This window comes from Chiloscyllium plagiosum, unplaced genomic scaffold (assembly GCF_037043375.1).
Source record: "Chiloscyllium plagiosum isolate Xiang-an unplaced genomic scaffold, Cpla_swu_hap1 HiC_scaffold_4, whole genome shotgun sequence".
NCBI classification, from domain to species: domain Eukaryota; kingdom Metazoa; phylum Chordata; class Chondrichthyes; order Orectolobiformes; family Hemiscylliidae; genus Chiloscyllium; species Chiloscyllium plagiosum.
This window is the reverse complement of record NW_028270142.1, coordinates 53,707,738-53,996,095: the sequence shown is the minus strand read 5'-3', so window position 1 is coordinate 53,996,095 and position 288,358 is coordinate 53,707,738. Positions and strand designations below refer to the sequence as shown.

At 39.7% G+C, this 288,358-nt stretch overlaps 1 protein-coding gene and 1 long non-coding RNA gene across 15 annotated transcripts; both read left to right on the top strand.

The window, feature by feature from the left end:
• The first annotated feature begins 62,672 nt into the window (after positions 1-62,672).
• LOC122549183 (protein MTSS 1-like) lies at positions 62,673-252,112 on the top strand. Of its 14 annotated transcripts, none has more exons than XM_087986257.1 (16): positions 62,673-63,420; positions 87,487-87,548; positions 93,447-93,520; positions 130,874-130,954; positions 202,157-202,241; positions 202,805-202,896; positions 204,592-204,666; positions 225,013-225,170; positions 234,897-235,004; positions 235,962-236,059; positions 238,650-238,857; positions 240,220-240,339; positions 241,732-241,926; positions 245,116-245,289; positions 247,045-247,207; positions 248,932-252,112. In XM_087986257.1, exons 1-16 carry the CDS (start codon positions 63,349-63,351, stop codon positions 249,672-249,674), a joined length of 2,508 nt encoding a protein of 835 aa, XP_087842383.1. In that variant the 5' UTR covers positions 62,673-63,348; the 3' UTR covers positions 249,675-252,112. The 14 variants fall into 14 exon arrangements, with proteins under 14 accessions (XP_087842383.1, XP_087842382.1, XP_087842386.1 ...); XM_087986256.1 differs by having other exon boundaries at positions 238,647-238,857; positions 247,048-247,207; XM_043688553.2 differs by having other exon boundaries at positions 62,675-63,420; positions 238,647-238,857.
• Positions 66,841-68,501, top strand: LOC148150146 (uncharacterized). The gene is made up of 2 exons (XR_015756961.1): positions 66,841-67,270; positions 68,247-68,501. It is a non-coding gene; the product is annotated as an uncharacterized LOC148150146 (long non-coding RNA).
• Positions 252,113-288,358: the final 36,246 nt, after the last annotated feature.

Below are 288,358 nucleotides of genomic sequence, written 5' to 3'. Positions count from 1 at the left end.
AATGGAAGTTGAAAGAGACAGCCAGAATGGGAAACAGGCCAGATCGCTGAGTTCAAAGAATGTAGGAAGGAAGAAAAAATATTCTTTTCATTGTTGATTGCGAAATAACATTAGTGTCAACTAGATACTGGTGTTAAGGAAAATCAATTCTTCTTACATGTAAACAACTTCTGCAATATTGGTAACGTGTTTCGATTGTGATTTCAGCAAAAGAAGTATATAATCAAGTTATTAAATTTTCAAGTATTGTTGATGTTTGTTTAATTGTATTGCATTAAGAGAACATATGCACACGTATCGTTTTATATTTTAGCGCACCAATTATTTTATTAAGTGAGGAGTAGATGTAATATATCGCAAGATCTGAGCTATTTTTATATTGCACTTTTGATGGAAAGGTATAAATAAAGTTATTCATTAACGGCTCCCTGCAGGTGGCCATGTATTACTCTCAGTGAAATACACAACAACCATTAACTTTCATGTTTGCTTAACTATACAACACTTGAATATTGCAACCAGTAAATGGATTTATGTAAACCAACAACAATTCTTAAATAAAAGGGTAAGAATATGCAATTGGAACTGGGACAAGCAGATAGATGTTATTCTAAAGTGAATGTACAAAAAACAACTCTGATCTGTCAGCTCAATCTACCAATTAAAAAAGATGGAATGAAAGGTAGTGATTAAGTCGCTCCCAATATTGGCAGAAACCTCAGTTGTTCCATTAAAATGCTGAGGATTTATGACTGGAAAGCAGAGCCAAGATTTTCCATTTGAGATGTGTCAGCTCTCCTGAGTCCCTGAGATTCGAGGAGATCTCATGAGCTCAAAAATCATGATTTCTTTTTGGCAATTACCCAAACACTATTAGCATCTCACACCACTCACTTATTAAATGCACTATCTATTGATCTCTGGTGCTTTTATAAGTTGTGCACATACTAATGAGATTAGATTTTTGAAATTCTTGCAAGCAATGATGTTCCTCACCTGCCACAAATATGCATCAGAAAATATTGACTTTCTGCTCTCAATTTTCTTTGCATTGATATCACCGGTGTTATGATAAATATTTTTCCCTCAATCATAAACATAAAAAAGACTATTTAGTCATAATCACATTTCTCTTTGTTGATTCAATTAGATTCAATCAATAAAATTGATGAATTGCAAGAAGTTTTTAGTTTCAATAAAGGATCAAGATTCTACCATCTCATTGTTTTTGAACACCAAAATCTTCAGCTTGCTGATCCAAAGACTTAGTATCTAAGTGTCATATGCAAGGTAATACAGACCTGCATAAATCAGGAAAGTATCTGGTTGACTCCTATAATTTGATGAGTTAGTTAATCTCAGCCTAGAAGGAGGAAGGGTGCAATGACAGGCATCAAGTTAATGGGATTCGAGGGGGAATCCCAACATCCAAAGTTCCTGTCTTTGTTTGCTGGCTCCCTTTTGGGATACTATATGATTAGTTGCTAGCTGTTAGCAGGTTTGCTTTGACTATAATTCCCTACACAGTGAAGAGAATACTACCACTTATGGTTTGTCCTCAAATACAAAGAAAAGCAACTGGTAAAAGCATCAGAGAGCTGCCACTGCTTAAAGAAATGTACAACATTATGGAAAGAAGTGCATATGAAATCATTAAAATACTTGAGTTTTCTCAACTACCACATATTCCACAGCAGATCAAGTTTAGATATCAGAGTTAAATATTGTGAAATAATGTGCCATTCCTGATTAAGGGCTTTTGCCCGAAACGTCGATTTTACTGCTCCTCGGATGCTGCCTGAACTGCTGTGCTTTTCCAGCACCATTAATCCAGAATCTGGTTTCCAGCATCTGCAGTCATTGTTTTTACCTAAATAATGTTCCTAGCCTAGAACTTTTGGCAATATAAGTGCATACAAAGAATTCAGGAGCATAAGACTAACGTGTCTCATATAATTTTCTACTAATATCTTTGTGAAGCTCAAGCCAGAAATATAAATTTCTAAAATTTAGCTCCAAATATACTTCATTCCATCATGCCCAATACTTACTGTCAACGACTACCTTCAAAACAGACTACCAGGTGATTTATTTTATTGATACCCTGTAAAAACAGTGAGAAAATTGGTTGCTGAGTTTCCCTACATTAAAGCACAATGGATGTGAGAAGCATCAAAACTTCATGAAGATTTGAATGTTTCTTTGTAATTTCTTTCACAGAAAAGGAGCTTAGGAAAGTTTGTGAAGGAGTGACAACAATACAATAATAGACTAGACAATTTAATTCTTTATGTCAGCTATTCACTAGCCATGACATGTTAGTCATCACTTTTAGAAATATGTGGGCTAATAATTCATATTTATATCCAAGCCAAGTTGGCTTGAAAGCATTAGGGATCAAAGACAGAGTAGAGAATAGGACCCTTATATATATATATATATATTCATTAGATTCCTCTCCGAATGACTTGAGTGAAACTGTCTGAATTTTGTTATTTGGACAATTTAAATGTATGTTCACTGATTGCTGACCCACAAATTGACAGAATATTTTACAATTTGCTACAGTAAGATATGGCCTTTCAAAACCTTTCAGTTGCTTGTCTCGTGTGAGAATCACTTGGCTGCTGTCTGCTTAAATTCAACCTTCTGTTGATGGGAATTGATTTTAATTGAAGAAAAAATAAGTGAGGGCAGGTGACCTTTAGAATATGGAAACACACAGATAATGTTTGATATAAGCAAGCTATTTAACTTAGTCCATGAGCATGAAAGTAGGGCACAAGTACAGATTTAGCAAACTAGAAATGATGTTAGACATTATAAAGAATTTATATTCCCAACAGAGTAGAGGATCTGTGAAATTTAATACAGAAGCAGGAGGTAAAACTAATTAACTCCTTGAAGATCATCAGTCTTTATTATCTAACGCATATCTAATACTCTGTGAAACGAGATGATTTTTGTGCTTCTGGGACCGAAGTGGGATACATTAGAAAGCAAATTGGGGGCAATTTTATAAATTTTCACTCAGCACAAAACTTCATTCAAGCAACAAATTTTGAAAATTTAAGTGACAACCTCCTGTAGGTTTTTTTTTAGATTACTTACAGTGTGGAAACAGGCCCTTCAGCCCAGCAAGTCCACACCAACCCACCAAAGCACACCCATTTCCCTACACCTAACACTATGGGCAATTCATCTAACCTGCACATTTTTTTGGACTGTGGGAGGAAACCAGAGCACCATAGAAACCAGGAGAAACCCACACAGACACGGGGAGAATGTGCAAACTCCACACAGTCAGTCGCCTGAGATGGGAATTTAACCCGAGGCAGCAGTGCTAACCACTGTGCCACCGTGCTGCCCAATTTTTTTTTTAGATTACTTACAGTATGGAAACAGGCCCTTTGGCCCAACAAGTCGACACCGTCGGCCCAACAAGTCTACATATTAATAAAAGATATGTAAAATCTTTGGGTAGTGCATGTCAAAATTCCCAAACTGGCCTCTAGCAGGCCAGAAGCACTACACTGGGAGAGGAAATTAATGTAACTTAAATTGTGATATCAGAATATTATGGATTAAGTGACTATCTTAAAGGCTGGAGTATTGTGTGCAGTTTTGATATCTTTATCAGGAGCAGGATGCTCTGGCTGTAAAGGGAGTGCAAACAAGGTTAACAGACTGATTCCTAGAATGGCAGGACTGACGCATGAAGAAAAACTGGATTAGTTAGGACTATATTCACTACAGTTTAAAAGAGTGAAGGGGGTTCTTATAGAAATCAATTTATTCTAACAGGACGAGGCAGGGCAAATACAGGAAGGATATTCCTGATGAGCGGAGAGTTCATAACTAGGATTGACGATCTAAGGATATGGGGTAGGCCATCTAGGACTGAGTTGAGGAGATATTTCTTTACCGAGAGGGTGGTGAGTCTGTGGAATTCTCTGCCAGAAAAAAAGTGTTGAGGCCAAATCATTTAATGCTTTCAAGAAGGAGTTAGATGTAGTTCTTCAGCTTTAAAGATCAAAGGATTTGGGGACAAAGTGAGAACAGGGTACTGAGTTGGATGATGAGCAATGATCATACTGAATGGTGGAACAGGCTCGAAGGGTTGAATGGCCTTCTGCTCCTATTTTCTATGTTTCTATCTTTTGGTCAGGTAGAAATTCTGCATTTCTCCACTTATGCTGATTAGAGAAATGATAATGTAGAATTTGTGATAAATCAAAATGAAAACATTGTCTGTAGGAGAGACAGATTTTATGGTTTTGTGAAATGTTAGCGAATCCAACTTTAAAAATGAACTAAATTATCATTTAAACCAACGAAATCAAATTGGGGGTGTTCTATAAGCAACCGATAATCTACTCTAGTCACCATCCAGTTGGTGAAAGTGAAAGTTACTTCCATGTGGATTAAAATTGGACTTGTTAGCGCTTGTTACTTGGGCACTATGGGCTCTTCAGAATTCTGAAATGGCAACCTCAGTGTATACATACACACATATCTATTGCAAAATACATGAGATGTCATATTGGTAAAGGGACTACAGAGCTTACATATTGCCTGCTGGAGATACAGTAGCGTCTCGACATACGAACGACCCTGTTCACAAACAAATCGGTTTACGAACAGGATTGTAAGTAAAATTTTGCTTCAAAGTACGCACGAAATTCAAGGTACGAACGAAGGTACGAACGCAAAAAGCCCGTGGTTTCATTGTCATTGTTTTGTTTTTCTACGTGCGCTTTGAATGTAAAAGCTCTCGGGCCCCGCATGATCTCATTCAGTTCGTCTTTGGCGCGTGTGCTGTGAACATCCAATGTCCAAGCATTCTTACATTTTTTTTTGTTTTTTGCATTAAATTAGCCCTCATTATGGCTCCCAAGAAAGTGAAAAGTGGTAGTGTTAGTGGTGTTAAGAAGCCTAAACGTATTACTGTAGAAACAAAGAAGGAAATAATAGCTAAACACGAGAATGGTGCTCGCGTATCTGATCTCGCTATGCAGTACAACATGGCGAAATTGACTACCTGTACTACCCTAAAGAACAAAGAGGCACTAAAAGCAGCTGACGTGGCTAAAGGAGTGACTATTTTAATGAAGCAAAGGCCTAAATTGTTAGACGAGGTTGAAAAATTATTATTAGTTTGGATAAATCAAAAAGAGCTTGCTGGAGATAGTGTTAACGAGACTATAATCTGCGAGAAGGCTCTACACATACACCATGATTTGTTGGCGACACCGCCGAGTACAAGTATTGCTAGCGTTGAAGAATTTAAAGCCAGCAGAGGCTGGTTTGATAAATTTTGTCAACGAACTAGAATCCATAGTGTAATAAGGCATGGAGAAGCGGCTAGTTCAGACAAAAAGGCAGCGGAGGACTTTGAGAAGGAATTCAATAAGTTTGTTGAAGATGAAGGTTATGTCTCACATCAAGTTTTTAACTGTGATGAAACTGGACTTTTCTGGAAAAAAATGCCCAAAAGGACCTACATAACCCAAGAGAAGAAGACACTACCGGACCACAAACAAATGAAGGACAGGCTAACGCTTTTATTGTGCGCGAATGCAAGTGGGGATTGCAAGATTAAGCCTCTATTAGTCTACCACTCTGAAAATCCTCGCGTTTTTAAACTCAATAATATGTTGAAGGCTAAACTCCTGGTAATGTGGAGGGCAAATAGCAAGGCTTGGGTCACGCGAATGATTTTTATGGAATGGTTGACAAAAGTTTTTGCACCAGCTGTCAGGGAATATCTTGAAACAAATAATTTGCCTCTTAAGTGTCTTCTAGTAATGGACAATGCTCCTGCCCATCCTCCAAATTTGAAAGAAGACTTGGACCTTGAATATGACTTCATAAAAGTAAAGTTCCTTCCTCCCAACACCACTCCTCTCATCCAACGCATGGACCAGAATGTCATTGCAAATTTCAAAAAATTATATACGAAGGCTCTGTTCGCCAGGTGTTTCCAGGTCACCAACGACACAGATTTGACCCTTGGTCAGTACTGGAAGGACCACTTCAATATCCTCCACTGCATAAGCCTTATTGATAAGGCATGGAACGAGGTCTCTTTCCGTACGTTGCAGTCGGCCTGGACGAAACTTTGGCCAGATTGTGAACCTGAGAGACTTCGAAGGTTTTGACGAGGAGACATCAGTAAATGTAGTGAACGAGATTGTGACCCTGGGCCAAAATATGGGCTTGGAGGTCGATGAGGATGATGTGGCGGAGCTGGTGGAGGACACAGACAAGAACTCAGCACAGAAGATCTTGTTGAATTGCAACAGGAGCAGGTGAAGGTTATGCAGCAGGAGCATTCTGGAGAGGAGGAAGAAGAGAAGGAAGGTGTATAAAGTGTTCAAATCAAAGACATTTGTAGGAAATGGAGTGAAGTGCAGGCTTTTGATGAGAGGCATCACCCTAACAAAACTGTGACCAACAGAGCAGTGAACATTTTAAATGACAATGTGATGTCTCATTTTCAGAAAATTCTGCAACAAAGAAAAAAACAAGTTTCTCTGGATCGTTTTCTTGTGGCATCACCAACCTCCAAGAGACAAAAAAGAGAAAAGACTCCGGAAATATCCGAACAATGGGAAAATTGATTCAGTTTGCGAACTTTTCAGTTCGCGAACTGGATCCCGGAATGGATTAAGTTCGTAGGTCGAGTTGCTACTGTCTGTAGGTTATGTCAATCAGCTGTCATTTTGGAGCTCCAAGCTCCATCTTGTGTTTTTGCTTAACTTCCTGGAGCAGACAAGTTATTCACTAGCATGGTAAATCCCTATCAGTGCTATTTAATGGGGTCATCAGCTATTATAAGTTGGGCCGCTGATTATTTTTCCTGGCCGTTGATACAATTCAATGTGCTTTCACTACTTTCTCATATTTATTCAATTTAACAATAATCTCCAGGGAATGGTCTGGCTGCTGTTGAGGAACTGCTTTTGGTGGCTTAAAGATTTGTTTTCAAGCCAATTCTTTCTTGCCTGGGAGGGCTGGGAGGACACGTTCACATTGACTGGGAGAATGAGGAGAGGCTCCATAGAGCAGCACAGAATGCTACAGAGGAAGTTGGGAAGAAGGGATCACCAAAAGAGACCATGTTCACAGAAGTTGTTAAGATCACAGAATCATTAGATTACAGGAGTGCTGTGGTGTACTACAAGTCCCACTGCACACTGGTATCCACAGCATGATGACATCAAACTGAGATTACATGACAGCATTACAATGCAACCTCGATCAATTGTAATCAAAACCTACCTGGTTCACTACTGTCCTTTGGAAACTGGAATCTGCCATCCTTACTTGGTCTGACCTACATGTGTTTCCAGACCGACAGCAATATATTTGTCTCTTAACTGCATTCAGGACAATTAGGGATGGACAATAAATTCTACTTAGTCAGTGACACCCACATTTCTTAGACTAGTAATTTTTTAAAAATCTATATCATTTTGGTATTTTGTCTAGTAGTTGTAGCAGCAATTATTTGTACTGTAGCAGGTTATTACGCATTACATTCAGCTTCGATCACAGAAAGCAAAGTCTTATCAAGCAACAACTCATATTCATTTATTCACATGACATTGTAAAACATCACAAACTATTTCATAGGGGTGTCATCAAACAAGGTTTGACATCAAGCCTGCTTTGGAGATATGATAGCAGATGAACAAGGAATTGGTCAAAGTTATCATGTTGAAGAAATAGAAAGGTAGGAAGGCTTCCAGATCTTAGGGCCCACATCGTTGAAAGCCTGTCTACCAGAGGAGGATCAAAGGATATTGGGACATGATGCACATGAACACTGGCAAATATTGTTGAAGAAAGGAATGAACTAAAATAATAATATGAAAGAACCTCAGTAATTTGAAGATTATGAGCTTGAATTATAGAGAATAATTTGATATAAAATTTTAATATCACCAGGAGCCACTGAATTTAATTTTTGCTTTATGTATTTTTCCATTCTGTATTATCTCTTCCCTAGATCTCAACGAAAGTTCATAAACATTATATTTGCTCCTGGTAATTCAAAATTGTTTTGTGCTACAATACTGAATCATCCTGTGATTCATATTAAACTTGAATACTGCGGTGGTTTAAAATCAAAAGCTCACCACACCTTGCTCAATGGCAATTCAGGATGGCAACTAGGGATGGGCAATAAATGATAGCCTTTCAATGCACCCGCATTCTCAGAAAGCAAATAAAGAACATAGCTAGGCTTTGTAGTTGACACTCAACTGCTCTCTGAAATGGCCTAGCAAGCTACTCGGTTGTATCTGTCACTACGAAGTCTCAACAAAGAAATTATGGCCCACCTGGCATCAATGGCATGGACGTGGGCAGAAATAGCCCTGTCGACTCTGCAAAGTCCTCCTCACTGACATCTGGGGACTAGTGCCAAAGTTGAGAGAGCTGTCTCACAGACTAGTCAAGCAACAGGTTGGGAGGAAGTTTCTCTGGGATTCCTCAACATTGACCCCAGACCCCATGAGTTTTATGCCTTCAGGTCAAACATGGGAAAGGAAACCTCCTGCTGATGAATCAGGACTCCTCCAGTTTGAACAACAGTTGGCGGAAGTCCTGAGGGTGGCATGGGCACAGTATATACTCTTGATGGGGGATTTCAGTGTCAACCACCAAGATTGGCTTGGCAGTAGCATTCCTGATTGAACTGGGTGGGTCCTAAAGGACATAGCTACTACATTAGGTCTTTAGCATGTCCTGAGGGAACCAACAAAAGGGGAAAAATATATTTGACCTCAGTTTGGGTTCCATCAGGGCCACTTAGCTCCTGACCTCCTTGCCACCTTGGACAGAAGAACTAAATTCCAGAGGTGAGGTGAGAGTGACAGCGCTTGATATCAAGGCTGCATTCAATTGTGTGTGGCAACAGGAGCCCTAGCAAAACTGGAATCAATGAATATTAGGGGGCAATTTTTTTGTAGTTGGAGCCATACCTGGCACATAGAAAAGTGGTTGTGGTTGTTGTAGGTCAGTCATTTCAGCTCCAGGACATCTCTGCAGGGTATGTCAGGGTAGTGTCCTAGGCTCAACCATCGTCAGCTCTTCATTTATGACCTTCCGTATATCAGAAGTGGAAATGTTTGCTGATGATTGCTGATGATTATAATGTTCAGCACCATGATTAACTCCTCAGATACAGAAGCAGTCCATTTTCAAATGCAACAACCTCTGGACAATAAAAGAAAATCTAACCACTGCCCCTTGTCATTTAATGGTGTTAACAACACTGAATCCCACACTATCAACACTCTTGAGTTACTATTGACCAGAATCGCAACTTGACTCACCACATCAATATAGTGGCTACAGATCAGAGGCTAGAAACACTGCAGTGAGTAACTCACTTCCTGACTCCCAGATCCTGTCCATTATGTGCAAGTCACAAGTCAGGAGTGTGATAGAATACTCCCCACTTGCCTGGATGGGTGCAGCACAAACACACAAAATGCTTAACACTAAGGACAAAGCATCCCCCTTGATTGGCACCACATCTGCTCTCTCCACCACCACAACTCAGTAGCAAGATGCACTGCAGAAATTCACCAAAACTCCTTAGACAGTACCGTCCAAACCCCCTACCACTTCCATCTAGAAGGACAAGGGCAGCAGATACACAGGAACACCATCATCTGCAAGTTCCCCTCCAAGCCTCTCACCATCCTGACTTGGAAATATATCACCATTGCTGGGCCAAAATCCTGAAATTCCTGACCCAAGGGCTTTGTGGGTCGACCTATAGCAGGTGGACTGCAGCGGTTCAAGAAGGCAGCTCACTGCCACCTTCTCAAGGCTAACTAAGGTTGGACAATAAATGCTGGCCTGCCAATGATGCTTACATCCCATGAATGAATAGAAAAAAGCTGATGGACCATGTTGGCAAAACCCATGAATTTAAGAGGTCATGACGAGCTAAAAATCCCCTTTTCATCTGGGAGACAAGGTAATGAGTGATATGTAGTCACAGGACATTAATAGGAGGAACTCCTCCAACTGAACTCATTACCCAGCTTCGGTTCTCTCTCCTGCACCCAGAGCTCAGGAGTTAAGCTCTACAATAATACCCTGATGGGTTTGCAGCATGACAAATATCCTTTGTAAATAATTTATTCCTCTAAGCTATGCTGTTCCATTAATATTTATAAAGATTTGTTTAAAAATCCCTTTTTCATAATCTTCATGTATGGCAAATATCGCAACAAAAGATATCTGCTGTTTAAATATAGTTTTATACAACTCATAGAAGGCAGCTTCCAAATTTCAGACCTCTTCTTTCTATCCTTGGCCAGCTTACAACTGATTGCTTTGAGAACAAAGTCAGCCATTTGCAAATATGCCAGCTCTGAATGCAATTACAACTCAGCATGGGTCCCTTCTGGGTAGTGGCACTAGAACACGGTTTGGAATCCTGGCACCATACCATATGACCATGTGATGAGCTTAGTCTCCACTGGTGTACAATCTGTGATTGTAGAGAGATGAGACAAATACATTAATCTCTTCAAAGATGGAGCTACTCTCCCTCAGAATGTTAGAATATAAATAGAAGTCATTTACAAGGAAACCATTTTATAATGCAATATGTTGAAAGATGTTATCAATATGTTTATAGCCTTGTTTTATCCCATCTTCAAATTCAGAAATTTCTTGTAAAATAGAAATTATTGCTAACACAATCCCTTTTTTCAACCACAATTTTGGCATCAGTTACTGGCAAGCATGTGATCTGCAATGATGCTAAAATAATGATATACTGACTGCATTATCTTCTAGTTATTAGAAGGAGGAAAACACTAATGGAATGCTGTAGGATGAAAACATATAAATTGTTGTTCAAATATTTATATATAAGATGCACATGTATTAAAAAAAGATGTTATGAGGAAGCACAGGGTGAATTAATTCTACTTAGCTGAAGAGAACCAGAATTGCAACACTTTGGTGAATTCCAATTTATTTAATTAACCTTGTCTTTCTTATAGTTTTGCTTCCATTCAAACCTTGGGCTCCTTTTAGTTTGTTGCCCTTGTCTCTGAGTCTGACAATGTCCTTCCTAATATTCAAACCTAGACAACTGCTTAAAGGCACAGGCTAGTGAATCAGGAAACAGAGATTTACCTGTGATCTGGTTTATCAGTAAACCTAGGTCACTTTACGGTTTTCAGCCAAACTAAGTTATCCTTTTCACTTTAAACTCAGATGATAAATGGCATTTCCACAGGTTAACAGGGTTTGTGTTTTACCTGTCTATTCACAATTCCTGTAAAATATTCAGTAAGGTATTCAACTTCATTGTTCTCTGAGGAAGACAATTCCACAAACTAATGACTATCTGACAGAAAAAAAATCTCTTCATTTCCATTTTAAATAGGATACTTTTCAAACCTATCCCCGAGATGTAGTTCCTCAGATTTGGGGAAACATCCTCGCAGCACGCACTCTATCAAATCCCCTCAGGATCCTATATGCATCAATAAGATCATGTATCATTCTTTTCAACTCCAGTGGATACAGGATAAATGTGTTCAGCCTTTTATCATATGATGACCTCTTCATCTTTCACAGAAACCAGATGAATATGCCTTCTTTAAGCTGCTTGTCATGCAATGACATAATTTCTTAAGTAAGGAGACCAACGTTAAATATTACAGATGTGTTCTTACCTACATCCTGTATGACTGTACCAAATTTCCCTACTTTTTATTTGAATTCCATTGCAATAAATATCAATATTTTATTTGCCATCCTACCATCTGCTATACCTACCTGCTAACTTTTGAGATTCATGTACCAAGATCCCCAGATCCCCTGTATCTCAAAATTCTACAGACTCCTTCTATTTAAATAGTTCTGTTCTTCCTGCTAATGTGGAACAGTTCACAGTTTTCCATAATATTTTTGCCAGTTGCAGAAGGCTTTCAGGACCCTAGAGCAACCTTGCAATAATGCCTCTGAGTTGCGCATCATTGAGCATCAATAGTACTCTGTGTGCGGAGCTGGAACAGATTGCAGTAGACTAACCTACACTCTGCAATGAGAGCAAGTATTGAGAGCACATTGATATGAAGACACAAAGAAGATAACTTCATCCTTATCTAATAGAACTATTATATCAGAGCCTGGTCTATGGTTACCATATGTAACAATATTTAGTATGAATGTATAAAAAAAATTACATTGAGGTCTCAGCCTGCAGAAAGCTCTTGGCTTTGCTTTCTCCTTGATCAGTCTGTCTTGATCCTAAACTCATTGAATGGCATCAAAGAACATGATAAAAGTTTGCTTGGTCAGCTAACGTACGGTGGCACAGTGGTTAGCACTGTTTCCTCACAGCGCCAGAGATCCGGGTTCAATTCCCGCCTCAGGCGACTGACTGTGTGGAGTTTGCACGTTCTCCCCGTGTCTGCGTGGGTTTCCTCCGGGTGCTCCGGTTTCCTTCCACAGTCCAAAGATGTGCAGGTCAGGTGAATTGGCCATGCTAAATTGCCCGTAGTGTTAGGTAAGGGGTAAATGTAGGGATATGGGTGGGTTGCGCTTCGGCGGGTCGGTGTGGACTTGTTGGGCCGAAGGGCCTGTTTCCACACTGTAATGTAATGTAATGTAATATAATCTAATTTAATAACTATATATTTGCATATTCCTCATGTCCTCTGCACAACCTACCTTCCCACCTATATTTGAGTTATCAGCAAATTTAGCCATCATATATTCATTTCCTTCATCCAAATTATGGATTATAAAATTTGAGGTCCCAGCATTGGTCCTCGTATTACTTCACCAGCTTGCCAACCCAAACATGATACATCTGTGCTTACTCTCTGTTTCCTGTTAGCTAATCAATGATCTATGCTATTATGTTGCCAGCTATACCATGAATTCTGATTTTATGTAGTATTATTTGATATGGCACGGGACCAAATAACTTTTGGAAATCCAAGTGCACCACTTCTATAGGATCCTCTTTATCCATGATGCTTCTTGCTTCCCTGAAAAACTCTGATGAAATAGTTAAATATGAATTCCCTTCCATGATTCTCAATAAAAATAAGAATGCTAATTAATTAATAAGCTAAAACTGCAAATGTTAGTAATCTGAAACCAAAAAAACAAAATGCTGCAAGTAATCAACATGTAAAACAGCTTCTGGAGAGAGATGATTAAAGTTAATGTTTCCAGTCATTCATCTTTCATCAGAATTTTCATTGGTCTGAATTGTGGACCTCAACTTTATCAGCAGAGTGAGGGACATGGGGGTACAAGATGTGACTACTCAAAGATTTTACCATAGGTTGCCATTAATTGGCTTCTGTGGACTCACTCATCCAATTAAGAACAACAGCAAGGCTTTCTGTGCTGCTGGCTCAGTCACAGAACTGGCAGCTCTAAGAATTGAGCAGCACCTCGAGAGGTAGTGGTCACTACTAGAGGAATGCATGAGACATCAGAATCATAAGGAAGTAAATCACAAATCTTCTCACAAACTTTGAACACAAGGAAGTAAATTCATGAGATCAAGGGCCAGAGAAGAAAACCTTCTGATGCATCTTGGGGCCTGCCTTCCCTCCCCTTAATCCATTCTCTGGCCCACAAGACATTGTGTCAAGGCTGGGAGACAGCCTTTATTTAGCAGGCAGCACCATTCCCTTGTTGACAGTATCTTAAAATGACCCTGCAAAGTACTTTCATTATGGAAATTAGTTCCCCACCTCTTTTGGACAAGCCACCAGTCTTGTTGTTGGTAAAATGCCCTGACGATGGAACGGTGTTGGGGATTGCAATTTTACAAGCCTGCATATCCTCCCATTTTCTCATAGTCAGTAAAATTCAGCCAATTCACTCTTTATTTTCTTTACTGATGTTGCCGGATCTGATGATTGTTTCTAGCACTTCCTGTTTAAATGCTGACTTCATGTTTCAAAATACAACATCAGCAAGAGTGAACATCACAGCAGCCCTTGTACAGTGTACACATCTATAATTCTGCAGTCATTTGCTGTTTGCTTCACTCTTCATCTCGTTCCTCATTATGTGACTGACATGTTGAGGTCCACATTGAAGTGTTAACAAAGGAATGAAATTATGGTAGGTTTATTGAGTGATAAACTTCAATTGTTTAGCAAAATTCACTGTAGTCAACACTTCTTATAAATTTTGGATTTGCATCTCTAACAAGAATAATCTTTGAGCATGGAATGGATTTCTTATTTGCCCTCAGTGTGTGAGACAGGTGAGGACAATTAAAAAGGGATGTTGTCAATTTGTGATATTACGGGAGTATGCTGATTCCCTCAGCATTTATAATACAATGCTTTGATATAAAGACATCAGTAATTTGTCATTGCAATACCTATCAATTTAAAAATGATAACATATTCCCAGAGCTTGTTTGAGTGTTCAGGAGGAAATGAAAATTCAAATGCTTCACAAAAGAGAATGAAATTGAAAAACAGCTCAACAAGAATGAAATGCTGATGGACTAAATTTACACATTCAATAATATTGTTTTTCTCCATTGGTACTTTCTTGTTTTCGTTTTTCATTCTTCTGTAAGAGATTCTTCCAAATCTCACCAACAAATGCACATTGAGGGTAAGCAAACAAAAAAAAATGAGGAGCCTCCAAAAATATCGCCATCCTCAATGATGTGGAAGGCTAAAATGTGAGTGCAAAAACAAGGCTAAAGCATTTGCAACTATCTTTAGCCAGTGCTGAGTGGATGTTCCATCTTGGTCTGCATCAGAGGCCCCCAAAGTCACAGAAATCAGTCTTTAGCTGATTTAAATTATATCACATAATATGATGGAACATTGGATATTGCTAAGGCATTGGATATTGCAAAGGCTATGTGCCCTGACAATATTCCAGCAATAGCATTAAAGACTTGTGCTCCAGGACTTACCTAGCTAAGCTATTTCATTACAGTTACAATATACTATTTATCCAGTGGAAAATTGCCCAGGTATGACCTGTACACAAGAAGCAGGACAAATCCATGTTCAATTATTGTCCCATCAGTCTACTTTTGATTATCAACAAAGTGATGGAAAATGTTGTTGTCAGACAATTAGACTGCAATTACTCAGAAAAAAACCTGCTCACTGACACTCAGTTTGGCCTCTTTTAAAGCCACATAGCTCCTAACCTCATTACAGTGTTGATTCAAACATGGATAAGTGTTGAACTCTAGTAGTGAGGTGAGAGTGACCCCCATTGACACTAAATCCATATTTGAGACAGTGTGGCATCAAGGAGCTCTAACAAAACTAGAGTCTGTGGTAATCAGGGGGAAACTTTCCTAGGTTTGTACTAAGCACAAAGAAGTATAGCTGTGATTGTCAGAGTTCAACCATCTTAATCATAAGATATCTTCATTGGTGTGCCTCAGAGTAGCATCCTAAGCCTAACCATTTCAGCTGCTTTATCAATGACATCTCCATCGAAAGGTCAGAAGTGGAGATGTTCATTGGTGATTGCACAATGTTTAATATGATTTGCAACTCCTCAGATACTGAAGCAGTCCATGTCCATGTGCAAAACAATTTAGAAATACCTGTTTTTGAGCTTGGATGGCTAAGTAGCAAGTAACATTCATGTCACACAAGTACCAGGCAGTGACCATCGCCAACAAGACTAAATCTAATCATTTCTCATTGACATTGACTAACATTACCACTGCTGAATGTGCCATTATCATCCATTTTAGGGTTGGGTCAGGGATGAGTAATATTGACCAGAAACTGAACTGGACCAGCCAAAAAAAAAGTATTGTGGCTCCAGAGCAGGTCAGAGACTGGGATTTCTTCAATGAGTAACTCATCTGCTGACTCCTCAAAGTCTGTCCACCATCCACAAGGCATAAGATGTGATGGAATATACCTCACTTTCCGGCTGTCTTGCTGTTGAAGGACCATCTTCAACATTCACACCCTCCATCATGGACACGTACCATCTACATAAAGTACTACTAAGTCATCAAGGATGTTATGACAGCAACCTTCAATCTCATGACCTCAAACAAGTGAAAGGATGAGGATAGTGGATAAACATTGACACCATCATCCATAAATTTCTCCTCCAAGTCATACACCAACTCTGTCTTTGCTCCTTCGTTATCAGATCCTAGAACTCATTCCCTAACAATACTGAGGATGCACCTGTACATCAGTAGGACAGCAGTAGTTCAGGAAGATAGCTCACCATCACCTTCTCAATAGCAATTAGGGATGGACAGTAAACTCTCAGCTAGGCAACAATGTCAAACTCTTAGGAAACAATACATTTTTGAAAAGCTAATGTATTGCTTTATTACTGAATAACACAAAGTGCCACTGAATTATATGTTGCCCCTCTTTGGATACACAAATCTTTGTCCTTGCATTGTTGCAACAATTTCTGGTGTCTGATAATTGTTGTCATATTCTCTGTGTGCCATTTTAAAATAACTCTGCAAGAGCTTTTTATGGCCCCTTCATCCATGAAGTTTAGTAAAACAGAAACTACTTGAGTAATGAGCTATTGTCCCCAAAATTGATGTCATGATGCAACCTACCCCTGACCCAAAGCACCATAAGAGCATAAGAATTAGGAGCAGGAGTAGGTCATACTCCTATGCACTTAGGATTGGATAGAATCATAGAGTCATAGAGATGTACAGCACAGAAATAGACCCTTTGGTCCAACTCATCCATGTCAACCAGATATCCTATACCCATCCAGATGCATTTTAAATGTTGTAATTGTACCAGCCTCCACCACTTTCTCTGGCAGCACATTCCATATACATATACCCTCTTCATGAAAAGGTTGCCCCTTAGGTCCCTTTTAAATCTTTCCACTCCCACCTTAAACCTATGCCTCTGCCCCAACTTTGGACTCCTTCACCCAGGGAAATGACCTTGTCTAATTATCCTATGCAAGCCCCTCATGATTTCATAAACCTCTATAAGGTCACCCTCAGCCTCCATCGCTCCAGGGAAAACAGCCACAGGCTATTCAGTCTCTCCAACCCTGATAACATTCTTGTAAACCTGCATGTAGGTTTGTAGGAATCACCACAGGAAATGATGTCATCAACCCAAAGAAACCTAAACGCATAAATAAAAAGAGGGTCATACCACCAGTGTTTCATCCGAAGGCTCACTGATGATGTTACCTAGTATGCTGGCGAAACATCTGAAAACGAACCTTCCAACTCAGCAAACAAACCTACATCCAGAACCTCAACCCGACCTACAAATTTTCTCGAAATTCTTGTAAACCTTTTCAGAATTCTTTCAAATTTCACAACATCCTTCCAAGAGCAGGGAGACTAGAATTGCATGCTCCTGCCATTTTAAAAGTTCAATTCTCTCTTTGGCCTCAACAGTATGTATGCTCTACAATGAGTGGCCAAAGTTTATAGAATTTATTTTCAATTATTTGTTGTCCATAATATGTCAAACAATCTCTCTATACGCGTCTGCCATTCAATACGTTTATGATTGATATTCAACCGCCTATCCTCATTCACATCATTCACATCCTTTCCTCATACCTGTTGATCTTACCTCTTACTTCCATGCAAGAATGGCACTTTACTTTCTGAGACTGCATGAAAGGAAATAAAATATTAAAAACATACCTCACTGGGTCACTTCTGTCCCTGGCTGCTTGTGTCTGGTGAAGAAACTTTCACTGCTCGCTCCAACTTCAGCTGCAGATTAAAATCGCAGAGTCTAAAATGTTTAATAGACCAGAGTCTAATGACAACATTAACGATAAATTGGCATATCTAGACAGTACCCCATCCACTTGGAGTTGGCATCCTTGTAGCTTATAATTTTAAACTGCTATCGACCACACTGAGACAGGAAGGATTGGGTGAATTTTAATTGATCACCAACAGCTCCACAAATTTGAAGGGAAGAGGTAAAATTGATGGCTTCTGCTTCTATTACTAGCTTCAGTCATGTTCCTCACAGGCTCACAATCTTTCTGTGTGAAAAAAATTTCTCCTGCTGTCTGTCCTAAATTTGCTTTACTTAATTTGGTATCAATGTCCCCTGAATCTAGATCCAGTCCCTTAGGATTTCAGGTAAAATGCTGTATTTTTTACATCCCAGCTAATTTTTACTCAGCTTTAGAGTGAGACCTAAGGGGAAAAAAATACATCAATACTTGGAAATAAATATATTTAGTTGAACAGGAGATCCACTCAGTAATACTGGACACAATCTGGGTTGGAACAGTAGATGTCATTCTCTAGTTTTACTTGATGTTCCTCCTTGGTGGGTGGCAATTAATTTAGTGTGCCTTCCCTAACAGAGGTGACACAGGTTCCCACTGGATAATCAGCAGATGGGTAAGATCCCCATTGCCTTTATTAAATACAGCCCATAAAGGCAAAGGCCTGTGTAAAAGAATTGCAGTGTCTATAGGTAGAGAAACAGAGACTAATTTTCAAAAATATTGCATCCATACCTAAATGCAAATTTCAAATTAGAACACATAAACAAAAGAAGCCAAGTACACTTTTAAATTCCAGTACATTTTTATCTTGCTTCTTCAAGAATCTAAAGCAGTGCCAAAGTCATTTTTTCTTCACATGGTAGAAGATGTGAGGAGACTATTTTAAGTAGATTTACCTGCCAACTTTTCCATCTCATTCTATGTGGAAAACTGCTTAGGTTCCGCTAAGCAGCTGTCTCAGTGGCACAAATAATATTGTGAGTTCACTATGTGGAGTACCTGTTGGCATGAACAAGTACTAGAGCAAACTCTACCTTATAAAATATTAGAGTTCAAACTGGATTCACATTTTAACAGGGTATGCCTTGGTTATGCAACCAATATATTGCTCATGTCAAATTCCTGAGTCAGTCTGTGTCATCCAGCTAGGTTACTGGATGCTCGTCATATCACACAGTGTGAGAAGAAAGAATCGGATGGCAACCTTGGGCGTTTTCTCTCAATTTTGGCTGAGGCTTAGGTGTAGCACTATTGTCCCCATTCAAGAGACTTGAGCACAATTATTCCATGAAATTCCAGTATGGTACTGAAAGTACTGCATTGGCTAATATTCCTAATAAAAAATCAAGGGATTTCTTTGTGAGGTCCTTTGTTAATAATTACCTTTAACCATCGTGAATAAAAACTAATTGCTCATTGGCACATTGCTGTTAAACTATGATTCAGTTGGTTGCCACATCTCTTCCATGATAATAATGATCAAACTTCACAAGTATACAACATGTGTTTGGGATTATCTGAGTTATGCCAGGCATTATATAAATGTAAGTGCTTATTTTATTTTTCCGCACCTAGCTAAGATACTGCATTGGCAAAAGCTTGGGAGCAATTAGCTTCTCTTAGCAGGCTTTATGAAAGATCGACTGTAGGGAAATTCTAATTTTAGCTCTGAGATCAATGTGGTCATCAATAAGACATGTATAATTTTTAAAAATCAAGGGGTTATATAAAGGACAGTTGGAATAAGCAGAATACATCTAAAATCTCAATTAAAATACAAAGGATTTTATTAATATTGTAGAGGTTTAGAAGCTGTACCTGGTAATTGACAATGAAATGTTTAATAGCAATCTACAGAATGCTGTCACTGTTTATCTAGAAAGCACAAAGAATAAAAGGGACAGATAAAGGGCTCTTGTGAGGCCAAGAGGCCCAGTTTCCAGACCACCTTCCCCAAAGGGGTCGCATAATGTCAATGAACGGGTTGATTAGAAAATAGCGAGAAGAGGAAGTCCACATTAACTTGGAAACAACAACCCATCGTTTACAAATGTAATGAAATTATTTAAAAGAACAAAATCACTTGACAAAGCTATCTAGTGAATATAATCTATGTTTGCTTTTGAGAAGATGTTCAATGATGTTTCACGTATAATACTACTGGAGATAATATTAACGGATATAATGGCAAATTAATCGAGTGGATGGAAAGCTTCACAAAAGGAAACAGATAATTAGAAAGCTGAGCACAGATACCTGTAATTGTTTCCTCCATTAATCTTTTCTGAATCACTTATTGTACATTATTAATAATGATAAGGAGGCTAATACTTGTTCTGATACTGTGAAAACTGGGAATTCCTAACTAAACACCATTTTAGGATCAATGTTCACATGTATGAAAGTTAATCCAGAATCACCTACAAGTGACATTTAGGGTGAAGTATTAAAACCAGCATTGGCCATATCCCACCAATTAGAGCTGCAGCTTCATCATTGTCCAGGCAGTGAGTGCACCAAATGAGAAAGCTTGTGAATTTAGTAATGTTTCTGAACAATCATGTAAACTAGGGAACTGCTAACACACAGTTTAATTTGTCAGTATTGCACCCATGGTTCAACACAAATCAATTTCTACCTCTTTTCAATCATAGTTCTGTCTCTCAATTTTCAGCTCCATTTCCGTGTTTCCTTCTGCTCTGCTACTCCTATATCATTCCGACTTTGCTTATGAGGTACGCTCAGCTGATTCTTTTCTTACTTTCCTGTTCTTCAGTTTTCCGATTTGGTCCCTGAATCTACTCTTTTTTTTTCCTCTTTAGAAATTAATTCTGCCAAAGCCAAACCTATGATACAATTCGTGAGGGTAATCTTTCCCTTCATCCTCATTATGAAACTGATGAGCTGTTTATAAATCATACTTCATGCTCGCAACAGCTTGAGAGAGAAAGATAATTGAATGTTTACAAGATATAAATTTGAAGAAATATTTTCAGTTTAGCTCTCATACAAACCTCACTAAGTTGGTGGTCTACTTTAGGATTCTACTAATTTCTCTATTGAATGAGATACTCATTACCAGGAGCTACTGAAGAAGAAGACAGGTGGTGTTTTTTCATTCATTCTGTTATTTCTCCCCTTCTTTCTGTGGGGAAACATAGAGTTTCTGAATTAGATTGAAAGATTTGGAGTTATAGTCTGGTGACACAGCATATAATGTACCAATACATTATGTAAAGGCATTGTAGGATGTGAATGTGGGCTACATCTAGAATTTCTCACTTGATGATTTCTCACTCCCAGTCAGCCCATGTGAGCCAAGTACTTCTCCACAAGGAAGGATAACAAATCAGATTGTGCGTAATCCCCATGTATTCTCATTATAATAACACTTCTGTTTACCTGTCCGTTCTCATATTCAACCATCTGAATGTATCCTACAAATGAATTGCTTGCAGAAACTCTGTAGTTGATATTATGAAGATAAATGCACCAGCCAGCTCAGTGTGAGCAGCATTCCACCAACAACAGGGTAATGAATGACCGGCAAAATGTGTTTTGCTGGGACTAAATATTAGGAATGAATGTTGGTCAGGTTTCTTTGCTATTCTTTGAAATCAACCATGACTTCTATAACATCTCCCTGAACTAATTGAACAGGTATATTGGTTTAACATTTTTTAATTCACTTGTGGGAATGTGGGCATAATTGGCTGGGCCAGCATTTATTGCCTGTCCCTTGCTGCCTTTGAGAAGATGGTAATAAGCTATTTTTTTAAACTGTTACAATCTATGTGCTGAAGGTAGACCCACATTGCCCTTATGGACAGAACTCCAGGATTTTGACCCACCAACATTGGAGGAATGGTGATACATTTCCAAGTCAGAATGGTGATTTGCTTGGAAGTTTGATCAGATTACTTTCATTTATCAAGTACCACACAGCTGGCTCACTTAGACTGCCCAGCCCATGCCAGTAAGCTGCTATCTGGAGCCAGGCTTAAGGGTTAACGTTACTTTAATTTGCCCATTATGTGTGTTCACATCTACCACCCCTGAAATTGAGTACCTGGCGTCCTCAGCTACAGATCTGAGAGATACATCACCCTCGTCGAGAAAGGAACTTGCAATATTGCTAACTACAAACTTATACAATGGTAACTCAGAATTATTTTTGTTGATTCTTAAATAAAGAAATGTGTGTTTAATAAATTTTGTATTGTTCTATAGTGTTAATCCATATAGTGAACTTTTAAAAAAAATTAACCAGCTCTTGCGAAGTAAGGCTGTCAAATGGCAGAAATTAGGAAGATGGTGAAAGGATTGTGGAATGGGGATTGTATGATTTAACTGAAGGCCTCTTGGCTCAATTGTCCTCGAAGCTTGGTGCTCTGGCCATCAATGTCACTCCTGCTCCTTTGCTGCTACTCAAGTTCGCTTTGGTAGACAGGTCCCTTATTATGACAAAGCTACAGAGCATACAGCAGATGATCCCAATCTGGAGAGCTCCTCAAAGATCTGTAACTCAGTCCCATGACTGTACTTTTTACTTATCTTCCTTGAGACAGCATGGATCTCATTATATGTGTGCTTAGCAGTTCTGTCCAGATTTCTGGCAGGAGTTATGAACCATTGTTTGAGGAACTATCCCTCATTGTCCAGTAGAAAGCCTATTATTTGTCATCCTGGTTGGAATGGGTGTTGTCCTAGCAATTTTCCAGATGCCTTTAGCATCCAGACAATGGCAAGTGAGGGAATCAGTCAGTACCAGATTCCTCCTATTCTATAGGAACCCTCGACACCACAGCCTCCATGTCACTCTTTTATCTCACTCCAGCCCATTTCCCCAAGATAGAGACCCATCACAATGAAGATCTTCTCAAGTGCCCTCTCTGCCCATGAACCCCAACAGAGCCCCTTTGTATGCTCTTCCTGTGGAGGCCATGGTGGTGGTCACACGAAATAATTTCCCTCCATGATCTATAATGCTCTCTGATGTTACCCGTTATACTGAGTTTTATCACGTTGTTGTCCTTATCCCCACCTCAACACATGCTTCTGCTTTCCAAACACCACACCCTATGCTTTGATTGCCCCATCCCCTTTGGTATGCTTTCCTTCCCCTTGAAACCAACACACCCCAATCTGTGCTTCAATCTCCTCAGCAATCAACACATGAACTTCCAGAATATTTGGCCTCTGACTGACTTGAGGAAGCAGCCACTAGGCCCTGACTGCTGTGTTTATAGCACCCGAGTGACCTGACTTCTTGCTATTGGCCTACAGGACTGCAGTCAGTCCATTCCCCAGACCTGAGTCAGATATATCTCCTGGCCCATAACCAGCCTGAGTGGACAGCTGACAAGGCCCCGGACTGCGCCTGTAACTGATGGTACTAGGGCATCCTATCTAATAGCAGTCACTCCTTTGACTGGATTGAGGACTAGACCCAACCCCCTGTCTGATGCAACCATTTTGTTAAATAAATGTGCAGTGCTTTTACCACGTAGATAGATGGCACAGACTGTAGATGTTAGATTGATACCTCAGTGTGTGGTACAGGAAGACGTGACCCCCATCCCTCGCTGGACAGTTCCCTACTGGCAATTATGACAAACAGCCTCTCTGTGTATCTGGGGTAAGGGGCACGTCAATACGGCAGTACTGATAGTCACTTTACCATGCCAACATTTCTATCTCAGGCCTGCTGCAGTGCTCTCGCAAGCCTGGGCATAAGCTTGAAGAACAGCATCTCATCATTTGCCTGGATACTCTAAGACTTAACATTAATTTCAATGGTTTTAGAGCCTCATCATGCACTTCCAATTTTTTTATCTAACCCAGACTCTGGTCCTGTCATGACATGGGTTGTTTCCAGCACAGCCAACTCATTCTCACCCACTCTTGGGCCTATTATCACGTCACATTATTTTTATTCATTTGTGGGATGTGGGAATCAATCGCTGGCCAGCATTTCTCACACATCCCTAGTTGTCCGTGAGAAGGTGGTGGTGAGCTGCCTGCTTGAACCACTGTAGCCCACCTGTTATGCGTTCACCCACAATGCCGTTAAGGAGGGAATTCCAGAATTTTGACACAGTGAAGGAACTGAGATATATTTCCAAGTCAGGATGGTGAGTGGCTTGGAAGGGAACTTGCGAGTGATGGTGTTCCCATGCATCTGCTGCCCTTGCCCTTCGAGATGGAAGTGGTCATGGTTTTGGAAGATGCTAACTGAGTATCTTTGGTCAATTTCTGCAATGCATGTTGTAGGTAGTACATTACCCAGCATCAGTGGTGGAGGGAGTGGATGGTTGTGGATGTGATCAAGGCAATCAAGCGGACTGCCTTGCCCTGGTTGGAGTCAAGTTTCTTGAATATTGTTGGAGTTGTTACTCATTCATGCAAGAAGGAACTATTCCATCATACTCCTGATGTGCTTTGAACATGATGGACAGACTATAGTGAGTTTGGTGGTGAGTTACTTGTTGTAGTAATCCTAGCTTCAACATGGGTTGCTTTCAGCACAGCCTACCCACTCTCTCCTATTTCTAGCCCTAATTGTTACTTAGTCCACTTCTTTTCCGACCTGGCTTACTAAGAAGTCTACCTACCTAGTCAACCTACTACTTTCATATCTTTCTCTCTCTCTCTGGGCTCTGTTCCCAACTATCCACTCACCTCTCTCCCTAGCAACTCCTTCAACCAGTCTTTACCATAAATATAACTTTTCCCCAGCTGCTATTAGTTCTGATTAAGAGACATCAGACTTAAAATTTTAACTCTGCTTTCTCATCATAGATGCTGCCAGACCTGTTGAGTTTTGACAGGAATTTCTGCTTCTGTTTCAGATCTCCAGCATCTGCAGGTCTTTGATTTACCTCCACATCATCTGTTCACACTTCTCATGAAAATAGTGATCCTGGTTAACTCTATCTATCTGTAATTGTGCACTGGGCATGAATATCCTTCAGCACCAAATCTATAGCAACTCTGTTATCCCCACTCAGCTCTGGTTTCATCAATAGGATGTTTGAAAAACACAGCTTGGGCATTTTTTTCTCACATTTTTGAAATTGTCTAAAATATCTCACACATTTGTAAAAAAATCTGAAATATGGTCCTGAAAAGATTCTTTAAAATGTTCCTGCATAGAACATGCATAAAGAAGCATTTTCCTTGTTTTGTATACAGGGCATGCACTGCATAATTAACCATGATGGTAATGCCAAAATAAGAATATTTTCTACACCTCCAAAATTATTTTGAAGTTTAACATAAAATCAAAAACTATAGCTGCAGCATAATCTTAGAACAGTGGTAAGTAGGTGTTTCAGCAGAATTTTTTTTTCCAGACTACGTTGTTTTTTCAGGAACTTAACTTGCCTGAGAATTGCCCAGGTGGTAAATCAGTCTTATAGTGGTAGTAAACCTACAATGCAGTGTACTTCATTTGCAGTGCAATTCAGTAGATGACACTTGTTGATTGACCTTATTCCCAGCTGGACACATCTTGACAAAATAGCAATCTATTACAACAATTTGATATTTATTAAACTAAGAATTTTCTTCTAGAGCCATTTAGCAGAAAATGTATATCATAGATTTATTTGGCAAATAAGATGGTATCAAATTTAATTTACACATGGGTATGTAATGCTATTGTGTAGTATTAAACGATTAATGATCTGTGCATGCTTCTGGACTTACTGATTCACTGAGATTTTGGTTTCATTTGATCAATAGACTTAATGCTGCAAATCCTGTTTTTGCTTATGAATCATGTTTTGTTTATGTATCATGTTTTTGTTTAAACCATGACCTTTGCCACACCCTAGATCAAGAACTTACAAATGCAATCAGTTTTTGTTCCTTTTTTGATTCTGATTACTTTTTAAAGTTTACCAAGTTGCTTCTAATGCGGTTTTTGCAAACTGAAGTGATTATCAAATCACAATGTTACTTAAGAGAGTTTAGTTACCTTGGAAGGCTGTGTTATTATCAAGTTACCATAGTTCTAATGTGAATAGCCTGAAGTGATTGTGCCAAAACGTTTGCAAAATGATACCTTATACTTGTTGAGGATTGTACAAAGCAGGTTGTGCATCTTGTACCAATGCACTCGTCTTATGCCAGTGCAGACAATAATTATATGAACTAAAATGTACGACTAATGTTTTTAAGGAGCTATGCAGTAGTGGTGCCTTGCACATAACTGATACATATCAGATAGTGATGAGCAAACATTCACTGATACATCTTCCTTTGCGCATAAAATGGGGATATGTAAACTAGTATTTTGCACCGCACTAATAAGAGTTATGTGTACTTAGCTGCTGATATGCATTAGTCACCTAACCTTATTTATATCTCTACAATATCAATGATACACAGACTGCAGCCATTCAGTAAAGTGACATGCCACCACCATCTTCTCAAAGGTAATTAAGAATGGGTAATAAATATTGGTCGTGCCAACAATGCCCGTATCCTGTGAAAGAATTTTTTAAAATGTGTGAGCAATATAACAAAGTGCTCAGATCTTACAATATAATGTACTCTTCCAATCTATAGCACTGTCAGTAATATACAAAATCACAATTGTCCTTTAAACATGTGGGTCGTTTTTGTACATCTGTGGGCTGCATTACGGATAGCAATACTCTTGAGTATGGGTCTGAAAGGGTTAATACTGAACATATGCAACACCCACATCACGTTTTCATATGGACTTGGGTTGGCAGAACAGTCTCAATAACCTAATCTGGTAGCAACTTACATCATGAGCAGCAACTCATGCATCATAGTGAGCTGTGTGCCTTATAACAGGTTCTACAAAAGAAAAAGCAGATTTGAAAAGCTCAGGAAGATTGCTGCATTATTTGGAGACTGATTTTGCATGTCTTTATGTTTTTCCTGGTTCTGATGAAATATTCATTTATGCCTGTAGCAATTGCTGTGAAGCTGCTATTTTTCACATATAACTAGCAATAGAACAATTGTGTAACCAATGACAACTTCTCTGTGTTTTAAATGAGTAGGAGGACCAATGGAGATCTGTCAGAAGATCAAGCACACTGATGTAACTTGTAAGCACCCACTGGTATCATTGTACCCTCAATTACAAATTGAGGTGCACATATCGCCTGTGGAGGCTACAATTAACAAGAGGAAATATGATTGAGCTGTGTCATATACTCCCAGCTGACCTGAAAACAAGACTCTTTGTTATGTATTGCACAGGATGAGCAAGACTAACACGTACTTAGCTATAGACATCCATTATTCTCCTAACTTTATTTATATCTCCACAATATCTATGATACACAGACTACAGTATAGCGACATGCTACCACCTTCTCAAAGTTAATTAAGGATGGGCAATAAGTGTTGGCCTAGCCAGCAAAGCCTGTATCCTCTAATAGGTTTTTAAATGTGAGGGTAATAAAATAAAATGCTCAGTTCTTGCACAATACTGCACTCTTCCAATGTATGTTACTGATATACAAAATTACAATTGCCCTTCAAACAAGTAGGTTGTTTTCTACATCTAAGGCCAGCTGATGCTGTTGATGTTCTCTGTGGTATCTCAGAATAAGTCTGAAACATAAACTTTTAAATTTAGTACGTCAACATAAAATTGAGAAGTCAACCATTCAATTAAAGCTACTATTTGGCTGTGTGTATGTTAGGGGTTTGGATGGGAGGAGAATGAGCTTTACTGATGCCACTTAAAGGCAGCTGGTACCTGTTAAAAGGGAAGTGCACACATTCTGCAGGCAGGAAGAAATATTTTTGATAAAAGAAATGGTTGCAGATTTTCAATCAATTCTCAGTTTGTTTGATGTTAATTGGAGACACTGGGCCAAGCGGTGACCAGGAGCCAACAGGAGAAAAGAGGTCGCAGAGCTGGAGGTTGAAAGCCAGTTTGGCAATCTATTGATTTTCAATGGGAAGAGGTTACAAGAGAGATGAATGCCAAAAGTTTTCCAACATTGAAAAAAAAAGTAAACCCTTCATCAGACTTGTCAAGGCATGGATCACTGCATGAATCTCCCTTTCAGCTCCTTCTTCTTACACTCCCATGCTGGCCCAGTGCATCCAATGTGCATCAAACAAGCTGAAATTGATTGAAACTTTTGCAGCTATTTCTTTCTTGCAGAGGAACCTCAATTATCCGAAGGACACGGCTGGGGAGTATTTCATTCGGTTAATTGAATTCTGGATAATCAAATGCCGGATGCCATAGTTTAGCCAAGCATCAGGACCTTGGGATCTTGCTGGATAATCCAATATTTGGATTATCAAATGCTGGATAATTGAGGTTCCTCTGTAGATCTTAAAAACAACAAGCTATCCAGCTTTGACAGTCAAATCCTTTAAATATTTGAACATATGTGCAATTGTGTGAATTAGGAGCAGGGTAGGTCTCTAAGATCTTCCGGCTTGATCTACCATTCAATAATTTCATATCTGAACTGGCATTCCTACCTACTAATGACAACCTTTTACCTTTTTTCCTGATCAAAAAAAACTACTTACCTCTGCCTTATAAAGATTCAAAGGATCTGCTTCCATCAACTTTAGAGGAAGAGCATTCTGAACACTCTCAACTCTCTGTGAGAGAAAGTTTCTCCTCATCTCTGACTTAAATGGGCAACCTTCAGTTTTTAAACAATGATCCCTTATTCTGGCATCTCCAACAACAGGAAACAAACTTTCCACATGCACCTTGTCAAGGCCTCTGAGGATCTTGTATATTTTAATCAAGTTACCTCTTACTCTTCTAAACATTAGTGGGGACAAGCCAAGCCTGTCCAACCTTTCCTCATAACTGACCCATTCTAGGTATTGGTCTAGTAAGCCTTCTCTGAAATGTTATTGACACATTTACACCCTTCCTTAAGTAAGGAGGCCAATAATGTACACAGTACACCAGATGTGATCTCACCAATGCCCTGCTTGATTGATGTATAAACTTCCCTATTTGTAAAACAAATTCTCATCACAATAAACAATGACATTCTATTAGCTTTTCCAATCACTTGCTGTACCTTGCTGTAACTTCCCTGTGATTCATTTATTTGGACAGTAAGAGATCTCAGAGATCTATTATTTTTCATCCTTTAATTAATATGTTTTTTTCCTTCTTCCCACCAAAATGGACAACTCCACATTTTCCCACATTTACCTCCATTTGCCAGATCATTACTCACTTATTTAACCTATCCATATTGCTCTGTAGCATCCTTATGTACTTTTTGCCACTTAATTTCCTATCCTTACATCAACAGCAAATTTAGCTACCATACCTTTGGTGCAGTCATCCAAATTATTTACACACAAGGCTATCACAAACTTACAAGAATATCACCCATTTACTCCTTTCTTTAATCCTAGATAAGATCATGCACATAATACAGCAGGGGACTGTGACTGGAGAAGGCTAAGGCTTGACAGCACATCATGTTTCCTATGTAAGAAATATCTTGTTCATCAGAGCAAGGAAATGTCTTTGCTGAGAAAAGTCACAGTCCTCAAGGCAATATCACAAACATTTATTTGAGGTCAGGTGACCCATGACCTCCAGGATTGTTACAGAAATATTGATATTTTATGATGAACATGGATAAAAACTCAAAATGTGGAAGTCAAGTTAAAATCTAATTGCATCTGCAAATTGCAAACTGCACAGCTGGAACAGGCAGTATTCATGCAGTCAGGCCTTGGACAATCAACTTCCTGTTGAAACCAGACAGCCCTGGAACTGCCTGGCCAGATGGTAATGGCCACATTGCTTCAGAACAAACCATTGATTATACCTCCAAATGAACCTATGTTGTTGGAAGAATGTTGTGCAGGCATGGCGGCATCAGTAGGATATCAGAGGCATAGCTTAACAGTTAAAAGTTCAAACTAATGTTCAGCAACTTTTGAATATGGAAAGTAGTCACCCCACTGGATCTTCCTGCCCCTGCCCAATGCTAGTCTTGGACACATACCACAGAATCTTCAAGAAAGCTGTAAAGGGGCAACCTGAAGCCTAGCTCACTCTGCGTTTTGCACCTTCTTGTTCTCTAGAGAGACCACCTTGGTGAGATGACCTAAGGAGCAGAACTAGCCAGAGGGGAAGCCCAAATCAATGATTGCAGATCCTGAAACATCGGACAACCTTCAAAGATTGAGTAACAACCTCTCTAGCTTATTGAATGGGTATTCTCAGTACTTTGAGACAAACAGCTCAAATACAGTGGTAGGTACCCATGTATAAGTTGTAGCAAATCCTTAAAAACATATGTCAGAAGTAGATAGCAAGTGCAGATTTGAGACTGTTTACTGAGGGACATATTTAGAGATTTATTGAACAGTCTTGTGAAGGAACTGGTTGAGTTTGATAGAGATTAATTAAAGTCCAACAGTAAAGTCTGATAAATATTGTTGTTCCTTGACAGTGTTCAATAAAGTTTTGTTGGACTTTCCCCAGACTCTTCTATCTGTGTAATGCACCTGAGTTAAAAAGGGTTACTGCAAACTTGTCAAAGTTGGTCAGTGTTTATTTTACTCACCCTTTCACTTTACAACACCTTAAATATTACCCACAAATAAAATTTATGTGGGATTGCTGGTGTACTGGAGTTGGAAAGGTAAGATTTATTTGAGGTGCTTTAGGACTACTAATTGCCTAAAAACAATGGCAGCTCAGAGCACTGGTGATTGCTATTGCTCTCACTCTTTGTGCTTTTTTAAATTCTATTTGTGCCTTTCTTGCTGCCCACGTGCTAATGAAGGCTGCTGCCTTCTGATGGCAAATTTATCAGACATGCAGCAGATAACTTCAAATTGCTTTTGGTATAAAGTCTGTCATATGGTCATCTCCTCTGTCTTTCAAAGCTTCGCTTACTTTTTCCCTGACTTTATAATTTCTCCCCTTTAGCCTCCAACCTTTGAAGCAGCTTTAGCAGTCTATTCTGGCTTGCATCAAAACTGTTTTGATAAAGTGGTCTAACAAAACCAGTTGTAGCAGATAAAAGTCAGGTGAGAACAAATGAATATACTTATTGATCAGCCAAAGAACAAGCCAGCAGCTAACCTGCATAAAGACAGTAAATCCTTTCTGTAGCAAGGCTGGCATGCCTTAAGCCCATTAGATGAATTACTGAATGAGTTTAACATACAGAGGGTTAGATGCTGGGGCAGTCCAATTTCAGAATAGAGTTCTAAAACAAAGTAGAGACACCTATTCAGAAATGTTAGAGTTTATTTAGTACTTTAATTTTTGATACCCATGAAGGAGTTTTCTCTAATGTAGCAGCTGGTGAACTTGCAATATGGAATGAGCATGTGCGCTTGACCTGCCAGACGAGTCCCATCAACACCCTTTCATTTTTCTGTGAAAAAGTAGGCATTTCATGATCAGGTTTCTATGTCAATGTGCTGAGATGTATTGTGAGAGCTGTCTTCACCTTGCTTCTGTGAAATGACAATACACTGAACACCTTAGTGCAATACATATAATATGCCAATCTGTAAAAAGCCAAAGATAACATTCAGTTCAATTGACGAAATTCGAACTGTGACAATGAATGTCATAATTCTCACCCTGTGTGTAGAGAATGACAATGTCAACATGTATTGCACGTGGCAGGCAGAACATTTATAAATGTCAACTGTGCTAATTCATTTTCTGTGTTTTGTTTTGCCACTTCCCATGTTTTTTGAAATAAGTTAGACAGCTGTGCCCTGATTCTTCCCTTATACAATGAGTCTTTTCCCAATTGCATGCTGGGAGAGCATTTCAGGAAAAGATGCATCAACAGCCTGTGATTTTCCATCATTAATTTTAATAAATGGAAAATTATGAGTTGAGGGTGTGCCGCATCCTGACACACATTCAGGATATCTGCCAGAGCTATGAGGAGTGGTAATAAAAAGAGCAGGAACTAATCTATTAAGGTTTGTTATTGTGGTTCCGAAAACACTTTTTGCCATCCATTTGTTTTTCTGATTACCCATGACAGCTGGGATCAAAAATAAGATTGATGTTATTTCTAGTAACCACTAAAAGCAGTATAATATTTTTTCACAACAACTTGAGGAACTTAACCTAAAAAAAGCTTGTAATTCTGAATGCCTTCAATGATATTTTCTTTTATTACTCGTTATAGATTTTATAGAATAACCTAAGCTGAGTGTTAAGTGTGTATTAGTTATTAGATTAGGTTACTTACAGTGTGGAAACAGGCCCTTTGGCCCAACAAGTCCACACCGACCTGCAACCCACCCAGACCCATTCCCCTACATTTACTCCTTCACCTAACACTACGGGCAATTTTGCACGGCCAATTCACCTAACCTGCACATTTTTGGACTGTGGGAGGAAACCGGAGCACCCGGAGGAAATCCATGCAGACACAGGGAGAATGTGCAAACTCTACACAGACAGTCGCCTGAGGCGGGAATTGAACCCAGGAGGCAGCAGTGCTAACCACTGTGCCACCGTGCCGCCCATTATATTTATATTTAATTATATACAGGTAGAGGGCATTAAGTAAATATTCTCTTGCACCCCTATAAATAAGTTAGAGAGAAAATTGTATTTGTTGGTTGGGGGGGAAAGCCATTGATATTTGTATTTTTAAAAATGCTCATGGTAACATTAGCTCCAGTTCATTCTTCATCACTTGGCTTTCTGGTGTATAACATAATGGTAGAGAATTGTTGCTTGGAGGTTAGAAACTTAAAAAAAGAATTTAGACTAAACTAATAATCCTTGTGACTATTCTGGACAATGGCAGAAGCAAGTATGAATCATTGAAGTGATTATAATTTGCCTCTGATATTTTTAGACTTTGTCTATATGACCAGCGGAAGAGGAAACTAAAAATGTGGGCACCAGTTACATCTGCACTATGGAGGAAACAAGCTATGTCTTTCGTGTTGTCAAAAATAAAATGAACTCAAGTGTTTTGTGAACTGAATGCTTATCAATTGGCCAGTGAAGGCTTGAGCCTTCTATTAGAGATCTTCGGTGAAATCTATGATAAAGGGAATTTATTAAATACCTTTGAGACCTGGTAAAAGTTAAACAGATGTTTGCTATTCCATAAAAGAAAATCATGGATTTGGATGCCTGAATTGGAATTAATAGTTGAAGTTGCGAGAGGGTATCTCAGATGGATTGGCTACTGGTTCCAACTGATTCTTAGAAGTATCAAATGTCTCCCATCTTTTAAAAATCTTGGGCACATCTCAGTTCCTTAAGCTAATATGCAACAGGTACAATGACATGAAAAGTACAAGATTTCAAAATTGCCAAATTTTGAATTGACTGAAGTGCTACAGACAGGTGTCAATGGAATAGAAAAGTCAAAGATTGGCTGAATGAGGATAAAAGCACATTTTGCAAGTCTGGCTTTCTAGCCGATATGGTATTAGAATAGCAATATCAGACAAATGAATGCTGGAGGACAGTTGATTAGAACTTCAGATACGTCTTTAAGCTTTGGGCAGCTCACTAATAGCAATGTGAAGAGGTAGAGTTCTTGAAACAGCACATGAGAAAGATAATTCTGAAGATGATAACAACGATGAACTTTAATGGATTATACTGGCCACAAAATATACTAGCTATATGAGTATGTTAGTTGTTGACTGCCTTAACGATGCATGTACTTTAACAGTATATGGACAACCTGGTTAAAACGTTATCTTAATTCAATAAGTAGTTAAAATGTTGCAAGGTTATTGTGTTCTCTGCCAGAAGATTCCCTGGTAATTATTGACTGAAGCATAGTTAAATGCTGTAGTATTTTTTTGAATAGGTTGTGGAAGGACAAGTCTTGAATTTACCTCAGCTAGAACAGGAATGGAGCCCAGATCTGATTCAGATGTTATTACACACCTCTGAAGTAAGTGGATCTTGAACCTCCACCTCCTAGTTCATAGATAGGGACACTATCACTGCATCACAAGGACAGCAATCAAATAACCATGTTAGAGACGTTAATATGATACACATGCTAGCCAACTGAGCCAACTAACCTGCAATGCAATGTTAAAGTACTGCTTGTATTCCAATCATTCATGCAAAATATCAAGTTTTGTTCAAGGATCACAATATCCTGACTAAATAAGCTGTAGTTTATGTAGCTCGGTCATTTTCTGGGTCATTAGTGCTTCTTCATAGGTTTCAACTACATCTCTCTTGGTATCTTACTGGAGACGACATAAGTAATGATAGCGATTTATTCCAGCTAATTTACAAGGATAATTGTTGGAGGTCATTTACTTCAGTTCCAGGAGTTCCTCAGGGTAGTACCCAGCCACCTTCAGCTACTTCATCAATGACCTGTCCTCCATCATCTGATCAGAAATGGGAATTCATCAATGATGGCAAGTGGGCCGACTTTAGTTTGGAAAACTTGATCAACATGGGCAAGTTTGACTACAGGGTCTGCTTCCATGCTGTGTGACTGTATAACTCTATGACTCTAAAACTAAATGTGTTAGACAATTGTAAATCAAATCAGGTGATGAGAATCAAAAATTGTCCTAAACTGCACAGACAACTGTTCACATGACTTGTTAAAGCTTAAATCCTACAGAAGAATGTTGGAATGGGATTTGAATTGTAATAATTCTAGGAGTGTGCCATAACTGTTTCTCTGTTCTTCCTTCTTCTAATGTAGGTCGTTTAATTTCTCTGACTCTCTTTCCTTTTTCCCTTTTAACTCAAATTGTCTTATTTTTAACTGAATCCCATCTAATTCTAGTTGTGACATCCTCATTTCAGATTTTCCATCTAATTCTGAATATTGAATAATCACTTTAAGCATTTTAACCTCCTGAAATGTTGCTTTTATTTCTACTGTTAATTTATCTGCTCACTCCCTCAGTTAAACTTTAGTCAAAGATTTCAAATAATCCATTGTGTTAAGTTTTCTACTCACAGAAAAATCTAAGTAACATTCAAAGCTGTTTTGCAAATCCAAACAGTGCAACAAACTTAACCACTACATTCATGTTTTACTTTCATACCCTCCACATACTTATTTCTTTAAGAGATACAGATCTCTCTTAAACTGAATAAATTCTGATTCCAGTGTGTGATCCAAACTAATGGTACTACTGGGCAAATCACATCCCAGAATGAAATCAGACACGCCAGATCAGATGATGGTTGATCAGTTTGTATAGAGATTAGTTACTGAGACATATTCACAATGTTTCAGATTTTGTTTAACAACAAAATAATGTTATTGCACAACAGATATAAATATAATCCAATCTATTTATAGAAATCTTGAAATATACAGCAAAAGACAGCTTCAACCAGTATCGTGACACTATCCAGAAAATGTATGTCCTTATCTAAACTCCTTAGGATTCTACTTAGCTGATTACTGACTTATTTGCAATGGACTGACGAGACAATTTGAGTCCTTTCCAAACCTACTGACATGAAGTTTTTAATAACCCACAAATTTCAACCACATTCACCTTGTTTGAAAGTTTCACAAATTGAACTCTTCTGCTAAGATAACCAGATCCCTGAAGTAGCCTAAACACCTTCTAGGGGATAAACTAAATTTATTTCTAAACTCAACTCAGGTGTCTTCTGAACTGAATTTAGAACTTGCTCAATCCTAGATTCTTCTGACCTGAAACTACAGCCAATGGCCTTGCATGTTTACCCTATCCGTAATAAATGAGTATGTTTCCATTAATACTACAGGAGTCTGTCGTACCCAATTTCTGAAGAAAAATGCTGGATTTAGTCACTATTCTAGAAAGACCAGGATTTTTGTTAAAAGAAACCCCTTCACAGATACAACCAACGCCCATCTTCCTCCATTTTTAAATCAAAATTCCAAAAATGTTAACAAATAATTTTACACCTTTCATCAGATATTATAACAAGATCATGGGGAAATGAATTGGGGCTGAACTTGGACATGAATACAATTTAATTCATAATGGAGGGTATTTCAAAAACATATTTACACCACAGAGAGAAGAGCTCCACTTCACAGAAAATAAAAAGCTATGAATAACTAAAGAGATAAGGGACCACATAAAACTAAAGAACATGGGGGGTTCCAAGATGGCAGTGATCGAGGAGGATCACATTGCAGAGCTCCGCACTGCAGCACAAGTGGAATGAACTTCGAACCTGCCCAACCCGGACCGTTGCAATATCTTGGGACTCTGGAAGTCCCAGGAAACTGTGAAAAATCAACTTACCTGCATTTTGGCCATCCAGAGATGCTGAAGAAGGGAGGAGGAGCATCTGAGGCCAGGCCCGCGACCCAGCCTGCAGTCTCCTCTAATCCCACCTGCCAGCACCCGGTCCATATCCGTCCAAACCCTTCCTATTTATATACCCATCCAGATGCCTTTTAAATGTTGCAATTATACTAGCCTCCACCACTTGCTCTGGCAGCTCATTCTATTCACATACTACCCTCTGCATGGAAATGTTGCCCCTTAGGTCTCTTTTATATCTTTCCCCTCTCACCCTAAACCTATGCCCTCTCGTTCTGTACTCCCCCAACCCAGGAAAAAGACTTTGTCTATTTGTCCTATCCATGCCCCTCATGATTTTATAAATCTCTATAAGGTCACCCCTCAGCCTCCGACGCTCCAGGGAAAACAGACCTAACCTATTCAACCTCTCCCTATAGCTCAAATCCTCCAACCATAGCAACATCCTTGTAAATCTTTTCTGAACCCTTTCAAGTTTCATAGGGCGGCACGGTGGCTCAGTGGTTAGCACTGCTGCCTCACAGCGCCAGAGACCCGAGTTCAGTTCCCGCCTCAGGCAACTGTCTGTGTGGAGTTTGCACATTCTCTCCATGTCTGCGTGGGTTTCCTCCAGGTGCTCCGGTTTCCTCCCACAGTCCAAAAGTGTGCAGGTTAGGTGAATTGGCCATTCTAAATTGCCCGTAGTGTTAGGTGAAGGGGTAAATGCAGGGGAATGGATCTGGGTAGGTTGGTCTTCGGAGGGTCGGTGTGGACTTGTTGGGCCAAAGGGCCTGTTTCCACACTGTAAGTAGTCTAATCTAACCTAAACATCCTTCTGATAGGAAGAAGTCCAGAATTGCACGCAATATTCCAACGGTGGCCTAACCAATTTCCTGTACAGCCACAACATGACGTCCCAACCCCTGTACTCAATACTCTGATCAATAAAAGAAAGAATACCAAATGCCTTCTTCACTATCCTATCTACCTGCAACTCCACTTTCAAGGAGCTATGCACTCCAAGGTCTCTTTGTTCAGCAACACTCTCTAGGACCTTACCATTAAGTGTCTAAGTCCTGCTAAGATTTGCTTTCCCAAAATGCAGCACCTCACATTTATCTGATTTAAACTCCATCTGCCACTTTTCGGCCCATTGGCCCATCTGGTCAAGATCCCTTGCAATCTAAGGTGACCTTCTTCACTCTCCACTACACCTCCAATTTTGATGTCATCTGCAAACTTACTAACTATACCTCTTATGCTCACATCTAAATCATTTATATATATGATGAAAAGTAGTCGACCCAGCACCGATCCTTGTGCCACTCCACTGGTCACAGGCCTCCAGTCTGAAAAGCTGCCTTCCACCACCACCCTCTCTCTTCTACCTTTGAGCCAGTTCTGTATCCAAATGACAAGTTCTCTCTGTATTCCATGAGGTCTAACCTTGCTCACCAGTGTCCCATGGGGAATCTTGTCGAACGCCTTACTGAAGTCTATATAGATCACATCTACCACTCTGCCCTCATCAATCCTCTTTGTTACTTCTTCAAAAAACTCAACTAAATTTGTGAGACATGATTTCCCATGCATAAAGCCATGTTGACGATCCCTAATTAGTCCTTGCCTTTCCAAATACATATACATCTTGTGCCTCAGGATTCCCTCCAACAACTTGCCCACCACCGACATCATGCTCACTGGTCTATAGTTCCCTGGCTTGTCCTTACCACCTTTCTTAAACGATGGCACCATGTTAGCCAACCTCCAGTCTCTGGCACCTCACCTGATACAAATGAAACAAATTGATGATACAAATATCCCAGCAATGGGCCCAGCAAACACCTCCCTAGCTTCCCACAGAGGACTAGGGTACACCTGGTCAGGTCCTGGGGATTTATCCACTTTCAAGACATTTGGTGCTTCCTCCTCTGTAGTATGGACATTTTTCAAGATGTCACCATCTATTTTCCTACATTCCTTTTCCATAATAAATACTGATGCAAAATACTCATTTAGTATCTGTCCCAACTCTTGCGGATCCACACAAAGGCCACCTTGCAGATTTTTGAGGGGCCCTATTCTCTCCCTAGTTACCATTTTGTCCTTAATGTATTTGTAAAATGCCTTTGGATTCTCCTTAACTCTATTTGACAAAGCTATCTTATGTCCCCTTTTTGTCCTCCTGATTTCTGTCTTAAGTATACTCCTACTGTTTTTATACTCTTCTAAGGATTCACTCGATCTGTCTTGTCTATACCTGACATATGCTTCCTTCTTTTTCTAAAGCAAAATTTCAATTTCTTTAATCATCCAGCATTCCCTCTACCTACCAGCCTTTCCCTTCACTCTAACAGGAATATACTTTCTCTGGACTCTCGTTATCTCATTTCTGAAGGCTTCCCATTTTCCAGCCATCCATTTACCTGCAAACATCTGCGCCCAATCAGCTTTTGAAAGTTCTTTCCTAATACATCAAAATTGGCCTTCCTCCAATTTAGAACTTCTACTTATAGATCTGATCTATCCTTTTCCATCAGTGTTTTAAAACAACTTTAAAGTTAAAATATACCAAAGGATGGGTGGGGTATTTACCACTTTTTTCTTTAAAAATATTTTCTTTATTTATATTGCTATTTTTCTTTTTTTTTCTAATTCTATTGGCATGCGGCTCTAGCTAAGAGGAGGAAAAATGGTTGGGATGGGGATATGTCTACTTACGGACAGTTAATACCCGGTTCAGGTATTTAAATGCTTGGGCTGCAGTTTTGGCAGTGGGATGGGAAATTGGGTTTTGGAATGCGTAGTTGCCCCCTTTGGGCAGGGGGCGAGTTCCCCTATTCAGCGCCGTTGGCACTTTATATGTTGGTTTGTTGTTTTTTTTTTCCTTTATAATCTTTGATTGCTTTGTAGGTTTGTTAAATATAGTGATTTTAGTTTATGTAGTCTTTATGTTCGATAGATCATGTGACACTAAGGGTCAGAAATTTGTGGTTTGAGTTCCTCCTCTCTGGAGTTTAAATGCTACTGCAGAAGGTTATGGCTCATGACTTGATTAAATGGTGTACCTGGAATATCAAGGGGAGTTACTCACCAATTAAGAGGAAAAAGGTACGTTTGAGTCTTGGAAAGGAGAAGGTGGATATTGCTCTGTTATGGGAGACACACTGGATGATAGGGAGCATTTGAAACTACAGCAGAATAGTTTTGATCAGGTTTACTTTTAATCTTTTAATACCAGAAGTAGGGGAGTGGCTATAGTGGTTAGGAGGAATCTCCCATTTAAGTTACTCAAGTGTGTTAAAGACACACATGGGAGGTTTGTAATTCTCAAAGCCTTGATAAGCGGGGATGAATATGATGTTTTAAGTATTTAATGCTCTCTGGCCCATCCCCTCAAATGTTTGGTAGATGCATTCTCTAAACTGAATAGTCTTGAGTCCCGGCATATCATTATAGGGGAGATTTTAACTGTCTCATGGATCCCACAGTAGACAGGTTGCCCAAAAGCCCCCCGATACCCTCAGTACAAACTAAACAATTTAGTGGATCTGTGTGTGAAGTTAAGGTTGGTGGATGTCTGAAGGCATCTTCACCCTACAGGCAGGGATTTTGCATTTTTTCCCAAGCTGCACAGATGTCACACCAGGATTGATTTTGCTTCTAACCCCCGTGACAATCCTGGACTTGGTGGCATCTTGTATGATTGATAATATTACCATCTCTGATCACCTTCCAGTGTATCTGTTGGTTAAGATTAAGGATGTTACAGTGGATTTGAGACACTAGCGAATGGATCCCTTTATCCTCAAGGATAATTTTGTGGAGTACTTCTCTAGGGAATTTCGGGCATTCCTAGACATTAACTCAGACTTGGATAGTAGCCTATCTGTCCTTTAGCAAACTGCCAAAGCCTATGCCGGGGGGTTAGTTATTTCATATTCCACCAGTAGGAAGTGGCAGAAGGGTAAGCAGCAAGGTCTCCTCGAAGCATGGTTGAAGGCAGCCAAGAAGGCTTACTTTGACAGGCCCTCAAGCTACGCAGGATTACGGCATTGCATTCTGCATTGAATTCCGTGCTCACACAGACAGCAAAGAAGGAACTTACCTTTGAAAAGCAAAGGTTATATGAGCATGGTGATAGGCCAGGCAAATACTTAGCATATCTTGCCAGGAAAAGGAGTACCCCTCAAGTCATTAAACCGATGAGGGAAGGGTAGGGAACCTAACATGTGACTCCAAAAAGATTAATGTAGCATTCCAGAGATTTTACTCTAATTTATACCAATCTGAGGGTTGTGAAGAGGTGTCGGCCAAAATTGAGTCTTTTTTTAAGGATCTGAGCTCCTGGGTATGACCTCCAAACAAGGGGTTCCTTGTGAAGCAGCTTCAGAGTGGAAAGGCACCCGGTTCCGACATACCTCCCAGTGAATTCTACAAGGAATTTCTAAACATATTGTCAGGCCCGATGCTCAATATGTTTAATGATTCATACAACCATGATTGTCTCCTGCCATCTCTGAGAGAGGCCAATATTTCGCTTATTCTTAAAAATAGGAAGGTCCTGAAGGACTGTGCTTCATACAGGCCCATTTCACTGTTAAATGTGAACTTTAAAATCCTCTCTAAGACTCTCGTGTTAAGGCTGGAGACTGTGTTACCTTCTATTATTACAGAAGACTAGGTGGGTTTCATAAAGGGCTACAGATGCTCCAATAATGTTAGGAGACTGCTTAACATAATTCAAGCATGTTAACAACAGTCAATACAGGGATTGGTGATTTCTCTAGATGCAGAGAAGGCACTTGACTGAGTTGAGTGGCCATACCTTTGCTATATTCCGGAGCAGTTTGGCTTGGGCAAAATCTTTATAAGATGGTAAAGGTTCTCTACAGTGACTCACTCGCTGCGGTCATCACCAATGGGATGATGAGGACAGAACGCCCCTGGTGCTCACCTTCCACCCTACCAACCTTTGCATAAACCAAATCATCTGCCGACATTTCCGCCACCTCCAAACAGACCCCACCACCAGGGATATATTTCCCTCCCCACCCCTCTCCGCCTTCCGCAAAGACTGTTCCCTCCGTGACTACCTGGTCAGGTCCATGCCCCCCTACGACCCACCCTCCCATCCTGGCACTTTCCCCTGCCACAGCAGGAACTGTAAAACCTGTGCCCACACCTCCTCCCTCACCTCCATCCAAGGTCCTAAAGGAGCCTTCCACATCCATCAAAGTTTTACCTGCACACCCACTAATATCATTTATTGTATCCGTTGCTCCCGATGCGGTCTCCTCTACATTGGGGAGACTGGGCGCCTCCTAGCAGAGCGCTTTAGGGAACATCTCCGAGACACCCGCACCAATCAACCAAATCGCCCCGTGGCTCAACATTTCAACTCCCCCTCCCACTCTGCCGAGGATATGGAGGTGCTGGGCCTCCTCCACCGCCGCTCCCTCACCACCAGACGCATGGAAGAAGAATGCCTCATCTTCCGCCTCGGAACACTTCAACCCCAGGGCATCAATGTGGATTTCAACAGTTTCCTCATTTTCCCTTCCCCCACCTCATCCTAGTTTCTAACCTCCAGCAACACGATCCCCTGACTTGTCCGGACTTGTCCGACCTGCCCTGCTCCTTTTCCACCTATCCACTCCACCCTCTCCTCCCTGACCTATCACCTTCATCTCCTTCCCCACTGACCTATGGTACTCTATGCTACTCTATCCCCACCCCCACCCTCCTCTAGCTTATCTCTCCACGCTTCAGGCTCTCTGCCTTTATTCCTGATGAAGGGCTTTTGCCTGAAACGTCGATTTTGCCTGTCCTCGGATGCTGCCTGAATTGCTGTGCTCTTCCAGCACCACTGATCCAGGACCAATGGGATGATATCCAGCCATTTTAACATTTTTAGGGGCAGCCAGCAGGGCTGTCCCCTTTCACCACTGCTTTTTACATCGGTGGTTGAACCATTGGCGGAGGCCATTCATGGAGATCCCAACATATCAGCCCCAGAAGTGGGATCAAAATTACATACAATGTGCGGACAATGTCCTAAGTTTTTTTTGTCAAATCCAGCAGTTTCAGTGCCTCGCCTGGTACAATGTATCAGTGCGTTTGGTGCCTTTTCGGAGTACAAGATTAATTTTGCAAAATCAGAAGCTATGCATATGGGCGGTCCTACAAAGGTGCTAGGTCTTGAGGGCAAATATCACTTCCCATTTAAGTGGTCACAGGTGTTTTTTGTGTATTTGGGCATATTCATTACTCCAGTTCTGGATCGGCTGTTCAAAGCCAATTTTGTTCAATTATTTGACAAAATCAAACAAACCTTCAAAGATGGGAGGCGCTTCCGGTCTCATGGTTGGGTTGGATAGCGCTTATTAAGATGAATATTCTCCCCCGTTTGTTATACCTTTTACAGATGCTCCCCCTGATTTTCAATAAACAAATATTCAGGAGACTGAATGGCTGGTTCAGCTCTTTTATTTAGCATTGTAAGCGGTCCCTCATTAAATTAGCTAAACTGCAATTGCCTCACAGATTGAGGGGAGTGGATCTCCCTGACATTAAAAGCTACCAACTAAGCTCACGTTTATCCGACATGACTGATTGGGCCTGTGGTGACCCTCTTTCAATATGGTTAGATATCAAAACCTCCCAGGCAAGGTGACCCTTACTAGCTTGCTGTTTTTGGACAAAATGAGGACAGTTTGGGAATATTGCTATAACCCAATAGTTATCAATACTGTTAAAGCATGGAGGGCAATTTGGCAGAGGGAAGGAAATATTGGCAAAATATCTTCTCTTACACCTATAGTGGATATGCCGGGTTTTCAACCGGGGATGATAGATTCAGGATTCAAACTTTGGGCAGTTAGGGGTGTGTCTTGCATGGGCAATTTTATTTGAGGGAGACACAATGATGTCTTTTGATCAGTTAGCACAGAAATACAAGCTATCTAACAGGGACCTCTTTCATTTTTTTTCAACTTAGGGATATTATTTTAAAAAAACTACACTTTTGACTGATCAGTATAAATCTGACATAGAGGGGAAGGTGCTCAGTGCTAAGAGTATACTTTCTGTTAGCACTTTATATCATCAATTGGGGGGTGCCCACTCAAATGACTCTGCAGGGTGCGGGAGAGAGAGCTAGATGTTGAGGTCTCCTCTGAGGCATGGGAAGATATTTGGGAAAATGCAAGAAAGATATCAATTTGCAATACACGCATGTTTTACAGTTGAAGATTCTCCACAGGATCTACTTGGCTCCAGGCCATTTGTCAAAATTTAAACCAGGGGTATCTTCAACATATCCCAAGTGCAAGGTTTGTATGGGCACTCTTAACCATTGTCCCTGGTCCTGTGGTAGGCTTCAAACATACTGGAGCACTGTGGCGGGTACAATGATGAGTTTTTGGGTGTAAGGGTGGAGAAGGACCCAATCTCTCTTCTTGGCCTGCCCAGTGTGTTTCTGCAGTTGCGCAGAAGGAAAGATTTTCAAAATCCTCACTTTCTGTGCAAGAAAGAATATCTTGCTAGGTTGGGTATCTGAAATCCCCCCCAGGCCTGTCAGGTTGGTGGAAGATTGTTATAGAGCATATCCCCTTGGATTTCCTCACAAGTATGGTACACCACAAAACTGAGAATTTTTATAAGACATGGCAGCTCTTTTTGGCATACCTAGCCACAGATTTAGCTGCCACACTAATAAGGGCTTTTACATAACCATAACAATTGTGTTTTATGAGTCCAATATCCAGGGAGGAGGAACTGTTAACCTATGAGTATCTTGTTTAGGCTGAGTTGAGTTATTACTATCTATTAGTTTGTTGTTGGTTATTATTTAATTCATTAAATAGCTAGTTGAGTTTTTTTTATTATATATTTTTCTATATATATTTATGCATTTGTACATGACGGTGGGTTGGGTTTTTTAACTTTTTTGTGTTCTTTCTTTGTATTGTTTTGAATTGTATTGTTTTGTATTTGTTGTAATATTTTTAAAAATCTACTTTTTCAATAAAAATATAATTTGAATTTTTTTAAAAAAAGGAACATAAGTAAAACACCCAGGAGTAGGCCATTTGGCCCTTTGAGCCCATTCAACCGTTCGATAAGATCATGGCTGATCTCTTCGTGGCCTCAGCTCCACTTAGCTACCCTCTCACCATAACCCTTAATTCCTTTACTGTGCAAAAACTTATTCATCTTAGGTTTAAAAACATTCAATGAAGAAGCCTCAACTATTTTACTGGGCATGGAATTCCACAGATTCATAACTCTCCGAGTAAAGAAGTTTCTTCTGAATTCAGTCCTAAATCTGCTCTCCCTAATTTTGAGGCTATACCGTCTTGTCCTTTCTACTTTTGTCTTATCTATTCCCTTCATAATTTTAAATGTTCCTATAAGATCCCCCTCATTCTTCTAAATTCCAATGAATGTAATCCCAGCGTACTCAGTCTCTCCACATAAGCCAACTCCCTCAACTCTGGAATTAAGCAAGGGCTCACAACAATGCAAAATATGGCACAGATCCTGCTGAATGGAAAATATACTATCAAATGGCCACACAGTTGAAAAATTATTTTGCCTCAATATTTAGGGTAGAAAGGGAGAATGACTTGCAAGAAGACCTGAGGAAATTAATGGGTGAATCAGAGACAGGGACCGAATAAAATTAATGTTGGTAAAACATTGCTAATGGAGAAATTAATGGAATTAAAGAGTGACAAATCCCCAGGACTTGACAGTTTCCATTCAAGGGTTTTAATGGAAATAGGGGAGCACATTATAGATGCCTTAGCTATAATCTTTGAGAATTCCCTAGATACAGGGGTCCTCGCTCTGGATTGGAAAATTGCACGTCACTCCAATTTTTAAGAAAGGTGAAAGAGAAAATATTGGAAATTACAGTTAGCCTAACATCTATGATGGGGAAATCATTGGAGTCTATTATCAAAGATGGGGACTGAACACCTTGAAAATTTTCAGTGAGAGTCAGCATGGATTCTTGGCAGGTAGGTTATGCCTGTCAAATCTCATTGAATTTTTCAAAAAGGTTTGATTAAGAATAGTTAGCACAGCTTTGTACGTGGGAGATCATGCCTCAAAAATTTGTTAGAGTTCTTTGAAGTGACCAGGAAGGTTGATGAAGGCAGGGTGGTAGATGTAGTCTATATGGATTTCAGTAAGGCCTTTGATAAGGTTCCACATGGTAGACTGCTCTGGAAAGTTAAATAGCATGGAATCTAGGGGGAGCTGGCAAATGGATACATGATAGGAAGCAGAGGGTAATATTGGAAGGATGCTTGTCGGACTGCAGACCTGTGACTAGTGGAGTGCCTCGGGTCGGTGCTGGGTCCATTGCTGTTTGTTAATATAGCAATAATTTGGATGAGAATATATAAGACATGATTAGTAAGTTTGCAGATGGCACTAAAATAGGAGATATTGTGGATGGTGAGGAAGGTTATTTGAAATTGCAGCAGGACCTTGAACAGCTGGGGAAATGGGCCGAGAAATGCCAAATGGAGTTTTAAACAGATAAGTGCCACATCTTGCATTTTGGAACGTGAAATCAAGGTAGGAGTTTCATGGTGAATGGTAGGGCCTCAAGGAATATAGGGGAACAGAGAGACCTTGGAGTTCAGGTGCACGGTTCTCTGAAAATGGAGTTGCAGGTAGACAGGGCAGTGAAAAAGGCTTTTGGCACATTGGCCTTCATCAGTCAGGGCACTGAGTATAGAAGTTGGGAAGTTATTTTGCAGTTATACAGGATATTGGTGAGGCTGCATTTGGAGTATTGTGTTCAGTTTTGGTCACCTTGTTATAGGAAGGATGTTACTAAACTGGAAAGAACGCAGAAGAAATTTACAAGGAGGTTGCCAGGACTCAATGGTTTGAGTTATAGGGACGGTTTGGACAAGCTAGAACTTTTTTGTTTAGAGCATAGGAGACTGAGAGGGGAACCTTGTAGAAGTATATAAGATCATGAGAGGCATGAATAGAGTGAATGCACTCAGTCTTTTTTCCAGGGTTGGGGAATCAAGGATTAGAGGGCATCGATTTAAGATTCTAGGGGAAAGAATAAAAGAGAACCTGAGGGGCAACGTTTTTACACAGAGGGTGGTACGCATATGGAATGAGCTGCCAGCAGAAATGGTTGAGGTGGGCACATTACAATATTTAAAAGGCATTTGACAAATACATGAATAGGAAAAGTTTAGAAGGATATGGGCCAAGTTCAGGGAAATGAGATTAGTGTGGACGGACACTTTGTTTGGCATGGACCAGTTTGGGCTATCTCAGTGCAGTAGCAAAAAAAGTTAGAGGGCAGGGGAATGTTTATGGATGTTGTTTAGATGGCCTTCAAGAAGGCATTTGATAAAGTCACACATAAGAGACTGTTAGCTGAGGTAAAGCCACAAAATTGAGGGCAAGTTTCTGACATGGCTGAGAAATTGGTTTAGTGGCAGATGACAGAAAGTAGGGACAACTTGTAGGTATCACATTGACAGGATGTAGCCATTGATATCCCATAAGGGTCTGCATTAGGTTTTCAATTATTGTCATTATTAATTAATTAATGACCTGGATAATGACATAGAAATATATCAAAACTTGTTGATAACACCAAGTTAAGCAGCATTGTAGACAGTGAAGATGAGAGCATAAAATTACAAAGGAGCATTAACAGACTAAGTGAATGGACAAAATTGTGGCAGATGAAATTCAATGTAAACAAGTGAGAGGTTATCCATTTTGGACTGAGAAAGGATGGATCAAGTACTTCTAGATGGTATGAAGTTAAATATAATGGATGTCCAAAATGGATTCAGGTGCACAAACATCTTTAAAATGTGATGAACTGGTGCAGAAAATAATCAAGAAAGCTAATGGAATGCTGGCCTTTTTTTGTCAAGAGGATTGTTGTACAAGAATGCAGATTTATGCTGCAGTTATACGAAACCCTGGTTAGACCCCACTTAGAGTACTGTGAGCTAATCCAGATATCACATCTTGTGGAAAGGTATATTAGCCTTAGAGGGAATAAAACATTTCTTTACATATGATACCTGAACTTAATGGAGTATGTTGTGAAGAGATATTAAACAAATTAGGCCTGTTTGCTCTAGAATTTAGAAGGGATGATCTAGTTGAAGTCTTCAAGATATTAACAGAAAAAGAGGATAAATAAAAATAAGTTACTTCCACCAGTTGGGGATACTAGAACTAAGGGACATAGTCTGAGAATTAGGGCAAGACTATTCAAAAGAGATGTTGGGAAACATCTTCTACACACAGAGTGGCAGAAGTTTGGAATTTGCTTCCACCAGCCTAGAACAGGCTTGAGGGGCTCAATAACTTACTCCTGTTCCTATGTTCCTAGAAACATGATGATCAGGAATGTTGCAACTGTAAATCTTTGAATCCATGGCAGAATCATGCAGTAATCAGTTAAACGCTACAGAAACTTTTAGTCGATGGACCAATTGAGAAGTAGCCTGGCATGGAATTCTATGCACAGAATTCTATCCAAATGATTAAAGGTTATAGTTCTTACACAGGTAGAATTTCAAATTACCTTGTTCTGTTTATCCTCCTGCTCTGGGAGATATTAAATCTTGATTCATATTTGAATGCTAGCCAGACCAGCTTTCATTAAGGTTGTGGTCTAAGGAAATTGAGTATTGAGCATTGTACAATACCATTCAAGATGATGGAATCTTAATTCAGGAGATGTGGTGTACTTATAAGAGAGTCATTGGGAATTGAAAAGTCCTGGTAGTAAAACAGCAGTTATCAAACGTGACAATCAAAGGGTTTTCATTTTCTCAATTAATACAATCTTTCACTCTGCTATAGAATTAAATGAAGCACTTTTTAACCTCAAATACTCAGAGGTTTTGTGGTGAAGTTCCTATGGAACTGAATGTAGTAGATCAGGGTTGAATAAAGGTAATGCAAATGACTGTGATGCAAATAACAGAATGATTGCATCTATTGACGAATTACCCAAATTGTGGGCTTCGGTCGCATATATTCCAGAGGGACTTAAGGGATGGGCCACATGTAAAATGTGCAGAAAAAGTGGCTAACACACTTGAAGATTGGTTGAGTCATCTGGATAATGGCCTACAAGTGAGGTCAATGTATTGGCAGAATGGAACAGGAGTGAAAAACAAAGTATAGCACAAGTATTAATGCAGAATTGGGACTTTCGTCATTCAGTGAGGGCATCACTGACTAGGCCAGCAGTTATTGCCCATCCCAGAGAGTAATTAGTTAGATAATATAGACATATTATAGTCAGTCTCTTGTTATTGAACAACACTGTCTATACTATCTAGAAGGAAAGTATTTCCTTCATTCAAACTGTATGCACAGTACTCCAGGAATGGTCTCACAAAAATGCTGTAAAATTATAATGAAACTACATTTCATTGCATGGGGATTGGAATGCAGGAATAAAGGCCAGTACGAGTAGCACTGACTTGTCATCAATCTTTCCTTGATACAGACTTAATTCACTGGGGACTGTTTGAAACTGACTTTGACTTTCATCACATTTCCTTTAAAATGTAGAAAACAATGTCTGCCAACTATGAGATGATCTGACCTGTGCATTCAGAACAGCCTCACAAGAACAGACCAACTCATATCAACTACTCACCTTGAGATCCTCAGACATTCCAGAATTGAATATTTCTTCCTGAGATTGGGAAGGTGATTGTCCTAACTCCCTCTGGATGATTGTCTTCATTCAATAAACCAAAGCGGGGCTGATCAACTAAAGCCAACCATTGTTGTGGTTCTGTTCGCCGAGCTGGGAATTTGTCTTGCAAAAGTTTCGTCCCCTGTCTAGGTGACATCCTCAGTGCTTGGGAGCCTCCTGTGAAGCGCTTCTGTGATGTTTCCTCCGGCATTTATAGTGGCCTGTCTCTGCCGCTTTCGGTTGTCAGTTCCAGCTGTCCGCTGTAGTGGCCGGTATATTGGGTCCAGGTCGATGTGTTTGTTGCTAGAGTCTGTGGATGAGTGCCATGCCTCTAGGAATTCCCTGGCTGTTCTCTGTTTGGCTTGCCCTATAATGGTAGTGTTGTCCCAGTCGAATTCATGTTGCTTGTCATCTGCGTGTGTGGCTACTAAGGATAGCTGGTCGTGTCGTTTCGTGGCTAGTTGGTGTTCATGGATACGGATCATTAGCAGTCTTCCTGTTTGTCCTATGTGGTGTTTTGTGCATTCCTTGCATGGGATTTTGTACACTACATTGGTTTTGCTCATGTTGGGTATCAGGTCCTTCGTTCTGGTGAGTTGTTGTCTGAGAGTGGCTGTTGGTTTGTGTGCTGTTATGAGTCCTAGTTGTCGCAGTAGTCTGGCTGTCAGTTCGGAAATGCTCCTGATGTATGGTAGTGTGGCTAGTCCTTTGGGTGGCGGCATGTCCTCGTTCCGTTGTCAACCATGTTTGTTCCTTTGAACATTTAAATAGCAGAAATTGAGATTGCAGCTGAAAAGGCAGTAAAACCATGCCTTAAAAGAACTGGAAGCTTTAAAATCAAGGTCACCAAGTATGGCCTTTTTGAGTTCACCAATGCAACACGCAGTATAGATTATCGGCAACTGACTTCATGATTAACTGTAATCCGTGCCTTGGAGAATCCTGAAAAATCACTGTAGGAGACTTAGGGTTTTGAACTTGCCAAAATTACATTTCAGGAGTGAAGATGCCTTTTATTGGACTTGTAATACATGTTTCCCAGAATAGGGCAAATAAACTAATGAACCATTTGTTTTTGGTAAAACGCGCACTGCTCTCGAACTGTATTTGAGTATTTTGTAAGAATGCTGTTGCACTAGATTTCAAGGTGAGCCCATAAATAAAAATCCTTTCTTTATTTAAATGCATGAAGCTTGATGCTGGTTATTCAAATTATCCAAAATTGTTTGTTAAGAACGCATAGGTTCCTCTCCAAAAACCAACACATTATAGGCAGTTGTGAAGAGAACACTATATTTAGCAGTTTCGTCACCTTGTCTATAACACTGCAAATTGCAAATGGCTTATTTCCTATCTTGTCTTGCAATAAATCCTCTCTTCTTGCTAATGCTTGCAGTAGCTCCAAGAGCTCTCATCTTGCATATTCATCTCGTAAGACACTCTTTCAAATCTCATTTGGAAGTAAAAGTGTACCACCTCAATATTAATAATTGTAATATTTACATAGTTTTACTTGTCAAATATTTACATCTTGGAATACTAAGTTGAATTTGTCAAAATATTCATGCCACAGTTTTCCTAGAGCAATAAGACCTCCTTCGTTAATTCCAGCATTTTCCTGACAGCTTCTAGGCTAGCTCGTCTGCAAGTCCCTCTTTCTCTCCCACTACTCCTAAATAATGGATTTAAATTTGCTAATTTTCAGTCAGCTAGATCCATTCTCAATTATAGCTAATTGGGAAAAATCATACTCAGTTTATCCATCATCTTTGCAGCTAACTATTTTTGAAACCTAGGGTGTTGCCTATAGACCAAGACATTTATTGCCTTTTTTTTCTCTGCTAATATTAATTACTTTAGTACCTATTCTTGGTTGTGGTCTATTTCTGGAAAATTATTTCCTCCTTATACTGGTGGAGAGGTGGAGAAAGTGCTTGGAGTGCAGAAACACCAGTGGTGGGAGGAGAGAAAACAAAGAACAAAGGATTACTGAATTCACATGAGAGCTGAAAGGTGGTGAAGAGCAAGAGACTAACAAATTAGTATGAAGCAAAGAGATGAGAATACAGAAGATTGGATAAAGCAGTGAAGAGCTGGAGAACAGACAAACAAGAATTATTCAAAGGCAGAGAGGTGCAAATCTAATGATCCAGACAATGTATAGGAGCCAATAGTTCGAAGAACCATCCATTAAATTAGGCTATAAGGACTCTCCCATTTAAAGCATTTTTCTGTCAAACGGTTGAGAATATTTAAAGTTACCTCTCATCAGTGACAAGTGGAGACAGGGTCACTGTTTAAAGTATTCGGAGCTAGGTGACCTTTGATTCCCTTCATTAATCAAGCTAATGGGGTAAGCAGGAGTGTGGTGTTGAAGCCATATTCAAATCAACCATGATCTTATTGAAAGGTGAAGCTTGCATGACCTACTTCTGTTCCTAATTCATATCTTTTTGCGGAAGAAGCAACACCAATTTACCAGGAACGAACAGAATGAAACAAGGTGGACAGAATGGTTTTGGGATGCTCAGTTCTAGCTCCATATTCAAACTTGACCACACTGCACCTCAGCAGCTAAATTCCAATTTGGGAAAAAGTGCCAGGTCAAAGGTCCAAAGAGCCTGAGTTACCAGCAGAGTTGTTTAGACATCATTGGAATACTATCTTGACAGAAATCATAGACCAGTCCAAAATTTGGATTGCAGCGGATATGCTGGTGATGAGTAAGCATCAAGTAATCAAAGAAAGGGAACCTCAGCAACTGCAATGACTCAGGGGCATAACATTCAATATCTGGCAGGTGTTCAGCACTGTACTTGTCAACAGATTGAAAGCAGAATTATGTTGTACCCTTTGAAGGAAAGGCAGGCTTCCAGGGTGGCAGATCTTGCTGTGAGCAGAATTTTATGCTTGGCACTTGTTGTAAATGTCAAGAATTGCAGTAAGGCTTTCAATAACAGCTGTTGGTAGTCACCCAGCATAACATCAACAATTTAACAGTATGCTGGATATTAATATTTTCAAAACTTCATGATGTGATTCAAGCTGTTGCATCAAGAGCAACACGGACACCAATATCACCTTCATTGTGTGCTCTACTCCTTTCCCAATGCTTTTTTCTCTTGGTGATGGAAATCGTTATAAAAGCCAAAGTAAATGCAGGTTTTTGAACTCCATGGCAACATGATCAGTTGACAGATCTGGAATTTGCAGATTACATTGTCTTTTGCTGGCAGTGAAATTGCATAATATGACCACAAGTCTTGTGATGGTGCCACAATTAGTCTGAGCATCAGCTGTTATGTGACTAAATGGCATCAGGCCCCATCATGATCAGGCAACAACATGAGGATGTTGATCACTTTCCCTATCTAAGAAACAAACGTTTCAGGGTTTGTGATGCAGAGATTATTCATAAAATCAGCATTTGTCTGAGTGACCCCACGCAGTGCAAGATCCCAGCACTATTAATGGATCCTTAAAACTGCAGTATCAAATGTAATCCATGCCAGTGAGGCATAAGAGAAGACAAAGGAACTGTAAACATTAAATGTCTTCTGGTGATGCCTACATAAAGTCCTGGAAGACCACATCATTAATTGAAATGCCACACAGGACAGTTCAGAGGTATCTTCAGGACCTTAGAGACAACTGAGACTGACAGAACACATATGCAACATTTTACCTCCCAGACAAACACTCAACCGCAGTAACAATAGAATAGACACCACCAGACGGAAAAGGCGTTAGTCAAAGAAAATCTGAAATTACATTTTGAGGAGGATCTTTAAGAGCAGGACTCTATCTGTGCTAGATATTTTCTCCGATTCAACCCAACATAGTGGCAAGAATGAAGGAATGAAATGGATGAAATCACTAATTAGGAGGAGATAGCATACCATCCAGAAAACTGGCAGGTGACAGGTTTCTGCTGATTTAGTAAGTTTGATAATATCAGCAGATCCACATGAGACAGCTTACTGTACACTAGTTTATTGGTCATTATGAGGAAGATTTATATTTTAATTATACCCACTAAAATTGAGTTCAGATGCAAATCTGTGTGTATTCTGTTCTAATGGTTTAGTAGGTGAATTGATTACATGGCAGGATTGAATTATCCAAACTAGAAAGGTCCTGGGTATTTTCTGTGGTCTCAGCTGAATTAATGGATTTTAGAAGCAATAGGGGTACAAAACTGCAATTTTATTCAATACCTCTGAGGGATGGAAAATAAGCCATGGGTTTCACTTATACAAAATGTAAACAAACAGCAGCAATATGCCATTCAGTCCCTCCAACCTGTTCTGCTATTTAATATCATGATGGCTGATTTGACTAATTTCAAATTCACATTCCTGCCTGCTCTTAATGATTTTTTTACCCTTTTGCTTACCAAAATCAATCCACCTCTGACTTAGAAATATTCAAGGTCTCTTCTTCCACCACCTTTCAGAAAAAGACTTACAAAGAAATATAATGTCGGAGCAAATTACTGCAGATGCTGGAATCTGTACTGAACAAAAAATGCTGGATATCACAGCAGGTCAGGCAACATCTATGGAGAGAGAGCAAGCCAACGTTTCGAGTCTCAATGACTCTTCTTCAGAGTCAAGTATGACACTCCTGAGAAAAAAAAAATCACCTCATCTGTTTTTAGTGGGCAACGGTTTATATTTAAACAGTGACTCATGGCCATATATTCTTCCATTAGAGAAAATATCTTCTCCACATTTACCCTGCCAAGACCTTTTTGAAGTCACCTCTTTTTGAAGTCCAGCATATACAAATCTGTCCAACCTTTTTGCAAATTTGGCAACCATAGCTTCTGTCCCTTTATCTAAATAATTTACATAAGTCATAAATGTTTGAGGTCCCAGCATTGATCCATGTGGCACATTATTTGTTAAATCCTGACAAATAAAAATACCTAATTTATGCCTCTTTTATTTCCTGAGAGTCATCCAATGTTGTATCTTTGCTACCCCCTATATCATGAGCTTTTATTTTCCATAATAATCTTTGTGGAACTTTATCCAATGAATCCAGACAGGTGAAAAATGACCCATGCTTTTAAAAAAAGACAGTTATTGTTTTTGGCACCATTTCATCAGTTTCCTAGTTCAGAAACCATATTGCTTCACACACTCATGTTCTTAATGCAATACTCACTCAGTACTGCATCAGTGAATCATCAAAATGGGGTCCACTGATTCCCTCCCCCTCCTCCCTTCCTCTTGAGAGTCTACAGAGACCTAATTGCTAGTGTGATACAGGATCGGTGCACACCGGGTCAATCTGGCTGACTGCCCAGGTCCTGCGGTCAACAGGAAGCTAGTATCGTGAAACAACAGGTGTTTCCTGTGTTCAAGTTCTCCCCTTGTTCCCAACATGTTGTGTCACTGCCTTTTGCTTTCTCTCTGTTTTCTGGTTTCCCTTGGATCCTGTTAAGGATGGACAGACAATGTGAAGCAGGCACACCTATCTCCCCGATTTTGTTCTGTTTTGTTTGCATGCAACATTTAATATTATTAGACAGGCATCAGTTCACTAAGTCCAACTGAAAATGGTTCATTTTAATCAAAAAAATATTTGCAAACCATCCCCTTAAATTATCTGGCTGAGTCTTGTTTTGACCCAGAAATGAGTGCCTATAGAGATGAGGAGCAATTTCTTCTCTCAGACAGTTGTGGCGTCTGTGAAATTCTTTATCACAGAAGGAAGAGGTTGGGACATTAAGTATATTCAAAGCTGATAAATGTTTAATCAGTAATGAAATGAAGGATTATGGGAATAAGGCAGGAAAGTGGAGTTGAGGATTATCAAATCAGCTGTGATCTTATTGAATGGCAGGGCAGATTTGATGGGCCATGAAGTCCACTCCTGTTTCTATGTCATATAGTCTTACAGTTCAGCTAAGTTAAATTTTCAAGTATGTTATCAGATGAACACACATGTTTGGGCTCAGCGTGACTGTTCTCATAACTCAGTAGGTTGTCAATGTTAATTTCTCATATGGGACTGCCATTTGCCATGTATTACAAAGTTATCTGTGTCTATCAAGCTGATGTCTTTAAGAAGAGGGAAGACTCAGGAAATTATGTAATGAGATTAGCTATGAGTGGTAAAGTAATGGAACAGCCAGACTGGTTTGACTGTAACTCACACAGTTTGAAAATTTGAATGGATTAACCATAGTGACAAGAACTGAGTTAAAAGTCACATAACACCAGGTTATAGTCCAACAGGTTTATTTGGAAGTACTTCCAAATAAATCTGTTGGACTATAACCTGCTGTTGTGTGATTTTTAACTTTGTCCGCCCCAGTCCAACACTGGCATGACAAGAACTGAAATAACATCACAAATTTGGTGGAATTTGAAGTGCTTGCTTTGCATTTTCACTGGGAATTGTGCCACTGAAGAGATCAGCCCAATTCAGCTGTGTATTGCTCAATCCTTGTTCTTTTAGCTACTTTAATTCTATACACTGTGATAATGTTATGCTTTACACTGAATATGGTTTTTTTTGAAGTCCAAGTTCCTGTTATGGAATGTCTACCAACAAAACCATTTTTTAAAAACTGTAAACTTGGAAGATTGCAGATGTATATTTTCTGTTTGTTCCTCACATCTCTGAGGTAATGTTCTATCTACAGACCTAAGAACATCTTATTAAAGTTCGAATGAACACAATTACAGTTGATAGATAGCTGGCCCTGAGACTGAAAATTGTTGTGTTAGGAAAAATATTAAAACCACTTCATCTTTTGGACTACAGCCATTTTATTTCTGTCATTTTTTTTAATATAAAAAGGTTTTTTTCATTCATGTTTTACCTACTAGGAAAATCAGACATCAAGTTATTAAAACTAATATACAATATTCTATCTGCAGCAGATGGATTGCAGCGGTTCAAGAAGGCAGCACACCAACACCTTCTCAAGGGCAATTGGGGATGAGCAATAAACTCTGGCCAGCCTAGCAATGCCCAAGTCTCATGAGTGAATTTAAAAAGAAACTCTCCTATTTAAAAACACAGTGGTATAAACATCTGAAAACATTTCAGTATTTTCTTAAATGCAGGGAGATATTGAATACGGGCCAGTGTGTATTGTTGCATGGAGAGCAAAAAATGGCTACATTAAACTTCAGTAATAAATGTCAATTAGATTCTAATTTCCACTAACAGTTGTTATATTTATTGTTATAATTTAGTACAAATTTATTTTTCTTTGTAATAATTGAGCCTAATGAGATAAATATAAACTGTGACCCAAATTTGATATAACCAAACTATTGCTGTGTAAGTGGAACAGACCTCGGTTATACAATGGCAATGAGCACTGACAATCCATGTCATGAAAATGCGTCCTGATAGATGTCATTCAGTGCTTGTGCAATCATATTCTGTGTGCTGTAAAGCATATGTGATGTTTTCATATCTAATTCATTCTTAGAGTTCATACGGTCACATACAGTGAATTGTACAGAAAGATGACGTACACATTTGCGTGCGAAGGAATATTACCTGGAGGGGAAGAAGCCCATCTGCAGCTTCATCTTTTGAAAGCTTGACTTGATACATGAAGAGCAGAAGTTAATTTAGAAAATTCATTTTAAAAGGCAATATGAATACTTAATTGAATGAAAATGTACAGCATTCTAAAGTAATGAATGTCATAGAGCAAGCATTTCAAGTGAGAAATCCATATTTTATGCAGAGTCTCTGCTTCTTTTACAAAATGTACAAAAAGTACACAATTAAGTGTAGCACATCAAATGGGTTATGATAGCACTGTGACTCTGCGATTGAGCCACTAATCTACTTTTGAAATCCAAATTGTGGTCTCTTGAAGATTTGACTTCAGTTTACAAAAGCTATAGATAAAAAAGCTGCTGTGAAACTAAGTAGGAATGAAATTGTCAGATTGTTACAAAGCCTGATTGGTTCACTCATTAGCTGCAAATAAATCTTCTATCGTTTAGCCAGTTTGGCTTAAGTGTGACTCCTGTGCAATAACAATGACTCTTCACTGTCTTCCCAAGTCAACTGGCAAACTTCTCAATTGTACCAAACCTCTATCAGCAATACTTGCCAGTGATATCCTCATGCCAAAATTAATTTTAAAACACGGGATAAAATTCCCATCAAGAGGTGAGAGCTGCATTCTGAAACAGCTTTTTATTTTTATAGTAAATTTCTCCTTCCATGTGATCAAATAACATTATTTGAACAGTGTATTAAAATTGTGGAAATGCAGAATCACTTTTTAAAATATAGTTCTGCACTACAACTAAGCTGTGAGGAGTGCAGCGCTGATCTTGCTGTTCAATGGATGTATCATTACCCATTTGGTCTTATCCTTCCAGCATATTAACAGTAATATCTTTACATTATAGCCTCTTGTTTCTTAAATTCAAGTATTAGGGATTTAACAATGTTCCTTTGTAGCAGATTTTAATCATTAACCACCCATTTTGAAAATAAAAACTTCCTGACCTCGGACCTAAATTTGCTCTTTGCAATCTTGAATCTGAATGTTCTTATTCTGCTATCTTGTCATGTTTGAAAGTACTGTGTTGAATTTACTTCAGATATATGATTATAATCTGGTGCATTGAGTTTTCTTTGATAAATGCTTGATTTTCTTTGATTTTTAATGCTTTGTTAAATTCCATTTATATTCCTAGCTGCCATTCACATTTTTCCTGCTTTTTTTTCAATAACCTTTTATCATGAAATTATTATGTTTAGTTCCTGTCACAATTCAACAAATGCATGCGCTATAGAAAGAAATAATTCCACAGAGGCTGGTGTCCTGTCACCAAGTCACCCTTTATTTACGTGTGGAAGGTCCTTGACACTGATCCAGCTCCTTCAGTGCCAGCTCTGAGTGTCAGGATGTCTGACACTCCTCCTGTTTTTATCTGCCAGCCAGGGTTCACTAATCAGATCAGATTAATAGCCTCAATCAAAGAACTCATATTCTATGAGGTCCACCTGGCTGACCTTGTTACAATCATTAGAGAGACAAAACAGCAAATCTGCTTTATCGTGTAAAAGGAATCACGCCGAAAGGTTAATGGTCATATTTTATACAATATATTTATGTAAGATCTCACCACTACTTTAAAATTAAGGCCGTAACCTGGGATCAGAAGAAATTATAATTCTCTTAATTTATCTGCCTCAGATTATTTAAAATGCAGCTGAAAGTCACAACTGGAAAACAGAATTATTCTAGAAATCTAATCAACTGAGTGGCCTTTACTGGCCCTCGACTTTGCTTTCATTATTTTATTAAAATGCCAGCCCTCAAACTGTCGAATAAGACTTCTCTATACAAAACAGTAAGGTCCAAGGGAGTGTTGCTGAATGAAGAGACCTTGGAGTGCAGGTTCATAGCTCCTTGAAAGTGGAGTCGCAGGTAGATAGGATAGTGAAGAAGGTTTTGGTATACTTTCCTTTATTGGTCAGAGTATTGAGTACAGGAGTTGGGAGGTCATGTTGTGGCTATACAGGACATTGATTAGATCATTGTTGGAATATTGCGTGCAATTCTGGTCTCCTTCCTATCGGAAAGATGTTGTGAAACTTAAAAGAGTTCAGAAAAGATTTATAAGGATATTGCAAGGGTTGAGCTATAGGGAGAAACTGAACAGGCTGGGCTGTTTTCCCTGGCGCGTCGGAGGCTGAGGGGTGACATTATAGATGTTTACAAAATTATGAGGGGCATGGACAGGATAAATAGCCAAAGTATTTTCCCTGGGGTGGGGAAGTCCAGAACTAGAGAGCATAGGTTTAAGGTGAGAGGGGAAAGATATAAAAGAGATCTAAAGGGCAACGTTTTCACGCAGAGGTTGGTACGTGTATGGAATAAGCTGCCGGAGGAAATGGTGGAGGCTAGAACAATTGCAATATTTATGGATGGGTATATGAATAGGAAAGATTTGGAGGGATATGGGTTGGGTGCTTGCAGGTGGAAATAGATTGGGTTGGGATGTCTCGTCGGTGGGGAAGGGTTGAATCGAAGGGTCTGTTTCCCTGCTTTACATCTCTATGAATCTATGACTCTATATGCATGCTTAACAACAGAAATTACTGGAGAAACTCACCAGGTCTGGCAGCATCTATGGACGGAAAGCAGAGTTAAGGTTTTGAGTCCAGTGACCCTTCTTCAGAACTGGTAGTAGCTAGAAAAAAGGGGCATATATGCTGATGACAGGAGCAGAGATGTGTTGGAGAAGGAATGCATTGATAGATGGAGACAGAGCCCAGTAGGCTGAACAGGCAGCTGGGCAGAAAAGGGGTGGCTGAAAATAAGCCAGGAAAGGAGAAAAGTTGATATTGGAAACCATAAGTAGGGGTTGGCTGTGCTGAAAGTATGCCATGTCAGGAAATGATCTGATGTTGGGTTGGGTAAAGGACATGAAAGGAGTATTGAACTCAATATTGAACTCTGAAGACTGCAGGATCTCCAAGCAGAAAATGAGATTCTGTTCTTCCAGCTTGCGCTGAGCCTCACTGGAACACTGCAGCAATCTCGAGACAGAGATTTTGGAGAAAGAACACAATGTGTGCTGAAGTGGCAGGCAATTGGAAGCTCAGGGTAACTTTTGTGGACAGAATGTAGGTGTTCCACAAAGCCGTCACAGAATCGGTGTTTTGTTTCCCCATTGCAGTGGTGTTGATGCAGTGATCAGTAAATACAGCAGACTAAATTGAATGAAGTGAAGGTAAATTGCTGCTTCACCTGAAAGGTGTGTCTGCAGCCTTGGATAGTGAGGATGGAAGAGGTAAATGAGCAATGCTGCACCTTCTCTGAATGCAAAAGAAGTGCTGTGGGGGTGGAGATGTTTTGGAGTGAGGAGGAGTGCACCAGGTTGTCCCAGAGGGAATGGTCCCTCCTGCAGCAGCCAAAGCTTTTTGTCTTGAAGAATATCAAACTCAAAGGAAACTGCATGAGACTAATTTGGCCATCACTTTCTCACAATTGTGGAATTAAATCTGGTGTTGAACACTCTGCTTAGAGTTTTGCAAGTATGGGCTGACTGCATACGGTAAGTACTCTGCCTTTGCAAACAGCTACAAGAGATGTGCTGATTGAAATGACCCATCAATCACTGGGAGATACAGTCTTCATTCATGCATCATACAGGCACTGCAATTCACATACCATTAGACTCAGTTATGTCATAGGCATAACTGAGTCTGTAGATGTTTGGCACTTGGACAGGGTCTAAACAGTGGAATAAGGATTGCAATTCCAACAAATATCTGCAAGATACACATTAGGTCTGGGCAGGAAAAAAAGTAATAGACTTGCTTGGCTGAATTGTGAAAATCAGAAAAAACAAAGACAGTGCAAATGGTGCTATGGAATTGTAAATTTGATGTTGTTATCTGTTCTCCACTTGGTATCTTCCCACGTATTGTGCCACCTACTCAACATACATGTTTGAGTTTGGAAAATTATGCCAGGGAAATGTTTGGCTGCAATCTCATATTCGACCACTGCATACTGCAACACACAATAGAATATACTAAATTGTTATCCATATATTTTCTCTTGACATATTGTTGTCTGTACACATGGCAGTGTAACAAGCTGACCGTAAGTTTCATAAAGTGGGCAATCTTAACTCTACGTCTGATGAAAGATCATGATCCTGACACTAACTGTTTCTTTCCCCAAATATACTGACTAGCTGAATTCGTTCCATTATGTTCTGATTTTAATTTGTATTTCCGGTATTCATAATATCATAATTTTCATTACTGATTTAATTCTGACGGCAATTCAGCTACTGGCATAGTCAATTATTATGTACAATGAAATACAAACACGATTTTATTTTCCTCATGAATTGATTCCCTCTCTCTCGCAAAGGTGATGACTACTTCCTGAGTACAATATCATAGACACCTGTCATGGAGTACCTCACCGAGTATCTGTTAATCCAGCGACGGCGAGATTTGCTCAGTTCTTTGGTTGAGACCAAATTGATCACAACTTTGAGTCTTATCATATTCAATGTTTATATTTTCAGTTATGGTTACTTGATTATGATTTAAGAGAAAAGAACACTGAGTGATTTTGTACTCCCTAGTCCAAGATCAATGAAGCCAACTATAAAATGTCAATTTGCTTCTGAACTTAAATAAAGTAGCTCTGTTCAGACCAGGAACTGAATGAGAGGTGTTTCTGGGCTATAACTTCATGTTGATAGGAAAAGCTTACAAATCCATGTGTTTATACTCAAAACAATTTTCTTTATGATTGATAATGTATAATGTAAGACATTAATGTAATTGTAAGATATCAGATATTTGTAAACCAGTTGTGATATTTACTCTGCAGTCTTTACTGTTGCCCATTGAATCATTACTTTCTACTTCATTTCGATACAGCTATTACAAGCTTTGGAACAGACTGTCTTAATAAAATTAAATAACACTGGATCAATTCTGACCAGAGCTTACATATTGAAAGCAGCAATTTTCTTAGCCTGTTTCTTACCATTGTGACTCACCAGACAATAAAATGAGGAAAGGTGTATACATAAGCAGGGTTGTAGGTGAAATTAAAGGAGTATCCACCAGGGAGCCTGTTTCTCCAGTTCACACTTTTATGGCTACTGATTATTCTTTGCAGTTGCGCTGGTGGAAAGTACAACACAGGTATTAAATGTATAGTCATAGATTCAAGATTTTATACAAAAAAATATAAAATTAATTGTCAAGTCTCATGATTGTATCTAAATGTACCTGTACAAATTTAAGTGAGTGGCACAGCTGAATTTAATGGGGTGTGAGACAAACAAACATGATACAGAGGACATGCCTTGGTTTCATCCAAAACAAAAAAAAACCAAAGATTTGCAGATGCTGGAATTCAGAAACACAGAAATTTCTGGAAAAGTTCAGCAGGTCTGGCAGCATCTATGGAGAGAAAGCGGAGTTAAAATTTTCAGTTCTGAAGTATGATCGCTGGACTCAAAATGTTTAGTACTGCTTTTTCTTCACAGATACTGCCAGACCTGATGAGTTTTTCCAACAATTTCTGTTTTCATCCCTTGCTATCCCCAGTTGCCTTCGGGATGATGGTGAGCTGCAGTTCATGTAAACCCACAATGCCATTAGGGAAGGAGTTCCAGGATTTTGACCCAGTGACATTGTTTGATGTGGTCCCTAATCAAAATGGTTTGTGATTAGAGAGGGGGACTTTCAGATGGTGGTGTCCCTGTATATCTCCTTACCTTTCTAGTTGATGGCGGCCATGGAGTATGAAAGGTGCTGTTTAAGGAGCCTTGGTGAATTTGCACTGTTCACCTTGAAGATGATTCTATTGAGCTAAAGGGGCTAAATGTTTGTGGATGCGGTACCAATCAGGTACGTTATTTACTTCTGGGTGGTGTCAAGCTGATGGTGTTTTGAATGTTTTGTTGGAGCTGAACTCCAACCTCAAAGTATTCCGTCACACTCCTGACTTATGCTTTGGAGAAGGTGGACAGGCTTTGGGAAGCAACGTCAGTCACTAACTGCAGTATTGCTAACCTCTGACTTGCCATTATATATTTAGTCAACAGTATCCCCCAAGATGTTGATGGCTGCTCAACTTAAATGAAATTGGGTAGGAAGGTCCTGTGCAGATCGGACAGTTCGATAGGCTGCAACACCTATCAGGCAGGGATCTCATAGTTTGACAGTACAAGTCGGTTGGAAAGACAGAGAGAAGCTAAGACAGAAAGCAGCCCTGGGCTAACACGAGCCTCACCCTCACCCACACTTTGCACGCGGACAAACGGTTAGGTCAGAGCGCGCGCTTCGGGGAAGGGGGGAGGCCGTTGACGTCGCGCGCGCTCGCGCGCCTTGCGGGAAAGGGAGCGGGCACGCGGGTGGCGTGCCGAGTACGGGAGCGCGCACAGTGGGAGTGGGAGGTTCAGCAAGCCGGCAGCGGCGGCCCTTTCATCAGTGGAGCCGTGTTGCTGGGGCTGGGAGGTTGGTTCTCCCGCTGAGTGGCTGTAGTGTGTCGTATGATTCTTTTTGGTGCGGGGCCGTTTTCCTGAGCGTGCGATCTCTCGGTTTCTCATCGGCTGCGGAAAGCCCTGTTCCCACCTTCCCTTTTTGCCTTTCGGTGTGTATTTTATAACCCTCTTTTGTTTTGCAACCTGCCGCATCATGTCGACATGATCCGTGCAGAGAACAATGGCTCTTGTCGGCATTGCGAAAAGAGCAGTGGCTCTCACTCACCTCGGCCGTAAACACTGACTCTGGGCAATAATAGTGCGTAATTATTTTTATTGTTGTTGTCCTGCCATCATCCAACAAGACACCAATAGTGGCATCGATTTCTCGTCCTGCTCATCATCATCTAGTCCACCACCAGCCGCCCACCCCCTCTCTTTTATTCCCACATCAGGAAGGCTCTCATTTTAATCAGGAGGACGAACGCCAACTGTTGGGTGGGTTGTGAGGGAATTTGTTTGTGCGCTCCCTCTCTCGAAGTAAAGGACCTGTGAAGGCATTTTATCTCAATCGTTTCTGGACACCGAGCTGTGGAATTTTCTTGCTTTCCTAACGTTATTCCGGGGAAAATGGAGGCTGTTATCGAGAAGGAATGCAGTGCTCTCGGTGGATTGTTTCAGACCATCATCGGCGACATGAAGGTTGGTGGCTTTCTGCAAAAATAAAGAACAATGATCCCGTTGAATAAACCGAATTAAATAAGGTGTAGTGTTTGCACATTTTGCCAAAGCTGTCATCCCCCCCCCCCCCATTATAATAGGGGTTCGTGAGACATTGCTCAGAAGGTGCAGAAAGTTATGATGGACCCACTTTGTCTTTTCCCTTGTAGGTTTTCAGGAAAATATATACATGATTACATTAGGAAAAAAAACTGTTTCTCTGAATTCGCTGATGTGCTGCTGCGATTTTTTTTAAACATTAAACAAACGGTCTTGAAGCCCACAATAACCAGTAAGGAAATCGCACCTGACCATTTCTGATATAAATATACGGTATTGGTTTCCCTTCTAATTTTTATTTGTACATACCATACATGATTCAACAATATGTTTTCTTAATGCTATGGGCAGATGTTTTCATCGTTACAGGGGGCTGTTCGATTTGCAACGAACGTATCAACAGTAATCTGCAAATTAATCTCACGCAGTGGTAGAATTTGAGGATGTGAAATTGCCTCTGCCAGATTTACTTAGAATTTTTAAAATTCATGTTCAGAATTTTGGCGTTTAGGTTTGAATACCAAGTATTTTAGTGAAGTGTTTGTGCATAAACAATCAACCTCATATAGCATCAAAGATAAAGAAAATCCATTTTAACTTCAAATACCTTTACAGTATACAGTATTTTGCCTAAATCATTTTGTCAGGCTGCACATTTTGTTTCAAATTGCTTTATTAAATGTATTGCTTTTTTTGTAACATCTGGTTCAACAATCTGCTTTTTTGTAACATTCCTTTCCAGTACATAGATTAAAAATAAAAACAGTTTAAACCTTTATTTAAATCTGGGCATGTGTACATTGTATTTCTCATGACATTGGATATGTTGGTGATCCTCTAAAGGAATGATGATATCAGCTCATATTGTGATATTAGTTGCTAAATTTATACAGAATTTTTTTGTAATTAGTTTATCTGATTCTTTTCCTGAAAAGAATGCATTTTTGGCATTAAGCCTGGTGAATGGGGTGCTGGTTTTTCAAGTGACTATTTAGATTCAAATCCGATGCAATGGGCAGTATAATTAGCTTCACCCAAATGTAAACTGTAAATTAGATATTTTAATTTCCTATTTCTTGCTTTGCCTATCCCCTCTGTAAAGATATTGATTCCTATTAGGTTATGAGAGAAAGTGAGGGCTGCAGATCAGAACTGAAAATGTGTTGCTGGAAAAGCGCAGCAGGTCAGGCAGCATCCAAGGAACAGGAGAATCGACGTTTCGGGCGTAAGCCCTTCTTCAGGAATTCCTGAAGAAGGGCTTACGCCCGAAACGTCGATTCTCCTGTTCCTTGGATGCTGCCTGACCTGCTGCGCTTTTCCAGCAACACATTTTCAGCTCCTGTTAGGTTATGCTCTTGTACTCCAATATATTATGCTTTTCTAGGCTGAACAAGATAGCAATTCAGTCAGTCACTAGAGGCACCTCAAGTGATTTCATTTCTGTTTGTGGGGTGTAGGGTGTGGGGTTATGTGGGCATATTGGAGGATGTGGACCTGTTGAAGGTCGTCTGATTTTGGTTCCTGTGTATGTGCGGAGTGCAGAGGCCAATATGTTATCATCCATGCTTTCAAGCTGGGCCAGGTTCAGCTAAGTGAAATCTGAGCTACATCCCTCTGGCACAGCAACACGAAAATGATAGCATTTGAACCATTGGAAGAGCAAGTATTTTTTACTGTAAAGTAAATTTCCAAGATTTTGTTTGTATTTGCAAAAAAAATTGTAAATTCCATATCCTTGCAGTGCAGCCAAATGCATAGTTGTCCCTTGGACTGAAATGGAAGAATTTTATTAATTTTCTTGACTAGTTTAATGAGTTTTGAGCCATTAATTTTGAGTGATAAAGATGGAATCCTAGAACATTTACCTCTGAGTTTGTGACCTGAGTTGGACTATACAAAATGGGAATATATAGATTCTACTGCTGTCACTGATACTACGGTGTTCCTTCTGAAATATTACTTTATATCTTAGAGTCATAGAGATGTACAGCGCGGAAACAGACCCTTCGGTCCAACCTATCCATGCCGACCAGATATCCCAAACCAATCTAGTCCCACCTGCCAGTACCTGGCCTATATCCCTCCAAACCCTTCCTATTCATATACCCATTCAGATCCCTTTTAAATGTTGCAAGTGTACTAGCCTCCACTACTTCCTCTGGCAGCTCATTCCATCCATATACCACCCTCTGCATGAAAATTTTGCCCCTTAGGCCTCTTTTACATCTTTCCCCTCTCACCCTAAACCTATGCTCTCTAGTTCTGGACTCCCCCACCTCAGGGAAAAGACTTTGTCTATTTATCCTATCCATGCCCCTCATGATTTTGTAAACCTCTATAAGGTCACCCCTCGGCCTCCGACGCTCCAGGGAAAACAGCGCCAGCTTTTTCAACCTCTCCCTATAGCTCAAATCCTCCACCCTGGCAATATCCTTGCAAATCTTTTCTGAACCCTTTCAAGTTTCACAATGTCTTTCCGATAGGGAGGAGACCAGAATTGCATACCATATTCCAACGGTGGCCTAACCAATGCACTGTACAGCCGCAACATGACCTCCCAACTCCTGTACTCAATATTCTGACCAATAAAGGAAAGCATACCAAACGCCGCCTGCACTATCCTATCTACCTGTGACTCCACTTTCAAGGAGCTATGAACCTACACTCCAAGGTGTCTTTGATCAGCAACACTCCCAAGACCTTACCATTAAGTGTATAAATCTTTTTGTTTCTCTCCTTACATTACACTTCACTGAGCTAACATTAAAAATCAAACCCTATATTCCTGGAGTCATCACAAAATTTAAAGGTTTTAAAAAGAATGCAGGATTTCCTATTTTACCTGATGTTTACCTGATGAAAACATGGACCAAGTTACTAAACTTAATATTTGTAAACAAAGATGTTGAATTACAAAAACAAAGATCATTCTGTGTCATTTCAGTTTTATTTCTACTAGTCTGTAGGTTATATACCAAGCAGGGAGGGCCATCTTATTTCCAACTACTTCTAATATCACTCTTGAATTATCAAATATGGAGATATGAGTCATCTGAGATCAATGCATTTGAGATAGTTAAGGTCTGGCCCTCCCCTCCATCCCCCGTTTCACACCTAACCAAATTCCAAGATCACCAGTTGTTTGGCAGGTAGAGTCTGAACCTGGTCCCCATGGGTGTTGCAATAATGCTGTCATTTTTGTTTTGATGCAGAGTAGTTTACATACGTGCCAGCATAGAAATGGCTCTGACTCCATATACTATAGAGCAAACTAAAGCTATGATGCAAGTTTCAGAAGGAGCATGTCTCATGAGTTTGAGCTTGCAGAGAAAGGTATATTGTTTCAGCCTTGATTTTAATCAAAAGCCAATTGAGATTCAAGTATTTCTGTGCATTGTTTGGTTATGTGGTATATTCTTACTCGAGACTTGAGTGACATTCACATGTGAGTTTCTGAAAATTATGTGAATTTGTTGAATAGTGACTGCATGGAGAAAGTCCAAGTCAGAAGGCAAGAAAGCCAACATCATTTATGTACTTTCTTGTAACTAGCTTGGAGACCTTGGAAGAAATTATGGTCTATTTATTTCAGAAATTTAGATTTACTATCAAATGGAGTCGTGAGAAGAAGGGTACAACTTGTTTTGGATTTGATTTAATTTTGAAGCTTGACACTTTTATCTGTGTTCTGATGTGAAGCTTATTTTTAATAGGTGCAAAGCCATCACAGACTGAAGGCAGAAAACTAAGACTGCAGTTATATGTATTTGTTGTAAGTTGACTAGAAGAACGGTCATTCCATGATTTGCCAATAAGGAGATCAGTGACCTCTAAAGTTGGCCCGAATCTAATTAGATTCCATCTGTTTAAAAAAAACTTCTTTGAGTTGATCGCAGTTCTTACAATGGAACTAGATGCCTCACTTCAGAACCATGTTAAAGATTGTATTAATACAATAAGATTATAATTAAAACTAAGTATTGCTTTTGATTTATGGCATCTCCAGATTTCCTTGCCTTTAATGGGTTTTTCATTTTTATGACATAATGTTTCTTAAAAACTGCAGATTTCTAATTAAGTAGCATTTTTTAAGCTGCTGTGGTCAAATCAGTATTAATTAGCTACTGTCTGATGTGAAATGCATTTTTTTTGTAATAACAATAAGTAACTTGCAAAATTGTTGCAGGAGTACGTTGTTAACTGTAGCAACTGATTGGCTGACTGGCTTTTTAGTTACTGTGACATATTATTTGAGGACAGATTTTTCTACTTGAATTTCATTTGCAATATATTCCATTCTAATCTCAGGATAATTTTAAAGGAGGTTGCAGAATTATGTAAATTTGACATGCCTTTTGCTGGTTTGACAGCTGCAACTTTGAAAAGTATTCCAAACTATTTCTCTTGAAGTTTTCGTTACTTCTTTTGAAATTCACCATCATAAGTTTAATGCAAGGCATTGCTTTGGGAAAATTCTCCCCAATAGGATGTGATAGTAAAAAATATTTCACTTAGTGAAGTTTAATGTGGCCCTTTTTTATTTTGTTTCTGCATTTTTATTCAGCTGCGGTTGATGCAAAACATTCATTTACCAATTGCATAGATACTTGGAGAGAAAACTATATTGATATGGGGAAAGAACAAGGGAGCAGGACGAATTAAACAAACAAACAAAAACAGAAATAGCTCCAAAACGTCAGGCATGATGAGTTGCTGGACTCAACTTTATCTCTGCTTTCTTTCCACAGATGCTACCAGAAGTTTGCTGAATTTTGCCAGCAATTTCTGATTTTGTTTCAGATCTCCAACATCTGCAGTTCTTTGTTTCATTTTAGTGCTTTTTAAACGATCTGCATACACTCCAGAGGCCAGATAGCCCTCTTTTATGCTCTTCAGTTCAATTATGTTGTTTTTATTCTTGTAATACTTTCTAGTTGTATGTGTTCAGATCGCTGTGTTTGACACAATATCTTATCTACTTGCTAATAAATGAAAAGACATTACTTTGAGAGACAATGTTCGTATTTTCTCTGTTTTTAGAGTGCAGTTGCTGCGGATAGTGAACAAATAATTTGAAAAGTAGAAGCAGATATAAGTTGAATATCTACTGACAGGCTGTAGGAAATTCTAGTTCTAAGACAAAACTCAGTAAGTCAGCAACAGACCAAAATGCTTTGTTACCACAATTCCTAAATTGTGTGTTTTGAATCCAACTTTGAATTTTATTTAAATACCCTGCAGTTTCTTTGGATGTTATTCTTTTTCAGAGTTACACTGAACTGAGTACAGTAATTTGGTTAAAATTACCTGAAAGAGTCTGGTTGTATTAAACTTATACAGCACAGAAATAGAGGCATCAGTCCAATCAGTCCAACCAGTCCATGCCAAACATAATCTCAAACTAAACAAGTCTCACCTGCCTGCTCCTGGCCCATCTCCCTCCAAACCTTTCCTATTCACGTGTCTATCCAAATGTTTTTTTACATGTTGCAAGTGTACCTGCATTCACAACTTACTCAGCAAGTTCATTCTACACGCAACCCACCCCCGTGTAAAAAGATTTGCCTCATGTCTTTTTAAATCTCTCTCCTCTCACCTTAGAAATGTGCTCCCCAGTCCTGAAATCCCCCATCCTAGAGAAAGGACAACTCCAGTTAACTCTATCTATACTTGTCATTATTTTATCAATTTTTATCAAGTTGCCTCTCAACCTCCTTCGCTCCAGTGAAAAAAGTCCCAGCTTTTCAAACTTTTCTTTATAACTCAGACCGTTCATATCCAGCAAATCTTTTATGTACCCTCTCCAGGTTAATAATATCCTTCTTGTAACTGGGTGACTAGAACTGGACACAGTATTCCAGAAGACACCTCACCAGTGGTTTTCTAATTGACAGACCTGAGACCCATATGTTACTTTGATCCATCCTAACATTGTGGAGATCTTGCATTTCAACATAGTATAAATTTCTGGAAAATACTTAAGTGTAAAGAACAAAATTATTTGTTTTCATTGATACAAAATATTTCTGTTAGGCACATTGGTAGTAAGAGCATTTAACTTCATTAAGCAATACACAGAGTCATTGGTAGGATTCCAGACAAATCCTTTGAGTGTATTATCCCCACTTCCCTATTGCCTTCAAGCTACGGGATCAATTAAATGTGGAGCTGGAGAAGCACAGCAGGTCAGACAGCATTGGAGGACCAGGAAAGTTGAAGTTTTGGACCTGATGAAGGGTCCTAGCCTGAAATGTTGACTTTCCTGCTCCTCCGATGCTGTTTGACCTGCTGTGCTCCTCCAGCTCCACATCTATTGTCTCTGGCTTCCAGCATTTGCAGTCCTTACTGTCTCCAAGCCAGGAGATCAACCCTGCTTCAATGGAGAGTACAGGAGCAGCAGCAGGCATATTAAAAATGAGGGGTCAACCTGGTGAATCTGCCAATTGGACTACTTGCCTGCTAAACTGCATCAGCAGCAAGTGATAGACAGAGCTAAGTGATGATGAAGGGCTTCTGCCCGAAATCGATTTTCCTGCTCTTGGGATGCTGCCTGACCTGTGTTTTTTCAGCGCCACACCTTTCATCTCTGATCTCTAGCATCTGCAGTCTCCACTTTCTCCTAGAGCTAAGTATCCCACAACCAATAGATCAGATCTAAGCTCTGCAGTTCTGCTACATCCCAGTCATGATTTGTGGTAGACAATTAAACAGCTCCGTGGAGGAGGAGGCTCCACAAGTATCCCCATCCTCTATCCTGGAAGAGCCTAATACAACAGTGTGAATGATGAGGCTGATTGCATTCACAGCAATCTTGTGGCAGACGTGCTGAGTGGATGATCCATTGTGGACCCCACTAGTTGTCCCCAGCATTATGGATACCAGGCTTTAGCCAATTTTTATTAAATCCATATTTAAGCAAGAAATAGTTGGAGGCATTGAATACTGCAAAGTCTATGGGCCTTGACAACATTCCCGCAACAGTACTGAAGTCTTGTGCTCCAGAACTTGCTTCTTGCTAGTTAAGCTGTTCCAGTATACATAGAATATTGGCATCTACCCAATAGTGTGGAAAATTGCCCAGATATGTCCTGTGCCAGGCAAATCTAATCTAGTCAATTACCATCCCATCAGTCTACTCAATTGTCAATAAAGTGATGGAAGGTGTTGTCAACAGTACTATCAAGCAACACCTGCTCAGCAGTAACTTCATAACTCTCAGTTTGAGCTCCAACATGAGCCACTCAACTTCTGACCTTATTACAGCCTTGGGGTAGACATGAACTATAGATGTAGGTTTGCTCTTTGGCTGCAAGGTTCATTTCCAGATGTTTCGTTACCTTACTAGATAACATCTTCATTGGGCCTCAGACGAAGCAATGCTGAAAATTCCTGCTTTCTATTTATATATTTCGGTTGGTGATGTTATTTCCTGTGATGAAGTCATTTCCTGTTCCTTTTCTCAAGGGGTAGTAGATGGGGTCTAACTCAATGTGTTTGTTGATCGAGTTCCGGTTGAAATGCCATGCTTCTAGGGATTCTTGTGCGTGTCTTTGTCCATCCTAGGACAAACCAAACAAAGACACGCACGAGAATTCCGAGAAGCATGACATTCCAACCGGAACGCTATCAACAAACACATCGAGTTAGACCCCATCGACCACCCCCTGAGAAAAGGAACAGGAAGTGACTTCACCACAGGAAATGGCATCACCAACCCAAAGAAACCCAAACATATAAATACAAAGCATGAATTTTCAGCATTGCCCACTGAATGAGACCCACTGAAGATGTTACCTAGTCTGGAAATGAACCTTGCAGCTCAGCGAGCAAACCTACATCCAAAACCTCAACCTGAGCTACAAATCTTCTCAAATCTCGCTATGAACCATAGAGCTGAATCCTGAGGTAACATGAGAATGACAGCCCTTGACATCGAGGTTGCATTTGACCGAATGTGATCAAGGAGCCCAAGTAAAACTGCGTAATTGGGTGTGGGTGTGTGGCAAACACTCTGCTGGTTGGACCTATACCTGGCAAATAAGAAGATGGTTGTCATTGTTGAAGGTCAGTCATCTGCACTCCAGGGCATGTCAGCAGGTGTTCTTCACAGTAATGACCGAGGCCCATCCATCTTCAGCTACTTCATCAATGACCTTCCCTCCATCATAAGGTCACGTGGGGATGTTCACTGCGCAATGTTCAGCACTATTCACAATTCTTCAGATACTGAAGCAGTCCATGTTCAAAAGCAACAAGATCTGGACAATGTCTAGGTTTGGGCTGACAAGTGCCAAGTGACATTTGTGCCGTCCAAATGTCAAGCTACGATCATCACTAGAAAGAAATAATCCAACCAGTACCCCTTCATATTCCCTTGTGTTACCATCACTGTATTTCCCACTATCAACATTGTTGGGGTTACCATTGACCAGAAATTGAACTCGACCCTCCACATAAACCCAGCGGCTACAAGAACAAGTCCGAGGCTAGGATTACTGCGGCAAGTAACTCCCCTCCTGACTCCCTAAAACCTGTCCCTTATCTACAAGACACAAGTCAGTAGTATGATGGAATACTCCTCACTTGCCTGGATGAGTGCAGCTCCAACAGCATTCAAGAATCTTAACACCATTGATGATAAAGCAGCAGCTTGATTGACCCATCACATCTGCAAACATCCACACTCTCCATCATGGACGCTTAGTAGCAGCAGTGTGTACTATACACAAGATGTACTGCAGAAATTATCTGAAGGTCCTCAGACAGCACCTTCCACTCCCATGACAACTTCCACTAGAAGGAAAAGGGCACGTCCAAGCCACTCACCATCCAGACTTGGAAAAAAATACTGTCATTCCTTGATCGGATCAGAACCTGGAATTCTCCCGTGAACAGCTTTGTGGGTCAACACATAGCAAGTGGATTGCAGCAGTTCAAGAAAGCAGCTCGCCACTACCTTCTCATGGGCAACTCGGGCTGGGCAATAAATGCTGGCCAGCCGGCGATGCTCATGTCTCCAGAATGATTATAAAAAAAGAAAAAAGGTTTATAGAGTTTCTTTGTTATGTCCATTGTGACACTGATGAATGTATAATTGTATAATATTCCCTGGTTATCATCATTGCTGAGGAAAATTTCATCTAATTGATGCATGTCTCTCACTGATTGTAGTGGTTAGAATAATGTGAGCTGATTAGAGTAAGGAGAAAGTGAGGTCTGCAGATGCTGGAGATCAAAGTTGAAACTTTATTGCTGGAACAGCACAGCAGGTCAGGCAGCATCCAGGGAACAGGAGATTCGACGTTTCGGGCACAGGCCCTTCTTCAGGAGGGCCTGAAGAAGGGCCTGTGCCCGAAACGTCAAATCTCCTGTTCCCTGGATGCTGCCTGACCTGCTGTGCTGTTCCAGCAATAAAGTTTCAACCAAGAGCTGATTAGAGTGCCAACTTGCGAGTGGTTCAGGGAATATCTCTGGCCCGCATGCATCAACCAACCCACTGCCTTGTAGCCAACCATTTCAACTCACCCTCCCACTTCCCCAAGGACATGTAAATATTGGGTCTCCATCACTGCCAAATCAAAGCTGGCTGCCGACTGGAGGAAGGACATCTCATCTTCCGCCTCAATACCCTACAATCACATGGCATCAACATTGACTTCACCAGTTTTCAAATTTCCCCACCCCCCCATCTTCTCCCAGATCCAACTCTCCAACTTGGCACTGCTCTCTTGACCTGACCTGACCCACCTGTCCTCCTTCTTTCCCACCTATCCACACCAGCCTCCCCACTGACCTATCACAACCACCTCCTTCCTGTACCCACCTAATCACCATCCCACCTACCTTTCCCCCAACCATACCCCCCCTGCTTATCTCTCAGCCCCTTCCCCCTTCACATTCCTGATGAAGGACTGATGCCGAAATGTCAGCTGTCCTGCTGCTTGGATGATCTGTGCTTTTTCTAGTGTCGAGCTTTTCAACTCTGACTCTCCAGCATCTGCAGTCCTCACGCCTATTTTAGGTCTTGTCTTGTGTAAGGCAACAAGGTGAATTAATAATGATAGTTGTGAATTCTGTGGGGAAGAGTGATCAGTAAGGATAAAATTTCACATGGAGTTTGACAAGTGATGTATAAAAGTTGCAAATAAGTGTCTAAATTTAAAGTCTGTTTAATAAATATTAGGAGTGAGTTGACCAAGGAAGATTGGGCACTTAAATTGATCGGTGTAATGGTGTAGAAGAAGAAGTGGTGAACAATTGGCAACCCATTGAGAAACAGCAAATCAATGGAAAAAGTGGTTTATTTGTGGCTAACTAAAAATTGAAGGATAGTTTTCAATTCAAGGAGAGATAACATATTCAAAAATAGTTGCCAAAAAGAAAGCCTGAGGATTAGAACACTTTCAGAAAACAGCAAAGGATTGAAAGAGGGCACAATGGCATATAAAAACAGCAAGAAGTTTAAAAACAGCTTGTAAGAACTTCAATAAATGGGACAGCAGTTGAAAGTAATCATGGATTCCCTAGAGCAGTGCTTCGCAAACGTTTTCTGGTTTGATCCCATCTGTATGCCTTAGTCTTCATATGACACTGGTTGAAAACTTGAGGGGATCTAACCTACCTTCACCAACTCCCTCAATTTCACTTTTGCTTCAGCCCTCCAGTTTTCCCCATGCTGTATTTGGTAAAAAGGCTTATAGTGCAAACACTGACATTTGCGCACAATCTCTCCTATAGTAGTTAACCAGGTTGGCTTATCCTCTTCCTAGAATCCTTGTTTCCTTAAACATTTGCCATTTTTCCTCAACCATATTTGCTGCAAAAATGTTATTCCTGTCTACACCAGCTAGCTCTGCCCTCATTCCTTTGTAATAATCTATATTTGAGGTTGACATAATTATTTCTGACCCAAGTTTAGATTAGATTCCATTCAGTATGTGAACAGGTGCTGTGCCCCAACAAGTCCACACCGACCCTCTGAAGAGTAACCCACCCAGACCCATTCCCCTACCCTATATTTACCCCTGGCTAATGCACCTAACACTATGGACAATTTAGTATGGCCAATTCACCTGACCAGCATATCTTTGGATTGTGGGAGGAAATTGGAGCATCTGAAGGAAACCCGCGCACAGTCACCCAAGGCAAGAATCGAACCTGGGTCTCTGGTGCTGTGAGGCAGCAGTGCTAACCACTGAGCCATCATGTCCTCTGTCTCAAACTTAATGCAAAATTCTATTTTGTTCTGACATCATTTGTTATCTCTGCATCATTACACATCAGCTGATTCAAAATAGCCTGATGATCTTTTTTTCGTTACACAATATATTGTTCTAGGGAACTGTCCCAAACACACTAGACTATGGCTATCTCAATCTTCATGAAGATTAAAGTGATCCATCATTAATGTTCTGTGTTACTTGCATGCCCTCATTATCTCCTGATTTATTCTGAGTTCTTCCAAATAGCTGCTCTTAGGCGGCCTAGAGGTTGTGATGTCTTCTCCTTGCTGTTTCTTCCTTCCACCTGCATGGATCCTACATCTTCTGATCCAGGATTATTTTTGCAATAATACTTATTCCATTCCATACTAAAAATGTTACCCCATCACCCTTTCCTTCCTGCCTGTCCTTCTGAAATCACGTACCCCGGATACTTAGACCTAAGCTCTGATCTTCTTGTAAACATGTATCTGTAATGGCTATAAGATCATCCCTATTAACATGTATTTGTGCTGTTATTTAGTTTATTTCATTTCAAAAACTCTGCATTCAAACAAAGAGTCACCAATGTTGCGTTTTCATTGTTTCATTCCTCCTCTTGACCAAATTTGCTACAGTTCTTCCATGTTTGGACACTCTGTCTCTTGCTGTCCCACTCTGGAGAAAGTGAGGACTGCAGATGCTGCAGATCAAAGTCGAAAAGTGTGGCACTGGTTGGGTTTTGCCAGCGTCCCACTCTGGGTATAATTATCCAGATAGCTGCTCAGTAATGATGCCATTTTTCTCGTGTGTTGCAAACTTAAATTTTCTCTCTCCTAAACCCTTCCCCCACTATTTAGTTTAAAGCCCTTGTTACTCAATTCGCCAGGACGCTGGTCCCAGCACAGTTCAAGTGAAGCTTATCGCACTGGAAAGCTCTCTTCTACTCCAGTACTGGTGCCAGTGCCCCACAAACTGAAACCCCTTCGACACTCCAGTCTTTCAGCCATAAAGATTAATACTTTGGAGGTTCTATTTCTAATTTAGCTCCTAACTATTCAGAATCTTTCAGCATAGCCTCCTTTCTCGAGTTATCAATATTGTTATCAATGGGGATAATGACAACAGGATCCCTCTCCTCTGTCCCCAAGTTCTTCTCTGCCCAACGAAACATCTTTGACACTGGCACTGGACAGGCAATGGAGCCTTTAAGATTTCTGCTTATGGCTGCAAATAACAGCACCTATCTCCTTAATTATTCTGACCACTACCGCTGCTACATTGCTATTTCCTCCCTGCATTTGAATAACTCCCTGCAATTGAAACTGACTGGGTCCTCAGACCTGCCTCAACTATAATCTTACCCTCAGAGACCAATTTTGACTTACCTTTTCTGCCCTCTAGAGCAAAGTGTCCAGGTAATGTTCCCTTTCCCTGGTGTGTTGTAATGTCTGCGGGTCAGATTCTGTCTTAGATTAGATTCTTACAGTGTGGAAACAGGCCCTTCGACCCAACAAGTCCACACCGCCCTGCCGAAGTGCAACCCACCCATACCCCTATGTTTACCCCTTACCTAACACTACGAGCAATTTAGCATGGCCAATTCACCTGACCTGCACATCTTTGGAGTGTGGGAGGAAACCGGAGCACCCGGAGGAAACCCACGCAGACACGGGGAGAACGTGCAAACTCCACACAGTCAGTCGCCTGAGGCGGGAATTGAACCCGGGTCTCTGGCGCTGTGAGGCAGCAGTGCTAACCACTGTGCCACCGTGCCGTGTTCTATTCAGATATGAAGTTCTTCAATGTGCAGTTTTACTACAGATGTGTTCTGTCTGGATTCCACTGGTGTCCATCAGGTTAAATATGTTGCAGTAGTAACACATCACCCATCCTGCTATCCACATCATATTTGATTTCATTTATAAATTACAACTCTATTATTTGTGCTTTATTGAGTACAGGAGTTGGGAGGTCATGTTGCGACTGTACTGGACATTGATTAGGCCACTGTTGGAATATTGCGTGCAGTTCTGGTCTCCTTCCTATCAGAAAGATGTTGTGAAACTTGAAAGGGTTCAGAAAAGATTTACAAGGATGTTGCCAGGGTTGGAGGATTTGAGCTATGGGGAGAGGCTGAACAGGTTGGGGCTGTTTTCTCTGGAGCGTTGAAGGCTGAGGGGTGACCTTATAGAGGTTTACAAAATTATGAGGGGCATGGATAGTGTAAATAGACAAAGTCTTTTCCCTGGGTCGGACAGTCCAGAACTAGAGGGCATAAGTTTAGGGTGAAAGGGGAAAGATATAAAAGAGATCTAAGGGGCAATTCCTTCACACAGAGGGTGGTACATGTATGGAATGAGCTGCCAAAGGATGTGGTGGAGGCTGGTACAATTGCAACATTTAAAAGGCATTTGGATGGGTACATGAATAGGAAGGGTTTGGAGGGATATGGGCCGGGTGCTGGCAGGTGGGACTAGATTGGGTTGGGATATTTGGTCGGCATGGACGGGTTGGACTGAAGGGTCTGTTTCCATGCTGTACATCACTATGACTCTATGACTCTAAGTTACTCTAATATTTTGTTTTTCTTTATTGGAGAGAAAATACTAGTATATGATTGGTATCAATCTTGTGCTTAAGCAGCTATTTTTAAGAAAAGACAGAGGGGAGAAAAATGCACTGGAGTCTTAATCAAACTGAAAAACTTACTTCTACTTCAAAGGATAGAAATGTTCATCAGTTCTACTCTCAAGTAGGCTTCTTAAGGGTATAGGAGCATAAATAGGCCATTTAGTCCATCAAGTTTGCTCCATCATTCAGTCATGGCTGATAATGTTTCTCAATCCTCATTCTCCTACCTTCTCACCGTAAACCATGATCTCCTTACCGATCAAGAACCTATCTATCTCAGTCTTAAAAATGCTTGATGGCTTGGCCTCCACAGCCTGCTGTGGCAATGAATTCCACAGATCAACCACCTGTGGTTCTCATCTCAGTACTAACGTGTCGTCCCTTCATTCTGAGGCTGTGCTGTTGAGTCCTAGTTTCTCCTAGTATTGGAAACATCTTCACCATATCCATTCTAGCTAAGCCTGTCAGTATTCTGTAAATTTCAATGAGATGCCACTCATCCTTCTAAACTCCATCAATTACAGAGCCAGAGACCTCAACAGCTCTTCATCCTGGATCCCCTCCAAGGCCAGCACATTCTCCCTTAGATATGGAACCTAAAACTGCTCACAAATCCAAATGTGGTCAGACTGGAGCCTTATACAGCCTCAGCAATACATCTCTGCTCTTGTATTCTGACCCTCTTGAACTGAATGCTAACATTGCATTCACCTTTCTCATAGTCAACTGAATCTGCATGTTAACCTTACAGTCCTGAATTAAGACTCCCGAGTCCTTTTGTGTTTCAGATTTCTGCAGTGAATCCCCATTTAGAAAATAGTCTATACTCTATTCTTCCTGCCAGAGTGCATTATCTCCCACTTTCCCACATTATATTTCGTCTGCCATTTCTTTGTCCACTCTCCCAGTCTGTACAGATCTTTCTGTAGACTTCCCACTTCCTCAATACTACCTGTCCTTCTATCTATCTTTGTGTCATCTTCAGACTTGATGCAAAGGGTGGTACATGTATGGAATGAGGTGCCAAAGGAAGTGGTGGAGGCTGGTACAGTTGCAACATTTTAAAAGGCATTTGGATGGGTATATGACTAGGAAGGGTTTGGAGGGATATGGGTCGGGTGCTGGCAGGTGGGACTAGATTGGGTTGGGATATCTGCTCGGCATGGACAAGTTGGACTGAAGGGTCTCTTTCTGTGCTGTACATTTCTATAACAATGCCCTCAGATCCTTCATCCAGATTGTGAATGTGTAACAGGAAAAATTGTTGTCCCAACAAGGACTCTTGCAGAACTTCAGTCATCCTTGGTTGCCATCCTGAAAAAGAGCCCTTTTTCCCTACTCTCTCCTTTCTGCCAGTCAGTCAATTCTCTATCCATGCCAATATCTTGACCAACATCATGGATTCTTATGTTATTTAACAGCCTTTTGTGCAGCACCTTTGTCAGAGGCCTTCTGGAAATCAAATTAGATATGTCTACTGGCTCTCCTTTGTCTAATCTGTTCATTTCCTCCTTCAAAATTCTATCAGAGGTGTCAGGCATGAAACCTCCCTTTGACGAAGTCCTGCTGACCCACTCCTATTTTACCATGCATTTTCAAGTACTCGGGGTCTCTTCCGTAATTACACCGGCACCACTCCCCACCTCTTCCTCCGCTACATTGATGACTGCATTGGCGAGGAGGTTGAGCAATTCATCAACTTCACCAACACATTCCACCCTGACCTTAAATTTATCTGAACCATCTCTGACACCTCCTTCCCCTTCCTGGACCTCTCCATCTCCATTAATGATGACCGACTTGACACCGACATTTTTTTACAAACCCACCGACTCCCACAGCTACCTGGATTACACCTCTTCCCACCCTACCTCCTGCAAAAATGCCATCCTGTATTCCCAATTCCTCCACCTCCGCCTTATCTGCTCCCAGAAGGACCAGTTCCACCACAGAACACATCAGATGACCTCCTTCTTTAGAGACCGCAATTTCCCTTCCCACGTGGTTAAAGGTGCCCTCCAATGCATCTCATCCACATCCCGCACCTCCGCCCTCAGACCCCACCCCTCCAACTGTAACAAGGACAGAACGCCCCTGGTGCTCACCTTCCACCCTACCAACCTTAGCATAAACCAAATCATCCGCCGACATTTCCGCCACCTCCAAATGGACCCCACCACCAGGGATATATTCCCTCCCCACCCCTTTCTGCCTTCTGCAAAGACCGTTCCCTCCGTGACTACCTGGTCAGGTCCACGCCCACCTACGACCCACCCTCCCTACCTTCCCCTGCCACCGCAAGAATTGCAAAACCTGCACCCACAACTCCTCCCTCACCTCCATCCAAGGCCCCAAAGGAGCCTTCCACATCCATCAAAATTTTACCTGCACATCCACCAATATCATTTATTGTATCCGTTGCTCCCGATGCGGTCTCCTCTACATTGGGGAGACTGGGCTCCTCCTAGCAGAGCGCTTTAGGGAACATCTCCTGGGCCTCCTTCACTGCCGCTCCCTCACCACCAGACACCTGGAGTAAGAACACCTCATTTTCCACCTCGGAACACTTCAAACCCGGGCATCAATGTGGACTTCAACAGTTTCCTCATTTCCTCTTCCCCCACCTCATCCCAGTTCCAAACTTTCAGCTCAGCACTGTCCCCATGACTTGTCCTACCTGCCTATCATCTTTTCCATCTATCCACTCCACCCTCCCCCCCGACCTATCACCTTCATCCCCTCCCCCACTCACCTATTGTACTCTATACTACTATCTCCCCACCCCCACTCTCCTCTCAGGCTCTCTGCCTGTATTCCTGATGAAAGGCTTTTGCCCGAAATGTCGATTTTACTGCTCCTGGGATGCTGCCTGAACTGTGCTTTTCCAGCACCACTCTAATCTTGACTCTGGTTCCCAGCATCCGCAGTCATTGTTTTTACCTATTTTCAAATACCCCACAATCTCATCCTTAATAATACAGTTGTAGTTCGCTCTAACCTGACCACACCATATCCTAGATAAATTCTAGTCCCATTTGGCCCATATCCTCCTTAAACCATTCCTATTCATATACTCATCCAGATGTCTTTTAAATGTTGTAATTATACCAGTCTCCGCCACTTCCTCTGACAGCTCATTCCACACAAGCACCACCCTCTGTGTGAAAAAGTTATTCCTTAGGTCCCTTTTAAATTCTTTCTCTCTCACCTTAAACCTATGCCCTTTAGTTCTGAACTCACCCACCCTGGGGAAAAAAAGTCCCTTGGCTATTCACCCTATCAATGCCCCTCATGATTTGATAAATCTCTACAAGGTCACCCTCAGTCTCTGACACTGCCAGGAAAATAGCTCAAGTCTATTCAGCCTCTCCTTTGAAGTCAGACCCTCCAACCATGACAACAACCTTTTAAATCTGTTTGAACCCTTTCACATTTCACAGTGTCCTTCCTATAGCAGAGAGATCAGAATTGAACAGAGTATAGCAATAGTGGCATCACCAATGTCCTGGACAGCCACAACATGACCTCCCAATTCCTATACTCAATGCACTGACCAATAAAGGCAAGCATACCAAATACCTTCACTATCCTGTCTACCTGCGACTCCACTTTCAAGCAATTATGAATCTGCACTCCAGGGTCTCTTTGTTCAGCAACACTCCTCAGAACCTCACCATTAAGTGTATAAGCCCTGCCCTGAGTTGCCTTTCCATAATGCAGCACCTCACATTTTGGACTGTAAAATATTACCTAAGGACAGGCTAACTGGCCTGTAGCCTTAATAAAGCTTAAAAAGGTGTTTTAGATTGGCCATTATCCTGTCCTCTGGGACCTTCCCTGACTCCATTGATACCTGAAAGATCACCACAAATGCCTCTACAATCTCCTCAACTACCTCATTCAGAACTCTAGGGCTGTGTGATCTAGGTGATTTATCCACCTTCAGACCTTGCAGCTTCCCCAGCAATTTCTTCTTAGTGATAGATACTATGCTCACTTTTGCCCCAACATTCTTGAAGTTTTGGTATGCTGCTCGTGTCTCCAATGCGAGATCTATTGCAAAGTACTTATTAAGTTTCTCTGTCATTATTTATTTCCTATCACTGCTTCTCCAGCCTCATTTTCTAGTGGTCCAATGTCCACTCTTGTTTCTCTTACCTTTCATATATCTAAAAAACACTCTTGCAATCTTTTATATTACTAGCTAGCTTACTTCATAGTTCACCTTCTCCTGCCTTATTGCTTTCTTTGTTACCCTCTGCTGGTTTTTAGAGGCTTCCCAATCCTCTGGCTTCTCATTAGTCTTCAATGCATTGCATGTTTTTTCTTTTTGTTTTATGCTGTCCCTGACTTGCCTTGTCAGTCATGATCACCTCATCCTCCCCTTAGTGTGCTTCTTTCTTCGTGGCATCGCCCCCAGAAACTCCAGCCATTGGTGCTTCACCATCTTCTCTTCCAGCCTCCCCTTCCAATTGATTCTGGCCAACTCCTTCCTCATGCCATTGTAGTTACCTTTCCTCAATTTTAATTCAGTTACATCTGATTCCAGCTTCTCCCTCTCAATTCACAGGGTAAATTCTATCATCTTATAGTCACTACTCACTTGCAGGTTCCTTTATTTTAAGCTCCCTAATCAAGTCTATTTTCCCTGCACTTGCATCAAGCTGAAGTTTGTGATGCCACTCCCCCACTGATCTCAGTGTGGAACAGCCTCTTGGCTTATACCTTTTTTCACCTTCCACTCTCAGCGCATTCTGGAAAATTTATTTCTTGTAGTAAACCTTATCAAAAACATTTCTCCCCTTTGCACTGAATTCCCATTTTGATGCAAATTTCAAAAAGTATACTCACTTAGCCTTTGTCTCTCTCTGCTAAAGTCTCCGGCACACTGACCATGTGGTATAAGAATCCCCTTTCTTATATGGATCTGGCCAGAGACACTTTTTAGCTGTCATGATCAAAGGAATTCAGATGGTTGAATTCTTATTGGCACTAATAAAAGCTTAATACTGCCTTAGCCTTGTAATATGGAGAAAAAAAAAGGTGTGAAGTTTTGGCCTGAGTCCTTTGTACCTGTTGCTTTTAATATAGTCTTAAATTTGCAATGTTATATTTTTAAATGTTTGCTCTTGAATTTACTATCATTTGCAGCGTAGGAGTTTGAGGTGTGACCTTTATAGAAGTTAATAAAATCATGAAGGACATAGATAAGGTGAATAGCAAAGGCCTTTACCCCAGGTGGGGAATCAAAACTAAAGGGTATATTCATTGAATCCCTACAGTGTGGAAACAGGCCATTTGGTCCAAAAGGTCCACACTGACTCCAAAAAGAGCATCCCACCCAGACTCAACTCCCTATTCTATAACTGTGCGCTTCCAATAGCAAATCCACCTCACCTACACATCCCTGATCACTACAGGCAATTTAGCAAGGCTAATCCATTTAACCTGTACATCTTTGGACTGTGGGAGGAAACCAGAGCACCTGGAGAAAACCCACATAGAGACACTGGGAGAATGTGCACACTCCACACAGACAGACAGTTGCCAAAGGCTAGAATTGAACCTGGGACCCCAGCACTGTGAACCAACAGTGCTAACCATTAAGCCACTGTCACCCCTTTTTAGGGGAAAGATTTAAAAGGGACCCAGGGCAACTTTTTCACAGATGATGTGTATATGGGATGAACTGCCAAAGGAAGTAGTAGATGCAGTTACAATTACAATATTCTAAAGAGTTATTTAGAGGGTATATGGGCCAAGCACCGGCAAATGGTGCCAATTTAGTTTGGGAAACCTGGTCAGTATGGATGAGTTGAACCGAAGGGTCTGTTTCCATGCTGTATGGCTTTATGACTGTATGAGCATTTGAGTTCCATGTAAATTGGATATTCAGAATGAGCTGTAATTGTATGCTCACATATCTCCAACCAATGTAACATTCCATAAAGACATCTTGCGTGTTCTGACTGCTGTTCAATGGTTTTGCTGATGCACAGGATTAAAGGAGGCATTGATGATGAACACGACAATAAACATTATTAAGCTTGCTGTAGCAAAAATTCTGAAAAGCATCAATGATAATTACTGCTCAGCTGCTACTTGATCTATACATAACAGGAGCAGGCATGTTCTTTGGTGATTTATGCTACTTGTAAGTGCTTATCGTTTCTGCCATCCACCAACTGGCAATTTAAATGACTGTGCCTGTTGGGTGATTTAATGGCTGACTAGTGAATAAAGCCTATCCTTTTGAATTAAAAGTTGCTTAATTCAAATGATATGATCATTGTTATTTCTGACACAATATTTTATATGGCTCAATTTTTTGAATAACAACTTTCTGATGAATGGTAAACACATTTTAATTCTCAGGAATAAGTTGAAGAAATAAGCTGAAGTCTGCTCTGATTATGTCAGTTATGTAATATAACGATGATCCTGAATTAGCACTGGGTCCTGGCAACGAATGCATCAACAGATTAATCAATTACATTAATCTGCAAGACAGCATTTTGTGTCACAGATTTTGTGTGAACTCGCTGGATATACATTTTTTGTTTAAGAAATCAATTCATTGATACGAAGCTAGGATCTGTGAAAGATCACAGATTTTTAAGGTCTATATAATCACCACATACCAGTGCTTGGTACAGAAAGATAATTTCAAAGCCGAATGGTATCTTGGCTCAAAAGTGAAATGTGTGCAAGGTAATCTCAAAAAGGATTACCAATATAGAGCATGACCAAATTTTCAATTAGTTATACGGTGGACAGTAATTTGCATGGTCACTTAGAGCTAAATGGAAATAACCTAGTCTTTAAAGACGACCGGTTTACTCCCTCAGGTTGCATGAAATGATTTAAGTTAACCAAAAGTACGTTTGGGTAGAAAATATAGAAAAAGCGTCATAAATGGATAAGCAGGAGTAAGCCATATGGCCTTGGAGCCAGCTGTAAATTCAATTTAATCATGGCTTATCCCCAATCTCAAGAAGGCATAAAATGTAAAGGCCATTTGAGGCACAAGGGAGCTTGGCAAGGTTGGTGGGTATTTATTTTAATGTGAAGATTCTGATTAACAAAGCAGATGAGTTGAGGGCACAGATTAAAATGTGAGAAGATGATGTCTATGATTCTATAATATTGAGCTGGGTAAGTGGGGTAACATTTTGCAGACAGCGACCATAGTCTGTTAGATTCAAGATCGTAATAGAAAAGGACAAGGATATACCTAAATTCAGGTTCTATAATGGGGAAAGGCCAATTTACATATTTTTTGTAAATTTATGTAAGAGCTTTGGGTCACATTCAAGAAGAGATTAGGGCAAGTCCTATGCAGTCATGTTCCATTGAAGACCAAGGTGAGACCAGTGAATTTGATGAACCCTGGATATCAAGGTATGTACATTGATTTGATAAAGACAGAAAGGTGGGCTTATAGCAGCTACTGAGGGCTGAAAACAGCAGAAGCCCTTTAGGGGAAACATAAAAAACAAAATTTGGAGAACAAAAAAAGAGGCATGAAAGAACAAAATAAAGAAAAGTCCTAAGTAAGTTTAGAAATAAATCAAGGGTAAAACAATAACTATGGAAAGAGCAGGATCCTTTAAGAACCATTATGTAATTAGTGTGTGGAGCCAGAGGACGTAAGTGAGGTTCTGTATGAATACTGTGTGACAGTGTTCACTGGTGAAAGAGATGATCTGGGGGTAGAAATCAGGGAGAAGACCATGATGTACTGGAAAGAAATTTGCATAAATAGAGAAGAGGTTTTGAATGCCAGCTCAAGAGTGTATCAATCTCCAGGGCTGGATGCATTGTATCCCAGGCTGTTGAATGACGCAAGGGCAGAAATAGCCAGAGCACTGGGAATAATTTTCAGTTCCTCTTTGGTCACAGGAGAGATGCCAAAGGACAGGAGGATAGCCAATGTGGTACGTTTATCGAAGAAAGAAGCAAAGGATAAACCAGGAAACTACAGGTTAGCCAGTCTAACCTCAATGGAGAAGGAACTATTGGAAGCAATTCTGAGGGACAGAATTAATCAGTACTTGGAGAGGCAGGGATTAATCAGGAACAAACAGTGCGATTTTGATAAAGGTTGACCAACTTGGTTGAATTTGTCAAACATATGACCAGGTGTGTAGATGAGGGCAATGCTTGGACTATTTAGACTTCAGCAAGGCTTTTGATAAGATCCTGCATTGACTAATAGTCAAGCTAAGAACCCATGGGATCCAAGAAGATTTGGTTCATTGGATCCAGTATTGGCTGAGTGACAGCAATGAGAGGGTGATGCTCGACCGTGTTCACTGGGGTTCCGCAGCATCACTGTTGGAGCATTTGCTGTTTGTGGTATATATAAATAATTTAGATCAATAAGTTTGCAGCCAATCTGGAAATTGGTTAAATAGTGAGGAGGATTGCCTTCAATTACAGGAGGATATAGACAGACTAGTCTGATGGGCTGATCAGTGGCAAATGGAATTTAGTTTGGATAAGCGTGAGGTGATACACTTAGGTAGCACAGACACGACAAGGGAATACATAATCAACAGTAGTAACCTGAGAAACAGAGGATCTTGGTGTGCATGTCCACTGGCCCCTTTATGTTGTGGTATTGGTAGATAAAGTGACTAAGCAGGTGTATGAGATAAATGGTAAAATCACCATTGTTTTATCAAACCAGATGGCTGCTCTGTCATTAGAACGTTATGACAGGTGGTAGTTTTACCAGAGTGTCACCAAGCCACCGGTGAGGGGAGAAGTTGAGAAAGAAAGTTCTTCATGGTAATCTCAGCTGGAATTGAAACCATGCTTTTGGTGGAATTATATACTACAAACCAGTAACCCAGCCAACTGAGCTAACCAACCCTTGTTGGTTAATGGGATACTAGACTAAGATGTAGTGTTTCAGAGCAAGGAGGTAAATTCTGGAACCATGTAAAAATTTGGTTAGGCCATAATGAGAATATTGTATGCAGTTCTGGAATTCACATTATAGGAAGAATATTATCAAATTAGAAACGCTGCAGAAAATATTTATCAGATTGTTGCTGGGAATGAAGTATTAGACTTTTAAAAATACACAGGGACTGTTTTCACTGGAGCAAAGGAGGTTGAGGGTGACCTTATTGAGGTTCATAAAATTGAGGGGCATAAATAACGTGAATAGCAAGGGTCTTTTCCCTCGAGTGGGGAAATTTCAAAACTAGGGGGCATATTTTTGAAGTGAGAGGAGAAAACTTTTATAAAGAGTGGTTCATGTGTGGAATGAAGCCAGAAGAATTGGTGGATGTAGTTACAGTTAAAGCATTTAAGAGACATTTGGGTCGGTACATGAATAGGCAAGGTTTGGAGGGATATGCGCCAATCACATGCAAGTGGAGCTAGTTTGATTTGGGAACATTGGTGTGGATTTCCACACTGTATGACACTGTGAAGAGTTTTAGTAATGAAGAGACATTGGATAAGCAGGTGTTGTCTTCCTTGCAGTGGAAGAGATTGAGCAGGGAAATGATTGAGATGTATAAAACTGAGGGGCATAGACAGAGTGGACAGGAAGGAACTTACTCCTTCGTAGAGAAAATGATGGATCATGACTTGGGTCATTGAATTAATGGAAGCAGCCAGGAGGTTTACAGGAGGTGAGGAATTTTTTTTAACTTGGAGATTGGTGAGAAGCTGAAACTCTCTGCCCGTCAGAATATGGAGATAGAAATCCTCATAATATTTAAGAAGTATTTAGATGTACATTTGTGATGCCAAGCCATAGAAAGTGACATGCCAAATGCTGGAAAGTGGATGAGAATAGGTAGTTGTTTTCAATTGGCACAGACCTCTGTTACTCAATGTCATATTCCTGCTTTCTCTCCATACCCCTTGATGCTTTTAAAATCTAAAAAGATATGTTTCTCTAATTCATTCAGTGAATATCTCCACAGTCTTCTATGATAGAGAATTCCACAGATGCATACCCTTTGATTGAAAAAGCAGTTCCACATCTCAGTCCAAAATGGCTGACTCCACATCCAAAGAGTTTTGAAGCAAGTGGATAGCAGAACTTTAAGTTCATTATTTTATACATGATACAAAAATTAGCAGGTGTCATAAAATACTGTGTTTTACACTATTTTCTTTCTTTCCACAGGGGAGCTACCCGATCTGGGAAGATTTTATTAACAAAGCGGGTAAACTGCAGTCCCAACTCAGGTAAGCCAACATTAAAAAAAAAACTTCTGGACTAATAGTTAGAAACTGGTAATTTGATGGTGTAAGTTCTGATTTGAATTAAAAGACACTTGAGGGGATAAAGGGAAATTTGCCCAATAAAATGTTTTTTAAAAAACTGTTTAGAATTCTGATGCTACCAGTCGATCCTTTAAGACCTTCATGTTGTCAAAATACAGCCTGTCAAGTTACTAGCCTTGAATTTGCTAGATTCTGAGTGTTGTGTGGCTCAAACCTGCAGTATGGATGATGCTCTAAAAAGCTGAAGATGCAAATCGCAGTCATGAAGACTGATTTTTTATTTTCTTGAAATTGTGGTGAGCTACATAAAATTGATTAGAATATAACAAGCACCATGGCATAAAAACCCTTCTGAATATATTGTATCAATTTAATAAAGGAAAAACTACTATAATTTTTCATTGTTTAAATTATTTTTATGTAATTGAAATATAGGGGCTTTGTAATTTACTTTAACTGCTACTTTAAATTTGAATAAAGTAGTGGTTGGCTAGCTCAGTTGGCTGGATGGCTGGTTTGTGGTGTAGAGTGATGCTAACAGCATTGGTTCACTTCCTGTACTTACTGAGGTTACCATGAAGTCCTGTCTTTCTCAACTTCTCCCATCACCTGAGGAGTGGAGACCCTCAGGTTTAATCACCACCAGTTGTCTCACTCACTAATGAGACAGCAGCCGAATGGTCTGGTAGGATTATGGCAACTTTACCTTTACCTAAATTTGAATAACACAAAATTAAGGTTTATTTCTACCAATATTTGCAAGTTCTTTTTAAAAAAATAGGCATTGTTGAATGCTGCAGAACTGAAATTAATTCAGTTCCTTTTGTTTCCTCATTATTGTTTAATATCTATTCCTTCAAAAGTGCTTGTTTGATTGAAGACAGTTATGGTTTAATATCTGTCCATTCACCTGCATTACCAATGTTTTCCATCAAATCTGAATTGCATCAATCAAAGTCTTGCTGAACAGGTTGTCTGTTCTCTAAACAAAATAAGTTTGGATACTGTTGATTAAATTTGTAGTGGACCTGAACCCGCTGAAAATCATATTAAATTGCCTGTTCCGTTATACAACTGCAATAGTAAATGTGCAATGTATAGAAGTTGGAAACGTTCAAACTGCTGAATAAAATGTTTAACTCCTTGTAGATTCTGTTAATACACAGCTTGGAACAATGCAGAATGGAGTGTTTGATGCTGACACTTGATAACAAAGACTAGGAAAAGTTAACTCTGTTTCTTCATTTATTCAACTCCATATGAATATAAAATTACTGTCACACCAATGATAAAATATTAAGTGTGTTGAGATTGCATCAGGATTTTCAGAACACTGTTGCATCCCTGAAATATAATAATTTTTGATTTTGTTTTTGTGCAGTCTTTTTTTTCCACTCCTTTACAAGCAGCATTATACAGATGTAATTGACATACACTTTCAATAAAGGACTATCTAAAGCAGTGAGCTTTGTGGCTTTAAACATATTCTGGATGCTTTCTGGATATTTTGCAGGTACCATGGCTAAAATTGCAAGATTTTCCTGTAAAAGTAGAAAGTAAAGTATTCAAGCTTACTTATTTTACCTATATTTCAGGTGCCCAGTAGATCACTTCAAATGTTTTACAGTGCATCATTTGGGATTAAAGGTCTGCCAGGCAAAATGGATAAACTGATCCTTGCAACAGTTAATGCTCCTCCCTTTCAAAAAGTTAAGGTTGGTTATTGTGTGTAGGGGATGAAGGGAATGTATTTCCAGTCAGGGAAAATGTATTCTTAGTTTGAAGAGGAGGATGGCAGAAGAGGCTGCCTTCCTCTTCTGAATCCCAATTCTTACTAAACTGCAGAATTTCATGTGGGAAATTAAGCTGGATGGATAGACCTTGTTTGGTTGGAAATATGTGGAATAAGGAGGTGAGACTGCATTCCTCCTCTTAGGGATTCTCACTGTCCACAATTTTGAAGCAACCTGCTTGAGAATATGAGAACGCTTGACCCAAACTGCTCTTTGCTCAATTCTATTAATTTTGTGATTTCTAAGTTTTTCTAGGCCAATAAAACATTGTACATATCGTGCTTAAAGACTTCCACTATCAGGAAGGGAAAGTTCAAACCTTAACGTTACACTTGGAACAAAAGGGTGAAGGACATGGGCTCAAATTCCTACCTGTATACTATATACCCATCTCTTTTTAGATGGCTCTTGGAGTATAGGAACAGGAGTAGACCATTTAGTCCTTTGAACCTGCTGCACCATTCAATATGATCATGGCTGATCATCGAGCTCAGTATCCTGTTCCTGTCTTTTCCCTTTTGTCCAAATAACTATATCTTACTCCTCTTTGAATGTTTTCAATGTTTTGGTCTGACCAGTTTCCTGTGACAGAGAATTTCACAGAATCTGTACTATCTGGTGAAGAAATTCCTCTTCATTACTGTCAGAAAATACCTACCCTTTCTCCTTAGACTGTGAACCCCCTTCCCCCACAATGAGAAATGTGTCTTGGCTCTTGCTTGAAGCAATTAAGGCAACCTATTTAACAAATTCACTATTATCTGGAAAAATATATATAATTCGTGTAATCCATAATTCCCTGGTCATCAAGATCATTCTTCCCATATCTATTCTGTCTAATCCTATTAGAATATTTCTATGAGATCTTCCCTCATTCTTCTAAACTCTAGTGAACATTGCCCTCCTCAACGACTCTAATCAATCCAGTTTCCATCTGTCCTGCCTTCCCAAGAATTAGTCTGGTAGACCTTCTTTGAACTCCTTCCATAACCGGAATATCATAAAAGTATGTCTTTTATCTTGTCTCTTTCATGAACAGATGGATTCACGAAGTGTGAATGGACCCAAAGCATGGACACTCAGGTTCAACACATGACGAGTTGTACTTAAAATGAATAAAATCATTGCCCATCGAGAAGCAAATTTTCAGTTCCTTGCTCCAGTGTCTGCTAGTGTCTTAAATTGGTTCTGAAGGAATTTTAATCACTTTTACAAATAGATTTCAATCCGAACACGAGTGTGTAAGCTGCTTCTACCAAGTATGCCAATTTGTGACACAATTGCTGCTATTTCCAGCATCCTACGCTATTTAGGGAGGAGATGTCTGCACCATTTGGTCAGCAGTAGTGTCTTGGTTTGCGAAGCAATTAACATGGTCATATGGATGTGCCTTCATCTTAAATTCACAACTGTTAAATACTTGCACAAGTTTTCGAATTGCAAAGGCTTGAAATGCTTAATTGAGAGCATGTATCAAGAGCACAAATTTTTCCCCTTATTATGCAGTACTTTAGGTATTCTAAAGAGTTTACAGATCTTATTCTTCAGTTTTGGTTAACTATTTCAGTTGAATGGAAATAACTGAATCAGGAACTCTTCATCCTCCTTTTGGCAAGGATTCAGTTAGAGAACACTGGCGAGAATTTGGAAGAACACATGGAAACTGCAAAAAGAATCACCTAATGTTTGGATTTTACTCTGTTTAAATGAATCTCAGAACAGTTTAATTCTGTTTTCGTGTATAGTTAACACGTAAAGGAATCTATTTGTTTACACTCATTTCTGTTAGTATTAGGCACATAACTGATTTTTGACATTCAGATAGGTTAGTGAAAAATCAAAGTTTGAATAGTTATTTGTATCTTAAATGCTTTTATTTCAGGAAATAACCATATTGAAATTTAATCTACCACCTTGAAAGTCTCCTGCGAAAAATAAATATTGACTTGTTGCATTGGTGGTTAGCAATGCTGCCTCACAGCGCCAGGGATCTGGGTTCGATTCCAGCTTCTAGCAACTGTTTGTTTGAAGTTTGCACATTCTCCCTGTGTCGATGTGGGTTTCCTCCGGGTGGTCTGGTTTCCTCCCACAATCCAAAGATGTGCAGGTTAGGTGAATTGGCTGAATTGCCCATTGTGTTCAGGGATATGTAGGTAATCTGGGGTAAATGTTGAGTAGTAGGGGAATGAATCTGGGTGGGTTACTCTTCGGAGGGTGTGGACTTGTTGGGCTGAAGAGCCTGTTTTCATACTGTAGGGATTCTGAAAAAAATTGACAGGTTAAGATCTATTAGCCAATTTGCCTGCCCCAAATAATGGTTACATTGCATTACTTTTGAATAAAGTGGATAATCTCCTGGGAGGATTGAGAAAATGGCTGAGAAATTCAGACCACCTAAGAAAAGAAATTTGGAAAGTTTCTATCTGATTCTTTATATGATTGAAATAAATCCTGAGGATGACTCTATTTCTGATTAATTGTTATCCACTTTCATGTTGCTATAAGAAGTGATTTCTGCCTCAATCAGAAATGTGTCTTGGCTCTTGTTTGAAGCAATTAAATGATTTTCCTTTCGTCTTATGAATAGGCAACCTATTTAACAATTCCACTATTATCTGGGAAAATATATAATTCATGTAATTGCTACAATCCTAGGTGACATTAATACCGGACAAGTCAGATCTCACAATGAAACCTGACTTGTTAGATCTTAACTGTGGAAGCCAGTATACCAATAAAGGAACAAACTGAACTATATTGCACTAGTCAAACAAATTGGAAAAACTTCATTAGAAACACTAGAAAAAGATTCAAATTTACAGTTCCTTTTTGCTCAGCAATATTTTTACAAACACCCAGGTATCCTAAGATACCTAAAACAAACTGTAAACTAAACTCAGTATTTCATTAATGTTAGAGCTAATACAAATTCCCTAACCTCCATTTCTAGCAATTGTTTTTGCCAGATTTATTCTGAAATAGTTGAACAGTCTCCACACTCTATCATACCCACGTGCACACTGACTTTCTGGAGGGCTCTGTCACTGTATGTCACTAAGCAACAACATTTTTTTCTCTAGATTTTTAATGTAGTGAAATACTCACCCCCAGTTTTTCACTTCAACGTTGTAAGATCTCAAATAAATGTAAATGCCAGTAAGTGCAAAGGCCTCCAGACTCTTTAGCACCAAGCTCTCAAGAACTCTGAAGCCACTAAAAAAATTATAAATTAAACTTGTATAATGTTCTTAACAGAATTCTTGGTAAGCATAGTCAAGAAGTAGAGCTTAGTTAGTAGTATATATATCTTTTGATCTTTTCTAGTTAGAAGTGCAGCTAGAGTAAGTTTGAGAGCATTTCACTCTCGTTGGAGCAATCTGATGAGTCTCCTGTAAGCAAAATCTTACATAGGTTAAAGTCCCACCAATTTCAGAGGTGTGTGATAGATAATTTATTCACCTCAGTTCTTAATCTTATTTTTGAACAAACGCATCACTTTTTTTCCCCTGTAGGATTTATACTTGGAACAATACACATCATTATTATTTACAATTTATGAGGCAGCTGTTTGAACCAATTTTTATGTTTTGGTGACAAGTTTTAATTTGAACTTTCAGTTTAGGATGATCAATTATGTATGACTGAGTGGTATGGATTATATGGGAAATAGTGCAGAAATTCTTAAAAGATAGATCTTCCAGGTTGCTTTCCGATTGAAGACATTACTAACATGAACAGAAATACTTAGACATTGAACTGCAAACCAAGGAGTGGATATTACATGTAACAGCAATGAGCTTCCAGCATTTCTCATACTGGCAACTCTCTTTTAAAGCAAGATTAGATGGATTACTCTTCAGAACTGATTTGAAGAATTTGATGAGGTAGATGCTATGTCATTATGGTGCTTCCACCATTTCTTTTGATGGATTTTATCATTCTCTGTATCCCAGCAGTAAAGAGGAAAATCCAACCTGTAGTGCCTAATATGATATAGAACTTTCATTTAAAAGTAAACAGAATAGAATTAATAAATTAGTGTTCATAGTTTTTATTTCTGTTTCAGGACAACAGTGATGGCTGCTGCTGCCTTTTTGGATGCATTTCAGAAAGTGGCAGACATGGCTACGAACACACGTGGTAAGCAATTCTCTGTTTAGTAGCTCGTCACAGATTTTAACTGGATGTCTTGCTTTCCAGCTAGGTTCCTTTTGTGTAATACTTTCATTGTTTAATGCATTAATTTAGTTGTTGGGTATTGCCAAATATCAACCTTTAAATTATAAAGTTAAAGGGGCATCTAATATAACAATTTAATATTCTGCTTTTCATGTGTAATTACTTTCTGCTTTACTTGACTACTCAATTATAGTGTGAATTATTTTCTCATTTATAGAATAACTGTGGTGTGCTTCAGAATATCATTAAAAAAAGATAAATTATACTATTAAAATAAAATTACACATGCTTGAAATATTTTGTGGGTCTGGCAGCATCTGAGGAAGAAAGTGAATGTTTCTAGAAGAATAAGGCTCTTTTAGAACTGAAGGAAGGCAAAATATCATAGGTTTTCTGTTGTTGGATGTGTGTACAGGCAAGGAAGAATGAAGGAAATGTGTGGAGATAAAATTGAGAACAGGAGAGGTTAAATATCAAACATAACCTAAAGCAAAGGGAATGGTAATGATTGTATAAAGGAGCAAAGATTTGACTGGAGTGAGAATGAAGGGCACAATAATGGAGAAGTCTTGACTGGCAGCAAAAATGTGAACAGTAAGGTTCAGACCAGCACATAGCAGTAAAACAGAATCAAAATGGGGGTCAAACAGATCTGAAATTATTGACCTCAATTTGATTCAGAAAACTGTGATGTAAAATGTCCTTCAAAATCAGTTTATTCTCAGACATAAAACTTTTAATTTTGTACATAATAATAGATATTTAGCCAAATTTATTTTATATTCTTTCCTGTTTTCTTCTGAATTGAAAAGCTCATTAGATAAGCACCTGCAGTCAATGATATTAGCGTTGGAATAGTCTTGGCATAATCCTTTTGTGTTGGTGTAGAAAATGATTGCGATTAATGCTGTTATTAGAAGGGAAATTATGGTATTTGTTTATACTAACAATTATGTGGGCTGACTCTTAGACCAGTGTGCCGTTTTCATTTTTTCTAGGAGCACAGGATATTTAAATTTCTATCTGGACTTCAACTACAGAACCAAACAAAAATTCAACATGGTAGTTGCTACTTTCTTTAAAAATGTAAAAATATTAATTTTGTAGCAAAAATAACGTTGAAATTATGTGGATCTACATGGAAAAAGGTGTTTATGTTGAAATACATTTGTTTGCTCATGACACAAATCAATGAATGATCTTGTTTGAGCTTTTCTCAAAGTGCCATCTGTCATAGCAGTAAATGTCCAATAAATTGCATTAATTTAATTCAATGTTTAAGAAGTGACTGTACTGACCACAGCCACTGTTCACCCTGTTAGTGTCCCAATTATAGTACTAAAGACCATGTATTAGCTTGTCGCTCTCCAGACAAACTTGCAGTTATCAGAGTTATCATATTGGTATTTATTAAGTGTGGAGAATAGTTATGTCCCATCCTCAAAAGACAGGATTAATGTAAACCAGCTAAATTATCATGCCACCAGCTCTAATTTAATCAGTAGAGTGTTGGAGTTGTTATAATGACGTCAAACACCATCTACACTCCAATACCTGCTTATTGGTACTCAGTTTTAGTTATGCCAGTATCAGTTGACTCCTGGTCTTAGCATAGACTTGATCTATTCAAGGATGCAAGCCCTCAATGCCTGATGAGGGGAGTTGGACTTAATATCAAGGTAACTTTCGACTCATTAAAATACCATGGGGTCCTAATGAAACTTGGATCATTGGGTGTCAGGGAAAATACTTTTCATTGCCAGCATCTTATGTGACACAAATAAAAGTGATTATAATTGTGACACTATTTGTTGGAGGCCCAGAATAACATGGCAGAGGTTTCCCAGAGGTTTATTCTCTTTCAGCTGCTTTATTAGTACTCTGGAGTGGAGCAATTTGCTGATACTTTGACAGTGTTCAGCTTCATTCAGAACCCCTCAATAATAAAGCAGCCTGTGTTAACTTACAAGACAACATAATATCATTATTTGAACCATTTTACAGTTCCATCGCAAGAGTCTGGCAGTCACAGTAAGGTACAAACTTCAATAACCAAGTCCTCCCCATCAGCATTTTGGGAATCACTAATGTTCGGAAGCTTAACTCAACCAGCTCTGTCAACAGTGTGACTACAAAGCAGAAAATAGACTGGATACTTTTAAAAAGAATGGCTCACCAGGTATTTGAAGATTAGATTGGAACAGGAGTAGACTATACCGTCAAGTTTACTCAGTCATTCAATATTAGTGTTCTTATCTTGGACTTTGACTTTACTGCCTGCTCTTTATATCCCTTAAATGCCTAAAAGGCATAAAATCTGCTCATATCCCAACTTTAAATATAATCAACAATGGAGCATCTGCAAACCTCTAAGATATGACTCTATAAAGGGCTATGAACCTTCAGAGAGGAAATAATATTGTTCCTCGGGCAAGAGCCCCCAGTTGTTTTATACTGCTTGATGAGGAGGGACGAACTGGTTCTACTTCTTTACTCACCATTCTTTTCATTGATCACAGCAAGATTAATTTAAAAATAAGCCCTTCCTAGTGGATATGACTTCCCAACCTAAATATATTTATATTTTAAAAAGACTCAATGTAAACCAGGCTTTCTTCAGTGAAAGAAAGAATATAAATTTTGCTACTACAATGTGAGAAAAGATAATAAAACATGAGACACACACACAGGTTACATATGAAAGGTGAGCCCAGAAAGTAAAGGTTTAAAAAAAAATCAATCTTTGACTTCTCTGTTATGAATAGATTGTGAAACATTGTGGTCATTCAGGTGGATGATTCCAGTAGCACTGACTTTGGCAGTTATTTGAAATGTCTTGGTTTTGCAATTATCTGAAAGGAGATTGTCCATTTTCCTTTAACAGAGTGGCTTTGCTGATGACTTGTGTTTAGCAATCAGAGAGAATTTTTCTTTCAACTGCATCTGTAGAGATATTTAGTGTAAGTTCTCAGCTGTGTGTGTTCACAGCACATATCTGCACTGTGCATCTCAAGTGACAAGTTAGCACACGAGCATACCAACACTTCAGCATGACAGGTTAGGGTTTCAGTTAGTTTTTAAACAGTATCTCTTGTGTATTTTTGGAAGGGTAAAATACAAATATGTTTTTCACTTGGAACTGTCTCTTTTTCAACCTGTAGTCTGGTATACAACCCGCAGGAGATCACAGTTCAGTTTTTTGGCATCTCTCTTTTTGAAGTGTTGCTGTCTGAAGTTCCAAAGACATTCTTCAGGTGGAACCCTTCAGACTTTCTCTCTGTGCTCTATAATGCACACTGATTTTAGACAGTCATTATAATTTCATTCTCAACCATCTTTCTGAAAAAGAATTGTACTTAAATGAGAAATATATCCGTTACCATGATACTATATGGCTTTTGTCCCGGAGAAATAATTGTTTTATGACTGATCATAATTAAACATAATACAATTTTTTTTCTCTGACTGAAGTCAGTAATTAATTATTGAAAAAAAAATTCAGTCCTATCGCAAGCTACCTTTGGGTTTCTTGTGCAAGCACACTTGTCTCCTTGAACATTAGCACTTACAAGTGTCGTGCTTTTGTAAAATAAAATCTGCTTTTATTTTGACAGCCAAAGAACCTCCGATTTCCTCATGTGATATACTTGTTACCCACTTGTTACCCACTCACCTAAAACTGTTCACATCTCTTTGTTGCCTCTGTCCTCCTCTCAACTAACACTTCCACGAACACTTTTGTCTCCAACTTAGGTACATTGCATTTTCTCTGTCTAAATCATTAATAAGGTTTGAAATAGCTGAAGCCCCAGCACTGCTCTTGCAACACTTTTCAATAACCATAGTCTATCAACTTGCCAATGTCCCTTTCATACATACTCTTTATTTGCCATTCATTAACCAATCCTCCTTCATGTTAGTATATTACCTTCGATTCTATGAGCCCTTGCCAATTGACCATTTCTAATGCCTTTTGAAAATCCCAGGTATATGATATGTACTATGCACCTTATCAATTACTATTTCTCTTGCATAATCCCCTGTTGATTTTGATCATGCTGTGATTTTCTAAATGCATTATTAAGACTTCCTTAGTAATATATTTCAGCATTTTCCAGTGACTGACGTCAGGCTAACTGGCCTATTTTCTATCAGCTTATTTTCATGATTAATGATGTAGTCTTTGCTACTTTTCAATTCATTTGGGACCATGCCAGAATCTAAGGAAGTCTAGAAAATCCTGGCCAGAGGATTCTCTCCCACTTTCTTTATTCAAGTGTAAGCTGATGGTCCTGACAGTTTATCAGATTTTACTCACCTAAATTTTTATAGTAATATTTTCTGTGTAGGATAATTTTCTTGATTTCCTCATATTTTAGCAACTATGTTAACCTCCATTTCTGAAATCTGAGTTTTATTTGTTCAGTGTCTGCCATTTCCTAATACCTCGTAATAACTTCTCCTGCTTTTGTTTCAAAGGGACCAACATTTGCTTTAGTTACCCCTTTCCTTTTCATATGCTTGTAAAAAGCTCTTGCAGACTGAATTTGTATTCCTTATTAGTTTGCTGTTGCATTTTATTAGACTTTTGATGGCCCTTCAAGTTTCATTCTTAATACTCAGGCTTGCTGCTATTCTTAGAAACCTTTATAAGCCTCTTCTTTAAAGCTAATACTGTGCTTAATTTCCACAGTAAGCCACAGATGGATCTTTGAGCTGAGATTTTGTGTCCCAATGGAATATATTTTTGGTGAATATTTTGAATAATTTCTTTAATTGTTTTCCCTACTGTTAATTCATAGTCATATCTATTAATCTGTTTAATCAGTCAAACATAACTAGTTCTCTCCTCAAACCCATGTAACTGGATTTGTTTAAGATGCTTGTTTATGATCGAAATATGTTGCTTTCAATCTCAACATTAATTCAATTGCATCATGATGACCAATTCCCGATGGAATGTTTACAGTGAGATTACTCATTAACTTTGCCTCATTACACAAGACTAGATATTAAAAAGCTTTATCTCTATTTGAGTCCACACGGTATTGCTTCATGCAACTGTCACAGAAGTATTTTACATTTTGCTTCAAGACCATCTTTCCCAGTTTTACTGTTTATCTGAAAATGAAAGTACCCCAATCATTTTTAGATTATCACCGTTTTTGCACATTCTATAAGGCTGTGTTCGACAGTATGATCATTTGGGGGGGGAGGAAGGTGTCCATAACTGAATCCCATCAGGTGTTCTCTAAACTTTGCTGCTTCTAATGTCTACCTACACTGATTCTATTTAATGATCTTTTCGGTCAGTATCTTTCCTCACTGATTTACCTTTTGTCATTGTTTACCATCGTGGTTACACCAGCTCAAGATGCTTGTCTCTGTTTGACTTGTCTTTGGCTGGTTGTGTAGTCCCACTCTAGATGAGTGCAGCTGCAACACCTTTTACATCACACATGATAAAACAGTTTGCTTCTTTGGCTTTCAATGTAGTATTCCCAGAATACACTGCTATAATTCACCAAGCTATATTTAGCACATTCCTTGTGACCTTTACCACTGAGGTCTAGAAATAATGTCATAAGAACACTGCCAGCTGCAATGTCCTAATCAAATGTGCACCATCCTAGTGTGGACATTTATTGCTGTTCCATGACTGGTACTGGGTCATGTTTCTGGAATTTTTTTATCAAGCTCCATCATTATAATGACTACAACCAGATTAGAAGGGCGTCCGTTAGCACCTTAAGCAAATTTGAGAGGAATAGTGAATTGGCTTTACCTGCTTCACTTAACTTGGAGAGCAAATTATTTTTGTTGAATGGGCACTTGCGTTTAGATCTTGATTATAGCTTGTCTATTGATAATGAGGGCAGGTACAGAGGGATCTGGGTGTTTAAAGAATATAAACCATTGAAGGATAGATTGAGAAGATGGTCAGTAATGCATATGTCATTCTGGGCTTTATCAGTAGAGTCCAGCATAGATATAGAAGCAAGGACTTTTTTAGTGAGTTTTGAGAAGATTTGTAACTCATTTCTCAGCAGATTTCTCAGCAACAAACCAAAACAAGTAGACTAAACACATCCAGAAACCCTAGCCACTCTCCCCTACATCAAAGACATCTCACAAATGACTGCCAAACTACTCAGACCCCTTGGCATCATGGTAGCCCACAAACCCACCAATACACTAAAACAGCAGCTAATGAACTTGAAAGACCCTACACAGACAACAAGCAAAACTAATGTCATTTACAAAATACCGTGCAAGACTGTAACAAACACTATATTGGACAAGCAGGCAGAAAACTAGCCACCAGAAAACATGAACATCAACGAGCTACAAAACAACATGACCCTCTCTCACTAATATCCTTACACACAGATGAGGAAGGACCCCATTTCGACTGGGACTACAAATCCAGCCTAAGACAAGTCAAACAGACAAGCACGAGAATTCCTAGAAGCATGGCATTCCAACTGGAACTCTTATCAACAAACACATTGACTTGTAGCCGATTTACCACCCCCAGAGAAAAAGAACAGGAAATGACATCACCACAGGAAATGACATCACCAACCCAAAGCAACCCAAACATATAAATAGAAGGCAGGAATCATCAGCAATGCTTTTTCCAGAGGCTCAGTAAAGATGTTACCTAGTATGGTGACAAAATTTATGAACATGAACCTTTCAGCTCAGCGAGCAAACCTACATCCAGCAAGGACCTTGTGTTAAATGTGCATAAAACACTTGGTTTGGCCCCATCTGGAATATTACAACCTATTCTGGGTACTAAACTTAAGGAAGGATATAAAGAAATTGGAGAGAGTGCAGAAAGGAATCATGGGACTGGTTCCAGGGATGTGGAGTTACGTAGAAAGATAGGAGAATTTAGGACTGTTCTCCTTGGAGAAATGGGGTGATTTTCAAGAGGTACTCAAAATAATGAGGACTATTGGCAAATTAGACACTGTTTCCATTGATGATAAGATTGAGAACAAGAAAGCATAGATTTAAGGTAATTGACAAGTAAACCAATGGAAATACGAGGGGAAAACTTCCACCAGAAAGTGTTTTCTCAGAGGATCAACATAGATATATAGACTGAATTGCCTCTTTTCTGTGCTGTGGCCATTCTATGATAATTATGTGATACATATGTTAGCCATGATAGAAATGATTTTGGTACCTCCACCTTCAGTTTACTGGGGTCCAATTTCATGGTTGTGAGTAGTACCCCTTTACTTCGCCTCAGTAGAGGTTGTTCAAATATGAACAGTACCATAGGCTGACATTGGTGCTCCGATACAGTGTAATGTCATAGTAGGTAATTGCATGAGAAGAATTTGAGTAAAATTGAGATAGGCTTCTCAGCAGGTACTTTTGTTGATTAAGATCTGAATTTCTTTTTTAACACGTAAAAGGGAAGTATGAGCATGACTACGTGTTATTGGTGGTGAAAGTATTATTTTGATGATGGAAATGTATTTATGTTCTTAATAGGATAGCTCCAATATTGACTCTGATAGTTTAATACATGAAATCAAAGCAAGTCAAAGGATTTGAATTATTGACTATTCAGGTTATTGTGTAATATAGATTGTGCAGTTTATACTTCTAAAGCAAAACAAACATTGACTTGGATTGGCCTAAACAAAATTGACCGCACATTAACCATAGTTCCTCATTTTCATATGGCTGTCAGAATTAGAAGTTTTGAAACCAGAGATTTGTATCTGGTAAAGGTACTTAATTATCACTCTTAAATTTACTTTGTGCCAGAAATGTTGTTGTTAAAGGTATTAAAGTAAATATGACCTCATACAAACACCACCCGCTCTCCCCACACACAAACCAGGTTGTGGTATATTTTACTATAATTGTTTTTGTGGAAGTTATTTTCAGCAGCTGCTACCCGCAATGTTTATTGCCAATACAAGATTTCAGGAAATAGATGCATCTGTGTTACAAAGGCTTTTTTTTATTAAAGCCCACATATTTCCTTTTTTTTTAGTTTTGATTTTCTTTCTGATTTTGACACTGCATATTCATTATTTAACGCAATTGCTGGACATTTGTAAAACTATGTTCAGAGAGTAACTCAATGTACAAGTTCAGCAACCGTTTTCTTGTACATTGGACATAAGTCTTTTCAACAAGCCCGATTGTAGTGTTTGTTTGCTGAGAAAATTGCTTCTTCCAGCTTTTTTGAAGTAAAATATCAATGACTGGTTTTGGACCTGTATATATGCTTTTAGGAATATTGCTATAATCTGAAGAGATACGAAGCTACTATTCACATACTTACCATTTTAGTTTGGACTTGTTAACTTACTTTAGCCAGATTAGACATCCAGACATTAATATAAAATATGTTCAAGTGGCTGACTATCTGAAGAAAATGCTTTTCTTTTGGTACAACTCCTCTCTTGATTATGATGAGTGTCATTTCTTTGAGCAATCACCTTTTCACTGTTTTGTTAAACAGTAAATACATTGATTATGTGGAATACATTACCTTTAAATGAAAACATTTAATAAATTCTCTGGCCAGGAGAGTAGATTGTTAAAAATTTGCTTTGCATAAAGCCTTGGCACAATTTTGGACTATTACTTAATTGTTCAAGGCCACTAATTCAGTTCAAAACTTGTAAACCTGCATTTTAATTTTCCTTATGAGTTTGCTGGGTTTTTTTGTGAGCAAGAATAAATGTTACTTACAAATATACTGAAAAATAGCACACTCTACTTATTAATCTGGGATATCCGCATAATATGACAGGAATTGGCATACTATTGTTTACACTCAAAAAAGCAGTCCCATTACCATTGCCAACTCCATGGGAAGTGATGGAAGTAACACAAACAGTAGCATTAAGTCACATCTACTCAGCAATAATTTGTTTCCTGATGCTCAATATGTATTTCACCAGAAATTATCTTCAACCGATCTTGTTATGGTCTTGATTAAGATGAAGATGTTAGACCAGAATGCAGAGCAAAAGTGTGAGTTGTTTCTATCAGCCTTGTTGCATTTAGATATAGAGGCCTAGCAAAATTAAACTGAAGTACTGATAGATTTTGAGGGTGTCAGGGAATAAAGCTTCAGTGGCTTCCATGACACAAGGGAGGATGACTATCATTACCATTAATGCCAATCATTACAACCCTAAGGGATTACTGCCAGAGTTCCTCAGCGAAGTGCATTCAGGCCAATTATTTTAAGCTGCTTAATCAATCTGTCTATCTGCTGATAATTCCAGAGTGTTAAACTCCAGGCAAAAATCTCCAAATGATGAAATCACACAGGTGAAGCCACAGCATTGACTGGATTGCATTTGACTTTGTGCTGATGAGTGGTAGTGGGTACATGCCAACAAGTGCTTTTTCCAATAATTAAGTTCTGACAAGGCTATTCTGCTATTTAGTAAGATCTGAACATTATGTTGTTCTCATTGACCAGACGTTTAATGAGATCAGCCTGTTGAACAATGTAGCTGTAGAGGGGAAGTGCTCTGTGATGAGTTGCTTATCTTTTAAACATTTAAAGCTTTCCTACCAACTATAAGCTTAAGTCAGGAGTTTGATGGAGTATTTGTGATCCACCTTGATAGGTACAACTATCTGATGGTCACTATTTTCTGGGATGGAGCATTCTGTGTGATGAGTGACCCTACTAGTGGAGTTTATTAAGCCCCTCTGATACTGTTATACTCTGGCTAGAGGAGCTGTCTAAATTACTTGATGTACTGCAGTAACTCATTATGCTTACCTCACAGTATCACCCAGCAAAGGTCCTTGACTACCAAGGCAGATAACCGCAACAATATGGTGAGAGCCTAATTCCCTCCAAGTTGCACACTGTCCTGAATTGTATAGTTTTATAGAGTAGCCATGCATTCAGATAATGTCATACAGCTCAGAAACAGACCTTTTGATCCAACTCATCCATGCCGATCACGGTTCTCAAGCTAAACTAGTCCCATTTGCCTGCATTTGGCCCACATCCCTCTAAACCTTTCCTATTCATGTACTTATCCAAATGTCTTTTAAATGTTATAACTATATCGACATCTACCACTCCCTCTGGCCGTTCATTCCATATGCGAACCACCCTCTCTTTGAAAAAGTTGCCCCTTAAGTCCCTTTTAAATCTTTCTCCTCTCATCTTAAAAATATGCCGTCTAGTATTGAACTCTCTTACAGTAAGGAAAAGCCCTTTACTATTCACCTTATCTATGAGCCTCATGATTTTATAAATTTCAATCAGATCACTCCTCAACCTCCTGCGCTCCAATGAAGAAAGGTTGCATCCTATCCAGCCTCTTTATAACTCAAGCCCTCCAGTCCTGGTAACTTATCTATAAAGCTTTTCTGTCCTCTCTCCAATTTAATAATATCCTTCCTATAGCAGGGCAACCAGAACTGTACACAGTACTCCAAAAGTGGCCTTACCAACATCCTGTACAACTGCAACATGATGTCCCAACTCCTATTTTCAGTGGTCTGAGCAATGAAGGCAAGCATGCCAAACACCTTTTTTACCATCTTGTCTACCTGTGACACAACTATCAAAAAACTATGCACCTTACCCCTAGGTCTCTGTTTGACAACACTCTCCAGGGCCCTACTACTATTAACTGTATAAGTTCTGCCCTTGTTAGCCTTACAAAAATGCAACACCATGCCTTCATTCCAAATTAAACTCCGTTTGCCACTCCTCAACCCATTGGCCCAATTGATCAAGATCCGATTGTAATCTTAGATAACCTTCTTCACTGTCCATTATGCCACCAATTTTGGTGTCATGCACAAACTCACTCACCATGTCTCCGTTTGCTTCAGTTAAGTCCTTTAAGGACATGTTATCCTAAGTACTGTATTGGTTCATAGAGAATGTCATGGACTGTCTGAAATTAAACTTGGCAGCATTATTTACATCCTAAGAATTAGAATAAAAAATAGTGTTTAATGGCTTTTTTGCTTAGGAAATTAATTGACTTTTGAGTAGTGTCTGTTATCAAAGTCTGTTCTGTTGTAATTTGGCTGTGTCTGGGACTGGACCTGTTAACGTTGCAGGAATCCTGTTTGTTGACAAACATTACCCTTTATTCCATAGGGTAATACTAACTATGTACAGGACTAGAATTCATATGAAGCTTCATGGGGCAACTATTTCCCTGTAGTCATGTGTATTTGCATAACTTCTCCTTATGATGATGCCTATTTTATTTACATTTATTTTGTTCACGTTCCTCCTTGCACTACAGGTAGAAGCCAAATGGCTTTGTATGATATTCTCCTTGGTTGCCTGTACTTTTGTGATATAAAAAACAGTTCTTTTGGCTGCTTATATACTATAACATAAAATAGAAATTAGCACAACATCCACTCCCTTCAAAATAAAAGCAAAACAATTTAATGATTAGGTTCTGCATTTGATCCTGTTGAAGTTCTCTTGAGGTGTTGTTAAATAAAGTGCTGACTTCATTTTGCCAGCTGAGTATAGTTTTCAATGGACTTTTCTGCAATTCCTTTTTTTCTTTTTGATGTTTCTATATTTATTTTTAAGTGACATTTCCAGTCAAAAATTGTTGTATTTCATAAATTCCTCTCAAATGCTGCTTATGTTGTGATTGAAACAGGTGTGGAGTTGGTCAGGGTGGGGTTTTTACCACCAGATTTTATTTTCTATTTCCCTTGCAGATTGCAGTGCTGCAAATGGTGAGTGAGCAAAATGTGGAATCTACAACTCAAAAAGTTGGTTTTCAGACATTAACTTGTAGTGTAAGATCGATTAGTATAGGATAGTATAGTTGGTAAAATGAGAAATATTAAGGAATTTCAAAGATGAACTTTGAACTTTGATTTTACTCAGTTATTAGTAGGTACTAGTAACTAATTGTAATATTTGTAGGACTTGATGAATCATGGATATCCTGACTTAGGGAGGAAAAGCTTACATTGAATAGATTTTGAGTTTACCCTATCTTGTTGTGCAAAATACTTATTACTAAAGTCTAATGTGTTGAAAGCCACCTGGAAAGTAAAGAAGGTGGCAAATCATGTTTTGGTAGATGTACATAAAGCTATCTGCATTCGTCAGTGTCTCGATTGTCAAATCAAGCAAACAGCATCAATAGGTACAAAACCAGGCATGCATTTCAGTGGGAGATGGTAAACCTGCCAAATGTAAGGAAATCAATTGGAAGGCACACAGTCAAACTGAGTTGTGATTTTAAGCCAAGTTGAATGGGACAAGAATCTATCAGCCGAATGCATTGTGTGAATGCAGTAAGTGCGAAGTGAATGGCATCTGAAATCACTCTACTCAAGCTGCAACATCTTCCATAATGTATTGTAGTTTCTTTGAGCTAATGGCCTGCCAGATACTGTGCTGCAAATGTTCCGTACATTTGAAGTGGGAATTCAAGGACCTTGGTTGCTGTGGGAACATGGTCATGTGCCAGGTTCTGATGATTTCTGTCTTGCTTTTTTGGTTTTGACCTTTTTTCAGAGTGAATCTTTTAATTTGTTATGCTTTCAATTGCTGTAAATTTCTTAGTATTTATTGGACATCTGCATTCAGCCATCTTTGGTACTTTTGTGCCTGTAAATCAGTAATCTGTGCTTCAAATTCATAATTACAAGTTGAAAGCAGATATTAATTTTGAATAAGTTAGATGATTTGTGTTCTTGTATTTGGGCTGGAGGAGAAACTAGAGGGAACATTACTGGAATGAAAGGTACATGATCTCAAAGTAGTTTTGTTACGAGCAATTGTGTCATTTGCTCATAGTCTGTAGTTTGTACATAGTATCTCGACAGGTGTGTGCTCTGGAGTGTTCATGCCGTTAAAAAATATCTTGTTTTGAATTTTGGCCCACAGCTGAAAACCTGCTTGTTCCGAGCTAGCCAAAACACAAATGTTGAATAAAGCCTTTCTTTGTTGCATTGTAAGTCATGATTAAAGATAGCATGTCATGTTAAGCACATGCATTCCAGCAGCTGATCTCTCATCTTGTCCAAGAATGTTAATACATATCTACGAATTCATTGTGTTTTTATAAATTAGTTTTTGAAGGTCAGAAGACTGAGTTGTACTGCCACTGCTTTAATCAGATTCTGGGTCACCATTGGCCAGCTCTTGGCGGTTACATTTCTAAATCTGACCCTGGACTAAGTAGCGGATTCTTAAGCTCTCAGAGACTTTTTTCTTAGTGAGATTAATGGGACAGTAAAAATAGTGGAAGTTGATTTATGGTGCTTATTTCATGCCAGATTAAACAGGACCAGTGCAGAAGTGGCGTAAATTATTTTAAACTTTCTGTCAATGGCTGAGCATCATTATAATTTACTATTGATGTTTAACTTCTGCAGCACCAAAACTTAATAGTGCTATTAGAAAAGTAAAATGACAAATGCTGAATATCTGAAAGGAGACCATAAAATGTTGGGCACCCTTAATAGATCGCACAGTATCTGTAAAAAGAGGGAATGAGTGACTTTAAATCAAAATATAAAGAAATTTTCATTGGAGGCATTAATTCTGGTGTTGATGGATGTTGTTCAGACATCAGTGAAGTGTATCAATTTTGTAGCTACTTGAATGAAACAAGAAAATAAATCTCTAAAAATGAAATAAACTGAAGTTTTATTTGCCAGAAATAAAGGCTGCCATATAACTGAAGTCAGAGCATATTTATGTAAATTGGAAACACAAACAGTTGGGCACATTTCTTTTGCATTTATGCTTTAACAGGTAACAATTATTCTGAATTTTTTTATTCTCTTCTGTGACATGGGCATTATTGGTTGCCCTTGAGAAGGTGATAGTGGTGAGCTATCTTCTTGAACCGTTGCAGTCCATGTGTTCTAGGTAGACCCACAGTACATTAGGGAGATAATTCCAGGACTTTTGACTCAGCACCCATTAAGGAATAGTGAGATATTTCCAAATCAGGATGGTGAGTGGCTTGGAGGGGAACATGCAGGTGAGGGTGCTCTCATGTATTTGCTACTCTTGTCATTCTAGATGCAAGTGGGTTTGGAAAGTGCTGTCGAAAGATCTTTCATAAATTTCTGAGTCCACCTTGTAGATAGTACACAGTGCTACTACTGATGATCAATGGTGAAGGGAGTAGATGTTTCTGAATGTGGAGCCAATCATGTGGGCTGCTTTGTCCTGAATTCATCCCTGAAATTGTTTCCTGGATTCTTAGGAATACACCATATGGAAGAAGAACAGGTATTGAGCTGATGTTGTAGAAAAACATACTTTGTATTTTTGGTGTAACAATATGTACTAAATTTATCTTTCTGTAAGTGACATCAAAAGCTATGGTGACAATTTGTTCCTGAATTCTGCCAAAGAAATTATGATTTTTGTACTTGTTTGTTATCTTCATAGTCCGTGCTAATTTGAATCAGTTCAAAAATTTACCTGGCTCTGATTAGTTTTTTTTTGGTGTATGCTTGCCAGACAAGGATTACTTTAGGAAATTGTTATTGAAGCATCAGTTCATCAGCCTGGATGCCAATTGCCACTTTTCCTAAAGCCACCATAGTGGCAAAGGGAGAGATTGCAAAGGAAAATCCTTCATGGTAACCGAGTGTGGGAATTGAACCCACGCTGTTGGCATCACTCGATATTGCAATCCAGCCATGCAGCCAACCAAACTAAACTGACCTCCACTATCTCCCCCACTCCCCACCCCACCATAGATGACATTGATTACTGTAACAAAAAACTCACTGTGTGGGTAGTTGAGCTGCTTCAGCAGTTACCATAGCTGCCTTTTGAGAAGCGAGTTTGAAAATCAAGGCAGCCTCCTTTTTGTAAGTGCACATGGTTTCCAGCAGCAACATATTGTTTCATTTATGGGTTATATAGTAAAATGTACAAGAATATATTCAGGAATGACTATAAATATCTAATATTAAGAATTTGTCATAATTCCCAATTAATAATGGTGATTGTTGTAAAAGCCCAACTCGTTCACAAATGTACTCTAGGGAATGAAGTCTTTCATTGATCTGGCTTTTGTGTGATTACAGAGCTACAGCAATGTAGTTGACTTTTAACAGCCCTGAGGGGGTCTGAGCCAGCAGCACTCATCCCATGAATGAATTAAATAAAAAAAAATTGTCTTCAGGCAGATGTAAAGGATTTCATGACTCTATTTTGAAGAAAAGCAGGAGAATTCTAATTGGTCTCCTGACCAATATTTATACTTCATTAACATGGTGATCGTATCCCATTTGTTAATTTAGAGCCTGGTTTTGTGCTACTGGCTGTTGTGTTGCATTAAACATGTACTTAAAAGCATGTAATTGGCTGAAAGTGCTTTAGGATAGCCTGAGGTTGTGAAAGATGCTATAAAAATATAACATCTGTGAAAACATCTATTTTTCACTTTGAGTTAATATCTTACTTGGAAAAAAAATTGATTTTTGACTGAAATGCACCTTCAGTATTTTCCTGAAGCCCCAATCTAAATTAAGGGATTTAGTTACTTGATTGAGGCTTGTTCCTAATTTCCCAACTGATACCTGACCAGTTGCACTTCTCTTATGTTTATCCAATTCATTTTCATGTCTTCAAATCTGCTTCATTGTCGTTTTTGATTGTTTTACAGTTTTCCCTCACTGTTCTATCTCTGCTGAATATCATTGATATTTTATTTTTCTGTTAGATAATGAATGAGACAACATTATATTTGAATTTTGAAATAAGATTGTCATGTTCTGAAATATAATGCAGATTTTTAGGGAAGAATAAATATGTGGAGTTCATTTTTCTTTATCAAAGTCTTATTATAGAAATGTAGAAAGTGTTATCCATCTTCTGCTCCAGTTTGCAGTACAGTTAAGATGCTGTAAACAGGGAAGTATCTGGCACGAAATACTGCCACATTCTGTGTTTTGATATTTAATAAAATAAGTAGCAATTAATTTCTTGATATTGTGCTGAGCTAAGTTCACTGGTTTCAAACTTACCTTAATGGGGAGAATGAGTGCAAGACAAACCAAAAAAGAAATCATTTCCATGTTACGTGTTCAGCTATCATTTGCAATTTGAAATAAGGAAAGCCAGCTGGCTGAATACTACAAAAAACCAAACTTCCCCCTTCAATAGAGAATAGTGTAAATGATGAGAGGATAGCTTTCCTTCCAAGTTGATGAGTACCATCTGCTGTGGGTTTGAAGAAATGTCTTTGGAATCTTGGCATTGAATTTGAGATAGCAAAATGCAAGCTAACACCTGCAGCTGTAAAGTGTTTTGTAATAATGTGATAGGAATCATTGTGTTGAAGTGTAAATGTTTATTGTGGATTTTTACGTTTTTTTTCCCTAGTATGACTTTGCAAATTTGACCAGCCAACCATATGAATCTAAACTTGATCTCTAGTTGCTGCTCTTACCCAATTTTTGCTGATTTAGTAATCATTCTTTCAAAAGAACAATGTGTGGATATCAAGTGAGAGCTCTTTATTTGTGACAGTAAGTAGTTCAGGTTGATGCAAAATGATAGGTACTTGAGCAAGGTATTGGACAATGGCTAATGTTCATGAAACCGTGAATCCAAATACAGTCAAGAGAAGCAAACCTAAACCAAAGCAAGATAAACATTTAAAACATGCATCTGAGAGTTCCAGCGGACAATGGACATGTAAAAAGAAATTGCATGTTTCTTTCCTTCTCATTTTGAAATGTAACTTGTACATAAAATGTTGGCTTTTAGTTGGTTTAAAATAAACTTTTCTAAGCTGGGAATGGTTTTGGAATGTGTTTCACAATTTGAAGTTTATCTTACCTCTCAGAACAAAACAATCTGCTTGTGCAATAGAACATAGAACAGTACAGCACTGGAACAGGTCCTTCAGCCCACTATGTCAGTGCCAAGCATGATGCCATTCTAAACTAATCCCATCAGCCTGCTTGTGGTTATATCCCTTTATTCACTGCCTGTTCATGTGTTTGTCGAAATACTTCTTAAATTTTGCTAATATATCTTCTACTATCTCCCCTGGCAGCATGAACCAGAAACCGACCGCCCTCTGTTTTAAAAACAAAATTCCCCTCACATCTTTGTAGACTTTTCCCTTCTCTCCATAAACCAATCCATCCTAGTATTTGGCATTTCCACCTTGGGAAAAAAAGACTCTGGCCTATCTATGCCTTTAGTAATTTTATGTATTTCTATGAGGCCACTCTCAGCCTCTGATGCTCAGTGTAAACAGTCCAAGTTGGTCCAACCTCTGCTCACAGCTATTCAACTTCAATCCAGGCAACATTCTTATAAACCTCTTTTGCACCCTCTCTAAATGCTTCCACATCCTTACAATAGTGTAGGGGCAGAACAACACACTCCAAACATGTTCAAACTTATGTCTTACATAGCTGTAACATGACTTGCCAACTTTTATACCCAGTGCTGTGACCAAAGAAGGCATGCATGCTGTATACCGCCTTTACCACCTTATTCACTTGTATTGCCACTTTCAAGAAGCTATGGACTTGGACCCCCAGAAATCTCCGTAAATCAATGCTCCTAAGGGTCCTACCATTAGTTGTATAATTTCCTGTTGCATTTGACATTCCAGAATGCATCATCTCACTCTTGTCTGGATAAAACTCCTTCTGATATTTCTCAACCCAGCTTTCCAAATGATTGATTCCGATTCAGGATGGCCCCATCCTTCTGTCTTTTTAAAAAATTTCTTCATTTGTGTTTGATATCAAACTTTATATCCAACTCTCTCCTTTTGAGATCCTTCCTCACTATCCACAACTCCCCCAATTTTCATGTCATCTGCAAACTTACTAATCAGATCACCAGCACAGTTTCCAGCACTGGTCCTTATGGAACGTTATTGATCACAGACCTCCAGTCAGAAAAGTTTACCTCTGTTTCCAATGACCAAGTCAATTGTGTATCCAATTTGCCAACTTACCATGGATCCTATGCAACCTCTGGACCTGTCTACCTTGTCAAGAGCTTTAATAAAGCCCATGTATACAATATTCACTACCCTACCCATATCAATCAGCTTTGTCACTTCCTCAAAATACTTAATCATGTTTGTGAGACAAGATCTCTACTGCACAAAGCCATGCGAAATATTCCTAATAAATCCATTCTTTTCCAAATGCAAGTAAGTCCAGTTACTGAAGTATCTTCTCCAATAATTTCCCCACCACTGACATAAGGCTCACAGGCCTATAATTTCGTGGATTATCCCTGTTGCCCTTCGGGGACCTCATCTGTGGCTAAAAAGGATTAAAAGGTCTGTGTCAAGACCTCAGAATTCTCCTCCCTTGCCTCCTTCAGTATTCTGGGATAGAGCCCATGAAGTCCTGGGGACTTACCTACCTTAATTTTTTTAAGACAACCAACACCACCACCTCCTTAATATCAACAACCCTTTCCTAATCTTAGCATCATCCATGTCCTTTTAGAGTCATAGAGTCATGCAGCATGGAAACAGATCCTTTGGTCCAACCAGTCCATGCTGAACATAATCCCAAACTGAACTAGTCTCACCTGCTTGCTCCTGGCCAATATCCCTCCAAATCTGCCCTATTCGTATACTTATCCAAGTGTCTTTTAAACATTGTAATTACATTCACATCCATCACTTCTTCAGGATGTTCATTCCACATGCAAACAAGCCTCTGTAGTAAAAAAAATTCCCTTCATGTGCTGAGTCCGAGGGTTGGGACTGAGATAAAGTGGGGGGAGGGGAAATGAGGAAGCTGGAGAAGTCTGCATTTACTTCCGTCCCCACCAACGATGCAGCCTCCGTGATCGCCACCCAAAATGAATGCAGATTTCTCCAGCTTCCTCTTTTCCCCTCCACCCACCTTATCTCAGTCCCAACCCTCTGACTCAGCACCGCCTTCTTGACCTGCAATCTTCTTCCTGACTTCTCCGCCCCCACCCCCTCTCCAGCCTATCATTCTTACCTTAACCTCCTTCCACCTATTGCATTCCCAACGCCCCTCCCCCAAGTCCCTCCTCCCTACCTTTTATCTTAGCCTGCTTGGCACACCCTCCTCATTCCTGAAGAAGGGCTTTTGCCCAAAACATCAATTCTCCTGCTCCTTGGATGTTGCCTGAACTGCTGTGCTTTTCCAGCAACACATTTTTCAGCTCTGATCTCCAGCATCTGCAGTTCTCACTTTCTCCTAGTTTATTAGAATGCTGCTTGGATTGAAGCTTGTTGGACATAGTATTCCAGAAGAGGCCTCGCCTGTTATGTCCTGTACAACCTCAACATGATTTCCCAACTCTTACATTCAAAGGATTGAGCAATGAAGGCAGGCATGCCAGATGCTTGTTTAACCACCCTGTCTATATGTGAAGCAAACTTCAAAGAATTATGTACATGCACACCACCCCCCCCCCCCCCCACATGTTCCTCTGTTCTAAAACACTACCCAAAGCCCTAGCATTAATTGTATAAGCTTACTCTTCTTTGTTGTACCAAAATGCAATACCATGCATTTACCCAGATAGAGTTCAATCTGCCATTTTTTAGCCCATTGATCCATTTGATCAAGATGCCTTTGTAATCTTAGAAAACCCTCTTCACTGTCTACTGTGCCACTGATTTTGGTGTTAGTCTGCAAATTTACTAGCCATGTCTTCTACATTCTCTTCCAAATCATATATATCAATGACAAACAAAAGGGGACCCAGAACCGATCCCTGTGAAACACCGCTGGTGACTGGTGGATCCAGTCCAAAAAGCAACCTTACTTGTGAATACTGATGCAAAGTACTCATTAAGGACCTCACCCACTTCCTCTGATTCCACGCATAAATTCCTTCCTTTGTTCTTGAATGGAGTTGCTCTTTCCCTAATCTCCCTTTTGTTGCTAATATATGTATAAAATACCTTGGGATTCTCCTTAATCTTACTTGCCAAGGACATTTGTTGCCCTTTTTAGATCTCCTGATTACTTGTTTAAACTACTTTCTGCGTCCTTTGTATTCCTCAATGATTTCAGTTTCCTCAGCCATGCATATGCTGCTTTTTTCTAGATGACTAAACCTTTAATATCTTTCATCATCCAACATTCCCAAATCTTGCCTTCCTGATCTTTCATCCTCACAGGAATATGCTGATCCTGATCTCTATAATCAACTTTCCTGATCTCTTAAATAAATTTCCAAATGTCAGATGTCTCAAACAGTTGCCCCAATGCAATTTCTCTAACTCCTGCCTAATACTGTTGTAATTAGCCTTCCCCCCCCCCCCCCCAACTTTCATCTGAAGACCAGTGTTATATTTATCTGCAACTATCTCAAAACATTTTGAACTATGATCACTGTTCCTATTATGTTCCCTCATTGAAACATTGATGAGGCTCATTCCCTCAGACAGTATCTAGTACAGTTCCTTTCCTGACTGGACTATTGTTATAACACAGGTGAACCTTTTCTGTTAATTTAATCAAACAGCCAGAAAAGTTCGCTTCATCTTGTAATCTGTTAAAATGAGTGACAGAGAACTCCTAAATTCCACTATTTAAAGAAAATAACATCAATTTACTTTCTAACTGTAAAAGTGAACATTAAACTATTCACAAATCTTAGCCCCCCCCCCCTTTCTCTTAACTGCTTATTATCTGACTCCAACTCTATCACAACATGCTGCTCCAAAAAGACACTTATTAAAATTACATTAACTTAATCTCAAAAGCATACAGTCTCTATCTTCTTCTGTGTCTTCACTCTTCTGGATGATGATCTCCCTGGCTTGTTGTCTTTCTTTTTATTGTGAGTATGTTTCATATGAACAGGTATCTTTGACAGACAGTGTTTTTTAATTTCTTTGAGAGCACGATGTTAGATTGGCAGTTAGCTCTCCAGGAGTTTCTCTGTCCCTATGACAGTTGCTCTCTGACCAATTTTCAAAATGTCTGCATTCTTGTACTTCTCCCCTCCCCCAAAAATCGGATCATCTCATTGGTTCGATGTTGGCAGAACAATAAATTCAAATTCTATTTACTCTGGTTTGAGTATCCTGGGGCATAATTTAAACTGGTTAAATTTGAGTTGTTGTCAAAACCAAACGTTGGGTATCCATTTCACAGACAAATGCTACATATTTTCAATTTTACAGTACACTCTGGGACTGCCACCTTGTCATATACACAGGTGCTTGTAATCTCTCAGTTTAGAATTGCATCCTCTATCTCTTCAAGGTACGGTACACTCCTTCAGCTTCATAACACTATTGACATATTGTTTCAAGAAACCCGTCTTGGATGTCATACAGTTATGGAGGTGTACAGCACGAAAACACCCAACTGATCCATGTCGACCAGATATCCTAAACTAATGTGGTCATATTTGCCAGTATTTGGCCCATATCCCTCTTATACACTTCCTATTCATATACCCATCCAGATGGCTTTTAACTATTATAACTGTACCAGCCTCCACAATTTCCTCTGGAAGCTCATGCCATGCACTTACCACCCTCTGTGTGAAAAAGTTGCCCCTTAGGTCTCTTTTACATCTTTCCCCCCTCACCTTAAACCTATGTCCTCTAGTTCTGGACTCCCCCACCCTGGGGAAAAGACCTTGTCTATTAACCTAACCATGCCACTCATGATTTTATAAACCTCTATAAGGTCAACACTTAGCCTCTGATGCTCCAGGGAAAATAGCTCCAGTCTGTTCAGCCTCTCCATAATGCTTAAACCCTTCAAAACTGGAAATGTACCTGGAAATCTTTTCTGAACCTTTCCAGGTTTCATAACATCCTTCCTATAGCAGGGAGACCACAATTGCACGTAGTATTCCAAAAGTGGCCTAACCAATGTCCTATACAGCCGCAACTCCTATGCTCAATACACTGACCAATAAAGGCAAGCACAGGTAGATAGGATAGCCTCCACTTCTTTGACTCCACTTTCAAAAAACTATGAACCTGCACTCCATGGGCTCTTTTGTTCAGCCACACTCCCCAGGAACTTACCGTTTAAGTGTATAAGTCCTGCCCTGATTTACCTTTACAAAATGTAGCACCTGACATTTAGCTAAATTAAACTCCATCTGCCACTCCTCAGCCCATTGGCCCATCCGAACGAAGTCCATTTGTGCTCTGAGGCAATCTTCTTCGCTGTCCACTACATCTCCAATTTTGGTGTCATCTGCAAACTTACTAATCATACCTCCTATGATCACATCCAAATCTTTTGTATAAATGATGAAAAGCAGTGGACTCAGCACCAATCCTTGTGGTCACAGACATCGATTTTGAAAAGCAACCCTCCAACACCACCCTCTGTCTTCTACCTTTGAGCCACTTCTGTATCCAAATAGCTAGTTCTCCATCCATTCCATGTGATCTAACCTTGCGAACCAGTCCACCATGAGGAACCTTGTCAAAGCCTTACTGAAGTTCATATAGGTCTTGTCCATTGCACTACCCTCATCAATCCTCTTTGTTACTTCTTCAAAAAACTCAATCAAGTTAGTGAGACACAATTTCCCATGCACAAATTCATGTTGTCGATCGCTAATCAGTCCTTTCTTTTCCAAAAACATGTAAATCGTGTCCCTCAGGAGGTTCTCCAACAACTTGTCCACCACTGATGTCAGGCTCACTGGTCTATAGTTCCCTGGCCTTTCCTTGCCACATTTCTTAAATGTTAGTCAACCTCCAGTCTTCCAGCACCTCATCTGTGGCTATCGATGATACATATATCTCAGCAAGGGAACCAGAAAATACATCCCTGGCTTCCCACAGAATTCTAGGGTCTACGTTATCCAGACCTGGGGATTTATCCACCTTTACGCATTTTAAAATATCCAGCACCACCTCCTCTGTGATATGGACATTTTTCAAGATGTCACTATTTATTTCACCACATTCTCTGTCTTCCATATCCTTCTCCACAGTAAACACTGATGTAAAATACTTACTAACCATACCGCCTATCACACTTACTAACTATACCTATGGTTCCACACATAAGTGGCATTGCTGATCTTTAAGGGACCCTGTTGCCTCCCTAGTTGCCCTTTTGTCCTTAATGTATTTGTAAAAACACTTTGAATTCTCCTTAATCCTATTTGCCAAAGCAGTCTCAGGTCCCCTTTTTGCCTCTCTGATTTCCCTTTTAAGTATATTCCTACTGCCCTTATTCTGTTCTGGGGATTCACGAGATTTCTGCTGTCTATACCTGACATATGCTTCCTTCCTTTTCTTGACCAAAACTTCAATTTCTCTAGTCATCCAGCATTCTCTACATCTGCCAGCTCTGCCTTTCATGGTAACAGGAACATAACATCTCTGGACTCTTATCTCATTTCTGAAGTCTTCCCATTTTCCAGCCATCTATTTATCTGTGAATATCGGCCATCAATCAACTTTAGAAAGTTCTTGCATAATACTGTCAAAATTAGCCTTCGTCCAGTTTAGAACTTCAACTTTTAGATCCAGTCTATCATTTTCCATCGTTATTTTAAAACTAATAGAATGATAGTCACTGGCCCAAAGTGCTCTCCATTGACACCTCAGTGACTTGCCCTACTTATTTCCCAAGAATAGGTCAAGTTTTGCACCTTATCCAGTAGTTACATCCACATACTGAATCAGAAAATTTTCTTGTACACACTTAACAAATTCCTCTCCATCTAAGCCACTATGGTAGTCCCAGTCTATCTTTAGAAATTTAAAATCCTCTACTATAATCACCCTACTATTAGAACATAGAACATAGAAGAATACAGCGCAGTATAGGCCCTTTGGCCCTCGATGTTGCGCCGATCCAAGCCCACCTAACCTATACTAACCCACTATCCTCCATATACCTATCCAATGCCCGCTTAAATGCCCATAAAGAGGGAGAGTCCACCACTGCTACTGGCAGGGCATTCCATGCAGGGTATTCTTGCAGATAATTTCAGATCTCCTTATAAATTTGTATCTCAATTTTCCACAGACTGTTTGCGGGGGGGGCGGGAAGGTTTGATAGTACAATCCCAGTAAGATGATCGTCCCTTTCTTATTTCTCAGTTCCACCCAAATAATAATGTACTCCCAGGAATAACCTCCCGAAGTACAACTGTAATGTTATTCCTAATCAAAAACGCCACTCCCTCTCCTGTTTTGCCCCCCTTTCTATCCTTCCTGTAGCATCTATACCCTGGTACATTTAGCTGCCAGTCCTGTCCATCCTTGAGATAAGTTTCTGTAATCGCAATGATATCCAGGTCCTATGTTCCCAACCATGCCTTGAGTTCATTTGCCTTACCTGTTAGGCCTCTTGCATTGAAATAAATGCAGCTTAATTATTAGTTCTACCTCATTCTCTGCTTTGTTTCTGCTTACCCTGACTGCTTGACTTGCTCCTCTTCCCAATTATACCAGTCTCAGACTGATCTCTTTCCTCACTATCTCTCTGGGTCCCACCCTCCTCCTTACTCTAGCAAATCTCCCTGTCGGCATATTCATCTCCAACCAATTCAGGTGTAATCCATCTTACTTATACAGGTTACTTCTACCCCAAAAGACATTAGACATATCAAAAATGACTTCCAGACTACTCGGATCCCCTTGCATCATGGTAGCCCACAAAACCTACCAACACACTTAAACAGTGACTAATGAACCTAAAGGATCCAACAGATACCACCCGCAAAACTGATGTCATTTACAAGATACCATGCAAGGACTGTAAAAAAAAAAACACTGCATTGGACAAACTAGCAGGAAACTTGCCACCCAGCATAATGAACACCAACTGGCCACCAAACGATATGACCCACTATCAGTAGTTTCTGTACATACAGTCAAAGAAGGATATCACTTTGACTGGGACAACACACACATCCCAAGATAAGCGAAACAAAAACATGCACGAGAATTCTTAGACGCATGGCATTCTAACCAGATTTCCATCAATAAATACATTGATTTAGACCCTATCTACTTTCTTTTGAAAAAAAGAACTGGAAATGACATCATCCATCTTAAGAAACCGAGATGTGAATTCTTCTCCCCTGCACCAACTCCTCAGCCACGCATTCATCTGTTCTATCCTCTTATTCCTGCCCTCAGTAGTTTGTAGCACCGGGAGTAATCCAGATGTTACTGCACTTGACGACCTACTTTTTAAATTCCTGCCTAACTTCCTATATTCTCTCCTCAGAATCTTGTCCTTTTCTCTTCCTGCGTTAGTAGTTCCAGTGCATACAACAACCTCCTGCTGGACCCTCTCCCCTTTGAGAACATTCTTCACAGTCTCAGAGATATCCTTGATTCTGGCTCCAGGGAGGCATTACACCATCCTGATGGCTCGTCGTGTCTGCAGAAATGTCTGTTTCTGCCTCTGGCTAGAGAGTCCCCTATTACAATTGATTACTTGGAACCTGTAACAGTCTTAGTACCAGAAATCTGATGTCACTGCTATTTTCCCCTGAGAGTCCATCAAAACAGCATACTTGTTTGAGATAGGGATAGCCACAGGTGACTCTTGCACTACTTGCCTCCCTCTCCTTTTCCTGGAGGTCACACATCTACCTGACTGTATCTTCAGTTTATCTCCCACCCTGCAATTGCCATCCATCAGACCCCCTATTTCCTGTACATTCCTCATTGCCTGTAACTACCGCTTCAACCGATTCTTGAGATCCAGTAGGGCTCACAACCAAACACACTTCTTGCAGGTATATTCATCAGTAAGTGGAAATTCTCCCTAATCTCCCACATCCAACATGCAGAGCACATCACTCTACTAAAGGCAATCTTTGCACTTAACAATCTACAGTCCCAGTAAATAGTACAGTCTTACTGTTGTAAAAACAGTGCTCTAGGCTAATTTAGTACCTATGTATTTATATTTTTAAAATTTAATCAAGAGACAGATCTCAATAAAAACATATAATCAAAAAATAACCCACTTATTCACTGTTGTCAGTTTACAAAAAAAGTAAGGTTACATTTTAAAATTAGTCACTTAACTGCTCCCCTGCTGCCAGCTCCCCCACATCCGTTTCTCCAAGGTCAGCTGTGAATTTCCTGTTTGTTTATTTTTTTCCTTAAAAGAAATTCAGATGTCCAGAGATACTTGAAACCAAACACCAAGGACTGCATTGTGCAGATTCACTGCCGAATCAGAGAGCAGTCTCAGTTTGTTTCCATGTGGTCACTGCCTTTGTTTCCCTTCCTCCTTTTTAAAGTGCCATAATTTTGATTATTTTCCCCAAAGTTCCAAAGCAATGCAACAGCTCATCAAACAGAAATGACTGCACCTCGAAGGACATCAGCTCCAACACTGAAAATACCTCAAAAAACCCCCAGCTTTTACAACCACAATTTTTTCCCCATCCTCCATCTTGGATTACCCAGAATCCTTAAATTCTGCCCCATCTAAGCCCCGGGTACTGAGAGAATCAATGTTGGGGAAGTTAAAATCACCCACTTCCTCAACCTTGTTGTTTCTACATTTTCCCCCAATCTGCTTACATACCTGTTCCTCTATCTCCCACTGGGTATTGGGAAGCCTGTAATATAACCCCTTCATAGTGATTGCACCATGTTATTCCTAAATTCTACCCATATGATCTCATTGGGTCACCACTCCAAGATTTTCTTTCTCAGTACATTTTCCTAATCAATAATGCAATTCTTCCATCCTTTTCATGTCCTTCTCTGTCTTGCCTGAAACATCTAAATGCTGAAGTATTGAGTTGCCAGTCCTACCTTTCTCTACACATTGTAGTCTCATGTATTAATCCAGACTCTAAACGCATCTTCTTTATCTATTATACTCCTTGCATTAAAGTCAAAACACTTCAGACCACGAGTCCCACCATGTTTGTTAATGTGGCCCTGCCTGTTCTTCTTATTAAACTTACTTGACTTAGTGTCAACCTTCTCCTCAATTGCTGCATGTGCTTACCTACTGCTCCATGTCCCACCCACAACCCCAATTTTTTTCCTGTCCTTCATCTTAGATTACCCTGAATCCTTAAATTCTGCCCCATCTAAGCCTGTGGCACCCTAGTTTAAACTCTTCAAAGTGGGAAGAGCAAACCTCTCTGTAAGGATTTTGGTTTCCCTCCAGTTTTGCTGCAATCACTTTGTGTTAGGTAAGGGGTAAATGTAGGGGTCTGAGTGGGTTGTGCTTCGGCGGGTCGGTGTGGACTTGTTGGGCCGAAGGGCCTGTTTCCACACTGTAAAGTAATCTAATCTAATCTAATCTAAAGTAATCTAATCTAATCTATACTTCCCACCTGCTCTGGAAGACCTCCCAGTGATCCAAATATTTGTAGCCCTTTCTCTTATACCAGCTCTTTAGCCATGCATTATCAGTATTATCTTGACATTTCTGGCCTCACTAACTCATGACAAAGGGAGTAATCCCAAGATTAGAAACCTCTAGAGATCTTTTTCAGATTTCTACCTAAGTTCCTCAATTCCCTTTGCAGTACCTCATCTTTCATCCTGCCTATGTCATTAGTACCACTATGGACCACGACCACTGGCTGCTCACCCTCCCCTTTCAGAAAATCCTGTGTTCGCTCAGAGACGTCCTTTACTCTGGCACCAGGGAGGCAACAAAGACGGTCTAAATTCTTCAATCATGTTAAAATCAATTTGCGTTAAAGAAACACATGTTATAGCAGAACCAACTGTATATACATCTGTCTATTAGGTGTTTCATTATTTGCTTCTATCCATGGGCAATTGCTAGAGGCTAGCAAAGAACCACAATACACATACAATTAAATAAGTATAATTAACCAATTCCATCATCTCATACACTCAGCCTGTTTCAAAAAGGTTACCTCTCATCAATCTAAGTTCCAATGAGTACTGACTGAACCTGCTCAACCTCTCCTCATAAGACAGGTCCTCTATACTTAGGAGCAGCCAAATGAACATTCTCTGGCCTGCCTCCAGTGACAGTATATCTTTTCTTAGATAAGGGGCCCAAAACTGTATTCCAGCTGTGGTCTGACTTATACCTTGTCTAGCTTCAGCAAGACCTCTGAGTTTTTAAACTCATTCCTTTGAAATAATTGCTGACATTTCATTTGCCTTCCCTATTATCTGCTGAACTAATGTGCAAGCTTTTTGTGATTTATGCATGAGGACTCCCAAATCTTTCTGTGCTGTAGGTTTCTGCAGTCTTTCTCCATTCAAATAATGTTCAGGTCCTCTATTTGTCTTGTCACATTTTCTCACATATTCCATTTGCCTTTTTAATCTGTATCCTTTATCCCTTTGTAGACTGTCATCCTCATCATTTTCTACATATTTTTACATCATCTGTAAACTTGGCTATAATTCATTCACATTCCTCATCCATATCATCAATATATATTGCAAATAATTGTGGCCATAGCACTGATCCTTGTGTCACTCTTCTAGTCGCAAGCTGCTATTCTGAAAACACCTTTCTGATCATAAGTCTGTCTGCTGTTAGTTAGCTAACCCTTTGTCGATGCTAATATACAAGTAGTCCCGGGGTTGTGAATGGGTTCTGTTCCTGAGTCTAATCATATGTCGATTTGCTCACAATTTAGAACACTATGTAAGACAGTGTAAAATGTTTTTTTCTAAGTACAAGAAAGGTTTAAATATCAAATATTAACTCTTATATGTACACTCCTATAAGTACACATTTCATATAAATGAGTGCTCGTAAGTTGGACGTTCATTAATCCAGGGACCCCCTGTATTAACTCCAGCACCATGGGCTCATCTTATTAAGGGTCTGGGTGGGATGCTCTTCAGAGGGTCAGCAGACTCAATGAGCCGAATGGCTTCTTTCTGCACTGTAGTGGTTCTATGATTCCATCCTCGAAGCTTGTCTTCTTCTTTATTACTTTTTTGGTTATATTTTGTTGCTTTTTAAAACTTTCCAAACACTCTGGCTTGCCACTAACCTTTGCCAAATTGTATATTTTTCTTTCAATTTGATGCTAAATTGAACTTTTTTTTAATCTCCTTCCTAGAATCCTTCCTCTCTGCTGGGATATATTTTTGCTATGAGCCATGTACAATTTTCTTAGACATCTGCCATTTTCCTCAACTTTTGCTGCTAAACTCCTTTTCCAGTCCACTTCTGCTTGTTTTTCCTTCATTCCTTTGTAATTATCCTTATATGTTGAAGATGGCAGCAGTGGTGTCATGGGATGAGTGATCCAGAACCTTTGTTAATATTCTGGGGACATAGGATCAAATCCTACCATGGCAGTGGTGAATGCAATAAAAAATCGGGAATACAAAGCTGGTCTATGGTATTGAGGTAAACTCAATTGATTTGTTGTAGAAACCATCTGGTTTACTAATTTTCTTGAGAGAAGGAAATCTGTCTTTACCTAGTCTGGTCGACATGTGACTCCAGACCCACAGCAACGTGGTTGACCCTTAACTTCCCTCTGGGCTGGGAGTGATGCCCACAATCCATACCTGAATATTAAAAAAGATTTAAGGTTAGCACAGTTTTTTCTGACCCAAGTTCCTCCCTGTCAAACTGAATGCTAAATTCTACTATATTATAGTCACTGTTTCCAAGGCTTTTTTTTAAACTTAGATTATTTATCAAACATGCCTCATTATGTATCACTGGATTCAAAGTAGCCTGGTTGGATCCACAACATATTGTTCTGGGAAAATCACTTGAACATTTTTGGTACGTTCTTCCTTGTGACTACCTCTGCCAGTCTGGCTATTCTGGCTGTATCCCTACCTATTGATCACTTCATTACCTTCCCCTATCCTATCTTCTACATATAAATCGACATTTTTCTAGTTACCATCAATTCTGAGGAAGGGTTCCCAGACCCAAAATGCAAACTTTGATTTCTCTTCACAGTTGCTGCAGAACTGCAGAGCTTTTCCAGCAACTTCTGTTTTTGTCCATGGGCTCTGTGTCATTTTCTCCTTTTTATTTCTTACCTCCATCCATAGGGATTCTATGTTTTCTGATCTAAGATCATTTCTTGCTATTGTACTTATTCCATTCTGTGTTAGAAAAGGTGCTCCACCAGCTTTTCCTTTCTGCCTTTCTTTTGAAAAGTCTTATACCCCTAAATATTTAATTCCCAGCTTTGATCTCCTTGTCACTATATCACTGTAATGGCCAGAAGATCATGTCCAGTAACTTGTATTTGTGCTACTAATACATTTATATTCCAAATACTGTATATGTTCCAGTAAATAGCCATTAATTTTGCGTTTTTACCATTTTTAAGATGGTTTTAAGAACACCTCCCCATTCTGCTCTTAAAATAAGCTCCTAACTGTTCAAAATCTTTCAGTAGAACCTTTCTTCTAGTCCTGTCAATGTCTTTTATACAAATTTGGATTGTGAGCAACAACCGGATCCCTCCACCTCCCACTCTAAGTTCTTCTTCAGCCCTAAGTAGATATCCTTTAACCCTAATACTGGATAAGCAACGTAGCCTTTGGGATTCCCACTTATTGCTGCAGAGAACAGCATCTATCCCTCTCAATATACATTTTCCTATTACTACTACTACAGCAACTACAATAGCAACAACATTTCTGTCTCTTCTTCACCCCTGACCACCTCCACTCCTGTCACTTAAATGGCACCCTGTATTAAGGTGTCGTGATCAGTCCATTGATTCGTCATAGAATCATAGAATCTTTGTAGTGTGGAAATGGGTCATTTGGCCCAACAAGTCCACACTGACCCTCTGAAGAGTATCTCACCCAGACCCATTTCCCTGGCTAATGCACCTGACCCACACATCCCTGAACACTATGGGCAATTTAGCTTGGCCAATTCGCCTAACTTGCACATCTTTGGACTGTGGGAGGAAACCGGAGCACCCAGAGGAAAGCCACACAGACACTGAGAGAATGTGCATACTCCACATAGACAGTCGCCCAAGGTTGAAATCGAACCTGGTCTCTGGCGTTGTAAGGCAGCAATGCTAACCACTGTGCCACCCAAAGCCTTTCTGCAGTCTCCACTTTTGTCTGCACAGCCTGCAAGAACCTCATAATTGTTGGGTGGTTGGAGGGGCTAAGGCTCCTCCTTTGCTTAGCTCCTCATATCTGCCTCACCTGTGGTCACACCCTCCTGTCCCTAATCACAGATCAATTTTTAATTAACTAGTCTGAGGAGTGTGACCGTAGTCTGGAATAATTGTCCAGGTAACTTTCCCCTTCTCTTGATTGGAATGTAGAACAATGCAGTGCAGAACAGGCCCTTCTGCCCTTGATATTGTGTCAATCTGTGAAATCTGCACATTAGTTCTGTACATGGCTAGAAATTAATATTAGGTACAGAATATGAAGAATCTTGGTTGTAAACTTAAGAAATTCTAAGCACAATGTATAATTTTTGATGTTTTCTAAGTTAAGGCATTAGATTTCACTTTCAAAAACTGCGTGCTGCATGCTACAAATTAGCTATTTAGCTGTCTTAAGGTGTTATTTGGATCATATTTTCAGCAATAATTCTATGAATTTTAAGTTTTATGATGTTCCTAATGAGTTGAACCATTTCTGAAATAGATGTCACAAGATGATTTGCTGTGCTATGTCCGTAACTAGTATGGATATTTTTATCACTGGAAAATAACTGAAAAGTTAGTTTTGTTCCTATGGTGTTGAAATATGATTTTATTGAGGTGTATGAGAATCAGCTGATGGATATAATTTGATTCAGGCATGCAAATGTAAAAAGAAATGCAGTACAGTAACTACAAGAAAGCTTGTGTTGCAACTATTGGATAAAATGGTTTCTAAAAGTATAAAATCACCTCAACTGAAGTTTTAATGCTATTTTTCAAAAGGATTGCCATCTTCTTCTTGGCCATACATTTATCATTTCTTGTAATGCCTTCCCCCACCCCAGGGAAAAGACTTTGTCTATTTATCCAATCCATGCCCCTCATGATTTTATAAACCTCTATAAGGTCACCCCACAGCCTCTGACGCTCCACGGAAAACAGCCCCAGCCGATTCAGCTTCTCCCTACAGCTCAAATCCTCCAATCCTGGCAACATCTTTGTAAATCTTTCCTGACCCCTTCAAGTTTCACATCTTTCCTATAGGAAGGAGACCAGAATTGCACGCAATATTCCAACAGTGGCCTAACCAATGCAACATGACCTCCCAACTCCTCTATTCAATACTCTGACCAATAAAGGAAAACATACCATACGTCGTCTTTACTATCCTATCTACCTGCGACTCCACTTTCAAGGAGCTATGAACCTGCACTCCAAGGTCTCTTTGTTTAGCAACACTTCTGAGGGAGGACCTTACCGTTAAGTGTATAAGTCCTGCTAAGATTTGCTTTCCCAAAATGCAGCACCTCGCATTTATCTGAATTACTACTCATCTGCCACTACTCAGCCCATTGGCTCATCTGATCAAGATCCCGTTGTAATCTGAGGGAACTTTCTTCACTGTCCAATACACCTCCAATTTTGGTGTCATCTGCAAAATTACTAACTATACCTCTTATGCTTACATCCAAATCCTTTTTATAAATGACGAAAAGTAGTGGACCCAGCATTCATCCTTGTGGCACTCCATTGGTCACAGGCCTCCACTCTGAAAAACAATCCTCCACCACCACTTTCTGTCTTCTACTTTTGAGCCAGTTCTGTATCCGAATGGCTAGTTCTCCCGGTATTCCCGTATTGCTAACCAGTCTCCCATGGGGAACCTTGTTGAATGCCTCACTGAAGTCCATATAGATCATGTCATGTTTCAGGTGGTCATGTTATAAGATTGCTTCCTTGATGCTGAGAAGTACATTTGTCCCTCTACATTGTTCATGTTCAAACATGAATGCGTAAATATAATTCTGTATTGGATTAAAACTTTACACTTTTCATGTCCCAGCTTTGAGATAATACGTTGCTCTTTGCATATCTTTTTATTTGTATAAACATAATACTACTTTCACATTTTGTCAAAAAATGATCCTTGGGGAAGCAGTGGTGCCGAGATTACTGGACTACTAATCCAGAAGTTCAGACTAATGTGTTTGAATCCCTTCATGGCACATGGTGACAATTTTAAGTTGAGAGGAGAAAATTTTAAAAAGAACATGAGGGGCAACTTTTTTTAATATACAGAGAATGTTCATGTGTGGAAGTCAATTGCTGGAAGCAGGTACAGTTACAACATTTAAGAGACACGAGTAATTAGATACATAGGAATGGTTTGGAGGGATATGGGCCAAATGCAGGCAAATGAAATGAGTTTAGTTTGGGGACATGGTTGGCGTGGGCCAGTTGGAAACAGGATCTGTTTCCATGTTTTTTGACTTTATAATAAAAAGCAAGTCCTACGGCAGAAATGCAACCACATGATTTTCTTAAAAATATGCCTCACTCATTAATACCTTTCATTGAAGGAAATCTGTCACCCTGACATGTCTGGCCTAAATATGACTCCAAGATCCTCAGCAATCTTATTGACTCTTCACCCTAGGTAGGAAGGAATCTGGAACAAATGCTGGCCCATCCAGTGAGACCCACATCCCATGAAGAATTTATTTTCAATAAATGACTCTAGGAATGGGGAAAATAATGTTTAAATTCTTCAGTCAAATCCCAACCCCTCTTTGATGGGTTCTTCAGATTTTCTTCTTGCTGTTCTCCAAAAGTCAAGAAATTGACAATGTCTCACCTGAATTACTCAACATCTAATTTATATATTACTACCTTTAACCTTTTGTCCCATTCCTAATCAGCTGTGTATCTAGGAACACACACGACTGATAACACAGTGCACAACAGCAGAAATATCCAAGGCTATTCACATTGGCTTTGAACTAGGTTCAAGGGAGTGCGTCATATGTGACATGCCATAGTTATATTTATTAATATAAAACATCAGCATTGAGATAGGAGTTAAAATTGCTTCCATACCACATTGTAATCCTTGGATATGTTACTAATAAGTACATAAATTTGGAGCATGTTAAACAATCCAATTTGCTGCAGTTTGGAAGATCCAAAAAAACAACAGCTTGAGCTTCTCAACTTAATTTTTCAAACTTGTGTAAGATGCCTAAGGGAAAGACTATATCCCTCTCCATTTCTGAAAGATTTGACTTGGTTTGGTATGTTTAGACAACCTAAAAGAGATGCCTGAAGACATGTGTTGTTAACTAATATGGACTTTCCTTCAGCAAATACTTTTAAAATATTTGTCCTTGGTTTCACATTTCATGTTGATTTTTCTCAGTAAGGTATAAACTTGTGTTTGATTCTGTAAATCTTCAACTTGGTCAACTTTATTTACGTAAAACTTGGATTTACAAAAATTGCTGTTTCATGTAGATGGCACCTTTTGTCCACATTTCACTCCATTGCTTTCCAAATGTCTTAACATATGATCCTAACTTTAAATGTGGAAGAATTTATTTTCATTATAAGAATTACTACATTAGATTGTGAAACTGTTGCATATAGAATTTAGTAAATTTGCAAAAACGAGAAAGAAATTGACCAGTTTTGCTCTTGGTTTCCTTGTGCTGAGGTATTATTCATGGCTGTCAGCAGCCTTCGGTATTTCACCCAAATGGTTGGTCTTTGTGTATCGGAACCTAAGCAGAGTATGTTTTGCAGGCTGCTCAGCCTGGTTATTATCCTGAGCTACAGTTAACATGTGCATTTACAAGAATGTAATCTTAAGCGGAAGCCCTAATTTATTTTCCCCTCCTCTATAGCACCAGTGCCATCAGCCTGTAACTGAAAGCACAAAGCATAGCACAGACTGGGGTGAGACCTTAAACTTTCTTTCTGGTTTGAGGGACTCTATTACAAATAGAAGTGGCTTTTGCAGTTTCAATTGTATTTTTTGGGAAAGGGCGGAAAGAAGTAAATGAGTAGGATTGTTGTGCATGTTCAGTAGCAGCAATAAATTATGCATTTATGATAAGTCAGGGTTTGTGCTAAAATGGTTTATATAGCACTTATAAGCTTTTCTGAGCACTTTACATTAATAAGTGAATTTAAACACCCCTGTTCAATGATGCAAGAGAGATGAATTGTTAAGTTAATCTGTGACCGTTGGAATATTACAGACTTGATATGTTGAACTAATGCAAAGCTGTAATCAACAAACTGATGTGTTGACCTGTACAGTTAGAAGAGTAGAGTATATAAGATGGTATGGAGGTTATTCAGCAAAATTATTTTGCATTGGTATTGAGATGGCACACATACATAAACTCATAAAAGGAAAACTTACAATTGCTGTCACAATCCCTTTTAATATACAGAATTAACTTGTGGTTCATGGAGTAAAATCAAAAATCTTGGAACCACTTCAGTGCTTATTAGCTGCTACAGCAGAAGATCGGAATAATTTAGGTTTTTTAGATGGATAATTTTAAGATGGGCTGAATGACTCACCCTACCTATTTTGACTATTTATACAGTAAGTAATAACTGATTTGAAAATTAATGGATTTGGAGGGATCAGCACACAAATGTTTTCGGTTTCTGCTATGGATTGTACACTTCCCCTTTCACTTGGGAGGCACCAAGATCAATTTGAACAGCTTCATGCTGACCAGCTAATTCAGTGCACACAAAGGTTCAGCTTGGGGACTTGTTGGTTAATCTGTTGCAAATGCATATGCAGTTCACTTTCATTTGAAGCAATGCAAATAGTGAAAAAGTGACAATTTTATTTATATCAATGCCTGCAACTCCATGGAACCCTGTTTCTATATTAATATTCGTTAAAAGGGAAGTATTGTTAATTATGTTGTTCTCAAAATAAGATTCTGTCAATGTGACAATCTGTGGAGATGAATTGGGAGGCCGTTGGTGTTCAGGGCTTAGTGGAGCTACAAGAACTTTTTTTTTTCAATGATTTCTTTTGTTTGGGTAGTCTGTAAGCTGTTGAAATCAAATTGCTGTGCTATTGCTGTTTCACTTTGAGTTGTTGAAGGCTACCAAATTATAAAATTAAACTTACTCTTTTGAATTTTAATAAAATAAACTTTTCAACTTCCCATCAAACAAATGTGAACAGTTTTTTGTTCTCTCGTCTGCACCTCACTCCTCTGTTGGATGTGGAATAGTTCCTAGTTGCATAATGGACTGGCAAACTTATCCCAAACTTTTCTGTCTTTTTGTACCAAACCAGTTAAAATATTTTCACTGTACAGCTTAGGTTAGAAACTCTATGTAAGCAGTATTCATCCAAAGTGCCTGGAAGAGTGGGAGTTTCCTTGTTAGCTTTCCTGCAGAATGCAATGGCAAACCACCACATTACCTTGCCCATAGCGTGGACCAGTCGGATTCAGGTCCAAATCTGGGAAGTGAACTTGAGAAATGACAAATAGTAAAGTGCAGTCTAGTATAATTAATATCAAGTCTGTGGAATTTCTTTCCTCAGAAAACTGTGGAGGCTGGGGTCATTTGAATTTTTGAAAGGCTGAATTATATTTTTGATAGAGCAAGAAAGACAATGGTTTCAGAGGCAGACAGAAAATTAGAGATTAGACCATAACCATATCTTAATGAATGGTGGAGCAGGCTCGAAAGGCTGATTTGCGTACTCATATTCCTAAACTACCCTTGATGGTGTTCTGTGCTAATCATCAGTAAATTGTTATAGGAATTAAAAATATGTTTTTTTATAGTGCCACGCATAATGCTATAAACATTGATTATGAATAATTGAATGCTTATCTTTTGTGAATCTTTTGAATTCTTTTTCAATGTTTGCTACCTACTATATCAACAAAACCTTTCCTTCTACTTGTATTTTTGAGATAAGGGAGAACTTGCATTTTTATGATGCGATATCATATCCCCAGTACTGGTATCTTCATTCATTTTTGGGATGTAGGTATTTCCAGCAAAGTCAGCATTTGTTCCTCATCACTACTTAGTATGAACTGAGTGACTCACTTGCCCATCTTAGAGGGCATTGAACAGTGAACTGTGTTGATATGGATTTGGAGTCACATGTAGGCCAGACCAGATAAAGATGACCGATTTCCTTCCCTAAAGGATATTGATGAAGCACACGGGCTTTTGCAATTACCAGTGATAGTTTTGTGATTTCCATTTCTGGGACAAGCTGTCTCTCCCGGACCATGAGTTCACTATGAAACACCAAGCTACTGTGTTCGTTAACCTCGTTTCATCTGGTGATCTCCCCCATCACAACCTCCAAGCTCTGAGTCTTCCAATTTTGCACAGCTCGCTTCTACCTCCTTCCCTAGGCATAACAAAGACAACTTTTTCCTAGCTACCATCATTTTGGATGAACAGTCACTGGATCTGAAATGTTTGGTTTCTCTCCACAGATGCTGCCAAATATGCTGAGATTTTCCAGCAATTTCTGTTGTCAACACAGATGACGTGCTGGGGGAGAAAACTTGAGTTGGGTCAGTTTATTTCCCTTGCTTACCCTTGCTTCTACCTTGTTTACCCTACCTTAATTCTAGTTGAAAATGAAGCAGGATGCCATGCCAATTGCTGCCTTCTGCGCTGTAATTTCTGTATACTTTGTTTCTTTCCTCACCCTGTGGCATTGAGGCCACTTTGTAGCAGATCAATAGCTGTTGATTGGTTAATTTAACGCATATCCTGGAAAAGCATAGCAGGTCAGGCAGCATCCAAGGAGCAGGAAAATCAATGTTTCAAGCAAAAGCCCTTCATCAGCAATTCCTGATGAAAGGCTTTTGCCCGAAATATTGACTCTCTTGTTCCTCGGATGCTGCCTGACCTGCTCAGCTTTTCCAACATCATATTCTCAACTCTGATCTCCAGCATCTGCAGTCCTCATTCTCTCCTAATTTAATGCATGCAACAGTTTGAACCTGGGAGCTCCTTGATCTGTATAGTTCACATGTTGCATAAAATAACATTTATGAAAGAAATAGGGGAGATTGTTCTTGTATGTTGTGATAGTTTGATGGGAAGGCATAATGTAATTACTACTTCTGTAAATTTTATCCAGTTACTTTTGATGAGTTATCATGCTTTGTAATTTACTTTGAAGTAGGATTTGAATGAGGTCAGAAAGTGCCGTCAGCAATCATTCCTGTCTACTATGCTGTTACTGCATGAGTTAATAGTTAAGGCATTTGTGCTTGCTTCTAGTAAAATGTGACCATGCTTTACAGATAAGATTTGACTTGAATTGGCCATGCCATGTTTTCAGATTCTTCTGATCTTTGTGATAATGTTAAAAATGGTGCTGAAGTCAATGGGCAATGGAAATTGAAGATACACTTTTTTAAAATAAGTGAAAACTGCTTTAAGTGAAGAAGCAGCATTAAGTAACCGAAGAAAAGTTGTGACATCATCTTTAACAAGAATTCAGTTCATAAATTACATTTGAGCTATAATTTTTCTCGTATTTGCATTTAATTTGTGATTTATATTACATGAGGTTGGATTTATTATTCTGAAAGACTTGCTGAAATACCTTGTCACTATGGATTAGCAGAAAGTTAGCTGTATATAACTATTAATCAGCTCCTTATTAATTTTAGCATATACACTAAAACTATTGGGTTGCATGGAGAATAATGTCCATTTCATTTTTGGGGCCAAAGTTTAACTAGTTTCTTCAGGTTATTATGAATTTAATGTCTTTGGAAAATAATTTTAGACAATCTAAAATCTTGCTCCAGTTGCATTATCTGGGTATCGGTCCAAAAAAATGAAATAATTCATCATGACTTTTATAAAACACCGTAACTGCCATAAAATCGAAGTACAACAGTGGAAGAAATGGCTGAAAACATGAAGAATGAAGAGTCTAGACAGAGTTTCTTAAAAGTTTTTTCTTTAAATTGAGTGTTGTGGCACAGGCCAGTATTTGTTGCTTATCCCCAATTAGCACTGCTGCCTCACAGCGCCAGAGACCTGGGTTCAATTCCCACCTCAGCCAACTGTCTGTATGGAGTTTGCACATTCTCCCCGTGTCTGCGTGGGTTTCCTCCGGGTGCTCCGGTTTCCTCCCACAGTCCAAACATATGCAGGTTAGGTGAATTGGCCAAGCTAAATTGCCCGTAGTGTTAGGTGAAGGGGTAAATGTCGGGGAATGGGTCTGGGTGAATTGCTCTTTGGATGTTCGGTGTGGACATGTTGGGCCGAAGGGCCTGTTTCCACACTGTAAGTAATCTAATCTAATCTAATCATGAAGCTCGGAAGAATATGCAGTACCCTTCACCTCCCAAAAAATACAAGATTTAACCCACTGGCCATTTCAGTTGAATGCATAAATTTTTGAACAAATATTGGAAAAGCACAACCTGAAAAGAGAGACTTGTATTTTTCTGCTCCTTGGGTATCAATGAGGTGCTTTTGAAATATCGTCACTGCTGTAATATAGAAAACATAGAAGCTGATGTATGCATACCCACAAATAGTGATGAAATGAAAGATCATTATTTCTGTTTTACTTGTTGGTTGAGACCCCAAGAAACACTCATGTGCACCTCATAAAAGTGCAATGGCAGTGTTTATAACCACCCGTAAGAACAAACAAAGCCTTGGTTTAATATCTGAAAATTGGTGTCTCCGATAATGCAGCACTCGTCAACCATGTTCTCAGGCCTCTGAGGTGCGTTTGAAACCCACACATTCCTTGCTGAGTTGAGAGTGGTATCACTGCGTCGAGATTTGACACTTAACTCATGTCAATTGTATTTGAATGGTGTGACCCTAAAGATTAATTACACTACCTCCTTGTGGTTTGGAGTTCATTGATGTCTGGAGACTCTTGGTGGCCAGGGATCGTATTAGATTTTCCCCTCGGACGAGTTGGGCAATCTTATCAGTAGTCTGAGATGTGTGTAAACCCTTTCCCCTGATGTTAAAAAGCTGGTGTATTATGCAATTTAATCACTTAGATTTTTAGATTAGATTAGATTACTTACAGTGTGGAAACAGGCCCTTCTGCCCAACAAGTCCACACCGACCCTCCAAACAGTACCCCACTCAGACCCATTCCCCTACATTTACCCCTTCACCTAACACTACGGGCAATTTAGCATGGCCAATTGATTTGCAAAATAGGAGCGCAGTGGATTGGTTTTTCATGTAATTTGTGAAATTTGTTTAAAATGTAAAGTCACCATCAATACAAGAAAGAGTGTGCTATTGTACATAAATCTTGAGACTTATTCTGTGTTGAAGTACAATTGTGATTGCCTTTTCAATGAGGATAGGAACACAAGGTTTGTGAAGGTTTGTAGCTCAGGTTGAGGTTGAGGGTGTAGGTTTGCTCGCTGAGCTGTAGGTTTGATATCCAGACGTTTCATTACCTGGCTAGGTAACATCATCAGTGGCGACCTCCAAGTCGCCATGGGATCCTCCATGGGATCTCCGCTATCAGGATTCATAGCAGAAGCGGTAATGCAAAGGCTAGAACAAACAGCCCTACCAATCATCAAACCAAAAATCTGGGTTCACTACGTAGATGACACCTTTGTCATCACAAAACGAAACAAGATAGAAGAGACATTTAACACCATCAACAACACCCTCACAGGCATAAAGTTCACCAAGGAGGAAGAAACTGACAACAAACTTGCATTTCTGGACGTCACAGTAGAAAGAAAGGACAAGGGAGAATTACAAACCTGCGTATACAGAAAACCGACAAACACTGACCAAATACTCAACTACACCAGCAACCATCCCAACACACACAAACGAAGCTGTATCAGAACACTATTCCAACAAGACACCACACACTGCAGCACAGATGAACTTCAAAAAACAGGGGGGAACCACCTATACGACGTATTCAAGAAGAACGGATACTCAAAAAACACAGTGCGCAGATTCCTCAAGAACAAACCACGACAAGCAGACCAAACACAGCCAGGAACCGTAACCACCTTACCATATATCAAAGAAGTTTCAGAAATGACAGCCAGACTACTGAGACCCCTCGGAATCCTAGTAGCACACAAACCCACCAACACTCTCAAACAAAAACTAACAAACTTTAAAGACCCAGTACAACCCATGGACAAAATCAACGTCTTCTATAAAATTCCATGCAAGGACTGCCACAAACACTACATAGGACAAACAGGAAGAAAGTTAGCCACCAGAATACGTGAACACCAGCTAGCCACAAAAAGACACGACCCCCTCTCCCTCATAGCCCTACACACGGATGAAAAAACCCCACCATTTCGATTGGGACAACACATCTATCCTGGGACAGGCTAAGCAAAGACATGCCAGAGAATTCGTAGAGGCCTGGCACTCCAACCACAACACCATAAACAAGCACATAGATCTAGATGCCATCTATCAACCCCTCAGAAAACGAACAGAAAATGACATCACCACAAACCCCAGGAACCCCATCCAGGAGAAAGATATAAATAGAAAGCAGGAGACAACAGCTTTACTTCACTTGGAGGTCGCCACTGATGATGTTACCTAGCCAGGTAATGAAACGTCTGGATATCAAACCTACAGCTCAGTGAGCAAACCTACACTCTAGGATAGGAACAATTTTAGATTTATTGTACGATGGACACTCATTTTAAAGTAACTTTTCATAAACATCTTGATCAACTGGGGCAGTATCAGAAAGTGAACTGACTGCCTCACATTTTCATAGCTTGCATGACTGCTTCTTAAAAACAATTCAAAATATATTTAAGAGTTTGGAAGAAAACGTTATAATATTTGCGTCTGTGTTCTCGCATCAGTTTTGATAACATTTACCAAAATTTCTAAAATTACATAACTGTTTCTTCTGTTGGAAATAATATCGATGAATAATCATTGCTCTATTGTAGACCATTTCTGATCAGTTAATGGACAGGATTTGCCTCAAGTGTTTAGAAAAGCTGAGTTTAACAATATAACTTTAACTTCAAATCTGTGACATAGGCTACTATTATGGCAGGTATTAGGTGACCTTTGGTTTCAAAATGCTTCTCATCTTCAGCTAGTTCTGAGACTTTTAAGCCTGTTGCTCAATATCATTTTAACTTGTGCCGCACCACATTTGTTATAACTGTGACCATGTAAACTTTATACTGTATAGTCTTCCATAGAATTTAGATGTCGAAGTCTTCATGTCAATTGCATTAAGAGTCCAATTTTAAATATTATCTGGTTAAAATGCAATCAAAAAGTGGCATTCCTGCATAAATGTGCTGTATATCAGTATTCAGTTCTAATAGATAAAGTTGTTTCTGCTTAGATAAGCAAATATTTATTGTCTGTCTTTTAATGATTGGTGAATGCTAATGTCAGGTCTCATTTGGTGTGTAGCAATGATGACTCAAGCCAGCAAACATCAGTATATATGCACCTAGTATTATGGACCAGATCAAACCCCTTCAAAACATATCAAGGAAATAACTTGGACCCTAACTTTTATCTTACTTAAAGTTGTGTAACATGCTGCATTCCAGATGTGATTCAATCTGTCAAACTGCTAGACTTTGAGCAAAACACACTTTATTCTTAGATAACAGTTGAAATGCAAGCAAATCAAGAAGAATTGGCATAACTTTAACAAAGTACGTAACAAAATAATATATTATTTAACTACTATTCACTAACCATTCCAGTATAGTAGTTTACTCTAAATACGCCCTTGACAAAGGCAAATTCAGCAAAACAGGTTCGCTCACGTGCTATCTCCAATCCAGGAAGAAGGAAAAACTAAAAGAACTAACAGAACAGACAGAACTCAAGCTTTTTGCAGCAATAGAGAGAGAGCTGCATCCAGCAACTGAACTTCAAAAACCCCTTCAACAACTGAAAGCAAAAACTAAAGCCCTCGCTTTGTTTGAGCCTGACTCCACCATTCATGCTTCTATTGCCTAATTTAAGAAAAAACTCAAAGCTATTTACTCTGCTTTCCACAAGCAGACCCCTCGGCACTTGGTTTACAACACCTCTTTTCAAGACAACCAGAACAACCAAATCTCTCTCAAAGGCACATATTGTCACTTTAGGTAAAATAAAGTTGTTTTTCTTGTATTGAAATCACTGAAATAGTTGAAGAAAATCAGAAAGTAAATCTCTTCAGAACAATAGCGAAGTTCAGGATATTTGAAAATGGGATATCCTAAATCTGCACTTGTATTGAAATTGTCAGTCATTCCTGCTGGTAGAATAGGAAATCCAATCTAAGGAAAGCTGTGTATAAATTGAAGTTATGGGCTACGTGATTCTGGATTAGCTGAATTCATGCAAATTTATCATGTGACCACACAAACCAATTAGAGTGGATATTGGAGCATGTCAGTGCTAAATTTCTGGCAAATCATCAGTCAGCGTCAAGATCTGTCTGAAATCCTGTGAGAAAGTTAAAAGTGCTGTCACTTAGAGAAAAAGTGAAACTGATACAGAAATGGAAAACCCTGGTGTGAAGTTCTGAAGCACAAAGTGAAAATATTGCAGCAAGAAAGAGGATGAAAATGGCTGTCCATCTGAATATTGAAGAAGCTTAGCTGATATGGTTCAAAGCTTGAGCAGAGAAATTCAATCTCCAATGTAATTCCTACTGGTCTTTTATTTTGTAGCCTGATAATATTTCCCCGATTAACCTCCAATCTGAAGGTAATCAATAATAGATAGTTAGATCAGTAGCTATTACCAATCAATGAACTTGCGGTTTTCCTGTGATATCAGTCTTTCTTTTGTGCTGGGCCCTCAATCTAGGGCTTCAATTTATCCTGTAAAAAAAGCCTTACAAACTATGAACCTAAAGAGCAAGTGAAATGCACCTCTTCCCCTCTGCACTGAATTCCCACTATGCCTCCAAATTCCCCAGATTAAATATCACTCGGGCTGTGACTCACTGCCATTGTGATCTCTTCTTCCTGATCGTGTGTTGCTGACTTTAGTCTCACCAGTAGTCTCCCTTGCCATTCACCTGATTGTCAACCTTTGATTCTGTACCTTTCTACCAGTGGAAGCAATTTTTCCCAGTGCACTGCTTTTGAGACCTCATATGATTTGGCTTAAATTTCTTCTTAACTTTCTCATTGTGCAAAGCACACAATGTACCCTGCTTATTGACTGCATTTCCATCCAACTTCTACACTGGCGTAAAGAAAAATTGTACGTAATTCCAGATGAAACTGATGAGAACAATGTTCTGGATTTAGTTGCCTCTACAAGCCTTGTTTATTTAATGACCTTGTCTTCAATCAGTTAAAAAATAAGTTTCTTTGTGTGCTATGAAATTGGTAGATAGTTGAACAGTGGTAGTTGCATTGCAGTGAGAGACAGGTGTTGCACCACAGGAATCAGCATTTCTGAAGAGCAAATCATTGACCATCTGCTTGTAACTCGAGGCATAAAACAAGCAATAAAAATGCTACACATTATAATAGAGTGCAGTATCTTCCTTTTAGGCTATATTGTGTATGCAGCATGTTTCTTTTGTGTCCAGGATACAGGCTGTCAACTGAGAAAGCATAAAACACTTTTATTTTGTTCCACTCTCTAGAGAGGTGCATTCAGCCATTTCCAACCTCCAGTCTCCTATATTTTATATCTTAATACTGCTGTCATGCTTTTTAGGGATGTCTTCTCCGTATGACTGGCATCTGAGAACTGAAAAATGTCATGATAATTTCAGTTCTCTTCAAATGCATGATCATACTGAATTACTTCTGTCAGATGTTTAAGTAGATATTGTGTATAATGGAAAAAAACTAAAGCAAATATCAAAAAAATCCAAAAACTGCAGGTGCAGGAAATCAGAAACAAAAATAGAAATTGGTGGAGAGAATCAGCAGATCTGGAAGCATCTGTGTAGAGAGAGCAGAGTTAATATTTAGTGTTCTGAAGAAGGATCACTGGACCTGAAAAGTTAACTCTGCTCTCTATACACAGATGCTGCCAGACCTGCTCCGTTTCTCCAGCAATTTCTGTTCTTATGTAAAGTAAATATGTATTCTCTTTCCACTGGCCAAATCATTTTTATTCTGGCTCAACAAAGGCCCTGTTTCTATGTTGTATGACACTGACTCAATAATATGTACCTCTGATTAAACGCTGAAAATAGTAGGAAATAGTCACCAAGTAGGTCATTAATACCTGCTTTTAAACATTTAGGCATTGACCATGTTAGTCATTTATTAAATTAGAACATGACTCAACTTTAAGCAAACCAACCCATCAGACACTATTAGTACTACCTAAAACTAGATGTTGAGAAGCAAAATCAATTATTATTATTCACATTGGCACATGGGCAAAGTTGCATGTGTCATGACAATTTACAGAAACTGTCAAATTGTCAGTGTTAGCACCTGCATTTTTGGGATTGATTTTCTTTTATAGTATTATCAAATATATGAATACTGTGGACCTGCCATTAGTAATTACATAAACTTAGCAGTTTTGTTTCTCATAACTCACTCAAGATTCCAGAAATAAAGTGATCCTAATAATTTTGTAACTTTCAAATATATGGACGTGATTTCAATAATCTATTAAAAATTAACTGGAAAATACATGGATATGTGAATTATAGAAGTCATGGAAGCTTGGTTTGGGTTCTCCTCCCTCCACTTGTTACAGTCTTAATCCAAGCATGCAGATTAGAGCTGAATTTGAGGGGTGAGATTAAAATAACTGCCCTTGATATTAAGGTAGCATTATCCGAATAAAATTAAAATAATTGGAATCGTAGAAAAACTCTCCATTGATAGAAGTCATAGGGACTGCATGTTGGAAAATTATCAAGTCAGTCCCCAGGAGTCAATACAGGAATTTCTCCAGACAATACTCAGCCCAACCATGAATCAACTGCATCAGCAATGACCTTTTTTTCCATCAGAAGGTCAGATATGGGTCTGCTTGTTGATGCTTAATGAGCTAACAAGTATAATAGATTAAGGGAAGTAGCAAAAGTAATATATTTGGATTTTCAGATGGCATTTGATAAGATATCATATGTTAGACTATCGAAGAGCCCATAGTGTTGGAGGCAGCATATTAGCATAGATAGAGGATTGGCTAATTAAAAGAGAGAGTTGGAATAAGGGGGTCATTTTCAGGATGGCAACCTCTAACTGGTGGAGTGTTACAGGGACCAGTGCTGAGGCCATAATTATTTACAGCATCTATAAATAATTTGGATGAGAAAAGTGTATACTGTAGTCAAGTTTGTAGATGGTATGAAAATAGATGGAATGACAAGAAATGACAAAGAATCTGCTGTGGGACATACATAGCTTAAGCATTTGGACAAAAACATAATTAGGAAAAATGTGAAATTTGGCAGGAAGGAAAGAAGAGTTGAATATTACTTCATGGAGAAGCCTCCAGAAGCCCTACAGCACAGAAGGATTAGGGAGACCCCATGCATAAAAGTCAGAAAAAAAATTAACGTGCAAGTTCAGTTGGTTACAGGGAAGACTATTGGAATGTTGGCTTTTAATTCGTAGTTTTAGCCTTGCTAAAACTATACAATGCGCAAATCAAATTACAGCTGAAATACTGACAACAATTTTGGATGCTTTATCTAAGGATAAATATGTTGGAATTGGGGGCAATCCAGATAAGTACTTCTCAGTCCACTCCTCAGCCCATTAGCCCATCTGATCAAGATCCTGTTGTAATCTGAGGTAACCTTCTTCGCTGTCCACTACACCTCCAATTTTGGTGTCATCAGCAAACTTATTAACTGTACCTGTTATGCTCACATCCAAATCATTTATATAACTGATGATAAGTAGTGGAACCAGCACCAATCCTTGTGGCACTCCACTGGTCACAGGCCTACACTCTTAAAAATAAAATAACCCTCCACCACCACCCTCTGTCTTCTACCTTTGAGCCAGTTCTGTATCCAAATGGCAAGTTCTCCCTGTATTCCATGAGATCTAACCTTGCTAACCAGTCTCTCATGGGGAACCTTGTTGAACGCCTTACTGAAGTCCATATAGATCACATTCACCGCTCTGCCCTTATCAATCCTCTTTGTTATTTCTTCAAAAAACTCAATCACGTTTGTGAGTCATGATTTCCCATGCATAAAGCCATGTTGACTGTCCTGGGGTCATTTTCCCTAGAGGGTTGGAGGCTGAGGGGTGACCTTACATAAGTTTATAAAATCAGGAGGGGCATAGATAGATAAATAGACAAGGTCTTTCCCCGGGTTGGGGGAGTTCGCAGGTTTAAGGTGAAAGGGGAAAGACTTAACAGGAATCAGAAGGGCAATGTTTTTCATGCAGTCGGTGATGCGTGTATGGAATGAGCTGCCAGAGGAGGTAGTTGGAGGCTGGTACAATTACAACATTTAAAAGGCATCAGGATGGGTATATGAATAGGATGTGTTTAGAGGGATATGGGCCAAATGCTGGAAAGTGGTACTAGATTAATTAAGGATATCTGATTCGTATGGATGAGTTGAACCGAAGGGTCTGTTTCCATGCTGTACAGCTCTGTGACACTAACTCTAATTGGTTATTGCCTGGAACTTGTGCGGTGTGAATAGTACTTGCTACTTGTCAGTCCAAGCCTTGATGTTGCCCGGATCTTTAGACACAGACTACTTCAGTGTCTGAGAAATCACGAATGGTGCTGAACTTTGTGTCACCAGCAAACATTCCCATTTCTGACCTTATGGCAGAGGGAAAGTCATTGAAGCAGCTGAAGTTGGTTTGGCACTACCCTGAGGAACTCCTGCAGAGATGTCCTATGGATTAAAATGATTCGCCTCCAAAACCACAATCATTTTCCTTTGTGCTCAGCATGACTCAACTATTGTAGCATTTTCCCCTGTATCCAATTGACTTCAATTTTGCTGGTGATTCTTGATGCATTTGCCTGGAAGACTATCCCAATGCATTTCCTGCTAGTCTTTCATTTTAGATCTTGTGGTAACCCAGAACTCTGATCCCTGTATCTTGAGTTGTAAGAAGTCCTATTGCCTTATCACGTCTGTGATCACTTGGGCTGTGTTGGCTCAGATCATGTAATGTTCAGAATTTAACGCTCATCCTCATTTTCAAATCCTTCTGTTGTCTTGTGAATTTCAAGCTGTGTAATGTGGCTGTGTCTTCATGCTTTAAGGCAATAATTAAAAATCCATTTTTGACCAAACGTTTTGGTCATCTGAAATACTGTCTCCTTTTATGATACTGACATATCTTGCTTTACAGAGCTCTCACGAAGTGCCTTGGAATGCTTTACTATAGTAAAGCTAGTTTATAAATGTGCGTTATTTTTGAGTGCATTTCCAACAATGCTCAAGCTTGACAAAATGCTGGGTGAAGAAGCCCACTAGATAAGTTTTCACACTGCAGACTTGTACACTATTATCTACAGATTGTACTCCATTAATTTGTCGAGGGTTCTTTCACAGCACCTTCCAAGCCCATGCATAGTTCCTGTTGACTAGGTGCCCCAATTTTTAGAAAGGTTAAATGTAGACAGAGTGAAATAAGATGGAATTAAGAAATATATGGGCCAAATTGATGTCTTACTAGCTGTGCTGAAACATTCAACAGATAGTTTAGCAAATACATACTGCATCATGTCGGTAACCTTTTATGACATCATATCAGTACCAGATGAGGCATGAAGTATATGACATTACAACTGACCAAGAGCTCAGTGTGCTGTTACCAGAAGGAAAGAAATTGGTTATTAAACTGCTGATTCACACAGGCAATTGCTTGTTATCTAACTATTGCTTGATAGTTGTAAATTTGCGTTTCCCTTGATCAAATATTCACAGTTGTTACTTTTATCAATTGTGAAAATTAGCATTCCTTCTCAAACTAATGTAAACAAAGGAAATTTATTTTCTGTTCATCCTGTAATGGGATGTAATGATTTGCAATATGCTGATCATGACTTTGAAATCGTAAGCCCTTAAAGTAGTAGGAATAATGAATGAGCTACTCTCTTTTTACCTGTTGTTAGTACAGTTTGGAAGTACTCTGTATGTATGTGATAGCATTATCATTCCATTTTAACAAGTACATTTTCGCAAATGATGCAAGACCAATATAGACTAATTTATTTTGGTGAAACGGATACCTTGTGTGGATACTTCATAAAAATTTGATATATTAGATTGCATATATTAATTGGTAAGTCAGTTACACAGTGCTGTAGTAGTATGTCAGCTATTTATTTAATGGTTCATAACAATTGAAAAGGTTGTAGCTGTACAACCTACATTAAACAAAACACCAAACCAGTAAGTCGTTTGGCATCTTTGGAGATAATAGAAATTTGCAGAGCATGTTCAGGCTTGTCTGTTCTCTGCACAAATGCTGAATGTGCTGAAAGGTATTTCCAAAATTTCATATTTATACTTCAGACTTCGGGCACCTGCAGTATATTGCTGTGTACAGTTGCATTTAGTTATGCTCAGTTTAGAATTTTAGAATGAAATTTTCATCTGGATTTGGGGAGTTATCGGGGTCATGCACAAATGACCATGCTTTGGAGGAAATCTAATTTTCTTCCTCATTCTCAATGCTACTGCATTTTCCTAGGGCTGTTTTGTGGATCAGATTAGCTAGTGTGCAGAACGCATATCTGTCACTGCTAAAGTCAGATTCTCCATTTTAATGGGAGAAAAAAATGTAGATTTCCTTCCACACATTATCTTCATCTGGAGATGCAGGGTTTTAGAGTCATGGACTTGTACTGGACTGAAACAAACCTTTCAGTCCAACTCATCCATGCCAACCATATTTCCTAAATTAAACTAGTCCCTTTTAGCAGCATTTAGCCCATATCCCTGACTATTCATTTCCCTTTTAAATGTTGTAATTGTACCGGCCTCCACCTCTGGCAGCTAATTCCATACAGGCACCACGCTTTGCATGAAAAGGTTGCCCCTTAGGTACCTTTGAAATTTTCCCTCTCTCCCTAAACCTATGCCCTTTAGTTTTGAACTCCCCTTGGGTGTTCACCCTATCCATGCCCCTCATAATTTAAAAAACCTGTATAAGGTCCCTCCTCAGCCTCTGACGCTCTAGGGAAAATAGCCGCAGCCTGTTCAGCCTGTCCATATTTCTCAAACCCTCCAATCCGACCAACATCCTTGTAAATATTTTCTGAACCCTTTCAATTATCACAACATCTTTCCTACAGCAGGGAAACCAAAACTGAATACAGTATTCCAAAAGTGGCCTCACTAATGTCCTATACAGCGACAATGTAACGTCCCAACTCCAGCACTCGATGCACTGACCAAAGAAGGCAAGTGTACCAAACACCACCTTCACTATCCTGTCTATCTATGATTCCACTTTCAAGGAACTATGAACTTGCACCCCCAAGGTCACATTGTTCAGCAACACTCCCCAGGACCTTACCGTTAAGTGTATAAGTCCTGTCATGGTTTGCCATATCAAAACATGGCACCCTCACATTTATCTAAATTAAATTCTACCTCCCAGTCTTCGGCCCATTTGCCCATCTGATCAAGATCTTGGTGGACTCTGAGGTAACCTTCTTCGCTGTCCACTGCACCACCAATTTCAAACTTAGTAACCATATCTTAGTAACTATATCCACATCTAAACTTACTAAACATACTTCCTATATCCACATCCAAATTATTTATATGAACGACAAAAAGCAGCAGACCTAGCACTTATCCTTGTGGCACACCACTGGTCAAAGCCTCTGGTCTGAACAGCAACTGCCATTGCCCTCTGTCTCCTACCTTCGAGCCAATTTTGTATCCAAATACCTAGCTGTCCCTGTATTCATGTGATCTAATCTTGGTAACCAGTCTGTTATGTGGAACCTTGTTGAGCGCTTTACTGAAGTCTGTATAGGCAATGTCCGCCACCCTGCCTTCATTAATCTTCATCGCATCTCCAAAAAACTCTATCAAGTTAGTGAGACAAGATCTCCCACACAAAAAGTTGCAAATCTATTTAAAACAAACCACAATTGACAGTCTATGAAGTAATTGAAAACCTGTGGAGGAGTTGAGCTAAGTGCACATGTTTTGACACAGTCAAATGTCTCTATTAGCTACAGTATTGCAATGTGTTTTGTGTTTTAAATTTAATGATACATCATTGGGATCAAAGCGAACTTGACACTTGTGTTAAGCAGCATTGTGTAATTGTTTCGATGCATGACCGTAGTTGGAGGAATTGAGGACTGCAGATGCTGGAGATCAGATTCAAAAAGTGTGGTGCTGGAAAAGCACAGCAGGTCAGGCAGCATCCGAGCAGCATGAGAGTTGACCTTTCGAGCATAAGCTCTTCATCATTCCTATTGAAGAGCTTATGCTCGGATGTCAACTCTCCGACATTACAGTACTTTTCCAGTGAAGAAAGCAGAATGATTTTGACACTTAAAATCTAAAAGCCTTCCTCGCCCATTGATTAACAGGAGCACTGTTTTGGAATTGTAAGCTCCTTCTTACTTTTCGCAATGTCCTATAATTTGGACAACTATAGTCACTGTGAATGCAGGGCTGAGTTTCAAGTACTGCTGTGTTTCAGCACAGTAGGTGTTTCATTCACCGGAGAATGAGACTTTTAAGATTATATTAGCAGATTGCGCCTTTAAAATGGATTTGGGTTTGTTTACTAGAGAGGATTACAAAGTCTCTTCACTTGATAGAAAGAAAAATGCAACCTATCAGTGGTGGTATGTGAGTGATTGTAACGAGTGTAGCAAGCTGGACTTCATAAAACCTGAATTCCCTGATAAACAGGGACACCTGCATGACATGAAAGGGTGAAAAGTTTCAGTGAGAGGCAATGCTGTTGTCAAAGACTATGCATTTGTAAATAAAGGGTGATTGGTGATGGGATGCTGGTCTCTGAAGGTCAATTCATGTGTTTGAGGGAGATTTTCACTAGACTCACTTCAAGAAATGTGAAAAATTTCCCATGTTATTGTATGGAATCAGAGGACTGAATGTTGTGGATACTGGGAGAATTGCTTGGATACATATGGATGGTTGCAGAGGATGTGGTGTAGGCGAAATCTAGGGTAATTTAAACAATGTTAGGAGCCGTGCTCTTGAGAACTTTCTCACGAGCTCACTTTACATTCCTCTGACACTCCTTCACAGTTTGTAAACTGCTTTACAAATCAAGCCCTGTGGAAGATGAAGGTAAGTCCCAGGCAAAGTGCCACTTCTTGAAAGCATTTTTAAAGCAGCGGTGGATATATTCTGTGACAGGGCTGTTTGCAAAATATAAAATAGCCATCCTTGCAAAATATGCTGTCAAGAATAAAATCAACCTTTGGTAGGTACTGTATATAGTTTGTATCTTGTTAGAAGTGTCTTGTTAGGAGTCTTATTTTGGAGGAGTATTGTCTGGGGTATTCCATTTAGTACAGTAGAGAAGCTTTTTGCTCAATAAGATTTACATCTAATGTACAAAGTTAAAAATCACACAATACCAAGTTATAGTCCAACCGGTTTAATTGGAAGCACACTAGCTTTCGGAGCGTCGCTCCTTCATCAGGTGACAGTGGAGGACTCAATCCTAAAACACAGAATTTATAGCAAAAATTTACAATGTGATGTAACTGAAATTATACATTGAAAAATTTCTTGATTGTCTGTTGAGTCTTTCATCTGTTTGAATACCATGATAGTTTCACTTCCTTCATGCGTAAATCACAAAACCTTTTTTTTTTAAAAGTTGCATTCTCAGGTTAGCTGTAACAATGGGTGATAGCTAGACAATATGTTACACCACTTACATCTAATGTATGTGTAGTATTTATATACTGTAATGAAATAGGAAGTTCAGTTTTGTTAATTTGCTCTTAGGTATTCTCAGACAGCTGCTTTGTTTAAAGTGTGACCTACATACTGGAGAATAGTTGGTACTTGATGCTCACTGTCTTTTCTAAGACTGATTTTGGAAAACAAGTTTTAAGAAGCATCCTTATCTATTTTAAGCTATATTTGATCGCTTCTATCTATGATATACTAAATGACTGTAGCATTGATTTGCATGAGCATGGTCTGACATTTCTGAAGTCATAAGCTTGCACTTTGGCCCTGACCTGTAAAATATTATCACTATATAATTGTCCTGCTGTTTTCTGCTATCTGTTGCCGGCATCCCTTTCTCTTTCTTGTATCCATCTCCTGTTTTATCAAAAATACACTTCATTGAGGGTGTATCTCTCACGTCTACATAGTGCAATGTTCTTTATCAAACATTTTGCCAGTTGCAGTGTTAAATGCAGGCCAGTTTTACTATGCTCAGACAAAACAAATTTGAAAACTGACCAATCCATTCTCAAATTTAATTTTTTTCTGGTTCACAAATCATTAAATAACACCAGCTATTACTGTAGCAATTTCTTTTTGATACCCCAGAGAATGACATACAGTACTGTGTACAGTGTTGATCTCCTTTATTTAAAGAAGAATGTAAATGCATTGGAAGTAGTGGTTCACAAGGCTAATTTCTGGATGGATAAGTTGTCTTATGAGGAAAGGTAAGATGGTCTATGCTTGTATCCATTGTATTCAAGAATAATAAGAAGCACCATTAAATCACATAAGATCGTAAAGGTCTTGATAGGGTGAATGAGGAAAGGCTGTTCTTGTGGCATAATCTGTACCTAATCTAAGGATCATTGTCAGAACTATCAGGTTACTAATTTATAACATATTTAGATTTTTTTTCTCATTTTGTCATGTTCTTTATCTTGTTCAAAAGGCAGTGGAAGCAGATATTTTCAATATTTTTAAAGTGCAGAAGTAGCTATATTTTTCACAAGTAGGGGATGAAGAGTTATCGGAGCTAGGCAAAATATGGAATAATTAGATCAGCCATGATCTTACTAATTGGTTTGAGGGGCAGTGTGACCCACTCCTGCTCCTTACTCATATGTTCTTATGTAAAATTTGGTACAGTTAAATCAGATCAAGAAAATAAAATTACGGTGCGTCCTTGCTATTTAGACTCATAGAGATGTACAGCATGGAAACAGACCCTTCGGTCCAACCTGTCCATGCCGACCAGATATCCCAATCCAATCTAGTCCCACCTGCCAGCACCCGGCCCATATCCCTCCAAACCCTTCCTATTCATATACCCATCCAAATGCCTCTTAAGATTTGCAATTGTACCAGCCTCCACCACATCCTCTGGCAGCTCATTCCATACATGTACCACCCTCTGCTAGTCACTTCACCTGTAAATGCTAACTCTTTGCTTCCTTCCTCCCCACATGGCACAGTAAAGTTAGTATACTCAAGAATGTATATGAACCATGTACTTACAACTTGCATTTATATAGTGTCCTTAAAATGGAAAACATCACAAAAAAATGTAAACGATAAATTGTGACTCCATAAGCCATACAACAAAAGTAACAATCTCCCTGCACCTCTTTGTTTCTGCTCCCACTCCACAGTAGCTGAAAGTCACATGACTTGATAAAATTCTCCAGTATCAGTTCCAACTGTGCTGCCTCTTGCTCCCAAGCATGTTCCTCTTTGGTACACAAAAGCAAAAATGATCCATCAGTTTCCTGCCTTTGATTGAGGTCTGATGATATCCTTAACAGAATTGCTTACCTGTAGCAACCTAATTTTTGAATTGCATGTTACAGAAATTACTCCCCTTTTCTTCCAAAAAAATGTTTTAACAACTGACACTGCACTAAATAGCTCTTAAAACTAATTGCAAAAGAAGATTTTAGGGAAACCTGTCCATAAGTATGACAACAACCATATAGTGAAATCTTTCCTCCATGAAGAGTGCAACAAACTAAGTGACCATCTTAAAATAAGTTCTTAAATTCTGGACAAACCTCTTCTTCAAAGTCCTCATTTAACTACTCTGTTAGCTGGTTAGCCATGTTTGGAGTCTTCCAAACCAATGGCAAAGAAACAAAACAAGTCTGTGCAGTATTGCATTTCTTTTGCCAAAGGTTGCAGTTCTTAGAAACTAGCTAGAGTAGAAGTCTGTTAGTCATGCATTCTTGTTGATATCACTGACCTCGCTATATAAATATTTGTGTATATTTGTGCTGTAGGAATCTTTTCTCATGGGCTATTTCAACCATGCTTTGTTTGTACATCCCCACTCTGCTCCACTTTGGTACAATACTTTTGCAGTCAACTCAGTCATTCTAGTTGTTGGTTCTAGAAATGTGGCCAAAAGTATCTGGCTGGGAGTGAGTTGGTGAGCGTTGACAATGTTGGTATTCATTTCATGGGTGTTTTTTTTTTCCACTAGTACCAAAGTCTGTTTGAACAGAGACTGGATTTTGATGCTAGTAGCTGCTAAGATCAATGCTATGAACTTTGTCAGTTTAGGGTGTAGGTTTGGTCGCTGAGCTGGAGGTTTGATATCCAGACATTTCATTACCTGGCTAGGTAACATCATCAGTGGCGACCTCCAAGTGAAGCAAAGCTGTTGTCTCCTGCTTTCTATTTATATGTTTGTCCTGGATGGGGTTCCTGGGGTTTGTGGTGATATAATTTCCTGTTTGTTTTCTAAGGGGTTGATAGATGGTATCTAGATCTATGTGTTTGTTTATGGTGTTGTGGTTGGAGTGCCAGGCCTCTAGGAATTCTCTGGCATGTCTTTGCTTAGCCTGTCCCAGGATAGATGTGTTGTTCCAGTCGAAATGGTGGTTTTTTTCATCCGTGTGTAGGGCTACGAGGGAGAGAGGGTGGTGTCTTTTTGTGTCTTTTGTCTTTGTCAGTGTGATTACTTTGAAGTGAATGTATGTTCTTTTGTAGCTAGGTGCTTTGTTGAAGGTGAGCATATTTAGCCAGACTCATAGATGCCTTAAAATTGACAAATCAATGTGTAAGCAAGTTTTTTTTTAGTTCCACCTGATGTATTCTTTCGGAATTAACTTCTAATACAATGTTTTTGCAAACAAAACTTATACCAAGTCATATAGCTTTCCACTGATTACTAAGGAGAAATATTAATAATTGTAATGTGGATAGTGGATCTGCCACTGCTTGTTTGTGAATAAGACAGTTTGCAAAAGAACTAGCATGGTGTTGAGAAATGTTTACACTGCTGAGTTCTTATGATTTGGAATACGCTGCTTGCAAAGATGATAGAGGAAGTAATTTTCAATACAGAAATAGAGAAAAGCTTTGTAAACCAAGATTTGCAGGGTTAGGAAAAGAGTTGGAGAGGGTAATTTGGTAGAGAGGTCTTGCAAAGAGCTAGCACACGTGTTGGACAGGAATGACTTCCTTTGTGCAGCCGTTGACTACTATAGATTTAACAAAACCAAGTATATCTATAAAATCTGTTCACTCTTCCTTGAAATTTCATTTAGGACCTTCAGATGTTTTCATTATGTTGGTCACTGTTTGGAAGATTTGATTTGAACAATGGTCAATGGAAATGCATTGAGATTGATAGGATAGCTAAATTATATAATGAATTATAAGGACAATAAATATATCTGGAATGTGTCATACTTAACTTTCTATTAAGTAAATCACTTTTAAGCATTCAGTAATTTTAGCGATTTCCAGTGGACAGGCACATCTGTTGAACCCTCATGGAGTAACCGTAAATCACCTGGTCACAAGATTTTGTTCTATATTCATTTCACATCCAAAGTTCACATCAGAATTGTAGTGTGCTTGATTGTATTTTGGAGATTGTGAGATGCAAGGCAGTGTGCACTTAAAATTTGTTTTTGATTGGCCTGACAAGTCCACTCAAACCAAAAACAAATTAGAGTTGATTTGTGCAAGATGTAATTGTGCTGCACAGATGACTGTAAGCATTCTTCTGCTGGGCTGCAAACAAATCTGCTAATAATTTCAATTAAATAAACATGGCTGCCTTTGGGGCAAATATAATTTGTCATGGCTGTCAGAATGATCAAATCATTCAAGATTTTTTTTTCCCCGTGCTCAGAAATGTTTTAGCTTTAAACACAGTCTGTCTCACACAGGGAAATTTGTTATAAACATGCACTACAAGCATCCGATACAGTTGAATTTTGTTTGTCTATAGGAGTTACATTTACAAGAACTTTCCAATTTTGGTGGGAAGATGTTTGGAATGTTTAGCAGTTATTGCATATATTTATGTCAATCCATTTTGAAATTTTTTGATGACCTGGGGTCTTAATTATAGAAATGTCAAATGCACACAGCTGATGAGATAGACAAGTGCTGTGCTTATGTTCTCTGCCATGTACCTGCCTTTAAAATGTATTCCCTTTTGGAATAAGGGGTGAAGGGATAACTGATGAGAAATTGCTACTTAAAAAATGCTTTTGGCATTCAATTTATCCATCAGTGGTCCCGTTTATTTTCAGTTATCCAATTTGAACCTTTCTTACTCCTGCAAAAGGGTGGAACAGATGTGAATGTTCTTTGTGGTTTTCTGACCTTATCTCCTTCCCCAACACAACAGCCTACTCATTACTGTATTCCAAGAGAACTCATTTTTGAATGACTGTCTAATCAATTTTGCTAAGTGTGATCAATGTGGCCTAAAGTCCAGATATGATGCTCCAATGTGAATTGTCCTTCTACAACAGCTAGTTAAACCTATGCCTGTCATGTTGCATTCTTAAGATGCAATGTAGGAGCTGATTAGGCAAAACCTTCAATATCACGCTGGTAGTTTGACATATTTAACTTGGAGTAGCAAGCTAAGAACTGTGTAAAATTCCTTTTGATAACACTGAAGAATTAATTTCAGTTACCATGTCTGGCCCATTCTAATAATGCAAAAGGGCGTTTGAGTAATATTCCTGTATGAAAATTGTCAGTTCTGTTTAGGAGTCCTTGTTGCAAGAAACTTATTAGTTTATGCTTTATGCCTATCTATAGAGCTTTGTGCTGTGGCTTTGCTCCATGAACTAAACCTAAATGGTTTAGTAGAACATACTCTCCATGTGCAAGGCAGTTCATTTATGTTTAATGTGGCTGATAGAATGGAAATTAATGAAATTCCTGTCATGTTGGTAAAATGTAGAAGCTAGTACAGGTCACTGCAACATGATGTAACATATCAGAGTGAAAATTTGAAAGATCCAGTTGGTTACGTTTGTTTTATATGATATGGTGGCACCAATGGCTTGGCTTTGAATCCTGCAGATTTTAAGAGGGAGATGAAGAATTCTCTTGTCTCAAAAGCTTTGAGCAAGAATAATGCCTGGTGAAGCCCAAGAGAAAAATTGGTTATTACCAGAAATTTTATGACATGTTGATTTCAGTATAGGGAAAAGAAAAAGTATGTGATTACTTATATGCAGCTTCTCAAAAACACAATTTGCAAAGGAGCAGGAACTTACAAATCAGAAAACTTCTAATCTGGTTAGGGACAATTAAGTTTATTTTTAAAGTAGACTAAGTATGAGATCCAGGGAACTTACTAAGCGAATCAAGCCATGGGATTTCACAATTTTGAACAAACAGCAATTAATTTTACTGAACAAAATTAGAATGGTAATAGAATCTATTGCACGTCTACAGTTAATTTCTAATGCCAGAATTAACCCAATCAGTAACGCTAACCTGTCATTGAATAGTCACATCTCAAATAGCAACTGTGATCAAAATTCTCAGCAATTCCTCAATATATGGGTCATTAAAACTCATTAAGCTTCGAAAGAGATTTGCAATTATTCACAGTTGCATCAACAAATACCCTTTTGGCTCCGATTGTCTCAGCTAACTTGAGTATTAATGCTAGCAGGTATTGTAAGAGTTCTTCATAGTTTTCCCAACACAGAACCAGCAAACTTCTCACTTTCCCAGCTCCCCAGGACTTGTTTTGAATCCTGGCTCCAATACAAAGCTGCCTACTTATTCATAGAACCTCTAATAACACAAAACCATCCAAATGCTGAGTCTGCTACACAGAATCTATGCAGTTCACGTGCCTTCCCAGCAGTACAGCTAACTGTCACATCCCTGAAATGAGGTTTACCCTTGTTTCTCTCTATCTCTTTCTCCAGCTGTTTGTAACCTTTGAGCTCCTCTTCTAATAAGCCCCGATGGCAGAATTGAATGTTGTCACCTAGGATCTATTGGAACTGTCTGTTCCATATGTGTTACTAGTCCTAGATGGGTGATTTGCTCTGTACATATAAATATAGTGTTATGAATAGAGGTTTTCATCACACAGTTATGAAATAATAATTATGTAGTGAATGAATTTTGCCCCTCATATTATCAGCATTTGTTAAGGAAAAAAGTTAATTTTTGCGATGCAAGGGAAATAAGGTTCATTATCAGGAGGATAGATCAGAGTTCTATTAAGAATCAGTAAAAATGGCCAAGAACATTCACAAGTAAGGTTAGATTAGATTAGATTGCTTACAGTGTGGAAACAGGCCCTTCGGCCCAACAAGTCCACACCGCCCCGCCGAAGCGCAACCCACGCATACATTTACCCCTTACCTAACACTACGGGCAATTTAGCATGGCCAATTCACCTGACCTGCACATCTTTGGACTGTGGGAGGAAACCGGAGCACCCGGAGGAAACCCACGCAGACACGGGGAGAATGTGCAAACTCCACACAGTCAGTCGCCTGAGGCGGGAATTGAACCCGGGTCTCTGGCGCTGTGAGGCAGCAGTGCTAACCACTGTGCCACCGTGCCGCCTACCAGTTAGAGACTACTTTAATCTTGCTGTTGTGGATTAAATCATAGAAGTGGCCATGTTGATATGTTGGCTGCTAGAATTTGTGTTGTTAAAAAGAGTTCCTTGTCATCAAGGAGGAATTTAAGACAAAACATGGTTTAGCATAGGGTTTTCACTTTTATCAGAACTGCAGAGGCACTAAACATAAAACTATTATTAGGATAAATGCATCAAAGCGAAAAGATGTTGGCTGCTTGCTTGACTTGAAATACTATGAATGAACTGAAGACTGTTGCTGTGCACAGAGTTCAAGTTTATGTATAGTCCGTGTATTGAGAAAGAACTTGATGGATGAGGGAAGTGTGGATTATCCAAAATGAGAAAAAAAAAACATGTTGATTGGTGAACAAATCAAGTTGAAAATCTTTAACAATTAAGAATGGGGGACTTATTCCACTTTTGCAATCCAGTTACCTGAACAACATGAGCAGGTGCTAAACTGGAGCTGCCTCTGCTCTGATGTTAAAGTTTCCTTACTGACCTCAAGAAGCCTTAATTACACTGGTGTGGCATTTTTACTTAGCATATCATTCATCCTTTGCCGCTGAGATTCCTCTGTACTAAATTTAAGTTGGTGTTTTAGAACCCAGTGCAAGGCTGCCAAAAGTATTTTCACATGGGGATCCTTCTGGCCAACTAGTCAGAATTAGCAGTAGTCACAAAATTTATTGATGGAATTAAAACATGGTTTGAAATTTTATTCATACATATAATTCAAATATTATACGATCTTCATGCATTTCACATTTTGATAATGTATGTGCAGTATGTTCATAAACTGTTTGATCAACTTTAAGTTTTTTGGATAGCTATGAGTTGAAAGATTCAATTCCGCGTGATGCCTTCTCGTGGACAACATGAGAGAAAGTAGTGCTGCTACAATATGTAGCTTTTCTGCAGGGATAGAAGCTTACTCCTCCAGCAGCACTTGATCAGTAGCAAACAGGTGGCTGTTAGGGAGAATTCTTTACCTTGGTTTCCAATCTTTTGCTTGTCCATTTGGAATGTTACATTTTCAAACAGCATCATTCACAAGACAAGAAGCATTCTGTATGTGCCCAGCTGGCTAGTTGAAAGCCCACATAAGTTGGTTTTCTTTTCTTTAGAGAATTCATGTGCCATTTGCAGACAGTAATTTTGATATGTTAAGAACATTGTGTATAACTAGATTGCAAGCTGGACACCTTGCACGTTTAACTGCACCTTACTGGAAAATATATTATGGAGGCCCAGACAATGACCGTTCATCGATGACCATACTGTTTGCAATCATGATATTATATTTAACTCTGCAATGTATTTCCCACCAATGTGTACCTGAACATAAGTCTCTCTGTTTGACAACACTACTCAGAGCCTGACCATTAACTGTGCAAATCTTGCCCTTGTTCATTTTGTCAAATGCAACACCTCGCATTCATCCAAATTTAAACTCCATTTGCCGTTCCTCAGCCCATTGATCCATTTTTAATCTTAGATAATCTTCTTCACTATCCACTATACCACCAATTTGGGGTCATCTGTAAACTTATTGACCATGCTTTCTAAATTCTCATCCAAATTGTTTATCTAAATGACAAACAACAGTGGAACATCGCTGGCCAGAGTCTTTCAGACAAAAATACAATCCTCCACCACCCTCCAAATTTGTATCCAAGCTCCTCCTGAATCCTGTAGTTTTGGATCCCTTACTTCATAAAAGATGTTTCTTCATTGGAGACAGTTCAGAGAAGGGTAACTAAGATGATCCCCAGTTTGGATGGATTGTCATAAGAGCAAAGATTCAACAGGTTAGGACTCTACTTATTGGAATTTAGAAAAAAATGAGAAGAGATCTCATTGAAACATATAGGACTCCTCAGGAACTTGACAAGGAAAATGCTGAGATTAGTGTTCCCCCTCATAGCAGAGTCTAGGACCAGGGGCATTGTCTCAGAATTAAGGGATGCTAAATTAAGACTGAGGCAATGTGGATTTTCTTCGCTTACAGGGTTGAGTCTTTGGAACTCCTTGTCACATTGAGTTGTGGGGATAAAGCCTTATGTATTTTTAAGGTTGAGATGGATCTTTGCTTGATAGGGGAATCAAGGATTATGGAGAAGGGTTAGGAAAGTGGACGTGAGGAATGTTGGACCATGTATATTGAATGGTGGAACGAGCTTGAGGGGCCGGATGGCCTACTCCTGTTCCTGTTTCTTATGGTGTTATGGTCTTAACTAATCTGCCACCTCTTGTAAAATTAAACTAGCAGGCACACTACTAGAATGTATATCATCAGAATCCAGAAATGGCCCCAGAATTAGTTACTTGAAGCATGTGAGAGAATTCAGCTCTGCATTTCCTTCTGTCCCTTGTCTACAACTAATGGAAAAACATTTTCTTTTATTTTGAAGGCAAAGTTTAGAATGCAGTAACTGAAATTCCACTATGTCAGAGTATAGGGTTGTATTGCTTTTGAGAGTAGTGTTTTTTGGGTAGTAACCAAGTTTTTTTTGCAACACTTAATTTCTGGCTCAAATGCAACTTTGTTGGGAATGGGAGAAGAGAATGTGGTTGATGGGAGTTTCAGTGAAGTGATTATTTTCAAGCGTTGCCGTTAAATCATTTCTCCACAAGTGAGTTTCTTTAATTCTTTCTAAATGAAGTATGGAATGCTTACAACTTGGTCAATTGCAGCAACTTATTCTATGATTGTCTTATTGGTGCATAGGATTTCTTTTCAAATAAAAATATTTTTAATCAATCTGTTCATTCATGATGTGAATGCAGAGCTTCAACCTGGATCTCTTGCCTTAGAGACAGGAATACTACCACGCAAAATGGGTCTCAAAAAGGTAAGTGCTTGCCTGGAAGCGCTATATCAGATTCCTTTCAAAAGTTTTCAGAAATCCTCTTGAGATTATTAAGTCACCCGTATAAAAGCAAGGATGTAAGGAGTATTATTTAGATGTTTTCCTGTCTTGATGTTCCAGAGTAACTGATTAATATCAATTGAAGATATTAGAACAGATTATATTTCAATACTTTTCAATTAATCTAATTAATCTAATAAGTAAAAATAAAAGGATCCAAGACACCATGCTTCTATGGATTGGCAAAAATACACAAACCAGGGCCCCCCACACCTCAGACCCATAGTGTCCCTACCTGGTACAGCAACGTATAGACTAGCTAAAGAACTCCACAAAAAACTAAAACATTTCCTTCCACAACCCAAAGCTGTGCCAGTTAGGTAGGTTGACCATACTAAATTTCCCATAGTGTTCGTGGTTGTGTAGGTTTGGTGTATTAGTCGGAGAAATGTCACTCAATAGGGTAAGGGAATTGGTCAGTGTGGACTTGTTGGGCTTAGTGGCCTGTTTTCACACTGTAGGAGTTCTATGGTTCGATGTTTGTAATTGAAGATTCATGCCACTCCATTCACTCCACCCAAGAATTCCTGAATACCATCAAAGACACCAGAATAGAAGAGAATGAAGTAATGGTCTCCTTTGACGTTACAGCCCCTTTCACATCAATTAACATCGACCTTGCCAAAGAAACACTAGCATCACTACTAGGAAAACCAGGACCATAAACACCAGACAGCACCAACTTCATCAGCAAAGATAATATCTCAAGCTAGTGGACCTGTTCCTCACCACCCACTTCACATTCAATAACAACCACAAACAAATCAACGGAACCCCCAAGGGATCACCAATATCAGGGCTCATAGTGGAAGCAGTAATGCAGAGACTTGAACAAGCTACCCTCCCATCTATCCAACCCAAGCTTTGGTTCAGCCACGTAGATGACACCTTTGTCATCACAAAGCAAAACAAATTAGAGGAAACATATAACACCATCAACAATATCCTGACAGGCATAAAATTCACAAAAGAGGAGAACAACAACAGACTGTCATTCCGAGATATGACAGTTGAACGTACAGTTAACAGAGTGCTTCAAACCAATGTCTACAGAAAAAACAACATATACGGACCAAATACTTAACTTCAGAAGCAATCGTCCCAACACCCACAAATGGAGCTGCATCAAAACATTATTTCAACGAGCTACATCACACTGCAGCACCCAACAACTACAAAAAGCAGAAGAAAAATATCTATACAATGTTTTCAAGAAAAAATGGGTACCCATTAAACAAAATCCACCGATTCCTCAGAAATAAACCCAAAAATGCAGACACAACATAACCAAAAGCTTATAGCCACATTACCTTACATCAAAGACATATCAGAAATGACTTCCAGACTACTCAGACCCCTTGGCATCATTGTAGCCCACAAACCTACCAACATACTTAAACAGCGACTAATGAACCTAAAGGATCCAATAGATACCATCAGCAAAACTATCATCATTTACAAGATACCATGCAAGAACTGTAAAAAAAATACTACATCCGACAAACTAGCAGGAACCTTGCCACAAGGATACATGAATAGGATACACCAACTGGCCACCAAAAGACACGACCCACTATTACTAGTTTCTATACACACAGATGAAGAAGGACACCACTTTGACTGGGGCAACACACATATCCTAGGAGAGGATATGTGTGTTGCCCCATACTTATTAATCTAATCTCTCAACTGTTCAGAATGTGTTCAAAACATATGAGTCAATTTTAATTTTTCTTCCATTGTGGAGAAAAAAGTGTTTTAACTTCCTTTGCATTATAAAAATAATGTTAAGATTAATACCTCAACATAGTTTTACATAAATTATGTAGATTAGGTATAAATTTAATCCTGATAAATGGATTTTGAACCTAAAATGTGTAAATATGTGTCTACTGTAAGTTCATCAGGGTTATAAATAATTTATTACCTTGAATAGAAGATTGGCTGACCAACAAGACAGAGAGTCGGGATAAATGGGTCTTTTTCCAGTTGGCAAGCTGTAACTAATGAGTTGCCACAGATTTCAGTCCTTGGGGCCTCAACCATTTGCAATCTACATTAATGACTTGCATGCAGGGATAGAATGTACTGAAACCACATTTGCAGATGATTCTAAAATAAGTGGAAAATTAAATTGCGTAAAGAAATAAGAAACTAACATTGGAGATGGGTAGTTTAGCGAAATGGGCCAAAATGTGGCAAATGAAGTTATCCATTTTGCTTGGAAGAATCAAAAGGCAACTCATTATCTAATTGGAGGGAAACTTCAAAATGCTTTGGTCTGAGTGTCCTCATGCATAAATTGCAGAAAGCTAATCTGCGGGTATCAGATAATAAGGTGAACAATGTTTGACATTTATTGCTAAAGGAATGGAGCATAAAAGTAGGTAAGTGTTGTTGCAACTGTAGAAGGCATTGGTGAGATTGTATCTCGAGTACTGAGTACTGAGTGTTGAGTATAGGAATTAGGACATCTTGTTGCAGATGTACAAGATGTTGAGGGGGTCATATTTGGAATACTGTGTGCAGTTCTGGTCGCCCTACTGTAGAAAGGATATTATTAAACTAGAAAGAGTGCAGAAAATATTAACTAGATGCTAACTGGGCTGGAAAGTTTGAGTTGATAATGAGAGGTTGGATTGATTGGTACTTTTTTCCCTGGACCATAGGAATATTGAGGCATAGATTAGTTAGCTAGCTGACAGCTTTTTCCCATGGTAGGGGAGCCTAAAACTAGAGGGCATAGGTTTAATGATAGAAAGGAGAGATACAAAATGGTCCATAAAGGCAATTGATTTTTCACAGCGTGGTGAGTGTCTGGAACGGGCTGCCAGATGTAGTGGTACCAGGGAGTACAGTTTAGTCATTTAAGAAACATTTAGGCAGGTCCATGGATGGGATAGGAATGGAGGGATATGGATCAAATACAAGCAAATGGGACTAGTTTAAAATGTGAAAACTGAGCGAGATGGGCAAGTTAGGCTGAAGGGCCTGTTTCCATGCTATAGACCTCGATGACTCTATGACTATACTGCATATAGATTGGATCTCCTTATTTGAGAAAGGAACTAGTTGCTTTGAAGGACATTCAGAAAAAGTTCATGAGATTTTAATTCCAGAGATGAAAGGCTTGTCTTCTGAGGAGAGATTGAACAGTTTTGGCCTTCATCTTTAGAGTTTAGAAGGCAGGAGGGAGACCTAATTGAGGCATACAAAATACTAAATGATAACGTCTGCTCTTTCTTTACTTTATCATTTAGTATTTTGTATGCCTCAATTAGGTCTCCCTCCTGCCTTCTAAACTCTAAAGATGAAGGCCTAAACTGCTCAATGTCTCCTCAGAAGACAAGCCTTTCATTAATTAAACATTAATTAACGACTTTGACTGGAAAGTAAAAGTAGTACACAAGGGCATGACAAAACGAAAATGCAAAACAAGATTTGCCTCAAACTAAGTCAAAATAAAAAGCGATGAATTTTACTGAAATGGTTTGCCAAACTCAGTTGAGGTTGAACTGAGAAACCAACATGTTGATGGAAGACAACTACTGGTGCATTAACTCTTATGTTGCTTCAGTACACCTTAAATCTAGGATGAACGAAGTTTAAGAAACAATATAATTTTAAAGATTTCCTTCACTGCAAATTTTGTACACCGCATTGAGCATTGAAAATGCTTTACCACAGATTTCATGAATGCCCTGGGGACTTGCTAGTGTTCAACAGCTGCAGTTTGTGTATAAGCATTCAGAGAAGATTCTAATTTCATTCAACTAAAAATAGTACTTGTAGCTGCTATTGCCAACTAAAGGACACTTCCAAAATGAAGATTTGTTTGAACAACTGTAAATTAAGCAAAAAGAGTTCAATCACAGCATCTAATAAGGAAGTATTTATATCGTTCAAGCTCGAAGAGATTCTAATTTAGAAAGTACGTTTCACAATCTCAGGATATTCCAAAAGCGACATTCATTTTCTACGCCTCTAATATTTACATATAATCTTTGCACACATTGAGATAGCAGCTCAGCTGAGGCAGTGAACATTTCCATTCGCTAATGTCATTTGACAACTTGCCAGAGTTTCTCACATGATCTGGACAAGCCCCTACTAAAGAATTGAGTATCTCAATACATAGTTTGTATTTAGCAGGAATAAAGTCGCCATATATAAAAGTGTTATATCTGTTCCACAGTGATTGCATTTACAAATAATGAAAATGCACAGTACGTGTGTTAAAAACAATATTTCTGTATGAAATTGTTTAAGACATTCCCATTAAATAAGAGCTATTTGGTAGTGAACTAAATGCAGCAGAGTTACTCATTTGGCATAAAGTATCAACAATAAGAAATCATTGCAATATTTCTCTTTTCATTCTCTATGTCCCTAGTTGAGGGACATTACTTTTTAATTAGTAATGGATTCATGCAACTTCCAGTATATGAATTATTTCGATCTTCTACAGCATACACCATTCACTCTATCTCTCTGAAGGAACTGACTAAAAATAACCACCCAAGGAAAGTAATAAATTAAGCCATAACAAGAGCTTACAGAATGACTCAAAATCATGGATGATCAGAACAAGTAAATGGTAACAGAGCATTGGCCAGATGGTGTTTAGCCAATTTGACTAAATAAGTTGGAGATCTCGATCTCATGGTTTTGAGTTTTGTAAGTTCATGTTTGTACAGCATCATGTAATGTCCAGACATTAGGTTCCATGCTTAATAAAGAATGCAAATGCCAGTTTGGGGGTAGGAGGACTTTTAACAGCAACATGTGAAGTCATCTTCTTATTATACAGCTCGATAATGTACCTGGAAGCCTCTGGTGATTACAAGGCCTTTGGTAATGGCCTCTTCATGACCCAGGTAGTCTATTGTTCTTCCAAGTAATTTTAGATTCCGAGCCAATAGGTAATTTGGGTTGCACACAATTAATTGACTGGAGTTTCCACAACATCACTGTTAATAAGCAACAAAACAGTGCCTAATATCTGTGGCATACTGGAATGGCAGAATGACAGTACTGTACTGCCATCTCAAGATAGTGAAACTCTTCAGCCAATTCTGAAAAACATCTGCACGCTTGGCAGAAAGAACTTAGGGCTAGGTTGCTTATGCACCAACACTGGCAGTGGAGCCTTCACCAAGACCACATCTAGGTTTGGATGCCTTCCAGCAAACCCCACCTTTGTTCTGATCCTATATATTAACACCACTGAATCAGCAATTCTAAAAAATATTTTGATAGTTTATGTGCCACTGCCCAAGTTCCCAAATAACTCAGTTACATATTTGTATGTGTATTCTCTTGTGTTCCATTTCTGCCACAGTAAAACTGATTTAGTAATTAAGCATTAATGCAATCTCAAACAGTTACCTTGGTCCACCTCTATCAAGTGCTATTGCTGTGCAAACATTGTAATGTAATAACATGAGAACTAGAAATGGGCATTTCAGCCCCTCGAACATGTTCCACCACTTGATTCACTTATGGCAAATTTCATCTCGGCCTCAAATCCAATTTTCTGCTTGCTTTTCACAATCTTTGAATCCACTACTAATTAAAAATCTGTGTAAAACCTGCTTAAATTTATTCAGTGCCCCAAAATCCATTACACTCTGGGGTCATGAATTCACAGATTTATGACTCTTTAAAAGATGCAATTCTCCTTAACTGTTTTAAACCTGCCACCTCTTAGCTTAAAAGTACAACCTGTTGTTCTCGATCGCCCCATGAGAGGAAATGTCTGCTCTTTCTTTACTTTTTAATCCAGAGTTCTAAATGATCAATTTTGCTGACCAAAACATTTTCATAATGTCATATTGTTAAACATTTTGTATTAATTTAATTTTGGTTTCAGTTCAGATTTTACATGTGAACTTTGGCGTTCCCAGCAGCAGTTTGATATTGGTAATCATGCAATTTTTTAAGTAACATATTAAAGAAAACATTTTATTTTGGTTTTAAATTTTCTTGAAGAATCCAGAGTCCTAAATGATCAATTTTGCTGACCAAAACATTTTCATAATGTCATATTGTTAAACAATCTTTACAATCCATTCTGGTGTATTATCCATGATTGGCAGTTTTTTGTTATCGGGAATGGCAGGCAGCCAAATTGTAAACTCACCTTTTCCCCGAATGTAGTTTGAATGATGTAATAGACTGTGTTCTATCTGTGCAGGAATATATATTTCACAACATGCTGAATGGTGAGAACAAAGAAAGATTTGATGAAATGTGTTTAAAGTATGATGCTTAGATGCCTGCATCTGCAATACTGGTTAAGCAATTAGTGGGTAATTTTTAATGGTCAGATATTCCCTGAATGTGGGTTGGGATATCTGGTCGGCATGGACGGGTTGGACCGAAGGGTCTGTTTCCATGCTGTACATCTCTATGACTCTATAATGTGTAAAACTGTTTATGTAGCTACTTTTTTTGATAGGAACAACAGTGTATGAAGTTGAAGGTTTCAATAAATATACTATAGAGTGCTCCCGAGAGAGACAATTTACAGAGCACAAAATGTCTAGCTTTCTTGTACATACTTCCTTCTAAAACTGGTCGCATTAGTATCATTACTTATTTCGCAAAAAAGGACTCTTGCTATTTTTTTACCCTCAGAATGTTATCATCCTCACTTTAAGTTTCTAACCTTAACTGTGCTGCAATGGGGAAATGTTCAGTGATGGTCAGGTGCCACCTTGCAGAGAGAAAGTGAGGGAGAGAAAGGACCAAGTCTGACACATCATTTTAAAATGCATTCTTCAACTAATATTATCCTATTTTTTATGAAATATATGAGCTTCTGCATTTTCTTACATTGCAACAGTGATGACACTGCAAAAGTACTTCACTGATTGTGAAGTATTTTGAATGTTCCAAAAGTGCAAAGACAGTAAATAAACACAAGCTGATTTGTCAATGCATAAATATGAATAGAATTTACCTTTTTTCCCAAAGAACTACCCTATAGATGCAATATAGAGTACCAAGAATTTTCTCCAGAAGAACCAAAGTCGTCTTAATCATAATCTAAGTGTTCATATTGTAAAAAGATAGGTATTTTTAAGCATTTCAGTTTTTTTAACATTTCTCTGCACTGGTATTATACACAGAATCAAAAAGGACAAAAATATTTGCTATGTGTACAGAAAAAACTGCCTTTGCCCTAGACGTTGCCTCATGTGGCAGTGCTACATATGGGATCAGCAATGGTGAGCATTGTTAAGGTATCACACTTGCTACTTCCACAAGTGATATAACGAAGTGTTCCATTAAAGAAGAATTAATTGGAATTTATTATAAATGTTTTCCTTGATGGTAGGAGATGTAGGTACAGGATTTTGAAAGGACTAGTTTAGTACTTAATATATAATCAGTATATATAATTTGTGCTTCTCATTGTGTATAGAGAGTAAAATGTCATTAAGTATTGATATAAGTTCTGTAGGAACAGGGGATGATTGATATCAAAATCTTTATTACCCCTTTCCTAAAGTCATTGAGAGCATTGGAGGCTTTTCAAATGCAGTCTTAGATATGTCAACAAAGAACACTGGGGTAAATGCCTGCAAAATTAGTCTGGTGCGAAACAAAGTGAATGCTAAAAATCACACAACACCAGGTTGTAGTCCAATAGGTTTATTTGGAAGCAATAGCTTTTGGAGTGCTGCTCCTTTATCAGGTGGTTGTCCAGATGAAGGAGCAGTGCTCCAAAAGCTAGTGCTTCCAAATAAACCTGTTGGACTATAACCTGGTATGTAATTTTTAACTTTATCCACTCCAGTCCAACACCAACTCCTCCAAATCCTAAACACACCCACACCATCACGCTCACTCTCGTACACACTCCCACACCGTCACGCTCACTCTCGTACACACTCCCACACCATCACACTCACTCTCCTACACACTCCCCCACTGTCACACTCACTGTCCTACACATTCCCACACTGTCACACTCACTGTTCAACAAATGGTGTGTTACACTACCATTTAAGTAAATTATCTTTCTGACTTAAAAGTAGAATGGATCTTACATTACAGCTAACTAGTAAGCAAACTACTGTGTACTTAAGATTTATGATTATCTGCAACTATTCAAATGGACAAATTCATTCTTGTTTACAATATAACAAATCATGTCTTTGAAATCTGCCCAATCTATGGGGAGTTGTAGATTTCATTGTTAATGCTATATTGGATATCCCTTCAATGGCTTCGTGACTACATGCATAAATTCTATTGTAAGAAGATCCTGAATGTAATTCAGCTTCTGTGTGGCGCTACTTTGCAAAGCAACCTTTCATTTAGCTAACCTCTTAATAGTTGTGATAATTCATAATCAGATATACATTTGCTTAATGATTGAGGCTTGTAGTGTGGGTGTGGTGCATTACTGATAAATCACACGCTTATCATAGTTCAAATAAAGGGTGAAAATTAATTCTTGTCTTGCTCACTGTAAAGTTGCTTTAGAGATTCTATTGTGATGCATGGTGTAAAGTCCACAGGATCAGTAGTTTTAGGCCAGTATATTTATCTCCAGCTAATGGTGTTTTGTTCATCATGTCAGAGTTCCTCTTGTCAGTGATTGAGACATCAGGTTAGATTCTGAGAGGTGAGGCTGCTAACGTAGACCCTAATACACTAAAAACCCAGTTGAAGAAATTTCACTCAGAAGTTACTGTGCTCAATTTTCCCCAATCAGGCATGTTGACCTCTATCAGCAGTTTTAGGACAAATGTACAAAACATTAACATACAGTTTTTAATGTAGGAGTCTCTAATGCCAATGCATAGGTTACTGAAACTATCAGGCAAGTGTTTCTTCATTATAAAAGCACACATATCTGAGACTCTGCTATCTCACATGTTTCATCAACCACATTGTTAGCTGATAGACAAATTATCGTCAGGGTATTAGAAATAATTTTACTCCAGTGGGAAGCACAGGTGTTCAATCAGACATTTTAAAATTCATCAGAAGACACATGGACTGTGCCTAAACATGCAAAACTGCTTTATCAAACAATACATTTGCACGATCATGCTACCACAGATTTTCCTAGAAGATTCATCAACTGTTATAGAATAAAAGGATGTGTTCTTCCGTGTAGCCACATGGAAACAACATTGAAAAGTTGCTGCAATTTAGTTTCATGCTAAAAAATGTTCCAAGGATTCTTGTTCAACATCTCAACACATTTAATTTAATTTGAGAATGCAGCATAGTCCATGTAATTGTTGTCATTCTTTTGCTGGAACTACTGCTGCATACTGAAACCGAGGATCCACTTTACTCAATCATCTTGTACCATGCTTTGATATAAAAACCTAGCAAATAATAGCAAATTGGTAAGTTGCAGGTATTGCATTAAAGACACATTCTAACTTTTCTCAAACTTTACATAATTTTCATCAGGAGCCTGAATAACTGCTGTTAACTTTTTTTTTTCCTCTGCAGTCCCACACATCCTTTTAATCTATGACAGTTGACCAATCTCCTAGGCTGGGATAATCTGCAGTAGCATGTTCATGCAAATGTATAGTTTGATAAATCAATTTTGCATATTTAGGCACAGTTCTTGTCTTTTGGCGAATTAAGAAGTGTCTGGTTGGACATCTATGCATCCCATTTGGAATAAAATGATTTCCAGTGCCCTGATCATTTGTCTACCAGCTGATGATGACGAAACATGTTTGGTGTCGAGTGTGGTGCTTGAAAATCACAGCAGGTCAGGCAGCATCCGAGGAGCAGGACAATTGACATTTCAGGCAAAAGCTCTTCATCAGGAATCTTCTGCTCCTTGGATGCTGCCTGATCTGCTGTGCTTTTCCAGCACCACACTCTCGATTCTAATCTCCAGCATCTGCAGTCCTCACTTTCACCTAATTGAAACATGTTAGGTGACAGAGTCCCAAAGTCACTTGCAATTAATGTTGTTGCTCCAGCTGAAAACATTTAAGTCTGAATGGATTGAGACTTTCTCATGTGTTTTCATCATAGTTACTAACTGAATCAATTGAGGGAGTTATATATACAAAGGAAATTTTAATTTTCCAAATACTCACCAGTCTATAAGTGATGCGTCTGGGTATTGAGAACAACACATCTGAGAAATTTGTAATAAATTATTGCTCTACAATGTGCATTTCTGTTTAATCTAGTGATGTACATACTTTCCTTTGATTTGGAAAAAAACAATAAATTGACTAAGGCTCAAGGACAAAACCAACTCGAGAGAAATAAATATTTATTGATCTAAAGATGATGGTCCTCAGAAGGATAAGTACAGATGTCAAGCTGAGTTGAAGGTGTTGAAAGCTGCAATGAGAACACCCAACCTGCCATTGGAGCAGAAGATAGTCGACAACTGTGGTAACGATAATAAAGTCATTTCTAGTCATGATAGGAGCTGATGAAAAATAAGGACCATTTGAGGCCTTTGGAAGTTTTATGAGGCAGGTTCAGGTGACAATCTGACTGCTGAACTTGGTCTGAGGTCATGAAAAGCACAACACAAATACAAGTCTGTCTTTTCTATCTATTTACTTAAATGTATCAGTGTGCATGTAAGGTTAGGCTAACACTGATCATTAGGCTTGCGGAATTAAGTACTTAAGGCTGTTGACTAGGAGAAAGATCTATTGTGATGACCAAGACTTGGAGGAAAGCACTATCATTCTTATCCCACTACACTGGCGATAACATAAGATCCAGTTACCAAGATGATCATTTAAATACTTTATCACGTTTTAAACAATTAGATCATTTAATCAAGTTTATTAATAAACACATTCCTTCTCTCTTCCCCTCACCCTCACCCCACACCACCCTCAGCCTCCCTTTCCCCTCCCTCTGCCTCTCTCTTTCACTCACCCACTTGCTCTTCCCCCCCATCCCCCCGTTCCCCCCAACCATCCCTCTCTCCCTCTCCCTCTCAGTTGTCAGGAAGTGAGTGATGACAATCTTAGCTGAGATTGGCTTTCTTAAAATTAACAATTTAAAATTAAAATAAAGAAACTTTCTTTTTCTAGAAAGCAATATCACGAATAGTTGTGTCAGCAGTCTTTCAGACAGAGCTGCTCACAGAATACAATCTTAAGATGTTTCTGCAGTCACTTTTACAACAAATACGTTTCACCCTGAACTGATATAGACATAAGTTGCACAGCTTGTTCTTAGCTGACTTTCTCCAACTGAAGCATATGAAGCCAGTATCTTTCTAAGCCAGTCACTTCAACAGCAACCTCAGCTGGGATCTGAAGCAAATGTCACATCAGTCATGTGATTTACAAGCAGCCTTGTTTAAAAAACTCCAATGTCTGCAATGAATTTTCAATTACCCTTTCTAAACTAATAACTCCACAAAACTTAAAGTAAATTCATTTCCTGAAACCATCAAAACATATTAAATATAAATGCAATTGTGGGTCAGTTGGGTGGACAGCTGGTTTGTGAGTCAGAGTGATGCCAACAGTGAGGGTTTAATTCCGTCTGCAGTTGAGGTTACCATGAAGAGCTCTCGTTCTCAATTTCTCTCCTCGCATGTGGTATTGTGACCCTCAAGTTAAACCACCACCAGTTGTCTCTATATAATGGGAAAGCAGTCCTATGGTCCAGTCGGACTTTGGTGACTTTACTTTAACCTAACACTTTACCTAAAAGTACATAAATCTTGAGGTTTACAACCAATGTTGTGATTCTGTAATAAAACCAAAATAGAATATTATACAGTATAACTGGGACAGTCTCAACCTGAAGCAAAACCACAATCCAGGTCATGCTTTTGTTTAGATCTAGATTAAAATATTTAGGACAGAGATGAGGAGAAACTTCTTCACCCAGAGAGTGGTGGCTGCGTGGAATGCTCTGCCCCAGAGGGCAGTGGAGGCCCAGTCTCTGGATTCATTTAAGAAAGAGTTGGATAGAGCTCTCAAAGATAGTGGAATCAAGGGTTATGGAGATAAGGCAGGAACAGGATACTGATTAAGGATGATCAGCCATGATCATATTGAATGGTGGTGCAGACTCGAAGGGTAGAATGGCCTACTCCTGCACCTGTTGTCTATTATATCCAGTCTTTTTTCTCTCATGGAGCATAATTGGGTGATCAAGGATGGTTTTGGTGGTGGGCCACTAGATTGGCATTTGCCTTAAATGTCCATTGTAGGTATATTTATGTTTGAGGGCTATGATTTTCATGCTAGACTTACTGGTCTGTTCTTCTTCATTTTACTGTATATTGACATAGCTATTTCAGCCTTCTTGCAGTCAAGTGTGTAAAAGTCCTAGTTGGAAGTTTTAATTGCTTGCTTGTTCCATTGTTGCCACCCTCAAAGAGAAAAGGTGTGACCTTTGTACTTTTGTCAAATATCAGTTTATGATCATTGTGGGACATCTACTGGAAAATGAAGCTTTTCTCTTGATTCTGGAACGAAAGTTCAGTTTACATAAGATTGCTGAAACTTCAAATTAGTATGCTCAGTAGGAATTGATTAAACCCTGAATTAATTTGTTGGATGAGGGCAGTTTATGGCCAATCTGAATTTAGGAAAACTACTTAATTTGTCATTAACTAACAGTTACTCACACAGATTCAGTTTTTTAATGGATAAAATTCTTTAGAAAAGGCCTTGTATCTATGATGCAGTATTATAGATCAGACTTTCAGACTGATTCACAATTGTCTTAACAGCTTGCATTAAAAACTGAGGTTTAGTCCTTCTCTTTATCCAATTCATAGATTTGTCTAATACTGATAAACGACATTAAATAAGGTTGGTTATTGTCTGATGTCCTTAATGAGCTTCACTTATTTTGGAGGAAGAGAAAAGTTTTAGCAAGCACGAGTTAATTCTTAAGACTCTGAAGGACATATGAGAACATCTGTTTGCCATTTTTGAAGTACTTATCAAGCATTTGTCATCTTTCTTTCGTTCATGGTCAAATTGATATGTTTCATATTTTAAACAGTGAGAAAATACTGCCCCAAAATAGAGAAATCGAATTAAAATGTATTTGCAAATAAACATCTCCAAGATTAAAGATTTTTTCCATGGTACTTCCAACAGTTTTGTTTTGTTGTAAATGCACTCTAATCACCAAGGTTTTTTTTCAAAAAACACACAGATATTTAATGAATACATCAAAAAAGGGGCTCCAGTGTAAAGCAACAAATGAGGATGGCCTTGTCCTTTGCAAAGCTAAGTTTTGACTGTGATGGTGAGGTGTCACACGATGCAGATGACTTCTCAGTAGTATCAGGCCAAAAAAAACAGCATTAAAGTATTAATGTTAGCAAGATGTTGTAAGTGTTCTGAATACTTCACTGCTTCTGGCCACCATTTTTCGTATTAATTCAGGGGAGATGGGCTTAACAGGCTGGGCCAGCATTTCTTACCTGTTCCTAGTGGGTCTCAATGGTGAGCTGTGGCCTTGCACTGCCATTGTTCATTTCATGTACATATACCTGCAGAACTGTTAGGGATAGAGTTCCAGAATTATCATCTATCAACTGAAGGAATAGCGATTTAGTTCCTAGAAAGGGTGGTGAGTGGTTTTGGTGGGAAATTTTTTTGTTGGTGTTCCCATGTTCTGTTGCTTGTCCTCCTTTATGCTGGAGGTCATGTGTTTGGAAGGTTTTGCCTAAGGATCCCTGATATATTTCTATATAACATCATGTAGATTATGTACACTGCCGCTCGTTTGCATTGGTAGTTGAAGGCACAAATGTTTGCATGTATAGTGCCAATCAAATAGACTACTTTGACCTCGATAACAAACATTTTGATTGTTGTCGGATCTGCACTCATCTCAGCACTTGAGAGCACCCCATTCCATGCTTGTGCTTTGCAGATGGTGGGCAAGCTTTGGAGAATCATGATGTGAGGTAGCCATGGTAAGTAGCCAAAGTGCAGGCTAGGTGGATTAGCCATGGTAAATACAGGAATAGGGTAGGGGATTGGGTCTGGGTGGGATCTCTTTCAAGGATTGATGCAGACTCGGTGGGCCAAACTAGATATTCCACACTAGATATTCGATATTCTAGTCACTTATTTAGCATTGGACGTGTAGTCACAATATTTATTATGGCTTGAACAGTTCAACATCTGGTCCAGAATAGCTTCCAGGATATTGCTAATTGAGGATTCAGTGGCAGTAATTTGTTGGAAATGGCCATTGTGTGGCATTTATGTTTGTCAATGTTACTTGCCACTTGTCAGCTTAAGCTTGCATATCTTTCAGATCTTATATTTGGATATATGGACGGTTTCCGTATCTAAAGCTTGAATAACATTAAACACAGTACGATCATGAGCAAGCATCCACACTTCTGACCTTAAGATGGATGAAAAATCATTGAAAGGTTGACCTAATGAGACTGAAAAATGAGTTCAGGTGGTTAGAAATTAAAGACAGGAATCTTCCTACATTTTAAAGCAAGGCATGATATGCAAGAGGAGCAATGTAAAATCATCTTTGCTTGATGGTCGTAATATATCACACTCTCTGCAAAGTCACCTTTACTGGGTAGCCCTGATCAATATCACTGATTTTTGTCAATATCTCCGATTGTACTGGAGGCTATGAATTACAATAGTAAAGTCTGTTATGCTGATGCCAGATACAAGACAGTGCAAGACAATAATAATGTCTTTGCTGACCTGATTTCATAGAATCATAAAATTCTCACAATGTGGATCCCTACACACTGACCTCAACACTGCATTTCCCATGGCTAATCTACCTAGGCTGCACATCCCTGGACAATATGGGCAATTTGGCATTGGAAATCCACCTAGCCTGCACATTATTGGACTGTGAGAGGAAACCAGAACACCAAGAGTAAACCCATGTAGACATAGGGGGCATGTACAAGCTCCACACAGACAGTCACCGAAAGGTGGAATCAAACCTGGGTCCCTGGCGCTGAGGCACTAGTGCTAACCACTGAGCCACCATGCTGCCCTTCTCCTAACTTTAAAGGATGCTAATTATAATCAGGGAAAGAAGTCCCAATGCTAACATTTCTATATCTGTAAAATGCTATCCCAGATTACTGAAAAAAAATGCTCATAAAGTCTTAATGTAGAGGAAACTAAAATACCATTTCATGAACATTAAAAAGCAAAATGATTCCTGATACAGTTGGATTATAGCCAATTGACACAGATTTCCCCCACCAAATCTCACCCTCATCAATGGTGTCACTTATCACAAATTAAGTCAATAAATACAGTTTGTCCTTTACAAATCCATGCTGGCTTTCCTTAATGAGCCCTCATTTGTCCAAATGACTTAAACTGACTACCTGATTTGCACTTGATGAGAACCGACATAAACACAATGGGCTGAAAGGCTCTACTGTATCCATTCTGTGACCTATTATACTACAATAGTTTAAGCCTGTTAGGAATACTTCTTCACCCCAACCATGCATGTATCTTAACTCTTCTTTTCCCACAAACCCCAGAGACATTTAATCAATCTCATACTTATCGCACGCCAGAAAGCGAGAGTACCATTTTTAGCTTGACTTTGAGGAGTTCTTGTAGAAGTTAACTCAGTTGGTTCTGTTGCTTTAATTTATTTGAGATAAAATGTGTTTACTTCTCGAATTATTGTCCATAAAGGAGGGGACGAATATGTTACATCCATTATTCCCATATTGTCCATCAGTGAGCCTGCTCTGTCAATGCTCGGGTACTGCTCTTAATTTTCCTTGACAGCTCAGTATTTCTTTGTTTTCTCATTTAGCAATGTGGTAGGGGGCACTACCTTGACTGTGTGACGGCCCTCTCTTCTTTTACGCTAGCGTTTGCTCATTTTCCTCAGTCGTTTATTGCCTCAAGGATACAGTCTGCTCCAAATACACACTTCAACTAATCTTTGGCTGTTCTGAAAATCCAGTATAAAGAAGACTATGGTTATTGCAATTTCTATTACTTTCTATCACAATCACTACTGTGAATTGCAAATCTAAATTAGATCTCACACCTACTTGATGCTCTGATTGTAGTATCTCATCTCACTTCATTTTTACTGGTTGATCAACATCATTGTTCCCGAGGTACTTGGGTGTCTGTAGTACTGCTTATTCTGTATATAGTGTATTGCTAGCTACTTTGCTTTGTTTTTCATTTGTTTTGGATTTTTCCATCAGATACTTTGAACTAATGTTATCTAACTTAATTTGATTTTTGTCAATGAATTCCTAAACTATGAGGATTTGTTGAAGTTGCAACATCATATGTTTGATGAAAAGTAAGAAATAACCTCGGGTCTTGTTGCCAGACATTCAGGAGTCATGAAGATTTATGGTCCCTTCATTCATTGTTCTAGCATTTTTTGCTGTGTAGTAATACCATGCTGAGGCAGTTTTATTCATTTTAATATCAAATGGAACTGATTAACTTTGATGCCACCTTACATACTGTTTAGTTTTACTTTTACAATTGAAGAAAACAAACAGTGCGACACTTATTGGTTAATTCACTAGCTGGATCAAGTATCTGAATTAGCTACATGGGAAGTGGCTGCAGGTTGTGTAGCAAGTCACAGTGTTACTACATCAAAGCCGAACAGGGCTAATCACAGAAGCTTCCTGCTGCATTGCAGTGTGACTACGTCATAACTATGAATAGTAAAACTGTGCAGCTTTGATTTTTTGAGCTAGAAATATGAAGTAGAAGATGTGCATTTAACTGATCTGTATTTTATTTTGACTACAACAGTTTATTGTTGTATATTGTACTGTTTCTAATCTTCACGATTATCTTTCTTGGTGTCTGCTTTGTAATGTATAAAATTATGTTTAATGCTAACACAATTAGGTATTTAAATAAACAGGTAAGCAGAGTCCCTTTCTGAGTGTACAGTAACCCAGTGAATTCTAAGGAGAGACAATGTTGACACAGTTTGAGATGGAGAGAGTTTTGGCATGCATAAAAAAAGGTCTTCCTAAAGTGTGTGAACACAGAGATCATTCTAACCAATTGATTTTTATTTCACTAGAATTGAAATTGTTAATCAACAGGAATGGGACTTGTATGTACTATTGATTTATATATTTTTATATTGCTTTTACGTTGGTCCAAATCTGTAAAAGTGAGCTATTGAAACACGAAGGTATAGAGTTGATAAAATAACTGATTAGGAAGTTAATGTAAAACAAAATGTCTTCTCATTCAGAGTGCATTTAATCATGGCAATTGCTCTTTCCAGTTCAAAAAAACAGTTAACCGATTTTTAGTTCAGTCGCTTATGCACAAAAAGCAAAGACGGAATGTTTCTGTTGTTTGCTGTTAGTAATTGCTTAAGGATGAGCAGGTGATCCCTTCCTCCCAGCTTTCCATGGTGAATTTAAATGGATCTACAGTCTACACTGGTAAATGTATTTGTTATACGATCTTATACCCACAACCACTGGATGAAGGAGCAGCGCTCTGAAAGCTAGTGCTTCCAAATAAACCTGTTGGACTATAACCTGGTGTTGTGTGATTTCTAACTTTCATCCTTTGAATGGTTTTGAGGCCAGACAATTCAGGCATTAGTTTGAAGTAAAAAGGCAAAGTGTTGGAGAAACTTAACAACTCTGACAGCATTTGAAGAGAGAGAACTTCAGTTCTGAAGAGTCATATCAGACCTGAAACATTAACCTTGTTTCTCTCTCCACAGATGCTGCCAGACCTGCTGAACTTCTCCAGCACTGTTTTTAGTTTAGATTTCCAGAACCCGCATTTGTTTGCTTTTATTTGAGTATTAGTTTGAACTTTGGTGTTATTTAAGTTATTTTGAAGAACTGTTTAGGTTTTGACACAAAAATAAACAGCTGTACCACTTTGACTTTGCGTTGACCATCCAGATCAGACTACCTCTTTGAGTCAAGCGTAAAGGTACGAGTAAGCAAAGTATTTTGCTGAATGTCTCATGATCAATGTATAAGTTTATATTCAACACATCTCTATCTATGAATGCTTTGTCGTGATCCTGTTTAAAATTAGAGTTATGGAAACCTGTTTCAAATTAGCATTTTGAAAGTGCTTCTGGTTGGCGCATCAGTTGGATGCGCAATAACATGTATCTGCAGTGTAACAACAAATATTGTCTTCAACAATAAGTACTCTGTCCCCTGGAAATACAAATATATTAAGGCAGATCATACTTTAGTGTCAGGAGGAAGAATGCTTGTTACACTCACCATTTTTCTGGATATTCAGTGCACTGTCCACTCAGTCAATATACAAAATGCCATTAAAAATGCATACTAATTACAGGCAGCCAACATTGAAGCTTGGACAAATGGCACAAAGAAGAGCATCAACAGTTAATCTGGCATGAATACAGCTACAATCCCACATTTCTGATTGTTGCAACCAAACTCTATTGACCACTATATTCATACAGAACCTCACAGTAACATGGCAGAGACCCCAAAATCATTACTAATAATTTATTCTACTCAAGCCATCCCTCAGGGTAATCTCCTTCCAGTCCCACTTAATGAGTTTTGAAATGACTGGAAGTCCAGTGCGTGATCTGCAGATTCTGAAACTTGCAAGTGTTGCTTTAGGTTTTCGTTATTGAGCTGTTTGGAGGTTGGTGCACTCCTTGCCAATGCCTCAGCATCACCTTTGTGTGTTACCAATAAAGTCATATAATGTTTTCGCCACCTTTTCAAATGAGCCTTCTATATTTTGGTTGTTCATAAGCACGGCCTCTCCTAAGTTGGCAGGAATGTTTGACTGCTTTAGAGATGCTTTGGGGACATTCCTGATGCACTTCAGCTATCCTGGGAGCAATCTAACATGGCCAAGTTCGAAGTGGGGCAGTTGTTTTGGGAATCTGATGTAAGGCACTTGAGTGACATGCATCACCCAGTGGTGCTGGTTTTGAGTGATTAACACCATGGAATTAGGTGCATTCTTTTGGGAGAGGATGCTGTTGTTGGAGTGTCATCTTGCCATCAGTTTTGGAGGACCTTGAAAAGGTACTGCTACTTCGCAGTACTTCCTGTGTCAATTAATTATTAAAAATGCTGGTGATTAAAAACCCAATTCCTCTTGAAAATAGTAACCGTTTATTTCAGTGGCATGTTTGCAGAGCCTTTTTGCTTACAGTGGATAAACCACTTGTAATAATGTCACTTTCATGGCACCCCATAAATTACAGGCTTGCATCTGTCCTGTGGGAGCATGCTGTTGTATTTGAGTTGATATTTAATTTGCATTTCCTTCAGTCAGTTCCCACATTGTAGGCAAGTGAACATTACTGGATGAAGTTAAAAATCACACAATACCAGGTTATAGTCCAACAGGTTCATCTCCAAATCATTATTGGATGAGCATGATTGAACGCTGTGACTGCTTTTCCTTAGTTGTCATTTTGGATAATCCACCTTGAATAAATTGGTGGCTTACTGATTTAACAGGATTTACACTAGGTCTCTCACATTGCAAATTAGTGGCCATATTTAATCTGTATGATTACTTTGAAGCTAGGGAATTGGAAAACACTTCTTCACACGAGGGATAATGAAATCTGAAACTCTTTCCTAAAGTGCTGATGTTGGTGTGCTTAAATTTTCAAGTCAATCAAGAGATTCAACAATTTGTGCTCAGTATAGGAATTGTACTATGGAATGACTGCAATGCATACATTTTACAAATTTCAAGTACATATTTAAAGTGGCAAAAACTTTCTTTGAAGTGTTACAGCCAAGTCAGTTTGCAGTCTAGTGTTTACCCTTTAAAAATGTTTAATCATGATCTAATCATTGCAAATGTTTTGAAGTGTTTAATAAAATTTATTGAAGCAACTTAAAATTGACTTTTCTCAAGGGAGTGTAGAAAATTTTAATCTTTAAGGAGCCTAATCTGGATGAGGTTCTACTTCAAAATGTTTCCTAAAGGTCCTGCTAGATGATTTGTTCCGTTTAAAGGGGCTAAAATATTCAGATCATACAACGTGCAATTCTATACAACATAGATGATTTTAAAGATAAAAAGTATTTCTTTTAGATTGAAATTGAACTTTTTTTCTGATGAGGGATTGCATCCCTGAAATTGGTTTTGTGTTAAATTTTAAAGCTGATTTATGGAAATTGAGCAGTTAATTGGTAGCTCTACTTAATGCCCTATCTTCCTTGGGATTTTTCTGTTAGTGGAGTCTATAGTTTTGTAAGACATTTATATTTAATTTCCCTTTAGACTGTAAAGGCTGCAAATTAGGAGAATACTGCTTAAACAACCATTAAATGGTTGTCATTAATCCTGCAGTATTATTTCTGTGATTTTCCTGCATCATCCAGGGTTTAGTCATTAACATTTTTAAAAATCTGATGTAACAACAATCTAGTTTATGAGCTTGCTACCAACAGGAACGTAGTGTGCTTTTCAAAAAAGACTTTGAAAATTTGCTAGCAGTTTTTGGCACTGGAAGTGGAAATACTCAACTGTGCTGCTGTAGACCCAATGTCACAATTATCCTATATCAGATGGACTCTATTGTGTACTGTAACTGCAAGATTAATTCATTTCTTTTAATGACTGTAAAAGCTTGCACACTTGTGCTATTTAATGAAGTTGACTCTGAAACATTGGCTTGATTGCTGAAGAACTGCACAGCTGCACATGTGGCAATTATAACGAAAGATTGTGTAGTTCAACACAAATTGATCTTTTAAAAACATCCTAGGTTTCCAGGGTATTTAGCAAAAAGAGTGAAAATAATGAATGGAATGGTCTTATTTAGTCAGTTTGGCAACACAAAAGGATATTTATCACTGTAGGGCTCAAAGTCATTTCCTGAGAGGTATTCACATTTAGTTTGAATAGATCATTTGAATGTTTGAATTTCAGGACAGAGATATATTGTCAGTTACTGGAATGAATGAATGAACTTCCATGCCAGTTGTACATCTGAACTTTTCACCAAATGATCATTCTGCTGATATTTGATCAGCATTCACTAACCTTGTGCTGCAGTAATTTATACTCAGTCCTAGTTTTATCTAAACATAGGACTGAATGCTGACTGTCATGAGACTAATGAACTATTCAGTATTTCCTTCACATTTAACAACCACTTTCTTGTGTCTCCTCTTGAGGTCCCCAGCTTCCTAGATGCCAATCTACAGCCTATTGTATAATTGCAGAATAGTTATAATGAATAACATGAATTATCTGAATATCGACTGGAATACCAGCAGCAGAAAGGGCTAGATTCCTAGAGTATGTTCAAGAAAAGTTTGTGTTGTACAGTTGTATGATTCCTGCCCAACATGAAAGAAGGCACTGCTAGACCTGATACTTGGGAATGAGATGGATGAAGTGCCAGTCAGGGAACATTTTGTGTGATCGTAATTATTGTATCTTGAGATTTAGGTTGGTTAAGAAAAAGGACAAAGGGCAATCGAGTGTTAGAATAATTAACTGGGGGAACCCAACTGCAGTGGAGTTAGAATGGATCTGGGGTTATGATAAATCAGAATCAAAGATTGCAGGAAAAGAAACAGTAATTGAACAATGGGCTGTCTTTAAAGAAGTGAGAGTTCAAGTACAGTCAATTTTTAATCCCATTAAGGGGAAAGATAGGGCAAACAAATGGTGAAAAAGGTGGCGATTACTTAAAAAAAAAAGAAAAGCTTCACTTATGATGAATGTCAGGTGGGTGGTATAGTGCAGAATATAGAGAGTTTGACAAGGAAGTGTTGAAGCAAATTAGAGGAGCAAAGAGAGAATATGAAAAGAGATTAGCAACAAACATAAAATAGAACCCCAATGTAATCTTTATGCAAAAAATTGTAAGAAGATGTTAAAAGAATGAGTGGGGCAACGGGGGACCAAAAATGAGATTTATGCACGGAGGCATAGCTGAGACATGAAATGAGTGGTTTTCATAGCAAAGAACATAGCTGCCTAAGTCATGGTAAAAATCAGTAGTCACTTTGGAAAATGTGAGTTAAGGAAATTTGGATTTGTTCAGGGCAAATAGCATTTATCTAAATTGCTTCAGTTCTTTTTTCTTTGCAGAAGCATCAAAGAGGCTTGTATGATATTGCGTTTATGGACTTCCAAAAGCATTTGATAAAGTGCTGTACATGGATTTGTGAGCAAAATTGTAGCTCATGTAATATTGGTGAATGACATGAAACAAAGGGTAGTAATTAAAGGATGTTTCAGAGAACCAAAGAATCACTGCAGTGCGGTTCAAGGCCATTTGGCTGATGGAGTCTGCACTGACCCTCTGAAGAGTATCCCACACCCCACCCTATCCCTGCAATCCCACATTTACTATTGCTAGCCCATCTAGCCTGCACAACCCTGGTCATTATGGGATAATTTAGCATTGCTAATCTACCTAACTTGCACATCTTTGGATTATGGGAGGAAACCGGAATACCCGGATAAACCCACACAGACACTGGGAGAATTTGCACACACCACATAGTCACCAAAGCTGGAATCAAACCTTGATGTTGGGAAGCAGCAGTGCTAACCGCTGTGCCACTCATGGAAGGTGAAGGAAGGTTTGTGGTGTTGTTTCCCAGGGACCCTTGTTATGATCCTTGTTTTTCCTGATCTGTATTAACATCCCAAACCTTCAAGTATTGAGTACAGTTTCAAAATGTCTGCATATGTTATAAACTAAGGTTGATTGTCATGATTCGTCAACATCTCTATTATTGTTGTCATGTGGCTATCAGAGTGGTAGAAGATGAATGAGATGGACCATGGATTTTTTCTCACCTGAAATTCTGATAATCCAAGAACCTAATGGAGTTTAATTGCTGAAAAATCCATAGTGCTGCTAATCCCTGATTCTAGAATCCCATTGGATTTCACTGCAGTTAATCTGCAGCTTCAGTTAAATTGTATTCTTTAATTTCTTCGATACAGTCATTTAAATTCTGTTTAATTTGAAGCAAGAGCTGTTTTTAGGCATTCCATGAGATTACAGACAAAGGAACATTCTAACATTTGCATTATTCTTAAATAGATTGTAAGGAGCTGAATGCATCTTTTTTTCCATTTTAATCTTTTCTGTGCAGCATCATTCCTCCTGATCTGTAGTTCACTTTGCTTTCACAAAATTAGTCTGCTTCAGATGAAACTAATCTCACTGCCATGAAGGCACAGTGATTGATGTGGTTGTAAACATATTGTTGATCATGGTCTTGTTAGGTATTACCTTAGAAATCTGCTTTAGGTTGGGAATGGGAAGACAAAGATGCGGCATGATAGGAATGCACAGCTGTACTTGGGTCTCAGTTCTTCAACATTAAACATGGTCAAGTGATTAGAATCATATTCCATTTAATTTTTTAAAAATCAGGCTGATTGTGCAACTTAAGTTCTGGAGGTTTGGTTTGGCACAATGTCTGAAATATAGCTTTCTAAGGTGCCATCATGAATTTTGATGTGGAGGTGCCGGGCGTTGGACTAGGGTGGTCAAAATTAAAAATCATAGGACACCAGGTCATAGTCCAATAGGTTTATTTAGAAGTACAAGCTTTCGGAGTGCCGCTCCTTTGTCAGGTAGCTCATGGAATAGGATCATAGGACACAGAACTTATAGCAAAAGATCATAGTGTCATACGCTGATACAATATATTGAACCAACCTCGATTGTTGATGAAGGCGCGGCGCTCTGAAAGCTTGTACTTCCAGATAAACCTGTTGGACTAGCGTCATGTGATTTTTAACATCATGAATTTTAATTATTGAGCAAGCATCTTACCATCTTATTTGAAGCTAGGAGAGCCTGCCATGAAGTTAATGCTGTGTGAATCTAACTTTGCTGAGACGCACTCAACACTTTCTTTTCTTGCTCCACTTTCTTTCTCTGCTTGCTTCATTCCATTCCCTTTCTCTGCGCACTGCTCCTTCTCTATTCATAAAGTCATACAGTGCGGAAACAGATCCATGTGGTCCAACTCTGCCCCTTTGGTCCAACTGTCTGCACTGACCAGACATCCCAATTTGACCTAGTCCCTTTTGCCAGCATTTGGCCAATACCCCTCTATACCCTTTCCTATTTGTAGACCCATCCAGATGCCTTTTAAATGTTGTAATTATACCCACCTCCACCATCTCTTCTGGCAGCTTGTTCCATACATGCACCACCCTCTGCCCCTTGGGGTCCTTTCCCATCTCACCTTAAACCTATGCCCTTAGAAAAAGATCTTGTCTATTCACCCTATGCATGCCCCTGAAGATTTTATGAATCTGTATAAGGTCACCTCTCGGTCTCTGCATCAGGGAAAAAATGCCCCAGGCTATTCAGCCTGTTCCTTTAGCTCAAACTCTACAGTCTCGGCAGCATCCTTGTAAATCTTTTCCACACCCTCTCAAGTTTCACAGCATCCTTCTTTAGTAGGGCAGCCAGAATTGTATGTAGTATTCCAAAAGTGGCTTCACCAATGTCCTGTGCAGCTGCAACATGACATCCCAACTCCGATAGGAAAAAATGAGGACTGTAGATGCTGGAGATCAGAGCCGAAAATGTGTTGCTGGAAAAGCGTAGCAGGTCAGGCAGCATCCAAGGAGCAGGAGAATCGACGTTTCGGGCATGATTCCTGAGGAAGGGCTCATGCCCGAAACGTCGATTCTCCTGCTCCTTGGATGCTGCCTGACCTGCTGCGCTTTTCCAACAACACATTTTCGATCCCAACTCCGATACTCAATGTTCTGACCAATGAAAGCAAGCGTGCCAAATGCCGCCTTCACTGCTGTGTCTACCTGCGACTCCAATTTTAAGGAACTATGCATCCGTGGTTCTCTTTGTTTGTCAACACTCCCAGGGCCCTACCATTAACTGTATAGATCCTACCCTAGTTTGCCTTACCAAAATACAACCCCTTGCGTTTATCTAAATTAAATTCTTTCTGCTACTCCTCGGTCCATTTGGCCCATCTGATAAGGTCCCATTGTACCCTAAGATAACCTTCACTGTCCACTGCACTACCAATTTTAGTGTTATCTATAAACTTACGAACCATACCTCCTATATTCACACATCCAAATAATTTATATAAATGACAAAAAGCAGTGGACCCAGCACCGATCCTTGGCACACAACTGATCACATACCTCCAGTTTGAAAAATAATCCTGCACCACCACCCTGTGTCTCCTATCTTCAAGCCAATTTTGTATCCAGTTGACTTACTCCCTCTGAATACTATATGATCTAACCTTACTAACTAGTGGAAACCTTGTTGAGCACCTTGCTGAAGTCCATATACAATGTCTACAACTCTGCCTTCATTGATCTTTCTCACTCTTTTGAAAAACTCAATCAAATTAGTGAGACATGATTTCCCATGCACAAAACTATGTCGACTATCCCTAATCAGTCCTTGCCTTTCCAAATTCATGTAAATCCTGTCCCTCAGGATTCCCCCCAACAACCTTGCCACCACCGGCGTCGTACTCACTGTTCTGTAGTTTCCAGGCTTTACTTTGCAGCCTTTCTTAAATAATGGCACCACATTAACCAAACTCTAATCTTACAGCACCTTATTTGAGGCTATAGATGATCCAAGTATCCCAGCAAAGGGCTCAGCAATTTCTTCCCTAGCTTCCCACGCAGTTCTGGATAACACCTGATCAGGTCCGGGGGATTTATCTACTTTTTATGTGTTTTAAGATCTCCAGCACCTCCTCTTCTGTATTTTAAAATCTTTTCAAAACATCACTGTTTATTTTCCCAACTTCCCTGCCCATCCATGAGCCATGTTTCTGTAATAGCTGTGATGTCCCAGTCCCATGTTCCCAACTATGTCATAAGTTCATCTGCCTTACCTGACATGCCTCTTACATTGAAGTAACTGCAATATAATTTGAGTCTCATCTCATTCTCTGCCACCCTCTTGTCTGTCTTGACTATTAGACTTGCTTCCCATATGTTCTGTATGGTCAACAGCTTTTTTTCTTTTCTAACCAATGCTTTGGTGTTATCCTCTCCCCAGCTCTAGAAAATTTCCCCACAAGGATATTGGTCCCCTTCCAATTCGGGTGGAACCTGTTCCTCTTAAACAAGGTTATTTCTATCCCTGAAGAGATCCCAGTGGTCCCAAAATATGAATCTTATCCCTTGCACAAGCATTCATCTGCTCTATATTTCAATTCCTACTCTCACTAGCACGTGGATAGTAGTCCAGACATTACTATCCTCAAGGACAAGTTTTTAACCTCCTGCCTAATTTCCTATATTCTCTCTACAGAACCACATCCCTTTCCTTACCAAAGTTGTTGGCGCCAATATGCACAACGACTTCCTAGTGGCTACTCTCCCTTTCAGAATATTCTGCACCTGTCCAAGACATCCTTGCTTCTGGCACCAGGGACACAGCACACCATCCCGATATTTCACTGACAGCTGTCTGCACCCTAGAATAGAGATTCCCATATCACTTGGAATGTGACATATCCCTCATTACAGAAGCGCCAGTCATGACTACCAGAAACCTGGCAGTCAGTCCTATACTGCCCTGAGGCCACCCCTCCCCATAGTATCCAAAACAACATGCTTGTTTGAGATGGTGATGGCCGCAGGAGACTCCAGTGCTACCTGGTTATCTCTCCTACCATTTCTAGCAATCAACCATCTACCTAACTGTCTCCATCTTCCTGAAATTGCTAACCATCACACCCGCTTGCTCTTGTAGACTCCTAATTGCTTTGGACTGCTCATGTTACACCATTTCCCTCTGCTCACTCCACATCTTTTCTGCTGGCACCACCACCTCTCTGGTGCTGTCCTACATCTATTTGCTGCTGGCTCTGTCTATGTGAAATCTCACCCATTTGCCGTAAAGACCACTCGTGCCCACCTTACACTCTCCTTTAAAACTTGCTTTGTCATTTGCTGTGTCTTATATTCACTCTGATTGTTGCTGATTGACCATGTCTGAGTGTTAGTGTGATATTTAAGAAAAAAAACTGAAACCCAGTTCTACATTGGTTTCCTTTGGATTCCTCTTCTCAAAGTTAATCATGTGAATCACAAGGGCTTGGTAAACTTGTAGAAATGCTGATTAACCTTTCCTTCAACTCCCCAAGTTGATCGTATTGCTGAATTAAAACCTGACATTCTAACATTTCCTGGCACTTAGTGACCATTAGCAGGGCAGCTCGTGTTTTTTTTAACAGGTGTGAATATCATACTCTTAATTCTAATTAAAATAACCTCCGCTACCTCTTTAAACTTTAATCACCAAGCTACCAAGGAAGGATTCTTGTCAGAAGAATCAAATCAAGTTGCGTGATTGTATTCATTCTTCCCTCTGTTAATCTGAATGAAAGTTACAGACCCAACACATGACAATCTTGGAACTTTTTCCTTGTCATACCTCTTAAGGTGTTGTGCTCTTACTGTAATGAACTCAAAGTGTCAGCCCCTTGGTTATGTGCTGGAATAAACTTTCTGTCTTGGAGGCAAACTCTGCATGCTACTGTTGAGCAAATACAAATGCAGTATTTAATCAGCACAATGAAGTAAGGTCACATAGCAATGAGATAGGTGATAGTTCTGTTTCTGATTGCAGTTGGTAAGAATTAGCTTTTTTCATATGCTTGTTTGGAAAAAACTGCACCCTTCGGATACACTCCCTCTTGAATTTAATCGAATTGAATTGAATTGAATTTATTGCCACGTGTACCGAGGCACAGTGAAAAGCTTTGTCTTGTGAGCAATACGGGCAGATCACAGAGTTAAGTAACATAGATATGTAAATAATAGGTAAGAAGCGGCAAAAACAAAAACATGGGCACGGGGAAATGTTAAGAGTTTGAGAGTCCACTCCGTATTCTAACAACAGTAGGGTAGAAACTGTTTTGAAACTGGCTGGTGCATGTGTTCAGGCTTCTCCCAGAAGGTAGAGGTTACAGAGAAACATTGCCAGGGTAGGGTGAATCTTTGGGAATGCTGGTGGCCGTTCCTTGACAGCTGGCCTGGTAGATGGATTCTATAGATGGGAGGTTGGCCTTTGTTAATGTCCGGGCCGAGTTCACCACTCTCTGTAACCGTCTCCGATCTTGAATGGTACAGTTGCATACCAGGTAGTGATACATCCAGACAGAATGCTCTCGATGGCGCACCTTTAAAAGTTGGCAAGGGTATTCACCGTCATGCCAAATTTCCTCAGCTCCCTGAGGAAGAAGAGACGTTGTTGGGCCTTTGTAACCAGTGCATCCACATGAAGAGTCCAAGAAAGCTTGTTGTGTGTGACCACTCACAGGAGCTTGACATTCTCCACTCGTTCTACCTCTGTGCTATTAGTGTATGGGGGGCATGAGTAACTCTCGCCAAAAGTCAATAATGAGTTCCTTGGTTTTGCCAGCATTGAGAGCTAGGTTGTTCTCAGTGCACCATTTTTCCAGGTCTTCCACCTCCCGTCTGTAGACAGTTTCGATGCCATCTGAGATTCGACTGACTATGGTGGTGTCATCAGTGAACTTGTAAATGGCATTAGTCTGGTATTTGGCAAAGTAGTCACGGGTATACAGTGAGTACAGTAGGGGGTTGGGTATGCACCCCTGGGGATCTCCAGTGTTGAGTGTTAGTGAGGATGAAATATTGTCCCCAATCTTCACTGATTGTGACCTGTGGGTCAGGAAACAGAGGATCCAGTTCAAGAGAGTGGGGCTTAGTTTAGTAATCAGTCTCGAGGGGATAATAGTGTTGAAGGCTGAACTGTAGTCAATGAGTAAGATTCTTACGTAGCTGTTCTTGTTGTCAAGATGTTCTAGAAGGAGTGAAGGGCAAAGTGATAAGGCATCTGACATGGATCTGTTGGTTTGATAGGCAAATTGGAGTGGGTCAAGAGTAGTGGGGAGGCTGGAGTTGATTAATGCCATGACCAGCCTTTCAAAGCACTCCATGACCACCGAAGTTAGGGCCACTGGGTAGTAGTCATTGAGACATGCTGCATGAGCCATCTTAGGCACAGAGATGATATTGCCTCTCTTGAAACAGGCAGGGACAGTTACCTGCTACAGGTAGAAGTTGAAAATGTCCGAAAAGACCTCTGCCAGTTGATCGGTGCATGCTCTGAGGTACTCCATCTGGTCCCATCACTTTCCTTGGATTCACACAAAGGAAAACTGATCTGACCTCTGATGCACTGATTGTTGGGATAGGTTCGTCAGTCTTCCCAATTCTGTCTATTAATCAAATTTTGGGCTAGGTTGGGTATTCAAGACATGCAGTCTTCCAGCTTAGGTAAAAGTGTTACCAAGTGAACCAAGCTATCACTTTATCTCATGATCAAATAATTAATATGCCAAAAACTAAATCACACTCTAGCTCCAAATCTAAGATGAAAAAGGGAGGTCGACTTCTGTTATATGACAGATTAACTTAAGTCTACTGATATTGAGCTGCAGCATAACTGACTTTGTGTGTTTCATTACATACATAGAGCTCTTTTCCTTTGTCAACAACTGTTTGTGATTGAACTACAGGCTGCAGGTCGACATGATTTGGTATAAATCAGTTGCTATTGCACTTCAAATGATTTAAACTGGATTAGTTCAATTGTAAGTAGAATGTTTTTTTAATCGTGGGACATGGATGTCGCTGGCTGGCCAGCATTTATTGTCCATCCTTGTTGCCCTTGAGGGGATAGTGTTGAGCGTCCTTATTAAATTCATGCAGTCCATGTGGAGATAGACAGACATTACCGTTAAGGTGGGAATTCCCGGATTTTGACCCAACAACAATGAAGGAACATCGTGTATTTTCAAGTCAGGGTGGTGTATGGCTTGGAGTGAGACTTGCAAGTGATAACATTCCCTTGTATCTGCCGCCCTTGTCTTTCTAGATGGAAGTGGTTGTTTCTTGATTTCATGTGAAGTAAATCAAATTGGGTGAAGACTGGATTCTGTGTTGCTGGGGACTCCTGGAGGAGGTCAAGATGGCTCATGGCTCATCCACTCGGGACTTTTGGCTGAAAATTGTTGCACATGCTTCAACCTTATCTTTTGAGCTGGATTCCTCCTCCAATGAGGATGGGAATAATTGTGTCGCCTCCTCCTCCAGTTGATTGTTTAATTGTCCGCAATTAATGACTAGATGTGGCAGTTCTGTAGAGCTTAGATCCAATCTGTTGGTTGTGGGATCGATTAGTTCAGTCTGTCACTTACCGCTTATACCGTTTGGTAGCTTCACCATGGTGACACCTTATTTTTAGGTGTGCAAGGTGCTACTCCTGGTGTGCCTTACTGCAATCTCCATCAGATTAGATTCTCTACAGTGTGGAAACAGGCCCTTTGACCCAACAAGTCCACATCGACCCTCCGAAGGGTAACCCATCCAGACCACTTCCCTCTGACTAATGCACCTAACACTATGAGCAATTTAAAGTGGCCAATTCACCTGCCTTGCACATTTTTGGATTATGGGAGCAAACCGGAGCACCCGGAGGAAACCTACGCAGACACTGAGAGAATGCGCAAACTCCACACAGGCAAGCGCCCAAGGCTGGAATTGAACCTGGGTCCCTGGTGAGGCAGCAGTGCTAACCACTGAGCCACCATGCCACCCAGAATCCCCCTGCTTGGATGGTAATGTTTGAGTGAAGGATATGCTGGCCCAAGAGGTTACAGATTGTGCTGGAGTATATTTCTACTATTGCGATGGCCCACAGCGCCTCATTGATCCAAACACATGTATCTGTGGTAGGCAGTTTGGTGAGGATGAGGTCAAGTATTTTCTTTTCCCCCTTTTGTTGGTTTCCTCAGCACCTGCCACAGACTCAGTCTTGTACTTACGTCATTTAGGACCTGGTGAGCTCAATCTGTTAGTTGCTGCCCTTGGTGGTGGACATTGAAATTCCCCAACCAGAGTACATTCTATGTCCTTGACACCCTCAGTGCTTTCTCCAAGTGTTGCACAATGTGGAGGAAGTACTGATTCATCAGCTGAGGGAGAAGCAGGAGTGTTCCTTGCCCATGTTTAACCTGATGCCATCAGACTTCATGTGCTGTAGAGTCCATGTTGAGGACTTGTAGGGCAGCTGATTGTATGGCACTATTCTGTTACTTGTGGTTTTGACCCGCTGGTGGTACAGGACATAGCCAGAGATGGTGAAAGTGATGTTTTGTGTGTTTGGTGGTACATTGTCTGGAAGGTATGATTCCATTAGTTTGACTTTGTTGGGCTGTTGCTTGACTAGCTTGTGAAACAGCTCTCCCATTTTTGGCACTAGGCCCCAGATGTTACTAAGAAGGCTTTTGAACGATTGAGTTTTATTTGCTATTGTCATTTATGGTGCCTAGGTCAACACTATGTGGTCCTTCGTTTCATTTCTTCAGTGAGACTTCATAGTGATGATACAACTGAGTAGCTTGCATGACCATTTCAGAGGGCAGTTGGGAGTCCACCAGGTTTCTATGGGTTTGGTGTCACGTGTAGGCCAGACCACGAGAGGATGGCAAATACCCTTCCGTGAAGGACATTAGTGAACAGATGGGTTTTTCTGACAATCAGCAATGATTTCACAGTCATCATTAAATTCTTAATTCCACATGGTTCATCATCTGCTGTGGCAGGACTCAAAACCCGGGTTCTCAAAACAATAGATCAGTCTATCTCTCTCTCTCTCACACACACACACACACACTTGCATCAAGTGGTTTTGTACACATTTAGTGTAATGGCCACACTGTGAGTAAACCATCTAATCCAAAAGACAGTTGGATAGCCAAGATTTTTTAGATTACTTACAGCATGGAAACAGGCCCTTCGACCCAACAAGTCCACACCGACCCTCCGAAAAGCAACCCACCCAGACCCATTCCGCTACATTTACTCCTTCACCTAACACTACGGGCAATTTAGCATGGCTAATTCACCTGAACTGCACATCTTTGGACTGTGGGAGGAAACTGGAGCACCCAGCGGAAACCCACGCAGACACGGGGAGAATGTGCAAACTCCACATAACAGTTGCCTGAGGTGGGAATTGAACCCAGATCTCTGGCGTTGTGAGGCAGCAGTGCTCACCACTGGTTCAGCAGTTGGTTTAAAGTCTTACTTTTAAAAATATTTGCAGCACCAATATATTATAATTATGCCTTTGTTTTGTGTTTTATGTCCACCATTGAGAGAATAACTATTTCTGAAAAAACAAAATAGTGTTTTGAGGATCAATATTTTGCATCTTTATATTGTGAAGATACTCTATTCTGGAGTTAATTTTTTCCCTGAAGTAGATCAGATGAAGGCCTGCAGATCTCTACAACAGGGTTCATGGAAAATGGAAACTGTGCCAACTAAACCTATGTTTAAAAATTGTCACCATATTGACACTTGCGTCACGTGCAAGCATTTTAAAAACACATGGAAACAAGTTTTCAAACTGCATTTTCTTGTACTGCAGTATCCAACAATATTAACTTTAGGTGAGCATGTGAAACTAACAGAAACTGTAATCCTGCTAATGCTTCGTGATATTCACATAATGGACTTCTTGTGTACAGTATAACCAGTCTCACTGGAGAGATGGGTTTGAGTGCATTTTGATTAGCTCTGCAGAGTGGTATATTTCCAAAATTGGGTGATAGCAGTTGCCTACAAATTAGTTAGAATGACAGTGATCCAGATTCAATACCACTTGCTGGAATGCTGTCTGCCACAACCTCCACTTTGGATGCCATTGTATTGAATGCCACTCGACAACAGAATGGCTGGTTAGTTATTTAACTCCAGCAGCGTTTAAATCCCTTCTGTGGTTGAACATACGCCTAAATGCTATTTCATTTTTATCTTTTGAATGTAATTAGTGCTACATCACAAAACTTAAGAACATAAAATTCATGATACAATTTTGTAGTTATTTAATTCAAATAAATCTATGCTGTAAAGATCCCATGACATCTGTTTTTTCCTAATGCACATTAAAATGAAATTCTGTTACTGATCCAAGTCCTAGATTTAATACAGAGGCAAGTGCTTCACAGCCAACAAAAACAGAATTGCTGGAAAAACTCAACAGGTCTGGCAGAATCTGTGAAGAGAAATCAGAGTTCATGTTTCAGGGCGAGTGATTCTTCCTCAGAACTGATTTCTGAACTCTGATTTCTCTCCATAGATGATGCCAAACCTGCTGAGCTTTTCCAGCAATTTCTGTTCTTGTTTCTGATCTACAGCATCTGCAGTTTTTTTTTGTTTTTTATAGTTCATGTGCAGTTGGTTATTGAGGATAGATAACTCCCACGCATTAAGTATGAATTGGTCTAAGTGTAGGTCATCCAGTACATTCTCGTCTTGCTGATGCAAACACATGATGCATATCTCCTATAATGCTAATAAGCAGATGAAAAACACACCATGTCACTAAATTTAAATATTGAAAAGTTCATAATAAGCTGGAAGGTGCCTGGAACAGAAAAAAGAGACATTTAATGTTTTGAGTGGCACCACTGAACAGAACTAACTAAACCTAAGCTGAGGAGGCACCAGGTATGAACCTTAATCAGTTCATTTGAACATTCTCACCATTTTTGGAATTCAAGTGAACACAATCAGACATTTCTATTTACAAATTAAACATTCCAATAAGCAACATAGACCCACTTGTAGCTAGCTTAGCATCTCCTCTTTCCTTTTGAGAAACCTTAAGACAAATGGTACTGATGTTAACTGGGTCAAGAATTTTAAGCAGGATTGAATGGAAAAGGGCTCAGGAAAATATATTTACAAAATAGGATATGGTGACCTGTAAAGAATGTGTTCAAAATCTGAATAAATAAATTTTTAACAACATTATTATGAATATCAATTCTACTTATGTATATAAAAGTGTTAGTAAATGTTAACACAAATAAGTTTGTAATTTTTTTTCTTTCACCTATATATCAACAGTTAAGTCAAAAATTAAATAGTTGGGAAGAGAAATATTGAGGGAGTTTTGACATCTATTTTCAGTAGGAATAAGGATCTGATTATTTGAGCTTTGAGTCAAATGTACTAAATATAGTTAAATATACTTTTTTTTTTCCCTAGCCCTTTAAGGCACAGACCCTTGCTGGTATACATTTCCATTGGTGCTGGAACGATGCTCATGGAGTGCTCAAATTCATTCATGTGATTACTTAAATAGTGACTTTCAATAAGTTTAGGTTCTGCGTGGGTGTGGGGAGGTGGGGGTAAAGCAATTTGCAGCTATGTCTAATTTTGGCTTCACCAGTCATTGGCATGGACATTTTGTATTTTTGCAGAAGTGATGACTGGTTATCAAATGGGATCCCTGCTTTTATTTTCTCCCTTCTACTTCCCTCCCCCTCTTTCTCTTCTTACCTATCCATCTTTTATTCCATCTCTTTCCTCAGAAAAGAGCTTGGAGTTTATTTCCTGTGACCACAGCTAAATTAAATTGAGGGTTGGGAAAGGGGAATGCGTATGTATTGCAGTTTTGTGCATTTTTATGTTTTGCATTTTTTCTGATCCTTCTCCAAAGAAAACAACATCTTAATATTATTGAACATGTTGATACTGAGTTTTGTTCCCCGAATAAAGCAAAAATTTTTATGGTTCATATTGAGGATTGACTGAAACTAAGAGCAACTGTCTATTTGCCACAGTATAGGCGCAGGCTCATTAACAGCAATCAGAACAGCTGAATAAAAACATTTGTGGAAGCATTTCGCAACAGATTTTTAAAAATTCCATCTGGCTTGCTGCAATTTTCATTAGCAGCTGAAAATGAGGTATTCCACTGGGTTTCTGAAATAATTCCCAACTTCTGTGTAACAGATGAGTCCACAATTTTATGGGAAACACCTATAGGAACCTCCTAAATGTCCTTCAGTCTTTTACTCATCACTACTGATCAAACTTTTAGTTTATACTGTACATTTCTAGATATTTATGTTGAAGCATGACTTTATATTCATGTCAACTAATGCTGATCTTTTCCATTTCACCAACAACCTCAGTCCTGCTCATGCCAGTACAGATCAAAGAGCCAAACATTTTTCTGATCAAATTTTGTCTGGACCAAAGGTTTCCTATTCTATTTTGACCAGACTTCTACAGAAGTACTGATGCCATGTTTCTCCTTGGCTACTCAGTCAAGTTAAATTTTACAAAGTGACCCATTGTTATCTGTCACCAAGACTGCTGCATAATAACAGTATTGTTGCCTCTGTCCCAGTGTTACTCAATGCCAAAAACTTTTATCTAGCTTTTGTTAATCTATTTCATACAACCAATCCGAACTCCACTGCAGATGAACCGCGAAATAACCTAATTTTTTTGTTATATGCTTTCTGTACTTTCCTTGGATTTGCTGTATTGCTAACCATCCTCGAGATTCTCTATTGAGTTCTCAAAACTAACATGTCATCTTCAAAATTTTCAACCTCATTGGCCAGTTCCTATGAGACTTTGTTCTAGGTCATGCCTGCTACTGTCTCCAACTTCCTATCCTTGTTCCTTTTCTCCTCAGTCTGAATTATATCCACACCTTTTCTTAATTTTCCCTCTCTTCTGCCATTGGTATTGGAGCTTTTAGTCAGCTTTCTGGCATCTCTCTAAAATCCTTCCTTTTCCCATGCTTAATCACTCTACCTTTTTAAAAGCTTCCTCAACATCAGTACCTCTTTTTGAAATCGATCATCAGTGTTGACTATCTATTTCTCCCTTCCTGCCTGTGATAGCATTTTGCAAAAAGTTGTTAAGTAAAATCAGATTGTTAAGTTTACCTCTGGTCTCATCATTCTCCTTTAGTTATATATCGCTCTATAAGGGACAAGGTCATGGGCATCAGTAGCCTTCTATGCCACATTGAAGTGACCATTCATTATTTGATATTATAAGTAGTCAACTGAGAAAATGTGAGTAGCTTAATCAGGCTCTGAGGCTGCTGTGGCTGAACTCAATCTTGTTGTCAACTGAAGGTCACAATGCCATAGAGTAAAGGAGGCACAATAGCAATTGGTGTAGGACCTCCAGCTTTACTTTATCCTTTTTCCAAATTTAGATGTACTGAAGTTAATTGCAATGCCTCTGATGCTGCCGTAAATGAAGTCAACTTACTATGAGCAAATCTGTATGGTTTGGTATTGTATCAGATAATTAGTGCACTAGAGAGTTGACTTTTGGTTGAGGACTAGATCAAATGCTTTTCTTAATGTATTGCCACAAAGGAAATCTTGTATATTGCTTCATTGCAACCTATAAATAATCTGAGCATCCAGTGTAAAAGTTATAATATAGACGAACTACAGTGTTTGAAAATAGTATTTTCATATGAGCAAATGTGCACATTCCCATAATACCTGTTGGATTTTAAAAAAAACTTAAGAACTAGAGTTTAAAAAGTATACAGGATCCTTGGAGTATAATTAGCTAAACTAAACTTTATAAGCCAGTGATAAGGATTCAACAGTGGTATTGAGGCCAGTTTTGATCATCATACTTTCAGACATCAAGGATTTGGATAGGATTGAGAGGACTGTTACTAAAATAGGGCTGGAGATGATGGACTTCAGTTATGTGGAGGGACAAAGATGATCTTTGGAACAAACGGAGAAGATTAAGGGGTAAGTTAATATATTAATAGTTAAATATAAATTTCATAGGAAATGTAACTCTTTATGATTTGATTAGTTAATAAAAAGAGGATAAGAGAATAATTGCAGAAAGAACCAGGCTGTGAAAAGGAGAATGTTTTATAAAACAATGAGTTAAGATCTGGACTGCATTGCCTGGAACAATAGTAGTTAAGTATATGAAAGAGAGAAAACTACAAGGGTTTGGGGGAAAGAGCAGAGAGGTGGGCGTAATTGAAGAGCCAGCACAAATGTAATTCGTAAGTGATAGCCCTCTGTGCTGACAGATGTAATGATTCAATAAAATAACAGGTGGTTGGAATGTTGACCCATTTTCTTTCTAACACTACCTCTCAGATGATCGAAGTGGCTTGCAATGCCCAAAGCACTATCGTTCTTTGATGTAAATTAGAATTATATATTTTAATTTTAATTTTTAAATAAAAGCCAAAACAGAGAATGTAATGCTTTACAAATTAAAATGGTAATGTGCTTAACTCTGTAACACAAGTTAAAATTTGATTGAAACTAAAGATATAAAAAATTTTGCTGTCAGCGTCTTTTGGATTAGATTGTGGCTAGTCTTGATGCAACTCCTCATGGATGTTTGATAAGGGTGGTTAGTCGATGGAGTGGAACCTTACCAAAACAGTTTGGTTAATCTAACTGAATGTAATACTATATGAGAAAAGTCTGTTTTTCTTTACAGTCTTAAGACAAACTGCATTATATTTGATTTATTTGCATTCCAAAATACCTGTATCCTAGCTCTGAACAAGTCCCATCTTATCACATCTGTGCACACTGATTTGTCTTGGTACTCAGCCGAGCTTCACCTTTAAAATGCTTTTCTTATTTTCAAATCCTTTTATGGTCTTGCTCTTCCATGTCTTTCTGACTTCCTCCAATTTTAAAGAGTTCCTGCATTTGTCTAATCCTGGCTTCTAAAATAGTCACCTTAGCTCACAAGTAGATTTTTGCCTCTTAGTAATGAGGTTCTGAGTCATAAGTGCTATTCTATGATTCAAGCACAAAAATCAATGCTGGCGCTCCAGTGCAATTCTGAGGGAGGGCTGTACTGCCAGAGATTCTGTCTTTCAGATGAGACATTAATCAAAGCTCCATCTGCCCACATAGACTGTCTCTTACAGCTACATGGCACAATTTCCACCAAGAGACAGTACCCTGACCAATTTTAACCATCGCACAAACACAGATTTTCTGGTTATTGCTCTTTGTGGGTATTTTCTTTGTGCATTGGTTGATATATTTCTGTAATTACACTTGCACAAGTGTAATTTAGAGTCATAGAGATGTACAACATGGAAACAGACCCTTCGGTCCAATTCGTCCATGCCGATCAAATATCCCAAACCAATCTAGTCCCACCTGCCAGCTCTGGCCCACATCCCTTCAAACCTTTCCTGTTCATATACCCATCTAGATACCTTTTAAACATTGCAATTGTACTAGTCTCCTCCACTTCCTCTGGCAGCTCATTCTATGCACGTACCACCCTCTGTGTGAAAAGGTTTCCCTTAGGCCCCTTTTATATCTTTCCCCTTTCACCCTAAACCTACACCCTCTAGTTCTGGACTCCCCCACCCCAGGGAAAAGACTTTGTCTATTTACCCTATCCATGCCCATCATGATTTTATAAACTTCTGTAAGGTCACCCCTCAGCCTCCGACACTGCAGGGAAACCAGCCCCAGACCTATTCAATCTCACCTTATTGCTCAAAGCTTCTAACCCTGGTAACATCCTTGTAAATCTTTTCTGAACCCTTTCAAGTTTCACAGCATCCTTCCGATAAGAAGGAGACCAGAATCGTACACAATATTCCAAAGTAGCTTTGAAGTAAATGCTTTGAGAATTCTGGTAATATTTAAAAAATGCAACATAAATGCAAGTCTTTCCTTTTTCTGGCACTTTCCAAGTGTATTTTTTTAGCATTTTTGAAGGCTGTACCTTCAGCTGTCTAGACACTAAGTTTTGGAATTTCCTCCTTAAACCTTGCCACCTATCCATTTTTCCCTCTTTTAAGATTTCCTTTACAACCTACTTCCTTCACCAAACTTTGGACAGCCAACTCAAGTCTTGTTAAACCAACTGTGAGACATTGGGAACATGTTGCGATGTTAAATGTGCATTATAAGTGCTTCATTCAACTCCTGCAAAAAATCTTCTTGAATACTTCATTTCCATGTACTTTTAGATGAGGTACTTTAATTTCTTTTTTAAATTGGAAATCCTGTTGACAGTAAAGGGCTTCTTTTATGTGTGAAGGAGGACCTATTTTCTGGATTGCAGAAGGTTCCTTTACAATTGTGGAAGTTTTATTTTACAAAGGCAATAGCTAAAGAAAGTTCTGGGAATTCAAAATAAAAGTACTGAAAAAAGCTTTTTTTTGCTCAAAAGTAATTCCAGATTATTTGCTATCAATAATGCCATGCCATCCTTTGTGTCTAAGCTCTGAGCTCTATATGTGATAATGCATCTTGAAGTGGTTTATCCTTGCTGAAGCAGATGTTCTTCATTAGTTAGGCTTCAGCTAAAACTGGCCCAGTATCTGGTATTCATAGGTAGTGAGTTGTTAGGACTATCCACATGGAGGTTGATTTTGTCTGTATCAGGATGCCACCCTGATATTCAACTTATTTCCAGGCTGTTTCACTTCAAGCTTGCAGTAAGTGCAATTATCTTTAAAGTAAGCAATTCTTTATTATCAAGGAAACCAAAATGTAATTCTGTGTTTACTGAGCAGGAACATTTACCTGTAATTATTAAATGCTTCGTATCTAGTTTTTATGGTCATCAGTTCAAAACATTCAAATGATGGTGCTGGGAAAGGTCTAGCCACTCATTTCTGCCTAAACTTCCTGCTGCATAAAACTTCTAACAAATGTACCTTTTCCAGTTCTGAAAGTCACCTGCCTGATTGTTACGTTTTCTGTATAACTGCATCCTGACCTGTTTGTTATTTCTGACATTTTCTGTTTATATTCCAGATTTTGGGCATCCACAGTATTTGGCCTTTCTGTAGACTATTGTGTTGATATATAAATTATTACAATATTGTTTTCACAATTGCTATCAACTTGAAAATTGAAGATGAAGAATTGGTGATTCACTTTTCCAAGATTGCCTCGTTGCCTAGTTGACCAATTTTAGAACTGTTCTGTAATGGTGTATAGGAGTATATACACAGGAGTAGGCAATTCAACTCCTCGAACTTGCTTTGCCATTCAATAATATCATGGCTGTTCTCGCCTCTGCCTCAACTTCACATTTCTGCAAGCTCTCTATAATCATTCAACCCGTTAATAATTAAAAATCTATCTCCTCCTTAATGTCCCAGCATCCACCACACTCTAGAATAGTGAATTTCCCTTCTGGGAGAAGTCATTTTTCCTCATCTCCTTTAAATCTGCTACCACTTTTTCACAACACTATGACCTCATTCTCAATTGCCCTGGAAGAGGATCTTCTCCACATCTGCTTTGTCAATCCCGTTTAGTATCTCATATACCTCAATTAAATCTTCTCTCATTCTTCCAAACTCCAGAGACTATAAGCCTACTCACTCTCTTCACAAGACACATCTCTTAAATCTCAAATCAATCCAGTAACCTCCACTGAACTTCCTTCAAAACTGTAAACTGTAGTCCATATGTGGTCCTATTAATACCTTGTACAGTTGTAGCAACACTTCTCTATTTTTGTTCTGTATTCCTTGAGCAATAAATACCAAAATTCCATTTTCCCTGCTGTAACTGCATACTAGTTTGCAGTGATTCATACATGAGGACACCCAGATCCCTCTGCACTGAAGCACTGTGAAGTTTCTCTCCATTTCAATAAGAAGTTGACTTTCTATTCTTCTAACCAGAATGGATAACCTCACACTTATTCACATTAAACTTGATCTGCAAAATTTTGGTCCACTTACCTAATCTGTCCATATGTGAATTTCTCATTTCATTATTTTAGCTTATTTTTCAACTTATTTTACTGACTTCTGCAAATGTGGCTGTTGTACATTCTGTTCCTGCATCTGAGTCATTAATATAGATTGTAAATACAGATAATCCCTAGGTTGTGAACAGCTTCCGTTTGAAGTCAATTTTTACGGCAAGTCAGAATTAATGCAGGACAGTATTAAGTAGCGGTTCATAAGCACAGGGAATGTTCATATGTTAGATCTTTAAAATTACACCCCTATATTCGGAAGTACAAAGTTTGTAGGTTAGATGTTTGTAAATCAGGGAACCCCTTAGTTGGAGCCCGAGGGCCAAACCTTATGGCATCCCACTAGTTACATGTTGCTAACCAGTAAGTGTCCCATTTATCCTGACACTCTGCTTTCTGTTGGTTAGCCAATCTTTCATCCAAGCTAATAAGTTACCCCCGAATTCACGTGATTTGACCAGGTGCATTAACCTCTTTGTGTGGCACGTTATTCATTTGTGGAAATTAGAAAACTAAAATAGAGTTTTGTTCCTATACAGTCTTCATTGAAAGTGCTTCTTTGATTTGGTTTGATTTATTTCATTTGATTGATTTATTGTCACTCGTATTAATTACAAATACAGTGAAAAGTGTTTAGTGTCGCCACACTCCGGTATTATCTTAAAACACAGAAAATAGACCAAAATACAGAATATAAAGCCATAAAAATAAACCAATAAAGTTCAACTTAAAATCTTATCTCAATAAAGTTAGGTGGTCTTTGGAACAGCTCCCTCTTCTAGCTCAGCCATGGGCCTGGATGCTGGCTCCTCCACCCCAATGCGTCAAGTTCATGCTGCTAAACTGTGCTTTGCTGTGCTGCTGCCAATGGAAAAAGAGTCGTCACTCTCCAACATTATCTCACTTCCACACAACACTGCCACAGACATGAGTTCACACCGGGCTGACCTGATCGATGCAGCTGCCACTGGTGCAGCAAGGTCCTGCGCTGAGACCAAACTCTCCATCTCCACCATCAGATGCCCAGGCCTAACTGTGGACCTCAAGCCTCAATTCAGACTGCAAGTCTGGACTAGAGGATTAAGCCTGGGACCTGCTCCTCACTTGCCGGGAGACCTCAGGCTGGGGTGGAGCCACATCTGCTTTGCCCTGGCATTGCTGCTGCTGGACGCCGCCACGTTCAACGTTTAATCAGCCTCACTGTTCTCTAGGCCAACGCTGCCATCTTTTTCTGCAATTCTGCACAGGGCCTGCTCTTGCTGATTTCCACATGCGAAGCATGAATCTATCTTCAATTGTTTTCCATCATGTGTAGCAAAGAATTTCAAACTCAACAATATATTGTATCGCAGTGTATTTTTGTCTTACATCAGAATGATTCCACTAAGTTAGAATGCAATCATTTGTTCCATGATTCCTCCATTAAAAATAGTGTATTCATGTCTTTAAACAATGAAGAAATTTGCTGTGTGTAGTACATTTATTTTCAAAATTAGCTAATTTATTATGAATGTATTATTTAGATTTTCTTTATATGTTCTATATTTGGAGATGAAAATTGGGAAACAGTAATAGCACTCTATTTTTCTCAAAGAAAATCACAAGTTTAGTTCATTTTTTATATTCTTTAATGTATTTGGGGCAACCAGGGATGGCTCATAAATATTAGCCTTGCAAGGGTTGCCCACCACCTGAGAGTGAGTTTTTAAAAAAAGTCAATGAAGTCATTTTTGGCACAAAAGAGAGCCCAACAAGTCCATGCAGACTTGCTGAAGAGGGATCCGGTTAGGTCCATCCCTTCCACACAGTCCTCTAATAGTGTAAGTTTGTTTTCATTTTGAAATAACAGTTTGTACTTTCATCATCTCATGACAACAGATTACAAGTCGTTACCTGGCATTACCACCTCCTGTGTTTAAAACAAAACGTTCTTCTTCTCATTCCTCCTGCATCTCTTTCTTTAAACTTTAAAACTTAGTCCCGGTCCTTGTATCATCAGCCAGTGGGAGAAGTTAACAGCCAAGGTATTCGGCATCACCTGAAGCACCAGACATAACAAAGTCACTCTTAATTCAGAAACCCACAAAGATCTGGGAATCTGTCAAAATTGGGAAAGCTGTCCCATAGATGGTTCCAGCAGAAATGCTTGGAAAATCATACCTACACAACACAAGCTGCATCAGTTTAAGAAGTCAGCTCATCCCCGACTCAAGAACAGTTGGGGATAGGCAACACTAGCCTCGCCTGCAATGCCAACAGCCATAAAAGAATCAATGAACAAATACATTACAATCAATAAAATATTACATCTATGCCTATTAAGGTGTTAGGCCTTAAATTATTCCTGTCCTTTCTCAACCATGTCCTTCGTTTTCTGTGCTTTGGTTATTTCAGTTTGACAAACCTCTTTTTGTTTTATTAGTTACCTTTAATTGCTTTAAGGATATTATTCCAATCAAGATTTGGAAAAGATATCAACTGTGTGATAGTAAATAGTACAAAATTTTGATAAGCAGTATTAAAGAATAGTGTTGTAAAAGCAGACTTGTGGAAAATGAAGAGGTAACAATTACTTAAATTTTGTCTTGAATCTATTATAATATAAGCACATTCCAAGTGTTTGTTTTGATTTTTAGCTGCACCTTTTAGAACCAGTCTTTCCAGAGATGGAAAGAACAAAAACAAATTCTGTCTTTGTGAATGCTGTTTAGAGTTCTTTGACATACATCACACTGAAGTTTTATCACCATGTTTTTCTTGGTGTTTTGTGGATTAAGTTGCTCTTCCTTTAACTCCAGATCATCTTTGCCTGCAATCATTAAATACAGCAGCCAGATAAGAAGACTTGTAATTTATAAAATAAATGAATAGTCTGTGAACTGAAATAGTATAATTGGACAGACTGGTATTATTAGTATATATAGCACCATCTGTTGGCTGGACTCATTATTCAAATTGTACTTTTCACTGTGCAGTACTCATTATTCAAATTTTACTTTTCAGGGTCCATAAGGAAGTACACATAGTTTCATAGTAATAGAAGCAGGAGTAGGCCATTTAGCCCGTCTGAGCAAGCACAGTCCCAGGCAGCTTAACCCTGGGGAAAAAGACTAAGTGCATACATCATATCTATGCCCCTCATAATTTTATACACCTCAATAAGGTCACCTGTAATTCTCCTACGTTTCAAGGAATAAAGTCCTATTCTGGCCTCTCCCTATAACTAAGGCCTACTAATTCTGGCAACATACTTGTAAATCTTTTTTGCATTCTTTCTAGTTTAACAATGTCTTTCCTATAGCAGGGTGACCAAAACTGTACACAATACTCCAAGTGCTGCTTCACCAACAACTTATACAACTGTAACATGACATCCCAACTCCTTTACTTAGTGCCTGTACCGTTGAAGGCCAGCATGCTAAATACTTTCTTCACCACCCTGCCTACCTGTGCCGCTGGTTTTAACGAACTATATATTGGTACTCGGTCCCTCTGTTCCACAATATTTTCCTTTTGTGTGTACATTTACTTTATTGAAGGTATATTGGGTAAATGCATTGTGTGGTACTAAGCCATCTGAATTTTATGGTCTCTGCGGTTCAATCCCACTGCACTGAGTTAGTGAATTTCAGTTAGAGCAAAATGGGATCCTTCATTTGTCCTTTGGACCTGATTTTGAGGTCATGAATTATTCTGGGAATTTGTGGACAAGGATGAGATTAAACTTGCTTGTTCTGCTTTCTGTAACTGAATGACTAACCAGAGGAAGAGTTCCAATTATTGCGATGCTGTCAAAATGACATTGAACTTCAGTGTGCTTAGTGAAAAGTGCTAAAATTTTGTGAACAAGCTATTACAGGGCATTTTATACTAACTGACAGTAATTAAGTGAAATAGTATGCAGTGGGCTCTCCTAAACCAGAACAGCATGTTTATGCCACAGACTTTATAACCAAGTCAGGAGTCAACTGTATGAATTTCATTGGAACAACAAGGCTCATAATAGTTTGGATTTCACACAGCATTTGAATTCATACAGTGTTAAACTGGGTTAAAAGGTGGTCAGAGTGCCTTTTACCTCATGAACTCCATAAAAATGTCTTTAGAATTCTTTGAGGTTTCAGAAACATTGGATTTGGAGTAGATCATGCAACCTCTCAAGCCTGTTCATTTGATTCTATTTATCTATCTTGATTCCATGTCCTTGGGTCTGCTAGATATTTTCTAATTAACCTGTTCTGAGATGTTATCACAAATCTAGGTTCAAGGTGAAACTGAAACCAGGCTTCTTGCTCAGAAGTATGAGCACCACCACAGCATTTCAAGAGCCCTCACCCTTAGTTCACCCAAGAATTTTTAATCATCCTGTTCAGGGATGTTTATGTCACACATCTGTAGCAGTCGGTATTTGAATCTGGGCCGCTCAGCTCAGAAGAATGGGCACTACCAGTGTGCAACAAGAGCTCTAAAGCCTTCTGCACCAAGTATTCCCTGGCGATGTCTCATCCAAGTGCTAGCTAAGCCTGAGTCTACTTAACGTCCAAGATCAAACAATTTCAGACAACCATGGCTGGTTTTGCATCTTTTTAGGTCGCTTCTCTAACAAAAAACTTATCATTCTCAGCAGTTAAATTTTCAGTTGACTTAGTTTCACTCACTGTCAATGAAATTTAACATTGCCTACTGAAGTTAAGTTTTACTTGCTTTGAGTTCACTGGTGCATATGCATGTAATGCAGTTCAAGTCGGGCAACTGCAGTGTAAATGCAATATTAATAATGTCCCAGTATATCTATTAGTGAATTGACCTTAGTCCATTTATATTTATGTAAAAGAATGATTTCAAGAAGTAAAAGGTCTGTGCCAGCCCTGGGTTCCTGGAATTTCTTGATTTGTGCAGTTGATAGCAACTGGAAGGAAAGGCCAATAATAGTGAAAGCCACTTTTTCAGATTTTGCTTTTTTTATTCACTGCACAATCTTTCAATGTATTGGAGAATTTCTGATGAAAGAAATAGAAATTAATACATGTTATTGTGCCTTTTGTGCTGAGAACTGTTTTGGCTAGGCATTTAAGCAAGACAGTGCACAAATGAAAAGTAAGAGACCCAAAATGTTCCAAGCAAATTTAACATATTTTGGCCTGTGGATATTATCTTTAATTCATGTTTAATTGCAAATGAAGAATATTTTAGAATTAAATGAAAGAGGCATCGCTTGTTTTCTCATGTGTCTGTGTTCCTTACACTTTTTCATTTTAATTTTAGAGCTTGTTGATTCTAAAATTGTTTTGCACAAAAATCCCAATTAAGCAACTGAACTAAATTTCAAATTGACTTTGAGTTATGGCAAAAAAACTGGATTTGTTTTGGAGGGGTGAAACTGGAGCATATTATTGAAAAAGGTGATGTTGATTAATATATTATTCTGTTTTGAGACTGTTCTGAAGGTAGATATTTTGTAAGTTAAACTTAGAAAGATTGGTACAGATACTAAAATGACTGGATAGCTGTGAATTTTTTTTATTGATTGCCTTTCCCTCCCTCGTTAGGTGCAACAAGAGAAATTGGTTCAGCATTAACCAGAATGTGTATGAGACACAGAAGTATAGAGTCTAAACTTCGTCAATTCTCAGTGTAAGTTATTTTGCTCTTGTAAATGTTGAACAATGAGTGCATTGTATTGAATAATTATTTATGGATTATTTGTTTTAATTGGCCAACCTCTGCTTAGAGTGATTGTAGGCTTGAAGATGATCTGGCTAAATTACACAGGTGCTTATTTGGGGGCCTAGTTTTCAGGAAAATGTGAGTGTTCTCTCAACTGACCTAATTCATTTTCTACTTTTATTTATTTTCAATTTGCCAAGTGACATCAGAATATAGTTTTGAATTTCTGTTTAGGCATTGAATTGGGTTACTTTACATTTCATTTATGAGCAAGTTTATTTGGAGAACTGTTATATGAGCACTATATTAAAACATTCAAAGGAAATCTTTGCTAATCATATTGAGAGCACATTTTAATGCTGCATGTTAAAATCAGTATTGAAAACAGTTATTTTTAAAATGTCAATTAGCATAATTCAGCATTCCCATTAAATAACTTGCATTTACAACAATTAGATTATGCAGGTATCTTTGTACATTCAAAAAAAAAAGTTATCTCTTCTGATCTTAACATTATTTGGTTAACTTAGAGCTCTGATCGATTGCCTGATAAATCCACTTCAGGATCAAATGGAAGAATGGAAGAAAGTGGCCAACCAGCTGGATAAGGATCATGCAAAAGGTACACATGGCTCAGGACTCTTACTTGCAAAATGCTGAAAATACCTCCAGTCAAACAGATGCGAAGTGCTGTATTTATTTAGACCGATTCTAATCTTGTTTCATCATAATGCTTTGAGAGTGAATAAGCTAATATATAATTAACTCTCTTTGTGAGCCAATCCTTATTCCAAGTTAACCAAAAATTGCACGCTATAGATTTATCACGTCGATTACCTTAATGTGTTGTTTTGGTGAAATTTTTAGATAGTCATGAAGATCGGTTTAACATGGTCCACCATGGTCTTCCATCTCTGTGTGTCAAATTTCACCTTTAAGACACTTCTCCAAACCTCCTGTTAAACTCAGCTTTTGGATGTTGGTCTTCATGTTGCTTCAGTTGCTTGGTGCTGTATTTTCTTTTGTAATGTTGTGATGTCTCTATACAAGTATGAGTATTAATTTTAGATTGAAGTAATGCTACTTAGCTATAAAGGTATTGAATTTAATTTAATGTACTGGAAAGATCAGTAGATTGAGTAGCAATCCTAAACACTTAGAAACAGCAGAGTGCGCTGTTTCTAACTTGCAGTATAGTAGGAAAGAAATATATAAATGTTTGTAGTAGGGGCGTCGCACAGTCATAGAGTTAGAAACAGACTCTTTGGTTCAACCCATCCATGCCAACCAGATGTCCTAAATTAATTTAGTCCCATTTAACAGTGTTTGGCCCATATGCCTCTAAACATTTCCTATTCATGTGCCCATCCAGATGTCTTTTAAATGTTGTAGTTGTACCAACCTCTGGCAGCACATTCCACCCTCTGCCTGAAAAGGTTGCCCCTTAGATCCCTTTTTATATCTTTCACCTCTCACCTTAAACCTATTCCCTCTAGTTTGGACTCTACCCTGGAAAAAAGACCGTGGCTATTCACCCTATCCATGCCCCTCATGATTTTATGAACCTCTATAAAGTCACCCCTCAGCCTCTGATGCTCCAGGGAAAACAGCCCCAGCCTATTCAGTCATGTACAGTCACAACATGACCTCCCAACTCCTTCACTCAATGCACTGACAAATAAAGGCAAACATACGAAACACCCTCCTCGCCACCCTGTTAATATACACCCTATGGTCTCTTTGTTCAGCAACACTCCCCAGGACGTCACCGTTACACGTGTAAGTCTGGCCCTGATTTGCCTTTGCAAAATGCAGCACTTTACATTTATCCAATCTGCCACTCGGGTCATTGGCCCATCTGATCAAGGCGTTGCTGAAGTTCATATAGACAACATCCTCCGTTCTGCCATCATCAAACTTCTTTGCTAATTTAGGCAAATAATTCAATCAAGTTAACAGGACACGACTCCCTACGCACAAAGCCATGTTGACTCTCCCTAATCTGGCCTTGCCTTTCCAATTGCATGTAAGTCCTGTCCCTCAGAATCCCCTCCAGTAACTTGCTCACCATTGACATAAGGCTCATCAGTCGATAGTTCCCTGCCTTTTCTTTACTACCTTTCTTGAATAATGGCACCACATTAGCCACTCTCCAATCTTCCGGCACCTTACCCAAGGCTATTGGTGATACAAATATCTCAGCAAGGAGCCCATAAATCACTTCCCTAATTTCCCACAAAAAAGGAGAGAAATACGGAAATATCTATAGTAGGGAATGTAGCCTATAGATCTTGATAGACATTTTCTTTGCTTTAAGAATATAAGAAAGCTCGACAAGAAATCAAAAAGAAATCGTCTGATACATTGAAGCTTCAGAAGAAGGCAAAGAAAGGTATGTTATCTCAATGTACATTTGCATTTCTGTTTCTAACATCCCTATAGTACAAGTATCAATGGATATATCGCATAACTGCAACAGTTTTGAAACTACTTCTTCTACCCCCCCCAAAGCAGTTTATTGATACCAAGTAATGAATATTGTCAAATTAATGTTATTCAGTAAGAGGTAGGCAAGTAGAACATATTAACACACTACAGCTGTTTACTATGGCCAGAATAAATCAGTTGAATTAAGTAAAGTAATTCAAGAAAATCAAAGTTGTGTCTTTTAAAAAAAGAAAATGATTGGCAGTTCTTTTGAATTCTGCTAATAAAAATCAGTGACACCATTATAAGTGTCACAAGCATGATGTTATCTGTGTTACTGCTTTGTGAATCTCAGGAAATCCAAATAGCTCATAATCTTATTACCCCAAGGGATCAGACCAAAGCAGTGAAATTTTATCTACTTTATTATCACAAAAATAATTATCAATGAGAAAGACCTTACAAATGTATTCTTTTGCAGGAACTTTCAATCCTCTATTCCAGTATCTATGGCTATATGGATAATTCCTTTATTCAAATGGTAGACCAGTTTTTTTTCACATGCTAATCTATCCTCACTTATTTAATGTTCAGTATTTTAAGGTGTTTACAGTAATAGATTATTGCAAATGGGTACTTATGTAATGTCTCATATTTTTATTGGAAACCTGGTCCATAATGAAGAAAGCAAATTTCATATAGACATATAGAATCAAAAAGGTTTAACGGTCGATAGTTCTCTGCCTTTTCTTTACTACCTTTACTATCTGACATATAGAATCAAATTCTTCAATAATCAATTGCAAAATACATCTTTTTGCATTTTTAAAAATTTATCTTCCATATTTGCTAAGAGTTAGCCCAGATCTGAATTTGTTCTCTAAAAGCATGTCTTATGCATTTTATTTTAGTGTCAAAAACTTTATCCTTCATAAACAATGTGTTGCTTTTGTATCATGCTCTGATATTATACAAGTATATCAGCCATTGAATATCAATGGTTATGTACGCAACATCCTTTATAACTATAAATAGTGCAAAGATAATTCTAATCACCAAATACTATTTTAGCACTTCTAAAAAGTGCTTATTGTTTTTGGTCATATCCAATTTACGTTTAGTTTCAACTTACTATGACACAATGAAACAGTTCATTGTTCTAAACTGATCCCAGAAATTAATTCATTATAGCTGTTTTTATTCATTCAAGAAAAAAACTTTGTGAGCAAAGAATGCCTATTATTTAAATCAGTTCTATTAAAACGGGTATTAATTGTATATTGGGTTTCTGCATGTTTATGATCAGAATGCAACTTCTGGCGCAAGTTAAGAAATTAGGCCATTGTAGTATATGATCATGACACAGATCTGCTTTAAGCCTCTAATCTAAAATCATTGTAAGAATTTTGTCCTGCATAGAAAATCCAACTTCGTTGAATCCTTTGTTGTGATTTTTCCAGAATTTAAATTAACGTTTTATGTTAGTTTAATGATAGTATTCCTACATGCATTGTTGCACAAAATTTCCATTTCTCCTGAAATCCAACTTTAGCGTGCTTATCAATACTAAAACCTATTTCTTGAAGGATGAATATTTGAGATCACACAAAATACTAAGGTTTAGTTCATGTCACAGCTGTCTCACAACTTGTCTAGTTTTTTTTTCCAAATTATTAAATTTCTTTTCCATGGATAAGAAAGTTAAGTGGACAACACAAATTGTCTTGAGTGAAAAGTTTGTAAAAAATGTATTAGTGTTTAAAAAATAGAGGAGAATTGGGATTTGTGACATAAAGTTGTCTGATAAATTTTAGCCATACATTATTTGATTTATAAATTACAAAGAGAAATCCCAACATATTGTATCCTAACAAAGAAATGTAAGTGGTGTGTGGGTATAATCCACAAAAGACTTGGATGCTGTTCAGTTCTGATTTATTAACCTGCCCCCAGTCTCAGTGTTAAATATTGCCACATAATCATTTCTTATGCATTCGTGGAGATCTGAAAAAAATTAAATTGATCAATATCAGTTTTCTGAGTTCTTTAATCCAACCTATACAGCTCTGCTGTTCACATGAAGGGCTGGTGATGTTGCTGCTGTTTCACATATATTGAATCTAATAATCATAAGTACCTGCCCTCATAAGTAATAACACCTACGATTGTAATGATGGGTGATGTTTGCTGAGCAGGAGGAAAAGTGATGAGGATGGGGATCAAACAAAGATATAGAGTTAAAGACACTGGAAATTAATGTTTAAATTCCAAAAAATCAAATTATTGAGTGATGAACTTCAAAATAAAATCATTCTGTAGGTTGCTTTTAATGTTTTGTTCACAGCTGCAACTATTTACATGTTAACATACAATTTTTATTTCACTAATATTTTATGTTAAACTGTTATCTTTTCCAAGCTGGATGAAGCTTCCATTAGCAGTGAATCCCTCGCTCTTCTGTGGGCCATTCACAATCTGGTTTATAATTGAGGTGACTAGCTGTTGCTTGCATTTTCGGTTTTCTTTCTCCTATTGTAAGTCTAATCTTGCCACTAAAAACAAAGATCACAATACTGATTTCCAAACCATATCAACTGAATAGAATATGTAGATTAGCAGGTTTTGAGAAGATTTGTAGCTCAGGTTGAGGTTTTGGATCTAGGTTTGCTTGCTGAGCTTGGAGGTTCATTTCCAGACGTTTCGTTATCTTACTAGGCAACATCTTCAGTGGGCCTCATTCGAAGCAATGCTGAAAATTCCTGCTTTCTATCTATATGTTTGGGTTTCTTTGTGTTGGTGATGTCATGCAGTAATGCAGAGACTTGAGCAAACAGCTCTGCCAACCATCTAACCCAAACTCTGGGTCCGGCATGTGGATGACACTTTTGTCATCACTAAATCAAACAAGTTAGAGGAAACCTTCAAGACCATCAATAATACCCTTATACTGGCATAAAATTCACTAAAGAGGAGAAAACTGCCATTCCTAGATGTCACAGTAGAGCGAACAGCCAATGGGGAACTTCAAACCAGCGTATACAGAAAAACAATGCATACGGACCAAATATTGAACTACAGAGGCAATCATTCCTACATCCACAAACAAAGCTGCATCAGAACATTATTTCAACGAGCCAACACGCACTGCAGCACAGAGGAATTATGCAGAGCGGAGGAAAATCACCTATACCATGTATTCAAAAAGAATGCGTACCCAATGAATACAGTCCGCTGATTTCCCAGCAACAAACCCAAACAAGCAGACAAAACACGTCCAGAAACCCTAGCCACTCTCCCCTACATCAAAGACATCTCGGAAATGACTGCCAGACTACTCAGACCCCTTGGCATCATGGTAGCCCACCAACACACTAATTCAGCAGCTAATGAACTTGAAATACCCCTGTACAGACGATGAGCAAAACTAATGTCATTTACAAATACTGTGCAAGGACTGTAACAAACACTACATTGGACAAACAGGCTGAAAACTAGCCACCAGGATACATGAACACCAACTAGCCACAAAAAGACATGACCCTCTCTCACTAGGATCCTCACATACAGATGAGGAAGGACACCATTTCGACTGGGACAACACATTCATCCTAGGACAAGCCAAACAAAGACACGCACGAGAATTCGTAGAAGCATGGCATTCCAACTGAAACTCTATCAACAAACACATCGAGTTAGACCCCATCTGTCACCCCCCTGAGAAAAGGAACAGGAAGTGACTTCACCACAGGAAATAACATCACCAACCCAAAGAAACCCAAATATATAAATAGAAAGCAGGAATTTTCAGTATTGCTTTGCATGAGGCCCACTGAAGATGTTACCTCGTAAGGTAATGAAATGCCTGGAAATGAGCCTCCAACTTCAGCAAGCAAACCTACATCCAGAATATGTAGAATTGGTGAGTTTGCATTTATAAACTTTGAATCCTAAACACTTGGTTCTTGCATATCTTTTTCAATTATTCGAATTAACAATTTGACTGATTTTATTCTTTTTAAACAAATCCATTGATATTTTCTCTACCTATCCTCATCACAGCCTTTACTTTGACGCACCCTAACAAGAAGGAGCGTTTTCGTTTTCCGAATCTCAATACTAGTTGAACATATATAGAAAATAGAACAGTACAGCACAGGTAGAGGCCCTTCATCCTACCTAGTCTGTGCCAACCATGATACCATTTTAAACTAAATCCATCTGCCGCACGTGGTCCATATCCCCCTCTTCCCTGCCTGTTCATGTGTCTGTCAGTGACTCTTAAACATTGCTATTGCATCTGCTTCTACCACCTCCCCAACAGTGCTTTCCAGCCATCACCATCAAAATAACTTTCCTCACACACATGTCCTTTAAACTTTACCCCACTCAGCTTTAAACCTAGTATTTGACATTTCTACCGTGGAAAAAATACTCCCGACTATCCATCCTGTCAATGTGTCTCATTATTTTATATATTTCTATCAGGTCACTTAGTAAATATCATCTTGCTTCCAAACTCTTGAGACCATACTTGCATGGATGCTGCACAGTAACTGTGTGAAATGGCTTCCTTAAGCAGTTGCTTAATGTTTTTGAGGTATTTTACCTTCCCAGGTAATTTGAGGTAGAGTGGACACTTTTCAGGCCTGAGATTGGCCACCATTGGGACTTTTGCAAGTTTGCACAGTACTCATGTGAACCATAGTTCAAAGATACCTTTGGTGTACCATAATACTAGGTTAACCTTGCAAGATGAACAAATTCTTGATAATGCCTATCTTGTATTGTGTGGAACTTTATAAATCCCATAATATATGTATATATAGGCTGATGAAGGTGGACTTGCAGTAAACAGTTTGGAGAATCCACTAGTTAGTTTCTCAAGTAGAATGTCAGGCAATACATTTTGTGAATCGGTATTCATTGAACTTATGCACTTTGCAACTCATACTGTCAAGGACAGTTTTTTTTATGGCAACAGTATTTAGTCAGATAATTGATGGAGTCTTGTGATCTCCAAATCTTGTGTTTGTTGTCATTTTTGTTGATTTCCAGACATTTTGGATAGAATGAGCCTGAAGCTCTGTGCATACTTCTGATAGGTAGAGGATACATTCAATTTCTGAATCTGCCGTTACATGGAAGGATTTCCTTACAAACCATTATACATTCTATCCTGCGCTCAAATTCACTTTGAAATGGAACAGTCCAACATCCTCCTTTTCTTCAGTGTGCTTGTAGATAAATATACTATTGGGTTTTGTCTTCCTGTTGACTACAAGACTAGTTTCACTCGAATTTCTGTGTTGAACTCTAGAGAATATGTTTCAAAAGGTTCTGCAGTCACTTCAGTCAATTCAGAGTAGTGATAGATGCTTTTCTGAAGAAGAATCACTGTACCGAAATGTTAACTCTGATTTCCCTCTACAGATGCTGCCAGACCTGCTGAGTTTTCCCAGCAATTTCTGTTTTTGTTTCTGATTTCCAGCATCTGCAATTGTTATGCATGTTTTTCGATTGGATTGGAAACAAGGGAGATCAATGTTCAAAAATTTCAGGTGGCATGTCAAGTGCTTGAAGTTTCTGGCAGTCATGTTGATATTGAAACATTTTCTGCTATTTATTTAGGGTGAGGCAATTTGTCTTTTGATAGTATTTGATCAGTAATTCAAGAGCGGGAGCTCCTTCCTCTTCATTATGTAATTTGCAATTCCAAATATTCTTCCAGTGATGGATTGCATTACTTTTGCAGATTATTTTGTGGTGTAAATCATTTGTGATGACTAAAGGAATCTCTTTTTGTTGCTCCATTTGAGAGCACTGATCTACAGTGAAACAGATCCTTTATCAGTTTGTTATCCATCCATAAATATAGATCTATTTTAATGTAATTCAATTCAATGAATTACATGGTCCAAACTCAAGTTATTTGCATTCCCATTCATGATGGTACTATTCAGCTTTGATTTTTCGTGAACTGGCATTTGTTTTTATTCTGGAAAAAAAGACTTGCTGTCAAAGTGGAGGATCATATTCTATATTCAAACTAGAATATTTTCAGCTGGGAGTTGGTTATTGCACAATAATAACTTTTATGTTGAAATCTTCTCTTGGTGGTTGATATGTGTTTTTAAAAGACCTATATGAGACGTCAACTTTAATTCCTACAGATATATATGTCATACTTCAATGTATACATACTATTCCTTCATTGAGCTTCGTTTTAGAACTATTCTTATAGGATAGAGGCATACCTGTTAAAGCAACGTTTTTAATTTAACAAAAAATGATGGCATGAACCTGCTGTGGTAAAACTTCACAATTTCAGCTGTACCTTTTCTGAGTCTGGAAAGTTTATGACCTTACAGGATAGAAATTTGATCATCTAAAGCATCCTTAGATCATCTAGTATCAGTCATAAGCTAAAAGAAGTATAACTCCTACTTTTAATGGAAAACGAGCATTTTCTGAAAACCTAAAGGGAAATTAAAAGCAAGACCTCATTTTTGCAAAGCAAATGGCAAAGTATTGTCCATCATCCAGCAGTTTGTTACTATCTGGCACTTGTGGCGTATCCTGTTCTTGCCACAAATTACTTGCTTTCTTAAGGGCATAAGTAACAATCTGTGTATTAAGCTCAGTTATTTTCTCAGCAAATCCTGGGCACTAGCCTCATCTCATAATTAGAGCAATTCTGTTTATCCCCAATCTATATTCGATCTCCCCACCAATTTTCTTTAGTCAAGAGTGTGGTGCAGGAAAAGCACAGCAGATCAGACAGCATCTGAGGAGCAGGAGAATTGACGTTTCAGGCATAAGCCCTTCAGGACCTGCTGCTCGGATGCTACCTGATCAGCTGTGCTTTTCCAGCACCACACTTTTGACTCTGATGTCCAATATCTGCAGTCCTCTTTTTCTCCTAACCAATTTCTTTTAGCCATATTCCAAGGTTATCTCCAAGTCCATACACGCTTATTTTGTTTAATCATTTTTTAGTGAATCCTGTCTATTTAATCAGCTCCTACTTGTTCAAATGCTGTAATTCTGCACTATGATTCAGCAATTATATCTACAGCTGTTGTGAAGTTTAGGGGTCATGAGTTTGCTAGTTATTACTCACCCCGTAATCACTTGAGAATAAGCGTAAAATCATTTCAGATACTTCCTTAGTGTCAGTTTTATGGAATGTTGTGTTCCAGATTTAGGAAGTTGTTTTCTTAACTGATTATGAATCATTGAAAATAATTTAATTTATCTGTGTGATAAATTTAACAAGTCAAGATTCTTCCTGAAACTGACAGGCTATTTCAGACCTCTGAAAGAAGTATAAACTGAGCCTGGAAATTAGACTTCCAGTGATGAAGCACATTACTTCTGTGAATCACCTTTTCTTAGCAAAGATCTAGAGCCCATTCTCTTGGGGTTATACACAGAAATTTGTTCTGCTTATTTCAATGCATTTATTGTTCATTGCAAAATTCTCCTATTCCCTTCCTTGTGCCTAAATTTCCCAGCAAAACTGATTTCCCCTGAATGCTATTCTTTACTCAGACAGTTGGAGATTGCTTTCATACACTTATTCTCTCTATCAGAAAATACATTCTTATCAAGCTTGTTCAGCTTGTTGAGGATATGTGAATATGGACCGATGTTTCATCACACCAAGATAGCAAAACATATTAGAACTATTGTTATCAGGCGTACTTTAATAACTGATGAAAGTCACAAGTATATTTAATCCTATGATGAGTACACAGAAAGCAAAATAACTTGTTTGGAATATTCACTAAAGAAATTGGATTATTCCTCTTATTCCAAAAATAACTCTTTAGTGCTTTTTAAGCAGTCTGATTGTTTGGCTGAGTTGTATTTCTTCAACAAATGTGTTGACAGTTTTCAAAGTTTCTGCTTAGAACTAAGTTTTAGCTTAAATGAACACAGAATGCTGCAGGAACTCAACAGGCCTGGCAGCGTCTGTGGAGAGAAACAAAGTTAATGTTTTGAGTGTAATATGACTCTTGTTTTGAGCATGCATACGCAATTGCCACACAGTTCCAACGTTAACAATCACTGCCTTTCACAAAGTGTGCATCAAGATTCGTCCAAGACAGTGGTGAGATGTCAATTGATAGGGATTAACATTTATTTAACAACTTGTTAATGGCACATCTCACCTTAATAATATTCAGACATACATATTGCCAAACACACCAAGCAAACTTACAGGAAAACTTCACATAGAAACCAGGGAGATGACCTGGTGCATTCAGCTTGCCACTTGCTCTGACTGACCTCTATATTGGAAACCGAACACCAAAATCCCAGAGAGTGTTCCATGAGCACCAGTAACAGACATCACATGCTCATGTTGATTTTAGAATTTAGAATCCCTACAGTGTGGAAACAGGCCATTTGGCCCAACTAGTTTAGGATTGTGGAAGGAAACCGGAGCACCCAGAGGAATCCCAGACAGACACTGGGAGAATGTGCAAACTCCACATAGATTGCTGGAATCAAACTCTGGTCCCTACTGCTGTGAGGCAGCAGTGCCACTGTGCTGCCCTTGATATTAGTATCTGACATGTACCAGCCTCCAAAAACCCTCACGGAGCATCTCCAATTCACTAATGGGACTATACGGCATTTCACTTCTCCACCTTGGGCTGTACTGGCCTTGCTTTTTAACACAGTGCCAAAGCCTGGTACAAAGCTAGACATTTGTCATAGTTGTCAGCAGGCCTCAGTTCAAGTTAAGGGAAATAGCTTTTACTTCAGAGATCCTGGTACAATAGATCATCGGCAGCCTCCAATACTAGCCTAGGCCCTTCTTAATGCAGTTAATGTCAAGAAACTCCCCTCATAAAGGCTGAGGAGCCAAATGACAGGTAGCATGTCATTTGTCTGGAATCATTCTGATCTATTGTGGCCTGTATTCCTCCTAGTATGAGAGAGAAAGTGGTATTGAAGAAGATCAAAGTGGATGGCACAACTATTATTATTGGTGCAAGTGGGAGATGCCTAAGCAAGTGAATAGACAATGCAGAAAGCATATAGGCTAATGTTGTGGATTGGGTCAATGACAATGCTTGGGGAAGATGTTGAGGCAGTGGTGAGAGTGGTGGAGCACGAGCCGTGCTGGGAGCTAGGAGTGGCAGAGATAGTGAGTATGGTCGCACGTTGCTAGCAGAACGGAGAAGGACTTTGCCATTCTTTGTACATTGTTGGGCATTCCTCCAGATGGCTGAGACTGCTTTAACTTTAATAGCAACCGTAGACCAGGCTGACATATTCTGAAGTTCTGGAGAAGTCATATTGGACTTGAAATATTAACTCTGTTTATCTTGTCCCTGCTGCTGCCAGAGCTGCTGAATTTCTCCAGCATTTTTTTTTTTCATTTCACATTTCCAGCGTCTGCAGTATTTTGCTTTTAATTGGCATGGTTTGGTGTCATGACCTCCTCTTCTGGACTTAGGAAAAGAGGCAGTCCCACCTGTGCACCACCCGTACAGCAGGACCCCCAGGACACTGTCCACAAGCTGAGGTGCTGATTTTCCCTCTGTGTGTCATGTCAGGGGCAAATGCCAGAAACCATGCTGACCGTGCTTGTCTGGGTGCACAATGGGCTTTTAAAATGGCATCAGGTCCAGGGATGCCACTTAATTCCAGGATATCTGTTGAGTGGCAAGTTGCTGTGGCAACACACATGGTAAGGTGCACTGGATCGGACATGAGAGAGGCTATGGGATGTGGTGTACAATTAATGTGGTGAGTTTGGTAAGCAATAAAGAGAAAACTCATTAGGTGTCGCAGTGAGAAATCTGCCAAAATACTTGACACAGTTCTTATATGACCAAAGATATTTAAGATTTACTCATCTGCAACTGAAGTTCCTTGTGTGTGGTACATTCTAATAAATCTCCTCTGCACTTCTGTAGTCTCTTGATATCCTTCCTAAGTGTCATGCCTGGAATACTCCAACTAAGGTTTATGAAGCCTTAGCATGACTTGCATGTTTTAAAAAGTAAATCTCAATTGACGAGCTGGAATTACAATATATAGATAATTTGCAACATCCATTATGTCTCGTTTCTGCAGTTATTTAATTTTTTGGAGGGAGACTTTAAAGGCTTTTAATTAACAATTGTAACTTTCTAGCATTGTGCTGATATAAATTTAATCTTTTTTAAACTTATTACAGTAAGTCTTCAATAAATTTGAAAAATGTTGTTCCGAAAATGTTGATTTGTACGAAGTGTGTAGGCATATGGATATCTTTTTTTAATCTGAAAGTCGATGACAGACTCTATGTTTAGTGATTTGCTTTGTTACATTCTTGCATACTTCCATCACAAAGACTTATACTGAATAAGCTGACCAGAAGTGGTGTGTATAAATGGCTGTAAAATGATTACTTAACTTTGTTTAAATTTAATCTATTCATACTTTTGCTAAAATAAATTCCCATCAACTTTTTAATTTGCTGCTTATGGTTTTTCATGTGAATTAAATTAATAGGATAAGCAGGTTACTTAAATTAGGCTTAATGTAAAAAGTGATTTGTGTGTCTTTCTTATATAATTCATTTTTGCCTTTATCTTATTAATACTTATAATTTTTCCTATATTTATTCTTATCTGGTTAAAATAATGCCACCAAATGGGATCAATTGTTGTTCAGAAATATACTTGTGGCCTAAAAAGCCATGAGTGTGTCACTGGTACAGTGCTATCAAAAGGTTGATTGGCATTTTAATTGTGCCAATTGCAACAACTTATCAATGGATATACCATGAATGATTGAACCTGCAATGATGAAGTGTAATCAAACAAACATGTAACTTGACTGCAATATTATCATGTAGTTCTATTGAAGTAAAATAGAAGTTTGCACATTCATTTATAAATTGGCACAGAAGTGGATGCAGTTATTATGCATAACACCATGAATAGTTTGACTTATTCTTTTTCCCTTTCTGTACCAAATTTGCTGTGCCATATCTTCTGCTAGCTGATGTTTTTGGTAAGTTGAGCTCTATCCTGCTGGCTGGTGATGAAAACCTTTTGTCGGATACATGTGTATAAATGACATTCACCAGTAACTGCCAGTCTGTTTCTTCCCTTTGCCTCTTTCTTACTCCCACCATGAAAAAAAATCTTTGAATAATATAATGATTTTATGCTAGCACCTTTGTTTAGAAATGAATAAAGGAGTGGCACACTATGCAAAATCTGTTCTATTGTTCCATAGTTCAAAACAAATCTGATGTACTGGATGAAGTACTTCAAACTACAATGTGATTGAAAAACATTAACTAAAAACATTTGCATTGTGCCAATATACCATGACGTTAGCTACTTTGGGATTAAATAGTGCTGGATAGTTTACAATAATATGCCATAATTCTACAAATGTAATATGTAAAGGATTATGATGGTGAGTCACTTGGTTTTCCTGGACATTTTGTATCATTGGAGGTTAATAGTATTAAGTTTCTAAGGAGGGATTTTTATTTTAAAATATCCAAAGGCATTTTATTTTTGTAAACTTTTCTTAAGAATTATAAATGAGTATTCATGTTCACTAGTACATAAGTTATGATATCAAAGAAACGTGATTTGTCCACCATAAATGGTTTTAATATAAGTGTTAGTCAATCATGTAGTCATATATATATCCACTTCAAAGTTGTACACTTTTAATAAACCTTGATCCTTTTGAGTTCAGTAGGAAGCCTGGTTTACAATAAATTGCTTCAGAGAAATTCATTTTTGTAGCTATTAATTTATGTTCTTGAATTTACAACGTGTTCTGCTGAACAAGGCTTTCAAAAAGTAGTTACTTACTCATCTTCTCCACAACCATGTACAATATAAAAAAACAAATAACAGTCTAAAAACATTCCCAGACTTCAGCAGTTTGCTGAAAAATGGCATTGAGAAATATTTAGGAACTATTAGCCCATAATTCTCAAATCTTTCCTCCCTATAGTCATCTCAAAATAGTGGACCCTTTGAAGGAAACTTCTGATTTGTGAAATTAGTACATGCTTGTTAACAGAGAACGAGGTATAAGCAACAAATCTTTTAAGAGTTAGCAGTCAGATTTGAGAGCACATAATAGACAGGATAGGCCGCAAGTTGATCTGTTTGAGTAAGCAAGAGGAATAGCATTACTGCAATATCTGCTCCAATTTTCAAATGGATTTTTAATATTTTAGCTTAAATTCTTTTACTGATTTTTATTTGACTGTTAAGGGCATAATGACGTAGTAGAGAAGTATTTTCATTACTTGTACTCACATTATTGAAACAAGGACAGAACAGATTGAAAAACTTTGTATCACATTTGATTCAGATGGTCAGTCCTGGAGTGGAGCATGATCTTACCACAACAATAGCAACTAGTGCATGAATTTATGTAACACATTTAAAATAGAAGTGCATCCCAAACCCTTTAAAGAACCATGCTGAAAGAAAAATTGAGGACAATGGAAATAAGATATTAGAAGCAGTGAGTCACAGAGTGCAGAGTTTAAGATCTAAATGACTGAATGTGTGACCACCAATAGCGTGGTATCAGATGAAGGGAAAAGAGCTCAGGTTGGAGGAACACTAAAGCTAAGTAACACCATTAAACAAAAGTTGGCAGCTCAAGCCAGAACATGCACCAAAAGAGTTACCTTCAATAAATCTACTGAAGTTATGCTAAGCTTTTGAAATGGTCCTCTATGTATGGTATTGCGTTCACTTTTGATTGTGTGACATAATGCATTGACAATGGCACGACTTGATTCCAAGTATTAAGGTGAAGGTTTAAGAATCTTTAAGCTTTTTAGTCCAGGAAGATGAAATACAAACCTCATCAAATTATCTCCAATTTTAAAGGTAGATGGACAAACCGGTTACTTCAGGGGACATGAACAAAGTATAACCAGAAAAATGGTAATGAATGATAAAATCTAGAATATTTATCAGGAAAAATACTTTAATCATAGAGAAATTTTTGGAATCATCTACTGAGCAAAACAAAGTAGACTACCTAAAATTATTTAAAATGCCAGAAGTTAATGTACCAGACAGATGACCTGCAGTAGACAAATTGTCGTTTTCTTATACATAATTTGTGGCATTTCCCCATGCTTTTTTGTCCACTTCCAAGGCACTGACCTTGCTTGGATTGCATTGGTGCTAACCTGTGACTTGTGCACTGTACCTGTCAATTATTCATGCCTGACCTTGAGCCACAGCATGCTGTTTCGGCTGTTTGGAACAACACAGACAACCTGGGTATCAAATGTTAAACAGACACCTGCGTACATATTTCTAACAGAGTTTATTGTATAGCGCTGAATAATAAAAAAGCAGACAATCAATTTCATCCTCCAAATACAAAAGCTGCGCCTCCTGTGATCAGCTAATCACATCCAGTTTGGCATATGAAACCATTAAATGTTTATATTTGGTATAAATTGCATAAAGTAAGTACTTTTGAATAGATATCATAAACCACGAAAACTTTGGACTTGAACTGAAGATAACTTATAATTGAGTTTACATATTATGTTTATGTTGAAATAAGTTAAAGGGACTTAAATTTTTGGATGTGAACAGTGAATTTTATATTTTTTGCTTAGTTTTATATTTTGCTTAGCACTTTGGTTATATGAGCATCTTGTGTTCTGAAAAATTGAGTTGCAAGTGATTTAGGAGTAGCTAATTCAATGCCTTTGGTTCAAAACTATTGACATTTACACTATTTAACATGTATGTAAATAACACATCATAATGTGGCTTAATGAGTTTTGCCTCTCAAGCCAATTAAAAGACCATGCTTCATTAGTTACTGTAGAATCAGAGGTTTTACAAACCATTGCCCGATTTTAAAACATCCATGTGAGGATTTGAAAAGTTGATTGCCTTAAGGTTTAAAATAAAGGTCTGCCAAGCATTATTAATAGTTTGAACTGAAGAGGATTTAACAACTTTATGGGTTGGGGTAATCTCAGAATGAGAGGAATGTTTGTGGAGAATAGTGTTAGCATGGGCAATCTTCTTATATGCATCATAATCCTTTACAAACCTTCTGGTTTCTTCTGCCCAATAAATTTATTTGCCACTGGATAGCATACAGCACGACCAATCTTGTTTTATTCAGCTCAGCCAATTCAGAAGTAAATGTCCTTTCATTACATATTTGCCATTTTAGTAAATCATTTTGTCATTATGATCAGGTTGAGTGGGATTGCTTTGAAGCCGTCTCCACTTGGATTGGTTCTATGAGGCAAAGGGAGTTGAAACAACCCTGTACCTGCAGTTCATGTGTTCCTTTTCTTCTCTCACCACATTCTCCACTATCCCTCTACCCAAAACTAAACGTCTGTGTAGTAGCTTTGTTTGTGGTTAATTGTTCCTGCTGCACTATCTTAATGTTCTGTGAGTGGATGTACACTGAAGTATTATTGGTAATCAAATTATAGAGGCACTGTAATTTATAACTTAAGCATGTCAATTATGTCTTGTCCTGATATTTCACTACACGTTTACTTCAAACATTTAGGTGTGCTTTTGTTGTTTTGTGATGGATTAACAATAGTTTTAAAAGGAGACAAGATTAAGTTTGCATTTTTAAAAGTCTAGTTTAAAAGATCAGTTTAAATATGCTTTTTTATTCTCAGTGAGAAATCAGAAGCTGAATATTCATGTTAAAGATTTTTGGAATGCAACAAAATGTACTAGATCTTTTCCTGAAAAGACCTCAAGTTCCATTAGCCTTTCTCATTTATTGAACGTCTGAGAAAATTTCAGTGTAAGCGGGTATATTGTCACCTGAAATGCTGCTATTAAATATTCATTTCTGCTAATGTCTGTTTCTTTTCAAATCTACTGGAATATGTTATTACATTACATTTATCCTTATAAATAGTTACATTTATCTTTATAAAACTGGAAAATCTGATGGAACTTTTACAGTGTACAACATTTGAGAATCAAATCTGTAGCAGTGATTCAGTCATAAAGTTTCACCTGCTTGGGTGGTAAATCCTTGCTTTTGTATGAAATGCTGATGTTCACTTTATTGCAATCTTTTTGAAATACAATTCATTTGAAGCTATTCTATTTCAATTTTCTTGGAAGAAAAGATAAGCTGAGAAACCTAATCATGGGCAAAAACAAATTGCAGGAAATGTTCTACCTGTCTGGCAGCATCTTTGAGAGAGCAGAGTTAACATTTTGGGTCCAGCGACCCATCTTCAGACCTCATGATAACTAGGCAAAGGTTGATATATATGCTGAAAATGGGGTAGGAGGTGTGTGGGGTGGGGGGGGGGGAAGGAGGAGGAGAATGTGGAAGTGGAAGTTAGTGATAGTGACGATGGAGTCCAGAGAGAGAAGGTTGACTTGGAAGAATCATTATCTACAAATGGGTGCCTTTAGTGGCTGACAATGTTTTCTGTTGTGGCAGAAGCCCATGTGATGACAAGGTCTGGTTTGGGTTGGGGTAAGGACATGGGAGAAAATGTTCAGGCCCAAAAATTGTTGAACTTGATATTGAATCCAGAAGTCTGCAGAGTTCCCAAATGGAAAGTGAAAATCTGTTTTTCCAGCTTGCGTTGAGCTTCGCTGGAGCACTGCCGCAAGCCAGAAACACAAACGTTAGGTAGGGGCACAGTGGTTTGCTGAAACGGCAGGCAGCCCAGGGTAATTTTTGTGGAAGGCATAGGATTTCTGCAAAGCAGTTGCCTAGCCTACGCTTTGTCTCCCCAGTGTAGAACAGACTACATTGTTAACATCAAATACAATAGACTAGATTGAGTGAATTGATCCTTTACCTGGAAGATGTGCTGGTGCCTTGGATTAGAGGAAGGAAGTAAAATGGGCATTGTGCACCCTCTGTGATTGCATGGGAAGGTGCATTGGGAGTGTGAGGAGGGGTTGGGAGTAGAGGATGATTGGACTAAGTTGTCCCACATGGAATGGTCAGTGCAGAAAGCCAATAGAGGAGGGGAGGGGAATATATGTCTGGTGGTGACATCCCTGCTGAAGGTGGTGGAAATACTGGATAAATCATCCTTTGGGTGTGGATGCTGATGGTAGGTAAATAAAGACCAGGGGGAGGAAAGAGAAGGGGTAAAGGCCCTGTAAACCGCAGTGGTTTGGAGATTCCCTTTTAGAAGCTAGTGTCATTGGAACAGATAGGATTGAGATGGGTTCTATTCCATTCTCCCAGTTTCTCCTTTACAAGGAGCAGGGTGTGAGGATGTGTAGTTAAGGTAACTGTTGGAGTTTGTGCGTTTGTAGTAGATATTGGTGGCCGCCCTGTCCGCTGAAAAGGAAACAGACATATCGAGGAAGCAAAGGGAGGAGTCAGAGATGGACCAGGTGAGGTGAGAACAAGATGGAAATTGGAATTGAAATTAATAAGCTTTTCCAATTCTGGATGAAAGAGGGAAACAGCACTAATGATGTCATTGATGTACTGGAGAAAACATTGTAGCTGTTACCCTACAAAGAGACAGGCATATCTGGGATCCAAGCAGGTACCTATGGCCACACATTTGATCTGAAGAAATTGAGAAGAGTTAAGAGCGAAATTGTTCAAAGTGAGGATGACCTTGGCCAGGTAGGGGAGGGTGGTAGAGTATGAGAACAGTTCAGGCATTTTTTTTCTGGGAAGAAGCCAAGTGCTTGGAGACCATCCTGAAATGGGATGGACATGTAAAGAAAGGGATTAAGCATTCATGGGTGAAGAGGAAGCAGCTGGAACCTGTGAGCTGGAAATTTCAGAGACTGAGAAAGCATCAGAAGAATTATGAAATAGACGGGAAGTGTTTGTTCAAGGGGAGGTAGGAAGTGATGAGTTCCATGGGGCAGGAGAAGCAGAAACTGGACAGTCCTGTTGATGAATTTTGGGAAGGAGATTGAAGCAGGCTATGTGGGGTTGGCAAACTGAGCTTGGAGGCAGGGGCAGGGGGAGATCACCAGATAAACTGAGATTAATGACTTTGGAGGACCCAGTAGCCTGGTGTTCAATGATGGGATCATGGTGCAAGGGGAGGCAAGAGGAAGTGTCTAAGAGCTGGCACTCAGCCTCCACAATGTAGAGATCAATAGACCATACAATAACAGCACCCCCTTGTCGGCAGACTTGATTACAAAGTCAGGGTTGGATCTGGAGCACAGAGTGCAGTCTTTCAGGGGGAGATGGCTAAGGGGTGGGGGAGTCAAAGAAATTGAGGTTGACAGTTCTCCATGAACAGATCAAGTACAGGTTAAAGGCTAGAGTGCAGGTGAAGAAAGTGTGTTGGAAGCAGATTTGATTAGATTAGATTACTTACGGTGTGGAAACAGGCCCTCGGCCCAACAAGTCCACTACGACCCTCCGAAGAGCAATCCACCCAGACCCATTGCCCTACATTTACCCCTTCACCTAACACTATGGGCAATTTAGCATGCTAATTCACCTAACCTGCACATTTTTTGGAGTGTGGGAGGAAACCGGAGCACCCAGAGGAAACTGACGCAGACACTGGGCGAATGTGCAAACTCCACACAGACAGTTGCCTGAGGTGGGAATTGAACCCATGTCTCTGGCGCTGTGAGGCAGCAGTGCTAACCACTGTGCCACCGTGCTGTGAATACATCTGTGAGACAGCAAGAAGAGTCTTGTTTGGAGAAATGGAGGAGGCGGAGGTGATGGAACAAGACTTCACTGTCCTATCGTGCCTGAAATTCATTGAGACGGGGGTGCAAGGGGATAAAACTAAGACCTTTACTGAGTACAGAACATTCAGCATCAGAGCGTGTAAGGTCAGAAACAATAGTAAATACATAACAGGAGTAGGGTTAGGTGAGGGATGAAGATTTCAAAGGGATGTGAGCATCTCTGAATTGTTTCAGTTTACATTCGTTAATGATTGAAAGGAAAAGGTTTCTTGTTATAACATTAAATGAGTTGGAGGATGAAGTGGGGGGCAGGGCAACTCTCAACCAATATGAGATAGTTCTGATGGAGAGAGAGATCGAGAATGTGCATTCGGCTCTCAGTGTTGCTCTCAGAATGTGGCAAGAACAGCTGCCTGTTGAGTGATGTGTATTCTGCTTCAGGATGGTCACAGAGACGCCTGTGATCCTGGGTGGATTCAAACTTGAAAGATGAAACTTCAATCAGAATCCATATTGGAGTGAGCCTGCGCTGGAGGCAGTCACTGAGGATTGTGATATGGCTGTGGAAGCAAATTTTAGCAAATACCTTGTCAAACACCAGAAGTGACACAAAGAAATGATGGTGAACAATAAAAATAGATTAGAACAGAAATCCTGTTGGAGAGACGAGGCACGTGGCATGCCTGGAAGAGATATGGCAGTGAGTTAATTAAAATTTAAAAAAGACAAAAATACTCGCCATCATGAGCAAAAACTGAAAACTTCAGCAGGTCTGGCAACATCTGTGGGGAGAAGACAGAGGTTGTGTTTTGGGTCCAGTGATCCTTCTTCAGAACTAATCATAGCTAGGCAAAAGTTGGTGTGTGTATATATATGTGGAAAATGTGGTTAGTGGAGGGTGGGGGGGAGTAATCCGATAGGTAGAGATGGAGCCCAGAGAAAGAGAAAAACACAGGCAGACAAAGGAATGGCTAATCATACCCATTGTTCCCCTTCCTGGTCTACTTTCTACTGGGTTAGACAAGGTCAAAAATCACACAACGCCAAGTTGTAGTCCAATGAGTTCACCTGAAAACACTAATTTTCGGAGCGCTACTCCTTCATCAGATGCTAGTGAGAGAAGAAAGCCTTAGACACAGAATTTATAAGGATCTTTATAAATTCTGTGTCTAAGTTCTTCCTCTTTCACTAGCATCTGATGAAGAAGCTAATGTTCTCAAATAAGCCTATTGGAATATAACCTGGTATCGTATGATTTGGGACCTTGTCAACCTTGCAAAGGATCTGTTTCCCTCCTGGGCACCTTAGTCCACTCCTCCACCACACCCAACAGGTCCCCACACCCTCATAGCATCTTCCCATACAATTGCAGAGGGTGCAACACCTGCCCACTTACTTCCTTCACACTATCCAAGTCCCCAAACACGCCTGTGGGTGAAGCAGCAATTTACTTGCACTTCAACCAATCTAGTTTCCTGCAATAGCTAATCACAATGTGGTCTGCTCTGTACTGGGGAGATGAAACACAGGTGTTCTGCAAAGTGGCCGCCCAGTCTATGTTATGTCCACAAAAATGACCCTGATCTTTCTGTTGCCTCTTCAACGCATCAGTGTTTTCTGCCCCACGTCTCTGTGTCTTCCAGTAGTACTGTAGCAATGCTCAGCACAAGCTGGAAAAACAGCATTTTTCTGCTTGGGGAGCCTGTAGCCTTCTTGACCAGTATCAATTTCAATAATTTTAGGGCCTGAGCACTCTTTGCCACATCCTTACCCCAACCTCCACACACCAGACCCTATCATCAAATGGGTTGTTGTCATAAACAACCTATTTTCAACCACTAAGCTATTGATTCTCCTACACTGCCTTTAACCATTTCTTTGTGTACCCAACTGTATTTCTGTCTTTATGTAGGAGCAGTTTATTCTTTAGAGCTGATGAAGAGTCATCTAGACTCAAAATGTTAGCTTGCTCTCTCTCTATGGATGCTGCCCCATCCACTGGATTCTCCAGCATTTGTTGTTTTCGCAATTAGTTGACCCATAATACTAACCTCAAATTTTATTGGTTATCTACACACCATAAGCCTTTACATCGGCTGCAAATTCAAAGCAAAAATGTGAAGGACTGAGTGCCAGATAGCCTAATTTATATCTAAATCTTAGAACCCAAATCTAAACACTCAGCAGAACCAACCATGTTCTTTCATAACACAAAACTGTAAGAGAACAGAAAATTAAAAAGAACATTGTCCACACATCCACAACAGTGTATATCAAATTGTAAGCTGTTTTTACAAGATTGATTGATTTACATTTCTTTCAGTTTGGTGTCTGAATTTAAAGAAGACTTCTCCTTTTAGGCAATCAAAGTTGTTTGTGCAATTAATTAATTTCATTCCTAATGACTGCTGTGCTTTTTTTTAAATATCACAGAGGCTAAAAACTAAAACAAAACCAGTAAATGCAAGAAATCCTCAGCAGGTTGGTCAACATCTGCAGAGAAAGGACAGATCAGATAACTTTTCGCATATAGATGAGGTTAAAACATTTCCATTGGCTTGTTAACATGTCATGAGGACAAAAAAGGGAAAGTGAAATCCATTAATATACTGGTTTGAAATGGATCATTATTTCTCTTTTTTTTTCAGGAAAGGGAGACATTCAACCCCAGCTGGACAGTGCTTTACAAGATGTAAATGATAAATACCTTCTACTTGAAGAGACAGAAAAACAAGCTGTTCGCAGAGCCCTCATTGAAGAACGCAGTCGCTTTTGTGCTTTTGTTTCCATGTTGCGACCTGTGGTTGTAAGTTTGTTTCTTGTTGCACTTAATCAGGAAGAATGTATTTGCACAATTGCTTTTGTAAACGTATAAACATTGCTAAAAAGGATCTGTTGCATTGGGAGGTTAAAAGAAATGTTGAGGATTCACTCACTTTACCCCAGTTCATGGATTTTAAAATTAATCTCTACTTCTGTTGGAAATCAGACTATCTTCATCATGTTACGCATATTCACTTCACCCTTCCGAATACTCTCAACGCACACGCACATAAGCGCATACGCATGTATATGCACGCACACACAGCAATTAAAAATGGAAACATTAAAAAATGCAGAAATTTGTTTTGAAAAAGAGCACTTTTTACCAATATTTATTAGCTCTTGAAGGAAAAATGGGAAAAGTATCAAGCATATTGGCACACATGATTCAATGAAAGGTTGGCAGTTGTCACTTGGACATTTGCAGATATGGTTCATCCAGGAATATTGAGAACTCAGAGGCTTTGCAAGTTGTATCAGTTTTTCAGATCTGTCACTGCATCATCCAAAAGGGTTTTCTGTGAAAGATAGAGTTGGGTAGCTTCTCTCTACTAGTAGTATGTATCCCAACGATTTACAAAGCCATAAATTTAGACATGTGATGTCCAGTAAAGAAGTCTAAGCAATTAACTTGCATCATGTGACCTCCAAGAGCATATTAAAAGAGTTTGAATGCCTTTAGAGTGAGCATTTTTTTTTCCATTATTCCTGATGAAGGGCTTTTGCCCGAAATGTCAATTTTCCTGCTCCTCGGATGCTGCCTGACCTGCTGTGCTTTTTCAGCACCACTCTGATCTAAACTCTGGTTTCCAACATCTGCAGTCCTCAATTTTGCCTATTGTTTTAAAAGAAACTAGCCCAGGTAATTTTTTCATTCCTAATTAACTACTGTCCACAACTCTCATAACATGAGTCCTCAAAACAAATTAATAATGAAATGTCTTCATAAGAATTTTGAAACAGGAAATGACAGCACTAAGAATTAAAGCTACCAAAGAGAGCTTGACTGTTCCGCTTAGTAGAAACACTGCAGGAGCTTTTAAGTTTAAGCACTTTGTGGTTTATCAGTTCAAGACACCATTGACATTGAGGACTTATTCCAAGGAGAATTTGTACGTCATTTGTAATTCAAATAAAGCCTGTATGACAGGGGCACTGTTACAAGAATGGTTCTCTCTGTCCACAATGCCACCGTAGAGGGCATATTGCACCAGAGAAATACTCACCTTCAAGATATTGCTTCTCTTGATTAATTGCCCAGGTTTTTCTGTCAGCCTTGATGAATTGTCTATTATGCAAAGATGCTTTCTCTGCCACCCAGTGTAGCTTCACATCTTCATTCCATGAATCATGAAGGAATAGCAGCATTAAAGGTCTACAACCTTTCTTGTACCTTCTCACAACTCAACATGGCAGCAGATGGTGAGAATACATCATCTCTCAGGGAACTTTGACATAGCTTCAGCAAACAGGAGCTTCAACAATACTGTTGATTCATTAGATGGAATCATGTTATTGTATCTGAGCAATGTGTGACTATGGCTTGATTTGAGTCGAAAAGTGTGGTACTGGAAACATCGGAGCCGGTCATGCGATATTTCAGGCATGAGGCCTTTATCAGGAAGGGCCAATGCCCGAAACATCGACTCTCCTGCTCCTCAGCTGCTGTTTGACCTGCTGTGCTTGTTCCAGCTCCACACTTTATGATCCTAACTCTCCAGCATTTGCAGTCCTCACTTTCTCTTGTGGCTTGAATGGGTCAGTGACCAAGGAGAATCTCACAGTACAGATTCTGAGGTTCAGTGTAAAATCGTCACCTTTTAGAGGCAAGTTCATTTTTATGACATGGTTGAGGCTCATGTGTGGGAATTGCTTGCATTCCACAGAGAGGAATTTTCTAGTGAAAATTCAATGCAGCTACAGAGTCAGTGAGCTGAAGAGGAATATTAAGCTGACTGGGCTGTTGTGTGTCACCTTGAACTTAATTCATAATCAGAATCCTCCAACATAAGTCAATAGGCCTCACAGAAGAGGAGCAAGATCTCAAACCTGACACCATGCAGGCTCCTCACATCAACACCAGCAGTGTCTTCAAAAGATCCATCACATGCAGTGGCAAAGATGATCTAACAGCAGGGCCTTCCCTGATGCTGACATGTCCAGTATCCAGGCTCTAAATCACTCAAAGATACCTGTATGGAATTTTTTTTTGTTATGCCCTTAAAGCATCCAAGAGGAAGTCAAATGTCTTCACCAACTAAAATTTGGTTGTCAATTCATTTAGATGCAGAACACACTGTGACATATTGAGGCTAAGGTGGTAGAAGGAATGAAAGAACCTCTAAACCATGCATCTAACTGATATTCTGACCACCATATAGAGCAGAGTTTCAGTTCTGAGATATTTAATAAGTTCAATAAATGTTGTCTAGTTTGAATTTATGAAGTATTTTTAGTTATTTTAATTAATTTATTTTGGAAGCTATTTCCAAGCACTTCATATGAATTTCAGCATATGCATTTGTTTCTGCAGATACAAAATATTTGAAGGAGCCCAACTCCAGCTTTAGCGCCAATTCCTATCAGTACCCATGATTCACTTAAAGTTGCTTTACTGAATGAAGAGATTTACATACATAAACTTAACTTTTAACTGAGGGCTTGTAGTTGGATCTCTGGGACTCCTATTGACTAGGAGTCAGTGCTACAACTGAGCTTTGGCTGAAGCCATGTAGAAAAGTGGCCATAACAAAATATACACTCTGACATCTGAACAAAGACTATTAAACGTTCATTTCACCAAAATTTTTAAATTGCCTGAAATTCTTTGTACCAATATAAAAAAAATTGCTTTGTGTGATAGAAATGCCAAATGACCTGGTAAGCGTATTGATAGTGTAAAACCAAATATTCTGCATGATAGAGAAGACTTGTTTTTCCCCACCCTTTCCCGGTCATCAAAACAACACTGCCAATTGCTGTTCTAAAGTTTGGACAATCTGTTGCTTTCCACACACTTCCCCTTTCAGTTCTGCCAGCAAAATCATCTGATTTTCTTGTTCTGCTAATAGTCCATTCACCTGTCAGCAGTTCGAGGTGTAAAGCTTGGCCCAGACTTGAAAGTCAGCCAGGTATACTCTTAGTGCCAATCATGAAGTTGGAAATTGAAAGGTAATGTGAGCTCACTCAAGTCTGCAGTGCTTTTCAGCTGAGAGAGAGAGAGAGAGAGAGCCTTTAAAATCAATACGAATGCTGTTTCTTTGTATGCAGTAGTGCAGATAGATTGCATATAAACAGGGTGATTATGAATTAATCTTCAAGCCAAGATTAATGCCACATAAACTGCAATTTGGATTTCTGGACATGGGAACATTGGTGGTTAATTCTGTTCAACAACTGGAGGATGGCTATGGTTGACAGTGGGTGTGCCTTTGGCTGACCCTTTACACTGTCAGAGCAGATGGATAAGGCAACTGATCAACTTTACAGCACTAATGACTGTTGCCAATGGAAGAAGTGAAAATTACCATTTGCCTGTCATTGTAGGCAGTTGTGAATATGGACACTTGTGGTTCTATTGTATTGCCAAATGATGTTGGAGTTTATTTTCTAAGTTTGTAGAAGGTAGAGATAGATAACAACAGTGTGATGCATAATTTGACATATTTATGTTTCTTCTTTTAGGTCAGGTTTGTATTTCAAAGCTATGCTATGATTAATAACACTGACATCAAAATCACATTCTAACACACACATGAGCAGTTTTCCTTATTCAGTTATAAATGATAATGAACTAAGACCATTTAATTGAGTATAACTGAATATTCAGCATTGAAGGAAAGTCAGGTAATTTTAAGTAATTAAGCATTAAATACTAATATTACAGAACCACTTTTCATGAATAAAATGAACACTTTCATGTAGTTGGTCAATTTACTGTATACTTGTTTGTGTTTAGTGCCTTCCTCTTTCTCATTTCCTCAAAAAAAACTGTGCAACATGCTGTACACTTCATTTTGCAGACATTCCTTGTTTTGTAAAGCACAAGAACACTTGAACCAACTTCCCCTTAAATGTTGTCCACTTTTAATTCAAATTACACAACTGCTATCTGATAATTTAAATATTTTTTGAGAAAAATGAAATTGGTAGTAGTATGATGGTATATTTAGCAAATCATAGTGCAAGTGATTTTTCAGCATGGGATTAATTTTAAAATAAATTTTGAATTTACAACTCTGATTGATGGGAAGAGACATTGCTTCAGTTCCATATATTGATGTATGTTGCTACCAGAGTATGGGTAACCACAAAGCTAATCTCTAGAGTTGAAGGTCTGTACTATGATGAATGGTTGGAGAAACTTGGTCTAAACTTTTCCCTGTATTTTGTTACAGGGTACATATGACAATAATTAAATCAATTCAATTCCCGCCTCAGGCGACTGACTGTGTGGAGTTTGCACGTTCTCCCCGTGTCTGTGTGGGTTTGCTCCGGTTTCCTCCCACAGTCCAAAGATGTGCAGGGTCAGGTGAATTGGCCATACTAAATTGCCCCTAAAGGGGTAAATGTAGGGGTATGGGTGGTTTTCGCTTCGGCGGGTCGGTGTGGACTTGTTGGGCCGAAGGGCCTGTTTCCACACTGTAATCTAATCTAAAAACCAGAATTCCTCAGTAGAATCCTAGAGCTAACTATCTTCAGCTGCTTCTTAATGAGCTTCCACCCATCATAAAATCAGAAATGGAGATGGTCTGTGATGATTGCACCGTGTTTGGCAGCTTTCATGACCCCTCAGATATAGAAACAGCTGATGTCCATATGCAGTGAGATTTGGATGTTAATCAGACTTGGACTGATGGGTAGCAAGTAATATCCACATCATCGAAGTGCCAGGCAATGTCAGTCTTCAGCAAGAGAGAATCTAACCATTGCTCCTTAACATTTAATGGCATTACCATTGCTGAATTTTCAATCATCAAATTCCTTGACCAAAAATTGAACTGGGCCAGCAATATAAATACTGTGGCTCACTGGCTAAATGGACTATTTCTGTACCTAAATCCCTTTTACCGTGGTGATCATAACATAGTTTATGTTGCTCTCCCAAGTGACGATAAAGTCCATCTAATCCCAGTGTCTAGATCTTGAATGCATCAAAGTGTCTTTGTTCTCATCCTTCTGCCTAAAAATACAGTTAGTGATTGATATACTTCAGCAGTTGGAAACACTGCGAAGGATGCCATTTTGCATTCTCATATTCTTTGATGCCCTTATTGAAGTTTACCATCATGCTGAAATTGTCCTCCTGTGGAATTTGCAATAGTTCTGCCCAAACCCTTGTAGAATTTGTCTTTGATATCCTCAGGACTAATAATTGAGCATATGCGCCATTGATTGTCACATACTTATTCACATGTGATAGGTATCAAGTCATGGGTGATTTTCTTTCCTCCAAGGAGAGTATTCAAACATTTAGTCGGGTCTCATTCTTTAGCTTGCAAATCCAAAATAATGTGTAATTGCTGATAGCTCTGTTAGCTGACTCTCCTTAGCTAGTTGGGTGAGCTGAAAGCAGCATCATCAATATGGTATACAGGTTATCACAATAGTTCCATGCCAACCAGAAAAGTACCATCCCGCAGTTGGAAGCTGTTGTCTTTATCAAGTAGAGATCATATGTTCTAAGAAACCAAGTTGTAGTGATTGGAACCAGCTGGACCTTGTTGACTTTGAGGCCCTGGATTGCAGTTGTTCACCTGGGACAATCAGGAATCCCTGGCCAATCAAATGTAGCTGCAGAGGGGAGGGCCGTTGCAGCAAGGGTGACCAGGGTTGGGGATGTGCTGCGTGGTAGTGGTCTGGGCTGGATACTGCTGCAGGATTTAGTGAGCAGGGCGGCGGTAGATGTCCAGTTCTCGGCCACTGCCATTCGACACATTAAAACGGCGGTGCTCGGATCTGACAGATGGAGGATGCTCACATGTGCTGTGGAATCCCGTCCACACGTCCCCCTGCCTGAACAGAATTTCACATTGGCCCCAAGGTCCCAGATCTCCCTTGGGAGCCTGTGCCCCACATCTGAGCCAGCTCAGGGTTTTTTAGTTTTGTTCCCTTTTAAGGACGTAAAATAGCGGACCATATATTGACTGCTGCAGCACACCATCCACCTCTTTTCCCTTATCCATCGCCTGGACACACCTTGGCATGCCCATTTACGACCAGTCATTTGGGATCCCCAGTGGAGGGTCTCTACGTGGGAGTCCTCCCCTTTCGCTTGGTGATATGGGGTGGAGGGTGTTGCACGCAGCAGTCCCGTGTAACTGCAGATTGTGGTTGTTCACGGACTCTCATCCCAACTGCTTGTTCTGTGATGCTGTGGAGTCCATGGACCATGTGTATATATAGGGTGTGGGCATTTAAACTCCCTTTTTAGTTTCCTTAAAGACCATCTTTTATGTTTTGGTTGCACTTCAGCCCCACGCTCCTGATTTTTGGACACTCGGTGCAGAGGGGGGGAGGGCAAGTCAGAGGACCGCCTCGTGGGTCCGCTCCTGGGCCTGGCCAAACTGGGCATAAACTTGTCCAGGCAGTTGGCTGTGGAGGGGGTTGTTAGGGCCAATTGCCTGCCTCTCTTCCGCAGTTATGTCCAGGCTTGGATGTCTCTGAAGAAGGAACACGCGGTGCCCACGAACACCCTCGAGGTTTTCAGGGAGAGGTGGGCACTGTGGTGGGGGGTGGAGTGTTTTATTTCCTCCTCAGACTCTCTTTTGATTTAATCCCTGCTCTCCCCTTCGCTTTTTTTAATCACTTAGCATTCCCCTTTGTTGAGAAGGGCACTGCTTGTCACTAGTTGAAACTTTATTGCTGGAACAGCACAGCAGGTCAGGCAGCATCCAGGGAACAGGAGATTCGACGTTTCGGGCACAGGCCCTTCTTCAGGAATTCCTGAAGAAGGGCCTGTGCCCGAAACGTCGAATCTCCTGTTCCCTGGATGCTGCCTGACCTGCTGTGCTGTTCCAGCAATAAAGTTTCAACTTTGATCTCCAGCATCTGCAGACCTCACTTTCTCCACTGCTTGTCACTAGCCACTCGAGTGTTTCTTTTCTTCCTGGTGGTGGAATATGAATAAAGATTTATGCACTTGTTGTTCTTCACTGTGTCCTATACCTGCACGCACACATGACATGGGTGCTGGAGAATAAATAAGCATTATTACTGTTAGGTGCTTGTATGGGGGTTAAAGATAAAAGAGAGAAAAAAAAATACCAGAAGCTTAGAATCTCCTCAGTTCAGGTGCCTGGAAAAGAAAAGTATGAACAGGGTATTTAGAAAAAGAGGAAAAGAACAAATAAACAGGGATTTAGAATCTACTCCGTTCAAGCAATTAACACCAAGCTGGCTGGCCACAGTCAGTGTACATGACAAGTAAATGGAGGGTGATTTAATGATGGGATACTGGCCCCTGTGTAGTTATTTCATAAGTAGAGGTTCTATTTTTGTTTTTTGCATTGCTTGCAATACACTTTAGTGTGGGTGAAAGTATTAAAGGAGTGTTTTTCAGAATATAATTGGATTTGTGTGAAACTCATTGTAAAGTGTGTCCATGAAAGTACCCGTGCTTGAATTAATTACTGTAACGATGTATTATATTTGGCCAGCTCCATATATTCTCGGTCTTGCACATCCTTTCCTTGTGGCTTAACAAATCAAGATGACCGGTGATATGCTTGATAGTTGCAATGAACAGTAGCACTTTCTGCATCTATGCTATTGAACTTTAGAGCTGTTCAAATCGATGTCTTGCAGTGCTTTCAGTACCAGTACAGTAATACGATTTTATCTACTGCATCTGTCAAGGCAACTTTTTTCACTGGGCAGTTGGAGATGGGCATCATCCCTTACACGTGAATGTGGCCTGAATAATATCTTCATCTGGAGTGGCCTGTGAATTTATCAAGTTGTGGACGCTGCTTTACACAAATAGCTATACAGTGCCATAGATGAGTGTCAAGAACCATCCAGCTATGAAGTAGGATGTGGCTGAATCCTGCAAAAGGGACTACCTCTGATACATTCTAATCCAATAATGAAACAGCCACTATCAGCCAATAGCAGGAACTGGATAACATGCCAGGCTTGAGCTGGCCAATTGCAGTTGACATGAGCAAGCAAATATCAAGTAATGAAAATAAAACCCAACTATTTTACCAAATGTCAATGGCCACCCCCATTAACATAGAGTCCTCACCATCACAATGCTGGGCATAAAGATGACCGTTGTCCAGAATCTGAATCGAACAAGCAATTTTTACACTGTAGCTATAAAAGCACAGAAGAGACTGGCTATTTTGCAATGAGAACTTCACCACCTGTGCCCTTGAAGCCGCCTTGTCATCCATTGGGCTTAAGTCGTGAAAGTCATAAAGAAATCACCACTTGCATAATTGGTTGCATCTATAGCAACAGTCGTACTAAAACAGGACAGCCTGATTTGATTCATACACACTGCCACAGTGGACTTTATTTCCACATTCTCTATTCCATCAATTCTGTAGTGCCAGAGAAAGCATTTGCAAGGTGCACTCATCCACTAAGGTTATTTTGATCATATTTCACTTTCCTACAACCTCTGTCATCAAGGTTATGACCTTTGATAATATCTGAATATCATTACCTGCAGGTTCAAGCTCAAGTCATGCACTTTTCTGATTTGGACATATCTCATCCAATCATTCCTGTTGTCAGAGAGGAAAACACTCTGCTGGTTGGAGTGATACCTAGTACAAAGGAAGGGATTGTGGTTTTTGGAGATTGGTCATTTCAGCCCCGGATATCTGTGCAAGAGTTCCTCCAAGCAGTGTCCTGGGTCAATCATCTTCAGTTGCTTCATTTATGCTCTTCCCACCATCTTAAAACATCAATTTTCCTGCTCATTGGATGCTGCCTGACCTGCTGTGCTTTTCCAGCACCACACTCTCAAATCTAATCTCCAGCATCTGCAGTCATCACTTTTGCCTCATCCATTAAGTACTACAGAGCCTGAATAATATCTGAGATGAGGAAGTCTGGTGAGAATTCTGTCACCTCCAGTCTCCCCAGTGCCTGTGTATTATCTACACAGCACAGTCAGGAATTTGATGAAATATGCCCCACTTGCCTAGATTAGATTCTAATAACAATGAAGAAATTCAGTAATATTCAAGCCAAAACAGCCCGCTTGATTGACACCCCAACCACAATCTTCACTGTTTACTCCACTCACCATCAATTGTCAGTGGCAACAGTATGTACCATTTACAAAATGTACTATGTGAACTCACCCTGGCACCTTTGAGAGCACCTTCCATAACAGCTATCTCTATTACCTGGAAGGACAAGGGCAGCAAATGTATGGGAACACCACCATTTGTAAGTGCCCTTCTATGTCATATGCCATCTTAACTTTAACTATATTGCCATTCCTTCATTGTCACTGGGTCAAAGTGCTGGAAGTTCCTTCCTAACATCACTACAGCTGCCAGTACACAAGTACTGCAATGATTCAGGAAAACAGCTTACTAACAGAACTATTGAAGATGAGCAATTAATACTGTTCTAGTCACTAATCCAGTGAATAAAATTTTAAAGATCTAGATAGCATCAAATTCATTAGGATGCTCTCCTTCTTTAATATAACTTCTTTAAAATGTAAGTACTGTTTCTCTCTTAGGAAGAAGAGATGTCAATGCTGGGAGAAGTAACCCATTTGCAGACTATTACAGATGACTTGACTAACTTGACGATGGATCCTCACAAATTGCCAACAGCCAGTGAGCAGGTCAGTGAGTCAGCACTTGAAATTATAGAGATATTTCCTTAACATAATGTTTATCATTGTAGTTATGCTTTATAAAATTTATTTTGATAAATAAAATGATTTAATGTCATTCAGAAGCTTCATGCATCAGTAAAAATGCTGTAATGATATTTCTGTCTGGCTTTCTCTAAATGTATAGTGTTATGGATCCGACCAACCCCCTCAAAATATTCAGAACATAGTGTACACCCTAACTTTTTCTAATTTTAAAGGTAAATGTTAGGTGTTGGGTTCCAGATGTAATTTGATTGGTCAAACTATTGGATCTAAAACAAACACACTTTATTCGCCCACTATAGTTAAAATAGAACAAAAGAAAGAAGGAATTTAAATGACTTAACACTATGGAAAATCTTAACAGAATAATACATATAGTAACTATCACTAATTAACTATTCCAATATAGTAACATCCCATAAAAACACCCTTGGCAAAAGGCAAGTTCAGAAAACAGATTGTTTCAAATGCAATTCTCCAATCTAGGTGGAACGAACATCAAAAGACAATTCTGAGACAGAGAGAGAGAAAACTCCAACTTTCAGCTGTAACAAATAGAGAAATGGCAACTTTTCACAACCCCAGTAGCTTCTGCTGCTGATAAAAACTAAAAATCCTGGTTCGATATTGGGAACTAGACCACAGCCATTCATGCTACTTCTATTGTTCCAACTAAAAAAAACTTCAAGGCTTCACAAATTGTTTCTTTTCATGGACTGCTCATCACCTGTGCCCCAGTCTCTCTCAAAGAAACCCGGACAAAACAGACCTCTCAAAGCTACAGTATCATCACAATAGCAATGTTGAAATTAATGGAATTAAACCTCAGGTTTTCTACTAGCATTGTTAAAATGATTGATTTATCAAACAAGTAATTTTTGAAATGCATTTTTTTTTACTTTACATTCTCAACTTTTCCAGGTAATTATTGACCTGAAGGGGTCTGATTCTAACTGGACATATCAAACCCCTCCATCTTCCCCAAGCACCACCATGTCCAGGAAGTCCAGTGTCTGCAGGTATGTAAGTGTACAGGCAATTACTGATTGTATATGTGCAGTAATTTTGTAGTGCTGGTTAAGGGATTGTGTAAAAATTTTCTAAGTTTACTTGAACCATTTTGCAGTCAATTTTGTTACTGTGTCTTGCCCTCTAATTTGAATTGTTTTCTCTATGAAAGAGAGGCATGGCTTTTCTTCAAATATAAATAGTTGACTGGTGTGGTTAATAGCTGCAGAATTTCAAAAGCAATTTTATGTTTAAAAATATTGAAATATTTACAAGACATTTCCTGTTAATGATTAACATTTGAGTCATTTATTTCTATATTGCATAAACTTGATATCGGGCCTGTGTTGTCTCTTTTAAAACAGTCCACTTGGTCCTATTTCTCTACCCGTTCCCTTTCGATTATTCATTTTCATTTATGTAAACAGCCAATTGAATCATACTTTGAAATTTCATGAGGCATAGCATTCTCCATGGTTATTTTCTTCTTGACCATTTTACTCATCTTGATGGACTTCCTAAATTAAGTTTCATCTCCTGTCTTCTTGTGATCTGAATTCAACTTGGAAAATAGCATTCAAGTCAACTATTTAACTAAAGCTGTAATCAAGTTCCCTTCATGGAGGTTCAGATGCTGAACAGTCCACTTGGGATCCATTCTGATCCACGAAGAATTCTTTAGAGCTTGTTTATTTTGAAGTGGATTTAACTTAGAGTTGACTTTCTGATAGCCAAGGAATTAATTTATTTGCAATGTCTATGAATCAAAATTTTATGACACAGAATTTCTATTATTTTGCTTAAATTGATACTTCAACTCACTGGAAACCTTATTCCCCTTACTGCTAGTGAATATCATTTTAAACATAGTTTCAGGCAAATAAAGCAATAGCTTTCTTAGATTGCTAATTTCATTGAAGATTTACAGTGAACCTACCAACATGGTGTTCAGTGAATTTGAATATCAGTGTGTAAGCATCTTCTAGAGGGTTGCTTTGTCGTTTTGTTTCATTCCCGAAGGAATTTTTGCAGTTGACCTTGATCTGTTGCATTTTACAAGATCCCGTCACAGCTTTTAAACATTACTGTTTTCTTTCTTACAATATGGGCAAGGTACTGTCGTGGATCTAGGATTGGCTGACTGACAGAAGTCAGAGAGTGGGGAAGAAGAGGTTATTTTCAGGATGGCAGCCAGTAACTAACTAGTGAAGTTCCGCAGGGATCAGTGTTGGGGCTACAACTATCCCCATTATGCGTTAACAATCTGGATGATGGAATGGAGGGCATTGTTGCTAAGTTTAAAGGTGACACAAAGGTAGGTGGAGGGACAGATAGTGTTGAGGAGGTGGGGAAGCTGCAGAAGGACTTGGACAGACTAGCGAGTTGGCAATGAAGTGCCAGATGGAACACAATTTGGGAAAGAGTGAGGTTGTGCACTTTGGTTGGAAGAATAGAAGTGTAGATTATCTTCTAAATGGAGAAAGACTTTGGAAATCTGAAGCACAAAGGGACTTGAGAGTCCTAGTTCAGGGTTCTCTTAAAGTTAACATGCAGGTTCAGTTGAGGAGAGGTTGAGGACTCTGGGTCTGTACTCAATGAAGTTTAGTAGGACGAGGAAGGATCTCATTAAAATTTGCAGGATACTGAGAGGCCTGGATAAAGAAGATGTGGCAAAGATATTTCCACATGTCGGAGAGACTAGGACCTGAGGCAAAGCCTCAGAGTGAAGGGACAATCCTTTAGAACTAAGATGAGGAGGAATTTCTTCAGCCGGGGGTAGTTAATCTATGGAACTCATTGACAGAGAGAGCTGTGGAAGCCAAGTCATAAGTGTATATAAGACAGCGATAGATAGGTTCTTGATTAGTAAAGGGATGAAGGATTATAGGAAGATGGCAGGATAATGAGGTTGAGAAATATTTCAGCTATGATCAAATGGTGGAGCAAACACGATGGTCTGAATGGCCTAATTCTGCTCCTGGATGTTATGATGTTATGGTCTTATGATCTAATATGTATTTTGTGCTCCAAGTACAATGTAAAAAAGTTTGTGCATTGTAAAATTACAGAGTAGTTGAAAATTCTGCTTAAATAATTGTTTTATTTTAAGCAAAGGACAAACACCAAAGTATTTTATATTTGCAGAAGAATAAATGGATCCTAATGTGATAGTCTATCTTCTGTTCCTGTCTCTGACCGAGTGTTCTTCATTGTTGAAAAAAGCTCCCATTTTCTGTGACTGCAGTAGCTATTGGCATGCCATGTTTGCATTCATGTCACCAATGCTCACTCTAATTTTTCCTCCGACTAAGAATAAAAATTATAAAATATATTGTTGTCTTTAGTTTATTGAATGAACACACTGCTAATTTGAATGAACATGGTAATACTGTTGTAGGCTGAAGAAATCAAAAACTGGCATGTTAGGTTAAGCAAATGCCCAACAATTTGTTTTTCTGTATCAATGGCAGAGTTTTTATTTATTTTGTTTTCTTGATTTGGCTTATCATTAAATGGCTGTTGCTTCTGATATGTGGGGCCTGAGTGTTTAATTGTACATGGTCTTCCCCTTCCTGTCCTCCCTTTTGTCTCTCTTAGCAGTCTGAACAGCGTTAACAGTAGTGACTCCAGGTCCAGTGGATCCCACTCTCACTCGCCCACTTCACACTATCGCTACCGCAGCTCCAACCAACCCCAGCAGGTTCCAATGAGGCTGTCCAGTGTGTCATCCCATGATTCTGGCTTCATGTCTCAGGATGCATTCCAGTCTAAATCCCCTTCCCCAATGCCACCAGAAGGAACCAACCAGGTATGTGAAATTGCATGACATGTCAATTCTTTGAGCGAAGCAGATTTTGGTTATTAAAAATAATGCATAATAATGCAAGGCTGTGAATCAAGTGACTCTTTTGAGTCCTATAGTTGCATTTTTCAACAATGGTGAAACATAACCACATTTAAATATTTTAGGTCATAAAATGTATAAATTTTTACAAATTTTAAAATTAGCAATAGAAATGTTGAAGAACTTCAGCAAAATCTATGAAAAAAATGTATGTAGTTTAAAATCTGTCAATTTCATTGCACTACAAGGAGTGAAGACTGTCTTATGCTACTGTGTTTTAAAGATAGATGTTTTAACTGTCAGAAAAAACAAATGTTGTGTCATATGAACTCAGTACAAGTGTTTCTGTTGGTAATTGTTCCTTTACAATTTTAGCAATAGTTAAGCTCTGGATCATAAATCATTGTCAAGACGTCTGGTTTTATACATTATTCAGTGCATCATATGTCTATACATTTCTGATTTATTAATTTAGCTGTTATAGTGTTCAGCTATTTCACCCACCTAAAGAATTTCACCACTTAATCTTTTGGTTATGGATTGCCGTTCATGCTGTTACTTATTTTAATTCGCTTTCAAAGATTCAGTGGCAGCAAAGGACTTAGTTTACATAAACTCCAAAACAAACCGTATCCATTATAAAACATTTTTTCAAGATATAAACTCATTTTACAATATGGTCTTGTCTGTTGCAATACTCAAAGCAAAAATATAGTGTAAATAACACCTTTACAGAACCTCAGCACTTTGGAGCTGGTGAAGTGCTCACTTTGTGATCACAGCAGCCAATTGTAACATGTGAAATGGTTGCCACGAGAATTTAGGTATTGTGGGTATTTCTACTTGGTGTGTGAAATTATTTGTTTTCTCATTTCTTTTGTTTTTTTTGTCAGTTTCTTGAATTAGAACGCTTTATATTAGTATTTGAGCTTACTGGGATTAGTAAGAGTGAATTAAAAACAAAAGAATTGCTAGTATTATTGAGCAAGTTGGGCAGAATCTGTGAGGGTAGAAATGTTTCAGGGTGCTGAACTTTCACCAAAGTTGATTTAATTATCTTGTTATTTAGAAAGAAGATTATTCACAAAATTTATTGCTTGCCTTCAATCTTAGTGTTCTGTGCATTAGTATGATTGAACTTTCCTGTCTTTGTTTTCTTGCTATTACTTGATGGAGTTGGTTGTTGTTGAAAATGGTTTGTGGTGATTTGGCTCTAATTCTATGCTTTTCTTCTCTCTGCCTTTTTTTGCTTTTCCACTTCCACTTCTTTCTTCATCATCTCTCCTCTTTGCATTTTACTTCATCCACCATATTGGTGCTCTGCAGAATTCATCAAGCTCTGCCTCCTCTGAAGCATCTGAAACGTGCCAATCAGTGAGTGAGTGCAGTTCACCCACTTCCGTAAGCTCAGGTTCTACCATGGGAGCCTGGGCATCAACAGAAAAGGTGATAAATCTTGCTTGTTCTGCCCACCTCCCAGTCTGTAAGTCTACAAAATGAGGAAATATTCAGATTATTGATATTTTAGGAGCTTTCATTTTTTTCAGTTTGTCATTGATCCTATATACTTGATGAAATTTGTTTATGAATTGTTAAATATTTGAGTTAATTGTACATAAACTGGAGTGTTCTGAAATTGTTCAGTCAATCTAAAACAAAAATCACACTCTGCTAAATGATCAGTTAAATAAAACACCCACTGCTTTGGTTTTGAATCAATAGACCAAGTTCAATCCATTGGTGGGGATTGTAATAAGAATACTGCTAAATACTTTCATCCTGTTAATGGAGGGAAAGGATAATGTTGTACAAAGTTTGCACTCCTCGCATCCTATCCTCTGTCTAGTGATTGTGGCAGGATGCGTATGCATGTGTCATTGGATAGAAAAAGAGAATAAAGGAGGAGGAGTAAGCCATTCAGCCCTTCGAGCCTGTTCAACTATTCAATCTGAACAAGGCTGATCATCCAATTCATTATCCTGTTCTTGCTTTCTCCCCATATCCTTTGATCTGTTTATTCCTAAGAACTATACCTATATCTTTCTTGAAAGTCTTAAGTGTTTTGACCTCAGCAGTTTCCTGTGATAGCGTATTCTGTGGTGGCATATTCCACACGCTCATTAACTTCTGGGTGAAGAAATTCCTCCTCATCTCTACCCTAAAAGACCTTCCCCTCATTGTTACACTGTGACTGGATCAATCATTTTTGAAATTTTCATCTCGCCTCCATTTAAGTAAATTGTTCGCGGCTGCTGTCTGAGCACACACATGAATGAGTGTTTGGTTGAGGTGCTAAAGGACCATCAATCTTTGAACGAGGGCATCCCAACAGTGAATCAGTATCTTCAGGAGAGAATGGGAGGAAGGGTTGGAGAAAGAAAAAAGAAGCACCAGCTGCAAAGTTTAAACTGTCTTAAATCTCGGCTAAAAAAGGTTATGTTTGCTTTATTAACTTTGCTTTATTAACTTAGCAATGGAAAGCTATCTGTGAGGATCCCTTGCTATAAAGCAATACTTGAGCATAATCATGCCAAATTATAGGAAGCTACTAAAATATTTCTTCAGAATTCATTGTTATTTGAAAGTCTTAAATTTTTAAAAGTTAATATTTTTATTTCTATGTTAACTTTGCTTTGAGTGTTTACTTGAAATATATGAAGAATTCTTACCACCCTACTTTAGGCTGGATATTTATAATAACTTGTGAAGATTTTTTTTCCTCAGTATATGGATGCTATGTCCATTGATTTTGAATTTTTGTTGTTGTGACATTCTTCATAATCATTTATATTCCACATGTCCATTTTTTTGTTGTTTTGCTTTTCTGTTTGTTTGCAGTTGACAAATGGGTTTGATCACTTCAGTTCATCTAGTGAACCATACCTTGCCTCAGTTGGTACACGCTTTCTCCCACATTTTCAGCCCTCTTCCCGACCCTGTTCCAGACCTTGTTCAGCTGCTCTCCCAGTTTATCCTCATTATTATACCATTGGACCTGGCATGTTTCCATCATCCAAAGTTCCTAGTTGGAAGGTTTGTGTTTTTCATGTCTTTCTCTAAAAGTAACTTCTGAAAATAAATGCTGTGTTACTTGTTGAAACTTTTTCATAAAATAGTTTTTTTACATTTTAAAAACCTAATAATTTATAACCTTTTTCAAAACTAAACAGTCTAACACAGTAAAGGTAAATGGTAGTATTTGAAGTTTACTTGTATTGCTGCTGGTACAGCAGTTGATTCAATTAGTAAAGCCAGAACAGGAATAAGAGTGATGAACTCAGAGCATGGATCAGTACTTGGAACTACGATGTTGTGCCCATAACGGAGACATGGATTTCATGGGGGCAGGAATGATTGCTGGATGTTTCAGGGTTTAGATCTTTTAAAAAGAACAGGTGGTAAAAGAGTAAGGGGGAATAGCATTGTTAATTAGAGAGTGCATCACAGCTGCAGAAAAGGAGGTTGTTGAGGAGGTTGTGGCTACTGAGTCAATATGGATGGAAATCAGTAACAGGAAAGGAGCGGTCACTTTATTGGGTCTTTTTTATAGACCCCCCAATAGCAGCAGAGAAATGGAAGAACAGATTGGATGGCAGATCTTGGAAAGGTGCACAAGTAACAGAGTTGTTGTTATGGATGACTTCAACTTCCTCAATATTGATTGGAACCTCCTTGGTGCACATGGTCTGGATGGAGCCGATTTTGTCAGTTGTGTCCAGAAAGGATTCCTGACTCAATATGTAGATAAGCTGACTGGGGGAAGGCCAAGTTGGATTTGATGCTGTGCAACGAGCCAAGCCACATGTCAGATCTCTTGGTGGGAGAGCATTTTTGTGACTGTGAACACAACTGCCTTACTTTTATCATAGCCATGGAGAGGGATAGGAATTGACAGTATTGGAAGGTATTAATTGGGGAAGGGGAAATTATGCTGCTATTAAACAGGAGCGGTGAAGTATAAATTGGGAACAATTGTTCTACGGGAAATGCAAAACAGAAATGTGGAGGCTGTTCAAGGAGCACTTGTTGCGAGTGTTGGGTAACTTTGTCCCACCAAGACAGGCAAGGAATGACAAGAGAAGAGGAGATTCTCATCAAAACGCAGAAGGAAGCTTACTTAAGGTTGAGGAAACAAGGCTCTGGCACAGCTTTAGAGGATGACAATGTAGCTAGGAAAGAACTCAAAAATGGACTGTGGAAAGCTCAGAGGGGACACAAAAAGCCTTGGCGGGAAGGAAAACCCAAAGGTGCTCTTCACTTACGTGAGGAATAAGAGAATGATCAGAGAGAGGGTAGGGCCAATCAGAGATAGTAGAGGAAACCTGTGCCTAGATTCTGAACAGCTGGGGGAGGCCCTAAATGAATTTTTTGTTTCAGTATTCACTAGAGAGAGGGACCTTGTTGCTAGTGAGAACACTGTGGACCAGGTTAATAGACTTGAACAGATTGATGTTAAGGAAGTGCATGTGCTGGAAATTCTGGGCATCATTAAAGTAGATAAATCTCCAGGGCCAGACCAGATATATCCAGGGTTATTACGGGAAGTGAGGAATAAGATTGCTGCACCTTTGGTGATGATCTACACGCTCCACATGAGTAGTGCTGGATGATTGGAGGGAGGCAATTGTTGTTTCTCTGTTCAAGAAAGGGAATAGGGAAATCCCAGGGAATGACAGACCAGTCAGTCTTATGTCTGTGGTAAATAAGGTACTGGGGAGGACTCTGAGAGATAGGATTTATGACTATTTGGAAAAATATAGTTTGATTAAAGATAGCACGGCTTTATGAGGGGCAGGTCATGCCTCACAATCATTATTGAGTTATTTGAGGATATGACGAGACAAGTTGACGAAGGCCGAGCGGTGGATGTGATGTATATGGATTTCAGTAAGGCATTTGATAAGGTTCCCCACTGTAGGCTCATTCAGAATGTTAGGCGGCATGGGATACAGAGAAATTTTGCTCTCTGGATACAGAATTGGCTGGCCAAAAGAAGACAGCGAGTGGTAGTGGATGGAAAGTATTCCGCCTAGAGATCGGTGACCAGTGGTGTCCTGCAGGAATCTGTTCTTGGGCCTCTGCTGTTTATAATTTTTATAAATGACTTGGATGAAGAAATGGAAGAGTGGGTTAGTAAGTTTGCCGATGACGCAAATGATGATGGTGTTGTAGATAGTGTCGAGGGCTGTTGCAGGCTACAACCAGACATTGACAGGATACAGAGCTGGGCTGAAAAGTGGCAGATGGATTTTCATTTTGGAAGGTCGAATTTGAATGCTGAATACAGGATTAAAGGCAGGATTCTTGGCAGTGTGGCAGAACAGTGAGATCTTGAGGTCCACATTTATAGAACCCTCAAAATTCCCACCCAAGTTGATAGGGTTGCTAAGACGATAGTGTTTTGGCTTCCACTAAAGGGGAGGGAGTGGTATTGGGTTTAAGAGCCAGAGACATGAGGGACATTTAAGTGACGACTGGACAAGCACGTGGATGGCAGTAACTTGAGGGGTGCGTAGGTTAGGTTGATCTTAGATTAAAATAAATGCTTGGCACAACATCGTGGGCCAAATGGCCTGGACTGTACTGTTCAATGTTCTATGTTCTAAAATGGTTCATTATCAGATCCTGAAGACGTGGCTTTGCATCTTTGCACCCCCCCCCCCCCCCCCGCCCCCCAACCCTCTTCTTCCCATACCTCTGCCCCCATACCTGCACAAATGCCACTTTAGCAAAAACGGTACTACAGTGTTGCAACAGTCGTCTGTTGTGGTAATGTCTTTAAATTATAGCTGCTACTATCCTCCTCAATATTCTCCACCTCTCCACTTTCTTCCTCTTTGACTAAACTGTCACCATTTGATCTTAATATTATCTTTTGTTGCTTGGTGTCAGAATTTACAGAAAGATGCTACATAAATACAGGTTTGTCTTTCTCCTAAAGAAAATTAGAATTTTCATACTTTTCCTTTTCTTGCACAATTCCATTCAATTATCTTTATTCCTGAGTTCCTCTCCCACAGTGTACAAGAAGCAAACCCTTACTGTGAAGACAGTCTGTTTCTAGGCCATATCTATTTCAGTAAACGTGTGAATGTAGCCATCCTACTTCAATCTAAACTTTAGTGGGACAACATTTATTTGACTCTGTTACTTAAGAATGCAATGTTTTGGAAAAATGCAGATCTTTATTTACATTTTTAAATACTTGCTGTATTTAATTAGGACTGGGCCAGACCAGGTCCTTATGATCAACCAGGAGTAAATACCTTACCAAGACGTAAAGACTCAGAACAGCGGCGAGATGCTGAAGCTAAGACTCCAGTATCTATTGGCCAGAATATACAAATAGAGGAGGCTCAGAGAACTAGAAGTATGACTGTCTCTACTGCATCAAGGGTAATAACTATGAAATTGTTGATTCCATTAGAAACCATGTGCTCCTCATTGGACATGCTTTCCCTTTAAATGTTTATCTTTTTACTGTTCCCTTTTTGGAAATACTATGCATTTGTCCTGTTTTTATTATTGGAAATTAAATATTTTATCTCCCGAGCTTTAGAGAATACTCATGGTTAACAATTGATGTATTTTTACATTGTGCTGATTTAGCATACTTAATTTTGTTTAATTTTGATACTTTGATTTTGGTGGTACAATAATTAGTTTTATATCAAAAAGGTGAATTTGTCAAAAAAAAACGAAGGATAGGATATGATGTTTTCCAAATACAAAATATTAAATGATTGTTTGCTCATTTTTGACCTCTGACAAGGTTCCTCACAGCAGATTGGTACAAAAGGTGAAGTCACATGGTTTTGGGGGTGAGCTGGCAAAGTGGATACAGAACTGGCTTATTCATAGGAGATAGAGGGTAGTGGTGGAAGAATGCTTTTCGGAATGGTGGGTTGTGACTAGATGTGTTCCACAGGGATCAGTGTTGGGAACTCTACATAAATGATTTGGAGAAAAACATGGCTGATCAAATTAGTAAATTTGCAGACAGTACAAAGATTGGTGGAGTTGCAGATAGTGAAGAGGATTTCAGAGGATATAGATCAGTTCTAGAATGGGCAAAAAATGGCAGATGGAGTTTAATCCATACAAATGTGAGGCGATGTGTTTTGGAAGTTCAAGTACAGATAGAAATTATACAGTGAATGATAGAACCCTTAGGAGTATTAATATGCAGAAGGATCTGGGTGTGCAGGTCCACAGATCACTAAGGGTGGCAGTACAGGTTGATAAGGTAGTTTTAAAAAAAACTTATGGCATGGTTGTCTTCATTGGAAGGTGCATTGATAGTAAGGATAGGCAGGTTATGCTGAAGCTTTATAGAACTTTAGTTAGGCTGCACTTGGAATATTGCATACAGTTCTTGTCACCACCCTACCAGAAGGATGTGGATGCTTTAGAGAGGGTACAGAAAAGGTCTATCAGGATGTTGGCTGATATGGGGTAATTTAGCTATGAAGAAAGGTTGGATAAGATTGGGTCTGTTTGCACCAAAATGAAGGGGGTTGAGGGGTGACCTGATTGAAGTTTATAAGTTTGTGAATGGCATGGATAGAGTGGAGGAGTCAATTACTAGGGGACACATGTTCAAGATATAGGCAGGGAATTTAACACGTGCAAGGTTCATTTTTCACACAAAGGGTAGTGAGTGTCTGGAATGTGCTGCCAGACGAGGTGTGAAACAGACACAATAGCTTCATTCAATAAGCACCTAGACAAATACATGAATAGGAAGGAATTAGAGGGATACGGATCCTGTAAGTAAAGACAGTTTTAAAATAGAAGGGCAAAATGTGTCCGTGTAGGCTTGGGAGGTGCTGAAGGGTCTGCCCCTGTTCTATTTTTTTTGTACAATATGATTACATTAAGTAGATCAGCACAGTACAGGGCAACCGCCGTATCCAAGGAGTCGGTTTCTGCAGTTTCACTTAACCACGATTTACTGCAGCCCAAACATATCACGTGGAACATTCCAGAACCAGGGACCGGGGGCTGCCGGGGAGATAGGTTTCCCATTTAAATTAGTGGGTTCACTACTATCCGGGGTTTTAGGCTTCCGCGGTAGGTCTTGGAATGCATCCCCTGCGGGTACTGGGGGACTATTGTGGTAATTTACTGTGGCTTACTTGTATTTGGTAGCAGGGAGAGGAGGCAGAAAGTCATGAAGAACTGGCTTTGGCCCTCAGCAGAGGTCTACAGCTGGATACTCAGAGGAGCAGTAGAGATTCTTTGCAATGCTCCAGTGGATACAGTACACAGACAACCACACCGTGCTGTTCTGAGGACACAATCCCTTCACAAGGTAAAAGTGACTATGCTTATTGGATGCTCTGACATGATGGTAACAACAAACTTTAATTAAAAGAAAAAAATCAATTTTTGCATATAGTCAGTGCAAAGGCCCTTTCAGTCATGACATGAGTAATAAGTAACCACATAAGTAATGTGGTTAACTTTTAACTACCTCTGAAATGGCAAATAAAAGAGCAGTAAGGGTGTGCAATAAATGCAATTTCGGCCAGTGATGCCAAGACCCTGTAAATGAATTTTAAAAATGTCAGCCTCAATTTTTTCCTGAAAAGCCACATTTCACTTAGTTTACCTTATGGATGTAAAGGATTCATCTGTTACGCTTTTGCTGTGGACACATCAATTGTGTTTACAGGATTTAGTCTGAGGTTTCCACCAATGGTACTGGTGGTTGTTAAATAGCATGTTTGATGCATCTGTTTGAAATAAGAGATGTATTTATTCAGTTTATAGCAATTTGTATCTCAGAAGACTACAAGTAAAGCTGGGAATCCTATATGTAGACTTACTGCATATTAAAGAAAATTAAGACTGGACTTTCGAATGACAGGAAATATAACCAGATAGATATAACCAATATATCACTCAACTATAATGAGAACTTGAATTATTTTGGTCTCTTTATCTGATTACAGTTAAACAAAAGGTTTACAGAATTACCTTGGTTTGGATTGGTTCTTACACCTCAGTTAAGAATTTGGAAGTATTAAAATTCAAGTTGTCATATTGGAAATGTATGTTTCTCTATTGATAGTTTCTCAAGTTTAGCCCTGAGCAGATAAGTGTCATTAACAAGCCAGTAACAGTTTAATTTCCAGTGGAAAACTAATGGTTTTGTCACTTCTTTGATTCTAAACCAAATAGCAGGTAGCTAGTTGAATCTTTAAAGCAATCAAAGAATTTTCATTTTTCTGAGGTTTTGTCTTATGCAGCTTGCACTGCTATCTCACCTTGGTATAAGAAATAAATGTGAAAAGCTGTCTTTGAATTCCCCATTGATTGACTGAAACATTCAGCAGTAGGTTTAAAAACAATGGATCAATCAGGGCTCACTTGACACTTTCTTTTGCCGCTTGCCGTATCGTAAACATTTAAGCAAATGTGCAGCTGTAATCCTCACTTGTTTACAGACACACTGTTTTGCTAAAACTATGTAATTGATCATTTTCTGTTTTGTGCCCTTTGTTGGTCATATAACTCATTTGAATTTGATTTGAAAGATGCTGCTACGAGATTTGTTCAATTGATTTATAGTAGAGATCATAGTATCAAGTGAATGATACTCCAAATTCTATTTTTGCAGAGAACTTCTTCACCAGATCAAGGACTTTAACACAAGTTGACGTTAAATAAATGATTGTTTGAAGTGAATGATACCCCAAATTCTATTTTTGCAGAGAACCTCTTCACCAGATCAAGATCTTTAATATAAGTTGCCATTAAATAAATGGCCGTTTCAATGCAGTTATTTTGCTGTTGGAGACAGCCTCCTATGTATGTATTTGGAGAACCAGGTCTTCCATGTATTTTGCTGACTGCCACATTGATTCTGGATTTGTATTTAGAAGGCAGCAAGAGAAAATAATAGAATAAAACATTTACTTTCAAACCATGCATCTCTTAGTTAGCAGAGGCATTACAAGATTTTACTGTAATGCAGAGTGAATTAAATTTTCTGGATTATAAAAATCAAGTTTTTTTTAATGTTCTACTCAGTTTCAGATTACGACTACTTCTCAGTTAGTGGTGATCAAGATATTGAACAGACAGAGTTTGACAAGTCCTCCACAATTCCACGAAATAGTGATATAAGCCAGTCCTATCGTCGAATGTTCCAGGCAAAACGCCCTGCTTCTACAGCAGGCTTACCAACCAACAGTGGGCCAGTGATGATGACGCCAGGAGTTGCCACAATCAGGCGGACACCTTCAACCAAACCATCAGTCCGAAGAGGAACTATAGGAGGAGGCCCAATACCAATTAAGACTCCGGTGATTCCTGTTAAAACACCAACTGTGCCTGATGTAGGTAGTATATCAGGTGTGCAGCCTGGACCAGAGGAATGTCCAGAGCAGGGTTCTGAAGATGCAGAAATCTTGCAGATCTCTCCAAAGAGAAGCAATATACCATCATCTGGTTGCCCACTGACACCTGTCATCCCTCCTATGCCATCCCAATCTCTTAGCCCCACAGATGAAGAGAGGCAGTCTGTGATGAGCCAGCAGATAACTTCAGAAGTTGGAGCATCCAGCCTGGGTACCACACTGGCAGTTGCATCTGGGGAGCAGCTTTGTACCGATTCAGCTTTGACCTTGCAAGAGTTGGATATGGCAAATGAGCATTCCACAGCTGAGGCTGCAGAGCCCCCTCAAGGTGAAGACATGTTGAGCGCCATCCGTCGTGGAGTAAAACTGAGAAAAACAACAACTAATGATCGTTCAGCCCCAAGGCTTTCATAAATGTATAAATTGTAGAGATTAAAGTAGATTCTCTGTCAACCGGAGCAATCTATTTTCTCAGAATCTCAAAAACACACCACCGTGTATTTTATTTAAGGAGCTCATGAGAGGGTAAACTGGTGGAAGAGAGAGAAAAGGCAGTGAGGTGTAGGCCAAATAGTGGGGATGGGGAATTCTTACAAGTTGATTACCTTTTTGGATTTTATGGTCTGTAAATTTAAAAACTCTCTTCTGTTATAGCTTTTTACTTTACCAGCTGCTTTTCTTCCCCTCCCTTCTGCCAAACCAGAAGGTGCCAAATCATATCTGACATGCTATGAATTTCATTGTAATTTGCTAGAGCATAACTTGTTCAGTTTTTTTTATTCTGGAATGAAACATTTCATTTAAAAGAATATCATGTAAAGTTGATTGTAACAGCAAATTAATGAAGAATGCACCAAATTATAGGTGCATAAAGAAAAATTAAAGTTTTGACTTAGTGGGATTTTATTCATATTATTTCTTTATTTCTTTAGGATAGAGCGATAAGCAGCATCATTCAGTATTAACCTTAGTTACTGTCTGAACAGTAAATTGTGGAAATTATAACTACCAGCTAACATAATTTAAGCAATACAGAACAAATAGGATATAATGAGTCAGTGTGAATTTAATGTTTAGTCATAAATTAGAGTGCCATGACAGTGACCGCCCTTACAAAATGGATGTTTTTACACTGATAGCTAGGCATACTGCAGTTTTATAGTGCTTAATGTTGATCCTATTGAAATGAACCTTATCCAGTCACACAACTTATAATTACATATCCTGTTTTAGGCATTGCTTTCATTAAATTTAACTGTCCACAGAAATTAGTTTTTTGAATGCTTGTGATCAGATGTCATCTTTTCAAACCCATCGTAGTTAGTGTACTTTATTCATCTTTCCCTTTTCCCTTCTATTTTTCTAATTTTAAATATGACTTTTAGGCTAACACAATGGAAAGTATGTGAAATCAAGTAGTAACACATATTTTTAAAAGTCAAAGGTAGCAGGGAGTTCTCTAGGTAACAATGCCTTTTTCTCAAATTTTCTTCTTCTTAAAAAAAAATAGATTAACCCAGCAGGCTGGGCTCAGTAAAAACCCATATAATACAACTTTAAGAAAAGTAAGCAAAATCTTCATGCTATGACAGAGCAGTAGCCATAGAATTACAGCTCAGGTCTTATCCCTTGTGCAAATGTACATTCTTTTAAAATTACTTTCAGGGGCTTGTTTGTTATGTATTGCAGCTCTTGATTCATATCTACCCTGTAGTAATATTTGAATACAGACAATTACAAAATGAAAGAGTACTACAAGCATTGTGTATAGTTGCAAGCTCCTCTCTGCATGGTTAATTCTTCAATATGTGTTTATCATTTCTTGTAACCTTAAGTCCTATTGTTTTGTCAGTTTTGTACTTCATTGTTCAGTAAATGATCAGTGCCACCTCAAACTTTACTCTCTCCCTTCTTGATTCTCAGCACCCCTTAAGGTGTCAGCATGAGATGATGACAGTATTTTGGAATATCATTTGCTTCTCAATGCATTTCAAAGCCACTTCAAGCATTTAAAGTCATGTTTTTAGCTCAGACTTGCAAATATTTTTACATGATTTTCAATACCTAAGGAATCACAGACAACTGATGATGAAACATTTCCATATTTCCATACACTGAGAATACAAAAACATTCTAGAGGTTTGAAACATAAAATACTGTTTGAATTAAATAAACTGATGTGAATCTATTTTTGATTTTTGTAAAAAAAACCTCAGCAAACCAGCATTTGAAGTTTCATTCAGTAGTTGCAACATGTTTAATAAACAAGCCCCTGGCTAGAAAATAGTATTTTCTTTGTAGTGTGTATGTTGATTCTGAAACTAAAATTAAATAGGTGAGACAGGAATAGCTGATATACTGTAATAACTCCAGCTGATGCAGATTGCAAATGATGCTAATAAACAAAAGTTACTTCGTAGCTCTTTAAAAACCTGAAATCATAGAGACTTAATTGTAACCATTAAGACCTGTAAAACTGTAGGGAAACTTTTCAATAAGAGGTAGTATGTCGAAGTAGATTCTAACATTTCATCACATATCTTGCATCTCTTCATGAAGTTAAATATTAAATAATGTTGCCAAAATTTTAATAATGTGTAAACTGACAGAATTGTTTTTGAAATAGTAAAAAATTGATGTGTTTTGCATATTGTAAAAGCAGGCTATCAAACTGAAACTAGAATTGTATCTAATGGTAAATTATTGTGGTTTGTTCCTGGTTTGTATTGAGAGTTGACCTCTCCATGTGCAGTTTTTTTTTGGTTGACAGGTGTAAATATAACAATCTATAATTTTGTGTCACCTGTGTAATGATTGCTTCAGCCCACATTAAAGAAATGTTCAAAAAAATTTTCATTTTGTAACAAAATGTTTGTGTTTTTAACTCATCTAAGTTCTAAAGTTGCGAAGCAATTTGCTCTCTCATCCTCAATTCCTGAAGTCAGCATTTTAAATCTGTTTGCAGTCATTCTTGGTAGCCAAGGCATTACTGCATACATGGAGGAAATAACTCCTTACAGATCTTCTATATTTACATTTGGCATAAACAGTTTGTTTTTTTTAATATAAATTTATTCTTTCATGAGATGTGGACATGGCTGGCAAGGTCATTATTTGTGCCCCAACTAGCCTCATTAAGTTGATGTGAGCTACTTTCTTGAACCACTGTACTGTGTGTTTATGTAGGCATACCAGAATGCTGCTACAGGCAGAGTTCCAGAATTTTGAACTAGTGACATTGAAGAAATGTCAATATAGTTCGAAGTCAGATCGATGTATAAAAGGGAATTTGGGATTGTGGTAATACTTACAAGGTGGTAGAGGTCATAGGTTTGGAAGATGCTGTCAGAAGAGTCATAGAGATCCGCAGGAAGTGAAACAGACCCTTCAGTAAAACTCATCCATGCCAACCAAATATATTAAATTAATCTAGTCCCCTTTGCCAGCATTTGACCAATATCACACTAAATCCTTCCTACTCGTACACCTATCCAGAAACCATTTAAATGTTGTAACTGCTTCAACCTCCACCACCACCTCTGCAGCTCATTCCATATATGCACTAGTCTGTATGTGACAATGTTGCCCCTTAGGTCCCTTTTAAATCTTTCCCTTCTCACCTTAAGCCTATGCCATCTAGTTTTGGACTCACCTACCCTGGAGAAAAGACTTTGACTGTTCACCCTATCCACGTTCATCATGACTTTATAAACGTCACCCCTGAGTTTCCTACACCCCAGGGAAAATAGTGCCAGCCTATTCAACCTTTCTCTATAAATCAAACCCTCCAACTTTGGCAACATCCTTGAAAGGGTGCAGAAAAGATTTATAAGTTCCACAACATCTTCCCTAAAGCAGAGAGACTAGAAATGAACACAGTATTCTAAAAGTGTCCTAATCAGTTCCTATACAGCTGCAAAGTTACCTCCCAACTCCTATAGTCAGTGCACCAATCAATAAAGGCAGTAGTACCAAATGCCTTCTCCACTGTCTACTGCGACTATGCTTTCAATCCTACATTCCAGGATCGAGGTGAGTTTCAGCAGTATATCTTGTATATTCCTGCCACTGTGTGTTGGTAATGGAATCGGTGAATATTTATGTTGGTAAATAGAGCGTTGATCAAGCAGGCTACATTGACCTAGAAGGTTTTGAGCTTCTTCAGTATTGGAGCTATATTCATCCAGGAATGTGGCGATTAGTTCATCACACTCCTGACCTGTCCATTTTAGATAGTGGGCAAGGTTTGTGAAGTCAAATGAGTTACTCTCCTCAGAATTCCCAGCCTCTAACCTGCCTGTGTAGTCACAGTATTTGTATGATTGACTAGAAAATCAATGGTATCAATGATATTCCCAAGAATGTTGATATTGTTAATATGGTGATACCATTTTAATGTCAACATGATTGGTTTCTTTCTTGTTGAGGTTGGTCATTGCCTGGCACTTGTGTGACACAAATGTAACTTGCCACTTAGCAAGTTACCTGGGTGGTGTTCTGGTGTTGATAGATAAAAACACAGACTTTTTTTAGTAACTGAGGAATTGCAAATTGTACTGATCTATCCTGATCATCAGTATGATGAAATAGAAAATTATTTATTGCACCCTTTTGTGATAACTGCAATTTTATGAGAAGCTGAATTTCTGTACTTTGAATATGAGACACCAATAGACATATCCTGCTGCACTCAATGAAGTCAACCCTGCATGTTAACCAAAACACTTTGCAGGGCTTTCAGCACCTACCGATAGTATGTGTGTTCCACAAGTGTGTAATTGGGAAGTGGATGGTGTAACAAATTTGTGCTGTTTTACCTCTAGCCATTGGTTTGGAATTATCCTCATGTGGATTTGATTGTTTTGTGTAAAATTCTGAAAAGGGTGCAGGAACAGAGGGACCTGGGTGTATATGTGCACTGATGATTAAAAATGTCAGGTGGAGAGAATAGTTAATAAAGCACACAGTATTCTCGAGAAGAGTTGATGTTGAACTTGAATAAGATACTAGTAGATTTCAGTTGGACTATTGTGTACAGTTGTGGGCACCACATTATAGGAAAGGTCTAAACACATTGGAAGAAGTAAAGAAGTAATTTTGAAGAATGGTACAGGAATGAGAAGCTTTATTCATGAGGATAAACTGAAGAAGTTGGGACTGTTCTCTTTGGAGGGAAAAAAGCTAAAAGGTTGATCAAGGTTTTCAAAATCATTACTGAGCTGGATAAAGTAGAGAAGTTGTTCCTGTTTATAAAAGGAACAAGAGCAAGAGCACATAGACTTAAAGTGATGCGCAAAAGAAGCAAAATTGATATGAGGGAAAAAGAAATTGACTCACTGAGTGGTATGGATTGCATTCACTGAAAATGTGGTGAAGGTATGTTCAATTGAAGCATACAAGAGGGCATTGAATGATTATTTGGATTGAAATAATGTGCAAGGGTATTGGGAAAAAGCAGGAGTTTGCTACTAAGTAGTGTCCTAGGCCGAACCATTTCAGTTGCTTCATCAGTGATCTTCTCTCCATCAAATGGTCAGAAGCGGGGCTGTTCGCCAATGATTGCACCATGATCAGCACTATTCGTGACTCCTCAGATTCTGAAACAGTCCATGTTCAAATGCAGCAAGACCAAGACAATATCAAGTTTGGGCTGACAAGTGACAAACAACATTCGCACCACACAAATGCCAGATTATGACCGCCTCCAAAAAGGGACAATCAGACCTTCATCTTTTGATGTTCAATGACGTTACCATAAATGGAATCTACCACTATCAATATCCGTGGAGTTACCGTTGACCAGAAACTTAACTGGACTCAACATATAAATACAATGGCTACAAGAGCAGGTAGGAGGCTAGAAATATTGCATCAAGTAATACTTCCTGACTCCCCACTTCGCTGAATGACTGCAACTGCAACAACAGTCAACTTTGGCACCAGCCGGGACAAAGCAACCCAATTGATTAGCACCAGATTCATGAGGATCCATTCCCTTGACCACCAACACTCAGTGGCAGCAGTATGTACTATCTACAAGATGCAGTACAGAAATTTGCCGTAGATCCTCAGCAGCACCTTCCAAGCCCATGACCACTTCCATTTTGAAGGACAAGAGCAGCAGATGCATGGGAACGCCACCATCTGCAAAATCCCTTCCAAGTCACTCACGGTCCTGTCTTGGAAATATATCACTGTTCCTTCACTGTCACTGGGTCAAAATCTTAGATTTCCCTCCTGAGGGCATTATGAGTTCTACTGACAGCACACAGACTGCAGCAGTTTAAGAATGCTGCTCACCACCACCTTCTCAAAGGCAACTAGGGATGGGCAATAAATGCTGGCTACCTAGTGATGTCCAAATTCCACAAATGATTAAGTAGTTCCACATTCTTAACCCCGTGAGAAGAAAAAAATTCTCATCTCTGTCTTAATTTTCTAAGTGAAATCTCTTATTATACTTGTTCCATAATGTTAATCTTCCCACAAACATCCTCTTGGTATCTACCCTATCCAGTCCCTTCAATATCTTGTAGGTTTCATAAGATCAACTCTCATTCTTCTAAACTCCAATGGATGTAGGCCGAACCTGTTCAGCCTTCCTTCATAAGATAAGCAGTTCATCCCAAGAATGAATTTAGTGAACCTTCTCCAAATGCCTTCCAAAGTATTTGTATATTTTTTTCATATAGGAGGCCAAAACTGTATACTGTGCTCCAGATCTGGGCACACTAATGCCCTGTAAAACTGCAATAAAACTTCCCTGCTCTTATATTTCACTCCCCTTTCAGTAGAGGACAACTTTCCATTTGCCTTCCTAATTATTTGCTATACTTGCATACAAACTTTGTGATTCATGGGCCAGGAATCCAAATCACTCCATACAACTATATTTTGTCATAACTCTCTGAAATTGGATTCGACTTTTCTGGCTGCCAAGATGGACAAGTTTGTATTTACTCACACTATACTCCAATTGTCACTGTCCACTCACCTCCCCCCGCCAGCTTACTTAACCTGTGTTCATACCTGTGCAAATTCTGTACTCATTTTGATAACTTGCATCCCTGCCTATCTTGTCATTATCTGACGAGAGTGGCACTTCATTGATCCATACATAAAATATAATCAATGTTCAGCAAACAAACTGAATGGTACAACTGTGAGAATTCCATTGGCAACAGGGTATAAACCTTTGCCAGTAATGTCTCTTCAGAATGAGGTTGTTAAATGGGATAAAGCTGTATCTAAGTTTCTTGTGTGAATATGAAAGGCATTCTTAATTTTTGAGAATACTATGCTATTTGTTTTATTCTGTGATGCTGTCAAATGTGAATGGAACTCTTCTGATGTGGAATCAACACAAAAGCACAATTTGCATCAACATTTGCACTATTCAGCTGTACATTAGTGGGAGTTCAGCAGAAAGCTCAGAGCAACAAGTTGTGCAGACCCAACCCTCCCCTAACAATGTGTTGATATTTATGTCCTGTGAGAATTAGACATGTAAATGATTTCTATCATGCTAGTTACCTATGTCATTTATGTTAAATACTTTTATCTTCCATCTCTATGCCAGTGATAAATGCTGAAACATTTTTTATCACCACTAATTCAGTGGGTTAAAAGCTTTTACAACAAAGATATTTTTGTAGCATTTTCTGGACTGGATGATACAAATTAAGTATCAATCTGAGATGAAAAGTAAGTGTTCATTGCAGAAGGCCCAACCTTCATTATATACTTGACAAAGGGTCAGTTAGACTTTCTTTCCTTACAGATGCTGCCAGACCTGCTGAGACTTTCCAGCATTTTCTCTTTTGGTTTCACTATATACTTGATCAGGGAGTGAAGAAAAGCGTACAATACGTGGTATAGACTTGAGATTGAAGATTATTAATCTGAAAGTGTTCCTTCAGAGGTTATAGCATTTATTGCAAAACATGATTTGTCAAACTGTATCATCTAATCAATTCCAACTTAAGGTATCCTCTTCAAAATCTTCCTAAACAGCCTGATGAAATATATTTTGTGATAAATTCCTAAAATTTCCAACATGCAAACAGGCCACTTCACTCAACTAGTTAGTTAGTGCCAGTATTTATGATTCACACAAGCCTCCTCTCATCCTTTGAGAAAGGAAGCTAGTAAGGACTGACTGAAAGCACAGTGTCCTGAACAAGGTAAAAATGTAACACTTGGTCAAAGCAAATAGCTGGAGTTGTGTTGCCATGGGAAAAGAAAACATTCAAATTTGGCCAAACGGTCTAAATTATGCCGCAGGTACCAAAATCCAATCGAGTTTGAATTTTAGTGTTTGGGATGACATCAAACCAATGAAACGATCTAACATTTTGGGGTTATAAAACCTGACATTTTGAACAGTTAGGGGGAGAACTACAAATAGCTGCCAAGAAGCAACACACTGCTAGCAGAACACCTTTCTGAAAGATATCTATCTATAAGAAATTTGTGCAGCAGAACACCAAAGTCAACCTAGAGGAAACTACAGAGAAAGTTTGACATCTGAAGACTATACCTATGTTTGTAATTGATTTTGCCGTAAACGTAAGAGGGAATTTATTTTGCCAGTATTGTAGAGTGGAAGATAAAAGATAAGTTTAAGAGAAAGGAGTTGTAAATAGTTGTTGGTTTTAGTATTCTCTGTTGGACTTAAAGAATAAAATTATTAATTTTTACTTTAAATGGTGACCTATGGAATAGTTGTTTGCCTCTCAAGATTTAACAGATTACGGTGTGAGGTGAGCTTCTGTGTGTATCGAGTTTAAAATTAGCAGAGGGGCTTACCCCATGTCGTAACAGTATATCCGAGAGGACCAGCTTCTTTAATTATTAATGCACACATTTTAAATAACATAATACTTTTTAAAGACATTGTAATAATGGTCAGTTCCAACAAAATATTCACTCCAACATAATTATATATCTTAAAACAAGCTGGAGATTATGTTTTACTCCAATACGTTCCCTTCAGAATAGGTTTCTAGTCTGTTAAAATAGTATGATTTCAATGAATGACTTAATTTATATTTTATACTTAGTTTTGGTGTAAGGCTTCGTGTTTGTAAATTGTCATGTTGGATTTTCAGGCCTGAATGACATGATAACAAGTAGCTTTGTTATAATTTGTGAACTGAACTCAAGATCAAGCTAACTGTTTCCCTTTAGATTTTGTAAAAGTTCTGATACAAGAAACTATTAAAAAGAAATTGTTTTATGAATACACTGAATCACAGAGGCTAAACACTCAGCCATTACGTCCTTATATCATTTTCTATTTACAATACATACCATATACAATACCATGTACGAATTTCAGCTTTTAAAAAGCTCCATAAGTCCATTGTGTAAAATAGAATGGTGTTGAATGAGTTTTTTCGGGTTGAATTATGAAGGATTGTGGATTTTGACCCACATGCCAGTATTGTTCAGCACAATGTTGTGCATTTAGAATGATGCTGATATTTTCATATTTGGATGGTTCATTTAGTTACAAAGATTTTAATTGCACAGTGAGAAAATAATACTTGTTGCCCCATAGTGAGTGATCGTTGATTCTGAAAGGCAGGAAACTCTGGAGGCAACTTGGAAGCATTTTGACGACTTGAAGGTAAAAAGAGATTTTTGCTGAGTAGAAGATTTGCAGAACTAAAACCTTGTAGGGTTTTTGTGCACCTTCCTCTGGACTATGTCCAAAGATATGCAAGTTAAGTAGATTCATCATGCTAAATTACCCATAATATTCAGTGAAGTATAGATTAAGTGATTTAGCGATGGGAAATGCAGGGTTACAGGGATAGGGTATGAAGGTGAGGCCGAGTGGGGTGCTCTTTAGATGGTTGGTGTAGACTCGGGTCAAATGGCTGTTGCCACACTGTCGGAATCCTATGGATTATGGGCAGATGATCTGGAGAATGTACAGAAGAATATGTTGAATGATTTTAATATTTTAATTTTGAAGTAACCAATGGTCATTATAACCAAAAGCTACATTGGGTAATTCAAATTGGAAAAGCAAAAAGGTGATGGACCACAGTAACCTAATGTGGGGACATGCTTGTGACAAAATTAGGAGAATGCTGACCCATACTCCTCTGAGACATAGAGTAATGTGGAAGGAATGCTTCATTGAGTGAGATAAAGGAGAGCAGTTCAAGGCACTAATACCACCCGATGTTAAAATTGCATTCCAGGAAGATGACATCAGCCATATTGAACTCCGTCGATAATGTTGAAAGCCTGGCTACAGGTAGAAAATAATACATGAGAATTGTGATGAGGTACGTGTAGCCAATAGTACCATGCATTCAATTCCTCATGCAAGACTGCATTACAATATTGGAATAAAGTATCATTTATTAAATTCCTACTACTTGTCCCATTGTTCACATAGACCCTAGCTGATCTGCATCTAGATGTGAGCTAGCAATGTGATTTCATATCCTTAATAACCATGCCTAATAAAACCTGGCAATCTCAGTTCTGAAATTTTCAATTAATCTAACTGACCAGCTTTTTTATAGGACTGTGTTCCAAATTTCCACATCCCTTTGTTTGAAGAGATCCTTCTTGACCTGATCTGGTTCTACTTTTAGGATAATACCTCTTTGTATCAGGCTCTTTCACCAAAAGTAGTAGTTTGTCTCAATCTAACCCATTAAGTCATTTAATTATTTTAACACCTCCAGTTAGATTGCCCCGTAAATCATTAAAAGAGAACATTAGGAGCAGGAGTAGGCCATTTAGTCCGGTAAGTCTGCCCAACATTCAACTGACTAAGTGGCCCATGCTTCAACTCCTCATTTGCACATGGTCCTCTTACCTTCAAACACCTAATCAATCTCTCCTTTAAATACTTTGTGATTTAACTTCTGCAACTTTCTGGGCTAGGGAATTCCAGATATTCATTACCCTTTGAGAAAAGAAATTCCTTTGCATCTCATTTTTATGTGAGTACCCCTTTATAACTAAGTCCCCTAAATCAAGACTTTCACCACTGTTGGAAACATTACCTTGTTACGACCTGGGGTAAACCCCTCTGCTAATTTAAACCAGCCACATGGAAAAGATCCCCCCTGTGCTGTAATCTGTTAAATTTGGAGAGGCAAAAAACTATCCCCAAAGTCTTAAAAATTTAGGAATTTTATTCTTTGTAAGTTGAACAGAGAATATTAACTAACAACTATTTACAACTCCTTTCTCTAAAACCTATCTTTTACTTCCCCCTGTAAAGCACTGATCTGATTTTTAAAAATCCCGATTACGATTTTTTTAAAAATTACTTTTCAAAACCAGTCTGCTTTGCCGGGTTTCCTCTGTAGATTTTCCACTGTAGATTCTCTCTCCAGGTCAGTTTCAATGTGTTTTTCTCGGTGCAAACTCCTTCTCCAGACAGGTACCTCTCAGAGAGCTCTTACTAGCAGCCTACATCTGTTGGTCTTTTGGCAGTTCTCTTTGCTGCTCTGGCTAACTGTTCAAAATTGTTCAAAACCGTTCTGATATTAATACCCCAAAATATTGGATTGTTTCATTAGTTTTAATAGTATCAAAATACTAAATTCAAACTTGATTGGAGTTTGGTACCTTGGGGCATAATTTAAACTGATCAGCCAAATTTGAAATTTGTTTTTGTCTCATAGCAACCAAGCTACTGCTAGCTGTTCAACCAGATGTTACATTGTTCAGAACACTTTGTGCTGTCAGGCAGTTCTGCTAGCTTTTCAACTCTCTTAAAAGGTACAGTGCGCATCGACAGCTTCGTAACACCTCCCCCTGAAGAAAAAATGAACCATCATAATGAAAAGATGGCTTCTTTTTTTCTATAAACACATTACCAAAACATACAGATAACTTTAATCTAAGTTTATTTTAATTTCCTCTCACCTATATATGACATCGAATACATATAACATATATGTATATAACATATATTTAACCTTATTGGTTAAATCTGTAATAATGCATCTGTGATTACGTTCTTACGACCCACAACATGTATGATTTTAAATTAAAAGTCAGTAAAATAAGATGCCAACAAAATAGTCTCATATTCTTGTCTTTAAAGTATTCTAAGAATGTAAGAGTATTGTGATCCATGTACACAACCATCTGCAACACATTGTTCGTGACGTGAGTATTTCCACTGATGAGTGCGGAGTTTCTTTGAAAAGTAACCAACTGGCAACTCAATTCCATCCTCATCATCTTGTAGCAGTACAGCTTCAACATGTATGTCACTAGTATCGATGGCATCATCATCCAAATAGACTGCAGAGTTTGTAAACCCGGTCACAACTTGTTTGTGAGTCTTTGGAATGTGGCGGGGGTGTTCTTTATTCCCAAGACCATCACTTTAAGTTGATATTGTCCATTTGGGGTTACAAATGCAGAAATGTCTTTCACCATCTCTGATAAAGGTACTTGCCAGTAACCACGCACTAAGTCCAACTTGGTGACGTAACTGGCTTGACCGACTTTCTCGATACAATCCTTCAATTCGGAATTGGATATGAGTCCGATTTTGTAAAAGTGTTGACCTTCTGATAATCTATGCAAAATCATTGAGTTCCGACTGGTTTGGGAACTAAGATGATCGGCGAACTCCACTCTGGCTTGGTTCGATGATATCCTCTTTGAGCATGGCCTCCACCTCTTTCTGGACCTGCCTGGCTTTGAAAAGATTAAGCCGATAGGAGTGTTGTTTTATCAGAGCAGTATTCCCTACACATACTTCATGTGCAATAGCATTAGTCCTTCCCATCTGATTCTTACATATGTCCTTATACTGCAGTAACAAACCATTCAACTGTCTTCTATGTTAATGAGACAGATGGTTTACTACCTATCCCACTCCTCAAGGACTTCATTTTTAATTATTTTGAGGCACATCAAAATTCACATCATGTGGATTTGATTCCTCACTTTGCGACACAGTAACTACACCTATTTCTCCAGTTCTTTCTCTCTAATATAATACGGTTTCAACATGTTCACATGACATACTCAATACTGTTTCACTAGATAGTTCACCTGACTCAACTTTTTCTCAATTTGATAGGGACCCTAAACCTGGCTTTGAAGGGATCTCCTATCACTGGTAACAGTAGTAACACATCATCCCCTGGGGAAAACGTCCGAGTCTCAAAGCTTTTAACTGCCACCTGCTTCATACTATGCTGTGCCCTGTTTAGGTGCTGTTTAGCTAACTCACCTACTCAATTTAATCTCTCCCTCACCTCTGATACATAATCAATATACAAATGTGATTTATCCAACTTTGGTTCTGTCAATTTTTCTTTAATTAATTTTCAAGGGCTTCTCACTTTATGCACGAATATTAACTCAAAGGGAGTGAACTGAGTAGATTTGTCTGGGGCAACTCTAATGATAAACAATACAAATGGGATACCTTTATCCCAATCTTTCAGGTATTCCTGACAGTATGCTCCCAACATGGTCTTCAAGGACTGATGCCACTTTTCTAAAGCTCACTGGGATTCGGGATGATACACACTGGATTTAAAGTGCTGTATCTCTAAGCTATCCATAATCTCCTTAAACAGCCTAGCAGTAAAATTTTACCCTTGGTCCGACTGAATCTCTCTGGCTAGCCCAAACCGTGTGAAGAAAGCTACTAACTCCTCTACCACCTTTTTTCCTTGATACTCTAATGGAATTGCCTCCGGAAATCTGGTTGACACAACCAATATGGTTAACAAGTACTGCTCCCAGTTTTAGTTCTTGGGAGGGAATCTACACAATCAATTATAATCCTCTTGAAAGGTTCTTCAAATGTGGGAAATGGCAACGAAGGTGCTGGTTTTATTCCCGCCTATGGCTTACCTACCATTTGGCATGTATGGCAAAAGTTAACCACATCCTTGTGCATTCCAGGCCAATAAAAATGTTTTTGTATCTTGGTCTGAGTCTTTCGTACCCCTAGATGACCTCCTACAGGTAGTTCATATCCTACCCGTAACACCTCCTGTCTGTATGCTACTGGCAACACAATCTGGTCCACCTTAACCCATTTCTTCTCTGTATTAACCTGCTGTGGTTTCTATTTCATTCTTAGGATTCTATCTGTCAGATAATAACCCTCAGGAATATTCTCTGCCTCCTTTTTGGAGTACACATCCACATATATGTCTTTTATTGTCTTGTCTTGCTGTTACAAGTCTCTCAGCCTTTCAGGGCTAAACACTTCTGTCTGACTCTCTGCCTGTTCAGATTTTTCCTGCACCTTTATGTCAAACAGGATGTCTGCTGACTGAACCTCATCTTTCTCTTTAGTTTTTGCTTTATGCTGTGACTTATGATGGTGGGATCTGGTTACTGCACAGTCTGGGAAAATACCAGGATATTTCTGTTTTAACCCCTTAGTTTCATATTCTTCCTTGGGCTTCTCCACAACAAGGGGTTTCACTCCCGCCTTGGATCCTGCTAAATCATTCCCAATAACAAACTGAATTCCTGGAACTGACACTCTGTCAATCACTCCCACTGTAACTTCCCCAGTCTTGATCTGGCACTCCAACCTGATCTTACATAAGGAATGCTAAATTTCTGTCCATCTATCCCACAATTTACCACATTCTCAGGTAACAGATAAGAAAGAGTGCATATTCGCTCATCTCTTACTATCAGTGACTGGTTAGATCCTGTGTCTCTCAAAATTATAACTTATTGTCCTTCTCTCCCTTTTCTTTAAGTAAACTTTACCCACAGAGGTGAATTCTTTATAGAGATCAGTTACTAACTCCATACCCAGCCCATGCCTATGTTGTGCACTCTCCTGCAGCTCCTTGGTTGTCCTTGGGATATCCTTTACTACTTTAACTAATGCCACTAGGTTACTTTCTTTTACCACATCTTTTCCCCCAGTGCCTTTCTTTAATGACCAGCACTGTGACTTTATGTGTCAATACCTTTTCCCTGTACCCTTCTGAAACCACCAGCACTGTAACTTTTTTGTGTTCCACTCCATTATAGTGAAAACCTCCTGTCCAGCCTCTTGGGCTTTTTTTAACCTGTGGTAAACTCTTGTCAGTGTTCTCTATTCTTTGTTTCGCAGTGTAGGATCTCCCCTTCTCCCAACTTCTATCCCTGACAGGATGAAATTCTGGCTGGAAGCTTGTCTTATGCACCAACATGTATTCATCTGCTAATTCTGCTGCCCTTACTTCCTGAACTTTCTGTTCCTCCAAGTGAATTCTTACCATCTCTGGAAGTGAGTTTTCAAACTCCTCCAGCAGAATAATCTCTCTTAGAGCCTCAAAGGTCCTATCTATCTTTAAAACGTGCACCTATCTATCAAAATGACTTTGTTTAATTCTTTCAGACTCAACATAAGTCTGACCTGATTCCTTATGTTTCTGAACTGCGGTCTAAATGCTTTTGCTACCAATTCATAAGCACTTAAAATAGTCTGTTTAACGTCTTCATAATCTCTTGACCCCTCATCAGACAGCGCAGCAAGTACCTCACTAGCTCTGCCCTACCAGTTTAGTCTGAACTAGCATTACCCATAAATCCTCAGACCACCCAATCTGCCTAGCCAATGCTTCAAATGAAATAAAGACTTCAACATCTTTCTCATCAAAATGTGGCAGAGTTTTGACATATTTTTGTATATATCACTACCTTCTCTTTTAATCTCCATCCTGTTAACTTGTCTTTGCTGACTAAGTCACACCTTCTTAAGTTCAGATTCTCTCTTGTTTTGTCTCTCCCTTTCTTCTCTCTCTTCCTACCTCTGTTTGCTCAGCTAACAACCTTCTCTCTTTTTTTCACCCTGTCTCTCTCCTCTCTTTCTTTTTCTTTCTCCCTCTCTTCTCTCTCTTTCTCATTCTCTCTTCCATTGTGTATCTTCTAACTGCATTTTCCTCAATTGTTTTTTCTATCTCTACTGCACTTGTCTGTTTCTTAGATACACCTAAGTGCTTAAGTAATTCCCTTACAATTTCAGCTTTATTTTTGTCTTTGGTTAAACCCAAATATAACTTATTTGCTAATTCTAAAAGTATGGTATTTTTCTTTCCTTCTAAACTTTCTTGGCAAATTTGAGAATCATCTTCAAATCCAGAACCTCTTTAGTAACTTTAAGAGCCATTTCTCTCACTTTTAATTTAATCAACCACAAGTTACCAAAATTAAACAAATCGTCTCACCTACATTTTATTTAAAGATCTAGGATACCAACCTGCAAGTGTCTAAATTTGCTGGGTTCTTTCATACCCCAAATCTATTCAAATCTGCCCAAATCTCAGACTAGATCTGACTAAATCTGTTCAAATCATGAATCCGAGACCCAAACTGTTCAAATCCTGATGACAAGCCCCCAAAATGTTACGACATGGGGTAAACTCCTCTGCTAATTTAAACCAGCCACACAGAAAAGATTCACCTCATGCTGGAATCTGTTATAATTTGAGAGACAAAGAACTATCCCCAAAGTCACTATGTAAAGTAAAAACTTTATTCTTTAAGTCTAACAGAGAATATTAGCTAACAACTAATAACTAACGACTCTTTTCTCTTAAACCTATCTTTTACCTTCCCCTGTAAAGCACTGGTCTGATTAAAAAAAAATCCTGATTCCGAATTTTTTTTTTAAATATCACGCTTCAAAACCAGTCAGCTTTGCTGAGTTTCCTCTGTAGATTTTCCTCTGTGGATTTTCTCTCAATGTTTTATTCTCTGTGCAAATTCCTTCTTCAGACAGGTACCTCTCAGCAACCGTATCTGTTGGTCTTTTGGCAGTTCACTGCTGCTCTGGCTAGCTGTTCAAAATGTCTGATATTTATATCCCAAAACACCAGATTGTTTCATTGGTTTTAATATTATCAAAATACTAAATTCAAACATGATTGGAGTTTGGTATCTTGGGGCATAATTTAAACTGATCAGCCAAATTTGAAATTTGTTTTTGTCTCATCTTGTTCAGAACACTGTGCTGTGTCAGGTAGTTCTGCTAGCTTTTCGACTCTCAAAGGTACACCTTTACACCTTCATAACAACCTCGACAACCACTCAAACCCCCTCATATTGTTGCATGTTTTAACAAGATTATCCCTCAATCTTTTGAACTTTAATAAATAAAGGCCAACATTTGTAACTGTTCTTAATAAGTTCCCTCTCATCTCTGGTATCAACCTGGTGAATCTGTTTTGAATCACCCCAATGCCAATAAATGTCCCTTCTTAGATAAGGGGACCAAACCTGTACATATTATTTAAGATATGGCCTAACCAACAAGATTATTTTCACTCAACTAATTTGGATATGTATAACGCACCTGTGTGGCGGAAGGAACCCAGAAGTAGAGAAACTACTAAATAAAAACCAAAAGAACTACAGATGCTGTAAATCAGAAGCACAAACAGAACTTGCTGAGGAAGGGTCACCGGACCTGAAACCTTAACTCTGATTTCTCTTCACAGATGCTGCCAGACTTTGAGCTTTTCCAGTAACATCTGTTTTTGTTTGAATAGGGAAATAACCCTTGTGCCACAAGATCGTGAAAGCAATCATAGCAAAACTCAAACCTGCAATCTTTTGATAACATCTCTGCCTCCGCCTAATGGCTAAGGTGTCTGACTTATGCAATGTGACCGTCCTGAACCTTATGTACTGAAAAGAATAGAAGCCTAGTCTGTGCAATCAGTCCTCATCAATTTAGCATTTAAACCCTGACATCATTCTGAATCTGTGCTGAACCTAGAAATGAACTCAACACTTTAACTGAGTATTAAAGCATTCTAGGAAAGGAGACAAACAAATTTATTTATTTGAAATATATCCAATATAAAGGTTTTCTGCTTTGTACTGACGTTTCCTTTGCTCCCAAATAGGACATAAATAAAAACAAATCCAAATAACTTTGTTAAAATATGTTCTTTTAAATATGAAAAAATTGTCCTTCTTTTGTTGCTGTGGTATTTTTGACAATTAAGTTTACGATATTTGAGAAGTTAATTGGAATAATATGCTGAGACTTCTTTAACTGCACTTTACCCAATGGCTGCTTGTCGTAAAAGTCAAATACAATCACAGTCATCAGTCAGTCTGACTGAACAGCTGTATAACAGATTTGGTTTATAATGGACATCCAAATGTAATGGTGGCCTTTATTTCAAAGGGAATTGGAATGTAACAACAGGGCGGGCTTGTTAAAAGTTTATAAGGCATTAGCCTACACCTGGAATACTGTGAACAGTTTTGGGTCCCCTTACCTTTTCTGAACCCTCTCCAATTTAATAAGATCCTTACTATAGCAGGGTGCCCAGAATTGCACATAGTATTCTAGAAGAGGTCTGACCGACATCCTGTACAACCGCAACATGATGTCCCAACTCCAAAACCCGATGGTCTGAGCAATGAAAGCAAGCGTGCCAAATGCCTTCTTAACCACCTTGTCTACCTGTGATGCAATTTGCAATGAACTTCGATTATTCTGGAAGGTTAACATTTCTCAAATGTTTGAGCAATGGGTGAAGCTAGCTGTTTCATGAAGCCATTATGCAGGAGCAATATGAACGATGTTTGCCGCTAACAGGATGCTGCTATCAAATCAAAAAGACATTCTACCAATCACACAAATGAGTAGTGTCATATATAAATTTCCGTGCCAGTGCTATTGCCAGGTACAAAGGCAGTGTGTCCCAAAGACTGCAGATCATATCAAACAGAATATCCCTTTGGTTTTTCACAACAAACTGGGTATCATTGTATCCAACCAACTGATGCTTGCAACCATCTTCCATATATGACATCTGCAATCTCATTGGACCTTGTGCCAGAAGATTGATTGATTGTTTTCTGGCTTGTAGCCATTCTGGAAGGATACAGCAGGGAGGGATAAGAAGGGAGCTGGAAATGTGTTGCTGGAAAAGCGCAGCAGGTCAGGCAGCATCCAGGGAATAGGAGAGTCGACGTTTCGGGCATAAGCCCTTCTTCCTGAAGAAGGGCTTATGCCCGAAACGTCGACTCTCCTATTCCCTGGATGCTGCCTGACCTGCTGCGCTTTTCCAGCAACACATTTCCAGCTCTGATCTCCAGCATCTGCAGACCTCACTTTCTCCTCAGGGATAAGAAGGGACACTTGGCAGCCAATCTCTCAGAGAAGACTCAACCTGACCTAGGAGCGGAGCTCAGAGAGAAAGAAGACAACCATGTACGAGACCAACCTTTGCGGAGGTCATCAGAGTTGGTTACACAGCCTGAACAAGTTTAACTGCATGAGTAGTACCTGGTCCTAGTCTGGTAGCCAGTAGTAGTTTAGATGAAGATTGCAATAAAAGACTCAATGTCACAATTAATGGAGTAATTCATGTAAGAATCAGGAGTTTTTATAGCAAAAGAGCAGGATTTTTAAAAAAACATTCTGCCAGACAGCCCATTTTGTGTCTTAATTTTATTCACAAAATACAGTAATGTTGAATTGCAAGTCAACTGATCATTTATTCATCTCAAGTATAGTCTAAATTTATGTAGAAACTGGTTGCAGTGTCCAAAACAGGCAACATTTGCGCCGTGGGTGGTGCTCAATAAGAAGAGGTGAATCGTTACTCCAAAGGCAAACCCCACCAACCTTATATTCCTGAATATCTGGCCTGAGCATGAATTAATTGGGCAGCAACCACACGTGATGGCCAGGATTCAAGTGGGTGAATGGGGATAGAGCCACTGAACAGTAATTGGATTACACGCCAGAGTGAGACAAATAAAACTGCGGGGTTTTTGAGGCTAGGCTATTCAAGGAGGAAGGGTATACTCTGGAAGTCAGGAGCAAGTTGCTTACCTCTAACATGTAGGACTCAGTGGGACTGGGTAGGAATTTAAAGTAAGCTGGATCCCTACCCCAGTCGCTTTCCTACCATGTAGACATACACTAGAGGAACAGGAGAGCAGAACAATGGCAGATTCCTCCAACTGGGAGGAAATCCTAAGAAAATAACTAAATAACAAGTGGTGCAAGTGAGCCAAACACTGTGCTAAGTTAGTTTCGGGTCTGGGATCTGAACAGCAGAATAGTTGGGAGGGGGGTCACATAAAGAGTTAGATAAGTGCGACCCAAATTAAGTAAGCCTACAGAGATGGTGGAACAAGTGAAAGGAAAAGAAGTTGAAAATTTAAAGCTTAAAGAAGAGATAGGGAATGCAAAGCTCAGAATCAAGTAAATGCAGGCTAAAATTCAAGAGCTGGAACAGTGGAACCAGGAGAATTTGCAACACATGGGACAGTTTTATGTCCAGGTAGAGAAGGCCTACAAGGTGACAGCGTGCCATCAGGGATTGTGACACAGCTCAAAAACCTAGTACTGAGCTAGCCAAAAAATATAGTAATTTTCAGGGGTTGTCATAACTCGAGGACAAGTAAAGTAAGAGTAAATCAAGCTCTGCAGATCATTTGAAGTACCAGTGTGAGATTGATAGATTAAAGTCCCAACTTGAGGAGTCCAGAAAGAGATAATGTGTGTAGTATTAGGGCTGCAGGGGCAGAACAGGTGAAGAGCAATGAAGTAGAGAGAAGAGCATAGAGGACATTGTTGGTATGTTGAGAGTCATGAGGGATGGGATCCCAAAAATCCTCAGCACCCCTACTTCTGCTTCCTCTCGTCAAAGAACCCAAACCTCAAACCAACATGTAAGCCCTTCCAGCCCTGATGAACCCACTAGTCGGAAGCATCTCTGGCATCTCCCTACTGCTTGGGTTTCTCCAGAAAATAACTAAATAACAAGTGGTGGAGTTTCTCTGGTTTGCTCCCTATGTTTGAGGGCACGGCACTCTGCACTCCCTGGCATAATGTAGCACTCCCCTGTGGTGTGCATAGGGGTAGGGCAACTCTGTAACTGCCCTCTTTATTTCTGTCTCCCGCTTCGTTTCTTCTTACAGGCCAGGGTTGGGATTTACCGTAACAGAGGTAATCTTTCCAGGCTTGCTGGACTGGGCTTTTTCTACCCCTGGAACTCCCCTTTCCATGTTTGGACCATTCTCTGGATCACCAACATCTCTGTGCGTGTATCATCAGCAGGGTCAAAAATATCACAGACCTCCCTCCTCTTTTCAGTATGATGTGAGACTAGGGTCCTAGTTCAATTAGCCTTGTTCTGCTCCTTGAGTTTGGTTCTGTCCAACTGCCCAAAGACAGCAGTGAGATGTGTACATAAAGCACCTGACATATGTGGCCAGGTGTTCCCCCTTTTTTTTTTTGCTGGGTCTTATTTAGCCCATCTACAGGATCTCCTGTATTGTTACTGACTGGGTAAAATTGTGGTTTTCATGTAAAGTTCCCTTCCACCCATATTTTGTGAATGGGCCAAAGTTGACATGGCTGCATGGCTCAAGCACATTGATATCAGCTTGATTTCCCCTATTGTCCAACCGATGCAAAATTCTCTGGTGGTAGATATCAAAGATAACATAGAGATCTAACATGGGTTTGAAGGCAGAGTTTTTTTGGCTATTCTGCCAGTTCTACAACCATGAATGGGGTTGTGTAGGTGATATTGGTAGCCTTTTGCCTCTCTTGGCAACTGATGGTTAGTGGGTTCATCAGGGCCAGAAGGGACTCCATGGCTGTTTGAGGTTCAGGTTCTTTGGTGAGGAATGCGGGGCAGGGGGTGGGGAGATACAGAGGGGTTGAAGTACTGAGGATATTGGGTGTCCCTGTCCCTCATGGTTCTCAGTGAATCGACATGCTTCCTATTCCCAATCAGACATGCAGCCTACAACATGACAGTGTCAGGCCTCATTGAAAAGGATATGTCACACCAGATAGGATAGCGCAGGATGGGAGAAGGTTGAAGGCTGCTGTGTCGAGTTCCAGTAGACACTAGGGTGTTCTCGTACAAATCTGAATCTATCCCAAGATATCAGTGGGTCCGTGTACACCAGTAAAAGATTATCCTCAGCAGATTTGTAGGACACTTACAGGAGGGATCAGAAACTGACTCATTGAGATTCATGCAGGGCAATATGACCTGCCTTCACCTGACCATATTATTCAACTTCTACCTGGAGATGAACATATCCTGGACTCAGGTTTCATGTGGAAAAGCAAACTATTGATTGACCCCACATACTGCTGTATGTGGCAAATTCCTGAACCGGAGAAGACCCCACTAGAAGTCTCCACAGAGAGACATGTAGACAGGACTTGCACCCTAGAGAATCGTGGTTTAAGTCTATGATACCTTAAGAAAGCCAACTTCATGAAGTTTCTTATCTGAGCACCATTGTGACCCGGGGAAACATGAGATAGAAAAGAACCACATCACGTCCATAGCACACTTTACCCCTATCACAGACCTGAGCACATTGCATTCTTTCTGCACCTAATGGAGTACTGTCAGAACCATATGGATGGTTTTGCATTTAAAGCCTCCCCACTGTCAAACCTGTTAAAAAAAAGAATGTCCCTGGAAATGGACCAACCAGCATACGCAAACCGACTCACAATTAAAACAGGCCCTGGCAAAGGTTCCCACACTAGAGGTACCAAACTGGGAACTGCCATTCACATAAGAAGTGGCTGCCACAAAAAAACTGCAGATGCTGGAATCCAAAGTAGACAAGCAGGAGTCTGGAAGAGCACACAAGCCAGGCAGCATCCTGAAGAACAGTTACTATCCTTGCAGCCATATTCTTACAGGACCCTCCACCACAAGATACTTGGACTAGTGGCCTATGCCTCCTAACGCCTATCCCCAATGCAGCAAGGTTTCTCAGTGAGTGTTTTCTGGGCAGTATATAACTGAAATCAACTCCCTATCCATTCTCACTGAACATAGCCCCATGCAATTATGACTGGACAACTGAATTAAAAACTGTACAGTTAGGCAAAACCACTTTAGAGTACTGGACCCTGATGGTTCAGGACCTGATATTATAATAAAATCTAACCAACAACTTGAGCTACAGAGAGGAACCTCATGAGTGTCAAAGAGAGTGGGGTGGCAAGGGATTCCACAAGCCAGTACCACAGCCTTTTACCTTTTTGTGTTTGGGTCCTGTATGATAGAAAATGGGAACAGAAAGTGGGGTGTTGAAAATATATGGGCAAACTACCATGGTGGAACTCCTGGTGGAATTAAAATTCCCCAACAAAACAAGTGCCCAGGCTGCTGAACTAGCAGCTATGGCTTACACAGTCAGTCATCTGGATGGGTTCTCCCTACCACAAACATACAGACATGTATGGAAAGGTTTAACCAATCAGAGGAAGACAAATCAGTGGATAGGGAATCCCTGCCATCTGCACCCCTGCAATTCCAAACTATACAAGAGCAGGAATACAGGACTGTTAAATACAGGGCATATCATAAATATTCCCTAGGAATATAAGGGCAGATAAATTTGCCAAATATGGTGTCAGAGAAGCAGAAGCATGGCAGCCCCTTATTCCCAAAAAGGTGGACAGCACTACTGTGAACCAAACTAAGATTGAGCACTTTAACCAAGCTCAGGGCAATTTCAACAACCTAAAACAAATTCACATCCTACCTCCTATTACAAATGGAAGGACAAGCTAACAGTGAAAGACAATCTTGTCCTTCAGGACGCAGTATATGATGCCAACACAAAACTAACCAGATTATTTATTAGTCCCACATTGTCCAGAGCCCTCAAGAACCAGAGGCCATTGAAATACAGGCCTATGCTGGTAGCCAGAAATAGATAAGGACATTTGGCACTAAATTGATAATTGTATAATCTGCACCCAAAATAATTCACACAGGTATGCCAATAAAGGAGAACTGAGATATACACAACCTGTAGGGGGCCCCTGGACAAACATCCAGATTGATTATATAGAACCTATCACCCTGTACTGGAGCTGCACAAATAAATCCTCGTTGTTATTGATACTTTTAGTAAATGGTTGGAAGCTTACCCTACCCAAACTACCACCACTGAAGTCACAGTAACCCAGCAAGTTTTAATGAGGTGAAGTCTCCCTCACAGCACAGAGTCAGACCGAGGCACTCATTTCACCATTGACAGCATGGTGCTGGAAAAGCACAGGAGGTCAAGCAGCATCCGAGGAGCAGGAGAGTCAACGTTTCGGGTATAAACCCTTCATCAGGAATGAGGTTTGTGGGCCAGGGGTCAGAGAGATATATGGGAGGGGGGGTGGGGTTGGGGGTAAGGTAGCTGAGAATGCAATAGGTAGATGAAGGTGAGGGAGAAGGTGATAGGTCGGAGAGGAGGGTGGAGCGAATGGATGGGAAAGGTGATAGGGCAGGAGGGTGGTGCTGAGTTGGAGGCTTGAGACTGGGATAATATGGGGGGAGAGGAAATGACGGAACTGTTGAAATCCGTGTGGTTGTAGGGTTCCAAGGCAGATTATGAGGCGTTCTTCCTCCAGGCATCGGGTGGTAAGAGTTTGGTGATGTAGGAGGCCCAGAACCTGCATATCCTTGACTGAGTGGGAGGGGAGTTGAAGTGTTTAGCCACGGGGCAGTGGGTTGGTTGATGCAGGTGTCCCAGAGACATTCTCTGATATGATCCACAAGTAGGCATCCTATCTCCCCGATGTAGAGACATTGGGTGCCACGGATACAGTAGATGACATTGGTGGAGATACAGATAAATTTCTGTCAGATGTGGAAGGATCCTTTGGGGCCATGGATGGAGGTAAGACTAGTGGTGTGGGTGCAGATTTTGTGTGGTGGCAGGGGAAGGTGCCGGGAGTGGGGTGTGAGCTGGTTGGGCGTGGACCTGATGAGGGAGTTGCGGAGGGAATGGTCTCTCCAGAAGGCTGATAGGGGTGGGGAGGGAAATATATCTCTGGTGGTGGGGTCCATTTGTAGGTGGCAGAGGATGATGCAATGTATGCGGAGGTTGGTGGGGTGGAAGGTGAAGACCAAAAGGTTCTGACCTTGTTGCATTAGGAGGGGTGGGGTTCAAGGTTGGTGGTGGTGCAGGAAGTGGAGGAGATGCACGGAGAGAATTGTTGACCATGTGGGAAAGGAAATTGCGATCTTGGAAAAGGAGGCCATCTGGGATTTTCTAAGATGGAATTGATCATTCTGGGAGTAGATGTGGCGGAAGTAGAGGAAGTGGGAATAAGGGATGGCTTTTTACAGGAGGTAGGGTGGGATGAGGTGTAGTCTAGATTGCTGTAGGAGTTGGTGGGCTTGTATAGATGTCTGTGGTTAGTCAGTTGCTGAGAAAGGAGATGGAGAGGTTCTGGAAGGCGAGAGAGGTGTCCGAGATGGACCAGGAGAATGAGAGGTTGGGGTGAAAGGTGTTGGTAAGGCTAATGAACTGTTCAATCTCCTTGTGGAAGCACAAGGTAGCACCGATACAGTCAGTGATATCGTGGAGGTACAGGTAGGGGAACCCATTTCACTGCCCGAGTGATACAGGATGTGATAAACTTCTTTGGCATTGACCAAAAATTCCACATCACATACCACCCCCAGTCCAGCAGGGTAGTGGAAATAATTAATCACACTCTTAAAGGGCTGGTTAGAAAGGTTGTCCAAAAAAGTAGCACCACCTGAAATATAGTTCTACTCTTTCTGCTAATGTTGGTGAGAAACATATAGTCTTGAAATCCACAGGATTCATTCCCCACTACCTGATGACTGGACAGTACATGACAGGGATTGAACCCCCCTGGGCATAGATTTATCTGATCCAAAATATAGCCATAAAAATACAGTTAAAACATTGCTGGATAATGTCCAGGCTGCCCAAAAGGCAGTGGCTGTTCGGATGGGTCAAAAAAAGACACAAAGTTAAACTGACATCAACAGCAAAGTCAACCCTCGAGTTCAAACTAGATCAACAAGTCATGCTGCAGGTCTTCCAGCCAGGAACATCCCCATCCGTCCAGGTACTCAGGATCTCACTCAGTGATGGACAAGGCGTGCCTCTGAGTTTGCAAGGTGCTGATAGACTCCGGGAAGACTGAATGGTACCATGTACCAGATGAAAGCATTCAGCTCCCAAAATGAAAAATACCATTTTCACATGTCCCTGAAATGGTTTGAGATAACCGATTCAAAACCTGGGGATTCATAGTTAACTCCGTCCCAACAGGTTGAGGAATTGGTTGCCAGGATCCAATCTGTAGGTCAACTGAAAGGAAACATCACTAGGCACAGATTAAGGAATTGCACTGGAGTGGCACCAGAATTCATGGAGGCATCTGGCCTGGCCATAGAAGAGGTTGTGGAAGAATCGGTCCCCATCAGCCAGATCCCAACCAATTCAAGTTCCAATTCAACTATCAAAACAGTGCAGGCACCACTGCCCATGATTGGTTCTGTTTTAGAAATTGACAGCAAAAAGGAGAAAGTGAGGACTGCAGATGCTGGAGATCAGAGTTGAAAATGTGTTGCTGGAAAAGCGCAGCAGGTCAGGCAGCATCCAACGAGCAGGAGAATTGACGTTTCGGGCATGAACTCTTCTTCAGGAATGAGGAAAGTGTGTCCAGCAGGCTAAGATAAAAGGTAGGGAGGAGGGACTTGGGGGAGGGGCGTTGGAAATGCGATAGGTGGAAGGAGGTCAAGGTGAGGGTGATAGGCCGGAGTGGGGGTGGGGGCAGAGAGGTCAGGAAGAAGATTGCAGGTTAGGAAGGTGGTGCTGAGTTCGAGGGTTGGGATTGAGACAAGGTGGGGGGGGGGGGGGGGGGGAAGGGAAATGTGGAAACTGGAGAAATCTGAGTTCATCCCTTGTGGTTGGAGGGTTCCTAGACGGAAGATGAGGCGCTCTCCCGCCAGCCGTCGTGTTGCTATGGTCTGGCGATGGAGGAGTCCAAGGACCTGCATGTCCTTGGTGGAGTGGGAGGGGGAGTTGAAGTGTTGAGCCATGGGATGGTTGGATTGGTTGGTCCGGGTGTCCCAGAGGTGTTCTCTGAAACGTTCCGCAAGTAGGCGGTCTGCCTCCCCAATATTGAGGAGGCCACATCGGGTGCAGGGGATGCAGTAAATGACGTGTGTGGAGGTGCAGGTGAATTTGTGGTGGATATGGAAGGATCCCTTGGGGCCTTGGAGGGAACTAAGGGGGGGAGGTGTGGGCGCAAGTTTCCCTCCCCTCCCCTATCAGCGTTCCGAAAAGACCACTCCCTCGGTGACTCCCTCGTCAGGTCCACACCCCCCACCAACCCAACATCCACCCCCGACACCTTCCCCTGCAACCGCAAGAAATGCAAAACTTGCGCCCACACCTCCCCCCTCACTTCCCCCAACCACCAAATTGCTGATGCTATTTTCACAAATTGATGATACTCTATAAAGCCTGCACATGACCATGCAAGTGCTCATACCTCAAAACTTGAGCAAAGTTCAGGCTGTGATTCATAACCAAAAAGAAAAATAATATTAATGGAAGAGAATCAGAAATGAGCGTGGTGGGCAACTGGGGGTATCAGATATTAAATGAAGACAGTAACAGATGCTACCTCAATCTTCCTCCCCTAGAATGAATGAACCCAATGGGCACCGTTGTGATCATTATCCTGATCCTGCTGATCACCATCCACGTTTTGGAAGTGCTTGGTTATTCGGGCTACATGTGGTTCACTGGGTGAATGCGAGAAAAGCGTTCTGTGGGCACACCTCAACAAAACTCTCATATTTGAGTGTAACAACCAGTGGGCAGTGTAGAAAAGGATAAGTGGCAGCTCAAACTATTGGTAACTAAAATTTGAGCCGACAATTTGCCAATCTTTACCACATCTCTACCAACAATTTATTGTTCACCAACAGCGTGTTGTTCTTCATTGTATTTATTCGTTAGTATTTATTTTCGTCTTTTGAATTGCTTCCCTTGTCTATAGTTTTAGATACTTGAGGCTGTCAGCCTGAGACCCAGGTGCTGCCTGGTGGCACAGCAGGATAGAAGTTGCGTGATCCTATTTAGATGATGCTCATTTGGATCAAGAGGATGGACTGTGACCAGATAAGCCCAAGGTCTGAACAGCTGGACCTGAAACAAGAATGAGCAATCTTTCAGCAGCCAGGCCTGATGGAGCTTTTAGAACACGTCAAGCACAAAGCATCCACACAAGACAAAGGCAGACAAGGACAAGCCCAGACTTGCCCTGGAAAACGAGGCTGGTTTGTGAATAGACTCAATAGAGCTCTGGGTTCTGTCATTGACCATTTACAGAAAGGGAATGTGCCTTTGATATATCAGGGGATGGGCGCTGAGAGTAGCCATGGCATCTTCCATGGATCTTCTTGACCTGGAAGATTGATTGTTATCTGGCCCTCAGCCAATCTGGAAGGATGCAGAAGGGAGGGATAGGAAGGGACATCTAGCAGCCATTACCTCAATGAAGACTTGGCCTCACCCAGCTGCAGAGAGAGACAGAAGATGACCATGTGCGAGACCAACCTTTGCCAGGTTCACCAGAGCCAACTATTTAGCCTGGCCAAATTCAACTACAAGGGTAGTACTTGGTCCTTGTCTGACAGCAGTTTGGATAACGATTGCAACAAAAACTTAATGTTACGATTGGTAGACTAATTAGTGTAAGAAAGAATCAGGAGTTTTATTGTGAAAGAGTAGGGTTTTAGGTAATATTCAGCCACACAGCCACTTTGGTGTCTTCATTCTATTTTGAATAAAATTGTGTTCAATTACAAGTTGACTGACTCTTATTCATCTCACAACCATAGTACCCGAGTAAAAGTGTCCCAAGCATGGATATCATTATGCAGAAAGAACCTGTACATGCACTGTGCTTCTTTCAACTCAACACAATAAGTGATGTCAATTAGGTGCTTCATTTCTCCTTGACCAATCCAATTAACCTGACTTGTTTAAAATTTAAACAGGCCTGGCAATTAACTGTCAATCATCATTAATTAGCACAATTTCAGTGGCTCACTTCTACCAATCAGAGTCCAATGCCAACTAGTCAACATTCTCATCACAAAAAAAGAACAAGAGTGTCACTGTTTTGATCACACAGCACTGCCCTCTGATGTGAAGGGCAGTGCTTGTCACTGGCCACCCGGGTGTTTTCCTATCTTCCTGGTGGTGGAAATTGAATAAAGATTGGTGCACCTTGTGTCTTTCACTGTGTCTCACACCTGCAAAAATATAAACAGGTCCAGGCAGTGGGCCTTGGAGGGGGTCATTAGGCCCGACTGCCTGCCCCTCTTCACTGTTTTGATCACACAGCACTGCCCTTTGATGTGAAGGGCAGTGCTTGTCACTGGCCACCCGGGTGTTTTCCTATCTTCCTGGTGGTGGAAATTGAATAAAGATTCGTGCACCTTGTGTCTTCCACTGTGTCTCACACCTGCACACACACACCATGGGTGCTGGGGATAAAATAAGCACTACCGCACTTAGGTGGTAGTGTGGGGGTTAAAAGGAAAAAAATAAAGAAAAAAGAAAAAAAAAAAAAGAAAAAGAAAAAAAAATAAAAATAAAAAAAACATTCTCATCACAAAAAAAGAACAAGAGTGTCACTGTTTGATCACACAGCACTGTCCTTTGATGTGAAGGGCAGTGTTTGTCACTGGCCACCCGGGTGTCTTCCTATCTTCCTGGTGGTGGAAATTGAATAAAGATTGGTGCACTTTGTGTCTTCCACTGTGTCTCACACCTGCACACACACACCATGGGTGCTGGGGATAAAATAAGCACTACCGCACTTAGGTGGTAGTGTGGGGGTTAAAATTAAAAAAAAAAGTAAAAAAAAGACAAAAGAGGGAAAAAAATAAAAAAAAAATAAATAAACAGGAGACCGGAACTTTGTGTCTAAAAAAAAACATTCTCATCACAAAAAAAGAACAAGAGTGTCACTGTTTGATCACACAGCACTGCTCTTTGATGTGAAGGGCAGTGTTTGTCACTGGCCACCCAGGTGTTTTCCTATCTTCCTGGTGGTCGAAATTGAATAAAGATTCATGCACTTTGTGTCTTTCACTGTCTCTCACCTATACACACACACCATGGGTGCTGGGGAAAAATTAAGCACTACCGCACTTAGGTGGTAGTGTAGGGGTTAAAATAAAAAAAAAACATTCTCATCACAAAAAAAGAACAAGAGTGTCACTGTTTGATCTCACAGCATTGTCCTTTGATGTGAAGGGCACTGCTTGTCACTGGCCACTCGGGTGTTTGCCTATCTTGAGAGTTGGATCAGTGTGAGAGTGTGTTTGTACGTACAAGGACTCTCCTCCTTGAAGGGGACTGTCCCGGGGCTAGCTGCCCTGCATCAAGAGAGGAGGAAGAGGAGGAGGAGGCAGAAGCAGAGGGAGGTGAGAGATTTTGAGTCTGGGGCCTACTTTTGGAGCTGCAGCCTGGGCCTCACCCAGGTCAAGGGAGTGTTGCTGCTGACCTGGGGCCCACTCCCACTGCTGGTCTCTGGGATCCTGCCCGGACCTGCCTCAGCTGTTGCTGCTTGGGGCCTGCCTCACTGCTGCTGCCTGGGACTTGCCTTGGGGCCCCTCCCAGGACCTCCACCACTGCTGCTGTTGTTAGCAAGGCCCACCTCCACTGCTGCTGCCTGGGACTTGTCTTGGGAACCCTCCCCAACAAGTCTGGCCCCCCCACTGCTGCAACCAAGGGCCTACCTGGGACTTACCCGAGGCCTGCTTCCACCGCTGCTGTTGCCTGAGGCCGGTCTCCACCGTCGCTGCCTGGGACTCGCCTTGGGTGACTGGCCTTGGGCCCCTCCCCACAACCTCCACCACTGCTGCTGCCAGACGCCACCTCCACCGCTGCTGCCTGGGGCCTAACATTATTCAGCAGCAGAGTATGGCGAGCCCGAAGGTCACGGGGCCCAGCCGCACCTACGCCGGGGTAGCCGCTGCCTTAGGCTCGGCTGTCCCAACCCCGGCCGCAAACGCAACCCCTTTCAGGCACCTGTCTAAACGCCTTGGGGTAAAGGCCTATCCCCACCTCAACATGTCTATCGAGGCCTGCAGCAAGGCCATGGCTAGTGTGGTCGGCCCACTGGCCATCGTCGGTGCAGCCCGGATGTACGGGAAGGCCGTGTTTTTCCTTAAGACCGAGCTGGCGGTCCACTTGGCCTTGGAGGGGGGGCTCACTGTGGGTGGGACACATTTGCCCATCGGCCCTTTGGAGGTCACGGCCCAGAGGGTCATGATCTCCAACGTTCCGCCCTTCATTTCAAGTGAGCTCCTTCTTCCCCTCCTCACCACCCTGGGGCAGATCAGGTCAGGGGTCCAACTGCTCCTGCTCGGTCTTAAGGACCCCACCCTCCGACACAAATACTCCTTCCGACGCCAGGTGTACATTTGCCTGGCCCGGGAGGAGGTCACCGAGGGCTCTTTCACCCTCCTCCACGAGGGCACGGCCTACCGTGCCTTCTGGACGGCGGACGGTGTGCGGTGCCACCTGTGCCGCGAGGTGGGGCACATAAGAAAAAACTGCCCCACCCAGAAGGCTGCCCAGCCCACGCCAACGGCTGATGGTGGTGCCGCCGCACCCACTCCCCCTCCCCCGAAGTCAACACCAGAGGCTACCAATACTCCAGCCTCTGGCAGGGAGGGGGGTGAGCGTCCGGCTGGCCAGAAGGTACTGAAGAAGACGCGACGCGTCAGGCCTGCCCACAGGGAGACCACCCTATCCCCTTCCCCGACACCTAGCCCACGACCTGCCCCGCCCCAGCATGACAATGCCCCTGCGGCCGTGCCAGCGTGGGAACCCTGACCCCCAAACCCGTACCTGACCCTGGCCACACTGACCCCACATCCACCCCCCCACCCCGTTAGAGAAATCCCTGGGGCATCAACGCCTGCCCCTGGCGCTGCAACACCTGGCCCGGGGGCCCCCAAGCCCCACCCAGCAACACCCTGGCACTAACCTGGGGGGAACCACCACTGCCCCACCTCCTGCAGCAACCGTGTCTCTGGGCCACAGAGAGGGAATTGGGCCCCTGTCCTGCCCACCGTCACCTGATAAACCAGGGGCGGGCAGGAAGTGACATGGCTGACCCTCCCCACCCTGGCCACGCCCAGTCTTCACCCAGCCAATCGTATTCCGGGAAAGGCTGGGGGGCGGGACCTCGGGCCCCATGACCACCAAGGCAGGCGGGGAGGGGAAGGCCCATAAATCCCCCCTGTCTCTCTGGGGAAGAGGTGCAGGCCCTTGGAGGGGAGAGACACTCCAGCAGCATGCTGGCTGCACTGCCCCTCTCCAGGGAATGAGCCAACAGTACCTCTTGACTGTCCCGCACCGCGGCCTGACTTACCCAAGCCCCTCCGGCCCCTAGAGAGGACTTTAACAACCACGAGGGCTGTGGTGTGCCGAGGAAGGTACTACTGGTGACCCTGGGGGTGGGGTCGCCGGGGGTTTGAGGCCAGTTGGTGGTGCCGGACCAGCCCCCATCCTCTCAGTGGGGGAGGGGTCGATGACTGAGGGCGACCTCCCAGGGGAGGGTTCGGGATCGGTGGCGGACACCGGGGATGATGTGGACTCTGTCTGTAGTGACATTTTTGAATTCCAGGTGCCCCCCACCGATCTCCCCCTCATCCCCCTTGAGGAACTCCAGGAATTTGTCGAGGAAACTCTGAGTCGCTGGGATAGAGCCCCACTGGCGCTGGAGCTCCTTTGAAAGAGTTTACTGGTCGGCCCACGCTGCTTGCCAGGCGTCTGGGCTTGATGTCAATGAGCGAAAGCGAGTCAGGAACTTCCTGGGGGCGTTCCTGGTGAGGGTGAGAGACTTCCCTCGTCCTCCCTGTAAATATGTATATAGGTTTTTAACTGTACTGGTGGTGGTTGCACAACGCTTCCGACATGGAGACAACTATAGCCAGCCTCAACATCAACGGCAGCAGGGAGTCACAGCGCAGATTCCAGACCCCCTCGGTCCTCCGGGACGGGAGGTATGCAGTGTGCTTCCTGCAAGAAACCCATACTACCCCGGGAGACAAAGCCACCTGGCTCCTGTAGTGGCGAGGGCAGGGGGTCTACATGAGTCACCTCACCCGCAGATCTGGTGGGGTGGCTATCCTGTTGACCCCGCATTTTCAGCCAGAGATCGTGGGGGTCAGGGAGCCCGTGCCAGGCCGTTTGCTTCACCTGACGGTTCGGCTGGGGGGCGCGGTGCTTCACTTGGTGAACGTCTACGCTCCCCTGGCTGGGCTGAGGCAAGCGAGCTTCTTCGGACAAGTGTCCGCTCACCTCTCCTCCATCGACGAGAACCAGTGCGTCGTCCTCGGGGGAGATTTTAACTGCGTCCTCGAGGGCAGGGACCACAGCGCTGCCCGCACTGGCTGGGTGTCGGGAAAGAGTTTAGGGGACTTGGTCAAGTCCTTCGACCTGGTGGACGTCTGGCAGAATCTCCATCCCGACTCCATCGCCTTCACCTTCGTGAGGCCTGGGGTCGGAGCGTCGAGAATCGACCGCCTGTACGTTTCGCGGGCGTACCCCTCCTGTTTTCTGAACGCCTCCATGCGGACCATCACGGACCATCACCTGGTGTGGGCGGAACTCCTTCCGTTCGGCGCCAGGCTTGGCTCCGCGTACTGGCACTTTAACAACTTGCTGCTGGAGGACGAGCAGTTCCGGGACTCGTTTCGTCGTTTCTGGGCCGGCTGGAGAAGGAAGCGGGGAAGCTTCCCCTCCGAGGCTATGGTGGGATGTGGGCAAGGCTCACGTCCGCGTCTTCTGTTAGGAGTACGCGAGGGGGTCAACGAAGAGGTGGAAATCCAGGATCGGGGAGTGGGAGAGGGAGATGCTCGACCTGGAGTCACGCCTCGGTCAGCCCGACGCGGACCCAGCCCTGCGCGGGGCGTACGAAGAGAAGAAGGCCGCGCTCCGGGACCTGCAGCTCATCGGGGCTCGTGGCGCGTACGTGAGGTCGCAGATCCAGCTCCTCCAGGACCTGGACCGCGGCTCCCCCTTCTTCTACTCGCTGGAAAAAGGCGTGGCACCCATCAGCAGCTCCTTGTGCTGCTGGCCGACGACGGGTGTCCCTCGTCTCAGATCCGGAGGGCATCAGGGCCCACGTCCGAAACTATTACACGGCTCTGTTCTCTCCGGATCCATCCAGCGAGGATGCTCGCAGAGTTCTGTGGGAGGACCTGCCACAGCTCGGCCCGGAGGACGCCGGAAGGCCTGACGCTCCCCTCACTTTAGAGGAGCTGACCGGCGCCCTCGACCGGCTCTCAAGGGGCAAAACCCTGGGACTGGACGGGCTGACTGTGGAATTCTTCAGGGCGTTCTGGGACGTCCTGGGGAGCGACTACGTACAGGTCTTGGGGGAGTGTCTAAATGCCGGAGAGCTGCCCCTTGGCGCAGGGCGGTCATCGTCCTGCTGCCAAAGAAGGGGGACCTTCGTTCTTTGAAGAACTGGCGTCCGGTCTCCCTCCTCAGCATGGACTACAAAATCTTCGCAGGGTGTTGTCTTCTCACCTGGCCTCCATGCTGGCCCACATGATTCACCCGGACCAGTCCTACACGGTCCCGGGCCAGAGGATACACGACAACGTCCACCTGTTCTGGGACCTGATCCATTTCTGTCGACGGGCTGGTCTGCCGAGCACCTTCCTGTCTCTCAACCAGGACAAGGCATTCGACAGGGTCAATCACAAGTACCTGCTCTGCGGGCATTCGGGTTCAGGACGCAGTTCGTCGCCCAGAACCGACTTTTGTACGCCGCCGCAGAGTGTCTGGTTAAAGTTAATGGGTCCCAGATGGCGCCCCTTCGCTTCGGGAGAGGAGTGCATCAAGGCTGCCCCCTGTCCGGCCAGCTGTATTCCCTGTGGGTGGAGTCTTTCCTGCGCCTCTCGTGGAGGAGGTTGTCGGGGCTGGTTCTGCGCGGCGTGGGCACGGGGGTGGTCCTCTCTGCCTACGCTGACTACATGCTTCTCACTTTCACCGACCCGGCTGACCTGGGGAGGATGCGTGAGTGCTAGGCCGTGTACTCTGCAGCATCTTCCGCCAGGATCAACTGGGCCAAATGTTCCGGACTACTGTTCAGTCCGTGGCAGGTGGACTCTCTGCCGGAGGAGTTACGGGGGTTCAGCTGGAGTACCACCCATCTCCTCTACCTGGGGGTCTACCTCAGCCCGGCTGATGAATCCTGGCCGGCCAACTGGAAGGAGCTGGAGGCCAAAGTCTTGGCTCGCCTAGGCTGCTGGACAGGACTGCTGAGTGCTATCTTTAAGGAGTCGAGTGCTGGTCATAAACCAGCTGGTTGCCGCCATGCTGTGGTACCGGCTGGTCACTTTGGTCCCTCCTCCTGCCTTTGTCGCTGACATCCAGAGAACGTTGGTTGACTTCTTCTGGGACAAAAAGATGCACTGGGTCGCTGCGCAGGTTCTGAGTCTCCCTATTGAGGAGGGCGGTCAGTTGCTGGTGTGCATCCGCACCCAGGTCGTGACATTCCGCCTTCAGACCTTGCAGCGATACCTTTACGTTGAACCTCCTCCTAGGTGGTGCGCCCTGGCGACATTTTTTTCGCCAGGTGCGTAACCTCAACTACGACACACAGCTCCTGTTCGTCGACCGTGACGGTTTGGAGGTCTCCCTCGAGACGCTGCCTGTCTTTTACCAGGATCTGATCACTGTCTGGAACATGGTCGAATCGCGCTGTGCCTACCCTCCAGCTGGACTAGCGGCTGTCGTCAGGGGGCCGTTGCTCAGGAATCCGCACCTCCGTACTCGCGGGTTCGAGTGGCTGTCGGAGGGGAGGGCCGTGGCGGCGAGGGTGACTAGGGTCGGACATCTGGGTGCTGGGGGCCTGGGCTGGACGCTGCCGCAGGGCATAGCGAGCAGGGCAGCGGTAGACGTCCGGTACGTGGCCACCGCCATACGACGCCTTAAAACAGCAGTGCTCGGACCCGACGTAGTGCACCAGTTGAAGGACGTTCAGGTGTGCGGTGGATTGGCCCCAAGGTCCCGTACTTCCCACGGGAGCCTGTGCCCCACAACCTGAGCCGCCTTCAGAACTTTAATTTTGTTCCCTTCCAGGGGGTAAAAAGGAGGGCCCTGTATAGATTGCTGTTGCACACCGTCCACCTCTTCTCCCTCATCCACCGTCCGGACACGCCTTGGCGTGCCAATTTGCCATGGACCTGTGGGGATCCCCAGTGGAGGGCTCTCTATGCAGGAGTCCTCCCCCTTTCTCTCGGGGATCTGGGGTGGAGGGTGTTGCACGCAGCAGTCCCCTGCAACCGCAGATTGCAGTGGTTTACGGACTCCCAGCCCAACTGCTTGTTCTGTGGTGCTGTGGAGTCCGTGGACCACGTGTATATTGGGTGTGGGCATTTTTTGATTTTCTGAAAATCATCCTCCTCTGCTTTTGGTTGCACTTCAGTCCCACGCTCCTGATCTTCGGGCACCCGGTACAGAGGAGGGAGGGCAGGTCTGAAGACCTCCTTGTGGGTCTGCTCCTGGGCCTGGCCAATCTGGCCATCAACAGGTCCAGGCAGCGGGCCGTGGAGGGGGTCGTTAGGGCCGACTGCCTGCCCCTCTTCCGCGGTTACGTTAGAGCCCGGGTGTCCTTGGAGAAGGAGCATGCGGTGTCCACCAACACCCTGGAGTTGTTCAGGGAGAGGAGGGAGTGGAGTGCATTATTTTCCCTCTCCTCCCCTTCACTGTTTGATCACACAGCATTGCCCTTTTGATGTGAAGGGCACTGCTTGTCACTGGCCACTCGGGTGTTTTTTTAAAAAAAAAAATTCTCATCAAATGCAGCAAATAACTATTAGTTTTCCCTTCGAATTGGTATTCTTGCAAATTATTCTGGTGAATGCAAAATGAAAAGCTTCAACAAAATGTCCTTTTTTCAGCAATCCTCAACTACTGTTCATTTAATAGCTACTTTTAAGGAGACTTCATGAAAGAGTGAGAGTGTCAATGATAATGCTGGGTCAGATGTTTGTACAGAATTAAAGAATGTCAGAGAATGACTAAAAATTTATCAGAAGGAAATAAATTAAGAATTTTGGTAAGTGTAAGATACAGATATTGTGGCACATATCTGGTTGTTAGTTGGACACTTTGTCTCCTGAAACAATCTCACCCCTTAGGATGTGGTCTTCTGATGTATGCAAGGTCAGGGATGAATGGTTGTGACTGAAAGTGAGGCAAGTAAGGAATTAAGAATGTAGATGTCAAGGTGCCTTGGGTCTTGCACTTGTCCAATAAGTTTGAGGCACTTGCAATGAGAATAGGGCTTGCAAGAAAGATAGGTGGACTGACCATTGGACTATGGTATGGGAAGCCATTCAAGTGGTAGGAGTGAAAAGGAGTGTAGTGGTCATTGAAGACACTGTAGTCAGGGGGACACTATAGTCCACACCCAAGATCCAGATTACAGAAGGCCTTGTTGCTGGCATTTAGAATATGTTATGGACTAAACCAAAACCCCTCAAAATATATTAAGAGAATCTAGACCCTAACTTTTTTTTGTATTTTAAAGGTAAGTATAAGATGTAGTGTTCCCAATGCAGTTCAATTTTCAAACTCCCCGACCTTAAGCAAAACATATCTTATTCACATTACAGTTAAAATACAACAAAATAGAGAAAAATTGGATCAACAACTTTTAATTGGAATAACTTCTATTGGAAGACTTAACAGAATAATGGATTATTTATCTACTAAACAGTAACTGTTCCAATATAGTAACATCCCATAAACTCACCCTTGGCAAAAGGCAAATTCAGTAAAACAGATGATCTCGCATGTAATTCCAGCAGCAGTAACAGAACTCGTGGTTTTTAGCTGTAACCAAGAAAGGAAAAGCAGCTTCCACATCCAGCTTCACTACCCAGAAGCAACAGCTGCTGCAAAACTTAAACTAACAATCTTGGTTCTGTGGGAGCTTGCCCACCTATTCTGGCTGCTTCAATTATTCCTACTTCTGAAGATGTCCTAAATCCCAAGGCCTCACAAGCTGTATAGAGTTTCAATAGACAACTCATTGCCTAATCTTAAACTTAAAAAAAACAAAACAAAATGCACCTCTTAAAGCCTTGGTATTGTCACACCTCCATGCTTAAAGAAGAGAACCAACAAAATACAAAGATAGCTTTATTTTTAAAAACCTTTAGCCCTATGCTATTAGTACACAATACATATACGTTATGTTGATCTAAGCTGCAAATATTCACTACCACAGTCCATTTCAGTCCACTCTTCCCTGCCACCAAATGCCTATGTCTTTCTTCATGAAGTCATGGGAATGGACTGACAATTATGTTCTCTTGTTCTATCATGTGTATAATTTTCAAATTGAATGGCTGCAATAATAAGCTCCATCTAAACAGCTTGAAAATTTTATCCTTAAATATTTATTAAAACCTTAAGTGGGTTGTGATCGATACATAAAATTATCTGACACATTACTGGTAATATAAATGTTGAAATATTGCAGCACCAACAAGAAACTGAAGGTCCCTTTCTCAATTGTGGAATATTGTCCAATGTCATGGCCCAGGAATGTGAATTTGGTTTTTGCAAACTCATTCTTAGCCAGATTTATCACCAAGCCTGCCTCCGAAATTTGATTGAAAATTTCTGATAGATGCTCCAGATGGTCTCTCCATGTGTGACTAAAAATCACCAGATTATTGATGTACACCACATAATTGGGTCATCCTGAAATGACTCTGTTGGTTGGTCTTTGAAATGCAGCTGGTGCATTTTTCATACCAAACAGCATGACTTGAAACTCGTACAGTCCATTCGCTGCAGGATATGTAAGACAAAGGAGTTAAAATGCATAGCTCATAGTTTGATAAGGGGAAAATGGGTTATGATTTCTGGGACACTGTCCCAGGTACTGGGAAAAGGGGAAGCTGCATCAATGGAATAGTCTTCATCTGAACTAAGCTGGAACCAGTGAACTGGTAAGTCATATAATTAGGGCAGTAAAGCAGGGTTTAAACTGAATAGTAAAACTGAAGAATCTTATGGCGTGTGAGATATGTGATAAATTAACAAGAGAAAGCAAGGCAAGAGTGTAGATAATGATAAAGGAAATGGTAATCAGAGTGTGGCAGGAAGGGACAGCATGTTCAAGTTTAAAACTGGCAAGAGATAAGGCTAAAAGCTTTAAAGTAATAAAAAGTTAATGAGAAATATTCCATTGGACTATTGAATTGATGGCTCAAATAGAAGTAAGT

What these genes read in the sequence shown, in the direction of transcription:
- LOC122549183 (XM_043688553.2), top strand. Translation starts at nt 63,349, where the DNA reads ATGGAGGCTGTTATCGAGAAGGAATGCAGTGCTCTCGGTGGATTGTTT. An exon ending in AAACTGCAGTCCCAACTCAG is followed by an intron (nt 87,549 to 93,446) that starts GTAAGCCAACAT and finishes TTTCTGTTTCAG; the next exon opens with GACAACAGTGATGGCTGCTG. An exon ending in GGGGAGAAAACTTGAGTTGG is followed by an intron (nt 130,955 to 202,156) that starts GTCAGTTTATTT and finishes CTCCCTCGTTAG; the next exon opens with GTGCAACAAGAGAAATTGGT.